This window comes from Girardinichthys multiradiatus, chromosome 21 (assembly GCF_021462225.1).
Source record: "Girardinichthys multiradiatus isolate DD_20200921_A chromosome 21, DD_fGirMul_XY1, whole genome shotgun sequence".
Lineage (NCBI taxonomy): Eukaryota > Metazoa > Chordata > Actinopteri > Cyprinodontiformes > Goodeidae > Girardinichthys > Girardinichthys multiradiatus.
In genome coordinates, this window is record NC_061813.1 from 30,949,909 (window position 1) to 31,158,105 (window position 208,197).

The 208,197-nt window shown below is 41.0% G+C and overlaps 3 protein-coding genes across 3 annotated transcripts; 2 read left to right on the forward strand and 1 right to left on the reverse strand.

The window, feature by feature from the left end:
- Positions 1-9,060: 9,060 nt before the first annotated feature.
- ccr9b (chemokine (C-C motif) receptor 9b) lies at positions 9,061-11,890 on the forward strand. The gene is made up of 3 exons (XM_047349937.1): positions 9,061-9,612; positions 9,724-9,782; positions 10,522-11,890. Exons 2-3 carry the CDS (start codon positions 9,729-9,731, stop codon positions 11,569-11,571), a joined length of 1,104 nt encoding a protein of 367 aa, XP_047205893.1. The 5' UTR covers positions 9,061-9,612; positions 9,724-9,728; the 3' UTR covers positions 11,572-11,890.
- Positions 11,891-34,367: 22,477 nt separating this feature from the next.
- Positions 34,368-168,333, forward strand: gli3 (GLI family zinc finger 3). The gene is made up of 15 exons (XM_047349586.1): positions 34,368-34,756; positions 60,199-60,372; positions 84,367-84,612; positions 105,147-105,252; positions 132,487-132,692; positions 138,605-138,766; positions 142,958-143,162; positions 146,195-146,414; positions 147,733-147,846; positions 148,827-148,967; positions 159,455-159,604; positions 159,716-159,880; positions 160,156-160,446; positions 161,681-162,068; positions 162,455-168,333. Exons 2-15 carry the CDS (start codon positions 60,240-60,242, stop codon positions 164,764-164,766), a joined length of 4,839 nt encoding a protein of 1,612 aa, XP_047205542.1. The 5' UTR covers positions 34,368-34,756; positions 60,199-60,239; the 3' UTR covers positions 164,767-168,333.
- A 4,939-nt stretch (positions 168,334-173,272) lies between these two features.
- prpf4bb (pre-mRNA processing factor 4Bb) lies at positions 173,273-192,510 on the reverse strand. The gene is made up of 16 exons (XM_047349800.1): positions 192,375-192,510; positions 189,866-189,941; positions 184,703-185,832; positions 183,184-183,348; positions 182,855-183,013; positions 181,411-181,492; positions 181,095-181,296; positions 180,193-180,266; positions 179,989-180,079; positions 179,709-179,856; positions 177,778-177,915; positions 177,538-177,691; positions 177,338-177,452; positions 175,523-175,674; positions 175,356-175,442; positions 173,273-174,424 (listed from the first exon to the last, which is right to left on the reverse strand). The coding sequence occupies exons 1-16, from the start codon at positions 192,431-192,433 to the stop codon at positions 174,221-174,223; spliced, it is 3,036 nt and encodes a 1,011-aa protein (XP_047205756.1). The 5' UTR covers positions 192,434-192,510; the 3' UTR covers positions 173,273-174,220.
- Positions 192,511-208,197: the final 15,687 nt, after the last annotated feature.

The window sequence follows — 208,197 nt, forward strand, 5'->3', positions numbered from 1 at the left end:
TATTGCTGCTGTAGATCTTCATGCTGCAACCACCATATAGTATATGTAGACCAATAGACTACTTCACATTAAACCTCTGAGTACACCGCGATTAAACTTTTGAGGCTGTGATGTTTATTCTCACATCTTATCAGATCTAATTAGAGATGAAGTAACTATTACAGGATAAAGTACTTCTTCCATCCTTGAACTGATTAAATATGAGGAAACTACAGTAAATGAGGACAGACCTTTCAGAAGTAGGGTAAGTTTCAGCCCTTTTAACAGCCTAAAATATACGTGCACCTTGTTCTTTAACACTTCACTTGGTTCCTGAGAAACAATTGTGACAAATACATCACCAGAGCTGAGAAAACAGCAAGAGAAGATGCAAAGTGGTCAGTAGTCAACTGTCAACTGCTTGTTGACACTGAAACTCACGAAGCCACAATGTCCTCACTTAGTTTTGCATTGACTAGGGGAGTTGCATGCATGACACACCGTGCCTTACCAAAGTAGTCATACTAACTGAACCTTTTTTAGAACAAAACCCACATATTTCATTATACTTCACTGGGAGTTTATGTGAAGTAGTGCGTAATTAAGTAGAATAAAATAATTTATTTCTCCTGTATTCAAATTTAGATCCCTTTACTCTTAATAGCCCTAAATAAAATATAGAGCAACCAATTTTTTGTGGCCTTTAGAAGCCACCCGATTAGTAGTCCATCTGTGTGTAATTTAATCCCAGTATTCATCCAGTTATTTTGTGATGGTCTCAGCAGATTTGTTAGAGAGCATGAGTAAACACAGCAGATAGTTTATGGTTCAAGTTATGGAGAAGATTAAAGCAGGGTCAGATCATAAAACAATACACTACGCATCTCACAGAGCTCTCTTCAGTATCTGAAAATGAAAAGAGTACTGCAAACCTATCAAGAGACGGCCGTCCACCTCCACTGGCAGGTAGGGCATGGAGAGTATTAATCAGAGAGACAGCCAAGGGGCCTATGTTAACACTGGGGGAGCCACAGCTCATGTGGAACACTCTGCTGAAAGGACAACCAGTCTTTATGTTAGAATGGCATGATGTAGCCATTGTTGAATGAAAGCAATAAGACGTCCCATTTGCAACTCACCAAAAGCCATGCAGGCAACATGTCGAAGTAGGTCAGATGAGGCCAAACTTGAACTTCTGGGAGCACATATAAAAGGAAATGTGTGTTGAATGACTAATACTACACGTTAATGCTGAATACATCTCGTGGTGGCAGCAACGTGATGTGGGGATGCTTTTCTTCAGCAGAGATGGGGAATATGTGACAAAAAAACTGCTGAGATATTTTGCAAAGAATAATGTGCAACATCTCCAAATTACTGCTGTAACTGCAGCAAAAGTTGATATAGCCTAAATACGGATGGACACCCCAATTTTCAACTTCCTATTTGCAAAAGAAATGTTAAAATGCACATATAACTTGCCTTCTACTTCACAAATATGTGTTACATATGTGGGAACAATCTAATCAACAACAAAACGTAAACCTCTGTGACTGGATCACACAGGTTTACGTCTTCTATCTGTGGGCTGTGGATACAAAGTGCCTGTATATAAGTTAAACTAATACTTGCATGTGTGAATGCAGCTGAAAAAGGGGGAGGGGGGGGGGAGGGGGAACTGATGCTAATTTCAGAAAGGATGCCACAGCTTAGCAGTTGATCTTTGTGCAAGAAATAAATCACAGCAAACAGATGCAGGAAGTGGTATCAGCCATCTCAGTACCAAATGCAATCTCTCGTTCTGCCGAAAGTTCTGACACTAAAAGTACTTTCCCACAATATCTGGCAATAGTTAATAAATTCAAGTGTACTGCACTCAATTCAGAGCATCTTTCTAGGCTCTGACTTGCCATCAAAGGGGTTTTCTCAGTTTCACTAGCAGGGTAGAAACGTCTGTTGTTTGGTTTTTCTACAGAATCATAAAGCAGATGCTTGCTAGAAAGGATTTCAGCAGAATTTCGCAACGTGGGGAGATGTGCAGCGTGATTTCTTTTTCAATTTTAAAGAAAAAGAAAACACAAAGCCTAAAACTGTGTTTTAGTTTTACTTTTTGTATAAAACCAAATTAACCCACCTGAGGAGAAGAGTTCAAGTGCCTAACGGTTACTTGGTTCAGAAATCAGTCAACGCTGCAAAATAGAAAAAGAAAAGATCATCAAATTGATCATAAATGTGGTAAGTGACAATGAATACATTTGATACATGTTACATTAAAATTCAGTGAAAGAACTGTCTCAGCAGTGTTCTAGAAGTGGATGCTAACTGAAAATCTCATCTGCATGAACAAGTTTCTCCTAAGAAACTGCAGATAACTGTTGTTTCCATCATATCTGTTTCTTCTCACTGATCTTTTGCTCTTATCTTCATCTCGTTGAACTTGCCTGAAACTGACAAAAGAAAGCAGTGATCTAGTTTTTAATAGGTTAGCATATCACAGCTAGCAGCAGGAGCTTCTAGGTATCTCTGCCACTCATACCAGATTAAAATCGATGCTTCTGAATACGCTTTTAGTTCCTTCTGAGGATGATTGCGTAGTCTGACTCAAATTTCAATGGTTTTTATCTTGAAAAGTTTATTTCTAAACAGTAAAGCTGTCACGCAGCAACAAGGCCTCGATTTGAAACTCAGTTATGCTGAACTTTCTGCATGGCTTTCTGTGCAGATTGTTTCTTTTATTTTCTCACAACATCAGATTCATCCCTCTGTCCAAAAGCATTAAGCTCCCTTTATTCTAATGCTTTAAAATAAAGCGTAATCAACTGCTCTCAGGAGTCACCTCATTAATAGAGTCCACCTTCATGTATTTTAATCTCAGTTCAAATCTAGCTGGTTAAGGCTGCAGAAATGTGTTAGAAAAAAAACATCAGAAAGACCAAGGAACACAGCAGAGAGGTCAGGGTTAAAGCTGTGGAGATGTTTAACGCAGGGTTAGGTTAAAAAGCAATATCCGTAGTGTGGAACACCTCACAGAGAGCTCTTTAATGCATCATCTAAAAATGGAAAGCGCATTGAGCAAACCTACAAACATATGGCCTGAAGGGCTGAGCAAGGAAAGCATTAATCAGATAAGCCACCAGGAGGCTGATGATTATTCTGGAGGAGCTACAGAGATGCATGGCTCAGGTAGGGGTAACCTTCCACAAGACTGACTCTTAGTTGTGCAATCCATAAACCTGGACTTTATTAAAGAGTGTTTAGAATAAATCCTTTTTTGAAAGAAAGCTAAAAGAGGGTCCTTTTTAAACTTTTCCAAAAGCCATGAAGTTGACCCAGGAAACCTGTAGAAGTACACGCTCTGATGTTTACCTTATAACGTAGACTTGGCAGCATCATGCTGAGGGGATGCTTCTGTTTAGCAAGGACAGGGCAGCTGGTCAGAGTTGTTGGGAAGATGGATGGAGCAAAATACATAAAATCCTGGAAGAAATTCGGTTGTTTTTCCAAGACACTGTATGAATTGAAAAACAGAGCTTGATCCAACATTTACAGTGGTCCAGAACAGGTATGATTGCCAAAATAGGAACGTCCAAGAATACATTAGGATGGAGAACAATCAACTTCGGGCTGAAGTAAGATGAAAAACTACCAGCGTTATAATCTCTTTATTTCAGTAACAAACACTGTGCAACTTTAGACTTTTACTGTGACACTCAGCAGTCTGCTTGATCAAATCCTTCTACCTTACACTGATGACTAATATACACCATCTTCTTTTCACCTCTGAGACTCTTGGAAGTTCTCATAACCTCATATTTCAGAGACATCCAAATTTGTTTGTCTGGTGAATCTAACTGTTTCAAAACCCCTCTAAAAGCTGCAATCCCATGATAATAATCACACGCTGGGTTTTTAAAACCAACATGTTTCAAAATTAGGTCAGATAGGTTTTTTGGCTTTCCCTGGGTGCTCTGACATTTGTCCAAACAGTAAACTGTCTGTGTGTCTTGCCAAGCAACAGTCGAGGTTGGCTCTAACTCATGAAAAACCGCTACAATCTAAACAAAATCAAACAGATTAAGTAGAGAACAAAATCAAATCTGGCAGTATTTACAGATTTATTTATTAGCCTGCAACTCAGGTATTTAGCAGCTGCTTGAAATGTGAAGTCTTTCTGCTCACCTTACTGCATTATGTCCAACCCACAATTAAAGTTGTGTTGTTCTTTATAAGGCATGTTAGGTCACTTGGATTAATTGTTAGTAATATGAACAATTTATGTGTTGGTAGAGTCTGGTTGCAGTACAAGGTCGTCACTGTGATCATAACGGGAGAGACATGGTCAACAATACTCACATTGAGGTATTTAAATTATACCCCATATAGAGGGTAGCAGGGGGCTCAAAATAATATAAATATCTCCCACATCATTACACCACCACCACCAGCAGGAGCAATGACACAAGGCAAGATGGATCCATGCCAAATTCTGACCCTACCATTTGAAATTGAATCCTGTCATGCAAGGCATTGGAGGCCATTCTTGGCATTTTGGTGAGTCTGTGTAAACAGCAGCTGCAGTTTCCTGTGCTTGGCTGCCAGGAGTGGCACCCAGTGTGATCTTGTACTGAAGGTTCACTGCTTCAGGGTTCAGTGTGTACATTCAGAGATGGTGTTCGGCATACCTTGGGTATCACGAGTAGCTATGTGAGCTCTTATTGTCATTCCATTATCTCCAGCCCGTTCTTCTATGACCTCTGACTTTAACCAGGCATTTCAACCGAACAACTGTCACTCACTGGATATTTTTTTACTTTTGAACCATGTCTTTCAGTTCCGTAAATCCCCATTCTGATGCATTTTTTTAACTTCAGCAAGCCACCCTAACAATGTCTAGATGACTTTGCCATGTCATCGAGTACAAAAAAACAGCTCAACTGGTGCACCTAATAAAGTGGTCGGTGGAGGTGCATGCAGAGGCTCTTCAAAGTATGAAACAGTTTTTCTTTGCATTGCTTGCTCCGTTGTCCATACCTCTATGGTTGACGGAGAACCTCTGAACCTCCGACAAGCCCATCACCGAAGGAAGTAGAGGCTGCCATGGCTGCCAGCCCCTGCTTTAGTCACTCCTGCAACCAAAGCAAAGAAGATAACGTTTTTATTGGTGCAGATGCAAACTTAAATTTTATTAGAACTAATAGAAACAGACAAACAAATAACATGGGTGAAACCAAATGTCCAGTTGGTGTTCTAATTTATGTACAAGCTAATTGTAGCCTCTGTACCACAGCTAGCTGCTACAGGAAATGAGAAAAGTAGCAGTTTTAAACTCACATGAACCATTACGTAACAAGTGAGACAATGAGCCGAGGTACTGTTCATGAGCTGCTTGTTGATTTTACAACCGTAAGGTCGTTATTGTAGTAAAAGCGTTCAGTCGTTTTCATTGTTGACTTTGTATGTAATAACCAACTTCAAGGGTACTAAAAGCAGTTTAAAGCTGAAACTGTTATCCTCTGCTACTGGCCCATAGGTAGGATGCATCTTCACCAAGTTTTATCTGGAATGTGAGGCTTAAATCAGCCCTCAAAACCCCTTCAGGAAAGTGGTCCTCTTATGGATCCACACTAATCCCTTTTTATAGATCTACCCAGGCAGTAGCTATACTGTATACTTTTTAAAAATAGGTATCTAAAGCGGCTCTTGCAGTTTGAGCATTATTATTGCGTTCTTTTAATCAGTGAGGCAATAGACTGTCTCTTTTATTGACAACAGTCAATAAAAGAGACGACAGAGATGACACATTTTCTGCCTTTTAAAAGCAGAAGTAAATCAATCAACTTAATGAGAGTTTAGTGTTAGGTCCAGATCATTGACCATGTGAGGCTTAAATCACATATTTATCTGAAGCAGAGCTGCCAAAGTGGACTTTCTTCTAGTTAATGTTTTTGCTTTTGTTAAGCAAATAAAAATCCTATATAGTTTTCATACTGTAACAGAATATTCCTCCTATCCGCTACATCATTATATGTTTTAGTCTAACAGATATATTAATCAGTTATGGTTATAGTTGCAGTTATAATAAATTATAATGTGTTTAGAAATCTAAAACCCTATCAATTTTATGCATTTAATACGTATCTTAACTTTCTGGAGTATGGTATTCTCTTTTCATAGTAACTACTGGTTAGAAGAAAACAGTCAGAAATGTGCATGCAAAGTTAGTAAGATAGAAAGCAGTGAGCAAAACTTGTCAGCAAAGAAGTCTTTTCCCACAAGGTAAACACTGGTCTGATCATCACTAAACCGTTTCCCTTGTCTTTCTCTGATCAAAACTGAGAAACGCAACCAGAAATTGGTAGATATCTATAGAGGTAATGTCCCACACTCTCATCTTGTGCATGCAGTGTTTCAGACCCGCTGAGGTTATATCAGGTCGGAAACTGAAACTGCGACAACATAAACCTGCTCACCCTTACAGAGATCCATTTCTGCTCACAGGCGACCAGAACCAGAAAATGGGTTTAAACACTTTTCACTTTGATTATCTTTTGCTATGATGAGAATGTATTTCACTGCCCTGATGGTAAAATAGGGACTTTCTTTGTGATCATGTTTTCATTTTTCATTGTGGTTAGCCAATGACGTATTTATGTCATTAATGGCCTATTGTTCCTGGCAATATGAAGTAAGATTTTCACTTCCTTCTCCTCAAACAAAATTGCATTTACAGGACTTTCCATATGATGATTTTATCAAATGACGCTGTAAGAAAACATCAGGCATAATATCATGACAACTGACAAGTAAAAAGAAATAGCACTGATTATCTTGTCAATATTGCACCTCATTATCTATCTAAGTGGTCCGAGGAAGGAACACAGGTGAATCAGTGACAAGTTCTTAGGTGACCAAGGTGCAGTGATGCACATGTGGAGCAAAGACTGGTCATAATGTTATACCTTATTGCCGTGTGATTTTGGGCTTTGACATTTGAGATAACATCATTAAGCTGTCTGTGATATTTGAATTAGAGCCTTAATTTATTTCCAAATGTTATACCTGTTTTTAACTAAACTAGTTCTCCTTCTTCAACTAGTCCTCATCTGGATCATGAGTTCTAGACCAGAACTATTTCCTCTCAATGCTAGAAGATGCATCTGTATTCAAACTGTTAGATACAGTCTGTTATTATTGCTTTTGGACTACTGAACTAAATTGATATCATCTGCAGTGCTCCATCCATTTATCCAGTATCTTCCACTTTTTAATTTAAGTCCCCCAAGAAATAGGTCCAGGCAGGAAAACGAATGTTTTCAGTTATTAGAGCAAGGCCTGGTAGATATGGAAATGGATACTGCTTGAGAAACAAAAGAAACTGAAACAATGTTTTTGGTCTAAATTTGTATCCCAATAAGGACCTAGTTGGAGGTAAAATGCACATTTAAGTTGGTTTTCATAAACACCAATGAATCCAAGAAAGAAGATGTTGTTTAGTGGTAACGGTACAGATAGTAGAACGCGCTGCTGGAATGGAGAGGTGATGGTCAAACTGATTGTACAAATATTCTAAATACTGCAAGATAATAAAAAAGACAATGATCTCTGTCATAAGTTCTCGTGTTTGTCTTATGTTCAGCTCTTACTTGAACATTAGATGGTTACTTTGTGAAACTTTCAAACTTAATGACAACTAGTTTGGTAGCCTACTCCTTTATTGAGTGTGTCTTGCTAATCGCCAAAGATTTCCCCCTGTTGTCTATTCCATTTGCACAACAACATGTGAAATTGATTGTCAATCAGTGTTGCTTCCTAAGTGGACAGTTTGATTTCACAGAAGTTTGATTTACTTGGAGTTATATTGTGTTGTTGAAGTGTTCCCTTTATTTTTTGCGCAGTGTATAAATGATAATGTTTTCACTTTTGTTAGGTTGGGATAAGAATCCTCACTGACGCATAGTACATTTTAGTACATTGGGTTTGAGAGTGAAACAGTGTGTAACTGGGTTCATTAGAATGCTGCAGCAACACTTAGATTCGGGGTTGGAGACCTACTATTACTCTATCAGCTAGACACCAGAATGACACATAGTCTACTGATAAACACTGAGGGAGTGCACATTCCTTGCATGGGAGTACCAGACATAAAACCATATGTAACCTTCGTCACTTTGACCACCGAGCAGATCCAGGACGGGAGCCTCAGGGCTGATCTCTGTAACCATCCCTCTGCCTTATTTAGAATAAAAGTTTTAAAAGTGGGGCGTGGCGCTGGTGCTATAGGGGGTTAAGTGCGCGACCCATGTACAGAGGCCTCAGTCCTCAACTGGTGTTGCTTCTGGGGGAGATCCGGAGGAGCTCCAAGGCATGTAACCGTTGTCAAGCTATAACTTTACAACTCGAAATTCCGACTTCAGGGTGGCTTTTTTTGTTATTTTTCTGATCAGGAACTCGGAGAGTCCAACATCCACGTACAAAGAGAAGGCACACATTAGCTTGCTAGCTTGGCTGTTTCTTAAGTTGTAAAATCTTCAACTTTCAATGCAAACCTAACCATTGAGTTTAACGTTGTTATTGGTCTTTTTCCTTGAATACAGAAAAATTGTATTTTATTTTTAAGTTGATATTATTTTACTTCTTTGAAATCTTCTGCTTTCTGCTTTCCTCTGCTTTCTATGATATACTAACTTGGTTTCCTTTGTGTATTTTGAAGCTTTTTAATATATAAACTAAAATATCACCTCAATGAAATAAGCTAATATTATGAAGAAAACTGATTATTCACACCCAATAGACAGTGATTTTGCTGATTATTTCTAGGTAATATTTGAACTGTAGGAACCAGTCAGTCAGTCATTTTCTACCGCTTATTCCATAGTGGGTCGCGGGGAAGCTGGTGCCTATCTCCAGCAGTCTATGGGCGAGAGGCAGGGTACACCCTGGACAGGTCGCCAGTCCATCGCAGGCAATACCCTGTCTCTCGCCCATAGACTGCTGGAGATAGGCACCAGCTCCCCTGCGACCCACTATGGAATAAGCGGTAGAAAATGACTGACTGACTGACTGTAGGAACCAACTAACACCTAAATGACGAGCTTACAATTTAGCTTCTCTTTTGAGGCAGTAATCACACTTCACCATTTTCAGTTTCACAAGACAACCTTTTGTGGTGTTAAATCCCTCACCTATTCAAACATAATATTTCAGAACCAAGCAAAGACTTGATTAAAAACCCCTGCTGTACTCTCATCCTGATGGCTGTTATCCCTTGGGTTATGTCTAAAGTTGAGATGCAGAGTGGTGAGAACGTTTTCAAAAACAGTCAGTCAGTCAGTCATCCTCTATACCCCTTCTTCCATAGTGGGTCAAACACAAACTTGGTGAAATTTGTCCATTTAAAAGCTAAATGTTTCTCTTTTGTGTTAAAGTTAAATTATTATCTTCGCAATAACAGGTTTGGGGTGTTTTTCTCTGCAGGGTGAGGCAGAGTGAGGTAGGATGAAAATTAACACGTGATTTTGTGGTTAAAGGGAAACCATATAAGCAAGTGAAGATGAATAAGTTGACAGCTGTTCTACATTGACAAGAACGTACTTCTGTCTACTGGTTCCTCTTTCCTACATTTTTACAGATTAGGTAAATATTACATTGCAAATCTTTAAAATGAGGTTTTAAAATGTAGTTTCATAATGCGTAATTTATTTGTTTGAGTGTTGGTTAACTGAGTATGCTTTTCTGTTTTTTTAGTTAAAATGGAGGAAGAAACAACTACTTTTTTACCTCTAGACTTATCTGTTGTGTCAACCGTAAGTACCACTTTAAGATAAAAAAAACCTTGATTTTTTTAACTAGAAAACACTGACAGCTTTTCTCTTGTTGATATACTGTGTGTTTGAGTGGACTGAACAGCCTGTAGCACAACAATGGGAGTTTCGTTTTCGTATTTCATTTTATTGCTGTATAATAAATGACACTACCTCGATTTGTGTGGAAAATCCATGTTCCTTTTAAATAATTACATGTGTTTGACAGCAGACCTCTGCTTAAATGCCACAAGCATTGGCATCAAAATTTCCATTGTTTGTGAAAACCTGAGCACCCCCCCCCCCCCCCCCCCCCCCCATGTTTTATCTCTGCCCTACATCTATACGTTGTGCTGCAAGAGTACTGAGTTCTGCAGCGGGCGCCCCTTTCTTAAGCCCCTCAGGATCATTCACCCCCTCAGGCTTGGATAGCAGCAGGAAACGGTGCAGTTGTGTGGTTTTTTCCTGCACAGACACAACACCTGCACCTGACAGCCAACTCTCGGTTAGCATGTACGTCACAGACAGCGTTTGATGTACCATCGCTATGTTCTCACCAGATGTAGGTTACATTGTGAAACCTTCTGCAGTTGATGGGATGGTTCACTTCAAGAGTGTAATAAAATATGCATCATGAGAGCTACAATAGTGGGAAATGTTTAGTGGTTGTTGTACTGAACATCTGTAATGTCTTATGTAAAATACTTGTTTAAAACATATAAAAAAATCTGTTTTTCCACAGTCTGCAGAAGATGATTATGACCTTGGGACGACTGACGACACAGGCATGTGTGAAAAAGACTGGGTCAGGGACTTTCGCGGTCAGTACGAGCCACCTCTCTTCTGGATCATCTTCATCCTCGGGTCTGTGGGTAACCTACTGGTGGTTTGGATTTACCTCAAGGTTCGCAACCGCCTCAAAACAATGACCGACGTATACCTGCTGAACCTCGCTGTGGCAGACCTCCTCTTTCTGTGCACACTGCCCTTCTGGGCGGTCGATGCCATCAAGGGCTGGGACTTCGGGAACAGTTTTTGCAAAATAGTGTCTGCTCTCTACAAGATCAACTTCTTCAGCAGCATGCTCCTCCTCACCTGCATTAGTGTGGACCGCTACATCGCCATTGTACAAGTAACCAAAGCTCAGAACTTTAAGAAGAAGAGACTGTTTTACAGCAAACTTGTTTGCCTCTGTGTCTGGTTTGTCTCCACTCTCCTGGCCCTGCCTGAGTTTATTTTTTCTGAGGTGAAGAAGGACCCAGAGGAACAATCCTTTTGCACAATGGTCTACTGGAACAATGCATTCAACCGGACGAAGATCCTGGTGCTGTCCCTGCAGATTTGCATGGGCTTCTGCCTTCCGCTGCTTGTCATGTTCCTCTGCTATTCAGTCATAATCCGTACACTCCTGCAGGCAAAAAGCTTCGAAAAGCACAAGGCCCTACGTGTCATCTTCGCTGTTGTGTTCGTGTTTGTACTTTCCCAGCTTCCTCACAACACTCTGCTGATTGTGGAAGCCACGCAGGCAGCCAATACCACGATTACAAAGTGCACCACTGTGATTAATTTCGATGTAGCCGGACAAGTTGCCAAGAGTCTCGCCTTTACTCACGCCTGCCTCAACCCCTTCCTGTACGTCTTCATTGGAGTTCGGTTCAGGGAAGACCTCGCAAGGATAGTTAAGACTTGCTTTGGGGGTATGGGCAATGGAGGCCTCATTAAAGTCCAGGCAGTTTCCAAACGCCCCTCCGTCATGTCCGATACTGAAACTACCCCTGCCCTTTCAATATAGATGCCCATCTTCCAAAATACTACACCTGAGACCTGAGCCTAGTAACCATATTCTAAACTGTATTCCTGATGCATTAATTACCACAAGCAGATGTACAATAACATTTACAACTCTGGAAAACCACCAGTCTTTATTCATATTCTGACAGTTACAGACATATTTGTTCCCTGGAATACCTGTATAAACTGTATTGAAATGTAAATATTGTGTTTTTTTATTTTTCCACCATGTATTTGTGTGCATCTATGTTGTGATTGATACTGTATTTTTTACCCATAGATGTCAAAACAACCATTAAAGATTCAAAGAAATCCAAAAACTTGTTTTTTATTATACCTGTGACCTCCAGAGCAGAGCGGTTAAAGAAAGGATTAAAAAAAAATGAATGCAGAGTGATGAGGTCAACAATGTAGTTTTATCTTCTTTCAATGGTGTAACGTACTCTGTGTGGTGGGTGAAACAGGCTTCAATGTGGCTGCTTCAATCCACAATGTTTTCAATCTGACTAGACGTCTCCCCGTTTGTGTGTTGACAGTCTGTGCCATACTATGTGCTGACACTCATTAATTGTTGAAACAAGTTTGGTTATGACTTGGCAGTTTCACTGTTTGCCAGTTTAAAGTCAGATGAAAGTAGTTTCTCATATTGACCTTTTAACGGCTGCTCCTCAGACGGAAGACAGAGACACAGACAAGTTAAAAACTTTCCATGTTTGGTGTCAGGTTCACCCTGACGCATTGGATTTCAGTTTCACCAGCTTTCAACTACTAAAGGTAGTGGGTGCATAGGCCTAAGAGGAAAGTTCAGTGCAATATCTTGCCAAGCAGAAACTGCTTCACATCTTGTGTGAATTGGTTCAACATTAAACCTACAATAGATTGTGAAAGCGTTTGCCCCTTAGCACCCTGAGTCAATACTTTGCAGACCCTTCTTTTGCTGTAATTGCAGAGGCAACTCTTTGCAACAACAGCTTTCTAGAAACTGACATTATTGTAAATTATTTTTTTGAAGTAGTTCAGTGAGACTAGATGGAAACGATCTGTGAACACCAACATTTTAAACTCCTAATAGGACTTCGTATGGGTTTCATTCAGAAGTTGCTTTTTACTTGCATAGAGCTCAGATTTGTGGAATACAAGACTAATAGTTGTCCTGTCAACACATTCTCACTTGAGCTGTGGATCTCTGTAGCTCCTTCAGAGTTACCATGGGCCTCTTGGTGGCAGAAATTTCTGAACAAATAGGCTGTTCCCAGAGTGCTGTATCAAGGCACCTCAGTGGGAAGTCTGTGGGAAGGAAAAAGTGTGACAGAAAACGCTGCACAACGAGAAGAGGTGACCGGACCCTGAGGAAGATTGTGGAGAAGGGCCGATTCCAGACCTTGGGGGACCTGCGGAAGCAGTGGACTGAGTCTGGAGTAGAAACATCCAGAGCCACCGTGCACAGGCGTGTGCAGGAAATGGGCTACAGGTGCCGCATTCCCCAGGTCAAGCTACTTTTGAACCAGAAACAGCGGCAGAAGCGCCTGACCTGGGCTACAGAGAAGCAGCACTAGACTGTTGCTCAGTGGTCCACAGTACTTTTTTCGGATGAAAGCAAATTCTGCATGTCATTCGGAAATCAAGGTGCCAGAGTCTGGAGGAAGACTGGGGAGAAGGAAATGCCAAAATGCCAGAAGTCCAGTGTCAAGTACCCACAGTTAGCGATGGTCTGGGGTGCCGTGTCAGCTGCTGGTGTTGGTCCACTGTGTTTTATCAAGGGCAGGGTCAATGCAGCTAGCTATCAGGAGATTTTGGAGCACTTCATGCTTCCATCTGCTGAAAAGCTTTATGGAGATGAAGATTTCATTTTTCAGCACGACCTGGCACCTGCTCACAGTGTCAAAACCACTGGTAAATGGTTTACTGACCATGGTATCACTGTGCTCAATTAGCCTGCCAACTCTCCTGACCTGAACCCCATAGAGAATCTGTGGGATATTGTGAAGAGAACGTTGAGAGACTCAAGACCCAACACTCTGGATGAGCTAAAGGCCGCTATCGAAGCATCCTGGGCCTCCATAAGACCTCAGCAGTGCCACAGGCTGATTGCCTCCATGCCACGCCGCATTGAAGCAGTCATTTCTGCCAAAGGATTCCCGACCAAGTATTGAGTGCATAACTGTACATGATTATTTGAAGGTTGACGTTTTTTGTATTAAAAACACTTTTCTTTTATTGGTCGGATGAAATATGCTAATTTTGTGAGACAGGAATTTTGGGTTTTCATGAGCTGTATGCCAAAATAATCCGTATTAAGACAATAAAAGACCTGAAATATTTCAGTTAGTGTGCAATGAATCTAAAATATATGAATGTTAAATTTTCATCATTACATTATAGAAAATAATGAACTTTATCACAATATGCTAATTTTTTGAGAAGGACCTGTATATTCTTACAATGCACACATTGTGCACAAAACTATGGGATACCTTCTCCGTGTTAACTGCAAAAAAGCAACCGAAAACTCGTTTAGGGTGCAACTGACAAGTTTTGCTTTTAATGGCTTGAGCTGCCCCCCAGGCCACGCCGCCCTGGGCAATGAGCCATACTCCCTATTTAAAAAAACAGCCACTAGAGCCTGGTGGTAGGTTTTATTTTACTTTCTAAAGTCTGAGTTATAGTTCAGATTTAAAGTTACATTGTTTTCTCTGTTTTACAATCTCTAAAGTAAAACCTTTAACACATAAAAAAAATATATAAATCTGCATGGGTTGTTTAGCTTTATTCTTTTCCAACGTTTATTGTCAATCTGATCTGACGTCAATCTATTTTCTAAGCACACAGACAGACAGCAAAAAGGAGGCTGGTGGCAGTGCATAAAGAGACAAAAAGGTACAGTTATTTGTAAAAAACAAGACCTGAGGTGTTATTGTGGTCCCTGAGGTCGGGCACAGACTGGCACTGCCTACCTGCTGATTTCAGGTGAGACCACAAGCACATTTGTTACTTTCCTGATCACACCTTCTCCCTCTCACGACAGGAAACCATCAGTACAAGTCAATAACAACATGTTTCTGCCACAAATGTTCTGGTAATGGAGTGCGAGTTATCTAAGATCAGCTACTGGCTTTTTGTGTAAAATCTGAACAAGCTTGTTTAGCCTGCAAATTTTACCATGCAGATCTTGTCAAAGCAACAAATTTCTTGCAAAAGGGAGCGGGTCACACATCTGATCCCATGCATGCAAAACAGACGTTCGTCTCATGGTTCTTGAAAAAAAAGGGGAAGCAACAAAAGCAGTGTCACATCTGATTGCACAAATATCTATACTTTTATTTCCTAATCAACTCTCACGGAAACAACTGGATTAAACCACAATTTTATTCAACAGGAACTCAGTCATGGGAATAAAAACATGACGTATTTAATTTTAGCTGCAGTGCATAAAAGAAAAACTATTAAAACGTGTTTAGGAAGCCCATTTGTTTTAATACAAGAGTACACAAACTAACAGGGAGAGTTTGCAACATATTAAAGGTCATACAAAGTTGCATTTTATCTCTCAGACCAACAAAACTTCTAATCATTTTCATCTCTACAAATAGAACTCCACAAAGATGAATAGACATAGATGCCTTCATTATGCTACCGACTAAAGTAGCTGTTAGTTAAGAGAAATCCTTAATATAGAATTGTATGTTTTAGCAGCAGCTTCAAAATAAATCAGCTGCACAAAGTAGTCCTTTTTATTGAGAATCAAATAGTACATTAGTTATTTTTAGAGCAATATAAGCTTTGCATTCTGATATCTATAAAAATGGAGCTACTTTAGATGTCAGTCAGTCAGTGTCTACCGCTTATTCCATAGTGGGTCGCAGGGGAGCTGGTGCCTATCTCCAGCAGTCTATGGGCGAGAGGCGGGGTACACCCTGGACAGGTCGCCAGTCCATTGCAGTGCAACACACAAACAACCATGCACACACTCATTCATACACCTAAGGGCAATTTAGAGTGACCAATTAACCTAACAGGCATGTCTTTGGACTGTGGGAGGAAGCCGGAGTACCCGGTGAGAACCCACGCATGCACGGGGAGAACATGCAAACTCCATGCAGAAAGACCCCCGGCTGGGAATCGAACCCAGGACCTTCTTGCTGCAAGGCAACAGTGCTACCAAATGCACCACCGTGCTTTAGATGTAGTGAAGTATATTATTCTATCTGAGGGGTGAGGCCTTTTAAATGCTTCAGTGAGATTTCTGCAGAATTAGAAGGTGATAACTGAGTAAAACTCTATTAAGCTAAATGAATGATTGGACGTTCACTATATAAATTCAAATTAAATCTATTATTTTAACATTATAAGTTAAAAAGAGAAAACCCATCTATCCTAAATCATCCAAAACATTTTGTGAGAGTTTTGGTCACCACTAAATCACAAAAAACCCACTGGTTTAACATAGAGTTGATGAATTTTCTTAGGTTCACATTGTCTTTTTAAATGTACTTGCTTGATTGGGAAAGTAACCGCAACTAGAGCTGTGAGAAAACTAATGAAATAGATATTACCGTATTTCCTTCCTAATAGAAAGTGGTTACAAGAAAAGGCAAACAGTGGCTGGATAAAGTGGCTGCACTTAAGTTCAGTAGTTGTTTGAGCTACAGCAGTTTATGTGCAGTCTATACTGGTGATAAACCATAAAATATTGTTAATAAAAGTTAATGTAGTGAAAGTACGAGTATTTTAGCAAATCCTTCTTCATATTGAGCTTCCGAGGAGAAAGAGTCTTTAAAACTTTGAATGTGTTTTAACTTTATCAATCCAGAAGATTTTCAGAATATGTTCCTTTTTATTGTGTCAGCTAAACTAAATAAAGGAACTACTTTCTTTCAAAAATGTATGGAGATATCAGACAAATTTGCTTACAAAGGCTTCATTTTTCTTTCTTCTTGTAATTATTGATTTAGCTTTAACTACCAAGAACACAGTTAAATTGTCCTTAATTATGTTTCTGTCCCCCTAAAATAACAGAGATTTGTGACTCCGCCTATTTGTTCAGTGCAAACATTACTAGTCAGTCAAATAAAAAGGGAATACACAAATATATAATTTTTATTCATTTGGAAGTGTTGTTTTTGTAAGATTGATAGCATAACTATGAGTTTCTAGTATTTATTTTGGTTTCTGAAGAAGACTCCACACTTGCTGATTTCAAACTTCTGGAACCACCGGCCTAGAATAGGATTTCTGAACAGAAAAGACTATCTTCCAACGACCTGTTAGGTGAAATTTAACAGAAGTACCACACATGTCACCTGTTGCTGTTTATTCCTGGACCCTCAGCGGTGGCACCTAATTTATGGTGTCACCACTGGGCTGTAGATCATTTTAAGTCTGTTTTAAAATCCCTCTGCTAATGATTAGCTTTTACCTGTACCTGAGCAAATATGTTAACCTTTATTGTTATGGTTGTTTTTGATATTTTATTGAAGTTCTCATGTTGCTAGTTAAGTTAATGTCAATTTTGCACTTTGTGCAGCACTTTGGAAAACAATAAAATAAAATAAGTGCTGCTGCATTTGCTTTTTTCTTTAGGCCTGACACTTTTTAAAATAACCTTACTGGGAATTAATCTGAGCCCACAGGACTACTGTATTAATGTATTTCAGAAGCAGATTCAGCAGCAAAAAGGGGAACATGGTGTTTTTTTTTTTTGTGCTTACATGATAAAGCGCAAAATGAAAAGGAAGGATGAAGAAACACAATACTTTGCCAAAATATTTAGACTTTTCCCATTTTTTCATGTGACAACCACAGCCTTCAGGGGATTTTATTGTGATTTAGCCCACAATTGTCACGGTGAGGTTTTGGTGTGGATCAAACTGCAGACAAGGGCTTGGATGCAACATCTTAAATAATCCTTATTTTATTTGAAGGATCAGAAACGTAACAAAATCACTGCAGGTACATTACAGAGCCGGAATCCTAAACAACTTACTGACACTGCAGGAACGAGGCAAGGACGAGGGTAGTCAGCGTGAATACACAGGCAGAACAGAGTGTAAACAAACAGAGGAACCAGCAGGGAGCAATGAAACAAAACCAACTAATATACAGAGGGAGAACAAAGGCAGGTAATCAAAGGAACTAAGAACAGGTGAGACAAGGAGGCAGGGAGGCAGAGGGAGCAGGTAAACCTAATAAAACCAAAGCATGAGAAAAGGGACTGAAGACAAGACAGTAAGTAGACCTAAATGAAACTATAAACCAAGATAAAAATAAAGCATAAGAATCAAGGATAAACATGAACTGAAGGAAACTGAGAAACTGAAGGGAACACAACAACCTAAGCACTTAACAAAACAGAAACCATAAGGAAACCCCGACTACAAAAGTAAAGAAACCTAAGTAAACAATAACTAAAGCTAACCTATAAAGGAGAGGGTGGAAAACAAAGATGAACTAGAGGAACAAAGCTAAGAAGAACTGGAGAATAAAGGGAACTTAAACTGAGTAATAACTAAAAGAGGAAAACAAATGACGAGAGGAGTAACAGAAAGGAAACTAATAAATGAGAGTGCAAGGGAACCAGAGAACTAAGAGAAATAATAATAATAATCATAAGGAAACCATTCTAAGAAAATAAACAGGAAAGCAACGTCAAGGGAACTAGGAGAGCAAACTGGGGGGCAGAAGATAACCCAAAACAGAAAACCACAACTAACATGAATACAAAACACAAGTAAGAAACATCTAGCTAAAAGGTAAACAAAAACACAAAACTACAAACAAAGTCCAAAATGTCACATCCTGACAACAATTATCACAATTATGAAGTGAAAGAAAGAAGCTACATGATTTTCAAATAGTTTTTAATAAATTCTTATAAGTGTGGTGTGCATTTGTATTCTTGCATGAGTCAATACATTGCAGAACCTCCACATGTTTTATGTTCTATATCTCTACCAGATTGTATTATCAAGAGGTTTGTTTTTTGCCCGTCCTTCGTTATGACTCTTCTAAGCAGACAGTTGCTCCAGACTATTTTGGGGAATCGGTATAAAGGGGCATAAATACAAACCCAAGCAGCACTTTTTAAGATTTTTATTTGTCAAAACAGTGTGTATCATTTTCCTTCAACTTCACAATTATGCCCTACCTTGTTTTACTTGGAGAACAAAGCATTTGTGAAAGGAGTCTCTGAATTTTGGCCACAAGATGAAGCTGTTTGTACAGCAGAGGGCGGGCTGTGGTTTGTTTCCAGCTTCTCTGCTTAGAAATGAAACTAACCCCACCTTGTGGCGTTTGAGCAAGGTTGGCTATGAAGGTTGCAACTTTTGACTGCTTTTGCAAGGAATATTTTTATTCCCAAGAACACGAAAAAATGTTTTACTTTTATTTTATGCTCGTTGTTATTCCATACTTTTGAGGTATGGTAATCACCACTGGGGAAAACATGCAACAACAAAAAAAGCCAGAACTGTGCAGGTCTGGGTTGTGTAGTGAAGAAGGCAAAATACTCACAAGTAGAGCAGCACCTGTGGTTTGGGAACATCCCATCTATCTTTCTGCACAGGGGGAATTGTCTGCATAAATGTGTGTGCTGATCCATGAGCGAAATGTGTGAAAGCAAGAAAAATAAAGAGGGATAGAAGCAGGACTTGGTGGAGTCAATGAGTAATAGGAGAGACTCAGTAAGCATATGCGACCCGTTGACACTGAGCAGGCTGCAGTCTGGTTTAAACTGGCGTATGGCCTGGTTCTTTTGGACAACAAAAAGGCATCAGGGGTGGTGGCTTATGCATCAACAGAGACCTGCTGGCTCTGAGCAGCATTTATTACTAAAGCTAAGCGTAAACTTTGGGAAGTTAGGATTATTGTTAGGTTTCAAGCAGGCTGTGGAAGGGCAGCTTTTATCCATGCAAACAGACAAGTCTTCAGCGGGGGGAAAAAAAAAGACATGTAATATAACTCGGACCCCCACAATTCAAGCCCAAACAGGGAGCCTCTTATCCGCAGCCATCTCCCCCTACAGCTAATATTTCACTTCAGCTTCCAGGCCCACAGAATGAGAGACGTTTCCATTTCACGTCAGTCATTTCCAGGCCTGCGTGTTACCTGTGTGGTGATAAGTGTTTGACTGACTGGGAGCATCGTTAGTCACTGTCCAATTCCGAGTGACAGCCGGAGATTCCTGGTGATGATGAGAGGAGGAGCAGGAAAGCAGAAAGCCATGGGAGGAAACACATTTAAACAAGTCACTAACTTACCCCTGATACCAGAAATAACAGGCACAAAATTCTATACTTTAAAAACTCAACTGTTTATTTTACTCTTTGGACGTTTTCACATTCATAATTCTATATTGACAATTTACTGGTCAAAATATGTCTTTCAGAATATTTAAGTCTAAACAAATCTATGGATATAATTAAGTTTTTTAATTTGGTCTTAAATGCACAAATAAAATCAAGAAATCTGGTAAAAACCAACTTGTGAATTAAACCACAAAACAAGTAATGCATACATTTTCCCCACTGTTCTTTACAGTTCTTGAAATGTATTATTAAATGCTCTGAAGGACATTGGAGCTCCTGAAAACGCTGCTTGTTAATAACAAGGCACCGCATAGCCATCCTGGCCTGTTGAATAAAACTGGCACCATTGTAGTATTTAGATCATCCACCAGAGGGTATAAGACAAGCAATGGGTTCAATAAAGCTTATTTATTCATGTAACATGAAGAGGGAGATCCTCAGCACCACTCTGAGGCCCCACACTCCCACATTGGTTCATACATGACATTCCTTCCGGTCGGAACATCTGCAATGACAGCGGATAGGACAATAAACAATATATTTAAGACTTAAATGCAGTTTCTATTTAAGGTTATGGTTAGAGGGTTTTGGTTACAATTAGGTTAAGGATTAGCATGTGAAAGCACATAATTTAAAGAATTTATGATCCAGAAAAGGATCAAAAGCTGTGGGATCTGAGAATGACAGCAGAAGGCCAATACTCCTCGATTTTTGAGGAAGGTAGCAACTTTCCTAAAGAGGTACAGGTCTCAAAAACAAAACTGACGTAATAGTTTGCCTGCAAAGTATGTGGGTAGCCTTTAAGTTTTTTTCTGAGTAGGAATCACAGGGTGTGCAAAATACCCTTTTTAAGTATTAAATTTATCAGAAATATTAAGAACAAACACATATTGATAAACGGTTGCTTTGTGGACACCTTTATCATGACAACCACAGCTAAGACTGGTTATTAATTGGAATAAATCCCTGAGGATTAAGATCAGTTTGCTAGCAAGTTTGACCTTAAAGCAGGATAAAAGGATTTTAAGTTTTTTTGGCACTGGTGGCCTTTATTGAATAGTAATTTTACAGAAAAGAGTGTGAAGAGATAAGGGGAAGACATGCAGCAAATGGCCCAAGACAGGGAATCAAACCCAGGACAACCTCGCTGAGGACTATAGCCTCTGCACATGGTGCGCCTGCTCTACCAACTGATCCACCTGGCTCTCTGGGATTTTAAATTTATCATGTATTCTAATGAGGTGACATATTAAACTTTTCCCTGACAATCACCGATGAGATGTGCTGTTCATTACCAAAGACTGCCTCAAGATCATCAGGTGTACCTTGCTAGCAAGTTTAAGTTTAGCATTATCACTGATGCAAAACTAGGTAACCCTGGATACAAACTTTTAAAACTGCTGTCACTAAAATCAAAACAGGATAAAACATTACTGCCCTCCAACTGCTGCAAATATTTTCTAATAATTGTGTTCTTTAATAACATCTTTAGTCATTTGTAGCTATTATGTAGTTTTTTGTGCTTACTTGTGTTAGAATGTGTTCAGTTCATGATTTATTTATGTAGATTAGCTAAAGCTGTTTAAAGAAGGACAGCAAAGGCTATAATCCTTCAGTGAAATAAATTGTGTTCAAGATAAACGTTCCGATAATAGCACAATATAGTTTGTAACACTTTTAGACTTTGCAAGAAAAACTACTACTGTTGTTTACACCATTACTCTCGCTGTGGCTCAATCTAGGGAAAATAACTGGAAATAATACAGCACAGCCAGGCCAAGAAGTTCAATCTCTGGACATCTCTGGAACATGTTTTCACCCTCACAGACTCTACCCTTCGCTTTACCTCCTCTTCCAAAAGCAAGACAGCAAGCCGGGAGATGGATGGGCTGAGCTGTTGCAAGGTATCCGAAAGCGAACAGAGTCTGACTGCTGCTCTACCTGAGGAGCCAAAACAAAAGAGCCATCTCTACCTGTAGGACTGTGGGAGTCGAGGCTTTGATCTGGACCAGAAACAGAGAGTAGTTTGATGAAATATTGATGCTTTTCTTTTTCTTTCGTTCTTTTTTTTTTTAACTGAGTCCTGTGGGAGTTCAGTCTGCTCTCTGGATGTTTGCGCTGATCCACAACACAGCTCCGTGCTTCGGCAGATAAGAATAGATTTGAACAATGCGGCTTGAGGAGTGTTATCTGCGCTAATGGGGCTAACAATTACCCCCCAGACTGGGCCTCCACTGGTCAGGGACCTTCTTTTTCCTAGTTGATCAAAAGAAACTTTGTGTTCGATCAGTCAGAATCTATTGCAAAAAACATACAGGAGTGATGTGTGTCTGACATCTTAACAGAATATTCACAGCATAGCCTGCATAACTTAAATCTTTATTCTGTGTGGAAAAGATAGCGGCAGAAGCTTTAAATAGAAGTTTTAATCTTTTTATTATGCCTTATTATTACATATTGTTTAAGTATTGTTGTTTCTATTAAATTGTTTAACCCTTCAAGAGTTTATTATATCTCATTATTCCTAATCATGGACAAACTCTCATAATTAACGTCTCAGAACAGGTACATTTTCAATGCCTTGCAAAAGCTTTTATTATCCTTAACTGTTCCAAAATTTTGCTACAGTCCCATGTTCAAAATGTTTGTTATTGTCATAAATTAGGTGTTGAACCAAAATGCAGGCAACAGCGAGGGAGCCCCAAGGTGAGTAATACAGTCGTTAATTATGATAATAAGAAGACTTACAAAACTGAAGCAGGAGCAGAACGTGGAGTCAACAGGTATGGAGATAGTAACAAACAGGGTAGCTTCCAGGACGAACCTGTGGCAAAAAATGAAAACCAAAGTATAAATGCAGATGTAGGGTGGAGAAAGAGCAAATGAACTGAGGAAGCTAATCAGGGAGGGAGTCGGGTGCAGCTGGAGGAAGAAGGAAGACAGGGAGGCAACAGAAAACATCTGAATGAAGAGAAATAAGGAAACAAAGAGACTACCAACAGATCTACAGGAAAATGCAAAACTGAACATCAAACCAGGGAAGTAACAAACACCTAACTGAATGAATCTAATAACATGAATGAACTGAAATAAAGCAAGTTCAGAACCTGGCAGTGAAGAAAGGTAAACAGAACTCAAACTCAATACCTAACAGCAGCAGATCATGAGAATTATATTGTAATTTTATGTGACAGACCAACACAAAGTAGCACATAATTATGAAGTGGAAGGTAAATGATACAGGTTCTTCAAAATATTTTATTCACAAAATGAAATTTGTATTCAGCCCCATTCACTCTGATACCCTTAAAAAGTCACAAAGTTTGTGTTTAAAGTCCACCAAGTGTCATATAATTTCAGTATGAATCCAGTTGTTGTATGAAGGCCTCAAAGGTTTGGTAGAGAACATCAGCGAACTAAAGATTTCATGAAGACCTTGGAACACAGCAGACAGGTCAGGGAGTTTAAAGCAGGTTTAGGTTATAAAGCAATTTCCCAAGCTTTGGAAATCTGACAGAGGACTGCTTAATCCATCATCTGAAATCGCAAATAATTTGGCACAACAGCAACCCTACCAAGACATGGCGATCCATTTGGACTGACAAGTCGGGTAAGGAGAGCATCAGTCAGAGATGAAGCCAACTGGGTCATGGTAACTCTGGAGAAGCTGTAAAGATCCACAGCCCTGGTTGAAAAATTTGTCAATGAGACAACCATTATTGTCACAGTGGGACACAGAAAACATGTGACACAAAGTGCTCTAGTCCAATGATACCAAGACTTTTCTGTCCTACAGTACATGCGAAACACTGTTGTAGCATGAAACAATCACTACAATTCACCCACTTTTTGGTGAAACGTAGTGGTGGCAGCATCATTCAGTGGGGATGCTCTTCTTCATCAGGGACAGGGAAGATCATCAGAGTTGATGGGAAGGCGAATGGAGCTAAATACAGGACAGTCCAGGAAGAAAATCTGTTTGAGCCAAAGGACTTGAGACTAGGGCAGAGATGAACCTTTTGGCAGAACAACGATCCTAAACATACAGCCAGAGCTACAATAGGATGGTTTAGATCAAAGTATTTTAATATCTTAGAATGGCCTGGTCAAAGTCCAGACCAAAACCCAAAAAAGAATCTGTTGCAATATCTTGAAAATTGACATTTACGGAGGTTTTCCATCCAGGCTGACTGAGCTTGATCTATTTTGGAAAGAAATATAAGCAAATATTTCAATCTCCAGATGTGCAAAGCTGATAGAGACATACATGTACCTTAAAAAACTTCTTTAATGTTTTTTTAAGATCCCTTTTCTTTCTTGTTACAATTATGCACTACTTTGTAGTGGTCTGTCACATTAAAATCCAAATTAAACACATTGAAGTTTGTGGCTGTAATGTGACAAAATGTGGAAGAAATTCAACAGAATAACTGCTCTTATATGTCACTATAACACGGATGAACTGGGAAGTTGTTTTAAAACTGTGACGCTGTTTTCCCTTAGTATTCAAATACTACTGGCTTGTTAACCCCAGAATTAAACCATATAGAACGAATTAAAGCGACTGCTCGGAAAGTTTTGATTTGAGTTTGTATGAAAGTGACCCACATTCTCCAACCAAAAACGATCTCCATGGGCAAAAAAAAAAAAAAAATCTGAATATTGATAAATTGCCTTGAGTGCTTTTTTTGTCTGAAAGTTAAGAGGCCAACACAGTCCAATCTGTCTTTAAAAAAAAACTGCGAAAAACGAGGGAGGATTTATCACTCTCCCATGTTCATACACAGATAGACGGCGGGTATAATGACTTCAGAGGAGAAGGCAGATTATTTAAATTTAAAGGAAAAGGGAGAAGAAGGCTGAGAAACGAGGGAAGGGAAGGAGGGGGTCTTAGGAGGAGCCAGGGGCAGGAGATAGTCTGGGAAAGGTCTCACGTTAGAGTCGAATTAACATGCCTTTCCGTTGGAGTCCATTAGATAATCATATTCATACCACACAAGGCTCAAAACCCCTCTCCGTTTCATTATTCCCTTTTAATCCAGCCTGATAAGGGGGCGCGGGCGTCGTGGTTTTATTATGTTGTCATTTGGAATCCACATGAAATCCCCTGCGGGACAATATCACAGGGAAATTGCTTAAGTAGCCCAAGTGGATATAGTTTTGCGTTTATTATTTCTGACGGATTCAAAATAACTGCAAATATTCTGTTTTTTTTTTCCCTCCCTCGCCATGATTGTTGAAGGCAAAGAGTCTTATCAGTCATTCACGCTAATGGCCTACTCAAACCACCCGATACCTTCGGCAGAGGAAGGGGGGAGGGCTGTGTTTGAGAGCGTCCTGGATGTACATCAGTGTACAAGTGAGGTACATGTGAGATGTAAGGAGAAGGAAATCTAAAGAGAGATGGGAGAAGACTTTTGAAGCCTATTTAAAGGGCAGATCCCCCCCCACCCTTTTCACATTAGCTGCTGGAGACCTCTCTTGTGCCGTGTTTGTTTGGACCCAAATCCCACGTGGAGGGCAAACAGAGCCAAAATGTCAGATTGTTTTAGGTTGCATGTGCTTAGCAGACTTAAAGACGTAAGATTTAGGCAAAGTAAACACTCCAACTAAATCCTTTAATGCCTTAGAGATATAGTGAGAGTGGACAGAGAGGAAACAAAAATGGAGAGAAGTTAGAGAAAATAAACAATCTTTCCTTCGCGTTGGGTTGTACAACTAAAAACAGTTTGGAATGATTCTAACAACAGTGGCCTGGAAAAGTATTAATACCCTACCACAAGCACAAACTTTAATTAATTTTATTGGGATTTTATGTGATAGACCAAGACAAACTTTGAAAAGCCTTGAAATGGAAGAAATATGATGCATGATTTTCAACATTTTTACAACAGAAACCTGACTAATCTAATCCTTCAACCCACCCGAGCAAATAGTTTGTAGAACCAACTCTCGCTTCGATTAGACATTAAAGATTACACTAAGTTTAGAGTCGTTGTTCTGTTTGAAGGTTGACCTCCGCTCTAATTTCAGATCTCATCCATGGAGTTTGCATGTTCTCCCTGTGCATGTATGGATTCTCTCAGTATATTCTGGTTTCCTCCGATAGCCCCAAAACAGGACTGTTAGGTTAACTAGTGTCTCTAAATTGTCCTCAGATATGATTGTGTGCATACCTGGTTGCTTGTCCTGTATGCCTCTGCATTGTCCTGTGATGAACTTGCCTCTCACCTAAGGGATAGGGTTAGAGTTAGCCACAAACCACCCCAAGAGACTCTGCAAGGATATGACATTGGATGGATGAATGGATGGATGGATGGATGGATGGATGGATGGATGGATGGATGGATGGATGGATGCATGCATGGATTGATGGATGGATGGATGGACAGAAGGACGGATGGATGGCAAAAAAGCAAAAACATAAGAAGGCACTGTTGATCAGGCTCAATTTAACAAACTTAAACAAAATTCTGGTTGTGGACAGACAATTTGTCAAATAGCAACCAAGGTCCAAAACAAAACCTTATTCCTAAGAAAGCCAGCAGAAAAACTGATGAAGAACACTGTAACCGATAACAGAAAAGACGTAAAAAGTCAAGAAATTGTGCTGAATCAAGACATGGGCAAACTCGTCGGTAAATTTCAGAGAAATGAATACAGCTAAAGAGAATAAAGTTTAATTTAGAGCATTTATAGCAGTGAAAGTTCATATTTTAATACTTGTTAACAGCACCATGGTATTTTTGTTATCAAACCAGCAGCTGTTTCTAAACATTTTTAAACTCAAATAGACAGAGCACAAGTAAGAAAATCATTAAGCATTACGTAGACACAAAGTACTTTTTATCTGCCGCTAACGCTGTAGTTTCTATTAGTATATACTGTATAATGCAAGGATTAAGATTTAGGATTAAGACCAGGTACAAATCTGTATTTCTTAAAGGAAACCAGTTATTCTAACAACGTATTGATAGGAGAAGTTTTTTAAAGGTAAAAGTAAAGGTTTTATGCATCTTGTGTTTTGTTGATTTTAGCTCATCCGTCTATACTTCTCCTCCCTGTGTTTCTGACTGAAGACACCTCCCTCCCTGCTCCGTTTCATGCAGCCGGTGCAACATTTCCAGCGGTCACATCTGTGTGGATATTACTTGCTCCGTTCCGCTGTATCCATTTCTCTGTGACATCTGTCCAATGCAGGGAAAAATTAAAGGCGAGAATCCTAATGCCTACACAACATTCTGCCATGTATTGATTTACTGTTACTCGAGAAACGTACATGGACGGGGCCGAGCGCCACATATAATTTCAGCGAGGTCATCTGAAACTGAAGGCATGCTCTGTCAACTGGCCTTAATATCAGAAACCAGCGTGAGGTTCAGATGCCAATTCCCAGGCTGAACGTCCTGGATTTATGTCATATTCCTCAACGTGGTGAGAGGAAAAGGGACACAAAGAATGAGTGTCTACCTTATAGCTGGAGCACCTCCCTGTCTGCAGGATCTCAGGGTCTGGAACAAACAGGAGTTCCTTCTTAATTGGGGTGAGATCTAGGGCTTAAAGGAGGGCCAAGATAGGACCTGAACCCCCTTTGTTTCTCCTCCAGAATCGCTTTGGCTGCAGAGGTGCTTTTGATGTGTGCTTTGGCTCTGCGAGTCCTACTTTGTGAGTGTGTTCTTGGGAGACCAATGGTTACTTGCCTCCAGGCAGAATCTCAATCCCCAGGATCCTGGCCCTCTTTGATGAAATGCTTTCGGGAGCCGCTAACCCTACTGATGCCCATGTGCACCTCCCTCCCTCTCTCCTCCTTTGCCCTCTTGTTCTCCCCCACCTCCACCTCCCCCTCCCCCACCACGTTCCTAGGCTTCTCTTTGAGAGGCTCATAACAAGGACTTTATCTCTGTGTAGTCCAGGCCAGATGAGCACTGTCTGACAAACTGACAGGAGTATTAGTTGGGTTTTACAGAACACCTCCGACAGTCTCCTCTCTCAGCTCCACTTCCTGTGGTAACAGACTCAAGCGCTCTTATTTTAACCGGAGCCCATTGAGGCATTTTTGTACTCGCAAATATATACACTTTTTGGCATTGTGTAGCCAGCTACTAAACAGTCTGGACTATGGAGAATCATCTGCGTTGGCTCGCAAAATAATTTAATTCATTTAATATTTTATGTACTCAAATTTAGAAATGTATCAATAACTATTTTATTAGGATTTTACGTGCTAGACTTCACAATTCTGAAGTGGAAGCAAATGAGAATAGTTTTCACATTTTTTATAAATAAAAATTTTGAACTAATTAGTAAATAGAGTCCTGTGTCACAGCATAAAATACAGCTGTTCTGTAAATGCTTCAGAGTTTTGTTAGAGAACATTTGTGAATGAACAACATCGTTATGACCAAAGGAAACAGTAGACAAATCAGTCATTTTCTACTGCTTATTCCATAGTGGGTCGCAGGGGAGCTGGTGCCTATCTCCAGCAGTCTATGGGCGAGAGGCAGGGTACACCCTGGACAGGTTGCCAGTCCATCGCAGGGCAACACACAAACAACCATGCACACACTCATTCATACACCTAAGGGCAATTTAGAGTGACCAATTAACCAAACAGGCATGTCTTTGGACTGTGGGAGGAAGCCGGAGTACCCGGTGAGAACCCACGCATGCACGGGGAGAACATGCAAACTCCATGCAGAAAGACCCCTGGTCGGGAATTGAACCCAGGACCTTCTTGCTGCAAGGCAACAGTGCTACCAACTGCACCACCATGCAGCCCAGTTTGGTTTCAATTAAATTGAAATTCAGTTTTATTTATATAGCACCAATTCACAACACATGTTGTCTCAAGGCACTTCACAACATTCAGGTACATACATTCCTATTAATCCTAACAATTGAACAGTGCAGTCGGAGTTAGCTTTTTATTCAAATTGGATAAAAAGTTTATCTATCTAAGGAAACCCAGCAGATTGCATCGAGTCAGTGACTTGCATGCAGTAACTCCATGTAGCGACAGTGGACAGTTACTTGCATTGACTTTGCAGCAATCCCTCATACTGAGCATGCATGTAGCGACAGCAGAGAGGAAAAACTCCCTTTTAACAGGAAGAAACCTCCAGCAGAACCAGGCTCAGTATGAGCGGCCATCTGTAACGACCGACTGGGGTTTGAGAGAACAGAGCAGAGACACAAATAGAGCAAAGAAGCACTGATCCAGGAGTACTTTCTATGGGAAGGAAAAGTAAACCTTTCCTCTAAGTCAGGAGGAAAGGTTCTAAAACTCCACCATGGATTCATCATTCCCATTGTGAAGCATGGTGGTGACAGCATCATGCAGTGGGGATGCTTTCATTCAATAGAAACACTGTTGTGGTGTTGTTCTAAAGCTAACATTGGACTTCCCCTGGAACACACATCTCCCGCTTGAAACACTGCGGTGGCAGCTTCATCCTGCGGGAAACATTTTCTTCCTTCTCTATTTGCGCCTCTGTATTTGTTTTAGTTTATCTTTGTTTTATGTTGTGCTTTATGAAAGACATGCCTCGAAGGACTACATATGCACGCAACATTTGTCAGATTTTTATTTTAAAAATATTTAAAAACCATGAATAATTTGCCTTCCACTTTCATACATGTTATACTTTGCTTTGATCAAAATCCCAAGAACATACAGCAATGTTTTTGGCAGTGATGAGACTAAATGTAAAAATGTTTAAGGCATGTGAATACTTCTGGAAGACCTTGTACACATTCATCAGCACTTTGCCGTCTCACATTACCTCTAACAACGACAATGAAAAAAGAATCTGTCCTCACAATGTGACAAAGTCAAAATCAAACACTTTATCGCTGATAAAGATGCTGACAGATGTGACAGAAAATCTCTCGCTTTGACTAATTAAGGCCTCAATTAGACAGCGCTGACTTTATAAACACAATCATCAGGAAATTAGTTTTAAAACTTCATCTTCTTCCTTTGCTAAAGTGGGTGACTGGTGATGCGTCAAAAATAAAGATAAATAGACCTAATGTGTCCTGATGGACTCGATCTGATGGCCACACGCACACACAGACGCATGCATGCACACACACACACACACACACACACACACACACACATGCACACGCACACACACACATCCAAATCCTAGTTAAACGAATAACGTTCTGATTTTCCTCCTGAAACTCCCACCTCTTCATTGATTGGTCCAGGGCCCTACAGACCTCTATTATCACATAATTTCCCTGTATATTGATCATGTATATTGATTACACACCTAACCACTACAGGAGCAGCTTTCCTGTGTTTAACTGCGGCACCTTAAAAGGCGACCCCAGGAGACAGCTTTAGGCATCCTAAACAGACTATTTACACAATATGAGAGTTAAATATGTTCCCGACTGTTAGAGATGCTATTTTTATTTCATTCATTTTTATTTATGCTTTATTTGTTCTGAACGATCGATGCACAATAATGTTCACAAACATTTCAATACATTTTAAAAAACTGTTTAATTGCATTTGAGCTCGGGTTAAAGCTTGTCCCTGCCGATATTGATTTTAGACAATCTCTTGGACAAAAATAACAGAAAATATAAAAACATTAATTATCTATATCAGGAGCAGAGGCAACTTTACAATGTGTGTGTGTGTGAGAGAGTTCACTATTTTAAAACTGAGAACGTAATTATGGAGTTTGAGTTTTATGTTGTTAGCGATAGCTTTAGCATTCTATATAAGTGTGGCTAACAAAGCTAAATCAGCAGTCTCTGTGTGTATTCCCTGGAATATTTCAGTCCTTACTTTAAAGGCCAATACATACTCTACAAGAACAGAGAAATTTGTTATTTTACTCAGGCTGTGAAGAACAGGAAGAAAGTTCTTTCTGATCAGGACATTTAATACTTCACAAGAACTCAAGTGCAGAACTGCTGGAAAGTCCTCATCACTCCCTCTCACTGCAGCATAATAGTTCTGGGACACAACTCTTTTAGTTCTGCCCACATGATGGGTCAAGAACATACTGGAAGAACTACTAAACTGGTGCTGCATGAAGAGAATTATGTAATTTTGTTCTTGCAGCCCTTGGAGATTTCTCTGTTCTTGTGGATCATGAATAGGACTTAATTCTGAGATTTCCAAAAGGCAGAGAACATTTCCATATCTTGCATGTTCCATGACAGACAGAGTAAGAAAGTTAAAGCGGAAAAACAGAACACATTTGCTGTTATATGTTCTGCCTTCCTGTTATATTCTAAAAGTCTTGCTCTCTCTCGCTGTCTTGCAGCCTGAATGAACCACCTAACTTCCTTTTAAATACCTTCTTATATCTGTATGCCTTCTTTGACTTCATTTTTAAACATATCACTTATACCGAAAATAGCAAACTTTTAGCCCTCTTTACACAGTAACAGCGTGTAGACCTGCGTTGTGACTCTCGTGAACAAATCAAATCTACTCGGAATGAAATGGAGAACAGGCATAAGGGGAGGAGCAGCAGTTGAAGTAAATGGCGTCTTTGAAGCCTCATTAGTCAAACGCCCCTTTACCACTGGCTCTTTTTAGGCAGTGCAGCTCCACTCCACTCGCTCTCGCTTTACTCAGCACAGAACCTGTTGTGTTTCCATAGCTGAAACTATGGTTTGAGTTTTGGGTTGGATATTGGATATTTGTGCTCTGTGGATTCAGCGGAGTTCTCCTCCTGTTTGACCTGAACTAAACAAACTGTTTCCTGGTGGTATTGTTTTGTGTGTTTTGGGGTTAATGTATGTGCATCTGAACAGCTGATTTTATGTGTGATCACATGATTTAGGATGTCATTAAACACAGTGCCCCCTACCTGTATGTATTTCCGAAAGCTGATGTGTCCTTCTTCTTTTCTATCAGCCTTCAGACATGGTTTATTGTTTGTAAACAGCAAAATTATATTTGTATATATCTATTTGACTCGCTCCGGCCATTGTGGTCCTTAATATTATTGTAGATACTCTTGAGTTTAATTAACTTTTCCCTGCACTACCTCAGCGAACATCTTCTTATTTCTCCTGGTCCAATGGCCAATCAGTGAACAGCACTATGTTCATGTCACATGTAGTCCCAACTCAACCTTGGTTGTACCTGCTCAGGAGTACGAAAGTACGTACCAGTACAGAAGAAACAGTAATGGAAATACTTGCAAAGTGGATGGAGTGGAGCCGGGCTAAATAGAGCCAGTGGAAAAAGGGCAAAAGTGTTCTTTATCAGAGTCAGAGCAGGATTGTATGAAGCCCTGAGCAGAAACCAATTTGGGGCCCATTTGTTGATAACCCTGTAATCCACCAGCAACCTCAGAACCATGGAGATATTTTTAGTATTATCCATCCTTGATTGTTTGATATTTATTGACAGAATGTTTATCTAATAAATAACATTTAGCACGACATGTTTTGGAAGGTGACAGCTGGGAAGAAAATATGGCTAGGTTGTTACTTGTCTAGTTCCTCAATATGTTTTTTATGTATATGTCAATGTGCCCCAGGGCAAAGGACTTAACCTCAAGTTGCCCACTGATCTACATATTGGGGGATGAATGTGTGCGTGTTTGTGAGTGCAATTGGATAAATATGACTCTAGCATAAAGCGCTTTGAGCAGTCGGTATGACTGGAAAAACGCTATATAAGTTCAGTCCATTTACTCTTTAAAGCATTTCAACCCAAACTCAGTCGGGAAGAAGGAGGCAATTATAATTGGTTGTGCTGGCAAGGACAATAAATTGGCACTCAATTACTGAGGAACATTCCTAAAAGTTACACCATGGATGAAATGTGACTCCAGCAAAAAGCACACAGAAGCTCCACCACAAGTAATAAAATTATTAGGTTTGTAACCATTAAATTAACTTATTAAAGAGTTAGTAAGCTATGAAGCCTTTTCTTTGTATGTTTATAACTGATAAGATTTTTCTTCTTTTTTAAATCAGAACCAGATAAAATGTAAACTCTGGGCACAGTTTTAAACCTTAAACCTGTCAGAGCAGATTTAAAAGTAGGCCTTTTCTTGTTACAAAATATGAAGATCTACATTGTGTGTAAGAATTAAAGTGCCTTTCAGGGGTCCAAATCAACAGGTAAGTCTGCATATTTATTAGGTCAGCTTTGCTTCTTATACGTCAATAATTCTGTGCAATTCTGAAAAATACAATGTAATCTTGCAACTTTATTATCACAGAACAGCAGATTTGTTGTTGATATTTAAACTTCAAATAGTGGCAAATCTAAATGTTTGAAGAATTGGTTGCATTGTATTTATTCACTTAGTCAACTTTTCTCAAAAGGAGAAACTTTTTTTTCTATTAGACTTTTCTTGTGGACATTTTTTTTCTCAGAGGATTCATGGTTCTAAGCAAACTAAGCAAACTAAGCTGCGGCTTATGTTTAAGAATAGCAGTTATTTTAAATGTGCTTTGGTTTGTTATTAGCAGGTATGAAAGAAATTAATGTCAATTTAATATCCCTAGTTTATTAGTTAGTTTATTAGTTTATCCTTTCTGCTGTTTCCCAGTGTGCTGGAGGCAAAATAATCTATCAATAAATGACAATTTTCCATGTTTGAAAGCATGATCAATTAAACTGAACCCTCCTTTCAAACTCTTCTGAGTCCACATGGATTTCCAAACCAAATCCAGACCGAAAAGGTAAGTCAGAGAAATACCTCTATCTTCATCATTTGCTGTTTTTACTTCTATTTGTCAAAGCAGTTGTTGTGACGTGAGCAGTTGTTGGTCCCTTTGCCCTTTTGCTATTTTGTACGTTTGGTCATTTTGTACACAAAAACTACACATTTCCTTGTTTGTTTTAAAGGCAGTCTGGAAATGTCTGGAATTTGATTTGGAGCATTTTTAGGTCTGGATAAGTATAGAAGAGGAAAAGACAGTGGAAAAATAACTGAATTTCCAGACTTTATTCAATCCATCCATTTAACAAATTTACAAAACATCCATCCATCCATCCATCCATCCATCCATCCACCCATTTAACAAGTTTTCCATTCATCCTGTCTTGGATTTTGGAAAGGTTCCACATTTTAAATCTGTCCATTGTATAACTATTTACCATCTATTCACAGTGAGCTTTAATATATATAAATATATATATATATATATATATATATATATATATATATATATATATATATATATATATATACTTTTATATATTATTATAAAAATTTGCGAGCAAAGTACCAAGAACTCTGGAAACGTGACTCTGAAAAAGTACAGAATGTATGGATAAAAAATCTGCAGGGAACCCAGTTAACCAGATTTGGCCTCACCAAATCAAATTCCGCCCTTTACTTAAAGCCTAAATGCGGGAACAGCAACGCATCAAAGTACTTCCATAAAGAAAGAACGTCTGAAAGAAAAAGAAAGGGGTGCACAAAGTAAAAAAAAAAAATGGGGTGTGGGGGGGGGGGGGGCAGTGAGTAAAGGAGGGAGCAAACCGAAGGGAGGAGTCAAGCAAAGGAAGGAGCAGCTGGGAGTCCCACACTTCGCCCTCTCCCTCTCGAAAAAATACTCCAAGTGTAATAACTCTCCACACGCTCTTCTCTGTTGTTTTTGACGCGCATCTGTGGTCTGCTGTCGGCAGATTACAATCGGCTGGCTCATGGTGCTGAGAAGGAGAAAACTGTGAGAAGGAGGAGAAAGACAGGCAAGAGGAAAAACTCTGGCCGCGCCGTTTTGGAGTTGGACTTTCAGCGTTAGAAAAAAAAAAAAAAAAGAAAGGTCCAAGGCATCTCCAGAGGAACATCTGCAAGTTAAGAAGAAGAAGAAAGGCGAACGCAAGCATTTTTTCCCTTCAAGAAAAATCAAGAACAAGAAGAGAAATCATCCAGGAAGAAAGTAAGTTTCTGTCTTGTACCCTCACGCACTTTGTTGGATTTTTTTGGGGGAAGTTTGGAGTGAGAAGAGCAGAAGAGGTTTCATATTTCAAAACGATGGAGTTTCAGGCAGGTCAGAACACACAGGCGTAGTTTTATTCAACAATGTAACTCACACACATTATCCCGCGTCTGCTTTGGTTTCGGCTTCTTAATGGATCCAAACGCAGAGATGTGCGCCTTAAAAACTTCCAGGGAGTTTCTGCAGCTTTATTTATACTAGGGACAAAAACGTTTGCTCAAGTTTTTAGGAGACCTGGCAAAAAACAAACAAACAAAAACAACACAAACCCGTCGTATTGCAGTTGAGCGTTTTGAATTAAAACTTTTTGCAACTTGATTGGAGCTTTGCCCCCAGAAAAGCGGCCGCTGGAGGTGTGGTGTGCAGCCCTGAGACATGCATATTTATGTGCATGTGTGATCATATTTCAGCGTCTGTTATTGATTTAGTTTAGTGGAAAGATGCATGACCTCCGACTTCAATTTAGTAATTTCCAGCGTTATTATATCCTATAGCACAAAACTAAATCTCAAATACCACATAATGAAAAGTTACAAAAAATTACTTTAAATTCAAATATTGTCTTAGAATGAAATTGGGCACTAAAATGCTTCAAATTTTTTTTAAGGGAAATTATTAATCATCATGTGCATCAAATAAGTATTTTTTACATCTTTGAGTAATGGGATGATTTCTAAAATCTCAGATTAACTACATTTGCATTAAATCATAAAACAAAGACACAGGTTTAAGGACCCTTCACATAAGCATGTAGGTTCAGAGAAATCTAAGCACACCACAGGGGAGAGGGGTCTCTTTAGGCCCCACAGGGGTCACTGATATGGGGCCCCAAGCAAAAACACATCTACAAAATCTTAGCTTAAATACATCCGATTGTAATTTTGTGAACCTCATTAAAAAAAGAAAAGGAGGGAATAAAGATTGTTTTCGGGTTCCTGGACATGAAACTTGTTTGGAGACCTCCACATGTGCAGATATTTGTTTGAAACTTTCCCTCCTGTCCTGTTGCCAGCTGTTCCACATTTTATCTGCCCGTCTGCTCTCGGGTTTCATACGAACGATGATGGTCCGAGGTGCTCAGCCATGCGGTGCGGCTCAAATCCTCCTTTCATTTTTTTCCATCTTCCTTTTGACACTTGGCAAATTATTAACAAAGGTTTCAGTTGCCTTGAGACGGAGAACAAGTAAGATATTGGACAAACTCCTTTTTTATTCGTATTTAGATGAGGATGCTCCATCGCTCGGTCTGAGTTTAGCGTTTAGTTAATCTACATTGGATTTGGCCCGTAAAATAATATTAAGAATGATGTGTCAATTTAAAACTCGCCTATTCTACTCGGTTATGGAAAGAAATTTAGCAAAGTGTTTCAGCCTCAATTGTAACATTTTTAGGCCTAATTTATTATTTAGAACTTTAGTTCAGTTTTACTTTTTATGTAGTTGAAGAAAAGTGTCACCAACTTTATAATTACCTCCCCACAGCCCACAATTTTATATATATATATATATATATATATATATATATATATATATATATATATATATATATGGAATTAAAGATGATTTTATGAAAATTGATGAAAATTCACTTTAACATTTTTTGATTATGAAACTTGAAATTTCACAAAAGATATTCTATAAATAATCATTGACATTTGTTTGTGTTTTTACACTTTATGGGTTTCTTTTTCTAAATATTCAGCTTTATTTATTTATTTATTTTTTTCCAAGAAGCTGATTTCTGTAGATTAATTATAGTAGACTTCAAAATAAGGCCTGTAAGCAGTTTAAATCTATTTATTATCAGATTTTATCTCAACTTAAAAAAATGACAACTGCATTTTTGTGTTACATATCTTTAGAATAATAATTAAAGGGCCTTTTCACATAATGTTGCATCAGTTGGATTAAATATAATTGTGTTTAAGGATGCTGATCTGAAGGAATCAGATGCATTTTCTTGCAGATAACATTTCCTCTGCAGGAATCCGCCGGTCTGTTAGCAGCGTTCCCTCCCTTTTTTGTGTTTATTTAATGTCAACTGTAAGCACTCTGTTCTGCAGCATAATGCATATAGATTCAGTGACATCGGCCCTGGCCACCTGTGACCTCGTGGCCCGCCAGAATAGAAGCTGTCATGTTAATGCACAGAGATGACATGCAATTAGCTTTTGAGGTATGGCCCCTCTCGTTTTTTATTGATACGAAGACCCCGGCATTCACAGCTGAAGGGGAGAGCCTGAGTCCTTGGGTCTTTTCCCACAACGCACCGGAGGAAAAATACCTGTTATCAGGTTTGTATTCATGAAGCACTAATGAGCTGTCTTGTCGTGTTAATTCTGCAACCTGAGGCTCTCAAAGAGTCGGTGAACATTTTTGTTAAAACAGGGCTAACGAGAGGGAAGTTGATTGTCCTCAGGATAACGAGAACAGAGCAGGATTTAGTGTGTGTGATCTTGCATGTTTTACAAGTTTTTCAAAAGAATTTCCTGCTTCCGGAGGAGCTGAAGGACTCCCATTTGGGCGTAAATATTGACAGTGTTTATATTGGCAAAACGTTGGAATAAAACAGTTTTACTTTGATCAGCACTGATAAGATAACAAAAAATTAAATGTCCCACTAATCATCAAATGCATCAAAACTAAGAGCTCCCACCATTATCAGTCTATAATCACAGCATGCACTTCAGTGCACTTTTTTGTGTTTCATAAAAATCAGTTAACGGTTGAGGACATATGCTTTGATGCTTAAATATGAATAATGTTGTAATTCTTTCCTTTTCCTGTTGGAATTTGAAACTACTAATACCAATGCCAAGGAACCCATAGTACATTTTCCTGTCTTGTATTAGTTTAAGCTCTTTGAAAAAAAATAATCTGATTTAATAAGTCAAATTTCGAAGAAAACTGGAAACTGTTATTCACCACGAAAAGCCTGATCGGTTCATCTCTACTATTATGAGTTATAAATGTTCGGACCGAAGTGACGAAGGAACCATCTGATTAGTTAAAGTTAGCCGTAATTTTCCGTGATGTGTGTGATAAACTCTTCCTTTGTTTTTTTTCTGCATTCACTAACTATTGTAGTTGATTTGATGTCCCCCTAGAAGATATCCCCCACTTTGATGATTTGGTACTTTGATATGCTGACATCAAATGAAACAGACACAGTGGGGAGAGAAAGAGGGCAAGTCAGACAGAGGTAGTGATTGAGGGGGTAAAAAAAAGGCTTTGGAAATGTGTGTGTGTGTGTGTGTATGTGAAAACTTGGGCTGAAGCTGCAAACCTGAGGAGCGTCAAAATGTCTGGATGCATTTGCGTACGAGCGGAGACAAGAAGGGGTCTTCGGGCACACGAGGAGCTTCTCCTTGGCCTCCCTAATCCCCAGGCCCAGCCATCCCTTCAGGGCATGCCTCAGATCTGACTCCCTGGCTCTCTCTGCGTGGACGAGTCAACTCCGCCAGCAAGATTTAATATGCTATGTGTTCCCTCCACTTCCCTCCCTCCAACCCAACTATCATTGTCCCTGAGCGGGACCCTCGCTCCCTGTTTCAAGGAGCCAGCTAAAGGCACCTTTTCAAACCTGTGTAATGTCTTTGGATAAGGGAAAAGTAGGGATGAAGAGGGTATTAGACTCAAGATAGCAAGCTGCAATTTTAAATATGTATATTACTCACATTGGGGAATTTTAATGTGCTTGCCTTTGCAAACCGTCGGTCACATGCTGGAAAAATGCATGCATGCTTGAGCATTCTGCTGCAAACCCAATCCTTTAAAGTTGTTCTTGCCTTTTTGTTTTCAACTACCTGGAAGCAGCAGATTTCTTTCATTCCTCCAACTTGACGTGACAGTTAAGTAAGGCATGTAATATTAAATCAAACTTCCAGAAAACCTTAAGATATACTGATCATAACTAGGCACAGGCCACCATGAGATTCTCACAATATCATAACCTTGAGTAAAAATGCTGTGGTTGCATAGTATTAACAAAGATATTTAAAACGAAATGATCTTATTAGCTTTTATTTCAAATAGAACACTAAGAAGTATTCCTACTGCTGCTAAAATAATGTAACACATAGATACCGTTTCCGTAACCTTATGTATGTCGTTTTAATACAAATAAACACCTCTTAAATTAAAAAGTATCTCTTAATTGCTTATTGCATAGAATGTTGGACGTTTTTGGTTGGTCTGCTTATTATAAGCTAATATCAGCATGTTCATTAGCTTCTCCTTAAATTTTCAATAGCGCTCCTTTAGTTTCCCCATCAGGAATGGTTTGATGCACTCAGAAACACAGAAAAATGTGTTGTTAAATAATCGTCGTTAAAGATTTACTAGCCTTTCTTCAACCAGCTGATTGGCAGTGGGCAGCAGAAGTTCAGTTCAGTTTATTTATATTGCACCAGTTTACAACAAATTGTATTTTCGAGGCTTTTACAAAACAAACAGCTCCAATTCATGTGCAGAAACACGTGTGGGAGGGGGAGTGCTGGTCTGCTCTATACCCCAGACAGCTGTGGCGTCTCAAATAAAAGGGCTTTAAACTGTAAGAATGTTATGACGGTATAAAATATTATGTGGTTTTGAAGCCTTAACTCTTGAAAACTTGGACTTCTGCCCTAACCTACTCATAAAACAAGGGATGTTAAATTTAATTTCTAAATAATGCTGAAAAACGGTGTGCAAAAGTGACTGCTTCTTTTTCTTTTTCTCAAACACTTCATCAGCAAACAGGACAGGTCCCGCCTGCTCATACCCCTCCTCTGTTTGCTTTAGACGCTGTAAAATGCCTTTAAGTCGTTGGTGTGAATTGTAGCAGCAAGAGGTGAAGTGCTTTGGGTTTGAGGCCTCGAAGTGTGTAAAGTTGAGTGCCCAGAACAAGATGAGTTTCCCGGGTCAGTGACTGTTTTTGCAGATGTGGTATTGTGTCAGCTTTGATGAGAGCCGGTTGTGGCATCCGTGAGGGGGTCTTTGCTCTTCTTTTTCTCCTTTTTTTTGTCCATCGCTGGGATTCGTGAGACACATACACTTGGCTGCCTGCTGTGAACAATGATCTGTCACTCACCCCTGCTACATGATCTGTGACGCCAGCTTCATGCATTTTTTTTCTTTCACCAGAATTTGATATTATTATACTTCAAACTTTGCATTACATAAACCAAAGGTTGTGTTTGCATTATGCAAAAAAGTAGGCATGGGCTTGTACGGTACTTAAGAAGGGAAAACAAAAATGCAAAGGCAACTATCATTCACAGTGTTGCTAAAATAATTAAACATATTGTTTATTATGGCTATAATAATTTTATTCCACATTAACATTTTATGTTTTTTGATGTTGACACATTCAACATCTGTTTTTCTGCTGAGTACAACTAGCTTTAAGTCTTTTTCACTCGGTAATGGCTCCTACTGTGAAGAGTGTTGTGGTCATAGTGATCTGGTAGAGCTTTGTTATGGTGTGCTCCCTTATTGGACAAAGATTTTTAAGTTTCTGACTGGGCAGACCACCGGTTAAGGTCAACTGTGTTTAAAAAAACATCCCTTAAGTGTAGTATCTAGTAATGGTTTTTATAGTTTTCAAGTAGTTATTGTGAAAATATCCTCTATTGATGTTCATCTCCTTATAGAGTAACAGTGGGACTCTGACAAACTGATATTAGCATGTTAATTAATCATGCTGTGTTCTCCAGTAGAGCCTGCAGCCAGCTGTTGAAAGCTTGCCAATTGTAGTGTTTTATCAATGTATCACTTTTTTATGAGTGATTGGTGGCGCTCTTTTATTTTCCTCCCAATGACTGTTGTCCAGATAATGAATTAATTTTTCTTGTAAGTGATTTTCCATTCAGCTTGCTGGCCAGCAGTGTGCAGCAACAGGCGTGGGAGGGGCAGCATGGTATCTTTTCATTCTCCAAAGAGCCGAAGAAAGCTCCCGGCACTCCGGACGTTTTTTCTGGCAGCTTATTAAAGCAACTTTAGACCATATGATGTAAAATGCTAGAGGCCTACTTTACTTACTTGTAATTTATGTCTTTTAGTATAAATTTTGGGTGCTTAGCAATGAGGTGTTTGTGGACTGGATAATAAACTGAAGTTTGGAGTATTGGATCAACAGGTTCCTGGTCAGTCTGGACAGGCAAATATTGGCAGATTCCAGTCACATTTACACAGTAAGAAGACTATGATGAAAAATCTCAGTGCTTTTATAACCTTGTTATGCCTTAATATACGTAAGCGGCCCATGTCTAAAAAGAAGTAATTAAGTTTTAGGTTGACATTCAATGACGCTCACAATGCGAACCCCTTGCGCTTGCTCCCCCATGCTGCTTGTGAAGTTGTTTTCCAGGGGGAGATTTCCATGAGTCGTGCTGCATCCCGGGGTGGAGGTCAAGGAGCTGTCTATTGTTTGAACGCCAAATGAAAATCCCAAGGTTAATACCTTAAAGAAGCGCAGGCCCAGACACTACTGTGCTCTGCAATCATGGTTCATGTGTGTACATGTGGCTACCTCTTCTCCAGCTTGGCCCTTTCATTTCTGTCTCGGAGTAATCTGGAAAAGGAGAGTGGCCTTCAATGGTGGGGGGGATAGGTGGGGTAGTATGCTAAATGCATCCCTCTTTAGCGTGTTCCTTTCGGTAATGAATGTTAACTGACCCTGCCTCTTATAATGCCTTCATCTTGGAAAAACAAAAGGGCAACTCTACTATCAGAGCAAATTTCAGCCCCAGCCTAAGAGAGCCTTCCATTGACAGTGCAGCATTCGAGCAGTAATCGTTTTTTCTCATGCAAAGTGTGCTTTTCTAAGAGCGCGGGCAACAGAGAGAGAGGGGGGCGGCTGTGTTTTAACAATACTCTGCAGGGTTTGTGGAGGTGGGGGTTTGGGGTTGAGTTTGGAGGGGCGAGGGTATGTGTGCGTGTGTGTTGTGTGTGTGTGTGTGTGGGGGGGGTTCTCCTTTTTTTGCTCATCAGACAAAGCCTAGTTCCTTTCAGGGTTTCATGTAGGGTGGGGTGGTGGTGGAGAACAGGAGAGAGGGAGGCATCCAGAGTTTGAGTTTTCTTTGAAAGAGGGGGACTCAGGACGTTTTTGATGAGAGTTTGTCGTTGCGCCTGCTTTACCTTCCAGGGAGAAAAACATAGGGCTGCCCTTGGAGTGACAGTCTTGGAAAAAGTGGGCGCACTGAAGGAAATGAAAATTATAGAGAAACAGAAATATTAACGCATACACGGGGTCCTAAAACGGCCTCGGCTATTCCTGCCAGGTTGCAGTTTTTATTAAGAGAGGTTGACGTGCTCAGGAAATATATCTTATTCATGAAGAAAGCCAGGTTAGACTTCCCAAAGAATTCATTATGTTCCCCTTGGATGCGGTTTTCGCGGGCTGCAGCCGTCCTCTCTGAGGACGCAGAGCGTGGAGCGCAACATTGTAAAGCCTCCCTCAGTGGGCTCAGGAGTGCGAAGGGTTCCATTTGTCAAAGGTGCGAGAGTCTTTTTCCCTCCTCAACACTTTCCCGGCTCAGCCTCAAACTCATTGTCTGAGCGAAGGCAGGACATTAGTCACTGCAACACCACGGGAGCCCGAGGGTGCTAAGGACCGGAGCTCTGGAGCCCAGTTTGGACAGAGGGGAGGAAAGGAGGGGGGAGCAAGGGAGAGAAGGTGACAGTAGGGCAAGAAAAGAGGAGGAAATATGGGGTTCGGGAACGTTAGGAAGGGAGACCATGGGAGCAGAGTATGTGTGTGGGAGACAGGGGTTAGAGGGGGTAGCTCTACCTCAGGGCTCACCAGTGTAAGCCCCTGTCTACCCCCAAAAGCTGCTTTCACAAAGAGATTTACAAGACAGGTCTTAGGTGTTCTTTGCAGCAATGCATAATGAGTGATCGAGTGTGTAAATGTGTATGTGTCTTGCAGGAATGTACCTTTCTGCACCTGATTTCCCTCTTGCATCACCTATGCAAGAAAGACGTTCCCCCTGAATTTACCAATTCCGGGCAGGTTAGACCCACAGCAGCCCCGGCAGAGTGGTGTGAATAACTTATTCTCCTTTGTGGCTGTGTGCCTTCTGTGTGTGTGTGTGTGTGTGTGCATTCATGTGTGAATGCATTTCGCAGATTTTCACATACAAGGGATCCTGTTAGCTTTTGGAATTATTTATAAAGCCCCAGCTTTTGTGTGGCGCCCTAAGTCCCTGTCTCCTCCCATTACTGCTTATGACTCTACCTGGGCTTCCTTCAGCCCTTCAGCCACCCTCCGAGCTGAAGGAACTGGGTGTAGAGTTACACCTAAACCTTTTACTGCTACTAGAAGCACTTTCTTTCACTTTGTGAAGAATGACTCAAGTGGTGTATTTTTTCCAATAACAAATATACATGGAAAAATGAATTCTTTCTGGGTAGTAAATTATGGATTTCCACTGCAGGATTTAACAAAATGCAGTTTTTGCAGGAAGGCTGGACAGAGTAGAGCAACGTTGGCCTGTTTTTTTAATATGAGTTTTCAACCTCTGTTGAGGAAAATGCTCTATTTGAAAATCTAAGGATCTAAATTCTTCAGGAAATACACTTGGGCTAAGCTGTATAATGCTAACTGTGCTAATTGCACTAACTTAGCTATCATTGATGTAAGATGCTAAAGACATTTAAAGACATATCTGTAACCATACACAGGACTGCTGTTTACAGGTAGTACAGCTAACTGGGCTAATCATGCTAACTTTGTAAAAATGTCGCCCCCATTCCTGATTTAAATTATTAGTCTCCACTCACAGCAGGAACACTACAAAAAATATTTTGCTTGCTGTTCTCATATCTTCCTATGTGACAGTTCTTATGGGGAAATCAAAATTGGCTAAAACCCGCATCGGCAGGTCAAAGAATCAGGTAAAAAATTGGAGATTGGCAACAAAATCTAATCAGTGTTTTCTTCTTTTGAAAGAAAAATGTTATCAAGAAAATAAGAATTGTCAAAATACAAACTTTTTCATTGGTACCTACTCTGCTCGACTTGACTCGGGACTACTCAACTGTTCACGGTTCCGTTCGTTTTCCATTACAATTTGATACCACCTCCATGTGGGTGGGGTTGTCATAGCAAGGCAGCCACAGAGTCGAAAAGTAATATGACGTGATTTGTATGCAACACAAACGCAACGATCGAGGACCCCGTAGCAATGCTAAATGTGCTGCTCATCTAATGCTAGCTTGCTTTAACTTTCATATACACAATAAGTCCAGCATACAACGATTTAATGGTTGAAGATATTAGTTATTGTAATATGCATGTTGTATGTGTTTCAGATCACTGTCCTGCTGCAAACCGTCAGTCTGGTTTAGCTCAGCCTCCCAGTTGTGGGATGTTATTGGTCCCTGTTTCAAGAACATGCAGTGTTTGCAGAACTTCAGGTTGTCTGTTTGGTTTAGTTACCTGTGCAACAAACTGCATCCAGCTCTGGAGTGACAAGATACAACTGTGAGGGAATGGGTGCCCTTAAGGAAACCTAGCTACCGATTCAGATTACAGGAATATTTGAGCGCCTTTTTGGAGTCAGCATCACAACTGTGTGGAGATGTGTGCAGGAGCTTGTGCTGCTGCAGATATAACAATGTTCTTGTTGCCTTCCCACAGTTGGATAAATCACTTTTGGTTTGGTATGATTTGGTCAACAGAATTATGAACCATGAGGTAGTTGTTTAAAACACATTAAATTCCATTAAACAACTGCCCAGTATCAGGAAATACACATGCTAGTATGGTACAGAATTCCCTACTCAATCAGCGACCGGCAGTCTGCTGACCTCGCGTTTTCAGCCCGACTCGGTTCGCTTGGACCATTACTAATGGAAAACCCTAATGATGCGTTCACACCGAATGCGGATTCTGCGATAGGAGCGGCCGATTTACATGTTATCCTTATGTAGAGGTGCGTTCAGGAGCGGCGCGAGGCGGTGCAAAGGAGACAAAGGACGCGCTGCGGAAGGCGTGCCAAGCGAAGCGGGAGCAGAGCGAGAGCGATGGACGAGTTGAAAATTCTTAACTTTTTCCTAAATTCGCATCATGTCAACCAATCAGGGACCCGATGTGGCTGTGACGTAGGGTGAAAGACCGCAGTGGAGAAGAAGCGGTTGTCATGAAGATGGAGGACCAGATCATAGTTGCGGTGTGCGGCAAGCCAGAGTTGTATGACTCAACTAATTACTTTTACTGAGACAAGTACAGAAAGGACCTGGCCTGGTTATGTTTAGGCACAAATATCTTATATTTAGGAGATGTGGACATTAAAAATCGGCAGTTTTTTTATTGAGCTGAGATTTATTTATTCACCAAAGACAGATGGACAGGCGTTCAGCAGCGGGGATACAGCGCCGCTAGTTGGTGTCCCGGAGGCCGATTCGTCTCCCAACGTGGGACAGCAGATCTTCAAAGTGGGTCCTGGATAGACGGAAGTACCGCTGAAATCGACCATCATCCAGACGCAGCTCCTGGAGTAGGTGGTGGTAATCTCCGAACTGTTCCCGTCCCTGAAGAATCTGGTGAACCCTGGGACGTTGACGTCGGCGGCGTTTTTTGGCTCTCCACAGGTAAAACACCGTTATTAGGTGCGTGAAATCCATGTCCGCCATGTTCAGTTGAAACCAGCAAGCAGCAGATGGAAGCTCCTCCTATTTGATGACGCGGCGAAGCGTTGCCGTTTGTTGGCATTTGGCAACGCGGAGTTCACGCGGAATGTGAAGCGAGCAACAGCACACAAATGACGCGAAATATTCGCAGAATCCGCGTTCGGTGTGAACGCACGATAACAATCGAGTACAGCCGCGCCGCGCTGAGTAGGTGCTAATAGAAAGGGGTCATAATCAGATGCCTTATGTGATGTCATCACTGGCATGCATGTGGATGCGTGTTTTTCGAGGGTAGATTTTACCTTCTTGAAAAACAATTTGTAACAAAATAGCAAAACAAATTGGTAAAACAGACCATGAAATGTTGTCCCAAAGGTGACAAACTATATTTGTAATGAGTTTCATTTTGCAGAGACTAGCAGCTTTAAAGTGACAGTGGAGGCAGATGCATTTTAGAAAAACTCACAAACTTACCCAGACTCATCCCATATGGGCCTAATTATCCCATAATCCAGGAAAGTTTTTTTTCTTGCACAGAAAGGCTGAGGCTGAAGGTTTTAGTGTGTTTTAGATGGTTTATGTTAATGTTTGCCTTTTATTGAAACAAGCTGGAATGTGATTATAGTCCCGCCTGCTACATATAAGCTGTGAACCGCTTCAGTTTTTCATCTCCCTCTGGCATAGAGATCAATGCAAACCAGCTAACGCAGGGTAATAAGCCATCAGTACACACATTGTTGGAGGAGATTTACATACATTGACCGGCAAACTGATAAACTGGGTTCTCTATCCTAGAGGTAAGAATTATTAGTGATAGGCTGAGGGTGCACTGAGTTAAAGAAAGTGTGTGTGTGTGTGTGTGTGTGAAGCATTGCTGGGTGATCTCCTCCCTGTGACTCCCAGTCCTACATGATGGGTGCCAGATTGCATAGCTGGGAGGTTTGTCTCTGCATGTCAGGAGTGCAAGGTGGGGTGGGGGGAGATGTGAAAATGATTACGGTACACCGTTCCTCTGATCTGATTCATCACTAACCGCCTCCCCCTGCAAAGGGTGAACTTATTATCCGTGTCTGAACTTCCTCCGTGGAGCCAGCTGCTCTCCATGCTTCCCAATTAACCCCAGGCACCCGTTAAACGCTCCAATTAAAGCCTTCTCCTCCTTCGACGTGCAAGTTTATTTGGTCGACCTGGCTCTGGAAGAGAGCGGAGATGAATGAGTGAGTGGCTGAGCTGGGAAGTTTTTAGCGTGTTTGCTTAGCGGTTGTGTTATGACACCCATATTTATTTGAGATGGTGGAGCTAACAGGTGAAACAAGTAAATACATCCAGATGTTTGAGTTTCTCTGAATCACATCTGCAGACCCGAGCAGCAAATGATGTGTAGGTTGCCAAACCTTTCAGTTTCCGACTTCCAAAGTTTAACAGTGGAAGAGATCTTTAACCCCTACGACTGACTGAGTATTTAGCGATTATTAGCAAGTACGTTATGAAGGGGTCAAATGACAACACAAACAGGATTTCAGTAATTCACTTTGAAAACTAAGACTAACATATACAATTATTACACACAGAGTGATATATGTAAAGCATGCATTTCAGTTAATTTTGATGATTATGGCTTACAGCAAATGAAAAATTCAGTTTCTCACAAATTTGAATATTACTGAAGAACAAGAAGTGAAGACTAACTCAAAAGCATGTCCATTTGGTATATGCCTTAGTACTGTAATGAGTATTTTGGAATTTCATAGTTTGTTTTCAGTCAGTTAGTCATTCATTTTCTACCGCTTATTCCATAGTGGGTCGTGGGGGAGCTGGTGCCTATCTCCAGCAATCTATGGGCAAGAGGCAGGGTACACCCTGGACAGGTCACCAGTCCATCGCAGGGCAACACACAAAGAACCATGGACACACTCATTCATACACCTAACGGCAATTTAGAGAGACCAATTAACCTAACAGGCATGTCTTTGTACTGTGGGAGGAAGCCAGAGTACCTGGTGAGAACCACACATGCACAGGGAGAACATGCAAACTCCATGCAGAAAGACCCCTGGCTGGGAATTGAACCCAGGACCTTCTTGCTGCAAGGCAACAGTGCTACCAACTGCGCCACCGTGCAGCCCAGTTTGGTTTCAATTAAATTGAAATAAATGTATTTTTGAATGGTGTTCAAATTTATTAAGATGTATTTTTTCATTTTTAATCACTCCTATTTCTATGTGGTAACTAGAGGTGAATCAATCAGTCAGTCAATTACATAAAAGATTAATGAGAAGTGTGGCAGGTTCTTCGATGGGGTAGTAATTTTAAACCCAATTAAAAATGAGGGAATTACAACATTATTCAACTGTGTACATCAACGCTTAAGTCTGTAACCTTTGTCTGATTTTTTTATTAAGCTCCTAAAAATCAGCTAAAAGTTCATGCTGTAGGTTTTAGTGTTTCTATGCTGTAAATGGTGGACGATCTTAGTTTATAATGTCTGATTTTCCAGTATTTGACCTGCCAGTCACAATTAGAGGCGATCCAGAGAAAATTTTCCAGTTATGATTTCTGGCCGCCTGAGTGGTGCATCTTTATTTTCAAATTTCATCCCGGGAAAAGGTTTTTTTCTTCTCAATACAAAAAAAAAAAAAAAAAGAAAACCCAGCTGTGTTTTCTGTTTCTGATGAGCAACAGTGTGTGCGTGTGTCTACATCCAAGTGTAGGAGTCCTGCTGTAGGTGGGATGCAAACTTGGCAGCACTCCCAAGTCCTCTGAGACCGCTTGCATGCGTGTGTGAAGCCTTCGAAGCCCCATGTAGAAGAAGAAGAATTGAGGGGTGGGGCTGGCTCTGTGGCTCATATGAAAGTGAAGGGAGAGAGATGTCTCCCTACTCCGCCATGGGGAGAGCCGTCAGTGAGCTGGAAGCCTCTAGAACTCCCTCTGAGGCTCCTGGTGTCTTTGATCTCACTCCTCCGCCACGGTACACTCCACACTCCTCTATAGAACGCACTCAACCTGCTGTCAATCCTGCAACACAGGCTCACACTTCACACAGATGAGATGCTTTACTCCACTTACAGACCAGCGTAAGGTTCAGCACTCCTAGACACCGACATAAAGCTTTTCCTGAACAACTCAGGGATAGAAACTTGGGAAGTAGCAACTGCAACAAAACAATATTAGAGCCACAGATGCCTTAAATGCAGTTTTCTAGGTTGGTTCTGATTTAAGTATTATTTTTCGAACATATTTAATCTGCAAATTTTGATTTGTGGAGATTTTCTCTGTAGCATTTAAAATTCACCTTATATGAATATTTAAACATCCAGTAAGGATGTGTAGAAAGTAGATTCACCTTTTAATGCAGCTGCAAATTTTAGAAAAATCCAATCTTTAATTTCAGTTCTTCTATTCAGTAAGAAAATAATTCTGCCTTAATAAATAATATCTGTAACTAAATAGTTAACTTTGAGTCTTCTTTCCTCAGTAAAATATATGCTCTTGCTAGAGTTGATTGGGCATTTACCTAGAGTGTTTATAGGTTGGGGTAAAATTGAAGGCAGTGGTGGTGCATTTTACTTATCAATCAGACAGCGCTTGAAATCAGTCAGTGTTGGCTTGGTCATCTCTGGCACCAGATTTTATTTAGTTGCATAGAAAGTAAAATCTTCCATTTTCTTCTACCTGCAAATGCATCATCAGACAGCATGTTCTTTGATGAACTTTGTGTTGAGTTTAGTACAAAATCAAGCTTGATTAAGGTAAGTGACATTTGTTTTTAAGAATTACATTGGGAAAACCTTATAATCTTTTAGATTTCTGTGGTTTTTTAAACTGGAACCTGCTCCACAGTCATTGTTAAAGATGCTTTTGAAGTCAAAAAAATGTTAACTGAAATAAACTTGTTTGTGTTATAGTCCAGAGAAAGAAAAAAACAGACTTCAAAGCAAGAAAATTAAATCGTTATTGATTAGAAAAATCTAATGTATCTTTTGTACATTCCTATTATTTTTGCTGTGCTAAGGCAAGGAACACAGTTGATTTTTATACACTATCTCTTAATTATCATAGAGAATAGGCATGGGCTAGTATAAGATATTCATCATGGTATGATAATCTGGTGATTTAATGGTTTCTCTGTATTTGGGTAAAAATTCAAAACAAACAATGTATTATCTATATTAACATGTAATTGTAGAAAAGTGTAGAAAAATTATTCCTTCTGCTTAGAAACAAACAATTCAACATAATGAACAAAAAAAAAACTCATAATAATTTGTGGTTTAAGCAGCAACAGGTGGGTAGGGGTAGCATGGTGTTCACGCTGTCCTCTATACAGTTGGATTGAGATTTATTCTTGCAGTTTTTCTGGCTTTTCATTAAAAGAAGTTATACCATAACAAAAATCCACAGGGACATTTTGGGTGTTTAAATCCTTTTTAAAGCTTCTGTATACTTTGACTTGAAAAAATTAGTTTTAGCAATGACAAAACTAAATAATCCATTCTCTATCTATGGAATGTGTGACCCAGCCCTTGCCCTCTTTGGATCTGTTCCCATCCACACAGGAAGTCTTGCATAAAGAGCAATACCCTGCACTTTTTTTCTCCTCTACCCCCCCACCAGTCTTCCGTCTCTCCCTGCATTCCTCTGACTGATTGTGACACATTTCAGGACAGCTTCATTCAGCATTCTTTTACATCCTGACTAGTTTGCCCTCCCTTTCTCCGTTTTGGTCCGTTTTTTTATCAGGCAAGAGCCAAACACCGAGACAACTTCATCTCATCCAATTTTCACCCCTTTAATTCGGTTTAAATGGCGTGGCTGTGAGGGCCGGGCCGGGAATTAATAAGAGCCAATAAAGCTCGCCGCTGGGGCATCGAGGCTAGTCTTTAAGTAAACATTATGACTTCTTGAGGGGGGATTCAGGGGCAGCACTTGATGAATTGTGGCGGAGCCCGGGAAGGGCTAATTTCTCACTTAGCCGTCCTGATGGGGCTAGCTAATAGGCCTTGCTTTGCCTGGCTGATTGTCTGCTGGCTTTATTATTGTGCATTATCGCGCTGCCCCCTGGCTGTTTTAGTGTTCGGCCCCGGAGATGCCAGAGCCCGTCATTAATCACGCAGCGGCACTGACTCATTTCGCTTCAACACTTTTTCCCAGTGACACGATGGAATGGAGGAATGGAAGAAAGGAGGAGGGAAAGCACAAATAAGAAGCTCAACTGAGCTGAGAGAAAAGTTGGCAGGGCAACTTTGTTCTGCCTATAGATGGGGCTCAGGAACAAAAAGGGAAAGACTCCGTTATATATGGCTGTAAAAGGCACAGAGAATAATATTCTTCAGTCTCCTGGGCGAAAGAGAAGGCCTTTTGTCAGCCGTGCATGCTGCCACTACCTTTACACAGGACCATCCATCTGCTTGATCCCTTTCTGAGCAGCACGTGTGAGGAGGAGGCAGAGAGAAATATGTGTGTGCGTGAGGTTTTCATCACTACAGGAATTCCTTTTTTCCCGCTCATCCCCTCCCTCCGGTCCCGTCTCCTGTTTATCTTCCGAGTGCAGTGATTGCACTTGCATACAGAAAGGCGCATGGAGCAACTCGCACACCTACTCCTATATGCACTGTGATATTTCCACGTGCTTTACACGGGAAACGTGCTTTCAAGCGGCGCAGCCTACGGTGTAACATGTACTCTTTTTGCTCTGAGAGCGTGGCAAAGGATGTTGCTGTCATGCTCATGGCATCGCGTAGAGCTCCTTCTTAAGCCGTGCATAAAGAATGCCTCCGCAAACACAGACCTGTTTTCTCTGCAGTTGAGAGGCCCTGTGACAGGATACAGATCCCATTCTCCTGGATCTGCTGTGTGCAGGGGCTACTTGAATGGAAAACCTGGCTAAGAATGGCTGCTGCAGCCTAGGCAGTAATTATTCTACGTAGTGAATTTCAAGTGGTTCTTAAAATGCAAACTACAGTGCCCTGCAAAAACATTCATTTCCCCTTTAACTTTTTCCCAAATTTTGTTGTTATACTTCAATGTATTTTTTAGGGTCTTATGCAGAAGACCAACTCAGAGTAATTGTGAAGCAGAAGGAAAAGAATATGTGGTTTTTAAAATTTTTTAACAAACAAAATCTGAAAAGTTTGGTGGGCATTTCTATTAAGTCCCATTTACTCAGATACCTCTATTTAAAATGCAGTGCTGGATTCAGAAGTCACCTAATTAGTAGTGAACAAAGAGCATCATGAAGACCTGGGAACATACCTAACAGGTCAGGGATAAGGTTTTGGAGAAGATTAAAACAGGGTTAGGTAATTAAACAGTTTCCCAAAGCTTTAAACATCTCACAGAGCACAGTTCAATCATCTGGAAATAGATAGAGTCTGGCACAACTTCAAAGCTGCCAAGACATGGCCATCCACCTAAACTGACAGGTTGGGCAAAGAGAGCAGGGAAACAGCCAAGAGGCCCATGGTAACTCTGAGGTGGAAGCATCTTTTGTCAGGACAACTATCAGTCGTGCATTTGATTAATCTGGCTGTTATTTAAGAGTGGCAAAAACAAAATAATTTTTGAAAGAAAGCCAAATAAAGTCCTGTTTCCAGTTTTCCATAAGCCATGCAGGTGACACATCAAACCTGTGGAAGAATGTGCTCTGATCAGATGAACCCATGGCTAAACGTTTTGGCCTTCATGCAAGACACTATATGTTGTAGACAATTAACACTGCAACTTGTTGACACCTCCTTTATGGTGAACCATGGTGGTGGCAGCATCATGCTGTGGGATTGCTTTTCTTTAGCAGAGACAGGGAAACTGTTGAGGGTTGACAGGAAGATAGATGGAGCTAAAAACAGGGCAATTCTTAGAAGAACACCTGTTGGAGGTTAGCAAAAGACTTGAGACTGGGGTGAAGATTCACCTTCCAGCAGGACAACTACCCTAAACATCAAGCCAGAACTAAATTGATATGGTTTAGATCAAAGCATATTCATGTGTTAGAATGGCCTGAGCAAAGTCCAGACTTAAATTCAATTGAGAATTTGTAGAAAAACTTTAGAAAAATTCCTGTCCTAAGATGATTTACTTGCAGTCTGTCTGAGCTTAAGCTATTTTGCAATCTCGATGCTCTGTGCAGAGCAGGTAGCAGCATACTACAAAAGACATGCAGCTGTGATTCCAGAGAAAGGTGGTTCTACAAAATGCTCGGCTCAAGGGAGCTAAATATCGATGTCCATCACCCTTTTTCAAGTTTTATTTGTAAAAAAAGGTTGAAAACCATAAGCATTTGTTTTCCACTTTAGTTATTCACAACTTCTGCGTTGGTTTCTTAAAAGAAATCCCCTCCACAATACCATGAAGTTTAGGGTTGTAACGTGACACAATATGGAACATGTAAAGCGGTATGAATACTTTTGTTTGTACTAGGACAATCTGACTCAAAAACCTTTGGGCACATGATTTTCCTCTTTACCTCAAAGACCTTTGATAAATTTGCTGGAGTAACACATCGCTTTGTTTGCTTTTGCCTCCTGCAAGTTGCTGAACAAGCAGTTTTTTCCTCTCAAGAATTCATGGAAAGTGTCTCATCAAACAAAAGCATCAACATTTTAGCATTTTGAAGAGAAGAGGGAGCAGCAGAGATACCAATATGGTATAACTGGGCCCCAGCATGCGCAAAGCTGCCAGCATTATCCATTGTCTGAGTCGTCACAGGCCTCGCTTCCAACAAACAAGTGGCTCACGAACCAATGCAAAGTCAAAATATATAAATAAACAAGCTAATAAGCATTGGGACTGTGGGGAAAATGAGCAAGACTTCCATTGTGGCACGTTTTACTTGGCCTTTATCTACTGGGTAGGGAGTGCAAACAAGGCATCGTGTAAGCATTATGATTACATCGTGTGGGTTTGTTACACGGGAATATAAGATGCACTCAGCTCATTCTGCTCTGCAGTGCACAAGGTCCCTCACCAGCCCTCCAAAGCATCTGAAGCGGAGAGGTTTGAGCGACCAGGATAATCTTATTAGCTGCGCTGAAAGCTACTGATCGACTCTCTTGTTGTACTGTTCGTCCTTGGGAATAAACAAATGAAAGGACTTTGCATCTGAGCAGGCTTTCCTTTTTTAAATTTCTTGTAGTGTGCTCGTGATTGAGAACCCTTAGCTGCTTGTAAGAAGAATGCCTTAAAAAGTTTCTGCGTTGAACAAAATAAAGATAACTACATGTCCCAATGTAATAAAAGCAAGAGTTTGTAAAGGTACTTTACAGTAAATTGTTGAAAGTTGTCATGTCACAAGACACAAAATGCCACCACCGTATGTGAGAACATTTAAAAACACAAAATGATTATGGACACTTCTATCAACTGTCTTTAGCATCACATGTTAGCAATTAATTAGCACTATTAGGCTGGTTAGCATTACAAAAATAGCTGTCTATAGAATGCAGATCCTTACGTTAACTCTGAGATTTCCAAAGATCAGCCCAACATTTCCAAATCCAGCATGTTCTATAACTGACAGGTCGAGCGCTCAACACGACAAACAGAGTAACTTTGCTGTACCCAGTTGGCCAGGTCAGCCTTCCTGTTTGTTTCTCTCTCTCTCTCTCTCAGAGATCAATGGCAGACATGTCTTGAAATGTGATAGAAAGTACAGTTTCTTTTTAAATAACTTGTTACATTTTTTTTTTTTTTCTCTTGGTTGCGTTATCCACACTGAAGAGTATTTCCTTTTAGCTATAGCATGTAATTATGTGCCGAGTTTTCACTTTCCAATTGGCTGATCACCTGTTAGGGTCAAAAATCGACTGATCACAGTGCTTCTCTATGTGATTTTTGTCCTTTAAAGTGTAAGATAACATTTGGGGTCCAGACATGAAGCTGTGTGGCTTCAGTTTGACACCCTGTATCTTTGGGGATCATTTTTAATAAAAACATAACTAGTTCCACAGTTGTCCTGTTGTTTTGACAGAAGTGACCAATAAAAACTTGTTGTGGGTAGCTTAAAAACTCTAAAGAAGTCTCAACCACTTTACAATAGTTTGTCGGGCAGCATTTTGAGTACTGTTAGAGAAAAAAACAGTGACAAAGTGACAGACAAGATACAATTTGTAAGCACTGTGAGGATAACATGACTGGCTAACCGTTAGCCGCTAACGACACTATATCTGTTTCGATGCTTAAGGGCTAAACAATTTTCATGTCTCTGGACTGCATTTGATCATTCTAGTTTGAAATCTAAAAAATACTTGGACTGCTCAAACCTAAACTGGAATACTACTGCTCTGATCAGAGATTAAAACACAGCGTGCTGGGGTAGTCTATGCAGTAATTATTTTAGGAAAACCTTTCAGTTCTTTTGAAGCAATGTCAGCAGTGCAGTCTTTTCTCATGATATAGAAAGGGTAGGGAAATATATGTATATATATATATATATATATATATATATATATATATATATGTGTGTATGTATGTGTGTGTGTGTAAATAAATAAATATAATAGCGTAAATATTGGTTATTGGCCATAACAGAAATATTAATATTGGATATCAATATTACCCGAATCCCTATTTTACTGTATGTGCAAAAACAAAAAAATTGTCACATTTAATTTTCTCAAAACAATTCCTAAAATCTCCTCTCGTTCTCATAAACCTAGTATTTTATTTGATCACGTTTAAGGATGTATCGTTACACCCCTAAGATCTGCTGTGTGTGTCGTATGGTGTGTCTAATTCGTCTTAAATAGGCCCTATTTGAAGGGCTGGTCCCCATGAGCTGTAAGGCCAGGGCTTATTGCCATCTGGGCATGATGTGAGGTTTTGTCTGTGAATGGTGAACCACAGCCACCAAATCCCAATCTTTTTCCAACTTTTTCCTTTGGGGCTAAGAGCAAACTTTATGTGCAGTGTCAAACACAGCGTGGTAACCTAAGCATGTGAGGTTTCCACTTTGAGTTCCCCTGTTGAGTTTGGGAACAACTCCTGAGACTTTCTCTGAGAATCAGCAAACACTTCTACTGTCCCCTTAAGTATTTTCCCCGTACATTCCTCCCAATGCAAACAGATGCAAAGCAAGCATATTCTGTTTTATTGCTAGATTCAGCTAATCTTGCTGGAGGGCTTTGACTCCTTCTCCTCCCCCTCTTTTTCCTTCACCTCCCAGTGTTTTAGTCATTCCAGCTGTGAAGGAGCCCTTAATATGGTTGGCATAGCTGCAAATTGTGCAAAACACACATAGGACACACAGGAAAACATGCGCAGACATGCAGGGGCACAGTGAGGCACACACAGATGTATGCATGCATGCATGCATACACATACAGACACGCTCCTCCCTCTCTCTATTCATTTAGTTTCTTATCCCACTTTTGCTCACAATCTGCCTCAATCGTCTAGATCTCCAATCTCTCCCCTCTAACTCACCGCGCTGTGGTGCGTTTGTGCCGAGCTGATAAGCCTAAGATAGCAGATCTCGGTGGTCGCTGATGTAATGATGATGAATGCTGCGGTGCTGCCAGTCTCCCCCTCGGGGGGCACTCGACACTGAACAGCCGCCATAATGAAATGAACTCAAATACAGCACCCCGTTTGTAAGGGAGGGGGTCGCCAATCTAAGACGACAATTCAAGAGTTTATATTTAAATGTCCAGAGGTTTCTGACAGTATGTGTGTCTTAGAATTAAGTGTGTGAAGAAGCAGGCTTTAAATAAGTACAACAGTGATTAGTTTTTTGATATCATTAGTGCTTGTTTAAGCTCGCATGAAAAAAGACTTTTTTTTTCCAAAGGGAAAAGTTTATTTTTGTGTTTTACTTTGATGTCTACAATTTGCAGATGACTTTCAACTCTGCCTTTGCTACCCAGGCGTATAATTTATGTTAAATTGATTTGCTTAATGTGCTTAAAAATAAGATTTTTTTTTCTAAGGGAACAGTTGAATTTGTGGTGTTTAAACCTGTTTAATCTTCTGCCTTGTCTGTGTGGGAGGATTACAGTTAAATATAAATAAAGATAAACACTCTGTTTTTCTTTCCTCAATGGGCTCGTCCACATGAAAATGCAGTTTCTCCAAAGAAATCTTTTTCTTTGTCATCTTTATAAAGTTCTTCCTTAATTCACTTCCGCCATGCCTTCATCCACAGGAAAACATGGAAGATGACATAAAAAGCAATGCTATCATCGACCTGTATGTGATGCTGTAGAGCAGCCAAAGAAATACACTAAAAATGAAGAAGGAAGGTTTGCATTAGAGGTACAGGTTATGATGTTATCGTTTTCAAAATAGTTATCCGCATGAAAACAAATTGGATCTGTTTGTAGATTTTTGTCACTCTGAAATTAATTTCCAAAAAATATTCCTTCAATAATGCAACTTCTGGGAAAAAAACTAATAAAAAGACATTAATAGGAAATGTGTATTTTCTCTGAGAATTTGTTGGCAGTGTTAAAAAAGTCACAGTTTTACAAGCACTATGGTTTTTCTAGTTGCTGTTGTATCTTTTCATGAGATGAGATGGTGCAGAAAATACATTCTCCTTCCAAATATCTTGTTGCACCTTTAGGGCTTCTACTTATACTCAATATAGCTAACTTAGAGTCTTCCTTCAGTAACAACTGCCACCGTGAAGAGTGCTGTCATTGTAACTGTATTTTGTTATATTAGTTAGGATTAATGGTAATAGGAGCAACATTTATTTGCAATGCCTACTTGTAAATGACTTTTGCTAATCTGAAGTGGTATACAAACTACAATTTGTTTTGGCTTGAACTTAATATAAATAGGACATGGTGTTTGATCTCAAAGGTGAAGGGTCAAATGGCTAAAAAAACAATGGTGTGTAGTTTTAAGTTATTCTGTAGAGCATAGGGGAACGTCATCTTTAGTGTATAATATGGTCCTTGGATGGAAGAGTGTTTGCGTTGATAAACTTCAGAAAAATTTCCAGGAAAGCTGACAAAAATGAGCAACACGACAGGCGAAAGCAGAGATGGGAACATCTGCAGAATTGGGTGTGGGCGTTCAGGTCAGAGGGATTATGGGTGAAAAGGTCCTGCTTTTAATTGCTGCTTTGGAACTGTGGCCTGCCTCGCGGAGCACAAAAGGCCCGTCAGACACGCTTCAGTTGCTTGGACTTCTGAATGTTTGCCGGACCAGAGGAATGTGCCGCTTTCCCTTCGCCTCAACCCCCCCAACTTCAATTCAATCCCCAATTCTGACCCTCGTATTCACCAAACCTTTCTTTTTCCCCTCTGGCCCCCACTCACCTGGGACACATACATGTATGTATTTCATCCTTGAAAGTACTTGTTTTACATGAAGTTTATCTTTGTTAATGACATTGTTGCAGGAGTTCACAAACCGACCTGCATCACACATGTTCTAACAATTAAGTCCCTCATGAAGCAAAAAAAAACTTGTAAATAAAAGCCGCCCCTTTATCAAGCACACTGAGAAGTGAACTGAGATGATATCTGCGCGAACCGGACAACAAATGTCTCCAGTTTGGGGACGGCTGGTACACATGTATTCATGCGGGAGCGATTAGAGGACAAGCCCTCGTTTAATTCTGTTTTGATTGGTAGGGGTGTAATTGCATCGTGTTTTTTTCCCCTCCTCTTTTTCTCCCTCTCTCTCCTTTGTAAGCAATTGCTTACAGATGTTGTTTTCGGGTCAGAACGGATGACAGACTGTGGTTTTTCAGGGGGTTGGGAAGAAACAAACAAAGCTCACAGTGTTTGTCTGAAGTTTACCCCTCAACACTTCCCCCTTTGCCTTCCTTCCTTTGGGAGCTGGAAAGAAATGACCGCCCCCTACTTCTTTTTAGGCTCTGCAGCACTATTCTTTTTGCATTCTAGCTAACTTTACTACCTTTTAATGTGTGCATGTTTATGAAGCGCAGGACAAATAAATAGTAGAGGGGGGTAATTAACCCGTCTTTATTGTAAAGAAAGTGCTTGTTAGACTAAATATTTCCACTAGTTATCCATGAATTATGTAGCCTGTCCTCTACTTTATGCTGTATGTCCTGTACTTTGGGTAAACGATGGGTTGTGTTGTATCACCGTCCGTAATCAGAAGACCTACATGACCTAGATAGATTCGAGCTTGTAGACGGCTGCTGAGGTGCTGAACTGAGCAACATGTCTGCTAGACTTTTGGCTGAACCCCTTCTTAAACCCACAGACAGTATAAACTTGAACTACCTTTATTCTTTAAAAGAAAAATTGCCCGGCACCATGATATTCCCAACGGGGCCTTCAAACAAGCCTTGTTTTTTCAGGACTCTGAGTGTTTCTCTGTCTGTGGTATCCCCTTAAGGTTTCGCCTTTCTCTCTTTGGAAAGAAAGCTGGAGTGGGATTATCAGTGTATCCACAAGCTGCCTTTACGTTTATTTTGAGATATAAAATCTTGTCAGGATGTACTGCCTTGCTCTCTTTATTGAGCTTTTGTTGTTGTTTTTTTTAAATAATAGTCAGGATTTCAGCTGAAATATAAGATGAGCTGAGGTTTGGATATTTACCCTGAGTTGGTCCTGAAGCGGATCAGAGCTCAACAGGTTAGAGTTAAAGTTCATAACAATGTTTTTAACTTTGTGTTTATAAGGCATAGCATTTGACCACTGAATTATTTGTTTTTTTTTATAAAATCAATTAGTTGCACCCCTAATGTGTGCAAACATTATGTAAATAAACATATACTTTAATTAATAATCCATGACTACCTGTTTTTAAATATGACAGGAAAAAGTGGACTTTTTTTTAACCACTCTTCAAAATGGGAAAGAAAACAAAACATGTAATTCAGATAAGGCAGATAAACTCGCCCATACCTCCAGTCGGAGTAACAATTAGCAAGACTGGATGAGGACCTCGGTTAATTTTTCAACCACACACTGAGGAGTACTGCAAGGGATATTTTACTACGAAAGACTCACTGTTAAGTAACTCCAACGAGTTGCATCTTAGGGTGACCATTAAGATGCCATCTACTTGCTAACCTGCTGCTTGGGAGGCATGTCAGGAAAAAGCCTATTCTTTATCTTCATAAAAGATAATAGAAAACCTGTGAGAAAAGAGCATAAGAAAGCACCCAGGACTCAAGACTCCGGAAGATCTAGAGAGATTGTCCAAAAAGGAATGGTCAAATGGTCTTTGTATGCTTACACATCTTTAGTACTAATAAATGTAAAGGGCATTAGAAATAATTAGAAATAAAGATTTAAAATTGCCACCTGACCTCATTTGGTCCTCAGTTATAAAGATGGTGAAAAATAGTTAAAGGTTGAGGAAACATTTAAAATTAAGGTCATTAAGAAAAAACTTTCAAGCAAGAAATTTAAAGGCCTTTTTTTAACGTTTCTCTTTAAATGAACGGGTCTAATCAGGACTTTTGCTAGATCTAAATGTAATTATGATAGAGTGTGTTGTCTGCAGAGGACCATGTACCTGGCAGTTTGTTTTTTGAATAGATTTGTGCCTGTTTGTGGCCCTGTAGAGACTTGTCTGCTGGTATGGGTTCTATAACAGGAAACACCCTTATTCTTTAGGGGGGCAAATATATCCAAGTGATGTGTCCACAGCCTAATGAAATAGGCCCTTGAAGGTGGATGGAAATCACTTACACAAGGCACACTTTGAACAAAGACTGACATGAATTTAAAATAAGGGTCAAGAGGGTGTGTACATGTATGGTTTAAAGATGCTTTCAAGGAGAATTAGTGCTAATTCATCCTGTTACATTCACCTCATTTATCTAACTTCTTCTTCCCCAGTTACGGCATCTCCATGAGGTCCTAAGGAATGAGCAATTGCCATGGAAACCCAGTCCCAGGCCAGTTCAGCAGCTGAGAAGAAGAAGAGGGTGGAGAGCATCGTGGCTACGAAGGGCTCATCGGCACGCACTGACATCAGCGAGAAGGCGGTGGCCTCCAGCACCACCTCAAACGGTACATCTTGCCTCTAACTTCCTACTGAAACTCTTTGGTTCATGTAGACCAGTTCAACCCACAGAAAAGCTGCTTCAAAAAACTTATCTCAACTATCAATAATGGAAAATTAAACCAGTTAAATGAGGACAGAGTGACCGTACAACCTGCCTAAACAATTATTATATTGTTTGGAATCAATTAAGGAATAGTGTTTGTATGTCATTTATTAATTGTGCTAAAATTGAACTATTTACTTTCATTTTTAAATGTACATTTATTTCTTTCATACAAGAATATTGACATTACGAAACTCATTTACAGAAACTGATGCATTTACAGGAGTAGGACAGGGCTTAAAATGTGGTTAACCTGATATGTTATGATTGAAATTTATTTTCATGTGATTGTGAAGAGTTAGATGAAGAAAATATTCTGAACTAGAAAAATGAAAATGCTAAGCCCAGCCCATTGCATTGAGTTGTTGACTTTCCAGCAATTCCAGCAAGAATGTGGTGACAGAAGAACCGGGCTCATTATGAGTGAGCATCTGCTGCCACTGGCTGTAGTTTTAGAGGACAGGAAGGACATAAAAAAAGACACAGTACTTTCAATAAGAAAGAAAAACAAGGAGAGTACAAGAACTTAATAATAGCAATAGATCGGTTCATGGGTCCAATCACAAAACGAGGCACAGCTTAACAGAGAAATACTGGGCCAGAATTACTTTCAATGTGTACGAAAAGCATGGGAGTACATGGAAGCAATAGCTCTGTTAATAGGGTTTTTCAGGAAGGAGATACTTAAGTACAGAAGCATTTGGTTAGTAGCACTTTCTAAAGGAAAGACAAGCAAGAATAGTACAGAAAGTAAATGGCAGCACTAGCTATATACATTAAAGAGTCACTGATAAACAGAAAGGACATGGATCAGCAATAGTTTTTAAAGGGAAAAAAACAAAGAGAGTGCCCATAACGAATGCTAGAAATAGCTCTGTCAGTGGCATCTTCCATAAAAGACAAACATCTAAAAATAGTTGTGCTTTAACAAGGAGACTATAGCAAGTTAAAGCCATCAGCAGCTCTTTACAGAAAACAGACAAATCCAAAAAAGTCAGAAAGAAACAGACTTTTTTGGTCCAAAATGTTTTGAGTATTGGCCTCAACAGGTTACACTAACTCAATCAACGTATTTGATCAATGTTTCATATGTGTTCTCATTATGTAATATAGACCAACACACAAAAACATGATTAAAGGGTTAACAATTGTGCAGATTCACCTATTTCTTTGTCCCAGTTCATTATGGTTCTTGTACAACACTCTTTGGTAGCAGCTTTGGCATGTTTGCACAGCAAAGTCTTCAACACATACCATTAAAAGGGCACAGAACTTCATTAAGCCTGTCGTCATTCAGTCTTTCATTTTCAAATCTTTGGCTGGAAAGAGAAGTATTAAATAGCAAGTTCTGTGGAAAGCCTTGGAGGATCAAGCCAAAGTCACAACAAAACCAGGGTTGAGATCATCACATCCTAAGCTGCAGCTGTGCTCATTAGTCGAGAAAGGATTTGGAAGGTTTTTGGATATGGGGAGCATGTTGCAGGAGGTGGAAACAGAGGCTTGACCGAGTGTTTTCTGACTCACTGCCATCATCCTATGGATGTGTGAGCGGGGGAAGCAAACAATCCGGGAAAGAGTAAATAAGTTGCTGCGACTCTACCTCCAGATGGGACTTATCACAGGACGTGGGTAAGGTAATGCATCCTGAGGCATCCTGGGAACACGTTCACTCTTACTCACTCCCAGATGGCCAGCGCTGTTTTATTCATTAACAGGACAGCACAGAAGAAAAGTTAGTGGTGGAAAAAGCATGGCTGCAATTTGGCTCTGTGATTGCAGATTTTTCTTGGTAATGTCCTTGTAATTACGACTCTGAACGGCACATGGTTCCTCTTTTAAACCTTGCGAAGGAAGTCCGCTGTACTGAATCAGTGCCAGTGTCACACTCCTTAAATCTACAGTAGTCTCTTGACGAGAAGAAGAGTCATACTTATCACCAGAGAAAGGACCTTTTTTAGATCTTAATCTCTGTCATGGACTCATAATATTACTTACACATTCTTTGTGTGGTTATAATTACAGCGCATTCCCGATTCACCCCCCAGAACTCTTAACCTCTTATCAGGTGTAACCCTACACTGGCCTCAACTTTAACCCTCGCAGCCCCTACCCTGCTGCCTCCTTCCAAACAAAAGGTAATTGTGAGCATCTGTGGAACCCCGGCGACTAGTTTGGATTTCCTCCCTGACCTCAACCAAGCAGAAACTCATATGGTGTGCCCGGCAGTACAAGAAGTTGCAAAACGTGGAAAATAACTGTAAAATACGTTCGGGGAGGGATGGATTTGTTGCTTGGTATTTGGAATTGCAGGTAATACGTTTCTTGGATCAGATTATTTTTCTGTGCTTTTCCCTGTTTCCTTTAACTTAGTTTTGTCCAGGTAGAGTATTCATCGAGTCCTGAGACAGAGTTCCCACATGATTGGCTAAATAGTGGCTTCATCCTGGGTGCCATTCATCTCTGTGGGCCCCCCTCCTCCTCTTCTATTGACAGCTCAAAGAAGCCGGTCGGGCCATGACAGTGCTGTGATTGGGGCTCTTTAGGAGGATTTTTTATTTTTATTTGGGAGGGGTTGGTCTCCCCTACAGTTCTCATCATTCAGCAGGCAGGTGGACCACAAAGTCCACTGATTCTTTGTCCAGTTCCTTGGCTGAATACATTCTGTCATTGGGAGAAAATTTGTGATTTAAAAAACAATTTTAAGAATAGCTTTTTGCAATGTTTGTAGAAGTATTTTGTGGCCAGTAACCTGCTTGTACTGATTTAAAACTAATTCCAATTTAATCAGACAAGAAAGTGGCGATAACAGAAGGGGAAGAAGACATGCAAGAACAGTCCTAAGGTCAGGAATGAACTCGGCTTTGTTAACACTAATAGTGTCTGTATTTAGGACCCCTGCTCTATGGCTACGCCATACGCCGCCACAGGTTTTTACTTATATATTAAAACAAAGACAAAATGGTTGCAGAGTTGTAATTTAAAACTGTATTTAACATCTAGTGCAATTAGGGAAATTATCATAGTTAGCAAAGCTACCAATGTTAGCGCACTTAAACAGGAGTCTCTGAAGTTTTTACCCTGGAAAATTTAGATCTTTAGATCCTATCATCTGGGATTTTCGAAAGGTTGCCAACATTTCCATTTCACTATGTTGCATCACAGACACAGGTTAAAAGAGCCTTCCGTCCTACTCCAGCCTTCCTGTTATCTGCTGAAAGTTTTGCTCTCTCTCAGTCTCTTGCATCTTGAATGAACTGCATTTGAAGTGCATTTACTGACTGGAAAAAAAATCAGATTTTTAGATTTGAGACTGGCTGGTATCTGGTCAGGGCGTTTATTGTTGATACAACCTGATTGGTACAAGATTGGATTTTTGATCTGTTTTGAATTTCATGGTGGATCAAGCTTAAAATATTTCAATTCCTTTCACCAGTTGATTTCTCAGTGCAACTCTAGGTCAGAGCCTTTCTAATATTTGTGCTTAAAAAGAGCAAGGGTACGAGATTTAAATGCAAACAAGTTAAGCTCTAAAAGGGATTTTGTTAGCAGAGAAATCCCTAATCAAATACATAGCATGGCTAAAGTGTTTAAGGGAGAAAAGGAGCACATGAATACATTGAAAAAATCTCTTCAAAGAGGGAAAAGAGGGGTGTGAAGGGGGCTAGATAGAGGAAGAGTGAGGGCCCACCGTCTTTTTAGGCAGCCATTTAAATGATCAACAGTAAATGGAGGGGAATGTCATCTGACAGAAATAAAGTTCCCGTTAACAGCGGGGATGGAAAGTAATTTACAGATACGCTGTCCCCGCCATCTTTGTGCCTCCCAGATAAGGTTTCATTTCAGAAACGGATAGGAGACATTTTCACTTACGGGCCCCCATTCTGGGACACCTGTGATAACAGCTTGTGGACCCCTAATTGAAAATGGGTTTCAAAATGGATTTTCACTTTTCTTCCTCCTTCCTCTCCCCCCTCTCATCCATTCCCTCCCTCCCTTCCTCCCTTTCTCTCTCATGACTAACTTCCCCCTCTCTGCTCCCTTAACCCCCTCTTTTTTTCCCCTCTGTGTTCCCTTGTCGCTGGCTGCATTGGAAGGACAGGGAGGTATGGAGAGGGGAGTGAAGGGGTTTCAGGGGGTGCAAATGAAGCAGTGGTAGCAGATCATCCCTCATCCTGTGTCATGGCAATGACAGCCCCATGATCCGTCTTATTAATGAAATCATTGATCACTTGATGGGGCTCATAATCAACTGTTTCTGCACTATGTCCTGCCTCATCTCCTCCTTCCTCCTCCCTCTTCATGCTACCATCTCTGTTTCCACCTTTTAGTTCCTGCTGGCATTCCACACCTAAGAAAAATTAACTAAAATTTTTAAATTCTGCACAATTATTGAAGAAAAACATCTGACTTGCATACGGGAAAAACGTTGGATGTTTTATGAATTTTGCCTGCAACTACTATGTCATCTGTATTTGCACTTTTTATTTTATGGGGGACCAGAGAGCCCCCCCACCCCACCCGTCTTACTCTACTGTGCCTGTTGGGGCTAATGAGAGAGAACTGATGGATGGATAGTAGACCTCATGGAAACCCCAGCTGGCCTTAAGGGTCAAACAGTCCAATGGTGGAGGTGCTATAGGGTCTGACACAAAACCTCACACATGGAAACAGGCTTTTACAGTCAAAAGACATGTTTATGGTGTGCACATAGTACTTTATAGTATTATGTACAGTATTATCTCTAAGAATTGACTCAAGTTTACCCACAATGTGACTGTCTTTGTGAGATACTGTCTATTTGAGATATATACATTGTCCTTCCTAAGTATTTATACATGAATCATAAACTTCTATGTGCTTTATGTCATGTGATAACCAAAACAAAACAGAATAGATCTTAAGTAGTTAAATGAAAGAAAAATAATACATGGTGTTCAGAAATGTCTCATAGTGAAACATGGTGGTGGCAACCTTATGCTGTGGGGATGCTTCTGTTCAGGCAAGAGGCTGCAAACTATTTGAGACTGCAATAGAGGTTCACCTTCCAGCAAGACAATGACCCTAAACATACAACAAGAGTTTCAATGGAATAGTTTAAAATTGCCCAGTTAAAGTCTGAACCTGAATCAAATTTGGAATCTGAGGCAGGCTTTAAAAAATGTGTTTAAAGACACTATCTAGCCAATCTGACTGAATTTGGGCTTTATTTTATTTTTATTTTTTTATAAGACAAGAATGTCCAAAATTTCTGTCTCTGCATATGTAAGCTGGAAAAAAGACACAACTGTAATTGCTGCAAAATGGACTCCTGCAAAGTGGGGTAAATATAAATAAACACCGCACAAAAAATGCCATAAAGATACATTGGGGTCTATGTTTGAAACATGACAAAATGTAAAAACAAAAAAAGTTTTGCAAGGCACTGTGTAGCGACAGCTACCTGTTAGATTAGAGTTTGTAAGATCCCCACATTCACGCACACTTCACTGTGGAGCCATGGCCATTTCATGGACCTCTGCACTGAAGGCAATTTCCTGCAGCAGCAGGGAGACAGACTTTGGCAGAGCCACCTCTCGGGGGCCCGAGGCGCAGGATTAGCTGAGCCTTGCTGCCACGCAGGGCAGAGGGGGAGCCTCAGCTGGCCAGCTCGACTCTAGCCCTGACTACCCTCTCAAGTCTGGCTCCCTTCCGCCTGCCCTGATCCGCCTGCCGCGGCCCCTCTGCTCCTTCACCGCTGGAAGATGCTCATAAGCCACTTGCCTGAAGACTTCTGCCGCCAGAGCTTAGCTGTGGTGGAATTGCACATTTGCTCCCTATTGCTCAGTGCTCAGCCTACTTGTTGTAGGACATGTTTGGCTTCAAAACTAAATGAAACTTTAAAATTACAAACAAAAAATACCATTTTCTTTTCATTTATTCAGTCCTACAGAGACTGGAATCATTGCTACAATGAAAGCAGATTGAGGAAATACATTTGATTGTGTTTTTTGGTTTGCAAGGAAATTCACCTTTTACATGGCTTTTCCTTAAACATATTAGTCAATAATATTATTTGTTGAACAGAAACAGCATGATCGTAAAATGGTATGTTAAATCTGAACCAATAAATATCTTGTATATTAAGTCAGATGTTCAGCTAAGGTAAGTTTGGCTTAAAATGTGTGTTTTCTTAGTGGACTGCATGCTGGAACTTATGTCCAGAGTGTGAACCGCCTCTAGCCCAATGACTGCGGAAGATAGTCACCAGCCTCCATGCAATCCTGCAAGGATTAAGCGGATGGATCAATGTTTTCTTAGCTTGAATTAGCTGTTTCAACATTCTTAGAACATAGCTGAGTTTGTTTCCAGTTTAGCTTGGACTCTGGTAGGGCTACCCCATGTTATCAACCCTGTTTGTAATGTACATGGATGAATCTCGTGGTATAGTTTTAGGGATCAGGTATAGTTGTAGATGATGTGGTTCTGTTGGTGTTGGAGAGTCAGGTACGTTTAGTCTGAAGTCAGAGAAAAGGTGAACTACTCCCTCCAGGTTAGGGGTTGGTCTCTCCCTCAAGTGAGGAGGTTCAGGTATCTTGGTGTTTTGTTTACATGTGATGACAGGAGGGGACAAGAGATGGGACGAGATGGGGTCTTGACTGTAGTAACGCGGATGGTGCTTTGGTCTGTCATGGTGAAGATACAAGCAAGTGAAACGAGCTTCCTCTGTAAAGTGCCCAGATTCCACTTTACAAGGCCAAGATCAATGCTCTGATACTCTGAGAGTGTTGATTCATTGAGGGTAACTTAAGGAAGTGCTAAGAGATATTTTCACTATAATAATGGGTCCTTAGAGGAACTTGAGGTAAAGTTCAAAGACAGACTAAGAACCAAACATGCCTGAGGGTCTAAGGTCACTTGGGTCAGAAGCTACAACCATCTTCTTTGCCACACATCAGCTTGGGGACCATCTACCATCCTGCTCCTCCTGAATCTGCTGTTCAGCTGCATCCTCCTGCCCTCAGAGAGGCTCAGGGGTGACCAGAAGCCTCATAAAACCATAAACCAATAAAGCAGGGAAACAGTAGTTGATTATTCTACCATCCTGTCCATTTGTCGACAGGCATCAGTAGCTTCCCTCTCACCAGGAGGCACAAAGCAAGAGTGTCCTGATCCTGCCTGAAGGATTTATTATGCTGTCTTTTTCTCTGTGTCCTCCGTGTTGTCTTCAGTCGCCCTCAGCTTCTTACTTCTAGTGTGGTTCGTTGCCAAATGGACTCAGAGGTTAGGGCGACAATATATTTCCTGAACTCTATTAATGTTTATTGTCTTAAAGAAGAATATTTAATATCTTTAAATCATGCAACTAATATATATGAACCGAAATAGCTCAACATAAAATAGTTTATCACTTATAATTTGTGATTTTTCGTTGTGTACTTCATCAAAAGTAGGAATAAAATATTTTAGTTAGGCATCAGTTGTTACGATTTACAATGAACCAATCCATATATATTAATGAAAATCGCAGTCGTCTACCTTCAGTAACAACTTCAATCCTGAAGAGTTGTTGTCAGTGTGACCTGTTTGCTCTTAGGTGTGGTGCGCTCTCTGACTGAAAGAGACCCTTTAAAGGTCCAGTATTTATATCAAGTTATGGTCTGGACTTTGAGTCTAGAAGCCATTCCATTGTATATTTTCTGCTGTGTTTAGGAACGTTGTTCATGACCCAGTTTGGGCCAAACTTCGTCTATTGGGCCAAGTTGTATTAACCAAGCAGAAAAGCTATACTTAATTTTTCCCTTGATGTGTAATGGGTTTCCGGAGAACCCAGGCAGAATGCTGTAGTTGGCAAGATTTTATTTAAGACACAAAGAAAGAAATAAAACAAACAAAACCCAAATAGTTGTCATTTAATAGAACTAGTGTTGTTTTTATTGCTGTTTTTATTATAAAAGGTTAATAAATAAATTGGCTAGTAAAACTACAAAAAAGATATAACATAATTGATGGAAGTAAATTCATCTTTACCAAAAAATTGTAAAACACAACAGAATCACAATAAAATGAAAAACAAAAGGTAAATAAAAAAACTGAATTTAGGACAGACTGAGAATAATACATAAAGACCCTTAATAAACTTTACAACACCAGATTCAGAAAGCATGTAGTACCTCATAAAAGGATAATGTAGTAAAATGATTGCTTCCTGAATTTAAAAGGGAAATGCCTAAAACATCTGATCACAATGGTCATTGCAACATCAACGTGAGCAAGATTGCAATTGTGAAGAATTGCTTGAATGCAATAGTTTGTAAGTGGGAAAAGTTAAATGTCTTCATCAGTTAGTTATTTTCTATACCGCTTATTCCATAGTGGGCCGCGGGGAAGCTGGTGCCTATCTCCAGCAGTCTATGGGCGAGAGGCGGGGTACATCCCCTGCAATGGACAGGTTGCCAGTCCATTGCAGGGTAACACACAAACAACCATGGACACACTCAATCACACACATAAGGGCAATTTAGAGAGACCAATTAATTTAACAGGTATATGTGTGGGAGGAAGCCAAGGTAACCGGTGAGAACCCACGCATGCACGGGGAGAACATGCAAACAAAAGACCCCTGGCCGGGAGTCGAACCCAGGACCTTTTTGCTGCAAGGCAACAGTAAAAAAGTTAAATGCATTAAACCTATATATGGCCACTTGCGTGGACCTCCTCTTTAGATGACCAGGAGTCTTAAGGTCAAGGAGATAGAAGGGACAATGTGAAGATGCAAAGAAAATTATTAGAGAGGAAAATGGGGGTTATTGTCTTTTCTAATATGCAGCCCTAATTTAAAATGTACTTTTTTTTTACCTGAAGCAAGCGGTATGTTTTAGGTCAAACCCACCAGATTAAAACAAGACATGCTTTCATATTTGAAGGAGCAAAAGGCCCTACGCTCCTTAATCTTTCTCCTCTGACCTCTACAACCCCCGCGGGCCTTAGCTCTCACCCTGCTCACCACTACCTCTGTTCCCTCTCCCCTTTCCCCTCAAAACTCTCTCCCTCGCAGTGTGAAAGAGGAGCCAGGATCAAAGGCCATAAACCACGGCAGTGATTTCTGGTGATTGATTAGAAGCAGAGGTTGAGAAGGAGCAACTCTCTCCTCTCTCCCACCTCTTCCCACCCTCTGGGGCGGTGCTCGTATTCTCCAAGGGCTTTCGTAAATAGCTTGGGCTTTAAGTAAGAAAAAGTGCTGCCAGGACTTGGCAGACGGAACCCAGAAAACACATCCATGGCCAGTTTTTCGTGCCCTCCTTCTTCGATGGCAGAGCAGTGTCAGTTGATAAGAACCATTTGTTGTCTCGCTCAGATCTGGGGAGGGACAGTGTAATCCCCTCATCCTGGTCTGCGCTCAGAGCTGGAGGAAAAGAACAGAGGACTCTGAGGAGGAATTGATTTTCAGAGGGAGGGCATGTGGAGAATTGAACTCAGATGTTCAGCAAAAAAAAGCTCCACTTGTGGGGAAACAAAAGTCTGCTGCTTACAGCGCAGGGGCTGTACAATTTGAACTTGAGCAAGTTCTTCTAATGTTAATTGCATAGCTGTCTTTCATTATTCTCTCTCTCCTCCTCCTCCTGTCCTGAGGACAACTTAGCCCAAAGGCCTCTTGACAAGCAAGTGGTCCTGTAAAGGCATTTTAATGGGCCGCGGCCACTCAGCGGCGCTGAGATTAGTGCTCATACCAAATCTTTCCACATGCTTGCATTTGCAGAATTACCCCCGCACCTACTCTCTGCATTTGCGAGGCCACCTGATCTCACCTGGAGCTGCGAGTCTAATGATGTTCAGAGTGTGGGGCCTTGCAGCGACAGCTCCGGAGCCGAGGAAATGTGTCTCATGTCAGACTTCGTGCCAGACAGGCTCCAATGAGAAGGAGAGAGGAGGAGGGGTGTGAGTTTTTCATCACAGCTGGAGTAAAGCCAGAACAAGAAACGCAATTCTCCTACGGTTTTGTTTTTCCTCTTTGGTATTTAAAAAATTATTGAGAGCATTTTTAAGCATTGTGGAGGATCTCATTACGCTCCTAAAAGCTTTTTATCCATCCACATGCTCCCAAATATGTACACAAACATTGTAGGCTGCAAAAACTCCATCATGCATGCCTGCAGATGTGTTCATTTGCTACCGCTTTCCACAACTTGCACACTCGTTGCAGCTGCAGGATGGACCAGTGTTATTAACTGTTATGCGACCTCATGACTTCATCTTCAGCGCACTCAGAGGCGGCCCACATTATATGTCTCTGCTCGGCTCAATGGGCTCTTTGTTCTGGCTTGGCTCTGGAGCAGCTCAGTGTGGCGCTGCGTGAGTCCAACAGTCCCACTGCTGCTCAAAGGGGAGGGAGAGGTAAAGACGTAGGGAGGTAGTGGAAGCAGATAGGGAAGGGAATTTAAGGGAGACGGATAAGGGGTGGGGGGGTGAAGGAGATTGAGGAGATTTGGGAAATACATGGAAACTGGGAGAAGGCCTAAGAGAACGAGGGGTGTAAACATGGAGCAGGAGTGAGATAAAATGAATGAGCAGAAAGAAAAGTGGGATGTGATGAGGTAAAATAGGCGTAGGAATGATAGAGATGTAGGAGAAGGCAACAGGTAAATCCCAAAGTAGTACTTATGCCTTTTAGTTTCCTCTGTATTTTTACATCAGACCTGGAAGGCATCACATTAGTTGAGCTCAATATTAGATTGTTGAAGTATTTTTACTTTGGTCAGCGAGGGAGAGGTGGACTCTGCCGGAAAGAGTGACAGGGTCACGAATCAGGGGATCTGATTAATCAGGAAGGACTGGAAAAGGAGGGGAGTGTTGAAACACGAGGTATGACAAGTAAAAGAGAGGGATGAAAAGGTTAACACTTTGAACATACCAGTGATGACTGTATTATTTATTATGAAACTATGGGCTTGTGTGTGATACCGACAACCTTTAAGCAAAAATGCCATGGTTTTAGGGTATTAAAAAATAAAATAAAGGTGTAAAATGTATAACGGGATACAAATACAAAAATATCTAAAAGACGGAATTATTAATACTGCTGGTAAAAATAACAATTACTACTATAATTTTCATTATAATAGTGCTATAGTGGTGTAAAAACGTATTTGCCTTTTGACCTCTGCCAAGGAGGTTATGTTTCCAGGTCAGTTTGTTTGTGTGTTAGCAACTTTACGGAAAAAAGTTACAGACGAATTCTTCATTTACATTTGTTTTTTTTTTTTACCAGAGGTGTGTCTTAGCCCAAGGAAGAATCCATAAAATTTTGGTGGTGATCCGGATCACAAACCTGATCCAGGATCAGGCCTAGAGCAGTCCAAAATATGTGGATTATCATAGATAATTCATAATTTAATATTTATTTTCACATAGGGCCAAGTTGGTTTTGATAGTTAAATCCTGAAATTAACATATAAGTTATTTTTTATTGTTTATTCTTTTATTTTTGATGGGATCTGGAGTTTGTAGCTTAGTTTAAGCATTTGCTTATGTGTAAAACAGGTTCACTCACTCAGTAGCCTGGTTGGCAGTTATGCTAACTCTTTTAGCTTATTATCAAATAAACACCAGTTATTTTATTACTACACAATTAAATAATCTCATTAGTCCAAATTTATTTATTTTTTGCCCTGCACTCTTTAAAGTACTGTTAGAACTCTGACAGATTAGCTACATAATTAGCTGAGTTAGTAGTACAGGTAACCAAAGCCATAGTTGTGCTAATTCTTTTAGCCTGTAAGACAGTTTGGTTTTCGGCATTAGTTTAAAGGTACTAATTCCTTGTATACAGCTGGCTGGAGGCTTGTAGTAACAAGTGGAGGAGGGGGAGCGCTACCTAGTACTACACATCACATCAGAGAAAACCCTGTCAATGTCTCTGACATGTCACTACAATGGGTTTAAACTTCAAAAGGGGGTTGATGATTCATTTTATTGGTTTTAAAAGCTTTAAAAATCTGGTCAACTTTGAAACTAGAGACTGGTCCAGGTATTTACCAGACAGTATGTAAGTATATTTTTATGTAGGCATGAGCTGCTATGAGACTCTGGTGGTATGATAGCCTTTAATGTAAAAAAAAAGCTTAAAATTAAAATAAAAGTATTATAAAAAGTCGTAATAGCCATTATTTTCTTATTTTTGTTGCAAAATAAGTGTTTGGTAATCGTTACACTGACTGTAGAATAATTATTAAGGAATATTTGTTCAAATTAGTACTTTCATAAAAATGCTAAGGGCCTAACGTGAAAAGGTACACCTTGAGAACAGAAAACTGGCTGTAAATAAAAGAGTTGTAAAGAAAGGGTTTACTAAAAGTGCAGTAGTACGATAATTGTGTGGGTTTTAAAAAAAACAACAAAAAAACTAGTCATGGAAGTTCACTGTTACATTAACGCAACACCTGCTAGGAGTTATTTGCAAATAAACTAAGTTGTAATCTCATTGTCTTCTGACAGCAACACTGAGTGCTAATAACTTTAATAAATTTTTTAAAATTAAAAATAGATTAATTATAAGGCTGCATCTTTCTTATAATCAATCACATCATCAGAACACACCTGGATCAAAGAGAGAAGATTAATTTCTTTGCGCTGTTTCGCTTCAAATGCTGAGAACTTCCCCTGGAGTTTTTACAGTGCAGTGGTGTGGGAAACAGGATTTTAAGATCAGTGATTAGATGTTTTATGCCCCGGTGCTCCCTTGAATCATGCATGACTTTACAAACAATTTAAGGCTTCTACTCATCTTCTGTAATGATGATTCAAGAGAAAGAATGTTATATGAGTTTAAAGCTTTTTCCACACCCATGGAAAATAACTGCTGAGATTTTGCCTGAAATGATAACTATCTCTGTAAAAAGTTATTATTAGATTTAACTTATTTATTAAACATTTGTTCTAGCTATTAGTTCAGTAAACTGCCCAGAGACACAACTCTTTCACCCAAGCGCTTTCACAACTTTTTATGGAGGTGTTTCTTTAACACTTGTCCTATTCTTTACTTATATTCAGCCTGTAGCCTCTTCTGAGCAGATCGACGTTAAATCAGAGATTTCCCTGTCGGCTGCAAACACAGTAATAAAGTCCTCCTTGTTTGTCATGCATTTGAAGGGGGGTGACATGGACTAAATCCTATTTAGAAAGCAAACTCCTTTGATGTCACACTTCCTGCAGGGGTCATGTCTAAATTGTTTTAGCTTAAGCGACCGGTAGTCTAATAAAACGTTCATTGTGAGGTTTACTAGGAGTTTTGGGGACCCGGTGTTATTTTAAACAATTAATATGTCAGGCTCTAGGGCTAAAACATTGATTTTGAATACCGCCAGAGGCTTTCTTTAACTCTAGGTAACCTAATATATGGCCTGAACAACCCCTTACTGTGGGAAGAGAATGAAGGAGTCAGTTGGATTCTGTTATTTTTATGGCATTTGGCTTGTAGTTTGGAATTCCAATTGTCATGCTCTCTGGTAAAAAAGGCCTTATGTCCGAATGTGACGGGTTAGAAACTGTAAGTGTTACCAGCTGCAGGATCAAAGCTCCGGGCATGCTGTTCGTTTAACCCAGATCCGTCACACTCATGTGCAGCCCTCGATTCAACCTGTAATGTAGACATTCAGCAGAAGACAATAACTGAGACCAAAGTAGGTTTATAGGTGTGAGGTGACTCCAAAACTCTCTACCTGTGATAGGTCAAAGATCACTGGGTGTGCTTAAATACAGTTCCCTGCAAAGGTGTTCATGCCCTTTGAAATAGTTCACATTTTGTCTTTTTTTTTTCACTTTAATTTTTATTTAAGTTTCAGTGGTCATGTAAAAATAAATCAGACGTTTTACAGAGTAGTATGCTTTACAAAGGCCTCTTGCACGGTATCCATGAAGAGAACTGAATATATACTAAAACAGGAAACAAACATCTTGGTTGCAAGTGTCTAGAATCTATAAGGGTTCTTTAATAGTGGTGTTAGAGTTCCTTAAGTCTTCTATGGTGTTATATAGTGTCCATTTTTCCCATTTATTCATAAAGATGTCTTCTTGTAGTCTGAGAATGAAGGTCATTCGCACCATCACATAGATTTTCTTAACAATATTCAGCCATTGTTGTATCGATGGAACAGAGATCTGGTACCAGTTCCTTGTTATGACTTTTTTGCAAGCAATTAATAAAATCTTCACATCTTCCTTCAAAACATATTTTCCCATACTTCCAAGACACATTGTTTTAAAATCTTTAGGTATTGGGTATCCACAAATTCTTTCAATTGTATTATTCACATTTCTCCAAAACGGGTCTAATCTTTGACACTCCCAGAATACATGTGTATGGTTTGCTTCTATGGTTCTACACATTCTCCAACACGGGAGATGAGATCTGGCGTGTTTACTCCTTATCTTGGGTGTAATAAAAATTTCGTAAGATTCTTCCACCCAAACTTTCACCAGAGTCTGGAGTTTGTTGTCGTGTTCTGATTTATACATATATCCCGCCACTCGTGGGATAGTATTTCCAAGTTTTTTTCTTTTTCCCAGTTAATTTTTAGATATATTGTTGATGCTAGTGAATTTTCTCTAAATATTTTATATAGTGAGGTTATTTCCTTGAATGTTATCCCTTTGTAAGTTTTATTCACACATCTAAGTAAACCATCTAATGTTTGTGGGCTATGTATTTCTCTCAGGAAATAATCTCTGACTTGCAGATATCGTAAAAAGTCAGTCTTCTCCAGTTGATATTTGAAGCTCATCATCGTACCCTCTTTAATTATAGTACAGATAGTAGTTATTCCTCTGTCTTTCCAGGTTTTAAATCCTTGATCAATGTTGCCTGGTATAAAATCATTATCATATGTGACCCAACGTAATATCCCAAGTTCCTTTCCTAGTCTGTGATGTTTTGTCTTTTCAAAACAAATATCCAGGGTATAAGAGGTTATTGGATCTAATTGGTGCTGTTGTGTCTTTCTAAGTTTATCATCCCCAAGAAATTTTTGGAGTGGGATACCATCCATTGCCCTTTCAATACCTTTCCACTTGGCCCAGTAGCTTTGGTCACACCATTTAATCACAGGTCGTAGTTGTGCCGCGCAAATGAGGGAGTGCCACCCCACCCTGTTCCCTGGATAACTGCAATGTTGAGTATTTTATTCTTGGCCTTTTGCTATTCCAGATAAATCTAGAGATAATCTTATCCCAGTATTTAAATCTCTCTAGTGGGATCTTAACTGGAAGAGCCTGGAAAAAATATATTAAAGAAGGAGGATGTTCATTTTTATAACTGAAATTCTTGAATTTAGATCTAATTTAAGGGCAGTCCATCTACTTAAATCCTGTTGAATATGAAAATTAATTATAGAGATTAGTTTTTTCGTTATTGTTACCCCAAGATATTTTATGGATTTTAGCCCCCAATTTATTGTTAAGTTAGTTCTAATCTCTTCAGATGGAGTGCCATTTTGTCATTTTTTAAAAACAGTTTATTTTGTTTTATTTGGATTTATGCAATTGTTTATCACAATTGTGAAATGAAAGGAAAATGATACATGGCTTAAAATTGTTTTTACAAATAAAAATCTGAAGAGTGTGGCTTGCATATGTATTCAGCCCCTTTTACTCTGATGCCCCTAAATAACATTAGTTGCAACCACTTGCCTTCAGAAGTCCACCTGTATGTAATTGTCAGACTACAGTTCAATCTGCCATCCAACAATGACAACAGAAAACCTAGCAAGAAATGGCCATCCACATAAATTGCTACACTGGGCAAGGAGAGCGTCAATCAGAGAAGCAGCCAAAAGGCCTAGGGTAACTCTAGAGGAGCTGGAAAGAACAACAGCTCAGGTGGGAAAGTTGGTCAACATGACAGCTATTAGTCACAGACTGAAGAAAGCTGGCATTTATAGAAGAGTGGCGAGAAGAAAAGCCCTTCTTGAAAGAAATACATTAGAAAGCCCATTCGCACTTTGCTGAAAGCCATTTAGGGGACATAGCAAAACTTTGGAAGGAGGTGCTCTGGTCAGATGAGAAATTACATTTTTTGGCCAACATGCAAAGTGCTATGTGTTGTGGCAGCATTATGGGGATGCTTTTCTTCATGAGGGTCAGGGAAGCTGGTTAGAGTTGATGTGGAGATGGATGCAGCAATACTGGGGTAAAACTTGTCACAGGCTACAAAAGACTTGAAACTTGGGTGAAAGCTAGCCTAATGATAATGACCCGAAGCATACAGCCATGGTTTAAGTCAAAGTATATTTATGTTATTTGTCCTATATTCATGCTCACAGATATACTCTCCATACAATCTGACTTAGCCTGTCCTATTTTGCAAAGAAGTAAGGTCTCTAGATGTACAACACTGATAAAGACATACCCCAAAAGGAAATGGTGGTTATAAAAGGTACTGACTTCATTTGGAGTTATACAAATGAACACCACACTTTTCAAGTATGCCCTATGCTGCTTTGGTCTATCATATAAATTCCCAAAGTAATACAATGAACATTGCGATTGTAGTGTCAAACTCTGGAAAGGTTCAAGTGTCAAGCTATGTACTGTTTTGCAAGGCACTGTATGTTTGGCTGATGGCTTCTGTTGGAAACGAGTATGGATTTACACTAAATAACCTTCTTGCGACACATGTAACAGAAGTTTAGCCAAGATCTTTCTCTCTACTAGCTACAATCAGATAACATCTTGGAAGAAAGAAAAGCTGTTTTTAGAGTGGAACACTATTTTAAAACTTAGCCTAAATGACTCCTAAATCACTCCCTCACTTAATTTTCACCACAGTTTATAGAGCTTCACTAACAGGTGTGAGAAGCAATCAGCAGCAACAGAACAGGCAATAAGTTGCTCAGACAGATCTGAATATCCACAGGCTTAATCACTGTGGAAGGCTGAGAGAGAGTCCACTTCGGACTTACCAGTCATTGATAAAGTGCTTAGCAGCAGGAAAATTAATGAATCCGGCCTGACTGGTTGGGGGGTGGTGGGAGTTTGGAGTTGATGGGGAGGGAAAAGGAGGAGGAGGGGGAGGTGGTGCATGGGAGGGTAATCCTGTTCCAGCTAAATGGCTGATCCCTCTCATTCCTCAGATATCAAATGTCAAAAGTTAAATTAGCCTGCTAGCCTCAGATACGAGTTAACATGCTTTTAAACGGGGCGAGGGGCGGTGATTCCTGCCCCCTCTGGGATAGTGGGCAGGTGCCTTTGAAGTGTCTAATTATCCAGCTCCCACTAAGTGCGGGCAAACCATCCTAATGGGGGAATTTGTGTCTCAGTTTATTGCCATAGCATTAGTGTATAATTCGGAATGAAAACACAAGTTAATGATCCTGTTCTTACAGAAGATTCAGATTGATTCAGAACTTTTCAAAGGTTATATCCCTCCACACTGACAGAACGGAAGTCCAAAATGTTTTGCATCACATTTGCTGTGACTGAAATTTGAATATTTTTTCTAGACCTAACTGTTGGCTCTAGTTCACTTTGCCTTGGCTGGATATCCTTTTCTCTTGGCGAGGCCTTCCTAATCTGAGTGCCACAGACTTGGTCTGAATTGCTTTGGTTTCAGAAGCGGGATTCCAGTGCTGAGGTCCAGCAGAAAGCTGGCCCGCTCTAGTCTCATCGGTGCACTGCCCGGAATGACCTTAAAGAGACCCACTATGCCACTCGAATATCTTGCAAGCAATCAGTTTACATTGTTACAGTGGACAATATAGGTGAACGACTTATGACAGCTGGCTTGTGACCTTCTGCAGAACTGCTAATGCAGTCAATCAGAGCTCTAAATGGCATCTTCTTCCTTGAAGCTTTGATCAAATACATCTCTTTGTCAAAGAACGCAGGCCAAGATGCCCTTTGAGTTGCAAAACCTTGAAAGCTGTAACTATAACTGGTCAAAAAAGAAAGAAAGGCATATTTTCAAGTCGAGGCTTTTAGCCCTCTCACTGCAATGCTCATTGCTCCCTCACAATGTGGCCCTGATGAAATGGTCATGGGGTTTCGGGCTGCTCTATGGTGGGCCTGTGTCCCTAATGGGTGAATGAAGGGCAATGAGGGGGCAGGCGGGGGCTTTGGATAGACACAACCCCGCTGTGAGGCTGATTTGAGGTGAGTGAATGCAAAGGAGTCAAGCAGACTTTGATTTAGCTCCTCCCCCGCCCCAGGGGCTCGAGGCTGGTGCTGCGAGATGCTGTGCTCTGGGTGCATCCCTGAAGACCCCCGGCAGCAGAAAGAACAGGCGGGGATAGTGGGTTGTGGAGGAAGGGGTTGGGGACTTGGGCTACTGAGAGCCAAATTGAGATGTGGGAGTCGTCAAATTTGCCTGGATGAATATTGAGGAGGGCATTTGTGAATACTGTGCGGGAAATCAGCAGCTGCCAAAAGACTGCTAACCAGGAGAGAGACCTTACTTATGTCTTTCTACAATTTTGGCAAACATCACTCATACATTGATTGGTAAAAGCCTGAGTCCAACATTAGTGCAAAGTTAGTGTTCTCCAAAGATGTAGCTATAGCAGAGAGTTTTACGGATTAATAACTACTCTGTCCTTGAATATCATTACAGTGATCTCTGTCTGGGTTAAGTTTGGGTTGGTTTCTCAAGAGGTTGCTTGGAAGTCCCCGTTTTTAGGGAGATACAAGAAGTACCCTCAAAACTCTGTAACCTCCAAATAATGCATACCTGAACTCTGTTGTAAAAACGGCAGCAACCTTCTTGTAATACTGAGCTAATCGGCCGAGTAGTTGATCAGGAAAAATACCTCACACAATTGCACTAATCCCCCCTCTTGCCAGTTGTTGTTGGTTTGGTACAGTGCCTCTTATATCAGCCCGCACTAATCGTGAATGATTCCGTCTGTCTTCAGCGGCCCTGCCAGAGCTGGTGAATCAGGTACGTAAAGCCTAAGCTGCTTGGAGAGGTGCTCTTATTAAACTCTAGCCAGCTGCTGGAATTTTTCTTCCCCCTCTTATTGTTGATTGGGGGAGTCTTGAGTCTTTCCCTGGAGTTGATTTGCAAGAGAAAGGAAGAAAAAGGAGCAAGAGATTATTGGACAGGAAGAGAAGAGCTTTGAATAAGTGTTTTGTGATTTCACCGCATATCCTCCACCTTTTTCTCTGTGTGCTCTCTTAGCCAAAACATGTTTGTGCCATGGTACTTCTAAAAGTTAGAAGGTTGAACTCTGATTATGTCTGACTTTGTCCCAGAGAAAGGCTTTTGGGGAGATTGTAGCATGCAATGGCCCCTTGTATACCTCTGAAAAATGTAATTCCTACACTGGAAGGCTAGACTTGAACGTTAAGAACAGTTTGTCATCTGGAGGATGAGGAGAAGCAATCCTTCTTCTTAACCTATGCCTCTAGAAGATTCCTTCAAAACAAGGAAGGGGGTTTTGTTTCACTTCTGATCTCTCTAAATTGGCTGGTCACTCTTTAACTTTAGCTCCTCTTATCCTGGAGCCCAACTCTTTGAGGCATTGGCCCCACTCCAGATCTCATTATCTCTTTCAAAATTTCATTTTGTCATTGCACCCACGGACTCTTCCATACTGTCCCCTATTAAAGGCAATGCACTGAGTTTTCTCGAAAGGTATTTGAAACAGAATCTTGCAATAGAGACTGTAGATGAGGGGGGAAAAGGGGAGAGACCTCGGTTTTAGGGTTTAATGAGTGGCCTGCTGGGAGTGAAAGAATGATAGAAACCAAGTGAGTGAGAGCAACAGAGAGTGCATTTGTGGAGGGTTAGAGGGAGAGGAGAAAGAGTCGTAAGGGAGAAAGAATGCAGGAATGAAGTACCAGGTACCATTATAGTGGCAAAGAAAGCTGCTGAAATACTAGAGCTGGGGCGTGTGCTCTGATCAGGACGGCAGTGAGCACAATTACCTTCTTTTCAAATCCTTCAGTGACACTGCGGGAGGAAGGAGGACTTTGAAAGTTGAAAGGCAAGAGCTCGCTTTCAACCTCAAACGCGAGCAGGAAAGGGCTCTGAAATTTGTTCAGTGCTCCCCATCCACCATTAGCTTGTTTCTTCCTCTCGCCTCCAGGCATTTAAGCGCTTTTTGAAAAGATGTTAAGAAATTCAATCACCATAGAGAGAGAGCGGGATCGTTATTTTTTTTACTGTTTTTTTTTTTTTTTTAAAGGCATGCTTTCCTCTGGTCCACAGAGGACCGGCCTGCTGCTTTTGTGTTATGTGCTGAATAGACCTGCAAACTGGTAGAGGACTGGATGCGGCAACCATGGGAAAATGAGGAAATAAAAGAAGAATCTAAAGTGAAGGAGGGGAAAAGGGAAGGACCTGTTGGGCAGATGGTCAAAGTTGAAAAAGGTTGCAAGCTTGAACTTTATAAAAGTTGCACCCGTTTGTGTCTTCATCAGCTTAGTTTTTAAATAGATATGAGCCAGTCACAGGTATGAGTCTGATTTCTGATCTCTGGTTTTTGTAATGCTTTTAATCGCTGATTTCGATTTTAGCCAGCTTTAATATCTCTTTAAGAAATATTTAACAGTGTTCATTATAGCCGTCATTCCATGAGCGGCCATTAATTACTCATTTTGTCAGCAGAGGTGATGTCACACTGTGTGTGAGGGAACAGGAGCTGACAGTTTAAACCATTTTTAGCATTATTTAGTCCTCCGTACACACACTCCGTGCACAGTAAGTGCACTTGGCATTACAAACTGTTAACATCAGTTTTCTCAACAACAGAGGTTAGCAAATGGCAGACTGCAGTCTAGAATCAGACACAAATTAGGTCCTGTCTTGACTCAGATTGATTGGGATTGCATCTGTTTTATTTGCACATTTTTAATTGGATTTGTGGAAATACATTTTAATTTGTGCAGCATTTCTAGACATGTGGTACTCATGGTCAAACAGCAGAAGCCTGCACCTTTCTGTCGGCTCTGGGTCAATACAACCTTTTGTCAGGTCGTACCTATGTTTAATATATTCCATAGCGAAAGTTAAAAGCTCAAAAGTTTGAAACACAGCAACTTTGTCTGAATGTGTCCAGCCTTCTTGGTATCTACTGATGTTGTGAAGCTCTCTGTTGTAGCATTCTGAATGAACAGCCAACATGCCTCACCAGATTAGACATTTTCTTTTTAAAAAGTTTCTTGCTACTTTTGTTCTTCATCTTCATTTTTAAACATCACACTGACAGTGAAAACTTTGAGTTTTCCTCCCTCGATAGTAACAACCTTTATATTGTAGGCTGTAGTATTTTGAAAGGTGTGGTGCGTTCAGTGGTTGAACAAAGGTTGGATTTTTGTTGGTGCATCTTCATTTTTCACAAATTCTCAACATGTTATACTGGTACAAAAGGTTTCCTCCAGCAAACAGAAGCAGCACACCAGAGAAATCCCTGCACGAGAACAGGTCTGTTGTACCAAGACGTCAAGGAGTTAATTGCCCCTTGTGCTGTGTGTGAGTGTTTGTTTAACCATTTAAGGTCCTATGAACTGCTGTAATGAAGCCCCTGAAGGTTGTATATGGTAGAATGATGAACCCTCCTCCTCCGTGGGGGTGGACTGTGACAGTGCTGGGATTGAACTGTTTGCCGCTTGACCTCACTTGTTATGTTTGAAAAGCAGTGGGGGTCACTACTGAAAAACAAGAAAGTTGCAAGTAACCAGGAAAAATTTAAATAGCAAATTGTAAAGCCTTCCTGTGAACTAAGCAGTTAAACTGTAACTCCTGTAGTTTTCTGGTAGTTTAGGGCACAACATCTAAACATCCTATGAAACATCAAATATCAGTTTAAAATAAATACAAAAACAAGCTAATAAATATGTAGCCAGTGTACTTTCTCAGTTGTAATTGTATATTTTCTACATGTAGAGCTGAGAGTACACAGCAGGAGCTGCACACAGCTACATGCACGCTCTCGCATCTCCTTCGCAGTTTACAGTCGACTTCCTCAATCCATGTCGGGAGATGAACCCAATTCCAAAATCCCTTTATGTTAATATTGCGCTTTGCTAGTGCAGACCTATTAATCCAGCTTTAACCGTATAACTTGCATTATTCCCCTTAATAAGATCACTGGCTGTGCAGTATAGGATTAAATACTTATATCATAACTGACACTGTCATTTCCCGCGGATGAGAGTGACTTGCCTCTCTCCGGCTGTCAGTTCCGCATTAGGAATCCTTGAATCCGCTGCCAGGGCTGCGCCAGGGCACGGCTGGCCCCGGACGCAGGTAATGGATGTGGGAGAGTGAGGGGAATAAAAAGCAGGACCCCTCGAGCTGCTCCTCCTGCTCTCTCATTGCCTCTTTCAATCTCATTCTCTAGTCTTTTCTGATTGCTTCTCTTTTTTTTCCTGTGAAGTGGTAACCCTCTGCAGCGCTTAAGGTGGCGCTCTTTAATCTGGCCCTCTGCCCTGTTTCTAATTGGCAGTTGGATTGCTGTTGGGTTGCAGTGGATTGGGGGGTCGGGGGGCTGCTAATACTACAGAACCTCTGGCGCCAGTGGAGGGGCGGTTTGCCAGGTTCTCAGTGAGGGACATTCATGTTGGAAGAAGAAAGCCGAGGTTCACCGATGACCAGCATCCTTAATGAAGAACTAATTTCAACTTAAAACAAGGGCTAAACATGTGGCGTATTTACCAAAAGTTAAAGCTAATGAATTTGGTTTAGGGGAAAAAATAAAGTATAAAGTTTTCACTAAATGACCTTTACTGTTTGTTCATGTTATTGTTCTTGCAGAACCTGCTTTTTAAACACCCATCTGTATTTTAAGGCAGGTTATTTATTTATTTTTTCAACAAAGTTAAAGTTAATCATAAAAATCCTCAATTGTCTCCTATAGTTTAACGTATTATATATTATTTTTTGAGGATTTTAGAAAATGCATGTGGAATTTACAAGTTTTGGCCAAATGACAAAATATAGCAATAAAAAAGAGGCCATTTACAAAAATCTTAATACTGTTAAAAACACATTTAATACAACAGGATATTTCTGCCGAGAAGCAAGGAATAACACATATCATATACAGTAAGTCCTTAATTCAAGATAAATTAAATAACTTTGCATTCCTGAAGTCCAAGAACTTGACAAAACAGAAAGTTTGTGGTAAAAAGCAGAAAAAAGTACCCTTATCCTGAGAGGTTAGTACAATTTGGTTTTCTTTTGTTGTTTTTCTTTGTTTTCTTGGTTTTCATCTGTTGTCATGTTGCAGCCAAATTTAGAGTATCTTGGTAGCAACTGCATTGAAGCAACTGTTTGTGGTGAATAATGAGTATTTAAAAAATTGGTATTAAAGTTAACCTGCTTTAAAAACAGGCTCCTTGTAAATTTATATTCTTTAAATTGAAATAATAAAGAGTCCCAGACATGTCTTGCCACTTGTAGAGAAAGTATCAATCTACAGAAGGGACCCAATGCTAATACCAGGAGGTTAGCCGACCTTCGTGCACATCAGTTCAGAGGCCATGCCAAGGGTCAAATACCACGTCTTTTCAGTGGAGTTTGGGCCTTGAGCTCTGCTTCACCTTTATCCCGATTACACGGCATGCTGAAGATCTTTCAAAGACTTCATGTCTCTCTTTTTTCTCTCCTTAGACAATAAAACATTTTGTTGAGAACTGAGGGTGAGAGGGCTGCTGTTACAGCTTAAAATGCCCACCTCCTTATTTAGAGTGTGCTTCTAAAAACAGCAAATTTACCCTTTCGGTAGGCACATTTCCAAATGTAAAACTGAAAAGTTTGGATGTGCCCAGCTCTCAGATTTGACTGGTTAACCTTGACAGATGTGAAAATAACCTTCTGTTTCTGACTTTACTTGCTTTAGTCCTCTGTCTGAACGTTTTCATAGAAAATCTCTGTCTTTAACATCTGAATTTCTCCCTCTCCCCTTCTGTTTTTTTATCCTGGCAGAAGACGAGAGTTCGGGCACACCGTACCACCGCGAGAGGCGCAATGCCATCAGCTCCCAGGCCCAGACGCCAGGCACCCTCGACAGAACTGTGAACGAGGAACCCTCCACCTCCACTGAAGAACGCCCGTCCCTTCTCAAGAAGGAGCTGCATGGCTCCCTTCCCCATCTCTCTGACCATGCCCTGCCCTACAGGGGCACACTGTTTGCCATGGACCCCCGTAATGGCTACCTAGACTCGCACTACCGTAAGTCCACAGGCCCACAAAAGTTGAGAACTTAAGAAACTTCACAGCTCAAGGGCGCATTTGTCGTGCTCTAAATGCTGAGGGTAGCTTTGCCTCCTTACTGTAGGTGAAAGGCACGACTGTTAGATACTTGATTAAGTCTGACAGATTAGCCCTTCTCTTAGACTTGCACAGACCCACACTTGCGAACACGTGCACGCTCACTTGTCTTGTTTGGTGCCTGGGAAGTTAGTATGGGGAACGGGCTGGCGTAGCTTCTTAATTCCCTCATTAGGGGCCTGTCTGAACACAGTACTCCACTTTCTCTCATCAACGCACACTTCAAAGCCCCAAAGCAGTGCCGAGTCAAACTTCAGCACCCCCACTACTCTGCCTCTTCCTCTTTCTCTGGGACTCTCTGAGAGGCTATGTGAGAGAAGGGGAAGGAGACGAAGCCCTGGAGTAGGAAGGTGAGAGCTGTGGTTCAATTGAGATGGTTCAGATAATTTGAAGCAAAGGTGAGATAAACAGTTGTAGTTAGTTAAAAGCAAAGCTGTGTGTACACACTGGAAAAGAAAGCAGGGGGGAGAGATGCTTTAAGGGGATGATTAGGAGGTTAATTTGGCAGCCACTGTAGCCTTAAGACAAAGATTTGATGTGATTGCTTGTTTAGTTTGGTTATTTTGTCCTCGGATTGGGCCAGACAGAGTTGAACAGGAAAATTTTAAAGCACTGGCAGTAATGAAAACTCTACCGAACCCCAGCCTGGTACTGTAACTATTTATTTAGCCACTTCATTAGCTTGTTCTCCCTTAAGGTTGGGTGCTGGAGAGTAGAGCCACCAAGGTGCCTCTTTAAGGGAAAGGTTACTTAAAACCAGGCGATGGTGCTTTGGACAGGAGCCTCGAGGGCAGAACATTACTGCACATTACATCCTGACCTAACTCAGCAACACTGCCACTTCTCATTTTATGAACGTGTGTGGGTATGTGTGAAGGAGCTCTGGTGGTTCCAGACTGCTGCAGGCGCAGGGAGGGAGATGGAGGGGGTAGGTGGAGGTCACTCCAAAGCTTGGGGTCATGCGGAAAAGTCACAGCCTGAAATGGAGAGTTCAAAAGCAGCATGAAAAGTCAAAAGGGCCGTGGAACTTCAAGAGAATTTCTTTGTGACTGAATTTGAGGGGCTTGATGAAGCAGGACAGAGCATCAAGTTGCCTTCTAATAAGCTTTTGGTGTTCTGCACATAGATATTCTTCTTCTAAAGCAAAAATGTGAGGTGTTTTACCAGTTTTATCTATTTAAATTCAAGAAAATGCCCACTTTTCTTCATATCTACTTTTCATTTAACAGTTTGAAAGTTTTGAGATACCTCAATTGCCAGCTTTATCTTGATTCAAGTCATGTACCCTTTTCAAAGCCTGCTGGTTTTCAGCATGCTGTGTAGCTACCATGGAGACCATTTTATAGTGATTGCAGTTGCAGTGCTGTGTCAGGGCCTAATCTTTAACTCATTCTTATTAATTCTAAATAAAAAACCATGATCTTGAGTCACTTTACAAGACAAACAAGTTAAATTCAAATCCAGTTTGGTCTTTATTCATTTTAAATCAGTTTGTTTAATTCCAGTACAATCCAATTATATAGTGAGATTTAAATCTAAATACCTAATTGAGCTGACCATTTATTGCCACTTGGTAAAAAGCTATCTACCTAAGGAAGCTGAGTTGATTTCACTGAGGTCGTTGACTTTGCAGCAATCCCTCATTCTAAAGCAAGCATATGTGGAAAGGAAGCAATCCATCCAACAGAACCAGGTGTGTGAGTGGCCATCTACAATGACCGTCTGGCGAAAAGCTGGCGAAGAACATACATGGAAGAACTGAGGAAGTCGTACTTTCTATGGGAAATACAAAGAAATTAACAAAGAAGCCGCAGAGTTAATGACAGCAATAGCTCCGCCACTGGCTCCATTGAGAAAAAAGACTCAGCTAAACATGATCACTCAACTAGGAGTACCTTTTATGGGTAAAAAGCGTTAGAGTAACAGAGGAAACGGAATGAATAGTGAGCACTATCTCCATCACTCCCTTCAATGAGGGAGAAACACTGTACCATGAATACTTTTAATAGCTAAAAAACAAAAAAAGTAGTAGCATTAATTATAAATCATAGATTGATGCAACAGTAGGAGGCAGAATATAAATGTCAATGGCAACCAGTCACAGAACTTAAAATTTTATAAATCAATATGTTTAAAGAAAAGAATACTGAAAGGAAGAAGAATTGAAAATCAAACTTCTTATTTGCCATGCCAGCTAATGTGTCAGTAACAACAGTGAGCGCTTGTGAGAGATATTCACAATCAGGTGGACAATCCAGGTCCAGAAAGTAAAAACGCTGCCTAGTTTTCCTTCATCCTGTTCACTTAACCAATGATACATCCCTGTCTATATTGTTGAGATGGAAATGTATACGGTTTGAAGTAATCTCTGTACAGGGTTTTTACTTTCTAGACCTGGATTGTCCACCTCTACTGTTCATACATCACTGTCTTTAACATCATCCTCTGTGGTTTAATGCATCAATTTAAAATATTATTTAAAACCCCATTTGTGCCTATTTGCAGGTAGATTTAAAGCTAACCTGAATTAGAACGGGCTCTGTCTCATTTAATTTTTTTAAATGGGAGACACGTTAACATTTTTACCAAAGGACATGTTCAAATTTCCACTACACTACAGTTTCAATTTTTGTTGTGTTACTAGAAGTAGCAGCACCTTGAAATAATAATTTTCAAGAGTTTTGAAGTTTGTCATTGGGCATTATACAAATATTGAACTCCTAGTATAATATACATTGAAAATGAGTTTTCTTTGCGTGAGAAAGAACCTATATATAGTTTTCTTTTTTAATCCCATTAAAGATCGAGTGCTCAGTTCTAGATTGCCAATGAGATACAGTTATAGTTTTTCTCAAGTTTTCTCTGCCCTTTAAAAATGATTCGAGTTGGCTCCAGATCAGCACTGCATATGCCTTTACAGTTGTTTGAGTAAAAGGAATTAAGATAAATTCAAGGAGACCTAAAAAAAATCCAAACTTCACTTAGTTTTAAAGACTGATGAACTGTCACTTTCCATCCTAATGTCAAAATAAGCCAATTTAGCAATGTGCGACAATTAAAAATCACACCTGTGACAATGGAAAATAGCTAAATTTTAACCGTAACCCCACAAAGTCTGAATGGCCTCTGGTGTTTTTCATTGATGCTTCCATGATTTCTCCTGTGCTTAGGAAGACTTATGATCTGAGATGAGAGCATTGCTGCGTAAAACACCTCCTCCTGGCCTCAGGTGTTGAGGACGTGAGAGGGTGTCCCAAGGCGGTCCCATTCTGTGTGATTGAACCCAGTACCAGATCCCGGTCCCTAGGGGCTTTGCTGTATTTAGGGTCAGCAGAACGAAAGGGTTCCCCTTAAACCTTAGTAATCCCTCCGCCCCTTCTTCACCTCCTTCATGTGCTTTGAACCACAGACCTGCAGCATCTGTCGCCACTCCTGCACGGCGAGGTGTAAAAAAAAGCCACTGTTTGGGTCTGTGCACTTGCACACAACTCTTACTACGAGTGCTTTGTCGCCTCCTAAATTCATCCCAGGTGTGTGCGTTTCCCGTGTGTGAGGGAGAGGGGGCGGTAAGCCTTTGTGCTGCGCTTGCAGGGAGCACCACGCCATGCAGCAGACATCCAGGTAAATCCGATTACTCTTAGCGCTGCTGCGTGTCAGTGCTTAATGTGCCTAAATGCGATGGCACCTGCAGCCCTGCCACACCTGGCCGCCAGGTCGTTAACGTGGCGGCGAAGCTCTGGGAGGTGTGGGAGTTGTGAAACGAGAAGAGAGCAAAAGGAGGGGAGTTTATCCTCAGGGGAAAATCTCTGCTATTCACCCAGACTTGCAATCTTCTTCTCCTCTTATGTCCTCAGCCTAAGACTGTGTTTACTCTGTTTTTTTTACACCCACTTCAGAGCAGAAAAGAGGAGGCACCAAGGAAACATTACTTCTATTGTTAGCAGTAGCTAATCATGGCGATGCCTGAGTCTTAGCTGCTTTTCTTGGGCAAACACTGGATAAGAGTCCATATCCTTCTTACCACAACGCTAATACTTACGGCTTTGCTCCGGGATAAGGAGAACAGGACTGAGATTAGGATTAATGAGAAAAAAAGTCTTTCTTAAAATCTTAATTGTTGGGAAGCATGAATGGGACGCACAGTGCTGACATCTGTTTACATTGTGTCCCGATTAGCTGGCCAGTGGTCGTTTAGCAACAGCCGGCCCACTTGCTGGCGAAGAAGCTCTTCTTCCTCCAAGGAGATCTTCGTCTTTAAAGTCTTTCCTTCTTTTCCCATCTTTGACAGGCTAAGCACGACATGGATGTTGTTTTTGCTGCACAGAAACCCCAGAGTGTTAAATGAAAGAGACACTTAGATAAAAGTAAAAGGAAAGTACTTATGGAACTGAAGATATGTCAGTTTTGGGGTTTTACCATATCACTGACACAGTAGGTCACTGATACAGCTAGAATGGGCACATTAAGTATGTTCAAGCTGCGATGGCCGTCTGCCTAACAGCACAATTTAGCTCCTTAACAGATCTAGCTCATATCTTGCTGCCAGGACCTTAATCCCCCATACCAAAGCCTTGCCGTCCTTGACTGATCCCAGAAACCCACCGAGCTAAGCTAAGGGGCAGTGAGAGTTAGGATGTTTTGGTCAAAGGAGAATCTTGATGTATAACAGCAACTCTGCTCCAGGAGTTCAGCTGCAGGTGGCTACACTGGAAACAAGTCCATATCTTTCTTACCGCAATGCTAATATATACGGCATGTGGAGAAAGTTGCTGGGAACAAACAACTATGGCATACAGCCTGTTTGCAGATTTGGTCGATGTTTGTTCTGTGAAGTTAAACTCTAAATTACTCTGTATGAGCTGATAGGAGGTCTGCTCTGCTGACATCAAAATTCAGCAGACCACTGAAGTGTTTGAGTGAGCTGTCATCAAACTCAACGTGATCCACTCCACAATAAGTTCAGACTCAGCAGTTCTTCTCTCAGTCCAAACAGAATGCACAAGACCAGTTTCCAGAGCTTTGCAAAACCTTTACATATTTTTCCATGTTTGAACCACAAAAAACTTTATTGATTTTCTGGGGACTTTATCTAACTGACCAACACAAAGTGATAAATGATTTTTTTAAGTCAGTCAGTCATTTACTATTGCGCTTCTTCCATAGTGGGTAGCGGGCGGGGAAGCTGGTGCCTATCTCCAGCAGTCTATGGGTGGAGATACAGCCTGGACAGGGCAACACAGACACATACAGGACAAACAACCACGCACACACACATTCACACCTAAGGCCAACGTAGCGAGACCAATTAACCTAGTCATGTTTTTGGACTGTGGGAGGAAGCCGGAGTCAAACTCGGGACCTTCTTGCTGTAAGGCAACAGTGCTACCAACTGCGGCAATTTTTTTAAGTGTTCTTAAAATAAATCTGAGACATGTGACAGCATTTTGCTGTGGGGATGCTGTTCTTGGTAGGGTGAGGGAAGTTGGTCAGAATTGATGGGATGAATCTAAAGACAGGGCAGTACTGAAAAGACAACACTTGAGTTTGGGTGGTTTTTTAACTCTCTTAGTGACCACATTGTAAAAGTGACTTTTATAATTGTAGTTGAGAGACTTTTGTAGGATGTCTATGCTAGTTTTGCACATCCATTCTATACTTTATGTACTTTATGGTCTTTGTCCTGCTGGAAGGTGAATCTCCACCACAATCTAAACTGTTTCGGAGCCTCTGAATTGATTTCTTCTGGGATAACCCTGTATTTATTTCCATTCATCTTTTTATCGACTCTGCCCAGCTTTCCTGTCTTTGATAAAGGAAAGCGTCCCTACACCATGATGCTGTGTTCAGGGTGATGTGCAGTGTATGTTTTCTGCCCCACCTAGCATTTAGCATATTGGCCAAAATGTTTGGCCTCATCTGACCATAGCGCCTTCTTCCACATGTTTGCTGTGTCCCCTACATGACTTGTGGAAAACATTACACAGAACATGTTATGGCTTTTTTCTTTTTTTCTTGCCACTCTTCCATAAAGGCCCAATTTGTGAAGTGCATAGCTTCGGTATCAGATTATTCCCAACTGACTTGTGAATCTCCTCCATATTTACCATGAACATCTTGGTTGCTTCTCTTATTAATGCTCTCCTTGCCCAGACTGTCATTTTTGGTGGATGGCCATGACTTGGTAGGTTTGTAGTTGTGCCATACTTATAATCTGAGATGTTTAAAGCTTGGAATGGGTGTACTCTGTTTATTAATTTGATGACTACTGAAGGCACTTCTTTACCCTGGATTGTATTTAGAGGTATCAGCGTAAAATTGAGCCGAATACAGATGCACACGACGGTTTTCAGGCTTTTGTTTGTTAAAGAAATGTAAGAATCATGGTTAATTTTCCTTCTACGTCACAATTATGTACTACTTTGTCTCGGTCTATCATAAAATCCTTTAATTTGTAACATGACAGATGTTGTGAATTTTGCAAGGCACTGTATAATTTCAGAACAATAAAGTGTGTGTATAAATGTATGTGTGTGTACATATGCAAAGAACAGAAAAAGGCTCCTGGGCTCTTGATAATTTGAACTCAAAGAACTAACTTTCCAGTCTCTTGTCAGTTTAAATGTGACAACTGGCTGGGAAGCATGTTCAAACACCCTCCCCTCCCTAAAGGACCAGGGGTGTATTGAGAAAAGCCTGGGGTGAGAGGACACGTGCCTGTTTCAAGGGTAAGTGTTTGTCTTTGTGATTGTTTCAATATTGGCTTTTTGAGCACGGTGGCTCAGCGTAGTCCCCCAGCGGTGCACCGGCACAGAGAAGCCCGAGGCACACTGCAGGCGATGGAGAGGGATCCCTTCCATCCACCTCCTTTTATGAAGAAAGAACAACATAGGCCCGCACTTTGCTGTGGCCCCTTGGTCCAGCGCGCCAGGGATAATCAGATGATCCCCTTTTATATAGCTTATTAGAGCGGCATCTTATGCTGTAAGATAGGCAATATTCTCACATGCTTTTGGCCCCTTTGTAGTGATTATTTAAGAGGGTTAAGCAGAGTATGAAATGCCCCGGGAATGCACTCTCATACCGTCTTAAGGTCATGTGGTGCTTTCGCCACAAGGCTCATAAGTGTGAAGTTAATATCTCAAAGCAATGGTGGCCCTTATTGACAATGACAAGATTAAATGAGAAGGGGCTAAAAAAGAATTAAGACGAGAGTCGCAGAAGGCTCGGAAGGAATGGTCTGCATTTCCTTGGATCGCTGCAGCTACATCTGTTGGTACATTGAAGTGCTTTGAGGGTGCGACTGGTTAATCAGTCAACTTGCAGAGGCAAGTAAGAACAAAAAGACTTAAAATGAAGATTTGTAGCATCCGTCCAAAGAGAGAAAGAACCGCAATTGGCAACAAAAAGCAACAAGACTAAATGCTTGCCCAAAATACTCAGCTCTTCCTTAAGTTTACCTTCAAATCTCCAGCAAGATAGTCACCTCTGTGAGCTGGGGGAGAAAAAAAACATGTTTGTTTCTCTTGTATTCAAATCTCATCAGTCCCTTTCTGTCTTTGTGTTTCTCTCTTGCGGGGGTGAAGATAAGCACCCTTATTCAGCCAATAACCCGTATCTGGCTCTTGTCTCTGGAGGGTCACAAGTGCTTATTGTTCAACATGGAGAGGAGGCTGATGAGCACAGTGTAATTAAAATGTTTCTACCAGGCTGGTGAAATGTAAGAAATCACTGGAGAAAAGATCAACGGGAGTCGAAGGGGGAAGAAGAAGAGTCAATGAGAGTAAAAAGGAGGGAACAGGGAGGGGGGTGTAACAAAGCAGAAAATGAAGAGAGACATAAAAGAATGGGAGCTCAAGGAGGTCAGGCCCATCACAGGCTTTAGTGTTGCCTTCAAAGATGCCTGGGACAGGTGGCAGCTCCAGACAATCTCGCACCACAGAGCAGCATCCTCTCAGGAGGAGATAAGGGATTCCTCCATCCCTCCTCCCTCCTCTCCTGCTCTAACACGTTGCCTTCCCACCCTCCCGTTTCGGTGCTCTCCCAGACGGGGCACTTTGATGTATCTTGCTCTGAGCGGGCAGCTGTAGGCCACGGGGGCTGCGTGAGCGCCTCAACCGTTGGGATCCGAGGGGAACGAGTCTCAATTGGCTGGGGCTCTCCGGTGCCCAGCACTTTCAGGTTTCATTAAAGCCCTCCAGAAGGGTAAATCCTCTTTAAGGTTGTCTCTCTGTCCGGGCCAAGGGGAGGCCCTTGGGCACCACCTGCGTGACCAAGAATCAAATCCCTGTGACACAAGTTCCATCCCCTTGTATTCCCGCTCTCTTTACTCCTTCCTCTTTCTTAGTGGCTCTTGCTCGCTCTTCCCCCTAGTGCATTCTCGCCTTCTCGTCCTCTGACAGTACCTAGGCCCGTTGTATGCTTTTCGGATTATTTGGGTAGAAACTGTTGACAAGAGTGCAGTAAATGGATTACAACTTTGTCCTTGTTTTGGAATGCCGTGAGGAGAGAAAGGGGAGAGATCAGGAGGATGTGCTTTGAATAATGAGAGCCTGGATTAGCTGGAAGAAGCGGAAACAGGGTGAAAGAGAGGGTAAGGTAACATGAATAGAAGAACTACAGAGAGGGGAAAAGACGGAGAATCAGAGAGTTCCAGATGTTGTGGTACTTATGCGACCTAATTGGTTCAAAGGGCGTCAAACCATATCTGGCCCTGCAGAGCCCAGAAACCATTTGTCTGCCTGCTGCTGTGACACCGGTCTTTACTCTGTGACACGCACTTTCCTTTGTTAGCTGAAATAATGGCCATGTACCCCATGAGACCTAAGCAGGCTCTGGCTAAGGCCTGAAAGGGAGTAGAGAAAAACAGGGCAGTAGACTCTGAGGGCAAACAGAAAATATTTTGATTTTATAAGGCTGGCAAGGGCTGGTATGAGGTTCTTACTGAATTAAAAAAATACCCCAGTTTAACAGCATGTAAACCAATATAATATCATTTTATTCAAATACATAGACTTAAACAAACACATAAACACCTGTTAAAAATAATTGGAGTTTTCAAGTACATATTGCATAAAACATTATTTCCTTTGCCCATTTACAATTACAACAAGCTGGGTAATTAGTCAGGCTGTCTGCTCCAGTAGATCCTGCAGTCAAGTGCTTCACAGACGTAGCTTGCCTACTGTAGTTTTAAAATGGAGTAATGGAAGGCACTCTTGTAGTTTCCAAACTACGACTAGCTGTGGTTTTTGTGTTTGCAGTTGTTTCCAAACCGCCAAATTTTTCTTTCTTCTGAGGGATAAAGACCTAATGGTGGAGGCGGAGCAGCAGCATTGTTAAATTCTGTGTTGCTCCAGTTAGTTTCTCTAGCATCTAGTTAAAGAGTTTAATCTGTCGAAATAGCCAGTCTGAAGTTGTTGCAGTTTTAAAACAGTAACTTTTTAAAACCTTTGGTAACTTTGTCACCGCTAACTAGAGTTTAATTGATCCTATTTTTGTGGAAGATTTCTGATCTCCTTTTGTTGTGAACCTTGACCTTCTGATACCCATTGTAACCAATTTTGATTTCTCATTGAAACTAAAATATTAGAAAATTTAAGAAAAACAATAAATGTTTTCTTTGCTAGCCCTCCTGCTGGAGGGCAATTACCTATTCATAATTAAGTTGACATTTAAAAATGGCTCTAGCTTCTTATATAGCCTTTAGCGCAGCTAGCATAAGAAAAAAGGTGGAATCTGTGTGAATTTTCTCAAGAATGCAGATCCTTACCTTAACTCTGAGACTTCCATAAGGCTGCCAACATTTCCAAGTCTAACTTGTTCCTTGACAGACAGAGGTTGAAAGTTCACTCCATTCAGCCTTTCTGTTATCTGCAGAAATGTTTGCTTTCACTCACTCTCTCTTAACCTAAATAAACCTTGTCTTAGAAATACAGTTTCCTTTTAAAATATCTCTGATTCCACTGTCTTCATTATAACAAACCTCACTACTGAAAATGGCTTACTCTGAATAAGCTTATTATTCCCAAAGATAAAACATCCACACTCAAGTGTTGCCGCCAAGCCAACCTGGTAGCGATTAGTATGGTGCATTCACTAACCAGAAAGAGATCAGAGTTTTGAGTTTTAAGACTGGACTGTCACTGATCAGCAGTTTTCTCAGTGAGTCTCTACCAGTAACTGGCCCATGCCTTGCCTGAATGAGTAAATTACCAGTAATAACCAGTTACCACTCTTAACTTATTAGAAACTAGTGAAGGCATCTGTCTTGCTGGAGATTAATTAAAAACTAGAATTTATGCGGAGCAGATATCTTTAAACCTACAATTTTCCCAAAAATCTGTTCCCGTGCCACTTTTGAGTCTGGAACTTGAGAGAATAACACCACCACTTTCACAGTGCCGCACAGTTAAATATGTTGCTTCTCTGCTTCTCATTCCTTAGTCCTGGATGTTTGACTGCCCTTAAAAAGCACCACATAGGAGTACTTTTGAAACATAACCTACATTTTTTAAATAACCAAATGTTCACGCATATTTTAAAAATGTGCAGGTGAGGAAAAAACTCAGATGATGGATTGCATCTCCTAATCCAGACTGGAATCAGCCCACATGAGCAATGAATACCTCAAAGGGTAATTCTGCAAACAAAATTGCATTAAAATGTCAGCTGTGGTCAGTGGTCTGTGTACATACAGCGCAGATGGTGTAGGGGTTAAGCGCGCGACCATATACAGAGGCTACAGTCCTCGAAGCGGGTCTGGGTTCGAGTGCCGGACCCGGCGATATTTGCCGAATGTCTCCCCCTTCTCTCTACCCCTCTTTCCTGTCTGCCTACTATTAAAAAAACAAAATAAAGGCCACTAGTGCTGAAAAAATATCTTACAAAAAAAAAAGAAATGTATTTGTCTCTTTTAAATAGAGATTTCCAAAAAGATGAAATCCCTATATTGGATGGTGTGTTTTTACTAGAATGAATCTCAGAGTAGTAGTGGAAGCGAACAGCATGTACTGTAGTCCTCCTGAGTCGATCTGAGGTTTAAATCAACTCCCTCTCTGCCTTAGAGTTATTATAGTTTGGAGAAAGGGAGATAGACAGATGTAAGAGGTAAAAAGTTAGGATGTGGATAAAAGTGTAGCGGAGTGTTTCAGCTTCTAAACTGCTGCATCTGTTCCCCCAGCTGGGTGGGAGTGCGGTGGGACGGCAAAGGTGCTTAGCTCTTTGTTCTGCTCCTCAGCTTATCCCAATCTGGGGCAAATTCTGCAATTGCAGGAGATAGATCGGTGCTCGACAGAGGCCCCTCTGAAATTCCCATTACTCCCTGATCCATATGGGAAACACTGGGAAAGAAAAAGACAGGAAAAAAATTGTGGGATTGCACTGGGGGCCACCCTGATAGAGCTGCATTCTGTCAAGAAAAACTTGTGCCAGTGTTTAATTTGTTGAGATGGACTAGATGGTAAATGTCTTGCAGATGCTGGAATGCCCGGGAATACTTAAAGTCCTGCTGTCATGAACATAAATTATTGGGGATTCTTGTCTCCAAAACATTTAGGATTAGATTTAAATCAACATACTTGTTACAGGACAAAGCAAATGCTCTAAACTGATTGGACTACAATCAGAAGAGCAGAAATATGCATCAACTTGCAGAACGGTGAGTAGAAGGTTTGGGGATCGGCGGTCTTGTTCAGTCTAGACAAATTTCTTGTGACAAGGAGCAGCTTTGGAATGTAAACTTGAACAGAAAGCTGCCTGTTTTTTCTTTTTACCGCTCATTTTCTCTTCTCTGTTCCGCCATGTTAATTGCTTTCACCGACAGAGGCTGCTTGTATTTAGGGTTGTGAGAGCCGCTGAGGAAAAGAGAAAGAGACTCGGAAAATGAAAGTGTAGAAGAACACAGCGGAAAACGGATGAAATATTGATTTATAGAGGAAGGGCAGATCTGCCAGCCTGGTGCACATGATGAATGGTAGACAGATTGGCAAGCCAATGCTTAACACTCCTCTGTTGTTTAACCTCTCTGCTACGCTTCTTCCTCTTAATATAGCATCTTTTCTGAATAAAAGCTTGCTCTTATCTATATTGCAGTGCCCTGTCTTTGCAATGCAGCCGAGAACGCTCTGCACAGCAGGAACATTAGGCTAATTTATACAGCGGTAATTAGGCCATTAGACCTGAAACAATCTGGGACCTGTAATTAGGCAAAGCGCTCAAAAAGTCAACAGCAACTCCCATTGAGCTTAGCTAAACAGTCTCTTAAAGTGTTATTTACATGTCCAAACAGCTTGAGGTCTCTGTGTAAACAAACATGGTGAGAGGCGGGGTGAAAGGGGATTGATCAGAGAGGGGGAATTTGGCGTCACAAGAGAGGCAGTTTCCAAACTGCTTTTCCTGATGGTCTTCTGGGAGTCTCTTCATCTTTTTCCAGCCTCGGAGTGATCAGAGGCCCAGAGTCCAACTTTTGAAGGAAAGTAGAATCAAAATCGCTGTAGTTTAGGCATTCATACAATATGCATACAGGCATTATCGTCAGCAAATGTGACATACTGTTTGTAAAAAACAAAATCCCTCTGACTTTCTAAGATTTTCTGCATAGATATTTTTATATTGCAACCAGTTATGTTTCAGTTTTTTATCTTCTGATGCAAGACCCAAGAATGTGTGACTAAGTTGATTGAACTTGTAAACTGTCTTAATATTTTTGTAATTCTTGCATTCCTTCCTCTCAGTTTCCCTGATTTTAACTGGACTCAAATTTGATGCAGTTTTTAAAACACCTGAACAAATAAACAGCTAATGAAGCATGGTTTCATTGACTGGTTTAGACCAAAGTAACTGTGTTGCATGTCAGAAGGTGATCTTAAAGGCTTATTCAATCACGACTGTCCAAAAGAATAGGTATTTCTTCTGCATACTTAAACAAATGGGAAGAGTTCAGGTCAAATTAACGTTCCATTTCATACCTACATGTTGCGATTTCATCTCAGCCTATTTCTACTTTCTACACACTAACTTAATCATTGCTTATCAGTTTATTTATCTTGGTCCCCTTGGTAATTATTTTTTGTGATAAATTATGAAGACAATTTACCAGAAAACTTTATAAGTCTTACCTAAAATTTACTTTAAATTGTCATTTTCTGAAGATTTTACATTAAGGCCTAGTTCCACTTACAGTGGTTCTGATCCTAGTTTGGGCCAATTGACTATTATAAAATATGAGAAATTATGACTCGTAATCAAACCAATCTAACTTTCAATGACCTCCTGCTGGTCATATAATCACATTTCCCTTCAGTAGTTTATGAGAAGATTATTGAATGTAACTTTTAATCAGAGGTTGTCAAAGCAGGTATGAAACGACCTCCTGAACACACACCCGCTTAACCCCCTCCACTCATCCCCACACTTGGCACCGCTCACTTTGGTGGCATTTTTCTAAATTTGTCTAGGGGCGGAGTTATTCTTTTACATGGGATTTAGTTCTACTTTAAACACTTGCAGTAAATACAATCTTTTTTCATTCTACTGCCTAAAAGAGCAAGTCGTAAAGACAATAAATTGCATTAGCGCATGTATACTTTAGCTATGCCTGCTAGCAAATGTGAGCTCCGTCATTTTCACTTTTGAGTTCCAGAAAGTTGTTGTACTGACTATAGCAGACCTGCTCTGACAGACAATATGGTGCTCGAAAAACAACTTGGTGCATTACTGCCACCTTGTGGTATTATTGTTTGTTGCATGTTTATAACACATATATCGCATATGAAAACAAAGCTTGAACAAAATGTTTGAAATTATATACTTTATTTGAAAATCAAAGCTCATCGCAGAACCGACACTACAGCATGCTAAATAGTGAAAATTAACCTGAGGCCAATTTTTCCTGAAGCTATTGCAGCTTTTTGAACCCTGAAGTTGTTTTTAATGCCGATTTTGTTTGAGTCATGCACAGCAAATTTAATATGCTGCAATCTTCTAAAAATGCTGTGTGGCATGTTTTTATAGCAGAACATAGAGATGCACAGTATTTTGAATCACAGTCTTCATATTAATATCTGCACCTGCATTATCACAATCGCAAAGTACCACTTGGATGCGATGTTTTGTGGAGTATGATATTTCAAATTTCATGCATGCCAATTTTGCATGCTAATAAAAGATAGTTTGCTGGATGGACTGTCACTGACCTCAATGCCCACACTACAGATGCATATTTGTATGTGCCAAGATGCTATGGCTCACAAAGTGTGGTGTAGACATTGTGAAGAAGGAACAGAAAGGTCGGGAAAAGGTAACATAATCATAATCAATATTATCATCTTAACATTCATTACAAGTATCGCAATCAAATGTTTTCCTCGTATCATGCAGCCCTGGCACCAGAGTGAATTTGTCCATTTTCTTCTAAAGTTGCAAAGGTTTGCTTGAAATTTACTTTGCCATTGGATGTACACCCAACTAATGCAATCATTCATAAAGTCATAAAGGTTTTTCAATCTCAGTGCTTGCATGTGTCAGTCAAAGCTTTTTAAGGTTATGCTCTGCAGAAAGGTCTACAAAAACCACCAAATAAAAAAAATTGACTGATTTAGTAATCATTTTATGCATCAAAGTAATCAGCTATTTCTGCTTCGAGAAATAGCTGAGAGGCCAAACATGACTAATACTAACTGACGTGTTTATTTAAATGATGTTTTTTAATGACTACATTCACCTACTCGATCCAAAGTTTACAAAGGAAAAACATACAGTGTAAAACACCCTGGAGTTCTTGATTTATCTGCCTCTTGGGAACATCATCTGCAGCAAGAGCCAAGAACAAAGTCCCTCCTCTTTCGCAGAGTGAAGTCATAAACTCTGGCTTGCTTTCACTTCCAATAAGGAGCAACAAGAGCTGCGCATTTAAACGTCTTCAAACCTGCAAAGAGATGGTCCTGGGAATCATTTACATTTTGTGCAAACTGTTGCAAAGTTACAGCGTTAGGTGCGGACCTTCGCTGCAGACGAGCATGCCGGAGACGTGAGATCACGAGCAGTAAAGAGAGGTGGCATAATGAAATCTGGCAGTCACAGCTCTGGCGCAGGCTTCATATGTTCCACATTAGCAATTCGCAAACCTCTGGAGCAGGCTGCGGCAGACCTTTTTCTCACTTCGCCTTAGTCACTTATGACAATCTGTCACTGGCTCTTTGTGCTCTCGCAGCGGAGCGTCAATGAGAAGTGCTCTGTTTATGGAGGAGAGTTTCATCCTCGGCTGCGGGTGACACCCTGTTACCAGAACCTTTTACCAGAAGAAAGAACAAGCCCAGGTTTACCCACTGAGACAATAATCTCCCAGTGCTGACTTGACAACAAAAGAAATAAAAAGAGAAATTGCATTTAGTGCTAAAACCCGAGTAAGAATCGAAAGTGGCAGAAATTTAGCAGGAGTATCACATCACATACACCCAGAAGTACAGAGAGTATTCTTTGTAGAAAACATTGCTGTTATGAGCAGAGATTAACCAATGAGGATATTGGAAATAATGTGCTTTAGGCTTTATCCACCAAACCTCCTTTTGAAATGAATCAAGTGTCCAATAAAGGACAAGGCAATTACCATTCTCTCTTTAATGAAGGAGGAGCAGGCTTTTGGTCTTAAACGTGGTGAGCTTGTGTTGAATTAGAATTAATGAGTCTGGTCAAAGTTTGCTTCTAATTGCCCTTTCATTAAGACCCATTTATTATCATATCTTAATAACTTCCATCCCTTCCTGTAAAAGACTGACAAAAAAAAGAATGCTGCCGTTCTAGAAAGTTATGCTGAAGTAATTAAAAATAATTAGGAAGAGTAGAGAATAGCTAATTGATGAAAAGGTTGAAAGGTTTTTTTAAGCTCTTGTTTCCTGTTGTTTTTGGATTCTCTAACCTTTCAGGACAGGATGCACACCTTCCAAATAGGTCTCCTCAGTCCACAGAATATTTTCCCATAGATGTTTTTGCCAAATATGAAACGGCACTTTGTGTTAGTTTGGTTTTTTTTGGTCACCAGTGAATTTTACCCTGGAGCTCTCCCGTGGATGCAATTCTTTCTTATTGATGAATTATGATCACTGATCTTAACTAAGGCAAGTGAGCCCTGCGGTTCTTCACTTTTGGTAGGCCGTCTACTCCTGATAAGGTCTACCACTATTCCATATTTTCTTATTTGGTAATAATTGCTCACATTGTAGTTTTCTAGAGCCTCAAAGCCTTAAAAATGCCATGTAACCGGTTCCAGACTGATAGATGTCAATGACTTTGTTCCTCGTCTGTTCTTGAATTTCTTTAGATTGAGCCACGATGTGTCTTTTAGCCTACTTCATGTTGTCAGACAGGTTCTGTTTAAGTGAATTCTCAGTTCTACAGGTCTGAGAATAATTAGGCAAGTAAATTTGAACCAACCTTCTAGAAGGACAACGACCTGAAACATATAGACAGAGCTACAAGGATTGAGAACCACTGATTTAGATAAAAGTATATTCAAAGGTTACAATGGCAAAGTCAAAGCCCAGTCCTATGTTGATTTGAGAAACTGTGGCTTTACATTACATGACATTAAATCTACCTGGGCTCCATGCTTTCATCTTATTCCTTCCACTTCACAAATATGCACCACTTTATGTTAGTCTATCACATATATTCAATAAAGTACCATAAAAAGTTCAACTGGTATGGATTCTTTTGCAAGGTACTGTGTGCCATTGGTGATTTCTTCCAGGACAAAACCTACCTAGTTACTTTCCTCTTCAGGAATGCTCCAGCTACTGTGGTGTGTGGCTGGGGTAGGGAAGTGAAAACTCAGATGTGCATTTCATTTTGGGCTTCCTCCTTGCCTTCCAGCTGTATTTTGTATCAGTACGAGAATACCCTTTGAATATCCAGAGGAGCAGGGGCAATTTAGTCCTGGAGTAAACAGTAAGGAGTCCCAACAGGAAACGGTGGAGATGGATTGCAGGATGGAGGCTCTCCCCCACTTCTCCTTCACTCTCTGTTCTTTGTGACTGTATACATTCTCCCCTCCACTGACACGAGCATGTTTGCCTTTCTAATGGAGAGCTGCGCTGGTGTAAAAGAGGTGGCAGGCTGTATTTAGACAGGGCTATGGTAAAGTAAACTTGTGAGATGATTTAAATAAACCTCAGTGGAATGGTTTCAACGTGCGGCAGCGAGGGAGGGAAGGAGTGATGAAGGAGAGAGAAAAAGGGTCCGGTCTATGCAGTGGGCTGTGCTGAGTGAATGCCTCCTGAGACATAAACAAAAGAGGTCTGGGTAATTCAATGAGGAGTGCTGGATGTGGGAAGGAAAGCATGTGTTGCAAAAAAGCAAATAGGCAGAGTCTTTGAACTTATTTCACAGTTTGTAATCTCTACAGTCATCCCCCCCCCCATCGGCCAGGATGACAGAGGTTAGTACAACGTTCCTGCTATGTGGGCAGGGGAGGAGCTAGATTAGAGAGCATGAATTTTTTACCAGCAAGGAGCTGGTGCGCGCAACACTCGGTGTAAAACCTGAAAGCTTCATTTCCGAGTCTGACAGCCAAAAGGGCCAAAAAAGCCCACGAGTGGAGCTGCGGAGAGTAAACAGATCAGATTCTGCCCTTGTCTACTACAAACTCATCCCAACTTCCCCTCATCCCTCCTTCCCTCAGCAGCAGCAGCAGCTCTGAAATCAGCCAACGTGAGCCGCGCCAGAAAAATATCATCGGGAGAAAACCATCAAACAGGCAGAGTTGGAGTGGTCAGATACTTCCCAGAGCTGCATGGAGTCGGATTGGACCACTTATCTCTGTAACTGGGAGTGCTAGATTAAAACTTTGTCTGACTTTTACTTTCCCTTGTTACAGAGCCTTGCAAAAGTATTCATCCCTTTTGGACTTTTTCCACATAATGTCACATTACAGTCCTAAACCTCAGTGTATTTCATTGGGATTTTATGACAGACCAACACAAAGTAGTACATAATTGTGAAGTGGAAGAAAAGTAGTGGAAGAAAATTAATGCTTGCTTTTTAAACACATTTTACAAATAAAAACGTCAAAGTGTGAGTGCCGTTTTGTTTTTACATTTTTACTCTGATACCTGGAAATATAATCTTGTGTAACAGAAGAATGAGCAAGGGCCTGTGGACTCCATGACTCCATATTCCTGGAGGTTGTTGTGCAACACTAACTTTATAGGCGTTTGCATTTAGGTAACCTAACCTAAACACAAACATTTCTTTCAATTAGTTAGTTTTGGTGACCCTTAAAGACATCTCCATACAGGCATCCACCTATAAAAAAATAAGATTTCAAAGATAAGAGTTCAAATTAAGTGTACGCCATCTTGTTTGTGCTAATTAATCCGACAATTTATCATGTCAGAGTCAGTTACCCAAGAGGATTACAGCCGCCTGTGGAGCACGTCTAAATATTTTTTTTCCAAAAATACTCAAGTTGCATCTGCCAGATGTTTTGAAGCCCTGCTTTACAAAAATAGGAGTACAATGTTTTAAAGAGGAAACCTTTTAATAGAAAAGAGAGCTAAATTTTTTTCCAAACTGCATCACACGAAGAACAAAATCTTGAAAGCTCAGCGGCATTAACATCTGCTGCTTCAGTTTTGAGAAGAAGACCTTTCAAAGTTTTTTCCAGTTTGTAGTCCAGTTTGATTTCAGCTTCTTAAAGAGCCATTTTGTTTGGCTCTTTAGGGAGTTTCTCTTTACACTTAAACCTAATGCTGTAGGATTGCAAACAACACCAACCAGATCGCCTCTTGACTGTGTTTTATCACAATCTGGCACTAGACATCTTTGTGAAATGAGTGAACGATGAGGTAAGCAGCCCCGGATCCACACCTGCTGTGCTGCCCGGCGATGCAGCTGCATTTGTCATGGCCTCAACTCCAGCAGAGCTGCCTGGCACCCCCCGCTGTTTGGCCATCTGCCCACTTGACTCAAATGTTTACAGGCGAAAACAAGAAGTAAAAACACATACCTAGCAGCGTTAGACTTGCTGAGTGAAGTTAAACAGATGTTGACACATGCTTTGCCTCGGGGTGCCAAGACACAGCTTGGCCTCTGCAACAGCCGGTAAAGCGACACGTGCTTCAGGAGAGAGATGTGAATTAAGACGAAATCCTTCTCTGGCCTTTTTTGTTTGGTTTCACAACCCAGGTTGGCAGTGCTTGCTAAAAAATTCCCACTCGTGGGTTGCTTGTTTCGACTTGTCCAAGCGTAAGCAAGTCGATCTTCCAGAACCCCAATCCAAATTTAGTTTCAAGGTTTTTGGGAGTGCAGTTAAGGTTGGAAGATGAGCGGGACACTTGTGGGATTTTAGTCTGATTGCAGTGCAAGAGTTTCAATTTCAGCAGTAAAAATAGAGAAAAGCTTACCAGCACATATTATGCAAATGTTGTAATGTTTTGTCTGGGGTGGGGTGGGGGGGGGAGGGGTGTAGAAAAAGAAGCCTCCGGGAAAAAGGATGTTTTTGGTCTCGCTCGGTGCGTTCCATTGGTTGTACTTAAATGTTATCCTTTGTGTGAAACCACATTATGCTTGGCACAGTGAAATATGTGAAATTTGGTTGCTTTTCTTTTGTTATTTACTGCTGTTTATTTTGAGTTTTATCAGCCTTGAGATGTTTAGAGAGACTTCCTCGGCGAGCATTTTGGCATTTTTTTTTAGCTCAGTACGTTTAATGACCTCTCATTTTCGGTGGGTCCACTGAAAGATAGCCAATAGCCGCTGTCTTTCATTACAGCTGCGCTTTGGATTAGCTAAAGACAATATGGATTCACATGGACATATGAAAAGTTTTCAAAGAAATATATTTTTCTCTTTTCTTTTCTGCACAGCTGCTCTTTTCTTTAGTGGGGATAAACGATCAGATGGGAGAAGCAGGACAACTAGGACAGCTATTAGTCTTGCATTGCCAAAAATCTCTTGTCTTGATGGAAGAGTGGCAAGAAAAGTATTGTTGAAATAAAGGATTAAAGATTTACCACAAGCCTTGTAGGAGACAACATACATGTGGAAGAAGGTGCTCTGGTCAGATTAGACCAAACATAACGCTGCGTATTTTGCATCACTTGGAACACACCATTTCAACAGTGAAACATGAAGGCGGCTACATCATGCTGCGGGGTAGGTGTTCCTCAGCCGGGATAGGGAAGCTGGGAGACGATGGAAATATGGACGGAGCTTAACACAGGTTTACAAAGACTTTCTCAGCGAACGTTTGAGAGGAGGGCTGCTTTTAGCTCAACGCATTTAATGAGCTCTAATTTTGGGTGGGTCTGCTGAAAGATTGCCATCAACTACTGCCTTTCATCACAGCTGGGTTTTAGATTAGCTGAGGACAGAATGAATTCACATGGAAATATGCAGAAGTATTTAAAAGAAAATGTTTTCCTCTTTTCTTTTCCACACAGCTGCTCCACCGTTCTTCCCCACCTTCCATCCTCCAGTGCCCATTGATGACAGACACACCCAAGGACGTTACATCTATGAGCCATCACCCGTGCCCCCTCTTCACGTGTAAGTCTCTCAAACTGGTCACACATACTCCAAGCACAGCCTAAAATATTGCTGATCACAACTGTATCGGCACGATACAAATCAAGCTCAGGAACTTCCTTCCGCCTCTGGGCGTGGAGTGTCCTCTTTGCCTCTCAGGATCAAAGGCCACGGCCCCCGTGCATGCGAAACATGATCCGGATGTCAGAGACACGCAAATGAACATGTGTCAGAGACATGAAAATAAGAGCGGGGCCGAGGGGAGCCTGGGAGCGCGCCCGGTTCTCATGATCAAGCCCTGTCAGGAGGAGAAGGGAGTGATGCCTCTGCTGACATCAACCCATCTCTGACAGACACAGACGGGCTCCTGACTGCAAGAGCGTGTTCAGTCTATCAAATATAGAGTCAGGTAAAAACACAACGTCATTCCTCGTTAAGGAAAAAGGTGGTTAGTTGGTGTGACTCCTACTAGAGTTGTGTTGTGTTTCCCCAGAGTGCTTCTGGTGGTGGAGACTGGGTCAGAGAAGAACTTCAAAGCAACTTTCTTTCTGTTCCCTGTACCTTCATCATTTGTATTCATTGTATCCAAACGGTAAGCACTGAGAATAGATGCTTCATTGTCCTCGCGGCGCTTGCTTTCCAGGCGCCAACACGAAGGAAGCGATCACTGCACGACGAGGACAAATTGGATGGGGCAGCTACTTGGGCCGCATTATGTTTGATATTCTTCATCATTATCAACTCCCCCCCCCCCCCCCGAAATCCTGCCTTCTTCTCCTCCAGGAGTCATATCTCTCCCTTGCTGATGTGCCACTAAGCGTAATGAATTTTTTATACCCCCCTACACCTCCAACCCACCCCACCTCTCAACCTCTCCTGCCGCAGCAGAGGAATAGGGGAGGAACTAAAAGAAAAAAAAAGAGAAAAAAAGGGAGGTGATTGATGCCCCATGTCACCGCAAACAAAATGGCAAATATAATTTAGCATTTAGCTTATGCAGAGATAATGGGGCGAACATGCGCAGGCAACACGGGCTCAAACAAACAGCCAGGGTTGTTATCCGTCAGGAGCGCTTTGGAGCGACGTGGAGCGCAGGTTAGGGAGGGGAGACGAGGGAGAAAAATGAGGAGAGGGCGGAGGGAAAACATTGAGGCAGGGAATTGAATTAAGGCGGAGGAGTTGCGAGGCAGCGGCGTCTTCAGTCACTCTGTTTGGACAGGAATTACCTGTGCGCTTGGCTTGTTGTCACTGGAGACACGGTCTCGCTCTGCCTCGCTACTTAAGGCCTTTTTATCCAAACCATTAAGCTCAGAGCTGTTTAATATGACATGTGATGTTGAGGGAAACTATTTGTCATGATTATAAGGTGGTTGTTGATTGCCCATTCACATTTAAATGGACTCTGTGAGCTCGCAGTTATGCCATTTATAAACGCCTTGCAAAAGTTTTTATACCCCAACCTCAAATTTAGTGTAATCTGTTGGGATTTTCTGTAATAGACCAACACCAAACGGTGCATAATTGTGAAGTTAATTATTTATATAAATAAAAATGTAAAAAGTGTGTCTGCAAATGTATTCAGCCCCCAGAAGCATTGATTTGTAGATGCACCTTTTCTGCAACACATCTTTTGCTGTATGTCTCTTCCAACTGTGCACATCTGGAGACTGAATGTTTTGCAACCTTTTTCGCAATCTTTGCAACATTGCATCAATCTTTGCGTTAGGCACGACTAAAGGACAGCGAATCTGAGACGTCAGATTCACATCATAAAATACGTCCATATTATCTTCAACCACACCTGCAGCATCTCGTGAGCGGCCATCACTTCAATATATGGTGCCCAGCGATCCTTTTCGACCCTGTTCTGACCTTTTCAGTGCCTCTGATCAGAGTACCTAAGACTGTAGACCAGTTTTGTGTTCTGTCTCAGGTCACTTCTGCCCAACAAGTGTGTTAAATGCGCAGGCGTTAATAAACGGCTCTCCTGTTGTGCGTTACTCCTAATACTTCTCAGGCCTGAGCTGTTGACAGCTCCTCAAGAGTCACCTGGGCTACCCTTGCCTGGCTTGTCAGTTTAGGTAGACGACAACGTCTTGAAAAACTTTTGATTCTATACTCATTCCACTGGCACCAGAAGATGCTAAAAGCTTAAAATATTTTTTTATAACCCAAACTTGCTTTAATCCTTTCCACAGCTCCTGTGGTCGTTGGTCTTCATGATGCTCGTCAGTCACTAAGGTTCTCTAACAAACCTCTGAGGCCTTCACAGGGTCAGAGAAGGATTTACACTGAGATTAAATTACACATATGGACTGTATTTACTAAAAAGGTGACTTCTGAGGGTTGCACTGGATTTTATTTAGGGATATCAGATTTAAGATTGCAAATGCACAGCAGAGTTTTCTCTGTAAACAAAACAAAAGGTTGCAAGGTGTAGGTGTACCTCTGCAAGGCACTGGATCTGTTGGCTTTCAAGCTGTTGCATTGGGAAGAAGCAATATTGCACACTTGATTAAAAAGCAGCACTGAATTCCTCAGTGAGAAGAAGCACTTATCACATGTGGTATTAAAGCAACCAACTGATGGCAAATTAAAGTTAATCGCACCAGGTTTCCTGCAAGTTTTGGCTTGTGCTGAACCTTTACGCATGCAAAGCTGCAGCCAAAAGGTAAATGTCTGCCAGGATGCTCAGCAACAATGCTTATTTGCTTGCTCCAGACACAAGCAAATAAGGAGGGGCAGTCAATGTATAGCTGTCGTTCCAGCGAAACGGAGGACAAGAGGCGGCTTACGGTGAAATATTGAATTGTTTTAAGACAAGTTCCCCAGCCGTGTGCAGAATTAATCGTTATTAGCCTTCTCAAAGATATGCCTAAGTACACAGGGACTATTATTGCGGTACTTCCCCATGCAACCTCTCATTACGGCCTGTAATTACAGTTGGGTTGGCCCTGCGGCGCTTCCATCAATCCAGTCAGCTTCCCCCCACCATGCCGCCAGAGCCAGCCACCACTGGGCGTCCAAAAAAGCAGTGAAGGCCCAGCAGCTTGTTTCCTCTCCACTGCAACGACACATACACCATCCGTACGTGGCAAATGAACAGAATCACATCCTATTATGGTGAAGGGCCTAATTGAAACATGTTTATTTATGGCCCCTCGTTTTTAAACTAGAAGCAGGCGTTAGCAGTGAACAGCTAACGGGGCTTCGGCAATATGAGGCGGTGGAATTAAATTAAAAGCTCATAAAATGAAATATGCTCCGTATTAGCTGTTTGACACTTAATTTGCCTTCAAATGAGCAGAGGAAATCAGAAATTAACTGTCCTTTGTTTTTTTCCCCTCTCTTTACCTCACCTCCTCTATTAAGAAAGGGAGAACGCAATTACAGACAGAGGCTAATCGTTTAGTTTATGAATTCCGGTGGGGAAGGTACCAGTGTGCCAATATTACAGCCTCAGGGTCAGGTTAGGTGGTAGGGGTCCTTTTTTTTGCTTTCCTAAGAAACTTACATGCTTGCATGAAAAAACAGCACCTGAGCCACCGCATCTGGAACCTGAGGTAATCTTGCAACTTCTTCTAGTTTTCCTCGTCATTCCGATATAGCTAAAGCTTCCCAGACCAGCACTGATCCAAGTCCAGATGAAGTCTTTTCTGCATCGAATGTGGTTGTTGTTCCTCTGTCTTCTGTCTGATCTGGAGATCTGATCTTTTATTCAGCCTCACTAAAGAGCAGGTCTGGAATAAAAGGCTGGAATATGATTTCAAGGTTTTTCATGTTTTGATAGGGAAAACAAGAGCATCATATAGTTTGTTTTTCTAGACACTATTCCCTGTTCCACTGTCTAAATGTTGTGATCTGCCTTCCTTCATTCTTTCTTTGTATATTTCCTTCCTTCCTTTGTGTCCCTCCTTCATTCCTTCACTTGTTCCTTCTTTTGTTCCTTCCTTCCCTGTGTCCTTCTGTCTTTCCTTCTTTGTATCCTTCCTTCCTTATTTCTCTCCCTACCTCCCTCCTTGAGTTGTTCGTTTATTTATTGGATCCTCTTTTCTTTGTGGTATCACTTCTTCCCTTTTTTGTGTCCTTCTGTTTTTTATTTTTTGTATCCTTTTGTCTTTCCCTACTTTGTATCCTTTTGTCATTCCTACTTTGTATCCTCCTGTCTTTCCTACTTTGTATCCTTCCTTCTCTCCTTCACTCCCTAATAACTTATTCATTTATAAATCATGTCCTTTTTCCTTTGTGGTATCCTTCCCTTGTTTTCTTCTTGTGCCATACCTCCTTATAGCTTGTGTCCTTCATTTCTTCCTTCTGGCCTTCCTTCTCTTCTTTGGTGCTCCTCTGTCTCCCTCCTCCCTTTTCTAAGTGTTATTCATAAACTCTGCACACCATAGAAACATCTTCCAAAACACAAAGTAAGCCTTAGTATTACACATTTTAAAATGTAAAGGACTGAGAACTGTGGGAAGCTGAGTCTGGAAAACCAGGAAGTTTTACATGATTTTTTTTTTTACATCTTCCAGAGAAGATGCAGATAAGTGCAGAGTGGGCTCTCCACATGAAGCTCTGGTCCCGACTTCCACCGGCATTGTTACGGGACTGTGCTCAATGGGAGTTTTTTTGGAAACCACTTCATTCATTCCAGCTTTATTGCGTGGCAACGCCCCATCCCCCCCATTGCAGTTCAATGCCAGTCCTCGGTCACCCGGAGATGGCTAGTAACAAACACAGGAATTCATCACAAGTTAATTATCGGCTGCAGAGTTTACTTTGGAGTCCCGGGGTCCATGTGCTGTGAATGGGAGAGTCACTAAAACCACTAAACACTAACAGGATGGGCAATTGACTTGCAACCTTTGGAATCGCCCACCGTAAATTTACACAAGGATTAAGACAAACCAAGTTGGTTTAGGACTCTGTGTTGTACATTATTTAATTGTGAAGTCATTTTTTTCTTGTCTGATTCATACGTGCTCTACTTTTTTATTTATTTGTATTTGCAAATTTAGACAAATGCAACATCTTAAAGCCTAAAACTTCCACCACAACTCACCAATAGAGATGGGCTCTGGTTTTTCTGATATTACAGTGAACAAGCTGGGTCTTTGAGAGCGTGTCTTAGTGTTTGCAGATTGTGGGGCTATTCCATTCAGGAGTATGTTTCTTCAGCTGCCACCTTGGCCTGACTAGAGGGTAATCTGAAAGTACCGCTGGGACAACCGCTTCAAATCACAATGCAGATTCAGCTCAGACGATGAACAAGGAAGCAGTTTAAGGTGGGGTGAGCTCAGTTTTACATTGGCACACCAGTAAAGATGTGTAAAAAGGTTTAAAATAAATGTATCTTTTATTGCAGCGGCTTAATCTCACACTGAAAATGTTAGAGAGATCCAAGGTTTAATTTGTGGAGGAAAAATATAACTCGTTAAATAACTGTTTATAGCTAAATTAGCAGTGGTACAATTATTGGTACCCAAAAAATCCCTTTAAAATAAATGTAACTCCTTTTATACTTTCCATTTTGAGACTGATTGGAGTTTTTAGGAACTTTTAATTAGCAATCAGTGACTCTCTGGTAAAAATATTACGTGACACAGGGGTCCCATTTCATTTAGCCACTATGCTGGACAAGGAGCCATATTTGTCTTCCCACCATGCACAGCGAGCAGAATGGAAATCAAGCTGAACAGAGTAGTTGTTATCTTGGGGTCACCAAGTGTCCATAACAACCATCCTGCCACTGGATAGGGAGGCATTCTTGCAACCAGTGCACTGCTTTGGGTGTCATTGGATGTTGGACGCTCTCCACAATGTTTTTCGGCACTAGCCATTGCTTGATTGAACTCAAGAAGTCAAAACTTCAAATCTTCTTTAATTACCTTTGCACATTTCTTCTTCTTCGCCTTCAAGACACCTTCATGAGGACTACTAAAGCGAGGCTTGTGACGTCGCCCGGTACGGCGGAGCCGGGGTCCCACCCTGGAGCCAGGCCTGGGGTCGGGACTCGTCGGAGAGCGCCTGGTGGCCGGGCTGCTCCTCGCGGGACCCGGCTGGGCCAGGCCCGAACGAGAGACGTGAGGCCATCCCCCAGTGGGCCCACCACCTGCAGGGGGAACCGTGAGGGACCGTTGCAAAGACGATTGAGCGGTGGACGAAGGTGGAGACCTCGGCGGCCTGATCCCCGGATGCTTAGGCTGGCTCTAGGGACGTGGAATGTCGCCTCGCTGGGGGGGAAGGAGCCGGAGCTTGTGCGGGAGGTCAGGAGATATCGACTAGAAATAGTCGGGCTCGCCTCCATGCACACGTGGGCTCTGGAACCCATCTCCTCAAGAGGGGCTGGACTCTCTTCTACTCTGGAGTGGCCCACGGGGAGAGGCGGCGGGCTGGGGTGGGTTTGCTTGTTGCCCCCTAGCTCAGCCGTCTCGTGTTGGGGTTTATCCCAGTGGATGAGAGGGTCGTGTCCCTGCGCCTTCGGGTTGGGGACAGGTCTCTGACTGTCGTTTCGGCCTACGGGCCGAGCGGTAGTGTGGAGTACCCGGCCTTCTTAGCGTCCCTGTCGGGGGTGCTGGATAGTGCCCCTCCCGGGGACTCCGTTATTCTGCTGGGAGACTTCAACACCCACGTGGGAAAGGACAGTGACACCTGGAGAGGCGTGATTGGGAGGAATGGCCTCCCCAATCTGAATCCGAGCGGTGTTTTGTTATTGGACTTCTGTGTTAGTCACGGATTGTCCATAATGAACACTGTGTTCGCACATAAGGGTGTCCATCAGTGCACTTGGCACCAGGACACTCTAGGCAGGAGGTCAATGATCGACTTTGTTGTCGTATCATCAGACCATTGGCCGCATGTTTTGGACACTTGGGTGAAGAGAGGGGCTGAGCTGTCCACTGATCACCACCTGGTGGTGAGTTGGATCCGCTGGAAGAGGAGAAAGCCGGACAGACTTGGCAGGTCCAAGCGTATAGCGAGGGTCTGCTGGGAACGTCTGGCGCAGCCCTTGGCCTGGGATGTATTCAACTCCCACCTCCGGGAGAGCTTTGACCAGATTCCGGGGAATGTTGGAGTCATAGAGTCCGAGTGGACCATGTTCTCCGCATCTATTGTCGATGCTGCTGCCCGTAGCTGCGGCCGTAAGGTCTGCGATGCCTGTCGCGGCGGCAATCCCCAAACCCGATGGTGGACAGCGGCAGTAAGGGACGCTGTCAAGCTGAAGGAGTCCTTGTTCACCTTGACAGCTCTGCCACCGCCCTCGGCCCTGGCAGTGGCCAAGGCAAAAACCCGGGCCTGGGAGGAGTTCGGTGAGGCCATGGAGAAGGACTACCGGTTGGCCTCGAAGTGATTCTGGCAAACTTTCCGGCGCCTCAGGAGGGGGAAGCAGTGCTTCGCCAACACTGTTTACAGTGGGCGTTGGGAGGCTGCTAACCTCGACTTGGGACATTATCGGGCGGTGGACGGAGTACTTCGAGGATCTGGATAAAGAGGAAGACAACGAGTACGAGTACATTTCTTCTTTAGATTCATGTTGGACTCTCTGGGGCCCCTGCAGCCTGTGTTTCTGGACTCGTTCTTCAAAAGTTGGCCGCTGCAGGTCTTTTTCTTTTTTTGTAATTCAGTCATGGAGGGAGAATCCAAGGATCTGACAGAAACATAGCATTTGAAAAACCTCAAGTTTGATCAAGCCCGATTCGCCGATCCGTAGAGAACACCAGGCAGTATCAGAATACAGAATAGATGCACTATATTCCTTACAGATATTGGTCATCTTCCAAATGCTTCATACGATGGACGCAAACTTTGAAGCCCCAGACAGTTGAAGATATTCTCTACTCATAGTCATCAGTGGCCCAAGATGTTTAAGACCTTCGCACATGCTCAGCCCGATTACCATCATCGTAAAGAGTTGTTAGCGAAAAATGGGTTGCATAATGTATTATCAGAAGTGGTACCAATAATTGTGACACTGGTGAGTTTGTTAATATTCGTTATGTCCTAAGGGACTTTTTTCCCCCCTCAGAAAAAATGTCCATGCTACTGCACTGACATAAGAAGAACAGCATGGTATTGTTGCTCCGTATCTCCTCTTTAACCTTTAAATTCAGCTTTATTTTTGGTCAGCCTTCCAGAGAATCTTCTCCTTACATGCCTCCCTCCCTTCTGTCCTCTTCAGTATTTACATAAACTGTTGTCACTGGGCCCAATCTGCTGCATAAAGGAGCAGCGTGTTGCTTAGCATAAAGACCACAGTCTTATCTCAACACCTCCTTCCAGATGGGACGAGGCAGAGCATTGCAACACTCACACACAAACATGCAGAAGCATGCACACCAGCCGCGAAACAAAAAGAGAAAAGAGCATTCGTTGCACTAAGGGAAAGATGCATTTTCATCCCTGGCTGCTTGTGCTTGCATGCTCAAGGTGACTTTTTATAATTTTAGATTTCATTTCTGTGAATGTGCAGCATGTTTTCCAGTAATTTCATACGTGAAGAATTTCTGTCCCAGATCGGGATGCAAAGTGAAGCCATAAATTACAGCATGAATCATGGATTATTCCCTAATCACATCTGATAATCTCTGTCCAGATACGGCTGCTGTCACAGGGAAAAAAACACACGGGCCAGAGAGAAGAAAGGCTGCTTTTTCATCTTCCTTTCTTAACTGTCCAGAACCCAGTCGGTGTGACTTCACGGGTCACCCCTCTGCAGCGCGCTCCCCTCCTTCCTTCCTTTCTTTATACTCTCTCTTTGGAGTAAGTCAGGGGGACAGACGGTCACACAGTTGCCGGCTTCATGATTAATGGTGTTTATTCTTGACAGAAGGCTCCTTTTTATTTATCTGCATTGCAGTTTCACTGATACCATCGGTCACCTGAATGAAAAATATTCAGTCATACCAATTTTGCAGCATAATTGAGTAGAGTCACTTCCTTTCAGTCCCCCCTTTTTTTCTCTCTTCCTCTCTTTCTATCTGGCAGCCTTATCATCGCCACAGTAATTTTCGTGCCGCGTTGTTTGATATGGAGAGGCTGACTTTAGCCGTATTTGACATAAAGCCTCTTCAATTTTCTCAGGAGCAAGAAAAAAGGAAAAAAAGTTGTGCACCGATTCCTTTTTTTATTATTTTTTCTGAGGCAATTTCAGGATTTAGAGAGAAAGGAGATAAATGGCTAAGCAGAAATGTGGGCAGATTGAAGTTACAGTATATATATTTTTTTGTGGTGGTTTCAGAATCCTAAATGGGTATTGTAGTCTTTTTTTCAGATATTTTAAGGCACCTGTGTATTTTGAGAATGATGGATCCAGCAGGTTGAAAGAGAGCAGCATAAAAGCGAGTTCGGCACAGCAGAAATTTGACAAGGCCTGTAAAGGCTTTAGGGTTGAGTCATTACCTGTGGAGATCTGTTAAGACATGTTCCAAAACTCTACTGAAACCTACTAGGATTACCCTTTCCAGAAGACTGCTCCTGCCTTCCTTAGTGTTTGTATTTTCCCCTTTAGTTATTAAATTTCCAGTACATTTTTTTTACCTCCCTATAATCCTTTTAAAATGGTTTAAATCACCTAAATGCATTAGAAATAATAGCATTTGGACCGATTATTTTTTTTCAATAAATATTTATATTTTTTTAATTGCTTGTTTGAATTTAAATTGAGAGTGCGTGAAAAATAGCTTTGAAAAAGGTACATTTTTTGATAAAAGGAGAACACATTAATCTCTAATACAGGACCTGCAAATTTGCACGTTACACATTAGCAGATTTGATTTTCTATACACGAGTCATTTGCCCCCTCTTCATGTTTGAGATCTCAATTTGTAGCTCTCCCAAGGAGCACAATGGAAAAACCAGGTCTGAAGGGGAGAGATAACAGGCAGGTGCCAACAGCGCTGCGCTAATGTGTGTGTGACTGTCTGTGTGTGTATGTGCAGTCGTGCATGCATGCACACACACGCATGCACACAAATACAAAAACAGACTGGTGTGAAATAATTTAATCTTTTGTTTCATCTTTTAATTTTCTTAGCAATTCCGCATCTTTCATTTCTCACTTGAAGGTCTAAATAAATTTACATTTGTATTGAATTTGCTGGTTTTTTTTATCAGCTTGTCAGCATTTGCACGATTTAGATGGCTGTTTTTATTTTATGTTCCCATCACAAACCTGCTTCTACTGTTGCATTACAATACATATATTTTGCATTAGAAGCTAGATTACTGCCTAAAATTAAAAAGCGAAAAAGTAAAAAAAATAAATGTTGCAACTTATTCAAACCTGACTTCTTCTTTCTTGAATTTGTAATAAAATTATATGTAAAAAAATATGCATTTATTGTTTCATCTCTTAATTTCTCTTTGTAATTCTCCCAGTTTTTTTGTTTCTCATTTGAAATTGGAAATCAAATTTACCTTTCTCCTATAATTTCTGTTATTTTACCAGCAGGTTCTACTCTAGCATCAAGGTGGAATATAATTTGCAAAAGAACCTGAGTAACTGCTTGGAAATAAAATAAAAAGTCAAAAAGTCAAATGAAATAAATGCTGCAACCACGGACCTGGAATTCTCTACTAAATTCATAATTATATGGATATATTTATCTTTTAGTTTTCACTTAAAAGTCAAAATAAATTTATATTGGTATTTATGTTTTTAGCATTTCTCAGCTTGTCATATTTTGCACTTAAACATTTGATCATTTAAAAAAATGCTTCTCTGTAGCATTAAAATACATATCATTTGAAATAAAATTAAGGTCACTGTTTCGGATTAAAATTAAAAAGCAGAGCCAGCAAACAGAAAAATAAAGAACATTATAAAATAATTTCATAATTTGTTTGGTATGTTTGATTTAGTAAGTTTGCAATTCCTCATCTTTTTATTTTCTTCCTAAAAACCTAAAAAAATGTATCATATATCACGATTTAGACTGCAGTTTTCATAAATCGTAAATCAAAACTACTGCATTAGGATAAATATAATTTGCATTAGAATAAAAAATTGAAAGTAAATCATTAAACCAATAAATGTTAAATACGTATTCACAAAAAAATACCAGTCTGCACATCGAAGGGGCCAGTGGGGATTAGGGGTTGCAAATGTACAATAATAATATTAATAATAATAAATAGAATTTATTGTTAAATAAAATTACATACAGTTAATTAATGGTATATTTGTATGCCTAAAAATGATACATTTATAAATATGATAGCTGATTAATGTAATGTCACTTAGCTAATTAATGAACTTAATAACCTTAAAAATACAGGTTCTCTTTGATGGAGACCTGACAGAGAGCAGGAAGGACTGCTACAACATCACACCACATTATGTGTCACCGCACAAGCAGTTGATAGGAGTTAATAAGAACATTTCTACAAGAGAAATTAGAGGCCTGAAGGATTTGCTACTGTAAAATGATAAATTTTTAAAGTTTTTTTAGCAGTTTTACCACTTTGGGCTCAACCTGCGGCATGCAGACATCATGCTGCGCCCGTGTTGAAAAGTGGAATTTCCATTACTCCGATCTCTGGGCTCCAGACCATGCGATCCGACTCTGGGGGCCAGTTACAGCAAGTAACGAGACTTCGGGAACAGGGTCATAAATCCACTCCAACTCTCCTCATATTCCATCCTCTCTACCCTTCCTTTCCAAGATCGCTCCTTTGCTCTGACTCTCCAGTGAATGATTGAAGGGGAGCCTAAATGAACACACTGTGAAATATTACCACATGTTTGTTATAGGAGGCTTTTTGGTGTGGCTCAGGGCCTGCCAGTGTGGGAAGAAATGACTTCTCTGCCCTCGACATTAAAACATATCACATAAAGCAGTTCTTTTTGTTATGTCACTCGTCACATGTGGCATCCATTACATCTGATGACGTGATAGAAAATAGTTTCATCTTCTGATGTTGTTTGAAGCAGGAGCCATGAAGAAGCCCCCTCACTTTGTTCATATCCCATGATACCACGCTTTTCTCTGAGAGGGTGAATTGTTTTACATTGCGATTGTCCGGCGGGAGCTCTTCCGATAAGCACAGTCATTGGACACAGCTGTATGGGAATACAGCAAGGCTCCTGTTGCATGTCCGTTGTGTCTTTGGCCATTCTTTGGAAGTGATCTTTACTAAATTTGGAAGGGAAGTTTAGTGTAGTCATTGGAACCAGAGGTTCCTCTAAAAGACACATTCCTCTGCCACAAGCTGTGCCGAGATTTTCACACAAGTATTGAGTTCTACGGAGTCCTGGAAGGTCTGGAAAAGTATGAAATTATTGTTTTCTAAATGTGAACAAATATAGAACATCTTTAGATTTTTTTATCCATCCATCCATCCAACCAACCAACCAACCATCCATCCATCCATCCATCCATCCATCCAACCAACCATTGATCTTAACCAACATTCATTCCAGCATCCATCCATCCATCCATCCATCCATCCATCCATCCATTTCTTTACAGTCTGTGTTTTTTGCAGTAAGCCTGCCCCCTGTAGAAGTAAAATGCACTGTAAACTTTTGTATTTATAGTTATATAGTATTTTATTTATAGACAAAAACCATAAGAGAATTTTTTTAAACTTGAATCTGAAATATATATAAATTTAAGCAGAAATCTGCAGTAACCCTGTAAAGTTGCCACTTTTTTTTAATGTCTTCCTTTCAGTGTCTGTCCAAGCAAATTCTACAGTTCTGTGTTTAAGCCTCCCAAAGCTTCATCAAGCGAGCTACACCACCTCGCATTCAGGCACCCCTTCATGATTAAATATCAAGGAACTCCTTTTGACGTTTTATTAGCCCAACAAGATGGATGAAACGGCCAAAATAAAGTAGGCTGTGTCTGTTCACTTTCCCACCAGCGCTTGCCTTTCTTCCATCCAGCTTTCCTCTCCATCCCCTCCTTTGCAAGAAGAAGTATGTGTTAGGAGAATGTGATGGATTTGGCTCCAAATAGAAGATTTTCTCAGTGCAAAGGAGGCAACACATATTTCTGTCTTGTACCTGATGCTCCTGTTGTCTCAGCCGACCCGCTTTCTTTTTTTTATCCTCTTGTTGTACCTCAGATCTCTGTCTGAAGGATTAACTATCTCCAGCTGTGTGTCTCTGCTGTCTCGCATTGTTTGGGATTTGCTCGGGTTCATCCGTGCGGCTGCTCATTTCTGCAGCCCAGTGTGACGCGTTGAATCGAGGACGAGGGGGTGGGGGGCTAGGTATCGAGCGGCTCCTCTCGGCCCCTGGGCCACACTCATCCTCCCTCACCTGTAGGTTGCCACCTCACGCACGGAGATGTGCGCTCATTACCCGACTTGACAGGCTGTGAAGGGGTGAAACCCGAGCCCTGTCTGGCTGCAGGCGTCGGCTGGATGTTTGTGTCCAGGCACCGGGGCCATCGGGACAATGCTGGAGAAGAAAAAGAACTATAGATGTGCTTCCTCAATACTTTCAGAAGTTTAACACTCTAACACCCAGGAGTCCCCTCTAGTTTTCTTTTTAGCCTGAGGCATGCCAGAGAAACTCAGAGAAGCGATTGAGAGCTAATCCCACCTCTGCTTATTTTGCTGCTTGGAAAGAAAGAAAAGCAATCAAGCACAAACAGGTGCATCACTATACATTAGAATATCAGTAAAAAGTTCATTTAATTCATTAAATTCAGTCCAAACAGTAAAACTTCTTTATTAAATAGATTCATTATACACAGAGTGATCTGTTTTAAGTTTTCTCTTCCGTTACTTTATGGTTTTGGCTTACAGGAAATTACAACACAAATCTGAGTTTGTCAGAAAATGTTAATGTTATATACAACAATTCTATTTTATGGTCTACACAATTATGCGGAAGACTGCTGAGAGGACACTTTCCACAAGGAGGGTGAACCACATAAAGGCAGAATCAAAGTAGCTTTTCAGAGGGTTGTATTCAAGGATAATAATGGAAAATTGAGTGGAAGGAAAAAGTGAGGTAGAAAAAAATGCAGTTTCTGAGAAAATCAGAAAATTACAAAAGACCAATGAAAAATGGAGTTTCAATAAAGAAATGTTGGCCTTCTAAAAGGTATGTCAGTGTAATCGCTGCTTGGTTGAAGCACATTTTGCATTGGAGTTAATACTCCATAGAATCTGTTTGAGTTTAGGTCAAGTTTTCATGCCAATCAGGCACAGCAATATCATTAAAGTCCTGGGAAAAAATTAAATCAGTATCTCTGTAAAGCTTGTTAGCAGAGGGAAGCATTTGTTGCTGTAAGATTCTTTGCTAGAAAGCTGTTCCTGTTTTGGCCCTGATGAAACACAGTGGACAAACACAGGCAAATGCTTGTCCATCTTTTTCTTCCACTAAACTTTCCATTTATTTGCCTGGATAAAGGACTTTTAGCCGAGATTGTCAGTGACTACTTTCAAGCCAGCAGTGTTCACCTTTATTTTATATGTGTTAGCATTTCTCTCTTACAGATGGTTTTTCCTTGGCCTCATGTGATACTATTTAATATTTATTTAATTAAATATTATTTAATATTTAATATCTGTTTCTCTTTTGAAATAAATTACTAAAATAGATTACGTTTTTGATTATATTCTAATTTATTGAAATGCACCTGTATTTGCTCAGCTGAGATAAAGTTTAAATATTGCAATCAACATGGTCGGCCTGCTTGGAAAAAGGCATAATCAAGCATGGGGAAAAAACTAAAAGCAAGAACAAGCAAATCTTTTTTGTTTTTGTTTTTTGCCCCATGTTTGTTCTCTGACTCAAGCCCCCTTGAAATTACAGGAAAAAAGGCACGCTCATTTTGTGCAATTTCACTTTCGTGTTTTCTTTTTTCTCTGCTGCGTACTTGGCTGATTCGTTTTGGTAGACATTCTTATCTCAACGGCTGAAAATTACATTTAATTGCGCTGTGGAAAAATGCGTTTTAAAAACAGAATGTGGGAATAAAAAGGCATCAACTTTCAACAGTTTGAAACCAGAACAAATGAAAAGATGTGATGTGATAAAGAATAATCTTCTAACTTTGCAGACATGGGGCCTTAATTTAAAGCAGAAGGCACATGTGTGTGTGTGTGTGTGTGTGTGTGTGTGTGTGAGACCTTCCTCGATGAGGTTCGTGCGCAGAAACAGAAGCTCTGACACCTGGACCCGTTTGTTACGACTTAAACCTGTCACACTCTCTGACTCCTGTTGATAAATATGTTATCATTCCAGCAGCGTGGAAATGATACGTGCCCACGGGGTTGTGACGTGCTTCACCCAGGCGAGGACAAGTGTGCATGTGCGTACCTGCTGCTGCTGCTGCTTGGACAATATGAGTTAAACACACAAGCAAGGACTGGGGGAAGCGTGTGTGTGTGTGTGTGTGCGATCTGACTTTGGACTGTATGGGAATGTCTGGCATGCCTCCTGAGGTATCCCACCGAGAGGGAATCCTGCTCGATGTGACCATGAATAGAAAGTTGGACCCACCCAGGCCTTTGATGTCAAGGGGTCACACAGAGACCTTGCAGCTCTGGTTGGAATGGGGGTGGCATAGCTTCTCTGAATGCCTGGCAATCTCACCAAAATCCTGACAGGCCCACAACTTGTCCCGTCAAGCAAGAAAAACAACTTCTGGACATTATTTTCTGTCTTTTTCATAAATTGGACTCATTAAATGATTCGTCTCATTTTATATACCAACTTCAGATCAAGCACAAAAAGGCTTTACCTTCAGTTTCAATTAAATTGTTGTTGTGCTGAATCATGAACACTGATCCTACCTTTTCTGACCTGCTGGATAAGTCATCAGAGCACTGTTGGTCTAAGTTTGGCCAGCCGACCATTCCTGAGAAGGTTCATCAGTGTTCCATATTTTCTTCATTTGTGTTTGATGGCCTACTTCATGCTGTCAGACAAGTTCTACTTAAGTGATTTCTGGTAATACTGCTCCAGCAGTAATCAGGCTTGGGTGTAACTGGTGAAATTAAACCAAAGAATGTGTTTGATAATTCAAAAATTTTATTTAAAGTGTTAAAAAAAGCAAAAACAGAAGAAATCTGTCCTACTTTTTCACGGCACTGTAGCTTGCGTGTGTACTCTTTGACAACATGTGGGGTCCCACAAGTACCCTTACTGTCAGCATGGGGAGTGTATGTTTAATTTTGCAGTACCACATTTGACTTCCTGTAGGTAACCACATGGCAAAGACTCCACTCCACTTTCTATCATGCTTTACCAGAACAGGGCACTTTATGGCTCGCAAGCCACATCTGGTCCTTTAGATGTAAGCAACTGACCACCATAAAAAATTGGAAGTTAAACATGCAAAGCTGACATCTCTTCTTTCCTGTTTTCGGTACATAAACGAGGACCCTGATTCGACCTAACAGCAGTGCAGCATGTAGAGTTTTTAACAAGACGCAGATCAAAAGTATTTAAAGAAGTCGTCAAATTTGTTTTCAGAAGTTACAATTTCACCTGGCTCGTTTTTGCTGCAATAATATTGCAATACTGAAGAAATGAGATATGCATGTGAACAGTAGAGCAGGCATGTCAAACTCCAGTCCTTAAGGTCCCTCAATGTTAGATGTCCCTGGTCCAACAGACCAGATCAAATGACTGAATTGCCTTCTCACCATGCAATCAAGTTCTACAGATTTCTGCTAATGACCTAATTATTTCATTCAGCTATGTTGAAGAAGAGATGCATCTAAACGTTGCAGGACATTGGCCCTCGAGGACTGGAGTTTGACACCTATGCAGTAGACCGTTAAGTTAAGTGGGTAAACCGGCAGATGTATACCACACAGCCCTTTGTGTTCAGGACATCTTATGTATTGCTACGGCTCAATATTTATTATAAAACAACCCTTGTTTGAATATTTCAATGACTCCTGTTTAAGCAGCTTAAAGTACTTGAAATGTCGGTTAAAAGCAGAACTTAATGAATACTTTCCCACTGTATCATCAATAACTCAGTCTATCTGTGTCTCTCGGTCTCTTTCTTCTGTCTTCTTTCTCTACTTGTCTCAGCTCCCTTTCCTCTCTCCTTGGGTCTCAGCTGGCTCTGTTCCTATGGCTCTTTGATCTCAGTGAAAGGGTTTGGAGCTTTAAAGTGCTTCTGTTTCCGCTGTCAGGAGCCCTTCTCTTTTTTTTTCCTCCTCTCTGGGTTAGGCTTTCAGAGCGGTCGCGGCAGCATTGTGCCGCTGTTTGACTGGGTGGGTTTGGAGGATGGGAGTGAATGTGGGTATCTGTGAGATAGTGAGACTGAGGTGTGGCTGGAGGGGGTAGTGGATGTGCAATGCTGTCAGCTTTAGTCAGGAGAGGACCTGACAGAAAGAAAACAACAGTTCCCTCATCACTCAGCCCCTTGTGGCCACAGGTGTAAGTGTGCACATGTTCCAAATACTTCATTCAAAGCTTTGGAGAGACTTCTGGTACTAAATGTGATCTCAAATTGGTGCAAAATCAGCATTTTGGCAGAAATATATACATGGTTCATACACAGTCCTGCGAAGTCTGGAAAAATGTGAAATTTGTTTTGATCATTTTCCAAGTCTGAATATGTCTATTGAAAAAATATCCTGCACGATCCTAAAGTTGTATTACTTTTAGAGAGTTATTGCAGAAAACTGAAATGTAAATTTAAGACATTTTTGTTTCTGAACAGTCCAGCTTTGCATCATTTGTTGGTTCATAGAATTTGGACTCCAAAGTTTTCCTATGAAACATTTCCACCGTTTTATCCATTTCTTACTTGAGCGTTTGGCAATGCGCGGTTCCTTTTTTAGCCAACCGCTGTGTCCATACCACCAGGTCTAACTGCTGCACCACAATGATTTCTGTGCATGAGCGAAGTCACCAGCCTTCCCCACAACTCTGTTGATTTTGCAGTTTTCTCTCCCCAAACATTATTAGTGTTGATACAACCTTGTTCCAAACTAATTCCAGGCCTGCTTATGTGAACATGCAGTGCTCCATAAAACCTCAAAATCTTTGGGTGCATATGTACACTTACAAGTGTATTTTCATCTGGTGAACTTAGACGACATTTTAAAACCCACAGGCCGTCCAGTGTAAACATGCACTGCCTTAAAAAAGTTGCTGGCTGGTATAATCGAGGCCACGTGAAAGGGAATGGTTTCCACATGTGCAAAACTCAAGCTACCTTGTGTGATGTTTGCCCGATTTATTCAGGAACAGGAACTGTAAACCAACAGTATGAGGGGAAGAAGGGACATGTGAAATAAGAGTTTTTTTCCTCTGGGAAGAAGAAGCCTGAAAACCCTGCGGTGCAACTTTGATGTAAATCTCAATTCAGGTGTATCTAAAATGCTGCTTCTTCGACACACACACACACACACACACACACAGGGCTAGCATTCCTGCGCACACACACGGCTCTTTGTCAGATTCCTTTCCATTTGTCACGTTGATTAATGCACGCTGGCAGATGCTAAGATGATCACAGCTCAGTAGACAGGAGCTGAAAATTTCAGCACCAGGCTTTCTTCCCCACACTCCCCCGAATTATCCATCTCGTAGCTGTCCTCCTGAAATCCCCTCACACCTGGCTCTATACCCCCTGAGACATCTTTGCCCTCCCCTCCTTGTCCAGCTTCCACGCTGCTGTAAGTCTTCTTCGTCCACCCTTCCCTCCCCAACACATAGTTCTTCACATGCTCCCCTGACTTCTGTTCATGCTCCAAATGAACTGTTTACCCTCCCATCAAATCTTTTTTTAAACTTTTCATCTTTAAACAGACCGAATGACAACTTGTCAACCCCTTTTTTGTGCCTAATTTGATATAAAAAATTTAATGAGTAATATGACTCATTGTAAAGTTTGATGTACTGTATTTCAAGTGTTATTTTTGGTAAATGTTCATGATTATGCCTTACAGCAAAGGAAAACCAAAACCTCAGGCTCTTAGAACATTATATAAGACCAGCCAAAAAGGGATGATTAATACAGACATATTATGTTTTGACCATATTACTAGACTACACAGTTACGGATAACACTGCTGTCTTGCCAGTTGTCCAGCAGATTGTTATTGGTGAAAAAGCTGACTGTGTAGAGTGATGAAATGGAAGGTTTAGTGGAAGGAAAAGTGTGGTAGACAAAAAGTTCAATTTCAAAAATAATTTATATCATATAAGACCAATAAAAAAAAATTTAAATAGAGGTGTTTGCTTACTGAAAAGTATGTCATGACACTACACAATATATGCACTCAACACATGGACAGGGCTCGTTTTTTCCATTAATTATTGCATCAGTGCAACGCGGGTATAGAGGGGATCAGCCTGTGCCACGTTTTAGGTGTTAAGTAAGCCCAGGTTGTTTTAACACTGTCCTTCTCATTTGCATTGTTAGGTTGTTCATCTTCCTCTTGTGAATACCCCATAGATTCTTTATGAGGTTTAGGTGAGTCTGGTTGACTGGCCAATCAACCATGGTCCTTAAAGCAGGTATTGGTACTTTTGGCAGTGTGGGGAAGGTGCCGAGTTCTGCTGGAAAATGGAATCATCATCTCCATAAATTTTGTCAGCAGAGGGAACTGTGAAGTTCCTCTGAATTCCCTGGTAGGTTGCTACGCTGACTTTAGACTTAATAAAACCCAGTGGACTAATACACAGCAGATGACATGGCACCCCAAATTATCACTGACTGTGGGAACATTCACATTGAACTTTAAGGAACATGGATTCCGTGCCTCTCCACTCTTCCATCAGATTCGGGGACATTGATTTCCAAACTAAATGAAAACTTTACTTTGATCTGAAAGAAGCGCTTTGGACCATTGAGCAACAGTTAAGTAGTTTTAATTCTAAGCCCAGGTAGAACACGCCAGATGTCTCAGGTTCAGAAGTGGCTTGACACAAGGAATACAACAGTCCTGTATGCATCTGTGTGTTGTGACTCTTCTGTCTCTGACTACAGCCACAATAAAAACATTTCCTTGACTCTTGATTGAACTTTGCTTCACAAACATCAAATGACTTCCAGTTATCCCAGTTGCTTGTGTACCTTTTCGTGCCGTACTTTTTCCTTCCAGTGAACTTTCCATTGTTATGCTTGCATACAGCACTCTGTGAACAGCTGGCATCTCCCTCCAAATTTGTTGAATTTGCTTTGTTTTAAAGTCCTCTCAAGATTGCAGTTGCGCCTGTTGGTTGTGTGCACCTTTTTTGAGGAACATTTTCCTTCCACTCAACTTTCAATTAGTATGCTTAGAGACAGCATTCTGTGAGCAGCAGGTTTTATAAGCAACAGCCTTTTGTGGCTTACCCTCCTTGCTGACTGCAGGACAACTGTGAATTTCACTTATTTTACTGATGATATTAGAAGTTTCTGAGAAATTGAATTTTGAGTTTCCATTAGCTGTGATTCTTTGTGTTGTTTGTATTTTAGTTGCGCTCCTGCAGCTGATTTTTTGTGTTTTCTTTCATCTGCAAATGCTCCTAAAAGAGTTTTACTGTGTAGGTGTGAGATGTTCGCTCATGTATGTGACAACAAAGTGAACGTCAGCTGCAACGGTGTCATGTTCTCTGTAAATGAGCCATGTAAATGGTGGCGTGCGGGCTGATGGCTTGCTAATCGCAAACACATCTTTTTCATGCACATATACACTTTTTTGTTTTGAAGATGACCTCATCGTGGCCTGGTAGAGGAGCCGATGAAAATAAGAAATTACTCATCTCTACGTTTGACAGGTGCCGTGCAAAACAACAGGAACTGGAATGTGAAAAAAAAAATTCCATGAGTGGTCATGTTGAAAAGCTTGGGTACGATCCTGAGAGCGCCACAAGGGTTTTGCTGATTTCCCATCATAGATTACATCATCATCACGAGACATGATGTCGCACACCTGAGCAAAGTGAAAGCCCTGTAAATTGTCCCACTCCACCCTTTTGTGGCTAATTACAGAACATCTCCTGGAGGATGTTCTGTAGCTTTGTGTTCACATGTGTCCTGCATGCATCTGTTTCTGTCTGTGTGCTGCTTCTACTCCTCGGTTGCTCATTATTGACCCTGGCCTGAGCTCTTTCATTTGGATGGGTTGTGGAGTGGAGGGACAAAGGGGCTGGTGGGGGATCTGGGGACAGGGCAGAGGTTGTAATTAGGCTGTTCCGCTCCTGCTGGCCTAGCTCAAGGTCACTCTGAAACGAACCGAGAGGCCAGGTCTCTCACTCTTTTACATCTCCTCCTCCTCCTACACTTTTCCTCTCCCCTCCCTCCCTCCCTCCATCCATCAGCCACCCTCTCCTTCTCCTGGGGTCCTTTGTCGCAGTAGACCGGTCTGCCGGGGGAGCCACAGAGAAGCGAAGGGGCTAATTCAGTCTAATCTTGTGTCCTATTAAGGTCTGGCTGATATGTGGATTTCCGCAGATCCTCAGGGGAAGGCCTTTGTGGTGAAGGCCATCATTACTGCTTTACCAGGCCCTCCTTACCAATTATAAGGCGGGAGACAAATTAGTTCTTCCTAAACTTGGATCTTAAGAAGTTTTCCAGATTTTTCTCAACTTTAGTTCACATTTCCTTCAAAAAATACAATTCAGTATTGAAAGAAAAACCTGACAATACTGTTTTCTTTCTTCTCGATTGAAAAAAGTATTTTGTGTAAGACTTGCAGATGGATTTTGGATCCATCCTGTGGAATTCCATGTTTGGTTTCAGGTCAAAGCCATCTGAGCTATGGAGAATTGTGGTGTAGCTTTGCTTGTCTTGCTCTGGCCAGCGGTGAGCTTGGTCTAACGTTTCCCTATGATTAAGATGCAGTGGTGAAAGCTGTCTTTGATCTGAGGAAATGTCTGCGTAGGGAGCAGTTGGAATGCTGCATTCTTCTCTCTGCCTTGCAGTGGGAAGGGGAGAGATAGTTTTACCATCTATTTGTCTTGCCCCACCACTGTCAGTCCACCCAGTCTTACTTCCAGTGCTGTGAAGAAGAACTTGCTCTCATACAGTTTTCTTCTGTTTTTGCTTTTCTTCACACTCAAATGTTACATTAAGACTTTTTTAATATCAAACAAAAACAACCTGAGCAAATACAAGAGGCAGTTTTCAAAAGATAGCTTCATTTATGATGAGACGTACAGTACAGACCAAAGGTTTGGACACACCTTCTCATTCAAAGAGTTTTCTTTATTTTCATGACTATGAATATTGTAGCTTCACACTGAAGGCATCAAAACTATGAATTAACACATGTGGAATTATATACTGAACAAAAAATTGTGAAACAACTGAAGATATGTCTTATATTCTAGGTTCTTCAAAGTAGCCACCTTTTGCTTTGATTTCTGCTCCACACACTCTTGGCATTCTGTTGATGAGCTTCAAGAGGTAGTCACCTGAAATGGTTTTCCAACAGTCTTGAAGGAGTTCCCGGAGATGCTTAGCACTTGTTGGCCCTTTTGCCTTCACTCTGCGGTCCAGCTCACCCCAAACCATCTCGATTGGGTTCAGGTCTGGTGACTGTGGAGACCAGGTCATCTGGCGCAGCACCCCATCACTCTCCTTCTTGGTCAAATAGCCCTTACACAGCCAGGAGGTGTGTTTGGGATCATTGTCCTGTTGAAAAATAAATGATGGTCCAACTAAACGCAAACCGGATGGAATAGCATGCTGCTGCAAGATGCTGTGGTAGCCATGCTGGTTCAGTATGCCTTCAATTTTGAATAAATCCCCAACAGTGTCACCAGCAAAGCACCCCCACACCATCACACCTCCTCCTCCATGCTTCACGGTGGGAACCAGGCATGTAGAGTCCATCCGTTCACCTCTTCTGCGCCGCACAAAGACACGGTGGTTGGAACCAAAGATTTCAAACTTGGACTCATCAGACCAAAGCACAGATTTCCACTGGTCTAATGTCCATTCCTTGTGTTCTTTAGCCCAAACAAGTCTCTTCTGCTTGTTGCTTGTCCTCAGCAGTGGTTTACTAGCAGCTATTTTACCATGAAGGCCTGATTCACACAGTCTCCTCTTAACAGTTGTTCTAGAGATGTGTCTGCTGCTAGAACTCTGTGTGGCATTGACCTGTTCTCTAATGTGAGCTGCTGTTAACCTGCGATTTCTGAGGCTGGTGACTCGGATGAACTTATTGTCCGCAGCAGAGGTGACTCTTGGTCTTCCTTTCCTGGGGCGGTCCTCATGTGAGCCAGTTTCTTTGTAGCGCTTGATGGTTTTTGCGACTGCACTTGGGGACACTTTCAAAGTTTTCCCAATTGTTCGGACTGACTGACCTTCATTACTTAAAGTAATGATGGCCACTCGTTTTTCTTTACTTAGCTGCTTTTTTCTTGCCATAATACAAATTCTAACAGTCTATTCAGTAGGACTATCAGCTGTGTACTGTATCCACCTCCTGCACAACACAACTGATGGTCCCAACCCCATTTATAAGGCTTGAAATCCCACTTATTAAACCTGACAGGGCACACATGTGAAGTGAAAATCATTTCAGGTGACTACCTCTTGAAGCTCATCAACAGAATGCCAAGAGTGTGCGGAGCAGTAATCAAAGCAAAAAGTGGCTACTTTGAAGAAACTAGATTATAAGACATATTTTCAGTTGTTTCACACTTTTTTGTTCAGTATATAATTCCACATGTGTTAATTCATAGTTTTGATGCCTTCAGTGTGAAGCTACAATATTCATAGTCATGAAAATAAAGACAACTCTTTGAATGAGAAGGTGTGTCCAAACTTTTGGTCTGTACTGTAGATATCCAAACACAAGTGCTGCTATGTTTTGCAAAGTTTGCATAAGGTCATGTCATAGTATCTCTATCAAACTTAAGCCATGACTTTGTCTAAGCCACTACAAAACCTTCATAACAAAACCCGTGTCTGCTTGAGCTTAATGTCACACATTTTTGCCCGGACAGTATCCAGGATGTTCTTGTAGATAGGGAAATTCAAGGTCCTATCATGTACGGCAAGTCATTTTGGTCCGAATGCAGTAAAACAGCCCAGATAATCACACTACCACCACCGTGTTTGGCTGTCAGTCTGATTTTCTTTTTCTGAAATGCTGTGTTAGCAATGACATTTTTGTAGTAATGTGAAAAAAAACACTTGAGATTATAGAGCAGCAATGTATTTACAGATAAAACCCGCAGCATATACCTGTGATCTTTTTTCTTTCTTCTTTTTTGCACACCTTTAAATGTAATGTGTCTCATATCACAATAAATATTTTTTTTATAAAATCTGTTTGTATATTAATGCTTCTCCTGGATTGGCAGATTTAACAAGCCTAAACCACATCCCGCTTTTTAAAAAAGCGGAAGATGATTTCATTAGATGGAAATCTCTACTCATGGGCAGGGTTGCTTCAATAAAAATAATAGTCTTGCCAAAAATCAATTACTTATTCTCAATTATCCCAAATAAGCAGTCATCTGACTAGTTTAGATCTCTAGACTCCTCCATCACTAAATTTCTTTGGAAAAATAAACCCCCATGTATTAGCTTAAAAACGCTGCAGAAGACCAAAGATAAAGGAGAATTAGATCTGCCTAACTTTCACCATTACTTCTTGGCTAATAGGCTACAATTTATCTCAAAATGGTTTAAACAAGGTCCTCTTGATGAACCCTGGCTAGATGTAGAACAGACATTATGCAATAATATTAAGGTTTCACACCTACCATTTATTAGCTCAAATATAAAACGACATGTATGCTTTAAAAGCCTCAATATCAGCTCCTCTCTGAAAGCATGGTGGGATCCCATGCAGATGTACACCCATCTGGAACAACCCTGACATCATACAAAAAAATAATATGATAAACTTTCCAGATTGGAGGAGTAAAGGAATCAGGGCGTCAGACTGGAGGGTGGGGTGGAGGGGTTCCAGAGTGTGGGATTGGGGGGGTGGTGCCCTTTTTTTGGATCTGTGGTCACCAGCATTTGGATTGGCTGAGCGGTGACAGTGAAGCTGACCTGGTTGATGTTTTTCCCTGGGCTGTCGTTGCAGTGGCAGCGATGTGGTGTTGTTGTGGGGGCATAGTAGGGGCCATTGGCCCTGGGTGTGTGCCCCTGCCCGGGGACCTCTTGCTGGGTGAGTTTGTTCCGTCGTTGGCGTGGGGTCCATTGTGAGTACGGTGCTAGGTGATGTCTGCTCTGTTGCGCTTGTGGGCAGAGGCTGGGCCCTTGCCTCACTGTCGTGATGTGCTGTGTGGTGGGGAGCAGGGTGCGGCGAGGGTGCTTGGAGCGGAGCTGGATGTGGAGCTTGTGCTGTGTTAATGTGTCTTCATTGGCTTTTTGGGGATGGAGCCCCTCTGTGGGGGTGTGCCCCTGTGTGGAAGGGATTCATGGCGTTTGGGCTTGGGGGCATGTGTTCGGTATCTGTGTCCTGGTTGGGGGTGGCCCTGTGGGGAAATTCATTTTGGGGTTCTGTGGGGGTGTGGGGCTCATGGGGTGGAGATGTGAATTCATTAGGGGGTTGGGACTGCTTTGTCCTGGGAAGGCTCTGGTTGACGGGCTTGTTTGGACCAGGTAGGCCCCTCTTTTGTTCATGATCCCCTCTCCAGATGAGAGCGGGAGTCGTTGGGGGCTGTGGTTGAGCGGGGTGTCTGGGCCGAGGTCGTTCGGGTTTGGGCAGTGCCGGCACTAGTCTGTGCTGGTGCAGCCTGCCTGTCTCCACCCTGGAATAAAAGGGGACCTCCTCATGGGTCTAGGGGCTGGTTGCCCTTCTGGATAGCGGTACCTTGACCTGGGAGTACAGTTCATGTAGGAGGGTGTGAGTGTATGACGTCCATTGTTGTGTGTCTTCACATTGGGTGTGTGGGTGTGAGTGTTTTTATGTGTACACATGAGGGTGGAAATGTGTGATTGTGACTGTGATTGTGTGCACCTGCTTTTGTGCAGGTTGGGTCTTGGGCTGCTCCCTCTCCTGGAACAGCTTTGGCCTCCCATCAAATGCGGGGCCTATTTCCTCCCCGCCTCACTCCCTGCCGGTGGCAAGTGTCTCTGCCCACTGGTGTATTGCTGGTTTTCAGTGTCCGGGTGGGTTCTCTGTTCAACTACATATTTAAGAGGGAAAAGGTCTCATTGTCTATGTGTTAGATAGTTAAAATTATTAATTGATGTATTGTATGTAACTAACAAACAACCTGAAGCAGCCTTTCTGTTTAGATCCATCCTTTAATTTTAGCAGGGTCGATGTGTGAGAGAGAGCAGTCAGCGTTACACAGCTCAGCAGCTAAACAGGATTTTACTAAGACTTAAAAACAAAGATAAAATGGTTACTGAGTTTAGAAAATGTCTGACATTAGCATTTTATATTTGCAATGAGCAATAATACAATTAGCGAGGTTTGCTTTACAAACAGTTCTCCCTGTGTTTAATAACATTTCTAAAACAAGCATGGAACATGAAATAGAGGTGGATTCTTCTTAAAAGGAAGAAAGAGAGCAATGTTGCTGTAATGTGGTCATCTTCCTGTTGTTGTACCTGAATAAATGGCCGACCTTCACTGGTAAGGAAAGCCACCATTTATTCACATGTAATTCAACGTGATTTACAGAAAGAACAAAGGAAATTTGATTATTTAAGCAGGAAAAAAATGCTCAAACATGATAGAATCAATAAAGCAATTTTTATAGCCTTACGGTTAATCTGCAGTAAACAGTAATTTTTCCACTTCTGATTTAAAAGAGCCAAATGTTTCTGCAGGTTCTTTTAAATCAGGTTTTCATGCTGTTGGTTCCAGAGATGAGAAACTTTAAATAAGAGTCTTTTTCCTTCAGTGACAACTTCTTAGTCAAAATAATGGAAAGCAAACAATATAATTATATTAACCAAAAGGATGGATTTTGTATGCATTATGTCACACCTAAATAGCATTTTTAACTTCTCATTAAATTCTCATTTTCAAAACTATTTACTATTTTTTTTAGTACATTTTGTATATATTTAGCAACATATTAACTCGATACAGTAGGTTTTTTTTTAGGAAAGTACTAACTTTGTTAAAGAGGTAGAGATACCAGAAATACTTGTTATACTGTTAATGTGAAACAAAAATGACAAAATCTCTCAGTTTCCACAAAGCTCTTTCTGTTTCATTTCCTTTTCCCCAGAACAACTTGGTTTTAACAACACAATGTTTACTGGTGCATATTTGACATTCACAGTTAAAATAAAGTGGACTGAAATGCGGCAATAACCATATAATGAAGAACTTTAGTTTTAAATGTCTGTCTTATCGTTTATTTTTATTCTGAATTGAAGCACACACGTCATTCTCCTTTTGTGTGTGTCTCTGCAGGCCTCCAGCGCTGGCAGGCAGTCCGACTTTCTCCGACATCTCCCTCATTCGGATCTCCCCCCAGCGAAACCCGTCCATGGGGGCGGAGTCGCCCTTCCACCCTCCACACCCCTACATCAGCCCATACATGGACTACATCCGCTCGCTCCACAGCAGCCCCTCTATCTCCGTCGTTCCAGCCACCCGGGGCCTCAGCCCGGCAGATGGTGAATAAAGTGAAACATACACCGACACAGACACACACACCCACTCAACGCTCACACATAAACCCCAGCAGAGTGCGAATGATCTGACACGGCCTCAGTAGGCCTTTAAAAATAATTGTTGGAATTGATCAGTCGCTATTAGGAGGAATTTCATCTCTCTGTATCGGTTTAATTCTGGTTTGAGATCAGAGGAGGTCAGGTGAGAGGCAACCAGATCCATCTCTATTAAGACCCTAGGGTCCGGGAGACGTTATCCGAGTGAGGGAGCTAGCGGGTCGGAGCATTATGAGTGCAGCACGTTCAGAGTGTGTGGGTGCTCCCGTCGGAGAGGGAGGCTAATCCTTTTGATCTGCAAGACGTGTCGGAGACCTCAAGAGGTTGCATCAGTGAGCGGCGGGGTCACATACAGTTAAACTGAGAAAAAGCGGTCCGGCTGGAAGGAAGGATGGATCTTCAGGTGTTCTGGTCATCTGAAGGGAGCACTTGATTGACCAAATGCATTTTACAAAACTAAAGCAGAGGCCTTAAATGAGTATTTTTGTTTCAAGGTGTTGTGGACTGCGTGTCTGTCAAATTAAGGATTTGGGTTAATATAATATCTTGTTTTTTTGCTGTTTATTTCACAAGGCATGGATTAATAAATGTACCATCACAAATGTGAATAAATTGGTAGAAAAGGTAAACAGAAGACCCTAGTGACCACACTTTTATTTTAATTTTCCACAGGTGTGTACACAATTTTTGAACAAAAGTCTGGAAAAGTATGGAATTTGATTTGATTATGAAAATGTTAAATCTGAGAGAAAAGTCTTTTTTACTGTATTTTCTTCATCCATGTTGCATATTCTGTTATTGAGGCCACAACATTTTGTTTATGTTACAGCCTTATTTCAGAATGGATAAAATAATTTTCTACCTTTAAAACTATACACACAAAACCTCATAAGATGATTTGTTTTATTTTGCAAATATCTTACAAATAAAAACTAAGAAATCAAAATTGACCTCAGGTCCATCTTGTTTCCACTGATCATTCTTGAGATGTTTCTACAGCAGCTCCAGTCCAGCTGTGGTAAACGCAGTTGATTGGACAGGATTTGGAAAGGCGCACATCTGTCTAACAAAGGTCCCATAGTTGATGATGCAGATCGGAGTACAAACACCAAGCAGGAAGTCAAAGGAATTGTCTCAAGGCAAATATGTGGGGAGGGGTAAAATTTCTGCTGCTTTGAAGGTCCCGACGAATACAGTGACCTCCATCATCTGTAGATTGAAGATCTTTGGATCCAACAGGACTTGTCCTAGAGCTGGTCAACCGTCCAAACTAAGCGATCGGATCAGGGCCTTAGTCGTGAAGGAGGCCAAGAACCTGAGGATCAGAGCTCCAGTGTTGCTACGTGGAGAGAGGAGACCCTTCCACAAGGACAGCCATCTCCGAAGCAATCCACCGCTCAGGCGTATATGTTAGAGTGGCCAGACAGAAGCCACTCCTTAGTAAAAGGAGTGGCTTTTACTAAGGAGTAAGGAGTGGCAGCCCACCTGGAAGTTGTCAAAAGGGACCTTGTGACGGAGGAGCTGTCACAAGCTGGGACGTAGTGCTACAATTAAGTCCGTGCCGACATGCAAGTACACACACATATGCACATCCAACAGAACTTGCCTTTTGGTTTCAGTCAAACTGGTGCGGTCTGTCGAGGGTTCACACACGGTGTTCCTGCCTCAGTTGTTATATCCATTAAAGTATGTAATTTTCAGTGTCAAACATTTTTTTGGTTCAGATAATCAAGTTTAGTTATATCCGGATGAACGCCGCCGGAAGGGAGTCACTAGACAACGCAATGGTGACGTCATCAGGACGTTGTATTAATTTTGTTTGTTTTAGTAAATGGAGTAAATATTTTGGTTACAGGTTTCATTTTCATTGTATTTATGTTTTGTATATTTACTTTGAGAAGAGTTTAATTGAGTTAGAAGTAATGGTTTAGGGGTTATTTTTGTTTATGCACCTTGTGGGCGGAGCCTAAGGCTATAAAAGAGGACTCAACGCCACAGGGAGTCAGTCTGGGTTTAGACTTGCTGCAGGTCACACTCGAGGTGATGGACTCTCTGAGCTGCTATGAAGGTACTGCTGTTTTTGTCTCTTTTTCCCTGCCTGGATGTCCATTGTAAATACATTGCACAGTTGGTTTTTTTTTCAACTTGAAGATGAGCACAATAAACACCATCTAAGCGAACTCCAGCATTGGCTTTCATTTTTGCCCAATTCATAACAGAGCCCCGTCACACACCTGAAGGACTCAGACCATGAGAAATAAAATTCACTGAACTGAAGAGACAAACGTTGAAGTTTTTGGTTGCCAGGCGTCTGGCAACCTCCTGTTTTGAGGTAAACAGGCACCGCTCTTCAACTGTTCAATACCATCCCTAAAGTGAAGCATGGTGGTGGCAGTATCATGCTGATCTTTTAGCAGGACAATGACCCAAATAATTCAGCTAAGATATCAAAGGAGTGGGTTCAGGATAACTCTGTGAATATCCTTGAGTGGCCCAGCCAGAGTCCAGATGTGAATCCAAATTTGAACGTTAACAAGAGATCTAAAAATGGCTGTGCACCGACGTTTCCCATCCAACCTGGTGGAGCCTGAAAGGTTCTGCAAAGAGGAATGAGTGAAACTGCCCAAAGATAGGTGTGCCAAGCTTGTAGCATCATATTCAAGAAGACTTGAGACTGTTATTGCCGCTAAAGGTGGATAAACAAAGTACTGAGCGATGGCTGTGATTACTTATGTACGTGTGATTTCTTAAGTTTTGTATTTTTAACATACAAACAAACGTTTTTTACAGAGTTTTGAGGGAGAAAATAAATGTAATCCATTTTAAAATAAGGCTGGAACATAACAGTGGGAATGGGAGTGTTTGCACTGTTTCAATAATCACAGGTGGAACCATAATTACACCCGTTTTTAATAAATTACACACACACACACATTCACACTTATAGAGAAGATACTCATGTGTTACCATAGAGAAATCTATAATATAATTCCTAGTACCTGAAAAAGACCTTAATTACACTTTTTTTTTACAAACATCTAAATAGTTGATATGAAATTTAAGCTAAACTCTCCAGTTTTTCTGGAGTCTACAATAAGTTAAAATAGTTTCAGGCAGTCTTTTGATTTAGTTTCAGGAAACTCTAACTGTACAACATGATCATATAAATATGCCAAGATATGAAACTTTATGAAAAGGCATCTTTTATAAAATATAGGTACAGTCGAGGCCTGTCGCCTTCAAATTCCCTGAGCTCTTGGTAAAAAGATCCACATCTACATTCAGCTTTTAGATCTTCAAATGCCCAAATTACCCATTATTCACTCTTTACATCCTCAGCCATCAAGCTTTTGGCACATCAGTCACAGACTCCCTCTTTAGCTACCTGTCTGATGTTTGAATGTATGTGTGAATTGGCAGATAGTGGGGTTATTTCCTTTACATCTGCACACTTCCCTTAATCTCATCCAGGCCTGATAGCCTCTAAGTGAAGGCTAGAAGTGTCTGCTTCACTCAACCCCTCTCCTGCGCCTGAACTCGACTCCTTGCAAACGGCTCTGGCTCTTTGCCCTCCAGGTTTCCATTACCATAACGTAATGTGTGCCAGGCTCAGATTGCTTTAAATCAAAATAGTTCCTCCAACCTACCACATGATCCTCCGTTTAATTCATAATGCCGTGAATGGTGAATAAGGCACCTAATTATTCCTTAAATCAATTCGGTGATTAATTAACCCATCAGCTTTTGTGTTGTTAGTATATCACTGCACTTACAGGGAGCCTCCTTCAATATGCAAAGATTTTTTTTTTTCCCCCAGCAAAAAAAAAGTTCATTTGAATAATGATGAATTAATTAACAGAATCTAATGGAGATTTAAAAGTGGGTGGGATTTAGTGCCACCCCACTGCTGCCACACATTTGCTTTCACACATTTTTGCTTTATATTTTCTAACGACAACTGGTTCAGAGGTAGGCTTGCCCCTGATCCTGTTGTTGTGCCGAAGGAGCACCCGGTGGCTCAGCTCGGTGAGTCCTGAGGCGAGTTTCTGCCTTCTCCACATCATTTCACCCCCTCTCTTCTTGCCTCCAGGATGGCACTCAGATGCCAACGTTTCTGATTTAGAAATCCCACAAAGCTCTTTTCCGTGCACGGATCTTGAATGGGACACATTACAGTTGAATGCGAAAGCAAAGCTGAGGCGGAACACTGGTGACAATTAAGAAACTCCCCCTTCTGCCTAAGACATAAAAGCCAGATCGAATTAATTTGCAGTTTTTTTTCTCGTTCCTTTCATTCAGCCAATCGTGGATGCATACCGCAGGCATAGGGGCCAGACTTAAGAAGAAATCTCCTCATACAGTGTTTCTTTATTTATTTTCCTCTTTATTTCTCAAATTGGGGGGAAAGGAGCTTGAGTAGTCTGAACTGATTCCACATCTTTATCCAAAACCACACTGCTAGCCTTTCTCCCATCTCTCTCTGTCTTACAATATTTGCATATAGAAGCCCTCCGCCAGATATTTATTTTTAGGCTCCGGTTCAAGGACTCTGACTAAGGCAATGACTTGGAATGGAGGAGCATTAAAAAGGAGAAAACCAAGTGGAGGCAGAATCGTTTGCGGTATCTTTTCATGCGCTCAGATCTATCCGAGAAGATTTAGGCCTTTTTGTTTTCCAACAGAGCAGAGTTGAGGAGCAGGTTGCATATCTGCAGACTGCAGTGCTGACGCTTGCACTGCATAGGCAACATGTTTGCCAAGACATGCGTTGGCCCACATTCTTTTGCCACACACACATTCTGAAACATACTATGCCTGGCAAAAATATTCCTTCCCTGTCCCTGCTTCTGTAGATGTAATTACAATTTTGTGTGATAGATCAACCTAAAGAAGCACATAACTGGGAAGTGAATGGAAATTAGCATGTGGTTTTAAATATTTTTGTTACAAATGAAAATCTGCATTTCTATTCACCCCCCCTTACTGTGATACCCCTAAATAACGTGCAACCGATTGCCTTCAAAAGTCACCTAAATCGTCCACCTGTGTGTGTGATTTAGTCTCGGTATAAATCTAGCTGTTCCTTAAAGGCCTCGGAGATTTCCCAGAGAACATTAGAGTAGACATGAAAACCAAGGAACACAGCAAAAAGGTCAGGGAGGAAGTTTGAGGAGAAGTTTAAAGCAGGGTTAGAAAACATTATGGAAAGCTTTGAACATCATACAGAGCTCTATTTAATACACAATTTGGAAGTGGAAAGAGTCTACCTAAACTGACAAGCTAGCAAAGGGAGCATTATTCAGAGAAGCAACAGGAGGTAATTTTACAAGTCAAGGGGCTGAATACAAAGTAAACGATGACACTATTACATTGTGTAGGTCTTATCACATAAAAGTCCAATATAATACACCAAAGTTTGTGTTTGTAAAAATGTTAAAAAGATCAAGAGTGTTCAGAACGTTTGCAGAACGTTGTGGAAGTGATTAAAGAACACTAAAACAAAGAGAAAAGGTTATTTTTGCTACATGATCAGTTATTCTGTTCTACACTAATGCACTCACTGTAATCTCTGAGCAAGCAGGAGTCCCCCGTGAGGCTCTCCGCTTCAGGTGATGCTCCCTGTGCAGCTGTTTGGGTTAACATGATGGTGTTTGCTAATGTGCTCATTACTGCTCAGCTGAGCTGATTATCATCTAAAGTAAATGTGCAAGTTCTCTAATGCAGTGCAGGTGTTCTTCCTGTCTGCTTTCTCTCACAGCCTAATAAATTAAACCCATTGTTTGCTGCTCTCTCACCAGCTTCCTTCTAAATGGTCAGTTTCTCCTCTTTTGTTGAACTTCCATTTCCTTCTGCTGCAGCGCCTCACACCGGTCTGACCACGGCCGAGTACTACCACCAGATGGCTCTGCTGGCAGGCCACCGCAGCCCGTACACGGCAGACCTTCTCCCGTCTGTGGCGTCTCCAGCCGGGGCGAGCAGCGCCAATACCCTGCACATGGAGTACCTGCAGGCAATGGAGAGTAAGTCTGCAATGATCTTAGACTGTGTTTGTATATGCAGAACCACATTTTTGAGCACATTTGCAATGAGGGAGGCTATCTTGTTGTTGTAATAAAGTTCTTTTGATCTTAATTAATACTGATGAATAATTCTTCTGGCTCTAAGAAGTTCTTTTCTTTTGACTTTGGCCATTTGCATCTGAAATATAAACCATTCAGGTGTAAAACTAAGTAAATGATCAGGCACAAGAACAATTTGATAGTCTCATAAAGACTGACAAGCTATTGATCAACTCCTCCTTAAAAGAATGCAAGAAAGTCACACTTTGGTTAAATAAGTCTAATTATTATTCCTTAACAGATTTATATTGTTGCTCTTAAAACCATGTATCTAAAATACCACCTTTTAGAGAACTTTACCTCAAGGTTTTTGTCCAGAGCATTTTAAAAAAAAAGCTTGTTTTTTATTTCTTAAAGTTTAAAAATAGAGTAATCTTTTTTTAGTTATCCTTTTAGAATGTGATTTTCAGGTCTTTCTGCATGGAGTTTGCATGTTGTCCCCGTGGATGCATGGATTGTCTCAGGGTACTCCAGCTCCCTCCCACAGTTCAAAAACATGATTGTTGGGTTAAATTGTCTCTAAACTGTCCTTAGGTGTGTGTGTGTGTGTTTGTGTGTTTGTCCTGTGTTGGCCTGTGATGGTCAGGGGACCGGTCCAGGGTTATACGCCGCCTCTTGCCCACTGACTGCTGGAGGTAGACCCTGTAAGGCTTGCAGGATAGGCGAATCCATGATGCTTTCCCATTATTCTTTTACAGGCTTTTTACACACCTTCATGCATAATTAGTTGCTTTTATTAGAAATGATGCTTTATTAAGTGTTGCATGGAAAAAACTGGACATTTTGAGCAGCCCCGTGTGATAAAAGAAGCCCACCACGTCCATCCCTGCTGGGATTGCACCTTTCAGTCTTATGAGTGCATACCTTCTCTGTAAAGTCTGGGTGGCCCCTGAGGGAATTCAACCCTTAAAAGTGCACCTATCTTCTACGTTATATATATTTATAGATCAAGCTACATCTCAACTACATCGAGGAGGCTTCTGCAACTTTACTTTGACATGATTTAAATGAGCCATTGTCTTAATGTGTCGGGCTCAGGACTGTGCTCAAAGGACTTATGCTAATGAGTTATTTTAAAGCGTAAATAGGAAATTAAAGGCACACCGAATCTTAGGGAGGTCAGACAGCCTCACCCCGCTCCCTTTGATGGGAACGTACTTAGTCAGACACACACTGCTTTCATGGAAATCCGGGGTGAACTTCCCCCCACTGTTCTTCCGAACAAACTAATTAAAACTAGCCAAACTTGTGCGGGTATCAGAAAATTAATTGCTATTAAGTGGGAATTGGAATGTCCCACCATTCATCACGGGGGAGAAATCCTTTCTTCTGTGTCACTTTTTAAGATTAATAGACTGAAACAAAACAATTAGGGCCAAATTTAAGTGGAGATGCGGTGCTCCTCACACACACACACACACACACACAAAAAATTGCCTGTGATCATTGCTGGTAATAACTCATCACGTTCAGGCGATGTGTGTTCCTGCGCCGGGGAAAAAAAAATTATCACTTTAAAGCTTTGGTGGATTTTGGAAAGAGCGAAGTCTATCAGGAGGCTTTCAGTGATAATCTGGGCTGCCATGAAGCTATTTTAGTCTATTCCAGATGAGTGTAATTACCTTCATAGAGAGTTCTGCTAATGAAACAATGGGCCTGTCCTGCCTGTTTGGGCTTTAATGGTCTATTGTCTGCGTTAGTACTGCCTAATTAGCACCATAGCTCTCATAGATCACTCTGACTGAAGTATACACTGCACTACAATGTTTATTTGAGGCTTCTATTAAATAATCTCTGAGCTGCTTTTCAACTAATAGGAAACTGTTTGCATAAACAGGTTTACTTTAAGGTTCAAACACTGGTGCTGCTATATTTAGCCTGAGAAACCACAGCTATTATTGTTCATATGTTTACACCTAATCACATTCAAACAATATAAACGTATAATCTACACTGTTAAAGTAGTGTTTTTCATCATTCAGGGAGTATAAACGGTTCATGTCATAGTTTAGCAGTGTATCGCTATATTTAAGTGCTTTGCAAATGATGGATTTAATAGAAGAATGAAATTGATATGGAGAAAAATTCTAAATGTTGCCTAAAGATTATTTTTCTCATGACATTACAAGCTTTTCTGCAAGAAATAAATAAGTAAATAAAAGAATATGGTTTTTATTAATGCAATAAAAAATACCAATATTCATTGGCATTTTTTTTTTTTTAAACATGCCAATTAAATTTTAGGGCCAGTAGAAAAATGTGCCCTTCAGGACAAAAAAGGAAGAAAAAAGTTTATATAAATGAAGAAAAAAAAATAGATGTTTTGTGTTGAGTTAGAATTAACAGAAAAAAAAAATTAAGAAGATTTAGTTTCATGTTTTAGAAGAAAGGACATTTTTACATTGCCTTAACTTTTTAAGGTCAAGATAATATTAAAGCTTTGGTCAGATTTAGAAGAAAGTCTTATTTACTTGACTTTCAGGGCTTCCATACATTTGTGTACCCTAAATAAGCTGAATTGACAAAAATGTTTTTTCGGTGAAGACCTTGCTCGTCACAGGATTAGAACCTTGTTGATTGTAAGAACAATAGTTATTGTACTGTGCTTCCATCTCCAGGATCCACTTTTACACTCCACAAAGTGGAATGTATTTGTTATAGTACCCCCACCCCCTCCCAGGTGGGTCACTGAGGGTTCAACCCCAGTTTGGGAACCAACTTTTATTTCCACCGCCGTCAGTCTGGCCCATCCGAAAACCTCCCCGGCCCCTTGAAATTAATGACGCAGCGAGTAACCAGCCATCCCGTCCATAAATCAAGAGGAAATTGGAGGGACAGTCCTGCTACGAGCCAGGACGCTTCCCTCTCTGTCTCCCCGGTTGGCCGATTTATCATTTGGGCTGTGCATTAATAAACACCGGTCCCATGAGGCTTTGCGGTGATGGCACACAGGCCCCCTTCTCCCAAGCAAGGCTCTCCGTCTCTCTCCCCACCTCCACCATCCTCCAATTTTCCACAAGTGGATGCAGCTTGTTTTAGGTGTCAGATTTGTCCAAATCAGAGGTATAAAAGTAGACTGTTTGCAGGAGGAATAGATGTATAGTTTCGGGGGGGGGGGGGACCTGTCAGGGAATCCCATGTGACAAACTACATTATGTTCTCACCCAAGCAAGATCCTCCTTATAATAAAAAATGTAAAGAGGGTGTTGCTCTCCATAAAGCCCCCATGCTTCAGATGCAGCTCAGGCATGTGCATGCCAGGACGCCACCACACACACACGCAGACACAAACACACACACACACACACACAACAACAACAAACTCTCTGATTACCATGTGAAAGGAGCACTCTGTAATCGCTGAATGTGTCAAACCAGAGATAGAGCATTTACGTTTTAGGGAGATGGATGGATTGAGGGGGAAGTAAATATGCAAGAGGGGGGTTATCGGTTTTGTTTGTCTTTATGGAATAACTCGAAATGTTTTATTTCCAAGTCTTGAGTCACAAAGTCATTGTGTCAGTTCACACACAAAGCGCGACATCCCCTCAGCGTTGCTTTTTTGTCCCCTCCTTCCATCTCGCCCCTGTCTTTTTCTCTCTCTCTGTCTTGTTAGTGACATCTCCGTGTGAAAAGACAACAAAAGTCATGTTTTAATCTCTACCCGTGGCTCATTGTGTGCACGGAGAGAATGGTTGCGCAGTTTCCGCCTTTTACCTTTTCAAACCCCTCTTTGGTATTTCCAGTCAACACTGATTGCATTTGAATAACGAGTCAAATTGGACTTGATTAAATATTACCATACACAGTCGGAGCATTTCTCCAACATAAAAGACATGTTTTCTCCTGGATGAAATGCAAGCAGTGCATCAAGTGACAGCTGAACACTCATTGAGATGGGCCTTTTGTCTGATGATTGACAAAAATGTCATCTGTTAGGGTTTGATTAGGTTAAGAGTTTAAACAGAAATTCATGTATAAAAACATCAAAAGCTTCTTTTTTTGTTTTTAGAAATTAGCTGATTCTCTTGCCCTGAAACATCTGATAAAGAGCATTAAACAATGCAATAAATTCTTTCTCTGTCCTTCTAGGTTCCCGCTTCCCAAGTCCAAGGCTTCCAGCACGACCTAACAGGAAGCGCCCCCTGACCATCTCGCCACTCTCCGAGCACAGCCTCGACCTGCAGACTATGATCCGTAACTCCCCGAACGCAATAGTTACCACGCTGATGAACAGCTCCCGCTCTAGCTCCTCCACCAGCGGCTCCTACGGCCATCTCTCCGCCAGAGCAATCAGGTAACAGAAGTTACAAAGTAAGCAAATCTGAGAACATTTACTGGACTTCACTACAGTTCTCAAGAAGTTTAATGATACCACATCCATCTGTGGTCAGATCCTGGACGGATGGCTGTGAAAAACCAAATATTACAAGTTGGCACCAGATATTTACATACACCGTATGAAAAGACACGTTACTATTTTTTTCTTACTGTTTGATGTCAAAACCAGACTGCACATTTCTTGTTTTAAGTCAGTTACGACTACCAACATATATTTGATACATGTCAGAATAAGGAGAGATATATTTTTTTACTACTTTCCTTAAAGTCAGAGGTTTTCATACACCAAGATTATTAACCCGTGAATGGACTTTAAGGAATCACCTAAAACTCATTGCCCCTTGTGTGACAGAGGAAAAAAATCAGCTGAGGTATTAAGAAGACAAACGTGGACCTCCACAAGTCTGGTTTATCCCCAAATACAATTCCCAGATGCCTTAAGGTGCCACATTGATCTGTTCAGTCCAGTTAAATGGAAGTTTAAACACCATGGTAATGTCCAGCCCTTATAAAGAGACGGGATCTGTGTCTCAGAGATAAATGGGTTTTGGTGTAAAATGGGTGTATCAACCCCAAAGCAAAGCATAAAACCTTGTGAAGATGCTGACTGGAGCTGTAAGAGTGTCATTATACACAGTGTCCTGTTACCAACATAGGCTGAAAGGCCACTCAGTGCAAAAAAAGCCTTTACACCCAAAGGACATACGAATAAGCCAGATTACAGTTAGCTAATGCACATAGAAACAAAGACCAGGTTTTTAAAGATGTGGTGTTGTCCAATGAAACTAAAATGAAAGTGTTTTGCTGTAGGAGGGACTGGTGTACTTCATAAATTAGATGGCCTCATGAGGAAACAACATTATATGAACATCTCAAGACGTTAGCCAGGAAGTTGAAGCCTGGACACAAATGGGTCTTCCAAATGGAGAATGACCTTAAGCATACCATCAGATAAGTTACAAAGTGGCTAAAACACAACAAAAGCAATCACAGTCGAGAGGCCATCACAACACTATGATCTCGGTCCCATAGGAAATTAGTGGAGAGAGCTTGAAGTGTTTGTGAGCAGCCTACAATACTGACTTAGTTACACCATTTCCATCAGGAGGAATGAGTCAAAATTCCAGCAAAGTAGTGTGGGAAGCTTGTGGAATGATCCTGAAAACATTTGACCCAAATCATACAGTTCAAAATGCGATTCTAACAAATAAGTGTGTAAAACTCTGAACACATTCAAAAAAGTTTTAGGCAGGACCAAAGACTCACATGTCTGATAGATATTTTGCTCATGGCCCACAGAAAAATGTGGCATGTTTCACCTATAGGATGGCATCATAATTCATAGATGAAGCATTAGGCACAAATGAGTGTATGTGTGTGCTTTCGTGTCAAACCCCTGCGTGGGTGACGATCTCCCAGCCAGCCAGTCGGCCAACTTCCCAGGCGGCTTGTGTCAGTCATCCAGCACACCTCAGGGAAACATCATATACATCATGCCCCAGTACCAGAGGAGAGGCAAAGCAAAGCAGAAGAAAAGAGCAGAGAAGAGTGGAGCAAAAGGAAAGATACATTGTTCCATCCTCAGCCATTGATCAGCAATCTGTAAAAGGGGCCTGATCAATCATGCTCCATGCTCAGCCACTGTCCGAGTGACAGGATCCAAATAGCCAGAGCCAACAGACTGATGAGTGATATGACAAGCGGATGGGCCTCCAAATGTGTCTCGGCCCATTGATTTCCACTCGGCTCATAATAAGATCAGCAGACATATGGGTCGCGGGTAGAGCAAATTGTCAGCGTGCAGAATGAATGAAGCCAAGCCACACAGATCCATGTTTATCCCAAGGTTTAACGATCGTTACGCAGAGGAGGCTTCTGGGATTTTTATGATCAACAAAGTTTGCAGATTAATACAGTGCCTTGCATAATTACTGATTCCCCATTGAATTTTTCAACATTTTGTCATGTTATGTCATGTTATTATGATTTTATGTGACCAATCAAAGCAAAGTGGTGTAGTGTGAAATGGAAGGAAAACAATGCATGTTTTTCGATGACCAGTGTCCGGCAGGTTTTAGATCTCTGCTTTATTCCACGTGTATCAAACAATTAGCTCATTAACAGGACTCTACCTGACTTGTGTGCATGCTGACAAGGCGATTCAAACATTCAAGTCAGGGACACAGCTAAAAGTTGCAGGGACACCTACCATCAAGGACTGGAGTTTGACACACCTTGTTTAGATCAAATCACATTCATGTGTTAGAAGGGACAAAGTCCAGGACTAAATCCAACAGAGAAAGGTGTCAGAACTTGACGTCTGATGTCCACAGACATTCTTCATCCAGTGTGACTGAGCTTGAGCTATTTTGCAAAGAAAAAAGTTGGAAAATTAAAACATTTTCGGGGAATCTGCAAATCTGGTAGAGACAAAGTATTGATTCAGGGGGGCTGATACAAAAACACACCCCACAATGTTCTGATTTTATTGTTGAAAAATATCAGATTTTGTTTCCACTTCACAACCGAACATGACTTTATGTTGATCACATAAAATTATTATAAAAGACGTTAAAGTTTGTGGCTGTGACTTGACAAAATGTGAAAAGGGTTGAAGGGGGATGAAAATTTTTTAAGGCAGAGAGAAAAGAAAATGTTGCGACTTTATTTATATGGCTCTAAGATAGATTAATGGTTATTTATTATCTGTTTTATTTTGCCCAGTGGAGGAATGATACACTGTCTTACACAAACCACTTGATAAATTATTGTGTTAACAAGCTTTATTTCCCAGCAGCCCACCTGGTTCCAGCATTACCACACCATCTCATGTCAGATTGCCCCCAGGGATGAGAAGTTATCCAGAACAATCCATTTACACACTGAACTTCCCCTTCTTTGCTGCATTGCTTCTGTAAATAATGTTTGAAGTATAGCTTTGGTTTAGAGTTGTTTTACTCTGTTGTTCCTTCTTTCTGCTGTTTCCAGCCCGGCGCTGAGCTTCGCCTACCCTCCAACTCCGGTGGCGTTACATGTGCACCATCAGCTGATGGGCCGTCAGCCGGGGATCGTGGGCTCCGCATTCGGCCACAGCCCGCCTTTAGTCCATCCGACACCGGCCTTTGCCACCCAGCGTCCTGTGCCTGGCATCCCTCCTACCGGGCTCGGCGCCAGCGATCGCTCAGCCATCTCCAACGACTCGTCACAGGTGAGAACACCGGGATCTGCGATTCATCATCACACGTTAATAGATAGCGGCATCGCATGCCAGCCACGTGTGAGCGGTGTCAGCCAACCAAACACGGGCACAGGCAGGACCCCACCTCCTCAATGCTCTCCTCTCCTGGGATTTTCCTTCCTCCTACTCATGTTGTTTCTTGTTTTTAGCCAGCCGCACACAGAACGAGAACGTGCCTGCAGCAAACAACCAGGGGCTTGTTAGCATAGAATCCCACTGCTGAATCCATTAATCACTAGAGAGAGAGAAAGGATGAGGAGAGGGGGAATATTGACATGGATGGATGGATCCAAAGGGGTTTTTCCTCTTATTTTTTTTTTCAGCCCTTACATATGTGCAGGCCTGCATTTCAAGTAAATATTCAGTGTTTATTACCCTTCCTTTCTCTTGTATCCCATGCTTTCATTTTCAACGTTTAAGAAATGAAACATTCAAGTTGGACAAATGTCTGTCTCAAGAGACAATAAAACCTTTCTATTTTCCATGTGGGTGGCTGCAAGTTTCAATTGAAAAAACGCTAAACATTCTCCAGAATAAAATTAAAAAAACAATTCTTCCTGCTTCCAGATATCTAAAACATCTGCAAAGCCTACCCTTAGCATGATACTACAACCACCGTGCTCGACAGTTGGTGCAGTCTCCCCCAAAGTTATCTTTGTTTCATCTAAGCATGAAACCTTTCTCCAAAAGACTTTTGGCTTGTGCAGGTGGGCAGCTACAGATTCAGGCAAACTTGTTGGAGCAGGCACTTCTTTCTTGGTCCTAAACTGAATATTAAACACGACTCAATAATGTGTCATGTTGGAGATATGAAACAGTTGCACAGTCGTGTGAAAAGCCCAGCATTCTCTGGAAAAAAAATTGACAAAACCCATCTCTTCTTCCAGATGTCTAAAAGTTCTGCGTTAATTCTGGTACTCTCAAAAAACTTATTGTGTTACATGAATCCCCCTGGGGGCATATTTACGTCAGGGCCAAAGCCAGGTCATTCACTGGTGGAATTGGTTCATAAGATTGCTTTAATTGCAATGATTAGAGAAGCTAATGTGATACACTAAATTGCATTGTTCTTTGCTGGCTCAGTTTAAAGCTTCAGTTGCAGAAATCATTATGAGTCAACCCGTCCAGTTTAGTCTTGTTGATTAAGTAAATAATTGGATTGGCTTATAAGCATCACATGCATTTTTAATGTTGCCATGAAGTGGAAAACTATTTTGATAGTTAGGACTATGCAATTAGAGGTGAAATGAAAAATTTGGAAATATTTTGGTATTTTGTCTTTCCAAAGGCCAAACCGACAAGCGAATCAGCTGTGAGCAGCACAGGCGACCCATTGCATCACAAACGGTCAAAAATGAAACCGGAGGATGAGCTGCCGAGTCCAGGATCGGTGAGTGTGCAGGTGGGTTCTGTCTACTGAATTAGATTTCTAAATTCAGTTCAATTTACTATTAGTTACTGACTCTGCAGGCATTGTTGTGTCATTCATCCAAATATAATAACAAGACTTTCATAGAGTGTGGCCTTGTCAAGTTAAGACATTCTCGAACCTTCATCAACACCTATTTAAAAGATGATGTGCTATAAGCTTAAACTGATATACCCAGTTCCTGTTTTCTAAAGTCATTACAGTTGTATGTTATGCAATCAATCCATGCTGCAGAACATTTCAAATAATTAATAAATCCCTGAATTAATAATGACAACTATGGCCATGATGAATGTATGCAATATGTCTGATTATAAAGGCTGCTTTCCTGCAGATTGGCAACAACAGTACTCAAAAGTTCTTCTCTTGAATGTGGGTGTTTTGTTGGTGTTTTCTGCTCTTATCAGTTTTAGTTTCCAATGCAACACAATCATTGATCTCTGAGAGACGAGGGGGGAAATTGATTTTGCTCTTGTTTAATCAAAGAAAAAGTGGCTGGGAAGTAATGGAAACAAAGTGTGAGCAAATGGCAAGCATTTGGGGAAAAACCTTGTTTGAGCTGATTATCAGTTGGCAGCCACTGAAAGTGAGCTGCCCCCTCCCCCCCCTCCCCTGCAGTAGCTCACTCAGTTAATGCTCGACCAAGGAATGTGAGGATAAAATCAGTGTATTCAAATAGGGTACCGTCATGCAGGAAAAGGGGGTTAGAGTCCTTAAATTGTACCCTCAGACCTGTTGAACAGAGACCCCAAATTCAGAGTGGCTTTCTTTGCTAAATGTAGTCCTCGAGGCCAAACTCCCAGAGACACTTTGAGTAACTCTGCTGTGCCTGTGAAAAATCTCTTTTATGACAGGTTTATATGTTTGGAAGCCGAAGCATTACTTTATGGATTTAAATGACTTTGCTCTTGTGTCACATGATCTCAATATATTGGTTCTCACTGGTCATTCAGGACCATCCTGATGGGATAACTCTGGTGAAGGAAGAAGGGGACAAAGACGAGAGCAAACAGGAGCCGGAGGTGGTTTACGAGACAAACTGCCACTGGGAGAACTGCTGCCGTGAGTTTGACACCCAGGAGCAGCTGGTACAAGTGAGTATCCAGCAGAAGTCACAACCTTTGGGAATATCTGTATCTTTAAGAAACCTAGAGGTTGTTTTCCTGAATGTATCGAGTTATCAGGTACTTTCCTGAACTTACTGGTTTCTTTTCCAAAACTTTGAGGTTACTGTTTTCGGACTTTCCACAACTTACCTGTATTTTCTCTGAACTTACCAGGTACTTTCCAGGAAAGGACTTGTTACTTTTTTCCCTTCCAGAAACTTGCTGGTTACCATCCTGGACATTTATGATACCTACTATTTACTTTCCAGAAAGTACCTGGTAGAGTGCATAAGGGTACAGGACAAGCTCTGACCAAGTAACCAGTTAGTTGGTATGTCGTAGGTTTTGAAAAGAAACGTTCTAAGTACAGGCTGTGTTATGTATTGCCACCAAAAAAGCTCTAAAACAAAACCCCTCACTGCAGCACAGCCATTTTACTACAAACAGCAACATGATGTAAAACAATGCGATGTGTAAATGTGTAAATTCTTAACGTATATGACCGTACAATTAGAAAACAACTAACAAGTATGGCTTGCTTGAAAGCACTGCCAGAAGAAAGCCTATCAGCATAAATTATACCTGCATTTATGTTGCTCCGTACGACTAGCTTATTTTAAAGGACCAGTAAGACACGACAGGTTCTCTACAGCCCTACGGAGCAGCTCAGAAAAGTCACGAACAAGCTGTGTTTTCCTGGCTCCACCGATCCCAGCCACATCACCAGAAGCTGCCATTCTGGACGGCAACTCCAATCAGGCCTCAGCTTCTGTGTCTGGCAGCCCACAGTAGAGTCAGGGCTTAGTGGTGATAATGCTGGATTCCTGATTGGTTCCAGGGACAGTGGTAATGGGCTCAAAAGCCAGAGTCCCATCTCACAGCTGGTCGTTTTGAACTTATTTTAGCGGGTTAAGCCTCACAGAGTTCTGTGTATTCTACCGGACCAGACCCACTCTCTGTCTGTTATCGTAATTCTCACAGAAGCCTGGAGATGGATGTTCCCCCATCATACTTCGCCTGAGGGTTTCGTCTAAAGCAAAAAAATACCATTAGCGTAATCATCGTGTCACCTCTACTGTGGCCAGAGCTGCTTTTAGCTTTGCTTTGCGGCATCTGAACCACTTAGCCTTCATCTGAGCGAAAACCCAAACTGGAGATGGACAAGTGATGAAATTACACCCATACAAGCGATGGAGGAAATGCTCACATACACATGTGCAGCTGAGAAACACATCAGGACACATCTGATAGAAAGATCCTAAGCTCTCCACAGCTGTCTACTTGCCGTCTTGACATCGCAATCCTCAGCTGCGGTGGTAACCTCTATCTATAATTGATATCCTCAGCACGAAATGGGCTTGCCTCCTGTGTTTGAAGGGCTCAGCTCAAAAGGTTGAGGATCTTGACAACTTCTTGCCCCTGTTTTAGGAGGTGGGATGAGTAAAAGTGGTTGGGAAAGGAATGGAGGCAAATATTGCTCACCTTCTCCCCCTGCTGTACTCGCAGCCTGGTTGCCATCATTGGGAAACAAAATGTCCTCTTTGATTAGTTTTCATGTTTCTGTCTGGGAATTTTGTTTCTGGCCTCAGACTTTCTGATGTGATGTTTTATTTCTCATTTTTAATGCACATGGAGATATGTGGTGAGATGCCAATAACAGTCTTCGTCTACAGAATCCCTGCCCCTCTAATTCAGCAAAGCGGACGGGAAAATGCTCTTATCTCTCCACACCCCCACCCCCTCAGTAATAGGATAAGTACAGTATTTGGACCACAGTGGCTCTCTTCACTCTCTGGGAGGGGTTTGGGATGGTGGTGGTGGTGGTGGGGATTTCCATATATCCAAACAATGGAGCGTCCCTTCCCCCGTATTTGTCTTCTGAAACAGCTTCAGGGAGGAAAAGCGTTAGAAAAAAAAAACTCTCTTATTTACTCCTCAGCTGAAGCTCTTTTAATGTTTAGGTTTCATATACAGAAGTATTTAATATGACTGCAGTGTTGTAAGGTATGTCAAGAACGACTCAGTTTTTGAAGTATTACTAGTGAGAAATCCATACCTAACTATCGCATTTCTTTGTGGTTGGCCTAATTTTGTAATTAAACCTTCACGCCACCCATTGCTTTCCACCTTGTTTAAAAAGCGCTTCTCGTAGTGCTCTCGATGCATATTTCTACACCAATATAACATGCTTTTCACCGGCGTTCCTTTATCACGTGTTTTTAAATGCTCACGGTGGCACCGATAAGATAAATATCAGATCTTTGCAATTTGGCCCACTTTATCAGGCCTACCCAGTCAGCAAAGCGAGGCGCGTGTCAGTTTTTTTTTTTTTTTTTTTTTTGCAATAATCATTTGATTTTTAATATTTCTACTCATTTTACCTCTCCATCATGATTCAAGCTCCAGATTCTTTAGCTTCCCCCTTTTTTGGGGGGAGGATTTTCCCTCTCTCTCCCCTCCTGATTTTCTCTATTATTTTCTCCCCCTCCTCTCTTTCCCCTCAGAGGGAACACTTTTAAAGATAAGGCCTGGTGGCTTCTTTAATGTCTCTCTTGAAGTAGGCTTTTATTCCACTCTTTGTCGCCTTAGAGGCCAACCCTTACTGGCATAATTTACTATTATGGCATTGCTTAACAATGTGTTATTTTTTTCTTGTTGATCTTTTAGCGATTGTTCACAGCAGATAGGTTTACAAGGGAGCAGTGTGGCCAACTTAGTGACTGACACTATTTGTGCAACTACTCTGACCTCTGTTGACTTGCAACAAAGCTACCCACTTTTTCTGTTGTTATTGGAGACTCTTGGAATCTGACAGAAAAGCACACATTGATCTTACTCTTCTCGTAATGAGCAGCAGGTGCTGCTGGGGGTCCCACACCTGTCCAAAAGCACTCACAGGAGGCCCAGTCGTAGCGGTGGAGTCCCTCAGCATCCAGACTGCAAATGAATTGCGCAAAGCTGCTGCTTACGCACCCTCAATCAGAGCAAAATGTAATTGGGAAATGTTCCTTCTCTAAAGAAAAACAAATTGGTTTTCAGAAAGGGAGGATCGATTGCTCCTAAATATGCATCACTGAAAGAAAAGGTCTTAGCCTGTCATTGGCCAAAAGGCTGATCATCTGACATTCACAGCTCAAGACAACCAAATTCATCCAGTGCTAATAAGTGAAAACTTTAGATGATATGCTGTTTTTGTAGAGCTGCAAGCAACCAACAGATTTTGAAAGTTTATTATCAGGGTTTCCGAAGATCGTTGAGGGCCATACGTACATGTTCCTGCAGTTTACCACCAGGTCAGCCACATGCTTGGTGTTGTGATGTTCTCAGATGGAAGGCTATAACTCCATGTGTGCAGCCTTGTTGAAACTCCTGGGGTGTGCTTCCCCAGTGTTACAGAATGATAAACGCCAGCGCAGTATAAAAGCACCCCCCCCTCAGCTCTCTTCTCTGGCTGCTGGCACAGGCCTTTAATTGGTAAAACGCTGCTTTTTTTGATCACGAGAAGGATTAGACCCTTATCTGTCTAGAGTATCTTACTCCGAGATGAAAAGACTGCTGAATTACACATGCCAATTTCAGCTCCCTGCCCCCTGCTTCTCATTCGCTTTCTCTCATCCTCCATCCTTCTCTCACTAACCCACTCTCAATTCCCACTTTCATTTACTGCCTCTTTCTCCCTCCCTCTCATTGCCTTCCATCTTTTCCTTTTTCATTCTTTTGCTTTTTTTCTCTCCACCTCTCTTTACACAAAGCATTTCAGCAACTGACATCACAAAAGAGCATATGATTTATTAGGCAATGTTTGATAAAGCTAAACAGTGTTGCGGGTCCCATCGCTTTGTGAAATTGCCTTGTAAACAGACCCTCTTTTCATGCACGCTTGCATTCTAATGCATGAAGGCAGCATCCCAAAGAGGGTTTGATAAGGAAACATGGAAAAGAATACTGAAGTGAACAAATGGTGGGAAATAGCAGGGAATATAATGATAGGATTTGTGTATTCCAAGCAGCTTTAAATGATCTTTGCACTTTGGTGGCCAGAGGCTTTGAGCCTGGAAAATTACACCTGGTTAGAGTCTCCGAAAAGAAACCAACACGTTTGAGTTATGACACCTTCCTGTTCCTGCTACGAAAGATTGGGGAGGACCACAATCATGTAAGGTTAGGATTACTTTTCGACATAAATCTGTCATCAGACTCACTAAGTCACTTCCTGTTTCCAAAGGGCAGGGCTAAGTGGATGACAGAAACTTACAACGTAAAAGTGTTTGGCAGGGGACTGCAAGGACACAGAAACCTTTAATGTGCTTGGACATAGAGCGATTTGGTTTTATGGAAAAAAGTTGGATTTTGAGGCTTGGCCATCCACTCAAGCTTTCTTAGAGCGTCATGATTTTAATCCCCCATTAAAAATGTATTGATTCATTTTCAAGATGATACTCAAAAATCTATTTACCCATGTTTGAGTTCACCCAAATCCAAAATGTGGAAAATACACTTTTGATCCAACATGGCCGACTTCCTGTAGGACCTTGAGGTTGTGTATGTGTGCTTAAGAAAGGTAACATATGTGTGCCAAATTTCACATACCTTTGTCAAAGCAGGGTTTAAAGTTGAGTTGGTTAAGAAGGTCAAAGTTGGGCATCAAAAGTAAAACAGGATTTCCTGTTGTCAGTGGGCTGGGCTTAGGTGATGTCAGAATATGACTAGATCTGGATTAAGCATAGCAAGTTTAGTGTCACCCTGACTTTCTGTCTTCGAGTCTTAGCAGAAGAGATGTTTTATGTTCAGCCAGGCCCCCTCGTTTGATGAAAACTTTGACTTTTGATAAGTTTCAGTTCTCCATGACAGAAAATAATGGCTGATACCATCTAGGAGGAGTTTGCATTAAAATATGAGCGCTATAAATGGCAGAAGAGCTTGAAAATGGCAACTTTAAATTTAAAATGCCCAACTTCCTGTTTCGTCCAGCGCATTGCTGCTATGGAGGGTTTTTTTTGGTAGGTCTTGGAGAGACGCATGCTTGTATGAAACTGTGTAGCTCTGCATTAAAACAAGATAAGTGTCAAGGGTGTTTTGAAAATGTCAAGAAGCGTTATGAAGCTGTTCCTCTGTTTATACGTACATTTTCACCAAGCTTGACATATGCAATTTTATGTGACTCCTTACTGTGGAATTTTATTTCAAAATAAAATACCAAAAGAAAAAAAAACACTTCGAGTTTCAATAAACCTTTGCACTGTTTTTGGTGCTTTTGATTGGGGAAAACTACAATCTAAAATGGACAACATCCTAATATCAAAATTCACACCACTGCCACAGCCAGGACATTGAAATGTCACCATTTTCAATAGCAATTAACAACTTATCGGTCGTTTGATACAGTTTTATGCAGATAGGCATCAAAAAGGGAAGTCCATGAGTAAAACAGTTGGCTTCCTGTTCTCAGGACCTGTTTACCATCACGTATAGTCAATTTGATAATGCTCACTCAATCTTTTGTTTTAGTAACCGTAATTTTATGTTTCAGAACTTGAAATAAGGTTTGAGGTATGGCCATGCCCACACCTTTTGATGAAAACTGTAAACTAAGCAGATTTGAACCCCTCATATAAAAATCCCTTGGAGGATTTCATTAAAGTACAGCATGTGTAAAACGTCAAATGGCCACTTTGATCCAAAATGGTATCTTCCTTTTGAGTTTACAATATACCTCCAAGTGACTATTTGAAGAGTCTCACAGAGTTCTATACAGGTCCTTCTCAAAATATTAGCATATTGTGATAAAGTTCATTATTTTCCATAATGTCATGATGAAAATTTAACATTCATATATTTTAGATTCATTGCACACTAACTGAAATATTTCAGGTCTTTTATTGTCTTAATACGGATGATTGTGGCATACAGCTCATGAAAACCCAAAATTCCTATCTCACAAAATTAGCATATCATTAAAAGGGTCTCTAAACGAGCTATGAACCTAATCATCTGAATCAACGAGTTAACTCTAAACACCTGCAACAGATTCCTGAGGCCTTTAAAACTCCCAGCCTGGTTCATCACTCAAAACCCCAATCATGGGTAAGACTGCCGACCTGACTGCTGTCCAGAAGGCCACTATTGACACCCTCAAGCAAGAGGGTAAGACACAGAAATACATTTCTGAACGAATAGGCTGTTCCCAGAGTGCTGTATCAAGGCACCTCAGTGGGAAGGAAAAAGTGTGGCAGAAAACGCTGCACAACGAGAAGAGGTGACCGGACCCTGAGGAAGATTGTGGAGAAGGGCCGATTCCAGACCTTGGGGGACCTGCGGAAGCAGTGGACTGAGTCTGGAGTAGAAACATCCAGAGCCACCGTGCACAGGCGTGTGCAGGAAATGGGCTACAGGTGCCGCATTCCCCAGGTCAAGCCACTTTTGAACCAGAAACAGCGGCAGAAGCGCCAGACCTGGGCTACAGAGAAGCAGCACTGGACTGTTGCTCAGTGGTCCAAAGTACTTTTTTCGGATGAAAGCAAATTCTGCATGTCATTCGGAAATCAAGGTGCCAGAGTCTGGAGGAAGACTGGGGAGAAGGAAATGCCAAAATGCCAGAAGTCCAGTGTCAAGTACCCACAGTCAGTGATGGTCTGGGGTGCCGTGTCAGCTGCTGGTGTTGGTCCACTGTGTTTTATCAAGGGCAGGGTCAATGCAGCTAGCTATCAGGAGATTTTGGAGAACGTCATGCTTCCATCTGCTGAAAAGCTTTATGGAGATGAAGATTTCATTTTTCAGCACGACCTGGCACCTGCTCACAGTGCCAAAACCACTGGTAAATGGTTTACTGACCATGGTATCACTGTGCTCAATTGGCCTGCCAACTCTCCTGACCTGAACCCCATAGAGAATCTGTGGGATATTGTGAAGAGAACGTTGAGAGACTCAAGACCCAACACTCTGGATGAGCTAAAGGCCGCTATCGAAGCATCCTGGGCCTCCATAAGACCTCAGCAGTGCCACAGGCTGATTGCCTCCATGCCACGCCGCATTGAAGCAGTCATTTCTGCCAAAGGATTCCCGACCAAGTATTGAGTGCATAACTGTACATGATTATTTGAAGGTTGACGTTTTTTGTATTAAAAACACTTTTCTTTTATTGGTCGGATGAAATATGCTAATTTTGTGAGATAGGAATTTTGGGTTTTCATGAGCTGTATGCCACAATCATCCGTATTAAGACAATAAAAGACCTGAAATATTTCAGTTACTGTGCAATGAATCTAAAATATATGAATGTTAAATTTTCATCATGACATTATGGAAAATAATGAACTTTATCACAATATGCTAATTTTTTGAGAAGGACCTGTATGTGTAGCAATATTTAGTAGTGCTATTGGTCCAAGGGACGGCAGTTTAGGGGGAGCTGTTGAGTAATTTTTCACTTCCAAATTAAATCTTATTGAAAAATTGAAATTTTTACTTCTCTTGATTTCACTGCAAAGTTCATGACACTTTGACCATGCTCATCCTGTTTTCCTTTGGCAGAATGATAATAAACCCTACAGATATAATAGGCCATTTTGCGGTATTTAGTGCTACTGCCTAAGTATTGGTTCTATGCAGGCTGTTTTTGCTTGAACCACAGGGAGCTGAACCAAGAGAATAGTGCCTGCACCTGTGCATGTGTGGAAATACACTGTTCATACGTCACAGCCGGTGCCTGTGTCCCCTGTGTCCACGTTCCATGCGTTCCCTGTCGTGCAGCTCCCTCCTAAATCCATCTTGGTGGCGTTTTTACAGTTCTTGGCCGATAAGCTGGCAGGGGGAAGATGAATAACCCACCGCTCCACAGCTATCAGCACCTGTTTGTCGATTTAGCCGACCAACGGGACCTGTCTGCTCAGCATGGAGATTATTGATTCAATAAGAATTGCCATTAGATCATGCCATTATGTTTCTCTGCAGTCCTGCCATACAAACCCCCCAACCCCACCCCCCCACGGTGTTGCCTGTCCCCCTCACTGTCAGCTCAGAGCCTAATGCATCACGCCCGTCAACGACCTCCGTCATTTGTACAAACAGCAGATGTGTGTGAGCGTGCCTGCTGCCAGCGCATGATCCAACTCTACAGCGCTCTCCCATCGCTCTCAGCCGCGGGATATCGGACACAGGTCACAGCAGACCGATCGCTTGCCGCTGGGATTCCCTCACGAAGAGGACGAGAAAGAGAGAAAGTCAGGTTTTCTGAAGCTCTGACCAACATAGCAGGGCGTCTGATTTACAGGAATGTCACTGCTGTCTAATTTTCCAACCATTCTTCCTGTAATTTGCCTGGTTTTGACCTTTTTTTGCATTTTGACATTTTATAGCCACAAACCTCATTGAATTTTATTAAGATTTATTTAAGACAGACCAACATAAAATACAACATTATTGTGGAAGCAACATATGTTTTTTTTTATTCACTTACCAAAAAAATCAGAAGTGAGGCAAACATTTGTATTTACCCCCCCCCCCCCCCTTTTATTTTGATGTCCTTAAATTAAATCTGCAATCAACTGGAAGAATCATATTAAAAATGAGAAGACACATATTTATTAAATTTAGGCCATCTGTGTGTTATTTAATATTAGAATAAATACAGCTGTTCTGTGAAGGCCTCAGAGATTTCCTAGAGAGCAAAATACTTTACATCTTTGACTTTTCTGGTTGCAACATGACAAAATGTGAAATGTTTGAAGGGTCTGAATAGGATTACAAGGCATCGTATTTTAGTGTTCATTTTACTGCTGACTCATTTGTTGGCCATTCTTCTTTACCTTTACTGGGAAGTTTAAACTAGTGTGGGTTCCACTGGATGTCATGGTTCAAGATGGCCAGTGAGAGCAACACTGAATAGGTGCAAAAGTGATATTGTTTACTAATTTCCTCAGGCTAAATCTTTATTTTATCTGGTCCTGCATTTGTTTTTATCAGCCTTGTGAATAAATGTTTCAACAAAGCACAAAATTCACAAGCTTTTCAACTTAAAGTCTGTCTACTTGTATCCAATCCTTAAGGTTAAACAGCCTTTTTTGGCTTCTCAGGAATGTCATAATAACGGCAGTTTCCTTTAGTCAGGATATTGTGTCTCTATGGGTTTAAATTGCTCTCAAAAAGGCACTTCAGAGGCCACCACTCTGTTGTTTCTTAAAGAGGGCCTAATGTTGACTTTGTCCCCAGAGGGTTTTAGTTGTTTTTTTCCTTCCTCTTCTCAGCTCTTTCATTCCTCTAACATCCACAACGTTCCTGTTTTTACACAGCAGTTTAGTGAAGAAAAAGAAAAATAGAGAAAATGGAAATGTCTGGCTGGACATATAAATGTCAGTGTAAGGGGGAAGGTTTGGACCAAAACGCAAACAAATTCTCGGAAGCAGCGTTGTGAGATTTACTCTTCTTTCTTTAATATAGATCAGAGACGGACTTACCTAAACTGTAGACACAAAGATCCAGAATCAGGAGATATCAGGGATTTCACAGGAATGAGACATGAGGAACCAACTGGGAATAATGAGCACAATATATGTATATAAGCAGGGAGTGGAGGAGAATGGACCAATGAGAGGAAGCTAAGGTGATCAGATGGGAAGTGGGAACAGGTGCGGGAACTGGCTGTGATGACTGAGGAAATGAATGGTCACTATGGTGACCAGACTGGGAGATGCAGGGACACTAGAGAAACTAAACAATAAAATAAACCAAAGGTAAACTAGATCTAAAGATAACCACTAACTCACAAGGAGGAGAAGGGAAGCAAAAACAAAATACACCCAACAATCGAAAAACAACAAGAACGTAAAGGGAAGTAACCAATAACTTATTACAACTACCAGAGAGGAACTTAACACATAAAACTATATAAACATAAGGAATCGGGGAGGACAAATAATCTAAAGGGAAGCAAACCTCTGAGTAAATAATAACTGAAGGGGATCTAAAGACAAGGGGAGGAACAGGGAAAAGAAACCTAAACATAAGCTAACATAAATAGTAACTAAGTCTTAGGACATGTAAACAAGCACAAGAATCTAAGCAAATATTAACTAAACCAAGTAAACTGCTAATCAAAGGAACAGGGAAAACCTTTAACGGCAAAGTAAACAAAGAACAAAATGACAGATCCTTACAATAAAGGCCTCATATTTCAGAAGCCTTGACTGAATTTTTGATTTCTTACCCCGCTGCCATTCTTCACAGTTTAAAAGTTGCAACGACAGCCCAACTGTCGGCTCTTGTCACCAAGTGATGAGGGCCCATAGTCGTGTGAAGTGATAGGGTTGGTTTGAAAAATTTCTGATTGGATGCAGTCTCAAAAGCCTTTGTGAACTTTCCTACAGAAGAAATTAGAAAAAGAAAACAGCCGGAAGGAAAATAAACTTACTGTAAAACAAAGTGAAGATGAACCATAAATTGTTCATTTCAAAATGATCAAAATCATCTTCTTCTTCTAGCACATCAACAATGACCACATCCATGGTGAAAAGAAGGAGTTTGTGTGTCGGTGGGAGGAATGCTCTCGAGAGCAGAAGCCCTTCAAGGCGCAGTACATGCTGGTGGTCCACATGCGCAGACATACTGGGGAAAAACCACACAAGTGCACAGTAAGGATGCTCATTAATGTCAAAATAACTCAGTGTTTGCAGATTATATTGTATATTTCATAGTGTAATGTACAAAGTAAAGTACATGTAATTAATCTTTTCTACCTTCAGTTTGAAGGCTGCGCCAAGGCCTACTCCCGCCTGGAAAACCTGAAAACTCACTTACGTTCCCATACGGGTGAGAAGCCTTATGTGTGTGAACATGAAGGCTGTAACAAGGCTTTTTCCAATGCATCGGATCGGGCCAAGCATCAGAACCGCACGCACTCCAATGAGGTACTAAGAGAGGTCCATCTATCCGTTCATACATCCATCCATTCTGCAGTTGTGTTTTGCAGATTTCATATTTAAAGTTTGACATTTATAGAAATTACTGTAAATTTATAGTATCTCTTTGTATTTCTCTCTAAAAATGGCCCAAAAATCGTGTGGAGAACTCTGGAAATTTGAATATGATAGTATGTATGTAAGAAATGTAATTTCTACATGAAACATTTGTAGGAAGCCCGTTCAAATAAACTCATTAAATTCTGCTGTCTGTTCTCCAACAGAAACCTTACGTGTGCAAAATCCCAGGCTGCACCAAACGCTACACAGACCCCAGCTCCTTACGGAAGCATGTAAAGACAGTACACGGGCCAGAGGCGCACGTCACCAAAAAACAGCGAGGCGATTACCCACGCCCTCCACCTCAGCTGCGGGAACCAGGGGGCAACAGCCAGGGCAGGTCGCCCGGACAGCTGCCCCTGGGTGGATACACGGACCAAAGGGACTTCAACCACGCTACCTCAAAACAAGATGAATGTCTGCAGGTGAAATCTATCAAGACAGAGAAGCCAATGGTAAGAGTTCATTTTTTGTTTTGTGGCACATTAACATTTTCTTTACTTTTCTAACATTCTGACAATAAATAATTTATGTTTCTAATGCTTAAAATGTATTCAAATAAAGGGTTTTCACACTGACGTCTTCTAATGAGTTCATCTTTTCCTCTATCCAATGCTTCGGCATTTCTCTCCGTTCCTTTCTAAGGACAGTGGGTAATCAGGTGAGATAGGTTTAACACTACATTCGTTTGCCCTTCATCTCATCCTGCCGTTTTAGTCGTTGCTCATCCTGTGGTAACCGGTCAAAGCTTTCACCCTAAACATGCCATGTTTGTTCCCAATCCAGTTCAGCATCTTCAATTCATAAAAGAATATTCAGTTTTTCTCATTGTTTATATTTTTGTTAAATTTATCATTACGATGCTTTCCTGTAAGCAGTGCCCATGCCTTTTGTGGAGAACTGCAATTTAAAACTAGAGATGCATCAAGAAGTCATCTGGTGACTGAGAGGATTTCTTGCTTGATTGACCCTGATTGATGACCAACTAAACTCAAAAATCTGTTTTTTATGAACATAAACCTATAAAAGCACTACCGGGTCAAGGTTCACTTTAACATTCTTCGCGGTGGACACTGTTACTGAGTAAAAAAGACTAAATGTCGGCTGTTTTCGATATCAGTAACATGTTTGAATATTAAAGTCAGAGAAATCACAGATACATATAAAGCAGAAGAACCAGTTTTATGTGACATTAATTCAACATGTGAAAGAGTGAGATAGAGAGTGAGACTTTCAGAAGATAACAGGAAGTTGCTCTGTTTTATCCTTTTAAGCTTTCAACTCATACCTGCCTTGGGACATGCTGTATTTATTAATATTATTTGTAATATAGGACACTAAAGAGAGTTCAAGTCAACTCATTTTGTCTAAAACTGTAAAATTCAGTTTTACAGTCACTGCTCCTCACATACGGTGTAATGTCACTGCTGCTCCCAACATTAATAATTAATGACCATCCAGGGCAGAAACAAATCCACAAAATTCTGATCGGTGCATCTCTACAAGTCACTCATAGAGGGCGCTGAGACATGCAATGCCCAGTATCGCAAACTTACACGATTTCTCAGAGACTGCATTTTTTGAAGCACTGCATTGCATCCGTGTCATGCCATGGTATATATTTCTTAGTGTGACTTTAGATAAACCTTTTAATTATGCTGCTGCTTCCTGTTTGTCTGTGTCCATCAGACGTCTCAGCCAAGCCCTGGCGGTCAGTCTACATGCAGCAGTGACCAGTCCCCCGTCAGCACCTATCCCAGCAGTGGAGTCCAGCTTGCTGTGAGTGCCAGACGCTCGCCAGGGGAGGGGCTGGAGGAGGATGAGGAGGAAGAGGAAAACGAAGAGGAGGTGGAGGAGGACTGCGAGGGGGAGCCAGTCCCCATTATGGACTCCACGGTGTCCACCGCAGCCATGTTGACCCTGCAGGCGAGGCGAAGTATTGGCCGGCCCCTGCGCTGGATGGAGCACATGAAGATGGAGAGGCTGAAGCAGGTGAACGGAGCGCTGCCCAGGCTTGGGTCCCTGTCTCCCACACCACCCCCTAAAGGTTCAGCATTGCCCAACATCTTGGTGAAGGGTAAGTTTGTAAAACTTCTGTTAAATTTCCACAGGCATCACATCTTGTATTCATTTGTATTTCACCTGTAGACAGAATTTACAGACCTGAAATATTCTGATTCCCATCTTACTGCCTCTGGCTGACAGGTTCAGGCAAAACAAATGATGAAAAATGTTCTTTTGTATCAAGCTGTACATCATATCAGAGAGAACAGCATGTAATGCGATGTTTCATGGCCAATTGCTGCTAGTTGTCCATGGTAACATCTGTTTGAGATATCTCTCCACACTTAACTTTTTTTTGGCTTCTTATCTCTAATCCTTCTGTAATATTTATTTCACCACACTTCCATTTTCCTTGGTTTCTCTATAGATGTCCTAACGTTCTCCCTCCATTCCTCTCAGGATCATGCTTGGGCAGGCAGTGGGGGTTGCCTGCTCCTCAGCCACCTGCTCACCCTGAGTTATCCAGCACAGAGTTAACAGTGCTCAGTTTGCTCCGAGACCGGCGTGACAGCAGTGGGAGCACCGCCAGTTCAGCCTACCTGAGCAGCAGCCGACGCTCTTCAGGCATTTCTCCCTGCTTCTCCAGTCGGCGCTCCAGCCAGGCTTCCCAGGGTGATGGTACAATGCCGGCCCACCATCACCGCCGCCTCCACAACCTCAGCTCCACCGATTCTTATGACCCCATCTCCACAGATGCCTCCCGCCGATCTAGTGAGGCTAGCCAGTACGGAGGTGGAGTGGCAGGAGGAGGTGTTGGAACGCTCTCAGGTGGAAGTTGTGGAGGTGGGGGAGGAGTTGGCTATGGAGGAGGAGGTGGGTCACGAGGGATGCTCAATTTAACCCCTGCACAGCATTATCACCTTAAGGCCAAGTATGCAGCAGCTACTGGCGGCCCACCCCCCACTCCTCTACCCAACATGGAACGTATGAGTCTGAAGAGCCACATGGGCATGATGGAGGAGGGTGTCAGCAATCGCAGCCTACCACCTTTAGTAAGGCCCCCTCGCTGTGGTGAAGCCAATGGTGGGTACAACAATGGGTTTACGGGACACGCAGGTTACAGAAGGAGGGTTCTCTATCCTGGCGAGGGAGCTTTTAATGGGAATCGAAGGGCCAGTGACCCAGTACGGACACAGGCTCCAGAAATTTGTAGTCTGCCTCCAGTGCAACGGTTCAACAGCCTTAATAATCTCCATCCTCTTCCCCCTCTGGCTCATAATTCTTCAGCTGAGTATCGAAGTTTTACCCTTCAGAACTACACGCGCTCAGAGGGCAACCTGCAGAGAGGCCTGCAGCACTCAACAAACACTGGTAGCATTGCAGAAAATGCAGCCTTGGAAGCCTTGGCGATGGAGGATGAAGGCGAAGCTGGCTTATTTCTTGGAGATGAAGATATTTTGCCTGATGATTTGGTGCAGTATCTACACTCTCAGAATCAGATGGATGGAGGCTACATTCAGAACGAGAGGCAAATAGATTCTAGCCAAAGGGACAGCTCCTATCCAGCTGTGGAGGTAGGGGTAAACGGTACCTTCCCTGGCTCTCACCATCTCCAGCCGCAGCAAATACTAGAGAGGAAGAGTCCTAGTAAGCTTCCTATCCAGTGGAATGAAGTAAGCTCAGGAAGTGCTGACAAGTCTCCTCAAAGGGTACAATGCCACCATATGCAATGGCCTGAACCCATAACTGCATCAACTGGCAGGTTACGAAACACGCTGGTTCCCCAGCAGGTGTCTGTGGATTTCCACAGCAGCTGCCCACAGGCTAACCAATCTCAAAGCTCTAGCTACAATAACACTGGGGTGAAGCTGGAGACATCGCCTAACTCCTGCATGGAGATGAGAGGTACAAGCATGTCAAACATCTCACAGGGAATCAGTGGGGCACTACCTCAAGGCCTTAAACAGCAGATGTCCACTGGACCTTTGAAACAGAGCCATTTCCAACAGAACAACAGCAGGACCATGTGGCAGGTTGGAAACAACCTCATGCTTACACGGGCCTCCATAGACAGTCTACCTAGCCTGTCCCAGGGAACCACTCCAGATCACAACCGGCCAGTACATGCCCCATACCCACCAATGAACAGTTACAAAAACCTGGTCAAAACCCAGCAGTACTTCAATCCACAGAGCTCGAGTGAAATCCACCTAAACCCCAGCCAAGCCCAACTGCTACAGAGGAGTGGAGACCAATGTTCTCTTGTGTGTGAAGTATCAGGGCTGAAACTGGAGAACCTAGACCATGGAAACATGGGGCAGACCTTTGTGGATTGTATCTCCCATGGACCAGCCGACTGCAAGTCTTCCTCCTTCCCTGTTTTGGAAGAGCAGATTTTGTTAGAGTCCATGACTGCATCAGAAGGACCAGGGAGCTACAACAGGAACGCAAACGCCCTTCCCTCCCCTGGTACAGACCTAGTGACCAGCACAGTTAATGGCCAAGTGCCAGACGTATTAGACGAAGGGGTAAATCTGGACTTTGGTGCCATGCTGGAGGACGGTTATGATCAGGGTAGCCTGGTCTCTGAGGTATTGAGCCCCTCTATGTTCCAGGGCCTGTCAAGAACCTCGTCACGCCTCACAACCCCTCAAGGATCCACCACCTTCAACAGCGTTGCCCCTGGCCTCAGCAACATGGCCATCGGAGAAATGAGTTCCCTCCTCACCACCCTCGCTGAGGAGAGCAAGTTCTTAGCCATCATGCAATAGCTGCTCCTTCTCTCCCCTTTCTCCTCTACAAGGGATAAAAAATGGAAAAAAAATGGTGTATGTGAAGATTAAGACACAGAGTGGCAATAAAGAGAACGTTATAAGAGGTTGCAGTTGCCATGCTGTTTTATTTTAGGAAAATGTCATCCCAAACAGAGCAGGGATGTGTCATTAATATGTACAAATAAAGTTATATTCCCTTTCTGGAATTAAGGCTATTTTTGAAAGCCCTTCTCTTTGTATGTGTTGGTGAGCCAAAGCTCATCTTCCTTAAATCAGTATTGTGTATTGTCACTATTTTAGCTATTTGTAAAAATGCATGTAACTCCAGTTAAACCTTGAACACTGTCTATAGGACTAGAAAGACTAGCCCCATGTGCCAACCTTTTTAACGTCACATTGCGGCTAAGACATGGGTCGTCCATTTAACAGGCCCTGAGGACAACTTTATTGATTTGTGGTATATTCACATTTGTTTGTGTTGCTTTTGTAAGTCTGTAAAATGCTTTATTGCTTCGACCAAGTTTTACCAAGTGGTATTTTTGTCCCCCCAAAAAAAACTTCCAAGTCTTCAGCGGCTGTAGTTCGTCTTCTACTTGATATCTTATTGGCTTGATTTTAGTTAGTCTAGTAAGGTACTCACAAGTGTTTGTAGCTGTTTGTGCTCCAATTTTTAATGTTCAATTTTACGGCTCTTTGGAACTGATGTGTAAACGGACGCTATGTCCTAGAAATCTTGGTGCTTTGCGTGTGCTTACATGGACATGAGTACTTCTATGGTTTTGAAAAATGTCTTAACTCATGAAATGTTTTTCAACATAGAGTTGCTGTAAACATGATGTGTTTTGTTTGATAGCAAATTGTGCATATTGTTTTCTCCAAAGCTCTTAAAAATCTAGATTGTGTACTAGGGGTGTAAGGGTACATTCATTTGTTCTCGAACCACCACGGTACAGACAGGATTTGCAGGTACATGCAACAGGATGACAAATACGTCAATCACACGCGATCACCACTATCAACTAAATGAGTTTTGTACTGTTTTTTTGTTGGGTACCACAACAAAAAACGAAAGGATTAGGGACTTTCTAAAGCACTCCACACCAAACTAATGCAAAAATGGCTGGTAATAATCACTTGTATGAGTCTGAAGACACACCCGGTTGTTTTCAATTAGCAGTGTGCAGAGTAAGGTTTCGAGTGATATGGCAGGAATGAAGAACGAACGTTGTAAATTTGTCAAACCCAGTGATCATATAATTGGGGGCTTATGGCAAGCAATTTTCTATTTATTCTATACAATTTACATAAGCTACCATCAACCACCTGACACTTAAGGTTCGTTTCTGCTGCAAGAAACATTTCCAGGAACCAGGGAAGTTTTTTTTATACCACCACCATATCCACTGCAGGAACCAGGGCCAAATCAGATACACAGGTTAGGGTTGGATGTATCCTGAAGTAAAGGTGGAGCGTTGTTGTGGGAGGATGCTGCTGGTTCAATAGTACCAGTATCTGTTTCTTCCAGTTTAAACTACTCTATAGTTCATATTTTCACAAGACAGGAATAGTTGGTATTTTTGCTTTAAAACAACATTTAAACCCAGCCACTCATGTTAAATATTGCTGTGTTTTTCAAATACATTAATAAAAACAGTTATCCTTAACTTAAATATTAATGAAGTTAATTAAATTAAATGCAGACTTCCGTTTCTGAGGAGGCCGAGGGAATATTGTTCTCGTCAAAGGCAATTTTTTAAAGATTTTAACTGGTAATGTTACAACTTCCTATGTAGAGTAATCTCTCTGTGACAGATTCATGGGTTCGCGGTATTATTGTTTAGAAATCTCGGTTATTTTTGCAGCTGTAATCCCTGTTCGCTCTTCCCCGCACACTCAGAAGTTGGAAATTGGCAATTCATTGAAAAGCAGTTCTAGTTACACATTTCCACAGTCTGTGGCTTTACTTAGCTTTTATACCACAACCACAATGAAACAACATGAGAACAACGCTTTATTGGTCTGATTTCAGTGTTTTAAACGTGGATTTTTCAGTCTTCTGTCGTGGTGGGCAGAAATCTATGGACACTTATAACACTTAAAATGAAAGCACCATCATTGTTGCTGGAGGAGGATCCTTTAAGCCTCTATGGACGTCATTTCCTCAAGCTGCCTGATTTAGGGCCCCAACATGGAAACACACGAAGCTTAGGCTGAAATAAAAGGTTCCTTGAAATGAAGTTGTGGGTCGCATAGTTGAAACTCGCTTTTAATTGCAACTAAGTTCCTTACTAGCACCACCTAGTGTTCAAACAGGGAATCCTTAGTTTATTTATTCTACATTTTCAAATTAGATGGCGTTATTCAGTTCTGCTTTTTATTTGGCATGACATTTTCAGATGAACTAAAAAACAACTTTTTTGTTTAGTTTTGTTTTTATTTCATAAAAAAAAAAGACTAGTCTGTTTTGGACTTAATCGATTTTGTTTGACATATGTTCTAAAGGGCGCTATTAAGTTCAAATTGGAAAAAAAAAAAATTGAAATATTTGTATTCTCGCTGAGCATCTGCCAGTACACAAATCCTAGCATACTGTAAATACTCTGCTAACTTGAAGACATAGAAGAAAACTTTATTTATATAGCACCTTTTACAGGTCCAAAACCAACAAGTGCTTTACAGGAAAAACACAGATGATAAGAACATAAAAGAAAAGATGAAAACAACAAACATGTAATATTATACAGCATAAAACCAGCTAAAAGCCGGTCGGTCCAAATGGCTTGGCTTAATTGCTTCTGTTGTAGTGTACCGAACTTATGTGTACTGTTACACCCCTAATTCGTACTGCCATCAAGTATTGCAGTGACTTTGTCCAGCAGTGTTAGTTGTTTTTTTTTTTTTTTGCAGTCTTCTGCCGCTGCGCACTGAATATTGAGGAGTTGAGGTACAAAACTGTTTGTGTTTTTAATTTGTCCTTGGGTACTTTTGTCATTTTTGTAGCTGTGCATTGGAGGACGTTTTTTTGTTGTTGTTTCAAAGACGTAGAGATAATTTCCTTTAACAGGAGGAAATGACTGAGGTATGTGCCTTAAACGAGAGAGATCACTGCCAATCTTCCATTGTGTATACTGATAAAAAAAAAAAGGTGAAACTTTGAAACCTGAACGGAAATAAATGAGGACATTTATATAAGAAAAGTCTGAATATCTGAAAAGTAAAGATTTGCAACATACATTGTACTTTTTCTTTTATTTTCCAAGTTTTCACATTTATTGTGCTTTTATATAAATATAGATCTCTCTCTCTTTCTCTCTCTCTCTCTCTCTCTCTATATATATATATATATGTAAATAAAATACTCTTTCTGTAGATTTAGTAAATGAAATGTGGAGTATCCTGGGACCAACAAAGAACTTTGAAATCAAGGATTCCCGGGGCCCCCCCTCAGTCAGAGGTGTGGCAGATCTGGCTTAGAGCGCTGCAACTCCGCCGGAAGAGGCGCTTCACTCTTTTATAACTGACAACAAATGTTTGTATGGTTTTAATAAAACATTTTAAAATATATTTTCAGACTGGGATTTTTTTTTTATGGGACAGGTTTGGATAATAGAGACTGGTTACAGACATGATTAGAATTTATGGCCGTATAAAAAGCGTAAAATGAACAACCCCAAAGCCGCGCACATGGAATAATAAAAGGGAAACAGATTATATTTGCACGGTGGCGCAGTTGGTAGCACTGTTGCCTTGCAGCAAGAAGGTCCTGGGTTCGAATTCGGCCAGGATTGCAAGAAAAGACATGCAAGAGAGTCTTTCTTGCATGTTCTCACCGGGGACTCCGGCTTCCTCCCACAGTCCAAAGACATGCCTGTTATGTTAATTGGTCACTCTAAATTGACCTTAGGTGTATGAATGAGTGTGTGCATGGTTGTTTGTGTGTTGCCCTGCGATGGACTGGCGACCTGTCCAGGTTGTACCCCGCCTCTCGCCCAGAGATTGCTGGAGATAGGCACCCGCGACCCATAAGCGGTAGAAAATGACTGACAGATGAAATAATTAATGTATATTTTTCCCTGAATTTCACAATTGCGCGCTACTTTGTTTTGGCCTATCACATAAAATCCCAATACAACACAGAATTGTGAAAAGTTTCAAGGGATATGAATAGCTTTGCATGACACTGTAAATTACACATTCTCCTGAGCAGCAGGCAGGTATTAATTTTGTTTATTAAAAAACAAGTTATGAATACAGAAAGAAGTGTTTTAAAAACTGATTTAAGACTTTTTCATTTGCATTTAGCTGGAAGTCTATGATTATTAGCAGAGAGCTGTGGAAGAACTAACTAAATAAAACACAAATGTAAAAACGTCGTCATGCATCACACGAAGCACAAACCTTACTTCAATTCTCATCTACTGCCTAATAAATTTGGTTGCCAGATTAAACCAAATCTGCAACTTCCAGCACCCCACATCAGTGGTTTCGAAGCTGATTCAGAGTGAGAGGAAATGTTTTCAGGAGGATATAAAAATGGAAAAAGTTTTGGATTGTCAATCGACAAGCTGATGTAGTCAGACTGGCAAAGACAAGAAATTCACCACATGCATGTTGAAGCACAGGCTTAGATTTCACAATGAAGGCATGCAAGTAGGAATATTCAATTCAATTTTATATATATAGCGCCAATTCACAACACATGTTGTCTCAAGTCACTTCACAACAGTCAGGTACATATATTCCAATTAATCCTAACCATTGAACAGTGCAGTCAGATTATTTATTCAAATTGGATAAAAAGATTTCCTATCTAAGGAAACCCAGCAGATTGCATCCAGTCAGTGACTTGCAGCATTCCCTCCTCCAGGATGAGCATGTAGAGACAGTGGACAGTCACTGGCGTTGACTTTGCAGCAATCCTTCATACTGAGCATGCATGTAGCGACAGTGGAGAGGAAAAACTCCCTTTTAACAGGAAGAAACCTCCAGCAGAACCAGGCTCAGTGTGAGCGGCCATCTGCCACGACCGACTGGGGGTTTGAGAGAACAGAGCAGAGACACAAAGAGAACAAAGAAGCACTGATCCAGGAGTCCTTTTTATGGGAAGGAAAAGTAAATGTTAATGGATGTAGCTCCTTTAATCATTTCATCTAGAAAGAAAGAACAGATAAACTCTGAGCCAGTTTTCAAGGTTAGAGTCTGAAAGAGAGCACATATAATTAGTTACAGTAAAAGCTCAGTCAATTGCCATGTCTAGGAGAGAGAAAGGGTTAAACACTAAAAGACAGGGCTATGTGGATCATCAGTAGAGGGTGAGCATTAAGTTGTTGCCAGAAGAAGCTCGAAAGATTCCCCTCTCCAGAATCAATAATATCAGTCATATAAATGGAGATTTATGCAAAATGGGGCAGCAAATCTTCAACTGAATCACAAAAGGATTTTGCAGAACCCCTTGAACATCAAGACCTGATCTTTAGTGAAATGCCTTCAAACTGAAGTAAGGAAGCAAAAACAATGAAGCGTCACGACAAGTTTGTATTTGATAAACTGTCTTAATCTGTGGTGTATTTCTCTCATTAACCTATTAGAGGCCTATTGTTATTATGACCCATTTGCATATGAAACATATTAAAAATGGAGCTCAAACCCACTTCCATTCAGTATTTCTTATGCAAAAACTCTCAAACTCCATGCATGTTGTGCAGTACAACACTTCCTCACCAAGTTCTGATCCATCTCTGACGCCCTCTACTGACGCTTCTGAGATATTACATCATCAGGTTGGGCTTGTTTGTTTACATGTCACAATCTCTTCATGTTGAGATTAAAGCCAGCAGCTGTTAGCCAGTCGGGTCATTCATGCTGACATGTTTACCGGTGGTTCTCCCACTGCAGCCTGGTTGTATTTACAGACCCCTTGAGGTTGACGGCCCATCAGCTGCTATCTGAGGCCCCCTTTTAGGACATTCTGTACAAGTACAGAGAGCCCCTGCATCAATCTACTTTTCAAAATGGAGCAAAAATGGCCACCTTTTCTAACTGGACCTCCAATTTTGCTTTTCAGTAGCTCAATACAAGTGCAATCATGAAGAAATTTAAAGGTGAGGTCCCTCAGATAGTATTCTGTAAAGGTGCAGCTCTATCAATCGAATATCATCAAACGTTAATTTAACCCAGTAACTTCATTCAAAAAAGGGATAGTCATAAAAAGACACATAAGCTTTATTCCTCACTTTTTCAAATTAAGTTAAACTAAACTTTTTTGTTTTGTTTTAGGTCAGTAAATTAATAAAAAAATATATTATTTTACTTTTAGACAGATTTCCTTTGTATTTGGTAGAACTGGTGTAACTGAGTCATGTTTATAGGTTGCCTTCCTTACACACATCTTTCCAACTCTGCCCACAGATGTTCTATAGCGCTGAAATCAAGGCTTTGTTCTTAAGCCACCTTGTAACTCATTTGTATATATCCTTACGGTCAATGTCTATTTAGAAGACCCATTTCAGCCTGAGCTTTAATAACCTGGCTGATGTCTTGAGATGTTGCTTCAATATTTCCACATACTGTCCTCCTGCCTTTATGATGATGTCTATTTTGTGAAGTGCACCAGTTGTTCCTGCAGCAGAACGGCCACAGAAAATGATGCTGCCACCCCTGTACTTTACAACTGGATCAGTGTTCTGAGGCTTGCAAGCTTTCGCCCTGGTAATTATGGTCAAAGACTTCCGTTTTAGACAATATCAGACCAAAGGACATGTCTCCAATCTTTAAGGTCTGAGTGTATTTGCCAACTGTAATCTGGCTTTTTATTTTGCTTGTGGAGTAATGGCTTTTTCTCTGTGCGGCCTTTCAGAGCCATGTCAGATAAGAATGCGTTTCACTGTGGAAAATGACATTCTTATACCAGCATCGGCCAGGATCTTCACAATGTCCTTTTACTATTGTTCTGGGGTTGATGCGCACATTTTACACCCCAACATGTTCATTTCTGAGACACAGAACCCGTCTCCTTCTTGAATTGTATGATGGCTGCACATTCCCATGGTGCTTATATACTTGTTTCTCTACCTGCATATGCATATAACTATTTTAACAGATGAATGTGGCACCTTCAGGCATCTGGAAATGGAAGATGAACCAGACTTGTGGAAGTTCACAATGCTTTTCCTGATATCTTGGCTAATTTCTTTAAATTTTTGATGTCACACATGGAGCAGAGTGTTTGAGGTGTTGTCTTAAAATACATCCATGTGTGCCCCAGATGTTGAGAAACCCATGACAAGGCAAATCAAAAAGGATAACTTGTCTTTTTTAGTGTTTGTAAATATCTGGTTTTAACTGTTAAACGTTTTTAACTGAATCACAGATTTTTCATTAGTTTTACTGATTTGCTAATTTATTGAGACACACCTGTTCCAATGTTTACACTGTGGCTAGGGTTTTGATACAAAGGTTTACTAATTGTATGAAATAAATGTAAATTTGTAAGGTTGCAGAACATCTGCACTGATAGATGCTTGTAAAAATTCAGTGGAGGTGGAGTTTGCTTAGTAGCATTCTACTGACAGCTAAATGTGCAGGTAATCTTTATAAATGACACATTCTCTAAAAAGGCAGGCAGCCATTAAATTTATTCATTACAAAATAAAAATGTCTCATGATACAAACAAAACGAACTTTAGCCTGATTCCTTAGCACTTTAACTCCGTTTAAGAACAAAAAGAAAAACATGAGCAATAAGGTTTTTGTACCACAGAGCATAAAATTTGCTATAATCTCCATTTACTGATAATTAAAATCAAGTTAAACTAAAGATCTGGCTTATCTTCTTCCACTCCAGGCTGTGATTTTCTCTGATGCATGTGCACCTTTTTCCACCAGACTTTTTCCTTCCACTAAACTTTCCATTAATATACAATCAATACATTTGTTCCAATGAGGCTTGTCAGATTAAAAGTACTTTTTCTATATAACATTGAAGCAGGTATTAAACATACTTTTCATTAAGCCCATACATCTGTATTGTTTTGATGAATTATTTTAAACTTAAATGTCACATTTTCATTCGCTGTAAGCACAAAACTCTTTTCAACAATATTTTAATTTATTGATCTGAATATTGATACAGCACTTTAACTAACCACCTTCTTTAGCAATGACCTTTTATGGCTTACCCTCCTCATAGAGGATACCTGTATCTATTGGACAACTGCAAACACAACAGTAATCCCCATGATTGTGTAAACCAAAATGTTCATATATAAAAAAAACTCATTTTCTCTATCGATCTATTTCTCTGAAACTGAATTTCTTTTCCATTAGCTGTAAGGCATGATCATCAAGTCTTGAAATATATCACTGCCCATAGTTAATCTATAAATTTCACTTTTTGAACATTTTAATATTCTAATTTATTGAGAGGTACTTGTGTTTAACCTTTCAACATCGGAATTAGTGATTAGAGAGCGTGATGCAGCATGAAAAAAAAAAAAAACAGAGCTTGTTTATAATGGGAAACATTTTATTACTAAAAAGCCATTTGATACTGAAGGTGCTCTTTCAGCAGCGTTTCCACAATTATTTTTTATTGAAATCACAAGATTGGTTTTACCACCGGATGTAAAGAAACAAATTAAAGATACAGGAAAGGACCGTAACTGTGGACTATTATACACAACGTTTGGAGAGGGAGGGTAACAGGTGTGGCTTCCATAGGCCAGCATTGTTTGGTGCTTAAAACACCAGGCTCATACAGGAGGCACTTGAATGTGAGAGCCTTTAGAGCCGAGATGTAGTCAGAGTGCAGGAGAGGGAGGAAGGAAAAAGATTAAAACAAAACCAAAAAAAACAGTCAATTTAAAATGAATCTAGAATGCATGTTTTGCATCTTTTCCTTCAGTTCAGGCAACAGTGTCTGAGGGCGTGGGGATCACGTTGGTGAGGTTCACCGTTACAGGTGAGACGCAGGATTTACAGACACGGAGCATTTACACAGGCTGGCACCACATACAGAGTACAGAGGGCACACATTCAAAAAGCATGCATCATCCCACAGTGAGGTAAAAACAAAACATGACGTCTGCTTCTACGACAAAATTCCGCTGTCTGCTGCTTGATATTGTTGATACAATAGACAAAGTATTTACAGGAATTATAGTTTTCTTTTAAACCTCTGTAACTCCAGTGCCAGTTAAATAAAAAGTCTGTCACTGCATTGCAGTGTATGAGGGGAAAATTTACGATGAAAACCAAAAGAAAATCAGCGTGTGGAGAATGGCTACTGTTTCAGCGATCTATTTACAGTCAAACACGTAACCTAGAACAGGGGGGACAAAACCAACAATGACATTCTGTAAGTTTGTAGAGGTCAGCCGCCTCGCTGCAGAGTCCCATAGAGCTGGTTTAGTGGTCGCTTCTGTCCTGTCGGCTCCTGGAGTGTATCAGGGGGTTAGATTTTCTCCTGGATAAAGGGGTGCTGCAGAGCCTGGTTTATGCTGATGCGCTTAGCCGGGTCCAGCATCAGCGTGCTTTCCAACAGGTCCTTCAGCTGCATGACCTTCTTCCTCTGGTCCTCAGGCAGTCGCTGACCGCCTATCAGTTCTGCCAGCAGGTCTTTGGTGGGGTTGATAGTGCTCATTACAGTCACTTTCTCCTATTGAAGCAGAAAGGAGTCAGGTGTGGAAAGTCTTAAAAAGCACAAAAATATTCTTATCCCTTCAAGATTTTCACATTTCTAAAAACAGACATATTTTACTGAGATTTTATGTTAGAAACAAACTGAATATTTTCAAAGGAAAATGATACATGGGTTAAAAAATGTTTAGAAATAAAAATCTGAAACATGTGGCGTGTATTTGTATCCAGTCCCCTTCAATCTGATACCCCTAAATAAAATCCAGTAAACCCAACTGCCTTCAGACATAATTTAATGAGTAAACTCTGTGCCTGCCTCATCATTGAGAGAAAGCCTCAAGAAGACCCGTTTGCTGCAAGTCCTTAGATGGAAGATGTCCAGTGTTTTATCTATACATCCTTACTTGCACATTTCTTACATTGTAAATTTGACCTTTCTGTACAGTCTCTTATTTTTGTTAGGATTGCTATCTTTATGTCTATCGGAGTGCATTTATCTTTAACTTTCATGCTGAAACACCTGAATTTCGACACTCCCACTGATTTTATCATTTAACCCGTCGGTTTTTTGACTCGCTGACTGAATTAACACTTCCATACAATAGTAAGACTTCCTATAAACATCAAGTCCAGAAAACAGGACATATGATTTTTTTTTAAAACGATAAAGTTCTCTAACAAACCCCTGAGGCCCTCGTAAAACATTTTACATGGAGACGTCAGAACGTAACTGGCTACAGTGGGTTTCATTCAGGGTTGTCAGAGTAAGTGGGGATGAATATAAAAGCATTTCTCATAATTTTCCTTCTACTTAACAATTAAGCACCACATGGTAATAAAATGACAAACATTTGTGGTAGCAAAGGGACAAAACGTGAAAACGTTCACGTTGGAAAAATGCTTCTGCAAAGCACTATAAAGGTGTTGTAGAAGTCAGAAGCTCATCTTACCCTTTCAGTCACTTTGTCTACTTCAATGTACAGGAAGTTCAAGTTTTGATCGAAGTGCTGGTCTTTAAACAAGCCTTTACGAATCATCTACAGAAAGAATCCACACAGTTGCATCACAGAACAGCAACGTTTCTCTCTTCACTAAAAGGGATATGATGCAATCTTACCTTGTTGGGCATCTTGCCCTTGAGGTCCATCGCCAGCTTGAGCATGTGATTGTTGGAAGATCCAGGAAGCAGGATTTTGCCGGTGTACAGCTCGTATAAAGTGCAGCCAACAGACCACATGTCGATGCCGTAGTCATAAGGTTTGCCTATGACTGAGGAGGAAAGTAAGTAAAACTGAGATTTAACACAAGCTTACTCCATGCTGATTGGCGCCACTGGTAAAGGTCAGTAAAACGCTTAAAACAAGTTCCTTTTGTATTGAAGCAGCATAATGTCACACTGAATATTTTAGAAAAACTAAATCTTAAGCACATTTCATCAGGAGGGGAAAATCTCATCCTAAGACACCATTTTTACATATGAACTTGTGTTCCCTCATTATGTTATTACTTTGTCTAACTCCTTATTGCCGATAGGTTGGTTCTTCCTTTTCTCCTACGCGTCATATGTTTGAAGCACACAGAAAGAGGCATCTCTTGTGAGTATTGCTTTATGCGAGATCATCCACACTCCTGCATCCTCTGTTCTGACCAGGTTTTCTGTAAGACTCAGATCTGGGGATGTCAATTAAAGAAGGTTGAATCTGCGTCTGATTTTTCCTGCATGTTCTGGATTGTTGTCCTGCTGAAAGTGTCAATCCACTTTATTTCAAATGTTTTGGTAATTCAAAGAGTGGAATATCCAATGAGGTGCTCAAGGGTTTTATAAAAGAAACAGGCCCACAGCATTACACATCCTCCACCGTACTTATCAGTGGGCATGATATGCTTTTCTTCATATTCATCCTTTGTTTCACACCAGTTAAAAAGTTCAATCTTACTTTTATTTGACTAATGCGCACAGGTCCAGAAACAGGGTTCCTCCACATTTTTCATTTTAAACAATTCATATTTTTTGACAATAACATTTATTCATGTGTTTTGTAGTTTTTATAACAACCTCACAGTTTTGTTGGCATCCTGACTGACCAGCTTTATTTTTTTTTTGTGGAAAATCTAAGTACCTTTCTTTCATTTATAAAAAAAAAAACGAAAAAAAAAACCCCAGCAGTTTTAGTGCATTATTTGGGCTTTTAAGAGCCAGTCTATGGATCGCAGGCTTGATTAAACGTGAATCTAAAGTGGTCCAAAGTCCAAAAGCTAGTAAGCTGGTCATTTTTGGAGTGTTAATTCAGTCAGTAAGTTAAAAACCCAAAACACTGTTGGGTAAAATGTTCAATATCTAAATTTGATGCAACAAATCCCAGCTAGAGAATGTCAAACAAACACAAATTGATGTAAAAACTACAAAATTTTATACGAATTGTTTGATTTTTTTGCTACAGGAAATTACAGATGAGAAGAAAAAAAAAAGGAACATTTTTTCCATCCTCAGTTTTTTCTTCCATACTTTTTCAGACCTGGTAAATGATTTTAGAAAACTGCATACTTCTCCAGACAAAGACTGCGCAGGAACCCGCAGTAAAGACCCACCAGAGTTTGTTTGTGATGGTAGGACAGAAAAGGCCATGTCGTATGTATGCACCAGGAGAACCAGTAATCACGGATGAAGGAAAAACTTCCCAGAAACTGATCTACTTAAAATGGCAACGTAATGAAATTAATAAATTAATTAGTTCTTGATTTATATTTATTTCATTGGAACATAGGAGTAGCAACCACTGCAAACAGTGATTTAAAGGCTTTAGAGGTTTTCTGTGAGGGATTATGCTGCTGCAATTAAAGGGTTGGGGCTGCATATCTTTGCCAGGAATGCCAATAGATATCTGGGGGGGTGGCGGTATAAATTATAGAAGCATGAAACAGTGCAACTTACTAATTTCCGGAGCCCTGTAAAATCGGCTGACTAGATATGGTGTGATGTCATTGTCAGCAATATGTGATGCAGACCCAAAGTCACAGAGCTTCAGGATGGTTTTGGATTCGTTCACCTTTTGTTTAAGAAACAATACAATTACATTTAATATGTATGGGTGCCATTTAGAATATCATAGAAGGCTTGAGTTTTGATGGTACCAGGATGTTGTCTGGCTTGATGTCAGCATGGAGGATGTTGCATCGTTTGAGCAGCTTGAGAGCCAAGAAGAGCTGCTGGCTGTACGATCGCACCGCTTTGATGTGGAGCCCGACGTCTTTGCCGTATTTCTTCAGCACCTCTCGCAAATTCATGCTGCATAAGACGCAAGTCGTGAACAATTGAGGTGAGATGAATGCCGTAATGTGGGAGAAAAACAAAAAAGAGCTGGAGCTCAGTACCTCAGAGGCTCAAAAACAAGACAAAGATGCTGCTTGTGGTAGAAGTGGCGGAAAAGGCGAAGACAGTGGAACTTGTCGTCGGGATCAGCGTCATTCAGCTTCCTGAGGAATTCTAACTCTTTCAAACCCGTCTTCTGCCTGTTTACCAAAAACACACGCAGGTTAAAGATGCACAACTAAATTCAAAGAAGAGCTCCCACGCATTTTCAGTTCAATATTCCAAACTTTTTAAGACTCAAACTTCTTGGACAATTTCATCCAAGTTTTTAAAAACATGGCAGCAGATCATTTTTACAGCGGTTAGATTTTTTTCATACAAACTGAAAATGCATCGAGTTCTAGTAAGTAAATAGATGAGACTGCAGGAAATCACACGTCTCTGTTCTTTTCCAAATACGTTTATGGTCTAAAATGCCCTAAAATTCACCAATGGTGCCTGGTGAGATATTTAAACCTACTGAATGTTTTCACCGTTTGTCAAACTTCAATGTATTTTATCAGACTTTAATGTTATAAAGCAACACACATTCGCACATGATTGTAAAGTGAAAAAAAAAAAGCGGATATTTGGCATTCAACATTCTTTACATTCTGTCTGTCACAGATTCTCTCTTAAATTTCAGTCTGTACTTTGACTGGACCATTTTAACACACCAATATTAAATAACATAAAGCCTGTTAATCAGCCATTGATGGAAATCAGGCTTGCTGAAGCAGGGAGACATCTAAAAGATGCAGGACACCGGCCCTCAGGGACTGGAGTTGGACACCTCGATCTAGACCATTCCACTGCAGCTCGGGCTGAATGTTTACGGTTACTGTCCTGCTTAAAAGCGAACCTTCATTCCAGCATCAAGGCTTATCAAGGTGTTCTTCCAGGACTGCCCTTCATTTAGCTTGACTCATCTTCACATTAACCATTACCTGGGGAAAAAGAAAAAAACATCCCCACAGCATGATGCTGCCATCGTCTTGTTTCACTGTAGGGCAGGTAGGTTCAGGGTGAGGTGTAAAAAATGTTAAACTGTATCACCGTATTTCCATTTCAGAATTATGCACTACTTTGTGTTGTTAAAAGGGAGCTGTTCATCCCCCACTGCTGCTCAGTATGGTGGGTTGTTGCAAAGTCAATGACTTGTTGTAATTGGCTCGGCATCCTTACAAAGGAATTTTGCGTGAGTGGCTTCCTGTGATGATTTGTTGTGATCTGGCGCTATATAAACAAACCAAACTAAACTATTGGTCTATCGCGTACAATTCCAATCGAAAACTCTGTAGTTTGTGGTTGTAATGTGACACATCAGTGCCTAAATGTGTAGTTTTGACATGATAGATGAAGAAACATTTGGTTGGAGCGACTTCATTTGGGGAGATTCACATATTTAATTCAAAGACAAAGTCTGAAAATGTACTTTTTGTTTGTCCATACTTTTCATCTTCTATACCGCTTATTATTACATTAGTGGGTCACAGGCGATCTACGGGCGAGAGGCAGGGTTCACCCTGGACAGGTCGCCAATCCATCGCTGGGCAACGCAGAGACATACGGGACAAACAACCATGAACACACTCATTCACACCTAAGGGCAATTTAGAGAGACCAATTAACCTAACAGGCATGTCTTTGGACTGTGGGAGGAAGCTGGAGTACCCAGAGTGAGCCCACGCATGTACAGGGAGAACATGAAACTCCATGCAGAAAGACCCCCGGCCGGGAGTCGAACCTTCTTGCTACAAGGCAACAGTGCTACCAACTGCGCCACCGTACAGCCCCCTTTCATTTTCCTTTTCAAAATGTATTCTGGCCTGAAATATTAAAAGCAATATCTAAACCTTTCAATACTGCATAAAAATATTCTCTTAATATATAGACAACTTTAAATCACTTGAATTACTGGAACTGCTTTTTACAGTCAATTTGTGCCACTCACATGAGCTCGTTGTTTCGGATGATCTTGACTGCCACCTCCTGGCCAGCCCTGGCAGTGTCCCTGGCTCTGATCACGTTGCTAAACACACCCTGGCCTGTGTAGCCGTACACATCATAGCGCTTGTCCAACGTCTCACCAATGTTTACCCCTAAAATAAAAGAAAATGTGTTCATGTCAACAAGGCTGTTTTACCACCTAAGATAAGGAAAAAGATCTATGCACTCAGCTTGCAGAGAAGAATCAGACAAAAGAAATGCCGATACTGATCGACAGCACTTACTGTAGTAACCCTCAGCATCGGTCCAGTTGTCCCTCAGGTTGGGGTTCTCCTTGAAGTCCTTTCCTACACCTGCTGCTCTCATTCTGGCACTCTGCAGAGACGGCACCAGAGAAATCGATCAGAGGCATGCCTCTCATATTTTCTTCTTTCGTTAACCATAGGCAATCATTGCTGCCTAGTGGTTGTCAAAATTTGAGTACTTACATCGAAATTAGCAGCAAACATGTCATCTGACTCTGTAAACATGTCGGGGGCCGAAGGCTTCTTTGGGTTGGCAGCTGAAAAACAAAAAAACCAACCATAGGAGGTGGTAAGTTCCTCAACTCACGCATCATTTATTAAAACAGTATATCTGGAACATGTGTTTGATTAACATACTCTGCAGAGATCAAAACATGCTGCAGGAGGCAGACACAACCAGGCTTTGGAAAACAAGCCAGCAACTGAATGAACACATGACAGAAAAAGATATTCAATTAAAATCCCTGCCTCACATTGCTGCATTTTCACACAGATCAAGCCACCCGTTTACTACAGGCTTTTGGTTTTTAATGCGGCACCGTGTTCGTTTGAAAACACTGCAGGGAAATGTTCATATTTATGTGCCTTTATGGCTCAAACTGAAGGACAAGGTAACCTGTTATGTATTAGATTGCAACGTAATAATTTGTTTCTTTTCTTGCTTCTGTTTGGGTGACCATGAAACCAGATTCAGTGCCTCCAGCTTTCAGTGGAGAGGTCACCTGGAGGCCAGAAATTTCACTCAGTCCAGTCTGATCTATTGCTGGTAACCTAATATGGATTTTTTTGTGTTTGCTTTGAATGATTATTACCCAACATTAATTGAAAAGTTATTCTGAAAGCTTTTCTCTACACTTCCTTAAACTTCTTGTGACTTTTAACAAGTCTGAATTCACTGGGAATTACAAGGTCAAAACTATACATGCAGGTTCAAATATAAACATAGATCACTGATGTTTGGTTAAAAGTCCCGTAGCAAGTTGCATAATAACTGAAACTTTTCATTGGAACTGTACATGACAGGCTGATTGGTTCATTCAGTTGGCTTTGTATGCCAACAAAAGCCATTTCCACTGGGACTTTACCGTCTTTCTCCTGGGCGATGAGGTTGTGCTTGGCTTTGATGCTGGCCTCGAACGTGTTGAGATTCTCCCGTTCGTACTCCTTGACGTCTGCAGCGACTCGCTCCAAGATGTCATCGGGTGAGGGCGATCGGCTACGGGTGCTGCTCTGTGGGCTGCTGGGCTCCGACACCATGTTGGACTCCTCGTTTGCTGTCTTGTATTTCTGTGTAAAGATAACAGCCGAAAAAGATGAATCAATCAATATAAGAAACATTAGCTTTCTCCATTAAACTACAAGTAAATCTTTGGGTAGAGAAGAGTGTAGACGTCAACAGACCTGGACAATGGCCATACGTTGCTGACGGCGCTGCTCAATAAGAGCTTCTTCATCTATCTCCTCACCTTCAAAGTCTTCCAACCTGCAAACAACCAGCATAGAAGAAATTGGTTTTATTTGGGAAACGAACTAATGAGTATTAAATTCTGTGATAAGCAGCCAGGTTCTTCATACAAACACTTTTCAATACTAAGACGGATGTGTTAGGACTAGCTTTGTAAAAGCAAACAGAGCCTCGTCAAGCTGCATTTACTTCTCTTCGAGGATGTCTCTACCAGTTCTGCAAGTCAAGACACAAAAAGGTTTGTCCATTTCTTTTTGTAAAAAAGCTCAATCTAAGGGCCTGTTTACACGACAACGACCCAATGAAAACAGGTTTTTGTTAACAGGTCTACATGACAATGTTTTAATTACAATCTCTGTTCATTCGATAACAGTATATGGTGTAATTCCCCCACTATGCCACTAGTAGGCGCTATGCACAAACACTTGTTGCTTACAAAACGGGGTAAAAAATGAGCACCTTGTTGGAGAAAGAGCCAGCAGCACAAGAAGTACTCTGCAATCTGTAATAGTTACAGTTGATATCTTCGTCTCATGTGGGCTTTAAACTGGTCATTATGTTGTGCACGTGCGCATTAATTTCTACTGTATTCAGTCATACTGCGCATAAGCCAGGGCATCCCCGAAAGAAAGATTCCAATTTTCCCGTCTACACGACAACGGGGACCAGTACATTTTTAAACCATTACACCCTGGAGCCCGTTTTCACAGAAAAACGGGCTCCATTTCACCACAGTCAAAGTCCCACAAACACAAATACTGCTCTTTAACAACAGTTATTTGGAAATAGGCTCCTTCAGGACCACCGTTACCATAATGAAGATACATTTTTAATCACCAAACTGCACACACTAAGTGCATTTAATCATATGTTTACATTTATTGATATTAATCGATGCTCCCATGGTACCAAACAGTGGAGAAAATACTAAAATCCCAACAACACAGTCAGTTTTTGGGGTTTTCAGACATCATTAATATGTTAATATTAATCATGATAAACACCCATCCTTAACTCCCACCCCAATCTCAAGTCTTTTGCAAACAGGTTTTCTTCCAGGATTGCCTTGTATTGAGCTCCATCTGTCTTAGCTTCCCTGTCTTTGGTGAAGAAAAGCATGTCCACAGCATAATTCTCCCACCACCATGTTTCACAGTCGGTTTAATTCAAGTTTAATTTGGGTCTCATCTCACTATGCATTACTTCATTTTGGTTTATACACAAATACATTAAACGTTTGTGGTTCTAACTTATTAAATAGGTCTAAGGGTCAGAATACCATAGCAAAATACTGTAGTAGCACAACTTTTATAAACATGTAAATCTGCATATTTAACAAATCATACAGAAAGACAAAGTGGAAACGTTTACTGTACTCACATTTCACCTTCTGAGGACTCTTGGTCAAGTTTCATGCCTTCTGAAAGGCTTCCTTTGAACTTATCTTCATCTCTGCTGCGCCGTCTTCTCCTCTCCCGATCCCGGGACATTGAGCGTCGGTACTGCCGGAGTCTTCCATACCTGTCTCTGTCACCAGACCTGCAGTTTCATGCATGTGTAGGTTTGGTTATCAGTAAAAGAATACATTAACGAATCAAAGAAAAAGTGTCTAATCTGCCTTTTATTATATACGCTGGGTTCGCCAAGCACACAGAAACATTTTCTATCACAAACAATGAGTTCACAGTCAAAATGTGGGCAGGAATCACCTGCGTCTCAGTGGAGACCTGCTTCGCCTCCGAGGTGAGGAGCGAGAACGTCGTGGCAGCGACGGAGACCTCCTCCTTAGAGGTGAGCGACTCATTCTGCGACGAGAAGACGACCTGGGACGTGATCTGTCTCCGAGTGGTCCGGCATCTGCCCGGACTCGCTTTCTACAGAAGAAAATACCAGTACCTATCACCATGCTACAATCCACTTCAATTTTTAGCACAGATCAAAAATATTACATGGAAAACCAAGACCTGGGAGAGAATGATTTTAATATACAGAAGGTTGGGTTACTGTCTCGTTAACATCAGAGTTTGCTTTCTAGCATTTATAATCTATCTCCATGCATGAACACATTGATAATCCATCAGCAATGGAAACATTTCTATATTGATCCAATCAAAACCATCTAACTCTTGTCTAGAGGGTTTTGGTCCTCGGATTGCAGCGAGCAAAGAATCTTCTAGAGAACAAATGTGTTTTAACTCCCTGGTGCAGTCAAAACTATTTGTAGATCGGATCATATTTATTAAACTACCTTCTAAATAATTACATATTCTTTTTAAATCATCACACGTCACAAAGGTTTTATACGTTGCTTCATGGTTATTTACGGCTGCTGTATATATATATATATATATAAAGTATTAAATAATAAAATCTGATGAAAACCTCGAGTCAGTTCCATTCTGGTCGTCTTTTAAAAAGCTTCAAGCTGTCATCAGAAAATCTCAAGCTATCTTCATATAGACCTAGGGATACCAGCACAGTATCAGCAAACAAACATTTCCTTAGTAGGAATGCCTAGCTGAGTGTTGTCTGTCCTCCTCTAAACAGACCCATAATGCATTTCAGGCCTTTATTTTTGTTTTACTTTTAATGATTACAACTTACAGCAAATAAAACTATTTGTTTCTAAGAAAATTATTATTTACACAAGACCAACCAACCAAAAAAAAAAAGACAGAAATATTTTGATCATTTTATGGGCCACACAGCTGTTTAAAGCTGTTTAGCCTTGAGAGAGGATGTGGTTTTTCCAGTTTCTTCTGCATCTTTTTTTCCCACCACACTTTATCCTTCCACTCATCTTTCCATTAAAATGCCAGACTATAGCAGTCTGAACAGTCAGTTTCTTCAGAAATGACTTTTTATGGATTGCCCTCCTTGAAAAAGGTGTCGATGACTGTCTGCTGGACAAATATCAAGTCAGCAGTCTTCCTCCTTGATAAGGTGGGTCAGAAAACAGCATTTCTATTTTTAAAAATCTAGTTTTAATTGGTCTTATGTAACTTTTAGATTTTAACAAGCTACGAAGCATCACCATCAAAATTAACAGAAATAAACTCCTTAAATATACATCATTCTGTGCGTAGTAAAGTTACACACAAACAAAGTTTCATATTTTGAACTAAAATGAATAAAATATCGTCAGTTTTTGATGCTACTTTACTGAAGTAAAGCAACTGTATAGGTTAATGGGCCTTTGGAGCCTTAAACAACAGACTGTTAACAAACCTCAGAGGTGAGTCCTGTCTGTCTGATTCCCTCCTCCTGGCCTCTGGCGAGCGGCTGCGTGCTCTCCTGGGCGGGGACCTTCTGGATGGAGAATGTTTTGAGGTCCTGTCTGAGGCACTGGCAGAGGTGTGGTGGGTGTCTCTGTGGCGAGGGGAAGTGCTGCGTTTCCTCATTGGGCTGTGGGGTCCCCTCCTGTGAGGGGAGCGGTTCTCTTTTCCCAGTGAAGTGTCCTTGGATGGTGACTTTGCTGGCCGTTTGTCCCGTTCGCCGTCTGAGCGGCTCGGCCGTTCTCGTACGGGCGATCGGGATCGTCGGCTCGTTCTTTCCTGGTTTGGTCTGTCTTCTCGCTGTGGAGAAGAACGTTTGTCAGGGCGACCGACTTTCTGCTCATTCCTAAAGCTGGAAGGAGAATTAGATTTCCTTTTCTCCTTGATGTTATCTGCGCTGCCTGACTGTTTCTTGTCCTTTGATCTGCTCCTTGCACGGGCTCGGTCTTTAACAGCAGCCTCCTTGCTGCTTTTGGTCCCCTTGTCAGACTTCGCCTCCTTCGCAGGTTTATCTGCAGACTTACTCCGACTGCGACGCTTTGAACTGGATTTACTGCCATCTGTTGAGTCCCTTCTAGATTTTCCAATTTTTTCCCCTCTGGGAGATATGAGTTTACCTGAGCTGCCCTTTGGACGCTGTTCTCCATTCCTAAACCTTGCATCTCCGTCCTCCTCAGACCCAGAGTTATACCCCTGAAGGATCAAACCCATGCCGGACTGAACCTTTCCCTCCATTAACTGGCTATCCAGTTCAGCTTTGATCATAGCCCTCTGTTTCTCTAGATCCTCCAACACGGCCCGATCGTCCAGACTTGGATTTCCGGAGGACGGAGAAGATTCCCCCTTCTTGTGGCTGGAGGAGCCAAAGGGGACTTCAGCGGTGGGGGAGGAGACCTCTTTGCGTTTATGTTTCCGATGTTTATGACGATGCTTGCGTTTGCGGTCCTTGTCCTCCTCGGATGCGTGTTTGTGCTTTTTGTGCTTGCTGCGATGCTTGTGTTTTTTCCTCTTGTGTTTCCCGCTGCTGCTGCTGTGATGTTTGGACCCTTCCTCAGTCTTCTCACCATTAGTTCCGGCTTGTTCCTGGGTGGGAAAAATAAAAGGAATGAAACTTAGCAGTAAGATCATGGAAGGATGACATGCTGTAAAATAATCTATCCATCATCACTGTCTGTCAACTTTTTAAGTTTATACGCATATTAGAAATTATGTGGCCTAACCATAAATATTAAAAGTGGGGCAACAGTAAACCAGTAAGAAAAAGCTGGAGTTAGGCCGTTTTTATTATTTATTTTAAGCACATTTCGCACAAATCCATTCGATTAAACCTACAGAAGAAAATAAACCCTGTTCAGATAAAAACTTTGTACCAGAAATGTTTCGACTAAGGATGTAAAAATGCTGGTAAAAGCATCAGTTTTGTGATTGACAATATTTGTAAGCCAAGATTACAGCTCCCTGCAAAAGCAATCCTAGAACTTGAACATGTTTACATTTTGTCATGCTGCAACCTCAAAACTTCAATGCATTTTACTGGGACTTTACATGTTGGGCATAATGGTGAAGTTCAAGAAAAAAAATGATGCAAGGTTTTCAACATGTCTTAATAATTTTATCCAAATTCCTTTGTATCTAGCCCTCTTTAGCTGGATACTGTCAAATTATTAGGCTACCAACTGCCTTTGGAGATCACCTAATTAGGAAAGTGATGTTCACAGTAGAGGCTGACATTTTTTCGGGAAACCCACGGGTCGGGAGACAGCATCAGTAAAGATCACGTGATTGGGACGGTAGAGGATAAAAAATGAACGGGAGCAGACGGGAGCGGGAGCTAACCAATAGGAGGGAAAATAAATTAGGATCAATTGTCCTTGGAAATGTAAAACTGAGACATTGTTATAAACTTTAAGAAAAAAAAGGAAAAAGTTTTTTTCCAAGAAGCCTATACTATAATGCGAGTCAATCGAACTACACGACCCACAAGCCAACAGTGCTTCTGATCGATGTTTTCCACCTGCGTTCAGGATGGAGGAAGCAAACGCAGGTGGAGAACTGGACGTGGTAAAATTGGATTTGTAACGTAAAGACAGAAATAAAGACTTATCTATTAAACTCATAGAGCTGACAGGAAAGTCGCAAATATTACTGGACTTCAGGAGAGTTGAATGTAGCGGTGTTAACATGCAGTCTGCTGCTTGTAAAACGTGTTTAGTTGTAATCAAGTTCACCAGTGATTAAGCGACACTTGTAAAACAGATTCTGGATTAAATCAGTCCTGCATCTCTTCATTCATCAAACCAAAAGTACCAACATGTGTCAAGTCTCATCTGACCAACAAAACTGCTGCATGTGCTCTAAAGATTTAAGAGGTAAGGTACGGAAGCCCGTGGGGGGACAGGGGGAAATCTTTTTTCTTTTGCGTCCCCACGCAATACTTTTGCGTTCGACATTTTGGAGCAACAGCACAGATGATAAACTGCTCATAAAACAAACACTGATATGTCATTGATATGGTTAAACAATGCGATTAAATGCTTAGGATAAGAAGAACCGTTCAACTCACCATAAAAACAAAAACACTAATGGCGTACAAAAAAAAAGAACACATCATGCAGCAGCAATAAGGAAACAAAGTGTCACAGATGTGGTTTCCTGCAGCATTATTGTTCAGTGGTTTGTTTGACAGCTTGTGGATAAAAACTGTCTTTTAGTCTGATTTGAAGATCATTTTATTTAAGGCCGATTTCAAAATAAAACTCAATAAATCTCAAAACTGGTGTAGTGTTTGTTTCATTTTTGCAGTTATCTGGTTTGGAAACTATCCCACAAAGTATTGCGAGGTAACGCAAAAAAGAAAGAAATCCCCCATGTCCCCTCGCGGACTCCGTATAGAAAGGCTTCATCAAGGGAAGATATTAAATAAATATGTTGTGAAATAGAAAAAAATTGAATGTACCATTAAATGTACAATTTATTTAATACATCATTAAATATTAAGTGTACCACTAATTACGTCACGTCATCTTTAAAATTATACTTAATTATTCAGTGGCACATTTAATTGCATAATAGTCCATTTCATGATATAATGGTACATTTATGGTTTCTAATGATGTATTAAATAAATAAATGGTACCTTTAATTTAATGGCACATTTAATGTTACATTTCTTTCATGTTACATTTACTTCACTTATGGGACATTCACAACATTTATTTATTTTATGATGATTTTATTGTATTAATTTTGTCCAGTTTGACCCTCCATTCTTGATGCCTGTATAGGAGGTCATGTCAGAATATGAATCAGGTGTTCTGGAGCAGATACACATCTAAAACATGCAGGGAAGGGGTCCCTGAGGACCAGGGCTGTGAACCATTGAGGTACAGTTTCTAAATTATGAAGGTAATACCTTTTTGTCCTTTTGTTCAACAAGTACAGTTCTCTTACTAGGTGCATTTTTCTTTCATTTCAGCAACTTGAAACATAAAAGTGATGTCATTGTTCAAAGAAAACAATCACTTAATAAATAAGTAAAATACAACTATGTACATTTTGTTTATTCAACTAAGATAGGCATGGTCTGTTTCCTTGTTTGATATTTTATTATTTCTTCATTATTATTCTTTTTACTTTAACTGGCCTTTACTACAGTTAAAAACAGGGACCTAACTGGTCCTTCAAAGAAATTACCAAAAGACTAAATGAAGAAAACAAAAATGGGAGTGGCACAGGAGTGGGAGTCGTTCTGAATGGGAGCGGGATGGGAGTGGGAGTCAATTTACCAGGAGTGGGATGGGACAGGATTTTTTTTTTAATGCTGGCCTGGGATTGGGATTTGGTCCCCAAAGCTTGACAATTGTACTCCGGCCCGGGTTGTGGGGGGTTGAACCGTCATGTTGGTGAGCCCGCCGAGACTCACAAACTCAACAACACGCAGCTGCTCTGTTTGGCATATTTCTGCCGTTTTTTAAGGAGAAATATTATTGTGAGAGCCAAGAGCAGCTCATTCTACACAGATTTTGCAGCGTTCTATTTATACTTTTGGAACGGCGTCGACAAATCCGTGCTACAAGCGAGAGACGGCGTCCTCTCCTGCAACGTGTTGCTAAGCAACGCCCAGCTGAACAGGTATGACTTTATAACTTTAAACGCCTTTGATACCAGCGACAAAGGCTTGTTAAGTTCGAAGAGACGTTTTGTTCCGTTTAAAGCGGACCAAAAGTAGCAGGAGTGAATCCACCTGCATCTTTATGAACACACCTTTAATCAAGCTACGGCACTCTTTGTTGTCCCATTGTCTGAGAAAAACACGGTCCTGGCCTTTATTTGCCCTCCTCAGCACAAAACTCAGCCGTAATTTGGTCCAATGCTTCATCCACGGTTTAAAACTTTTTTCGGGAAGCCATTGGGCTTAGAAAACAAATAATTCAACGCGAGAAATTATAAAAAAATAAATAAAAACACATACACGCTCAGCTGCATAATCGGTTCTGACCTGTTTGAACTCGATGTGGATTTTTGAAATATGCGCCGTTACGCATGTCCATAACTAGAGTTTGGATGGACCGAATTTCACAAATGAGCTCTCCTTTTCATCCTTAGAACCAGTAGAATAAAGTTATCTCCAAGTCTGTCACATCAATCCCACCAATCAGGAAGCAGAGGCCGAGACTTCCGGTGACTCCGTTTTGTAGGGTGTGTTTACTTTCTGATTCAACTGCTTGTAGTTTTAACTGTGTTTGGTGTTGGTAGAAATGGTTTATATCGGTTTTTAGCCAAGATTGTGATGTTTCAGGGGATACCACACATGTCTATGTTTAACTAAGGGAAGTTTGAGCAATAAACATATGGGGGGAGGGGGGGGGTTGTTTATGCGGCCCGGTACCAATTGATCAACGGACCGGTACTGGTCCCGGCCCGGGGACCACTGGTTTAAAGGATACTTTACAAGGCAATGTATCGAAATAAAGGCTCAGAAATCCTCTGGCGTTGCACTCGAAATCCAACAAAAATATTGGAGGTTAAAAGCATGCAAACAATAATTAATGTTTTATACATTTGATTAAACAGTTCAAATCTGGACCAGCATTTGTTCTTAATACTTAGTTTTTACCTCTTCCCCCTCTTCTTCTGACAAGTCTCCGCTGTCCTCATTTCCACTTCTTTCATGTATTTCGAGGTCTTGCTTTCTGTTTATTAAAGATAAAAAATTAAATAATAAAAACAAAATGCTCCTCAAGACAGTTACAAAAGTTATTTACTTCAAAGTAGCGTAAACAATAAATTAGCAAAAAAAAAGTTGGGAAAAAAGTAAATGTACAGGCTCCATGGTGAAATAATAAGATATATACTCTACATTAAAATGCCTCCTAAACCTTTAGAAATATTAGACATTTGAAAAAGATTTTATCTACATTTTCAAACCATTTAAATTGAAAAATTACACATAATTCAAATCATAGAAGAACACATAAGAAAATAATCCAAGACACCGGCTTTATATTGATTCAAAAAAATAAAACAAAAAGAATCTAATATTTGCAGTTTATATTCTTTACACTAAGCACTTATAGCTTAAGATCACCAGCAAGACACAGAGTCGTTCTTATTTTAACAAACGGAAAACTAAAATTATTCTCTTTGCCTGTTATGTTCAGCTAAAATAAATCTAAACAAAATCAGCTGAAATACTAGAGGGTTTGCTTTTCATTTTAATTTACAAACGGTCCAGTTTGATGCTAGCAACCAATTTAGCATGGCTTGACGTAAATACAAACAGCATGAAATAATTCGAGAATAGCTGTGCATACGTTGGCAAGAATCCTTTCTTTTTGTATAGCATTTATATATATATATATATATATATACTGTTGACGAGGCGGCCGAGTAAGAAAGCTCAGACTGCAGCGTGCAGAGAAGTTGGAAGAACACAGCTAAGAACCGGCTAGATCATTGTTTTCTACTGCTAATGATTATTTCCTGTAGCGCTGCACAATATATTGAATCGCAGCCGTCACCACAATATTAGTGTTAGCAATATCGCAAAGGACTGCTGGGATGCAATATTTAGTAAGCTATTACCAAGTGTCGAGCTTTCACACACTTTCACACACACTAACATAATTGGCAAGTTGGATAGACTAACTACCATTAACGTTGACATCAAGTGTAAATCCTTAAAAGCCGAGAGGCTAAACCTCATGGGTAAGTGGCGACGTTATAAAACAGTAAAGAAATAAAACTGTCAGGAAACCTTGGGTTAATGTTATTAATATCGCAATTTAATATTTTCTGATATGGTGCAGCCCCAGTGTCCTGTATAACAGGACGGATTATTTACAGCTGCAAGCACAATTTCACGTATGTGAACGATGTGTTTCTGTTATAGATTGTTTCCAAAGAAACGTGTCTAAATCCAACTCCTTGTATTGGCAGGATGACAGTTAACATAATTCTGTCCAGGCCACAAAACTGTGAGTCACTGAGATAACCTGATGCTGTGGTGAATGTCTGACTTAAAACCTGGTGCCGTAAAGAAAGTAACAGAGACGCAAACCACACGAACCAGTTCAACAGTTGGTTTCCATGGTAACTAAATGCAGAATGAGGGCCAAAATTAGACCACTTAGCCCCAAGAGCTGTTTAATCCACTCCCTCAATATCATTCATACATACAGAAGAAATCTTCTTTCGTAGTATATTTCTGATAAACATGAAATAACAAGAAATAACCTATTTCTCCTGTTATTTTGTGTGGTTATAGAAGATTTTATTTTTCAAGCTATTTCCATTTATTGTGTTTCTAAACAACATTTATGCCAGTCAAAACTGATGAAATATGAACCCCGGATCAATCAAAGAGTGACTTTGTATTGCTGGATAGGACTTAGTGGAGACAGAAAACTTATATTAAACAGATAGGATCTGTTTATGTATTAAGTTTGCAGGAAGTATTGATAAATGAAAATCGAAGACAATTATTAATTTCCAAACGCAGTTAAAACACATGGTGCAATTAATAATTATCCTTGTTCATAAAGAATAAAACCGAACCCATTATAAGCGTAACCACTACGAGCCCAGCTATAAACGTTGGATTACGTAATGCTCTCCACGACTAAAGCGACGAGTATAATATAAACAATGGGATCAATTACAAACGATAGGTGTAGCAACCAGATGAATGTACTGTCATGTCAATTTGGTTTGTTAGTCCTTCCTCTGACCCAGACCGCCAAGGCTGTTTTATTAGCTCAGAGATGCTAACGTCTTTAGCATTTGCAAGCTACATTAACTAAGTTAACGTACATTAGTGAAGTGTTTGCCAATATTAAAAAGTGCTTTCCATATATGGACGGGCGCACACGCTCACTCTACCAAAAGAAACACGGAGAAATATACTTAAAGTACACTTCCATGTCGCGAGTTTAACCAAACTTAGGTCTAGCTAAGCTAAAGAACATTAGCCCGTTAGCTGAAACAATTAGCATGCTCCGGTAACAACGTCAGCCTGCGACTCTGTTCTCTTCCCCATTTAATACCGTTCCCTTTTAATTTGAGACCCAGAATCCACTCACATCCTGTTGCTACCGATATGAACTAATTTTAATAGAAAAACTTACACGTGCTCGTTGCCATTATTCATTCTTCTGGACATGATGTCCATCTCAACGTCAGCCATTTTGCTCAGCTAAGCAGGTTCTTCTTCGACTATCAGAAGAGCAATGTTTCAATGACTCTGGTTTGCCTCCTCCTGGTGTATTGGCGGTGAACTGCAGAAACGAATTGTGCACCGAGTTTAGATCCTTTTTTTGTCCAGCAGGGTGCCTCCTTCTCTAAGTTAGATATGTCAGGTGTTTTGCATATTGTCTTGGTTACAGTTTTGTGCAGATTCAATCATATACTAAATAAAAAATGTACATTTCAGCAAATGTATTCAGTGAAGGAAAAAAATCCCACGTGGGAATGTTTTGTTTTTTACAAAATCACCACAGCCACAGTTATTGTCCTTCATGCCGTGGACACATTGAATCATCCCCTTTGCTGATAGGAGTCTTGCTTTGAAATTAAACACTGCTGATGCACAAAGTGAAAGGGATCTTTGGCCATCTCTCCAGATCATTCAGAGCCATGTGTCCTCTCCTACGCATCCTTCTCTTCTGCTCACCCCACAGATTTTTTGTAGGGTTTTAGGATCTGAGATGGTAAAAGATGAAGCTAGGTTGTTTCTAGTGAGGCATTTCAGTGTTATTTGGCAACATGTTTTGAATCATTGTCCAACTGAGAGACCCAATAACAGCCTATTTTCCGTTTTCCTTCCAAGGCCAATAGATTTTATTTTAATTACCTTGCATTACAAATTGTTAATATTGCCATATACTCTAACAGGGGGAAAAACAGGCCCACATCATGATAGCTTCTCCACCATACTCAACAGCAGGGTTGAGGTAACCTTCAAATGTCTTGCAGAGGGCACCAGATTTTTATTTAAAGTCTCCTTGTTTTCCAAAGAGTTCATAATGTTGTGGACTCTTACAGTGGGAATTACTATCGCCCACCCCTCTTAAAACACATGGAGACTGCTAAAAGGCACCTTAAACATACGCTTGGAGTGTTTTGTGAAACACAAAGTGAACACATTTATGTTTGTGATGGTATAACAGAAAAGGCTTTGAACTAATATGCCTCTCAATGAGCCAGTTTATTTGTAGATAGCTTCTAATGATTGGTATGAAGACTTGTTGGGCATTGGGATTTGGAGGCTTTTTTTAACATCCCTTACCATCCTCCGTACCTTGGATTTATACAGCGCCCTTCTCTGCTTCTCCCTTCGCCTGTGTGGGCTGTCCTCTATCCATGTGTGTCACATTTCCAGTTGTTTTAAAGTTGTTTGTTGCTCTGACTGTAGATAAACTAAAATTCCAACCTCTCTTGTCTTTCCCATTTTTAGTAATGATAGGAGAAATAATATACATATACATATAACTATATCTATATCTATAGATATAGATTAATATGAAAAAATAGGTTTTTAGACTCTAATCAACTTGGAAAGAAAAGTAATGATTTGGGGTAGACATACTACCAGTTAGAAATTACCCTGATTTCCTTTACGTCTGTTATTGTGCTCTTTGCATATTTGTACAGCTGCAGCAGCTGCACCGACATTAAGGTCCTTTAAATCTTCTTAAAACTATTTTTCACGCATTACCTTTCAGGCAATCCATTGTTTTAGAAAGTTGCTCCTGTCTGCTATGGTAAATTTTTTTTTCTGCCCCAAGAACTGAGGGTGGAAACGCTTTTTAAAAATACTTTGCCATTCTCTTTAGCACCAGAATAATACGTTATTTCAGCTTTAAGAGGTCTTTTTATACTTATTTGATTATTTTCTCTTTAAGAAAACAATAATTAAAACATTAAAATGCTTATGATATTGGCCAAGCTTAACAACTTTTAGCATTTAACTGCACATATTTCCAAAAGGAGGACTGTAGATCTTGTTTACGTTGGTTGTAAGATAATAATGATCGATCATCAGGAGCTGATGAAATCTTTGGGGAAACATTTATAGATGATGAGGAAGACTGATAATGGAATGAAAAACATGACTCAGAAGGAGGTTGTTGGGTTTAGCAACACCACAAGATGCCCCTGTGGGTCAGTTACTGGGTCATGTGGCCAGCATGGTTTTTTCCTCCATGCACCATTGCTATGTATAGCAAAAGGGGTTACATGAGCAAGAGTTTGGTGTCAATTCTTTTTACTATAGGGCAGCTATAAAAATGCATTCAGTTAATTTTCTGATTATAATTATTGTGACGTGAAGAAGCTTGGGCTGCACGATGTCACAACTGGTACCAATGTTGTCTTGTTGCATGAAGGTTGGAAACCTGGCCAGAGGTCTTCCTGCGTGTGTGTGTGTGTGGTTGTCTGTCCTGTGTTTCTCAGAGTTGCCCTGTGATGAACTGGTGACCTGTCCAGGTTATACCCAAAATTAACCTTTTCAGTCATCAGATCTAAATCTTCTAGAAAACACATTTCGACAAGCTGAGAAGAAAACAGATTAAGAGAGGATACAGGACTCACAGAGAAAAAATGTTTTTTCTTAACATATAAATTAATTACACATTGAAAAAGTCAAAAAAGTTTTTACAAAATGAAGGTAAGATTTACTCGCCAGACAAATTATTATGTGCATTCCAAGAATCCAAAAAGACAGTATTTTAGGAGATTGTGGATCAGCTCTACAACAGATAATGGTAGAGCAGAAAACTGCCAAACATTACTGTAACGCCTCATAAGACTGAAGTGATAATCTCTGACAAAGCTTCAAAGATGATGCATCTCTTCTAAAGCCCCAGTAAAAACTTAGGACATTCAAGGATGCAGAGACAGCGTTATTATCCACTCTTGACAGTTTTATTTGAAGCAGTAAATTGTGTTATTGTGACGCACCTACAGTTGCTTTTGCAGAGTGGAGAGGAAGTAATGGAAGTTACAGATGATAGCTCTGCAGATGAAGCTACCTGCTAGATATCAGATCTGTAGATAGACCCATCATCACGTGTTTGGATGGCTTCCTGCTTTGGGTCAAGAGAGTATAAAGGCTAAATAAATGCTGCCTTTCATTTTATTTTGAAAGTGCATGAGAATCTGGATGTACACAGTGAGTGTGCAACAGTCTGAAACTATTACTCACAGGTTGGACCTTCTAAAATACCATGTGCCTCAGATTTATATGTTAAAGTTACACACCGGAGGTCTCACTGCAGATTAAAGACCCAGACACAACCATTAGATAACCCATCGGCTGAAACCTCTGTTCCCATGTGCCCAGTAAATCCTGACAGAGCAGTATGAGATGAATGCTGTTGTGGAGTCAGAAGACCAATCTCTGCGTCACACACTTTATGGTTGCATATCTTTACAGGGTGCACAAAGCTACGTCCTCTTTCTTTGAAAAATAGTTTCTTCCAGGCTTTATCCCTATGTTATAACAGAAATCACAGCACATTATATATAACATAAATACACTGCTTGGCCATTTGTGACCCCTCAACCCTGATTGGCCATAGGCAGGCATAAAAATCCTTGATGGTTTTGTTATGTGGATAACCTGCTTTGATTTATATTACCATTCTTATCTTACTTGCCTGTTGCTCATCATCATGCTCTTTGCAGTTTTAAGATTCATTATTAAAATCATTTTCAACTCACCACGATGCTCCTTGGCTCTGTTCTGCATGTGGGCCCAATGCAACCTCTGCACTCTCTGACACAATCAAGCAAAACAAGAATTATCGAGTTCAGCGTCATACAGATTTGTGTGATCTGGCTGAAGGGGTTGTTTGGTCAGGAGAAGTAGCCATTCTTCTTGTCTTGGAAGTCAGAACATCTTGTTGTAGAGGAGCTTGTTCCAGTTACCTGACAATCCTGGGGATTGTAACCAGATCTAATTTGCTCCTTCTTGTAATCACATTAAGTTTTTTTTAATTTTTTATATTTGAAGATATTTTTGGGAACTAGTGTCCTTGAGAGATCCTTCAGAGTTTGAAGCAAGATGATGGATGTCTTCTATAAGTCTGTTGTGGAGAGTGTGATCTCTTCTACCATCATCTGCTGGGGTAGCAGCATCAGAGCCAGGGACTTAAAAAAGCTCAACAAGCTGATAAAGAAGGCTGGCTCTGTTCTGGGTACTCCTCTGGAACCTCTGGAGATCATTGTACAAAGAAGGATTCTAAAATGAAGAACATTGTCGAGAACCCTGAGCATCCTCTTCATGAGACTGTGGTACAACAACAGAGTGTCTTCAGTCAGAGGCTTCTTCAGATCCGCTGTAAGACAGACCGCTACAGGAGATCCTTCATGCCCACACAGACAGGAACTAGGCAGAGAGACTTGTTTCATTGTGAATGACGACATTCTCTTACCAGCATCAGCCAGCATATTCATGAGGTATTTTCCTTTTGTTGGGGGTTGATATACATATTTCACACAAAACCGCATTCATCTTTGAGTCACACAACCCCCTTCTTGACGGGTATGGTATGATGGCTGCATATTCCCATGGTGTTTATCTACCTAGAGATGAATGTAGCACCTTCAAGCATTGGGAGTTTGTACTTGACGATGAACTAGACTTATGGAGGTCCACACTTCTCTACTTGATATCTTGGCTGAACACTTTTGATTTTTTCATAATGTCACACAAGAAGCAGTGTGCTTGAGGTGTGGCCTTAAAATATATCAACACATGTGCACCACTTTAGCCCAAAATATAGTGAATTAACCAATCAGAAATCATGACATCATCATGTGGACTTCCCCAAACTAGTTGATAGTATAGTAATTTTTGTGTATGTAAACTTCTAAATTTCAAGAAATAACAAAAATATCTAAAATTCTGGCATTTAGAAAACAATTAAATTTTATACTCATTACTGACCGAAAACACAAAAATCTTCTAATGTGTACAACAGGGTCTCCAACTCTAACTCCGTCGATGAGTCTTGAAGATCCTCAGATTTTCTTCTGTTAAAAAAAAAAAAACCTTACCCAAATTTTTCAAATGGAAGCTTCTAATATCTGACTGACACACAATAAATAGACAAACAACTTAAAACTACAAACACAGATATTTAAGGAATTTGCCAGTGTTACTTTTATTATTTTTAGTCCTAAAACTCAAACACTTTCCTTTCATCTTCAATCTCAAACTACAAGGAAAATTCTCCACAGAGATTTGTTGATGTAGGAAGCCCACAGACCAGATTTATTACTTGGGCTGGAGCTCATTTTTCCATAAGGAGGGAATAAACGATCAGACATTCACTCTGTCTCAACTCATTGGGCCTCAACTCTTCAAGCTTCACTGGAGACACAATAGGGACAGGGCCATAAAACACAGGGCCCAACAGATGCTCACCAAAGACAACCACAGTCCATTATGGCTCCTGTTGAAGACACTCAGGCAGTTTGGTAAGCCGCTGTCACCTCAGCCCCTGCACTCTTCAGTGGGTTTTGTTTGTGAGTGTGGGCAACTTTAGAGTTACGGTTTCCCCCTAAGCAAAGTCGCGCCTGTGCATCCCAATGAACGCGTCCATAAACGGAGATGTTCTTTGTCCTCTGACAGATGTGTCCATCTTTGTTTTTGTTTCTTTTGCGAGTTTTGCTGTTTTAGTCTCCAATGTTTGGTTTTCTGAGCAAATGGGTGCTGACAGAAGGGTGAACAATTGGGTGGTAAATACAACCAAAGCACATGGCCTTGTCAGAGTGTAAATTTACATTTGCTGAGCAAGCAGTTTTTTCTGTTTCTGCTGTCATCTACTATATTCTTAAAGTGGAAAACACATTTGTATGGTTTGGTGTGGTTTTGTAAAGTGATGTCTGCTGCCCCAGTATTTGGCAACAGACTGGATAAATTGTTTTTTTGTGTAGGAGCCAATCAGATTCTCAGGTTGTATCAAACTAAAAAGCAGAGCCTGAAGAAGCCTTTATAAACATCCTCTTAATGCTATTATTTAACACAAATTTTGGTGATTACCAACCTCCAAACTCCACCATACATTTTACTACTTCAAAAAGCAAAACCCCTTGTAGCTTAAATATTTATTTAAGAGAAACTGCTTCTATCAAACGTGAGAAATATGTCCTGAAAATAGCTTAAATAACTTAAACATCTTCTGAATAAAACTTGGGTGTTCAAGTTGATGATTCTGTTTTCAAAATCTCATAACCTGTTAGAATCTGTGCTTTGTGTGTCTGTTGGTGCTTTTACTGTGCTCAGCCCCTAGATGGCGTGGAATCTGGAGGAGAGGTGACAGGTTTTCGCTATTTCCTTGATTATTCTGCAGAGGACTATTTAAGGAGGAAGCTGCCAGCAACTCACTGCCAGAGTGTTGCCCTTAGCGGTACTACTCAGCCACGTTGCCTTTGACCTTGCCTTGTACACAAAGTAACTTTGTCTTTGTATCCTGCAGGTTTCCTGAACCTGATTTTGCCTTGCATTGAATCCTGCCTGGATAAACTGTCTTCTGGAAGGAAGCAATACAGTTCCATGAACAAAGACTCAAGTCTCTCATTACTTTGTTGGATCACGCCGGCTGGCAACCTCCTGATTCCTGCGTACCCTATCCACCTTCCTCCCTCCATTGCACCTCGTGGATTACAAACTCTCCTGGCTTACCATATCCACCAACTTCAGTCTCACCGGCAAACAACCACTTGGTTTCTCCACTCCCCTCTGGCGGATCCCTCCACCATTCTTTGTAAGACAGATTTATTATTTTCATGAGTTCAGTCCCAGAGTTATCCCTGCTTACCTTCTTGTTTATTTCTACAGTTTGCATCCTGGTTCCAGTTCCCTGCATTATTCACCCAGTTGTAAATAAACACTTTACCAAACAATACCGTCTCCTGAATTGCTTTCTGCATGTGGGTCAAATCCTTTAAACTCAATGACATAACCAAGATCTAATTTCAAGAGAATGATTAAAAAGGTGTTTGTTTTCATTTGGTATATTTCTGGATTAAAATACTATCTACAGTGACTTGTAGACGTTTTTATGGCCCTTGAACTTTTCTGCATTATCCTGTTACTACAAATTTCAATGGATTTTATTGGGATTTTGGACCAAAACAAAATAATAAACAGTTTTGAAATTCAAATTATCATACAACATTGTTTTAACAAATTAAAATCTGTTTGGTGTGGCATGCATATTTATTCAACCCCATTTACTCTGATAACCCTACATAGAATTCAGTGCAACATGATGCTTTAAGATGCCACCTCATTAGCAAATTAAAGTCACTTGTGTGTAATTTAATCTTAATATAAATCCAGCTGTTCTGCTAAGGACTGCAAAGTGTCCTTCAAGTGAAAATGTCTTAGCCTGCGTTCTTTCTGGATTAAGTTTGAATATTTTCCCTGTGTATTCGCAGGTTCTCTCCGGTAACTCCAGCTTCCTTCCACATACCAAACACATGTCTGTTAGGTTAATTGGTCTCCCTAGATTGCACTTAGGTTTGAGTGTGTGGGCGTGGTTGTTTGTCCTGTGTGTGTGTCCAGGGTATATCCCGCCTCTCACCCAATGACCATTGGAGGTAGGCATATGTCACCATAGACAATGGATGGATGTATTCCTTGAAGGTCTCAGAGGTTTGTTAGAGAACATCAGTGAACAAACAGCGTCACAGAGACCAAGAAACACAGGTCAGGGAGAACGTTGTGGGAGATTTAAAGCGGGTTAGGTTCTAAGACAATATCCCCAGCTTTGAACAGTGCTCTGTTCAGTCCATCATCTGAAAATGAAAAGAGTATGGGGCAGCTGCAAACCTACTAAGACATGTTTGTCCATCTAAACTGACAACCAGGACAAGGAGAGCACTTTTTTAGAGACTCAACCAAGAGGCCCACTGTAACTCTGCAGGAGCTGCAGAGATCCACAGCTCAGGTGGGAGAATCTGCTAAGACAACTGTTAGTTGTGAACTGCACAAATCAGGGCTTTAGGGATTGTTGATAGAAGGCGAACGCATCCTTTTTGCAGTTTGCCACAAACTAAATGGCACTCTAATAGGAAACAAAATTGAGCTTTCTGACCAACATCCAAAATGCTATGAGTGGAGGAAAACTAACCCCTGAACACACCACCATCACCACCATCCCTGACGTGAGGCGATGGCGGCGGGCGCATTATGCTGCGGGGATGCTTCTCTTCAGCGGGATCAGGAAAGCGCGTCAAAGTTGATAAGAAGCTGAATGGAGGTACGTACAAGGTTTATCACATAAAATCGTAGATAGGACAGCGTGAATCAGTGTTGAGGGAAATGTCAGAATTGTGCTCTTAACCTCTCGATTACTTAACAACAATGGTGTCAGGAGAACATGACAAAAGGAAGTAGTAAAAGAGCCGAGCGCTCTGGGGTCCTGTGACTTGAATAAGCATATAGAAATGCATGCCATTTACCATCAGTGGACATGGGACCAAGGCAAGAGATAGGAGTTCAGATTTGCATTGAGAGAATGAATGAATAAAATAAACTTTTATCAAGGTCTCACCTCTTATGTTGTAACTCACAATCTGTTTCTGGCCTAAATTAACAAAAATAAAAAAACTATAAAACTTTCACCCTCTTTTGGTTTAACCAAAAGGCAAAAGGGGATGATGGAGGATGATTGGGCAAAACTGATTTTTCCATTGGAACTCCTCTTTCCAAAGAAATATATTGAAATAAGATAAAATGTGCTGACTCTTTAAATGTGGCCTAACCACAGATTGAAGCCCTGCTCCAAACACACAGATCTTTTTATTACACATAAGGGGAAAGGGCTTTTTGACTTTAGCGAGGCAATTTATTTGTGTGACATTATCACAAAAGTATTTTATACCTCTTGAACTCTTTTTTTCTTTTTTACAAATAAAAATCCAAAATGTGTCACATTTGTATGTATTCAGATACCCTGTCTGTCAGATACTGTTTGTCAGTAAAAATAAAGTAGTGCTAAAACAAGATAAACAATCATTTTAATGCCATTGTTAAATAGGACCTGAATCTGCACCAAACTACAAATTAATAACTAAGCTTTCATGCCATTAGAGCCTGGCTGATGTATGTTATTTTTTGAAGATGCTTTTGTAAAAGGTTATATATGACACTTAATCTCACAAGTCAACCAACACACAATAATTTAGGGGCAAGAGTTGCTGTCTGGTACCTTGCTAGAGCATCACAGAGCATCACTGTGATTTTTCACCCCTTTCTATAATTTCAGCTTTTGTAAAGACCCAAATAAGTGGTGGTTGTGCACTTGTCTAATAAATCTTGAAATGTACCACCATCAACTTCTTACCAACACCTGCTTGGCAAACAAGCTGCTTTTAACAAAAGTTAACAATGTTAACACAATTGTTGGTGTTGTAAAAACAATTGAAATGCAAAGTATTTTCTTCATGTTTTGACAATTGTTTTTCTTGGTTTAAAACATAATGTGTCACAGAGGCCCAGATGTTTTGAACATCTAGAATTACAACAAACCAGGCTGCATCAGAACCCAAGTTTGAAGAAGCCTTTGTGGAAAATTGGGTCCTGTCCTTGAAGTATCTGTTGTTTTTGATGCTCTCCCAATCTGAATGGTTAGTGTATACTAGGATGAATGGGGTAGAATTTACAGTGTTTTGCTGTGCCAAGATCAGGTATATTACTTTTAATTTGGTTTTCATGTTAAAGATTAGATAGACCATCAAGGAATTTAATTTCAAGGCTCTTTGATTGCCTACAAATGGTCAGATGCATATCAGAATCAGAATCAGCTTTATCGCCAGGTTTGTACAGACAAACAAATAATTTGACTCCTGTACACTTTGCTCTTTTTATCTTTTTATTTGTACATACATACACAATTGACATTCCAATGGAATATAATGTGAGATCAGTCCACGTATGCCTGGTAAAAACCTAAACAGTTTGTGTGCAGGATGTTTGGGGTCGGCAGATATTGTAGCTGCCCTTTTCCTGACCCTAGACCTGTATAAGTCCTGGATAGAGGGAAGGTCAGCCCTGATGATTCTCTCTGCAGCCCTGATTGTTCATTGCAGTCTGGACCAGTCTTGTTTTGTGGATGACCCAAACCACATGGATGGATGAAGACAGGACAGACTGAATGATGGCAGTGTAGAAGATGACCAGCAGCTCCTGTGGAACGTTGTTCTTCTCGAGTTGCCTCAGGAAGTATAGTCTCTGCTGGGCCTTCTTCTGAACAATGTCTATGTGTGAGGACCATCTCAGGTTTCCACAACAGACACAGTGTTTCTTAGGATGGTGATGGTGAGAGACCCCTGTGGAGGTGGTGTTCTCCGAAAGTCCACCATCATCTCCACAGTCTTGAGTGGGTTAACTTCCAGGTGGTGTATGTCCTGGTGTATGTCCCTGGGTGGTCAAGGTGTTGCAGGATGAAGTGTAGTCCCAAGTTGACTGCAATCGAACCTGTTTGCCCGGTAGGCAAATGCAGGGGGTCCAGCAGGGGACCCGTGATGTCCTTCAGGTGCTTCAACGCCAGTCACTCAAACAATTTCATGACTACAGACGTCAGGGCGACAGGCCTGTATTTAATCCTGTGAGGGTGGGTTTCTTGGGTACTGGGATGATGGTGAAGCGTTTGAAGCAGGAAGGACCTCATACAGCTCCAGCGACTTGTTGATGATCTCAGTGAAGATGGGTGCTAGTTGGTTGGCGCAGGCTTTCAGGCATGATGGAACATGCAGAAAGCGAGAGAGCAAAGCTCTGCGCCCTCTTGGATCTTCATTATCATTTTAGGTGACTAAAACATGAAGTTGGTCAGGTGTCATCGGTTCAAGCTAAGGTGAGTAAAACATTTCCATAGAATTCCATGAGATTTAGTATCACTGCCATTGCAAACATGGCGTGTAAGAGCTGCAGTGCTCAGGAAACACCAGGCTAATCTACTGATCAAATTGTGTTTGCCCCAGTGTTTAAATTGTAAGACGATGTAAGAGCATTGTTTTCCTATGGCATTCGTTCTTCCTTTCCCATTTAAATGAAAGACAGATACTCATACTGTGAAAGGGGTTTACTGAGAGGGTTTTATTCTGAGACTGAGATTGCGAGTTTTGGCAACAAACACTCCAGGTGGGTCTGGCATAAAACACAGGAATAATATGAGGAAAAAGCACCTTATTCCCATTGTAAGTACAGTGGAGGATATGTGATGCTGTGGGCCTGTGTCTTTTGCAAAGGTAATGGGAACCTTGTTAAAGTATAACAGCTCCTGCTATAATTGAAGATAGCAAGAAAATACCACTTCTTTTGTGAAACATAGTAAAATCCTATTTTGGTACAAAAGGTAAAAATTACAGTGCAGCAGAGAGACTCCTGTGAAAACATTTTGTTATCAATCAGAAATAACAAGAGAGCAAGGAACATTTGGACATGATATTGTCAAACTTTAGAGGGGACTTTTTAATATATCAGCTGTTGGCAAATAAAAACTTTAAGTCACAAGGATGCAGGTATAAGTTTGTTTTGCCTTGTGAGAGCTTCTTTTTCACAAGACAGCACAATTTTTCAGTTTTTCCTTACAAACTGTTACTATTAAGTGCATGCAGGTGCATATATGCTTGTGCTGTAAGAGATGCTTTATGCATATTTTCTCTTGCAATGTACATGCTATTTCCAGTGTGGCACTGATATAAACCTCTTTTACCAGAACAGTTTGCAGACAGTCTGTTTCCCTCTTCATAGTCATTAATTACAGCGGAATCGTCATTTCTTGCCTCGGCCATAGCTTCCAGTAAAGATCTTTTATTAGTCCCTGCCTCTCCGGTCTGTGAAACTTAAGTGCGCTGCTCAATGGAGCTAAACAGAAACAGCCTGTTTCCTTTTTGGTTACTCTCTCAAGAAGTGTGCATAATAATTGCAAATACTTTTATTAGCTGATTATCTTTACCTTTAGTATTAACCCATTTTCTCACTGTTTTCCCCTCTTTAAAAAAATTAAAAAATAATAATTCAGGAGGAAATGATACAAGCGGCTGAAATGTGCTTCCTCCGTAGGCTGGCAGGACTCAGCCTTAGAGACAGGGTGAGGAGCTCCATCATCTAAGGGGGAGCTTAAATTAGAGCTGCTTCTTCTCTGCATTGAAAGGAGTCAGTTGAGGTGGTTAGGGGCATCTGACTAGGATGATTCCTGGGCACCTCCCTTTAGAGGTTTTCAGTTCATGTCCCTCTAAGAGGAGATCCCAGGGAAGATCCAAAACTCGCTGGATGGTCTTTCTATCCCATCTGACCTGGGAACGCCTTGGGATACCCCAGAATGAGTTGGAGGGTGTTGTCGGGGAGAGGGTGTCTGGGTTCCCTCCTGGACCTGTTACCCCTGCGACCCAATCTCACATAAGCAGAAGACAAATAGTAAACAGTCAGACAGATAAACAGACAGTAAGTTCATATCATAGGCTGTGAAAGATTCCAGCTGAAATCACTCCCTCAAGATAATGAATGTCCTGATTGCTAGATAAGAGGGACAGATGTACTTAAAATTATCTTCTTTTGTAAACAATTGTTACCTGCAAAGAAAAGCTGGAGCCATCATCCCTTTTCATCATAATGGCCTTACAAGTGAGGAAACTGCTGTTACCTAAAACGAGTTTTCTGGATATTTTAGATCATTAAGCATCAATGATATTACTGTGGTTGAACTACCGATTCAGATCTAAACTAGAAAGCTGCTCCAAAATGAGGGAATGTTTCCCAATCCATGCTAGACCTGGTCAAAAAAGAAACTCTATAGCCTGGAATCCTAATTTTACTATTGTGTTTCATTGTATTTAACATATTAATCATTTACAGCATTGCAAAGTTTATAATATTTATTCAAAGAATGTCACTCTTTGTGTTTTTACTGTTCTTATGAGATTGTTAGGAGCTGCCTTTTATTATATGTTGGAGTATGATGTAAATTAAGCTGCCATTGACATGAACTGTATATGGCTAAGCTCTAGATCACAGTGTTCTTTTTAAGATTTCAAGAAGTCAGTGAAGAAAATGGAAACACACAGACATGCCATTATCAAAAGGAAAAAACCCAGAGTGTCACATTGGGATGAGATCAGCAAAAATAAAACACGTAAGCAGTTTAAATCTAACCAAAAGTTGATTTTGGGCCCCTCAAACCCTCAGCAGCCTCTTCTGAGAGCTCTCTCCACTGGTTGTCTGGAAAGAACGTGTAATTTATAGCTGCTGGCTGCTGGTTATGTTTAGAGCTGCAGCAGAGGCAATAAATGAAGGGTCGCTAATACGTAGTTAGCAGAACTGATTGTAGATAAAAAGGAAAGAAAACTACAATACTGTCCTGCTAATGCAAAAGGAGATGGACGGTGCAGTCTTTGCAGACCTTTGCATTCCTTGCATAATTATACCCTGTTGTCAAGGAGGGCGGAAGGAAGGAGGGAGGGAGGAAAACAAGCTGCGGATCCACAAAGCTCAAACTCTGTGAACTCTAAAAACTATAAACAAGTGGGTGGAAGCAACCATAAACTTAAAGTAAATGAACTTTTTTGTTTAAACTTTTTCTTTGACCTTTTGTCCCTTTTTGACTAATAATGGAAGCCCGATTATGGCACTTCAAAGAAAGAAACAGTCAGATGGCATGACATAATACATGTTAAATTAAAAATCCTAATCATGGGATACAAAGTGATGATTTGGACTTTGACGTTCCTAATTATAACTTTCACAATGATGACTTTGAATGTAATAATTATGGCTTTGAAACTCATAATGGTAACTTGTAAAACTAATTATGACTTCAAAAGTCACCTGCTGACTTTGTTACTCATCATTTTGACAAAATCATAGTTCTAAGAAAAAAGTTATGATTTTAACTTTAGAATTTAACTATATACAGCTGATATTTATGTATTTCAAAAGTCATCATTATGACTTCTAATGTCAAAATGACTATAACCCTGTAAAAAGTTCAGACTTGGAAATTATAGTTCCAGGTTTGTATCTCATGATCATGACTTCAAATGTCAAAATTAGTATTTTTACACCGCCATAATTATGATTGTAAATTTCTCAAAATCTCAGAATTGTATGGACAAAATATATAGACAAAACTATCCTTATATCTCATAATTTTAAATTTAAAAATGATAAATTTCAAAGTCACAATTTAAAACCCGTCATAACTTGTACTCGTCGCACTCGTACTCGTCGTCTTCTGCTATATCCGGGACCGGGTCGCGGGGGCAGCAGACTCAGCAGAGACACTCAGACGTCCCTCTACCCAGACACCTCCTTCAGCTCCTCTGGGGGGAGCCCAAGGCGTTCCCAGGCCAGCCGTGAGACATAGTCCCCCCAGAGTGTCCTGGGCCATCCTCTGGGCCTCCTCCCAGTGGGACGTGCCTGGAACACCTCCCAAGTAAGGCGTCCAGGAGGCATTCGGTATAGATGCCCGAGCCTCCTGAACTGGCTCCTCTCGATGTGGAGGAGCAGCGGCTCTACTCCGAGCCCCTCCAGGATGGCCGAACTCCTCACCCTATCTCTAAGGGAATGCCCGGCCACCCTACGGAGGAAGCTCATTTCAGCCGCTTGTATCCGGGATCTCGTTCTTTCGGTCATGACCCAAAGTTCATGGCCATAGGTGAGGGTAGGAACGTAGACCGACCAGTAAATCGAGAGCTTCGCTTATGGCTCAACTATCTCTTCACCACAACGGACCGGCAGAGCGACCCATTACTGTGGCAGCCCAACCGATCCGTCTGTCGATCTCCCGCTCCATTCTTCCCTCACTCGTGAACAAGACCCCGAGATACTTAAACTCCTCCACTTGAGGCAGGAACTTCCCTCCAACCTGAAGAGGACAAGCCACCCTTTTCCGGTCGAGTACCATGGCCTCGGACTTGGAGGAGCTGATCTTCATCCTAGCCGCTACACACTCGACTGCGAACCGCCCCAATGCATGCTGTAGGTCTTGGCTAGAGGGGACCAGCAGGACCATGTCATCTGCAAAAAGAAGAGACAAAATCCTCTGGTCCCCAAACCAGACCCCCTCCGGCCCTTGGCTGCGCCTAGAAATCCTGTCCATAAAAGTTATGAACAGGACCGGTGACAAAGGGCAGCCCTGCCGGAGTCCAACATGCATCGGGAACAGGTCTGACTTAGTACCGGCAATGCGAACCAAACTCCTGCTCCGCTTGTACAGGGACCGGATGGCCCCTAGTAAAGGGCCCCCAATTCCATACTCCTGGAGCACCCCCCACAGGGCATCACGAGGGACACAGTCGAATGCTTTCTCCAGGTCCACAAAACACATGTGGACCGGTTGGGCAAACTCCCATGAACCCTCGAGTACCCTGTAGAGGGTATAGAGCTCGTCCAGTGTTCCACGGCCGGGACGAAAACCACACTGCTCCTCCTGAAGTCGGGGTTCGACTATCGGCCGGACTCTCCTCTCCCATACCCTGGCGTAGGCCTTACCAGGGAGGCTGAGGAGTGTGATCCCCCTGTAGTTGGAACACACCCTCTGGTCACCCTTCTTATGTAGGGGGACCACCACCCCAGTCTGCCAATCCAAAGGCACTGTCCCCGTCCGCCACGCAATGTTGAAGAGGCGTGTCAACCATGACAGCCCCACAACATCCAAAGACTTGAGGTACTCAGGGCGGATCTCATCCACCCTCGAAGCCCTGCCACCGTGGAGCTTTTTAACCACCTCGGTGACTTCAGCCTGGGTGATGAAAGAGTCCAACCCTGAGTCCCCAGCCTCTGTTTCCACCAGGGAATGCGTGATGGCAGGATTGAGGAGATCCTTGAAGTACTCCTTCCACCGGCCGATAATGTCCCCAGTCGAGGTCAGCAGCTTCCCACCCCCACTGTAAACAGTGTTGGCGAAGCACTGCTTCCCCCTCCTGAGGCGCCGGACA

Excerpts from the sequence above, each read along its gene's own strand:
- gli3 (XM_047349586.1), top strand. The coding sequence starts at position 60,240 with ATGGAAACCCAGTCCCAGGCCAGTTCAGCAGCTGAGAAGAAGAAGAGG. Across the intron at positions 138,767-142,957 it reads GTACCTGCAGGCAATGGAGA|GTTCCCGCTTCCCAAGTCCA; the intron begins GTAAGTCTGCAA and ends CTGTCCTTCTAG. Across the intron at positions 159,605-159,715 it reads AAAAACCACACAAGTGCACA|TTTGAAGGCTGCGCCAAGGC; the intron begins GTAAGGATGCTC and ends TTCTACCTTCAG.
- prpf4bb (XM_047349800.1), bottom strand. The coding sequence starts at position 192,433 with ATGGCTGACGTTGAGATGGACATCATGTCCAGAAGAATGAATAATGGC. Across the intron at positions 185,833-189,865 it reads CAGAAGAAGAGGGGGAAGAG|GAACAAGCCGGAACTAATGG; the intron begins GTAAAAACTAAG and ends TTTCCCACCCAG. Across the intron at positions 181,493-182,854 it reads GAGTCCTCAGAAGGTGAAAT|GTTGGAAGACTTTGAAGGTG; the intron begins GTGAGTACAGTA and ends GGTTGTTTGCAG.
- ccr9b (XM_047349937.1), top strand. The coding sequence starts at position 9,729 with ATGGAGGAAGAAACAACTACTTTTTTACCTCTAGACTTATCTGTTGTG. Across the intron at positions 9,783-10,521 it reads ACTTATCTGTTGTGTCAACC|TCTGCAGAAGATGATTATGA; the intron begins GTAAGTACCACT and ends GTTTTTCCACAG.